The sequence below is a fragment of the Ovis aries genome, chromosome 3 (assembly GCF_016772045.2).
Source record: "Ovis aries strain OAR_USU_Benz2616 breed Rambouillet chromosome 3, ARS-UI_Ramb_v3.0, whole genome shotgun sequence".
NCBI lineage: Eukaryota > Metazoa > Chordata > Mammalia > Artiodactyla > Bovidae > Ovis > Ovis aries.
Genome location: NC_056056.1, coordinates 207,577,947 through 207,847,508, shown reverse-complemented (window position 1 = coordinate 207,847,508; position 269,562 = coordinate 207,577,947). Strand labels below are relative to the sequence as shown.

The 269,562-nt window shown below is 42.4% G+C and overlaps 2 protein-coding genes, 4 long non-coding RNA genes, 1 other non-coding gene and 2 pseudogenes across 8 annotated transcripts; 3 read left to right on the top strand and 6 right to left on the bottom strand.

Annotated features, from left to right (window-relative positions):
• Positions 1-433: 433 nt before the first annotated feature.
• Positions 434-55,665, bottom strand: LOC132657158 (antigen WC1.1-like). 2 transcript variants are annotated; one of them, XM_060413453.1, is made up of 21 exons: positions 55,540-55,665; positions 46,234-46,563; positions 35,809-36,117; positions 35,399-35,719; positions 28,508-28,600; positions 28,097-28,411; positions 26,734-27,048; positions 16,350-16,661; positions 12,412-12,720; positions 12,004-12,321; positions 7,379-7,471; positions 6,887-7,201; positions 5,351-5,665; positions 4,967-5,008; positions 4,565-4,879; positions 4,280-4,312; positions 3,590-3,727; positions 3,068-3,160; positions 2,749-2,796; positions 2,137-2,271; positions 434-724 (listed from the first exon to the last, which is right to left on the bottom strand). In XM_060413453.1, exons 1-21 carry the CDS (start codon positions 55,610-55,612, stop codon positions 594-596), a joined length of 4,353 nt encoding a protein of 1,450 aa, XP_060269436.1. In that variant the 5' UTR covers positions 55,613-55,665; the 3' UTR covers positions 434-593. The 2 variants fall into 2 exon arrangements, with proteins under 2 accessions (XP_060269436.1, XP_060269437.1); XM_060413454.1 differs by lacking the exons at positions 434-724; positions 2,137-2,271; positions 2,749-2,796 and having other exon boundaries at positions 3,148-3,259.
• Positions 55,666-68,904: 13,239 nt separating this feature from the next.
• On the bottom strand, positions 68,905-92,997 carry LOC132659488 (antigen WC1.1-like; annotated as a pseudogene).
• A 29,482-nt stretch (positions 92,998-122,479) lies between these two features.
• Positions 122,480-128,088, bottom strand: LOC121819214 (uncharacterized). The gene is made up of 2 exons (XR_006059452.2): positions 127,612-128,088; positions 122,480-122,760 (listed from the first exon to the last, which is right to left on the bottom strand). It is a non-coding gene; the product is annotated as an uncharacterized LOC121819214 (long non-coding RNA).
• Positions 128,089-133,731: 5,643 nt separating this feature from the next.
• On the top strand, positions 133,732-138,313 carry LOC132659489 (uncharacterized). Its single transcript, XR_009600008.1, has 2 exons — positions 133,732-133,957; positions 137,458-138,313. It is a non-coding gene; the product is annotated as an uncharacterized LOC132659489 (long non-coding RNA).
• Positions 138,314-139,600: 1,287 nt separating this feature from the next.
• EM4C (EM4c protein) lies at positions 139,601-193,050 on the bottom strand. Its single transcript, XM_060413455.1, has 20 exons — positions 192,925-193,050; positions 188,775-189,095; positions 179,718-180,026; positions 179,310-179,627; positions 174,906-174,998; positions 174,515-174,829; positions 173,091-173,405; positions 167,258-167,572; positions 162,642-162,950; positions 162,240-162,548; positions 154,766-154,858; positions 154,375-154,689; positions 152,943-153,257; positions 145,671-145,712; positions 145,268-145,582; positions 144,987-145,019; positions 144,304-144,441; positions 143,831-143,920; positions 142,825-142,962; positions 139,601-139,888 (listed from the first exon to the last, which is right to left on the bottom strand). The coding sequence occupies exons 1-20, from the start codon at positions 192,995-192,997 to the stop codon at positions 139,743-139,745; spliced, it is 4,302 nt and encodes a 1,433-aa protein (XP_060269438.1). The 5' UTR covers positions 192,998-193,050; the 3' UTR covers positions 139,601-139,742.
• A 685-nt stretch (positions 193,051-193,735) lies between these two features.
• On the bottom strand, positions 193,736-193,807 carry TRNAW-CCA (transfer RNA tryptophan (anticodon CCA)). Its single transcript has one exon. It is a non-coding gene; the product is annotated as a tRNA-Trp (tRNA).
• A 5,709-nt stretch (positions 193,808-199,516) lies between these two features.
• LOC121819213 (uncharacterized) lies at positions 199,517-212,191 on the top strand. Its single transcript, XR_006059451.1, has 2 exons — positions 199,517-199,727; positions 209,286-212,191. It is a non-coding gene; the product is annotated as an uncharacterized LOC121819213 (long non-coding RNA).
• Positions 205,658-257,453, bottom strand: LOC132659487 (antigen WC1.1-like; annotated as a pseudogene).
• A 6,209-nt stretch (positions 257,454-263,662) lies between these two features.
• LOC132659491 (uncharacterized) lies at positions 263,663-268,410 on the top strand. Its single transcript, XR_009600010.1, has 2 exons — positions 263,663-263,871; positions 267,611-268,410. It is a non-coding gene; the product is annotated as an uncharacterized LOC132659491 (long non-coding RNA).
• The last annotated feature ends 1,152 nt before the right edge of the window (positions 268,411-269,562 follow it).

Below are 269,562 nucleotides of genomic sequence, written 5' to 3'. Positions count from 1 at the left end.
GGGTTGGCCCCAGATGGCTGAGCTGTATGTGGAAGGAATGAATCCAGTGAGTCCAGAGGCTTGCATCTTCCCAGAAGCAGAGTGCTAACTTCCTTAACTTGATACCTGACCTTTGATGTTCAGTCTGCCTGCTGCCTTTGTTGCAGACTTGTATATAGGCTGACTTCCCCTCCTGCCTCCTTGGAGCAGTTTTCTCAGAGCTGCTGAGATGCTGTCTCCAGGGCCTGGAGTCCTAAACATCCCCACCAAATAAAATAACTCTATCAGATTCTGACTGTATTTTTTGGTCGACAAATTCATCTTGCTAGGAATGAGGATGTGAATGTAGACCAAGTTTAGATGCTTTTTCTAAGTAAGAGTGACCTGGAGCATCTGTGATCCCAGGCAAAGTCATGGCCTCATTAGCTTCAAAAGCATTTGATGTGGAACTTGCTAAATTAGCAACACAGCAAAAAGTTACTTTATTCAGAATATTCCATTTTGAACAATTTCCATATAACACAATTACAGTAGGTCAGCATTACTGTATTAAAATACAGGCAATTAAAATATCTGAGAATTCATCTCCTATTTAATACAACATCATAGGAAAGTCACTGTGGATGTTCCTGGGGCACATCAATGTCATCATACCCAGGGTCCCCTTTGTCCCCCTGGAGCAGCCATGGGCTCTCTTCACCTTCCCCAGGATCAGCTTCCTCTCCAAAGATGAACAGAGAAGAGCCTGAAATAGTAAAGTATGATTAGAACTGAGACAAAGGGGACCAGACCATGTTGTGGAAGTGAGTCAATTAAGTGGTGATAACAAAGCACCCCTGGGACCCAGGTGTGGGCAGGGAGGTTCAGGCTGTTTCACATCAGTTACAGTGAGGATGGATCCCGGCTGTCCTCTCAGATCCGGTTCATGTGGTCTCTGGGGCCTCAGTGCATGTGGAAACCCTGCATCACAGGAGACCTGTGCTCTCACAGGAGCTCTGGGAAGACCTGCCTCCAGGCTACACAATCAACAGGGAGATGCCCAAGAATGGTAACAACATACCAACGAATTTAATGTTCTCCTCTCACAACTGACAGACGTGAAATCACCATGAGAGGGACAGTGGAGACAGGCAAATATGAGTTCCTCACTCACAAACCAGCTCTGCTCTTAGTTAACTCCTGTTCCCAAATGTCCACAAAGAGTATCAAGGTACAACCACAGGACACCCCTTCCCAGGGACCACACAGGCCCTCAGATGGAGAAATGTTCTTTTCTAGAGAATGAGTGTCTTCTCTCTGCTACTGAAAAGTCTGGAGCAAATTAGACTTTAGCTGACCACAAACCCTGGTCTACGAACTACCAACATGGCTTAATGTTAAGGCCACTGCATATCACAGATTTTGTACATTAGTGTGGACATATAAACAGAGCTCATCTTAAATTATCAGAATACTTCACAAATTCAATACTGCCGTACATTTTTAAAAATCTCTGACTGCCTTTCATGTATAAGACAGCACAGAAGAGTTATCAAAACACTTGTTCTATTGGATTTCATAAATATGCTCAAATAATCAAGTTTTCTTTTCCTTTTGGCCACCGAACAATGCTTGTGGGATCTTAGTTGCTTGACTAGGGATTGAACTCGAGTCCTAGCACTGAAAGTGCAGAGTCCTAACCACTGGATTGTCAGGAAATGCCTTAATCTGTAAATCTTAATGCAAGCATATCACACATACAGTGAAAATTTATGTTGCAGTATGGAGACATGAATGCCAAAAGGAGAATGATTCCTCACTGCCAAGGAGTGTGATAGCATTAAAGATAGCATACGGTTGAGACTGTCATGTCCAACTCTTTGTGACCCTATGGACTACAGCTTGCCAGACTCGTCTGTAAATGGGATTCTCCATACAAGAATACTGGAGTGGGTTGCCATTCCCTTCTCAGGAGATCTTCCCAACCAGGAGGGATCAAACCTGGGTTTCCTGCATTGCAGGCATATTCTTTACCATCTGAGACACCAGGGAAGCCCATCAAATTCATGGGATTACTGATGTTTTGAAATTCTAGAGAGGCTAGGCATGGACGAGCCCAAATTCACCATTTCCAGGACAGAGACTGAAGACTGCAGGAGAAGAGCTGACCCCACTCACCTGTCTGAGACCTCATCCCATCTTCCTTCTCTGGGGGCACTTCCTCTTCTCTCACCTGAGAGGCAGGAGGAGCCCCAGGCACTGGTACCTCTTCAGCATCATCATAACCCTCACCAGGGGCATCAGTCCTCTGATCTGAGGGCAGAGTAGGGGTCAGATGAAATCACGGTAAGTGGGTTCGTCTGGGAAATACCTAAGATCCCTTCTGACCCAGAGTTTCTGAGCTGCTAAATAGAGGCACCTTGTTTCAAAAGATTTTTTTTTTCTCTAAGACCATGTTTCAGTTTGAAGTGTCCATAAGCCAAAACATGATTTTACACATCTTTCTCAAAGGAACTCTCATACCATTAAGCATTACTAAAGCATTTTGACAAATTGTGCTTTCCAGATGTTATTTTTAGAAACAGTGTGTTTCTGTTATGATTCTGGACACAGAGAGCCCAGCTCCAAATGTGAGACATGACAGAACAGCCAGAGAAAGGGAAGGATGGACTCCATCTCGACAATGGATGCTACTGCTCCATCCAAGGAAACCTGTTTCCCTTGCCTCTCATCTCTATGACGGAAACTCTCCTCCCTAACACCCAGCTGAGGCAGGTCCACCTCTATTACCTGGAGCGGATCTGGAGTCCTTGTCGTCCTCACCATCTGACAGGTAGCCTAATGTGGAGACAAACATCACACAATGCACAGAATGACCCTCCCCACACCGAAGGGACCAGTGTTAAGGTTGAGAAAGAACAGGCCTGGCTCATGCAGTGTAGACTGAGGCTGGGGGCTCACAGGGCTCTGAGAGGCCATCCTACCACTTTGGAGGAGCTGCCTCTTGTGAGTCTGGGTCATGCATGGGGGCTGCGGACGCTGAGAAGATGAACACGGCCAATGAGAGGTGACAACCAGACGTCCCAGGAGGGCAGGCAGAGACACCCACCTGCAATGTCCAGAAGACCCTCCTTCTGTGTCACAAGGTAATCGAGCTCTTCATACTCAGCTTCAGCAAGAGCACCTTCATAGCTTGAAAAGGCTGAGAGATGTCCCAACAGGTCAGAGATGCTGCCCCAGACACCCTGGTCCAGCAGGCTGAGAGATCCCTCGGTAGGTCAGAGATGCCATCCCAGATACCCTGATCCAGCAGACAGTGCTCACACAGGGCTTGTCGGGACCTCAGGATAGCTTCCCACCCAGTGCACCTGTTGGCACCTTCTCCCCTCATCTGGCCCTGAATACAGCTCAGACCCAATTCTGTCTCATCTCACAGGGGAGGCTATGACTTATGAGAGTTCATATACCAGTCCTAAAAGCCTCTGTCTACTCAGCACTTAGAGCTCAGCACAGAGCACATGAAGTTCTGCAGACTCAGAACAGACACCTGGCCCAGCTTCCCCTCCTCACACCTGCCCCATCTCCAGCCTCCACACACTCCCCCTGGACCCCAGTTCCCCCTGCAGCCCACCTCTGCGCTCTGCTCTCCATCTGAGCAGCTGAGTCACCAGGATGATGAGGACAAGGAAGAGAAGGGCTCCCAGGATGAGGCAGAGGACCCCAGGCAGGGAGAAGATGCCAGGGAGAGGATTCGAAGCTGGTCTGGTCCCTAAGAACAGGAAAGAGGGTTGGAGGAGGTCCTGGGCAGAGAAACCCTCTGTGCCAGAATTTCCAGGAGCTCTGAACAATGGTGTCCCAGTCTCAGATACAAGTACACCAACAGTGATTCTCCAGGTCTCCTCCTCAGACAAGCCAACCTCACTTCAGCGTGTTGCCCCAAGGCAGAGCCAGGGATTGTCACTGAGCTGCCCTGCCAAAAAAGCCTCTGAGGACCTGGCTCATCCCCTCTCCTTAGGCTTCAGGAGACAGAGCATCAAACAGTCCCTGGGACCTGAATGTCACTGATGAGGAGCAACACTCAGGGGCAGGTGGGAGAACCTTAAATTCTGCATCATGGGAACCAGACCCATTTGGACCCCGGGCATGAGAACATTCTGACCCCAGGAACCAGGGTAGGGGAGTTCCCCAACGTAACGCCCTGGTTTCTCCCCAACAGCCAGAGGCTCCTCAGACTGTTTCCTCTCCTAAGCTGTCAGAGAGCCCACAGAACAGGTCCCCAGAATCTGAGTATTCTCCCCTGACCATAGATGGATCACAGTACCTGCTATAGCTGGGGGCAATGTTGTCCTTGCACCTAAAGAGAAAAAAAGGAGTTTGGATAAAGGGAATTGGCCAGAATGCAGGGCAGCCCTTTTTTCACTCTTGAGCCTGGAATCACTGCTCAGTCTCCATGACATCAGTGTTTGGTCTTCCTGGCTCCCCCATCCTAGATCAGAGCCTCAGCACACGGGATGTCTGAACACAAACTCCCCACCACGCCCGACCCAGCCCACTGCCCCTGCGCTGCCCCAGCCCACCCAGGGTGGACCCCGAGCCCCTCGCTCACCAGAGCACCTCACACCAGCGTCCTCCTCGTGCTTGCAGTCGCTCTGCCCCCAGGGCTCCGCAGCACAGTCCCACAGGGAGGACTCCCGGCCCCCGCACCGCACCTCGTCCAGCCATATGCTCCCATTTCCAGGGCCGAATGCCGCAGTCCGCACGGCTTCCAGGGCCTGGCCACAGCCCAGCTGCTGACACACTACCTCGGCCTCTGCCAGGCTCCAGGAGTCATCGCACACGGTGCCCCAGGAGCCGCTGTGCCAGACCTCCACCCGCCCTGAGCACTCGCTGTCTCCTCCCCTGAGCCGGAGCTTCTCTCTGTCTGAAAAGGCAGCAGCCCCTCCTGTGACTGCCCTGGTGGGAGGAAGGAGCCCCTGGGAGCCATGGGGAAGGGGTGGGGCTGATGTACCTGTGCACGGGGCAGCACCTGGACAGCTCTTGGGTCTTCTTCCTGCAGAAGCAACGATGGGAAGCTCTGGATCAGGGATGGCTGGGGGAGGTCTTGTCCCCAAACATGAGTATCTAAGGTTTTTGGTCACAGTCAAATGACAAGACCACAGAAGCTTCATCATCTACTTGGCTGAGAGGGTCACTGTATCTTATCAGCAGCTGAAATTACTTTATCTAATTAGTTGTTTACCATAACAACAGCAAACAGACACAGAAACAAATACAAATCACACGTACATTTTGTAGATTCAACGAAAACCCATCAATTAGACTTGAAAATATTAAATCATACTAACGACATCCTACACGGTTGGGAGCGACACAGAAGCAGACAGTAAGTCACCTGCACACGAGATATAGGCTTCCTCCTTGGGAGAGCATGAGTTGTAATTCCAAGGGTCAGAAGGACACTGCCACAGAGAGTGGTCAGTTCTCTGGCACTGGATTCCATCTACCCAGTGGGGTCTAGAACCTTCCCTGAGACCAACAGATGTGTTGAGACTTCCGCTGTCCCCACAGCCAAGCTGACTGCAGATGATGGACACGGTGACATCATCCATGGGGTTGTGGCAGACACTGCCCCAGGTCCCGTTGTAGAAAACTTCCAGCCACCCAGCACACTCCTGGTCCTCCCTCACCATCCTGAGGGCCAGGAACTCTGAGATTGAAAGGGAGGAGACAGGACACAGTGAGCATTCCACTCAGTGCTCTGGGTTTTCCTCTCTCCCAGAAATAGTGACCATACACCCCTGACCCAGCGGAGGAGATGCCCACTGGGTGACAAGACTGACTTTTGCCTCCCTTTCACCTGACTGTGTGCATTATTGTCTGTACATCTATTTCTACCACAACAATGTAGATATGAACAAGGAGGAAGACCAAACGGGGCAGCTGCAGTGATGGGAGCTGAATCCTGATTCTGACAAAACTTCTAAAAGAACATGTGAAAGGAATGTGATGTGGACAGCGAGGTGGTTGACAGAATAATGGACCCCCAGAGATGTCCACAGCCTAATCCCCGAACCTGTGGCAGTTACCTTACATTTCAAAGGAGATTTTACAGATGTGATTAATAAGGACCTTGGGATGGAGAGATAAAGCTCAAATATTGTGGATTAATCATGTGAGCCCAGCCTAACACATCTTTAAACCCGCAATGCTGAGAAATGCACCGTCTTTCCCAGCTTCAGTCAAAGGGAAATGCGAGCGAGGGAGAATGGTTGCAAGAGGCACTGTTGTTGAAAAAGAATAAAGAGGGCTCTGAGCCAAGAAATGAGGCCACACAGGAAACCAGAAAAAGCTGGGAAAGAGTCCTGCCCAGAGACTCCAGGAAGAACGCAGCCCTGTGGACACTGGGATGTTGGCCCATGGAGACTCTCTTCAGACTCCTAGAAAACAGAACTGTAAGGGGAAAATATGAGTTTTCACTATGCCAGGCTCCTCTGTCTATAGGATTCTCAGGCGAGAATCCTGGAATGGGTTGTCATGCCCTCCTCCAGGGGATCTTCCTAACCCAGGGACTGAACCCACATCTTTTACGTCTCCTGCAATGGCAGGCAGGTTCTTTACCACGAGCACAACCTGGGAAGCCTAGGATTTCCAGGTGTTACTTCCACACATAACTGCAGAGTGAGCCCTGCTTTCAAGTGTTAACTGTAAGAAACAGCTCTGTCAGGGAACACTGCTGAGAAGAAAGGACCAGAATCTCAGCTGATGCAGGAGGAAATGAAAGCACCTGGTCTTCACATCTGCTGGAAAGACAGGCTACAAGGGAGGAAGCCTCCTTCTCTGGTCCTTTCAGCATCTCTCCCTCAGGGCTCAGACCCCCGTCCTCCAGGGCCCCCCCTCCCCCAGCCTGTGGACAGTGTGGAGTGCTGACCTGAGCAGATGACCCCCGCGTCCTCCTTGTGTCTGCAGTCGTGCCTCCCCCAGCCCCGGGAAGGGCACCTCCACACGTGGGACTCCTTTCCTGTGCAGTTCAGGTCGTCCAGCCAGATGGGCCCTGATCCTGCCCCGAAGTGAGCAGACCCCGTGGCATTGAGGGCTTCTCCACAGCCCAGCTGCCTGCACACCACGCGGGCATCGTCCAGGTCCCAGCCGTCATCACAGATGGTGCCCCAGGAGCCCTGGGCAAGGATCTCCACTCTCCCGGTGCAGAGACCTCCTCCGTCCACCAGGCGGAGCTGCCTGCTGTCTGAGGAGAGAGAAATGGGACGATGGGGTGGTGACCTTAGGGGTTGACGGTGTTCTTGACTGGAGAATCCCAGGGACTGGGGAGTCTGGTGGGCTGCCGTCTATGGGGTCGCACAGAGTCGGACACGACTGAAGTGACTTAGCAGCAGTAGCATCTTCTGTTCTGTGGGACTCTCACCTAAGCAATAGGGGGCGCTCTCCTCTGAGGCCGCAGAGTCTGCTGGTTCAGACACGGAGTCGTTGCACTGGGGCAGCACCTGGGTCTGGTTTCCTGCAGAAACAGCAATGATCAGGGGTCTGGTTGGGTTGAAGAACACAAAACTGAATTAAATAAATAATAATCTAGTGATGGAGTTTGAGATGAAAGCTGTAACAGCAGTGAAGTTATTATAGAGTTCAGTTTCTCCATGGAGAGGTCTGCTTCTGACAGTGCCACAATTTTTGTTTAAGCCAAGCTTTACACTGAGAACGAGTTAAATAGTGTGTTCTATACCTAAATCTATATCTAAACAGAAGAAGCAAAACAAAATCTTTTCTGAAAGATTGCTATAAGTTTTTATCTTCTGTGTCTGTCACTAAAAGAAGAAAAAAGCTCATATAAAAGAGATCAAATGAAAAACCAAAAGGAAAAAGAAGACATTCCCCAAAATTTCCCCAAATATTCAACTATTAGAGTTACCTGACAGAGAATTTAAATATTCCTGATTAAAGCACTCTTAAGATTAATTGACAAGATGTGTTTCTTGGCAGAGAAATTTTAACAAAAAAGAAATAAAAGTTCAAGAGCTAAAAAACTTAATATTTGAATTTAAGAACTAAAGACTGAATGTATAAGCACGTTAGAGCAGCATAAGGCAGTTCTTAAAACTGAAGATCAAGGACAAATATTCTATTAGGTTGGTGCAAACATCACTGCGGTTTCAGACCATGAATTTTAAATCATTATTATTAGGCTCAGACATATCTTTATTAATTAAATTAGGAACCATTACAATCAATACATTTTTGCCAGTGAGAAATTACTTTGTTTTTTCCTATAGTGTAAAGCTGTGCTTTGGGATTTGATGAAATCTTGGGAAGTCTTTCCTGCCTCCTGTTGGTTGTGGAAGCATTTTCTCTGCAAAAAGTTGTCGAGATGCTTGAAGAAGTGGTGTTCAGTTGACAAGAGGTCAAGTGAACATGGCAGATGAGGCAAAACTTCGTGGCCCAACTCGTTACACTTTTGAAGCATTGCTGTGTGATGTGTGGCCAGGCGTTGCCATGGAGAAGAATTGGCGCCTTTCTGTTGACCAGCGCCGACTGCAGGTGCTGCAGTTTCTAGTGCGTCTCAGTGATTTGCTGAGCGTACTTCCCAGATGTAATGGTTTCACTGGGATTCAGAAAGCTGTAGTGGATCAGACTGGCAGCAAGTTTGGCCTTGGGAAGTGCTTTGCAGCTTCTTCTCAGGCCCACCACTGAGCTAGTCATCACCAATTGTTGTATAAAATCCTCTTTTCATCACATTCAATAGAGAAATGGTTCATTGTTGTTGTGTAAAATAAGAGAAAATGATGCTTCAAAATGACAAGTTTTTTGATTTGTGGTCAGCTCATGAGGCACCCACCTATCAAAATTTTTCACCTTTCAACATTTGCTTCAAAGGCCAAACGACCGTAGAAAGGTCAACATTCAGTTCTTAGGCAAATTCTCATGTAATTGTAAGAGGATCAGCTGTGATGATTGCTCTAATTGGTTGTTGTCAACTTCCAATGGCAGGCCATTGCATTCCTCATCTTCAAAGTTCTCATCTCCTCTGCAAAACTTCTTTTTTAAAAACGTTTATTTATTATTTATTTGCTGTTGGCTTTGCAGGGTCTTTGCTGCTGCTTAGGCTTTCCTCTAGTTGTGGCAAGTGGAGACTAGTCTTTGTTACAGTGCGCAGGCTTTTCATTGTGGTGGTTCTCGTGTTATGCAGAACAAGCTCTAGGGCTTCTGGGCTTCCGTAGTTGTGGTTCCCAGGCTCTAGAGCACAGGCTCAATATTTGTGGTGCACAGGCTTAGCTGCTCTGCAGCACGTGGCATCTTCCTGGACTAGGGATTGAACCTGTGTCTCCCACATTGGCAGGCGGATTCTTTACCTGAGTCACTATGGAAGCCCTGCAAAACTTCTTGAACAGCCACTGCACTATATGTTCAGTAGCAGTTCCTGGGCCAAATGCATTGTTGATGTTGCAAGTTGCCTCTGCTGCTTTACGACCCATTTTGAACTCGAATAAGAAAATGACTTGAAATTGCTTTGTGTCTAACATCATGTCTGTAGTCTAAAATACATATAAAATAAGCAGCAAGTAATAAACCATTAGCAAAATAAAAAGCAAGAAATACACATTAAATGATGTGTAACATAACCACATTTATTTAAGAATATATTCCAATATCAAATGACAACAACAACAACAAAATTCAACAATGTGAAAATCACAATTACTTTTGCACCAACCTAACTGCAGGTCACATGGTAAGTGTCCTGGTTAGAGTGCTGTGTAACAAATTTCCCCCCAAAATTTAGCCACTGGAGGAGAAAATATATACTTCATTTTGCTTGAGACTTCCTGAGTCATCAATTTGGGAAAGACTCAACAGTTCTGTCTTGAGGTCTTTCAGTGCTTGCACTTAGATATCATCTGGGGCTGCAATCAGCTGAGAACTTGACTGAACCTGTGGTTACATAAGGAAATTCCCCCATAGTATTTCAGTGGTAAAGGGACATCATGACAGCAACCTAATCCAGAAAGATTTTATACGTTCAGAGAGAAATGAGACAAAATGAACCAAAAACTAGCATTGAGGGATTCCAGTTAAAGGTCATCTGGAAATGTTTATATTATTCTTCTAGCATTTCAGTGAGTCTAAAATTACATCAAAATTTTTTTAAAAAATGTTAAAAGGTGAAAACAAGTCAAAGACAATTCATTCCTAGGACATCTTCCATAAAAGAAACACTAATAACATTTAAAAATAAATAAAATGCTTAGGAAAAATGTAGAAGAAGGTGGACAAAACTTCTGAGAGAAATTCAAGACCTAGCTGGATGGAGGGATGTATTATGTCACTGGCTTCCCAGATGGCTCAGTAGTAAAGAATCTGCCTGCCAGTGCAGAAGTGGGTTCAATATCTGGGTCAGGAAGAATCCCTGGAGGAGGGCATAGCAACCCACTCCAGTATTCTTGCCTGGGAAATCCCATGGACAAAGGAGCCTGGCAGACTGCAGTCCATGGGTCTCAAACCAGCTGGACACAACTTTGTGACTAAACAACAATAAAAATTATGTCAATGAATTGAGAGAACCAAAACTGTCAGTCAGTCATTCTCAAATTTCTGTGTAGATTAAATCTAATCTTAATCAAAATACCCTTATGCTAATTTTTTAGGGAGTGTGAAAAATATCAAGCAGATTCCAAAATTTAGACAAAATACAAAACACCAAGAATGTTGATGTATGGCAAAACCAATACAGTATTGTAAAATAAAATAAAGTAAAATATAAAAAAATTTTTAAAAAACTGATTATTACACACAAAAATAAAAAGACTATCCTCAATGATTTAAAAAAAAAAAAAACACCAAGAATGACCAACACAGTCGGTAAGAAAAGGAACAAAGTTAAAGGAGTTAATATAGAGTAACCCCTGTAAATTAAAATTATCTAGACTTATTACAAAGTTATAGTAATTAAGAAAATGTTGTATTGGTGCAAAGATAGATAAATGATACAGCCGAACAGAATACGGAGTATTAAAAAGGACTCAGACATATGTGCTCTTCTGCTTAAGATAAAGGTAGCACTGCAGTGGGGGAAAAGTCTTTTCAGAAGAAGATTCTGAGTGAATTGGATGTCCATGTGAAACATGACTTATCTTACACAGATATCAATCCCAGAAGGAACATACAATTACATGCAAGAGAAAAAGAAACTTTTGTAAGATACTCTAAGAGAATATTTTCATGATCTTGGAGTAGGGAAAGTTCTTTTCAAAGGGATATAAGAAGTATTAAATATACAGGGAAAAGTTGGTAAGTTATATTAATATTTCCTTCAAGTTAAAAACTTGCTTCATCAAAGGATACTGTACCATTAGGAAAATGAAAAGAAAAGACCAAATGTTAAACACACAAAATGAGTAACATATATTTGTGCCCAAAGTCACTGTCATGCTACATTCTAGCATCATATTTATAATAGTCAAGAGCAGGAAACAACTCAAATCTCTAACATCAGTTGAATGGATCAATGGCCATGTTATCAATGAAAGCACTATTCTACAGTAATAAAAACGAATAAAGTACTGCTATAAACAACATCATGAGTGAATCCTAAACATAATGTTGAGTCGAAGAAGTCACACACAAAAGAATACACATTGTGTGATTTTATATAAAGTTCAAAAACTGATAAAACACTCTGTGATAGTAGAAGTTAGATAAGCAGTTCTCCCTGGAGAGGAGGGAGGCCACAGTTATCAGAGGCAACAGTGACTCTTGGTGCTGGGAATGTTCTCTTTGCTGCTCTGGGTACATGACAGAAGTCTACACATATTCCTTATAGGCTGTTTTCTATGATCATATGTCAATAACAATGTTGCTTTAAAATACATTATTCCTCTTCATCCTTCTTGCCCTAATCTGAAAAATGAGTGAACAATGAGAAGCACCATATTTTATCATGAAATATCTTCCAAAGCCAGTTTTCCCTCACTTTCTGCTCTTCAGGACATTTCACTCCAGGAGCATCCTGAGTACCAGTAGCCCTTCCCTCTCTCTTACCTGAACAGATCACAGAGGCCGTGTTGTCATGGGAACAGTCAGGACCACCCAAGGCAGTCACAGGGCAACTCCACAGGAAGGACTCTGCCCCCGAGCAGTGAAATCGGACTGTTGAAATCTGGTCACCTCTCTCCACCAAGTGTGGTCCTCTAGGGGTAGAGATGGCGACTCCACAGCCAAGCTGACGACAGACGACATTGGCATTGGCCAGACTCCAGTGGGAGGCACAGAGCGCTCTCCATTGTCCGGAAATGTTTATCTCCACTTGGCCCTCACACTGAGAGGAGCCATTCGTCATGAGTCGGACTTCTGAGTACACTGGTAGAAGAAGACAGAAATTCAGAAAAATCTCATGATTTCTCACCTGAACAAAGTGTGCAGGGAGGTTAGTCCTGACCTGCATCTCACCTGAACAAATAACCTGAGCAGCTCCACTGTGGTGACAAGTGCCCCCTGGACAGGGCACCCTGGGGCACCACCAGAGCTTACGTTCCTCCCCCTCACACCTGAACTCTTCAGCCCAGACCCGGCCATCAGACTCTCTGAAGAGCTCATGTCCCAGAACAGACACAGCCTTGCCGCACCCCAGCTCTGCACAGATGACCTGGGCAGTGCGGAGTGTGAAGTTCCCGTCAGACACTGGGGTCCATTCTTCTCCAGGACGTACTTCTACCCGTCCTGAGCAGGGTCCATTGTCTCCAACCAGACGCACAAATCCTAAGAAAACAACAACAAGAAATCCAGTGAGTGCCCATAGTCCTGGTTTGGCAGATGGAAACAATGTCACAGGCAATAATGTGAAAACTTTTCTTTTTCAGGAGTGGCGCCTGGAGAGAGAATTGGACACTTATTCTCAGAATTTCATGAGCAAGTATTTTCATGAGCAAGTTTCTGAAAAGAAACCCTGAAGGATTTTCAGGGTCAGTTTGAAATGGCTGATTTCCAAAAACATGCATTTTGAGGTTAATTAGTAATGTGAATTCCTCATCTAGAAGCCTGAAAACTACAGAGCCCAAGGATACTGCTCTGTAGTGGGCACCAGACTCAGATTCAGAGCTGAACTAACCCAGAATGAAGTAGATCCATGGGCCGCAAAGGTTAGAGGACTAAGAGCCACACAAGGTTAGAAGGCCATCCTGAGGTTTCTGAGGCCAGAATACTGGCCAGTTTTCTCTCAGGAACCGATACTCAAGTCACTGAAGATAAGGAAAATCATGCGGGCTGGATCTGTGAGTGCGCGCTGAGAGTAGACAGACTTCTGGCTAACAGGAGGAAAGCTAGACATTATAAGAAGCTTTCACACATGTTTCTCATAATTTTTCATGGTGAAAAATTCCGAGAATTTCTTAGGTGACCTGATTTTGGAAAGTTATCCAGAGATCAGTTTGGATAGAAAGAAAGCTCAGAGTCATAGAAGAAGGGGCTGGTCATAGCCATCTTTCTTGAAAGCTTAGAATTTATCAAAGAACCTGGGAGAGAGTGAGTTCTCAGTGGGAGCAGGCAAAACAGCTGAGGTTTTTGATTACTTCATACGAGACATGTGAACTTTAGGAAACGCTAAAAAGTGAAGATAAGTTAAAGTGTTTTAATCCTGTCTATATGCTAACTGTTTCTTCCTTTCCTATTTGGATTCTTGAGAAATAGCTGCTATGCTGTAAAGAACGAGAGGAAGAGGAAGAGAGCAGAGGGCAAATAGTGAAGTGAAGGGAAGGTCACTCAGTCATGTCTGGCTCTCTGCGACCCCATGGACTACACAGTCCATGGAATTCTCCAGGTCAGAATACTGGAGTGGATAGCCTTTCGCTTCTCCAGGAGATCTTCCCAACCCAGGGATCGAACCCAGGTATCCCGCATTGCAGGCAGATTCTTTACTAACTGAGCTACAAGGGAAGCCCGAGAATAGTGGAGTGGATAGCCTATCCCTTCTCCGGTGGATCTTCCCAATCCCGGGGTCTAACTGGGGTCTCCTGCACTGGAGGTGGATTCTTTGCCAACTGAGCTATGAGGGAAGCCCAGAGAGCAAATAAGCCATACATAATTCAGAAGTTTTCAAATTGCAAAAGCCTCAATATGGATGAAAGATAGAATACTTGGGGGAAATATTTGTCCAACAAGTTTTTGACACCTTTTATCCCCTGTGCTCCTCCCATCAACCTCTTCACCCTGCCACCTTTCCCATTTCTCCCGCTGCAGACAAGAGAAAACAATCTCAAGAACCGCAAATGGGTGGAAAGGAAATTCTGAAAGGGAAGACCTTCTGTAGGAGTGGAGTGAGGTAGGGTGTGTGGTAGGTTAAATGGGGAGTGGATGGGGTATGAAAATGAGAGAGAAACCAAAGGAAAAACTCATGATCATGGTTTGAACTTCAGGGACCACACTTTGGGTAAAGGAAGGTAATCCAAATAAAAAAGAAACCCACAACATAAAACACTTTCTTTAACACACTTGTCTGGTTTCGAAGTATGCTCATGATTATTTATGTACATGGTGAAATTCTTTCTGGTAAAGGATTCTGATTATACAAATATGTGAACTTTGAAGGTTCAGAAAGAATATTGTAAAAAAAAAAAAATCTACTACAGAAAACAGAAAAAAACAAACAAACAAAGAAACAAAAAAAAACAAACAGAAAAGACCTAAGAGAAATTAAAGACTTGAAGGATCAGCTTGACCACTTTTACAAGAGTGAATGGTGAGAGAGAAGATGGTCTGCTTGCCTTTTATTATTTATCATTTTCATCTCCCCGAAGAGACACAGGTTAGAACTCCTAGTCTGGTCTGGTAGGGAGTTCGTTCATAGGCAACACATTCTAATTAAAGCATTTTCAGTCAACACTTTTTAGTTGCTATATTAACCCCATAAGATTACAGATTAGGGAGAACACGAAAGAAATATTTGTTATATGCTGTTTTATAGTATCCTGATACATGTTAAATGCTCAAATATACACTGAATAATCAATAGTCTTATATACATAAGGATAGACTCTTCTGAGACAAATCATGACTTCTTTTTTGTTTTCTATTTGATTTTAAAATTTATGTGGAAGATTATATGTGTGGAAACTGCAAGAAAGTTTGTGGAATAGAAGGCTGATGTCAGTGGATAAGGATATTAAATATAATAAAAATATATACTTCTCTGGTCTCGCGCTGTACAGACATCCTGCATCCTTAGGCATACACAGCATCCCCCACACCACTCCTGGACCATCAGTGCTGCTCAGAACACCCCACATGTGCCTTTTTCAGTTCCTATTACAATCCCTCTCCCTCCCAGCTGCTATAACTCTCTTCTACCTTCTTCAAAAAGTACATCTGTCCCCTTACTCCTATTCATATCAAGTAAACCCCAAAATTCAATTCTCTTAAATCATTGAAGTCATGAAGTATAAACTATATAATTTCTTACCATAAAACACAGAAATTGTATTGCTTCCACTTTTGACTTGTCAGTGTATGGCTAAGTGTTCTTCCAAAGTTTTGGCCTGTACAGATGTCTTAAAATAAAAAAAAAAAAAATGGGCAGAGAATCTCTTATAGTAACAACGGAAGGAGAACCATGACTCAGAGCACTTCATCCAAAGTTCTCTGGTGTTATCTGCAGAGGCCTATGAACATTTACATCTAAAATTTCCAAGTAAGTAAGTAAGTAAAGTCACTCAGTTGTGTCCGACTCTTTGTGACCCCGTGGACTGCAGCCCACCAGGCTCCTCAGGCCATGGGATTCTCCAGGCAAGAATACTGGAGTGGGTTGTCATTTCCTTCTCCAGGGGATCTTCCAGACCCAGGGATCAAACCCGGGTCTCCCGCATTGGAGGCAGACACTTTAACTTCTGAGCCACCAGGGAAATTTCCAAAGAGGCTTGCAATTTGGCACAAATCCATCAATTCCTGTCTGATCTGTTTCGTGACATCCTCTGTGCCTCCACTCCTACTAACCTAGTGCAAAATAATGCCTCACACTGTACATACAGAAACAACTCCATCCACGATGATGTGTCCTCATTCCAGCCCTCCCTTCCCATAGGCTAATTGTGCAAAGGGATTTGTGTGGTGATTTGAAAATGTCTCATGTGATTGATCTCCATCTTCATTACGAAGATCAGTTTTCATTGGAATAGTTTAATCTACTATGTCAGGTAAGATCACTGGAGAAGAAACAGCAGAGACTTACAGCAGGAAAATAAATGAAGCACATCACCCGCAGAAGCTTTGTGCATTCAGGGAGGATGGGCCTGTCTCAGTCCTCTCTAGCCAATCTATATCCTATTGCCCCATTGATAAGACACCAGCTTCCATGGAACTTTTCATTCTACCATCACAGGGCAATACACTGACCATACCTGAGCAGATGACTCCGGCATCGTTATGACTGCAGTTGTGCGCTCCCCAGCCCCGGGAAGGGCACTTCCACACGTGGGATTCCTTTCCTCTGCAGTCCAGTGTGTCCAGCCAGATGGGCCCTGATCCTGACCCAAAGTGAGCAGACCCCGTGGCATTGAGGGCGTCTCCACAGCCCAGCTGCCTGCACACCACGCGGGCATCATCCAAGTCCCAGCCGTTATCACAGATGGTGCCCCAGGAGCCCTGGTCAAGGATCTCCACTCTCCCGGCGCAGGGACCTCCTCCATCCACCAGGCGGAGCTGTCTGCTGTCTGAGGAGAGAGAAATGGGACAATGGGGCATTGACAGTGGGGATAAGGGTCTTCTGTCCTGTAGGACCTTCACCTGAGCAGTAGGGGGCGCTCTCCTCCGAGGCGTCAGAGTCCCCTGGTTCTGACAGGGAGTCATTGCACTGGGGCAGCACCCGAGTCTGGTTTCTTACAGCAGTGACAGGAGAATAATAACAACGAAAATGGGCACAAACAGGAAATATTACACTACTGAGTAGGGTGAGACAGGAGTGTTAACCTTTGATTTGTAGAGTTCTGCACAACATCTGAGAAAGATTTACAGGAAATGTTAGTCTGTCTACCCGGAGCAGTTGAATGAGTTCAGAGTCACAGGAATGGGCTGGCTGCTGGATGGATTCCTTATAAGCCGCACACATGTTGGTGCCCTTGACCTGAGAGTTAAAGGGATTGGACGAAAGGAAATGGAGTCAGGAACTGGCCTCATCAGAAGCCTCAGGTAGCAGCCATGAATCCTCTATCTTTAGAATTGTTCTCCTTGGTACAGTCATGCAGAATTGAAAAACAAATGGACCTTGAGATGTCTTGGTTTGCCCCGGAATATTTCACTGATGGTTCTAATCTTCAGACTCCAGATCTGGATACTTTCTTGTAAGAAAATGGGATCTCTTTGAGTGGATTGGGCAACCTTGCATAAGAAGTTTGTCAGGTGATATTGATTGACATCGACCAGATTCCACTGGGAATCTTGGAATGCTGCTTCTTCTCTCAAGTAAATATTATCTTTTCTTGCACTTTGTGTCAGGAATCGCTATTATTCAAAGTTGGGGGCTATTTGTTCTCCAGGGGGAAAATATTATGCATTTCTAACTTTACCATAGAGCAGAAATAGGTTAAATTCTTGCTCTGAAAGCACTTGAACAAAGGATATTGACAGGCTCACTGTGTTGTTCTTCTTTAATACATAAAAAGCCATGTAAAGAAAGGTTAAATGATGTCTACTCGGTGTTGCACTTTAGGTGAATGCTGAAATGGCGAATAAAATCTAGAATTTTGTACTTCCATGAAGAGGGGTTCCAATGGAGGGGTTCACAGCAGGCCAATGCTCTGCCGGATATAACTTTAAATGCGATAAAATGTTAGATAAAAAATGAAGGTATTAGACATTTGTGGACACAATATGAACTAAACATGCTAAAATTCTAAAGAGTGGAGATCATTTCATTGTTAGCCAAGGATCTGAAGCTTCTCTTTCTCTATGGGAATTTCCCAGTTTGTTGCCTGGGTTAATGGATCAAAGCGGGACAGAGAAGCCTGTATGATTTGGGAGTTACCTGGTGCTACAGTGACAAAATTGGAGACTTGAGAGCCTCTCTCATATAGCAGATTTTCTCCTCAAATAACTGCCCAGTAAACACGCTGTCAATGGCAGGAGGCCAAAGAACTGTGTCAAACACCTTGGAAACAGAGTGGATATTCCCTCATCCTCCTGACTGCTGAGCTACCAAAACATTCAGGTTTTCAATTATAAACTCTGAAAGCCCACAACACAGGGGCAGAGAAATCAGAGGTAGACTGAATGCTACAAATACTGCCACCCAGACTTGTGACAGCTCAACTCTAGCTAGTATTTAGACATCTGAGTGATCTGAACCCCTTTCTCCCAGTTGCTTAAAAAAAACAGAATATGAATCCTTTCAGGTGTTAGAAAATGTATCTGGGATATCTTATTTTCTTATGCATCATTTCTCTCATTCAGTTAAAAATTGCATGGGATGTAAAGAGATGGATGACATGACAAATTTAAAACTTGAAAAAAGGAAGGTAACAGAAGGCAGAAACACATATGCTAGAAATGCTGGAGTTAGCAGATAAGGATTTTAACTATGAACAATGTGTTTAGGGGAAAAGGGGAAAGGAAAGAATCAACAGGTAAAAAATGAAAAATGTTAACAAATAATTGTAACTATAAAAAATCAAAGTATTGTAAAGTAAAATAAAGTAAAAATAAAATTTAAAAAATCAAAGGAACAGTTGCCAACTGAAAATAAAATATTTAGAATTAAGAACTGAATGAATAGGTTTAAAAGAATTTTAGACAGAACTGAACACAGAATATATGGATGTGAGAGTTGGACTGTGAAGAAGGCTGAGGGCCGAAGAATTGATGCTTTTGAACTGTGATGTTGGAGAAGACTCTTGAGAGTCCCTTGGACTGCAAGGAGATCCAACCAGTCCATTCTGAAGGAGATCAGCCCTGGGTGTTCTTTGGTAGGAATGATGCTAAAGCTGAAACTCCAGTACTTTGGCCATCTCATGAGAAGAGTTGACTCATTGGAAAAGAGTCTGATGCTGGGAGGGACTGGGGGCAGGAGGAGAAGGGGACGACAGAGGATGAGATGGCTGTATGGCATCACTGACTCAATGGATGTGAGTCTGAGTGAACTCCGGGAGTTGGTGATGGACAGGGAGGCCTGGTGTGCTGCGATTCATGGGGTCACAAAGAGTCGGACACAACTGAGCAACTGAACTGAACTGAACTGAACACAGAATTAGTGTCTTAAAGGAGTCCTAGAGTTGAGAGAAGAGGAGGAGGAAAAAGAGAAGGAGGAGAAGGAAAAAGAGGGTGAATAGGAGGAGAAGAGAAACAGAGACAGTGCAGCAGAAGTAATATTTGATCATGTTGATGTATGGAAATCCCAATGCAATATTTAAAGTAAAAATAAATAAATAAAGAGAAAAAAACAAGATATAATAATTAAGAATTTTTTAAATGGATGGAAGTCTATGAAAACCTCCACATCTAGTAAAGCTGCAGAAAATCAAAGGAAAATCTGGAATAAATTTGTTTAATACCAAAGAAAGAAAAACGGAGAGAAAAAGAAACATGCAGCACATGGGACAATTAAAAGGAAATGTTAGATACGAACCCAACAATATCAGTAACTGGATTTGCAATCTAATTACAATGGATTAGATACTTCAAATTAAAGCCCCTCTACTAACTGATAGACCAACAAAATTCATGTAAATGCTAACTGCAAGATACTCACATTGTATATGAGAGCAAAGAAAGGTCAAAAGTAAAATGAAGGGGAAAAATGTGTACATTATGTGAATGCTAGGCTTCCCAGGTGGTGCTAGTGGTAAAGAACCTCCCTGCCAGTGTAGGAGACATAAGAGACATGGGTTCAATCCCTAGGTCAGGAAGATCTCCTGGAGGAGAGCATGGCAACCCACTCCAGTATTCTTGCCTGGAGAATCCCATGGACAGAGGAGCCTGGCTGGCTACAGTCCTTAGCAAAGAGTTGGACATGACTGAAACAACTTAGCAAGCCGCACACATGTGAATACTAACTATAAGAAAGCTGCAGTAGCTATAGCAAGGTCACAGAAAGGAGACTTTAAGGGAGGATGTGCTAATTTACTTAAAGAGGATAATATCATGATTATATAGTGGTATGCCCTTAATAAAGATATTACAGATATCAGAATCCAGGGAAGATATCGAAACATAGCTTTGAAATACAGAATAATACTTGACAGAATGACAAGAAGAAAGACAAAATAACAATCAACCTGGGGAACTTTAACAAATCGTTTTCAATACCATGCAGACCAGGCATACAAAAAAGAAGGAAGACTATAGTAGCCGTAAAACACCACAATCCACACATTTAGCTAAATAACATATAAAGAGCAATGCACCCGATAATGAAAGAACTCACATTACTGTAAATGCACTAGGAACATTTATCAAAAATGACCATATGGTAGGACAAAAACCTTCAGATAATTGAATTTATACAGAGCATTTACTCTGACCACAGTGTAATTAAATTAAGAATTAATAAGAAAATACAGTTAGCCATCCTTATTTGGAGAAATTAAGCAACACCCTTCTGAAACAGTACCTGGGTCTGGTAATAAATTTAAACATTAGAAAATATTGTGAAATAGTGATAACAAAGACATGATATAACTAAATTCTTCTAATGCAACTAAAGTAGTGCTTAAGGGAAATTTATACCTTAGACTTAGAAAAGAAGAAAGGCTAAAAATGAAAAAAAAAAAAAAACATGTAAGCTTCTATTTCAGAAACTAGGAGAAGAGAAAATAAAGCCTAAAGGATACAGAAGTTGGGATTAACAAAGAAAAGAACAAAAATTAATTTTAAAAAGAAGGTAAGGCTGGTGGTAGTGATGGTGGTTTAGTTCCTAAGTCAATTCCTACTCTTGCGACTCCATGGACTGTGGCCCGCCAGGCTCCTCTGTCCATGGGATTTTAGGCAAGAATATTGGAGAGAGTTGCCGTTTCCTTCTCCATGGGATCTTCTTAACCCAGAGACTGAACCTGTGTCTCCTGCTTTGCAGGTGGTCTCCTGCATTGCAAGTGGATTCTTTACTGCTGAGCCACCAGGGAAGCCCAAGGCAAGCATGAGAGAGAAAACAGAGGAAAACCTTTCGCACCCGGCTCCTTGAGAACCACTAACCACTGAGCAAAACTAAACAAGAACAAAGAGAAAATGAAGTTAACAATACCAAGAACGAAGAAATGTCACTACTATAAATCATGCACATTTTTTGGTCATAGTTTTATTGAGATTAAATTTACATATCTAATGTGGATAAATACTCAGAAGATTTTCAATTTCTCCACAACCTTGCCAACACTTCTTTTTTTTTTTTTTAAATCATAGCCATTTTGAGAGGTGGGAGATGATATCTCTTATGGCTTTGATTTACATTTCCCTGATGACTAATAATGTTGAGCATATTTTCCTATACCTGTTGGCTATTTCTATATCTTCTTTGGAGAAATGTCCATTCAAGCCTCTGACTAATTTTTCAATTGGATTATTATGGTTTTTTTCTTGTTGTTGTTTTGCTCTTGAGTTGTAGGATTTCCTTATATATTTTGCAAATTGTCTATTTTTGCCTGTTCTTTTGGTGTCATATCCATGAAATCATGAAATAATGTGTATGTATTTGGTGAGGAACTAAATTATCAGGTATTTAAAATGTAATTTGTATCTGTTGATGATATTAAAACATCACACACAGTAAAATAAATTCAGATTCAGTAAGATTATAGATATTCTTTACACAAATTATAAAATTATTTGAAGAAAATAAAATGATTAAAAGCTATTTTGAGATGAAGAATGGCATCTGAAACACTGCATTAAAGGCAGAATTCATAAAAGTAAAATATAGTATATTTGATCATATAACCATACCACATACACAACCCTAAAGACATATGCAAAAAATGGGGTAAATACTTTCAGTAGTATTTAATAAAAGGAGTAAGTGGTGTTAATTTGTAGAGAGTTTCTATAAATAAATGAAAATTTTAAACATTCTGGAGAAAAAATATAAATGATGATGGAAGATATCTTAAAGATATCTGGAATACCTTTAAGTATTTACTTGTTTATCATGTCCATATTCCACAACAAATACACACACATATATACCCCTGAATGAAAGTTCCAGGGAAGGACCTTGCATATCTTATTTACCCCATGTTTCTGCTATTAGGATCATGATTGCACATTCACCATTCAACAAGAATGCATGGAGAAGCTTTTCTAAATACCATGATGGGGCTTGATAAATATTTATTGAATGAATAAGTAGATGAATAAAATTCAGTGAAATAGAATTTCTTTAAATTCATGGTAATCAGCAAAATAGTAAAGCAAATATAAATTAATGGTAATGTTTTCTGATAATAAATGGTGCATATTAAAAAAATAATTAGTGCATAAGCACAGAATTAATTTATATTCAAATTTCCACTCATGCAATTTTTAAAAAGTTTTTCTTAAATTTATTTTTGGCTGTACTGGGTCTTGGTGCTGCACGTGGGCTTTCTCTAGTTGTGGTGCACAGGCTTCGTTTTTCCATGGCATATGGAATCTTCCTGGTGTGTGTGCATGTGTGTGCTGTTTCTTTAGTCGTGTCCAACCCTGTGTGACTCAATGGACTGTAGCCTGCCAGGCTCACCTGTTCATGGGGTTCTCCAGGCATGAATACGGAGTGAGTCCCCATGCCCTCCTCCAGAGGATCTTCCAGACCCAGGGATCAAACCTGCATCTCTTATATCTTTTGCACTGACAGGCAGGTTCTTTACTACTTCCTGGACAGGAGATCAGACTCATGTCCTCTGCATTGACAGGTGCATTTTTAACCACTGGACCACCCAGGAAGCCCCACTTATGCAATTTTTAATGGACAATTATTAAATGAATTCTAAGCTGCAGTTATGTGTTATTCAGTATGGCATTGGTCAAGAAAAGGTTGCTGTGGAGAGAAAACTCTCAAAAAAGGGAATATATAGAAAAAAGTCAGAAAAAAAATAGCTACCTAGTAAGGCAGAAATGTCTGCAGTAGACTCAAATAAATTTTCTAAGAAAGATTTGTATTTAGAGGAAGCAAAAATAACCAAAAAAAGACACAAAAGAATTGTAAGTGAAAGAAATACACATAAGTTCAAAAAACACAAGACAATGGAAGTGTAAATGGTTCTTGTCATAAAATATGAGAACTTGTATATTCTCTCCACATCATCCTACCAAACTTTCTACCCACTTCATGCAGAGAACCTCTGAAAAAATGACGGCACAGCCTCTGTGGGGTGATTGCTCACTTTCAGGGTCAGAGACTTCATCACAACCCATTTTATGGTGCTTTATTGTCAAAAAAAATATCATATATAAAAGTCCAATAGTTTAATACTACTTTGGCCTTTGAATGAAAAGACAAGGAGATGAAGAAACAGAGGCAAGGAAAGGGACAAATCTCTGCTTTTGAAATATCTATCTCATTTAGTTTAATCTATCTCATTCTCTCATTTGTAGATTTCAGGCAATGCCCAATATATCATTCAAGGTATTCCTGAATGGGGTGTGTGTGGAAGGTGGGGAATAAGAGAGAGAGAAATGTTGAAGGAAGTAAGGTGCTATGGTTTGACTATTTGTCACCCCACCAACTTTTTTTTGTTTGTTTGAAATTCCAATTCCTAGTGTAATGGTATGAAGCGGTGGAGCCTTCTCAAACTCTTCCAAAAAGGATGAAAGGAACACTTCCAAAGCCATTTTATGAGGCCAAGATTATCCTGATACCAAAACCAGACAAGGACACCACAAGAAAAGAAAATACTGGCTAATATCCCAAATAAAATAGATGCAAAAATCCTCAACAAAATATTAGAAAACCAAATTCAACAATACATGAAGAGAATACTGGACAACCCACTCCAGTATCGTTGCCTGAGAAATCTAAGACAGCGGAGCCTAGCAAGCTATAGTCCATTGGATCGCAAAGTATCAGACATAACTTAGCAACTAATCAAAAACAATAATAACAACACCAAGATCAACAGAGATTTGTTCCAAGGATGCAAGGATGGCTCAATATTCACAAATTAATCAATGTGATACACCAAATAAGATAAAGGCAAAAAATCATATCCTTTCAACAGATGAAGAACAAATATTTGACAAAATTCAGCAGCCATTTATGATACTAAAGATCTTTACAAATTAGGTATAAAAGGATTATACCTCAACACAATAAATATCATATGACAAACCCTCAGCAAGCATCCTACTCAACTGTAAAAAGCTGAAAGCTTTTCTTCTGAGATCAAACACAAGGCAAAAATGCCTACTCTCATCACTTTTATTCAACATAGTTTTGGTAGTTCTAGTCAGAATCATCAAGCAAGCAAAAGAAAATAAGAACATCCAAATATAAAAGGAAGAGTCAAAACTGAGACACTATTGAAAACTTTAAGACATTGTGAAAGATATTAAAGGCACAAATAAATTGAAAGATATTCTGTGCTCATGGATTGGAAGACCTGATATTGTTAAAATGCTCATACTACACAAAGCAACCTAAGCAACCCACAGATCCACTACCATCCTTATCCAAATTTCAATGAAAATTTTCACAGATATGGAACAAACAATTCTAAAATTTGTGTGGAACCACAAAAGACCCTGCATAGCCAAAGAAATCTTGAGAAAGAATGACAGAAGTGTCATGCTTCCTGATTTCAAACTGTATTACAAAGCTGTATTAATCAAACAGTATGGTATTGGTATAAAAATGGACACAGAAATCACTGGAACAGAATAGAGATCCCAGAAGTAACCCCAAATATATATGGTCAATCAATTTATGACAAAAAAGTAGAGATTATACCATCGGAAAAGGCCCGTCTCTTCAAAAATGGTGTTGGGAAAGCTGGACAGTTACACACAAAAGAATGAAACTGGAAAACTCTTACCCCATTCACAAAAATTAACTCAAAATGGATTAAAGACTTGATCATAAGTCCTGAAGCCATAAAAATCCTAGAAGAGGGGCTTCCCTTGTGGCTGTGGTAAAGAACCCACCCACCAATGCAGAAGACCCAAGTGTGCTCCTTGATCCAGGAAGATCCCACATGCCACAGGGCAACTCAGCCCATTGGCCACAACTGTCGAGCCTGTGCTTTACAGCCCACGTGCCACAGCTACTGAAGCACAGTGCCCTCCAGCCTGTTCTCCTCAATAAAAGAAGCCACTTCAATAAGAAGCCTGTGCAATGCAATGACGAGTAGCCCCTGCTCACTGCAACTAGAGAAAAGCCCATGCAGCAACAAAGACCCAGCACAGCCAAAAATAAATAAATTTTAAAAATTATTTTTTAAAAAATCCTAGAAGAAAAATTAGGATGAAAAGGTCCTGACATCAGTCATCATGAGGATATTTTGGGTTTGATGCCAAAAGCAAAAGCAACAAGAGCAAAAATAAGCTTTGAAACTACAGAAAACTAAAAAAAACTTCTGCACAACAAAGGGAAAAGGTCAACAAAATGCAAAGGTAATTTATGGAGTTGGAGAAAATATTTGCAAATTACATTTCTGACAAGGGTTAACATTCAAAATACTTAAAGAATTCATACATCTCAATAGCAAAAGCAAACCGACAAACAATCTGATTAAAAAATGGGCAGAGGACATGAATAGACTTTTTTTTTCAAAGAAGACATAAAGCAGGCCAACAGGTAAATGAAAAGGCGCACAATGTTATGTCATCAGAAAAATGCAAATCAAACTATAACGGGGTAATATCTCACATCTGTTAGAATGATTTTTATCCAAAAGACAAGAAATAACAGGAGCTGGTGAAAATGCAGAGAGAAGGCAAACCTTGTGCACAGTTGGGTGGGGGCGGGGAGGGGGGAATGTAAGTTGATGCAGCCCCTATGGGGAACAGTATTGAGGTTCTCCAAAAATTAAAAATAAAACTGTCATATGGTTCATCAATTTCACTTCTGGGTATTTATCTGAAAGAAACAAAATACCAACTTGAAAAGACTATGTGCCACCAAATGTTCATTGCAGCATTATTTACAATAGCCAAACAACATAAGTTTCCACTGATGGATAAATGGGTAAGGAAAATGTGATATCTACAGCCAACAAAAAGAAGAAAATCCTGCCATGTGTAGCAACATGGATGAACCTTGAGGGCATTATGCTAAGTGAAATAAATACCATGTGATCTAAGTTATATGTGGAATCTTAAATACAAAAAAAGGGGAGGGGTTCAGAGATGCAGAGAACAGTTTGTTGGTTGCCAGAGGTGGATTGATGTGGGCAAAACAAGTGGAGGTAGTCAAAAGGTACAAACTTGCAGCTCTAAAGTGAATGCCATGAAGATGTGATGTACAGCATGGTGACTACAATGAATTCTGTATTGTATACTTGAGAGTTGGGAAGAAAAATTCTCCTCATAATCAAAAAATTGTAATGATATATGGTGATAGATATTACTAGACTTATTGTGGTGATCATTTACCAGTATACAGAAATATATAAGCATTACATTTTACACCTGAAACTAATATAATGTTATGTGATATATCCCAATTAAACTCTAAATAACAACGTTGAAACATGGATTAAATTAGCTCCATCCTAACGTCATTTTGTGTATCCAACTTAAACTCATCACTTAGACATTTTAAAATATAAAATCTCACTACTGACATCCTACAGGGTTGGGACAGACACACAGAAACAGACAGTAAGTCACCTTCACACGAGATATAGGCTTCCTCCTTGGGAGAGCAGGAAGTGTAATTCCAAGGGTCAGAAGGACACTGCCAGAGAGAGGTGTCTGTTTTCCGACAGCGGATTCCATCCACCCACTGGGGTCTAGAACCTTCTCTAAGAGCAACAGAAGGGTTGAGACTTCCACTGTCCCCACAGCCAAGCTGTCTGCAGATCAGGGACACGGTGATATATTCCATGGGGTTGCGGCAGACACTGCCCCAGGTCCCGTTGTAGAAAACTTCCAGCCACCCAGCACACTGCTGGTCCTCACTCACCATCCTGAGGGCCAGGAACTCTGAGATTGAAAGGGAGGAAACAGGACACAGTGAGCATTCCACTCAGTGCTCCGGGTTTTCCTCTTTCCCAGAAATCGTGAACACTCACCCTGACCCAGCTAAGGAGATACCCACTAGGTGACAAGACTGAAATCTGTCTCCCTTTTACGTCACTTTGTCCATTAAAGTCTGTCTTTCTATTTCTACCACAATGATGTAGTGAATACGAACAGAGAGAAAGGCCAACATAGGCACCTGCAGGGAAGGGCCCTGAGCCTTGTTTCCTGAAAAAACGTGTAAAAGAGCATGTGAAAGGGATGTGGGTATTGGAGAAACAGGCAGAATGGTGAACCCACAAATGTCTATGTTCCAGTCTTTCAATCCGGTGAATGTTGCCTTATATTTCAAAAGGCATTTTACAGACATTATTAAGACAAGAAACTTAGGAGCTTGGGATGGTGAGACTAACCTGCAAGATTATGAATTAATCATATAAACCCAATCTGATTATCCCTAAAATGGAATACTCTTCCTGAATGTGGTTAGAGGAATATGAGACCCTGAAGAATGGTCAGGGGAGGGAATGCTGTCCGAAGAAGAAGATGGGCTCCAAGCCAAGGAATGAGGCCACATAGGGACCAGAAAAGGCTGGGAAAAGAGTCCTCCCCAGGGCCTCCAAGAAGAACGCAGCCCTGTGGACACTGGATTGTTGGTCTACAGAGAACCTTGTCAGACTCCTAGGGTACAGAACTGAACAGAGTAAATCTGTGCTTTCATTACAACGTCAACAGGCTCTCCAGACTGTATACCACAGGAAACTGAAGAGAGAGCCCTGCTTTCATGTGAGAAACAGCTCTGCGAGGAAACACTGCTGAGAAGAAAGGACCAGAATCTCAGCTGCTGCAGGAGGAAGTGAAAGCACATCGTCTTCACGTCTGCTGGAAACACAGGCTCCATGGGAGGAAGACTTCTTCTCTGGTCCTTTCAGCATCTCTTCCTCAGGGCTCAGACCCGTGTCCCCCAGGGCCCCACCCCTCCCCCAGCCTGTGGACAGTGTGCAGCGCTGACCTGAGCAGATGACCCCCGCGTCCTGCTTGTGTCTGCAGTCGTGCCGCCCCCAGCCCCGGGAAGGGCACTTCCACACGTGGGACTCTTTTCCTGTGCAGTTCAGGTCATCCAGCCAGATGGGCCCTGATCCTGCCCCGAAGTGAGCAGACCTCGTGGCATTGAGGGCTTCTCCACAGCCCAGCTGCCTGCACACCACGCGGGCATCGTCCAGGTCCCAGCTGTCATCACAGATGGTGCCCCAGGAGTCCTGGTCAAGAATCTCCACTCTCCCGGCACAGTGACCGCCCCCGTCCACCAGGCGGAGCCGTCTGCCGTCTGAGGAGAGAGAAATCGGACAATGCGGCGGTGACCCGGGCGGTTGGGCGGGGTGGGGGTTGCGGTTAAGCGCTTTCTGTCTAGTAGGACCCTCACCTGAGCAGTAGGGGGCGCTCTCCCCTGAGGCTGCAGAGCCTGTTGGTTCAGGGAGGGAGTCGCTGCACTGGGGCAGCACCTGGGTCTGGTTTCCTGCAGAAAGAGCAATGATCAGAGGGACATGAGTTGAAGCAAACTCCGGGAGATAGCGAAGGATAGGGAAGCCTGGCGTGCTGCATTCCAGGGAATCGAATAGAATTGGACACAACTTCCAGTAGTCATGTATGGATGTGAGAGTTGGACTGTGTGGAAGGCTGGGCGCCAAAGAATTGATGCAGCCCACCAGGCTTCTCTGTCCCTGGGATTCTCCAGTCAAGAATACTGGAACGGGTTGCCTGCTGCTGCTACGTCACTTCCGTCGTGTCCAACTCTGTGCGACCCCATAGACGGCAGCCCACCAGGCTTCTCTGTCCCTGGGATTCTCCAGTCAAGAATACTGGAACGGGTTACCATTGCCTTCTCCAATGCATGCATGCATGCCAAGCCGCCCCAGTCATGCCCGACTCTGTAGTGATAGAAGGGAGTTAAGGTAAAGTTGCTTGACTCTCAGCACAAGGTCTGAAAACTCTTGCAGCCTCGTGTGAAATCACTGAGGACCTTTGCTTTAGGGCAAGTCTGCCCTGTTGAGACTCTCGTCCTGCGGAGACTGTCATATGCAGGTCTCTGGTGGCTCAGTTCAACCCAGCTGACCTCCCAGCTGCCAGGCTTTCCTCATGAACCATCCTGGGTCCCCAGCCCAGTGTCCTCAGATGATGTCAGCCCCAGCTGATACTGGGCTGCAACCTGATAAGACTCCAAGACAATGCAAATCGGAGCACTTCCCAAATTCCTTCCCAAACTCCAGGAAACCATGAGCAAAAGTAAAAAGGGGTTTTAAGATGCTAAGTTTTGTGGGAAATTTGGTTATGCAGCAATAGTAACCAAACACATAATTACCATACTGCTAACTATTTACTGAAGACAAACGAAGTGTTTGTTTTCAGAAGAAAAGTATATGCATTTTTATATGCATATATTTGTATATGCAAATTTATGTATGCATATATACCAAGGAATGAGGCCACATACAAATGAGGCCACTATACAAACAGTATAAATTTGTGTATGCATATGCATAGCATCTTCATCCATAATGGCCCAAATTTGGGAAGACACCTAAAACATGTGACATTGCTTTTGGAACAAAGTAACAGGCAGAAGCTAGAAGGGGTGGAGGAGGCTATTAGCAGAAGCCTGATGGGCTTGGGCAATGCTGTCAATGAGGATTGAAAGGAAGTGAGGAAATACAGTTGGGGCTGAAGGAAAAATATATGGTGATATTTATGCAAAATAAAATGGTTGCCATAAGTGACTAGATTTTGAAGTACTTTGTTACCAGGCAACAATAACCAGAAACACCTTTCTTCAGTCTCAGTAACTATAGAGCAAAACAAGCAAAGCCAGTCACTAAATATTTAGAACCTTTGAGTGGGGTGATTTAATGAACATACCTCTCAAAACTAGAGAATACATCTTATTTCAAGCACTTACAGGTCATTTTCCAAGGCAGATCATATATTATACAAAAAGTGAGATCCAAAAAATTTTCAAAGGGTAAAATAATTAAAAATATGTTTTTTTATTTAAGTAGAATTAAGCTAAAAACAAAAGACAAATAGTAAAATCTTCAGTTGTTTGTTTAGTACCTAAGTCATGTCTGACACTTGCAGCCTCCAGGCCTGTAGCTCATCAGTCTCCTCTATCCATGGGATTTCCCAGGCAAGAATACTGGAGTGGGTTGCCATTTCCTTCTCCAAAAACCTTCCATAGTGAGATATAATTTTCATGCATAAAAATACACATATTTTGAGTATGTTTTCATAAGTTTTGACAGTTGCATGTGCCAGCATAACCATTACCACAGTTAAAATTCAGAATATATAGCATTATTCACAAAGTTCCTATATGCCTCTTGCAAACAATAAAAGCCCCACAAACCCAGACCCAGGCAAATACTGATCTGTCCTTTATCATAAATAGATTAGTTGTGTTTTCTGAGAATTTATTAAAATCATACAGTATGTAATCCCTTTTAAATGGTTTCTTTCACTTAGCATGCTTTGAGATTTTCTGTGTAGTTGGATTTATGAGTAGCTTTTTCTTTCTATTGTTAAAGTCTTACATTGTATGAGTATGCCAAAGAAAGTTTTCCTTTCTCTCATTAAAGAAAATTAGAGTGGCTTATACTGTTTTACTCTTTCAAATAAAGATGTCTGATTTTTCAGCCTAAATTTTTTGTGGACATCTTTTCATCCCTCTTGGGTAACAGAAATTTTGGGTGACATAGAGTTGCTAATCAGCAATGTATAAAGGTTCTAATGGATCAATAACCTTCTCCAAACTTGGAATTGTCAGTCTCCTTAATTGTAGCCGGTCTAATTTGTGAATTTATATCTCATACTTTAATTTGAATTTTTTTACTAATTAATGATATTTGGTATCGTTTCATTTACTTATTGGCCATTTGTATATCATCTTTGGGAAAGTGTCTTTCTTAATATTTTGCCCATGCTTAAACTGGATAGTTCTTTTCTTATTTTTCTATTATAATTTTTTCACTTATCCTTGTCACAAATCCTTTGTTAGATATATGTATTGCAGTTAATTTCTCCCTATCAGTTGAATGCCTTTTCATTTTCTTAATATTTTTTTTCAAAAAGCAAAAAGTTTTAATTTTAATGAAAATCACATCTCATTTTTTAATGGTTAATGTCTTATCTGACTTAGGAAATGTTTGCTTACTCCACAATCATAATTTTTCTTACATTTTCTTCTACCAGTATTATAATTAAATTTTATATGGGAATAACCATTTATTTGAGCTACCCTGATGGACTGGGGTTTTTCTTCAGGGTGAGGATGGGGGGAATGGCGCTTATGATGTGAAATAAGGATCGCAGTTCATTTCTCTCCCCACCCCCATGCAGATATTCAATTAGCAGATCATTTTTTGAAGAGAATGTATTTTCCCCTTTGAAATATCTCTATGCTTTTGTAGAATTTCAGCACATACATGGGTTTGGGTCTGTTACTGAACTTTATTGTGCTCTGTTGATCTATTTAGCTATTCTTATTCCATAGCCATGTTGCTGTGGATATGTAGTAGGAAACTTGAAGTTAGCATACTTCTTTTTGGCCCTTCTTTTTCAAAATTGTTTTGTCCATTCCACTTCTTTCACATTTAAAGAAATGTTTAGAATTTGCTTGTAAAGTTCTACAAAAATATTGCTTGGCTTTTTATTAGGATGAGATTTAGTTTGTATATTAAGTGAAGAGAATTGACAGCCGATTAAGTTTTCTAATCCATGAACATGGTGTATGTCTTTATTTTTTTAGATGTTCTGTGACTTTCAATGCAAGCCCTTTAGATATTTTCAGTTTCTTCCTACATATTTAATAGTTTTCATACTATAATAAATGGGATTTCCCCCTAGACTTTGCTAGTATAAAGAAGTACCACTTATGTCTGATTTATGCTTCATTGGTCGCTAGTGAAGACAGTCTGTCTACATGGATGAACTATATCTAAGTCATCAATCTGCAACCCTAAGTAATGTGAAAATGCTGGTCCTGCATCTGACCAGCAGTTTTAAATTTTAAACAGCACACTAAATAATCATTTATTTATTCCACTTTATTCAATATTTTTTTCTGCTACTTTTATTGATTTTTTACAGTTTAACTATAATGTTTCTGAGAAAAGGTCTTTTACATAAGGGTTATAAGGTGACCTATTAGTTTTATCAGCTTGAATTTTCAAGCCTCTCCCCGAGTTAGAAATTGTTCATTTAAATACACTTTTTCTGGAATGTGGCTGGTAGCTTGATAGGGATTGCATTGAATTTGTAAATTGCTTTGGGTAGTATACTCATTTTCACTATATTGATTCTTCCAATCCATGAACATGGTATATTTCTCCATCTATTAGTGTCCTCTTTGATTTCTTTCATCAGTGTTTTATAGTTTTCTATATATAGGTCTTTAGTTTCTTTAGGTAGATATATTCCTAAGTATTTTATTCTTTTTGTTGCAATGGTGAATGGAATTGTTTCCTTAATTTCTTTTTCTACTTTCTCATTATTCGTGTATAGGAATGCAAGGGATTTCTGTGTGTTGACTTTATATCCTGCAACTTTACTATATTCATTGATTAGCTCTAGTAATTTTCTGGTGGAGTCTTAGCCAGGACATGGAAACAACCTAGATGTCCATCAGCAGATGAATGGATAAGAAAGCTGTGGCACATATACACAATGGAGTATTACTCAGCCGTTAAAAAGAATTCATTTGAATCAGTTCTGATGAGATGGATGAAACTGGAGCCGATTATACAGAGTGAAGTAAGCCAGAAAGAAAAACACCAATACAGTATACTAACACATATATATGGAATTTAGGAAGATGGCAATGACGACCCTGTATGCAAGACAGGGAAAGAGACACAGATGTGTATAACGGACTTTTAGACTCAGAGGGAGAGGGAGAGGGTGGGATGATTTGGGAGAATGACATTCTAACATGTATACTATCATGTGAATTGAATCGCCAGTCTATGTCTGACGCAGGATGCAGCATGCTTGGGGCTGATGCATGGAGATGACCCAGAGAGATGTTATGGGGAGGGAGGTGGGAGGGGGGTTCATGTTTGGGAATGCATGTAAGAATTAAAGATTTTAAAATTTAAAAAATAAAAAACTATTAAAAAAAATTAAAAAATTTTTAAAATAAATAAATAAATAAATACACTTTTTCCCACCCTCTCCCTCTCCTCTCCTAGATATTTTTATGTTAGTGTAGACACATAAATCACATAGGATATATTCTTCCTTTTTTACTCATTTTTAACCACTGATTCTATCTTTAATTTGATCTACTTGTTGTAGATGCCCATTTCAATATTAAACTTTTCAGCACCAGAATTTCTGTTTGGTTCGTTTTAGGACTTCGCTTTGTTAAACTTCTCGTTTTTTCATCTATTGTTTCCCTGATTTCATTGAATTGCCTTTCTGTCTTTTCTTACAGCTCATTCAGTTTTCTCAAAACAACTGTGTTGGATTCTTTATAAGCTAGATTGCAAAGATCCATGTCATTGACATGTGTCTTTGTCAGTTTTGAAAAGTTACTGTTACTCTTTGGTGAGGACAACTTTCTTTAATTCAAGTCCCTTGAAATTTTGCATTGCTGCTTTTGCTTTAGATGTAGCAGACACCACATTAAATCTTTACTGATTACCTTCAGGTGGTATATACTGTTCTCTGACCTTGTATAGACTCACTCTACATTTCTTGCTTCCTCTTATGGAAAATACCTTAAGCTTTTATGTCTTCTTTGGTCCTTAAAACTCAGCAGGCTATTGGAAACCTCTCTTTTGTTTTGCAGAATGTTGTGCTACAGCTGAAGCCTGTGGTTACCTCCCTGCCACAGACCCTCCTCTGTTTTTGGAGATCACTCCATTTACTAGAGTTTGCATTCATCTCCATACTTGGAAACACACAAAAACAACTGTCAGAAAGGTGGCAGTAAAGGTGATTTACTAAAGACTTACTACCCCCAGGGACTTGGAGTACCTATGGGCCCAGGGAGAGAGATCTTTGGGTGACATTCTCCTAGAGGCTTGTGGATGGGCTTCCTGCTGAAGCCCTGAGTGTAGTCGCAGGAACTGCATCCCTTTTACACTTTTTGACCTTCTTAATGATCTTTCATATTTCCTCTCTCCCCTCAGTCACGGAGGTTCAGCCCCAGAACTCTGGGTGCTGCTGGAGGGAAACTGGTTTCCCCAGCAATATCAAGTGGGCACTAGCTCACTGCTTTCCTTTTCGCCCATGAGAGAGGCCCCACCAGCTAGTTCAAATTTATGCTGTGTCACCTTGGGGTAAGGAGCAGCACTGGCAAAATCCTTTAATCCTCTCCAATAATTCAAACTTACTTTTTTGGCTCCAACAGAGTAATGAAATCTCCCTTCAGGAATCCTGGACTTCTAACAATTTCTATAGGTATTTGACCAAATGAGCACTCACCACTTTCTTCCATGTTTTCCCTGACCACAGCCCAGGGGGCTGGGACCGCTTCACTACTCCTGCTGGCTCCAGTCTCTACCAATGTCTACCCGCCTATTACTGGATGCCCAGGTGAGTGACCATCTTCCTGGTTCTTTGATATTAGTTATGGGATCCAACAACTTTCACAGAGGGACTTTTAATCATGGATGTACGGTTAATTAGTTGTTAAAAAAAGAAGCAAATAGGAAGGAAGCAAACCACCATGATGCTGACATCACTCCCTCTTTGCCAAGACTTTTACACAATCAGCTGAAGTAGAGAAATTCTTTGAATAGTTCCATTTGAAATGACATATGGATGAATAGAAAATCTGAATAGTTCTGATTTATTAAAAATATCGAATTTGTAGTTAAACCTTTCTACTATAACTTCAAAACAAAACAATTTCAAGTTCAGGTGTATTTCAAAATAGTTAATAATGTTATGTGAAATTGAAATTCCCTGAATTTGAATGAATGTCTTAAGAAATACACACTGAGGTTATCAGGTAAAGGAATCTGACGGGTATAGAAATTCTCACATGGCTCAATGGAGGAAAATTCCTGACTGAGGTATACCCTTTTTGCATATACATTGTTCACTATGATTATACTTAAATAGCTATGTTTACTTAAAATATGTATTCTCCTTTATGCTTCTTGCCCCGATCTGAAACATGAATGAATAATGACAAAACCCATATTTCATCATGAAATATCTAACTTTTGAAGTCAGTTTTCCATCACTCTCTGCTCTTGGAGACATATCACTCCAAGAGCGTCCTGTGTACCAACAGCCCTTCCCTTTCTCTCACCTGAGCAGGTCACAGAGGCCATGTTGCCATGGGAACAGTCAGAACCACCCAGGGCAGTCACAGGGCAACTCCACAGGAAAGACTCAGTCCCCAAACAGTGAAATCGGACTGCTGAGATCTGGTCATCTCTGCCCACCAAGTGTGGTCCTCTGGGGGTGGAGATGGCAACTCCACAGCCAAGCTGTCGACAGACAACATTGGCATTGGCCAGAGTCCAGTGGGAGGCACACAGCGCTCTCCATCGTCCAGAAATGTTCATCTCCACCTGCCCCTCACACTGAGAGGAGCCGTTTGTCATGAGCCGCAATTCCGAGTACGCTGCTAGAAGAAGACAGGATTTCAGCAAAATCTCATGATTTTCTTACCCCCAACAGAGAGTACAGGGAGGTTAGTCGTGATCTACATCTCACCTGAACAGGCAACCTGAACAGCTCCACTGTGGTGGCACATGCCCCCTGGACAGGGCACTCTGGGGCAGACCCAGAGCTCAGGCTCCTCCCCTTCACACCTGAACTCTTCAGCCCAGACCTGGCCATCAGACTCTCTGAAGGGCATGTGTTTCAGGACAGACACAGCCTTGCCGCATCCCAGCTCTGCACAGATGACCTGGGCAGTGGGGAGTGTGAAATTCCCATCAGACACTGGGATCCATTCTTTTCCAGAATGTACTTCTACATGCCCTGAGCAGGGTCTATCCCCTCCAAACAGACGCACAGATCCTAAGATAAAAATAATGACAAACACAGTGAGCGTTCATTTTCCTTGCTTGCAAATTGAAAACAATATGTCACAGGCAATGGTGTGAAAACTTTCTAGGAGTTGAGCACAAACTGAGAATTTAACAGTTAGTGTCAGAGTTGCATTTTCATGACCAAATTTCTAAAGAGAAACCCAGAAGTAGGGTCAATTTGGAATGACTGGATCCCAGCAAGGTATACTTTGAGGTTGGTTAGAAATGTGAATTCCTTATCTAAGGTCCAGGAAACTACAGGGACCAAGACAGATCATCTGTAATGGCTGAATACCAGGAACATAGATTTTATTTTAGTTGGAGAAGTTTCTCATTTAGGAGCCTGGGATCTACAGAGCCCAAGAAAACAATGCGTAATGTGCGGCACTCAAACTTGAGTATAGAGACATGAAGAGCAGAACCAAACCTGAGCAAAATGGCTATGAGAGTGCAGAGATCTATCCCTTAGACAAAGTTAGAAAGCTTTTCTGAGACTTTCTGCTACTAGTCTAATCAGATTTTTCCCCCACGAGCCACTCCTCAAGTGGCTTCGCATACAGAAAATTGTATAGGCTGGAGCCATTAATGCATGCCAACCTGTAGACAGATAATGGCTCAAGAGAAGAAATACTTACATAATAACTAATCTACTTTTAAAGTAACAAATTATATTTTTCTGATAATTTTTGATGACAAAATATTCCAAGAATTTCTTAGATGACCTAAATGAAGAAAAAGATGAGTCTGTTCTGTTAAGTAAGCTCAGAGACAAAAAGGACAACTTGATTTATGAAGCTCAAAAGTTCATAGATAGGTAGAACCAAGACTTGCTATAATTAAATTATCAAAATTCAAACACAAAGATAATTTTGAAAGCATTAAAAGACAAATGGCTTGTTACATATAAGGGAGTTTCTGTCATAAAGCAGATTTCTCAGCAGAAACCTTGCTGACCAGAGAGAGCAGGGTAACGTATACAAAGCATTTAGTGAAAAAAATCTGCCAATAATCAACTCTTTATCTAGCAAACTGTCCTTTAAAAATGAATAGAGATTTCTTTTTAATTTGCAAAAAGCAAAAACTGAGGGGTTTCATCACCACTCGTCTTGCCTCTTATTAGTAAAGATAAATATGAAGAGAAGTACAGAATACTGATATATTGTAATCTCAGCACGTGATTTTAACCATGTTTTGTAAATCAAAAGTCAAACACAGCAAGAATAACTATAATCACAGAAATTTGCTGGTGGAAAAAGAATGAAAAGTGAAAGTGAAGTCGCTCAGTCATGTCCGACTCTGCGAACGTGTGGACTGTAGCCTACCAGGCTCCTCTGTCCATGAGATTCTCCAGGCAAGAATACTGGAGTGGGTTGCCATTTCCTTCTCCAGGGGATCTTTCCGACCTAGGGATCGAACCCGGGTCTCCTGCATTGGAGTCAGATGCTTTAACCTCTGAGCCACCAGGGAAGCCCGGAAAAAGAATATGTAAAGAAATAAAATCTGACATCAATGATATAAAGTATTGCAGAGATAGTAAAATACAGAGTTTCCATTAGCTATCAAATTTAATTTGTTACCTTAATTGTACTTAACTTCAGTTATCGACTATTATAGCTATCAATTGCTTGATGCAAGTTCCCAGGTAACCACAATTAAAAGTATAGAGGATAACAAGATAAGGAGAAAAGAGTCAGAGCATAACACTATGAAAAGTCACTTCACAAAGAAAGCAACAGAAGAGAAGAACAAGAGAACTACAAAACAGACAGAAAACAATGAACAAAGTAGTAACAAGTCCTGACCTTTCAATAATGATTTTAAACGTAAATATATTAAACCTTCCAAATAAAAAATGGTGAGTGGCCTGAGTAGATTAAAAAACAAGACCCAACTACATACTTTAGATTTCATGACACACATAGGATGAAAGTGAAGAGGTAGAGACAGAGATTCCATGCAAATAGTAACCAAAAGAAAGCAAAGTCAGGCCAAAGAGAAGTTAAGCCAAAACCATCACAGGAGACATAATGATTAAATAGTTCAACAAGAATCGATAACCCATGTTATTACATATATATTCAATATATGCCCCCAACATCAAAAAATGTAAATAAACAAAGCCAACATTGACAGATCTTAGGGAGAAATAAAAGCAGCACAAAAATATCCCACTGTTTATAATGGATGGATCGTTCAGACAGAAAATCAATAAGAAAGCAACTATAGGCTAAATGGCATTACCAGACGCATAGTGCCCATTGACCCAATACACTGACCCAGAGAGCACATTTTTACCCAATGTATAGAAAAATAGACATTCTTCTCAGTGTCACATGAAATATTCTCCAGGACATACTAGATCACAAACAAGTCTCAGAAAATTTAAGAATATCAAAATAATTCCAAGTGTCTTTGCTGACCACAATGGTAGCTAGAAATCAAGAATGAAAAGAAAACAGGAAAAATTCATAAATGCATGAAAACTAAATGACACACTCATATTTTGAGGCTTTTCTCTATTTATATACAGAATGCTATTGAGATTTTGATAGGGATTGCATCAAGTCTATAGATTACTTTGAGCAATATAGACATTTTAGCAATATTAATTCTTTCAGTCTATTAACACAGAATGATTTTCCAATTATTTGTGTCTTTTTAATTTTCCTTCATGCAGGTTTAATGTATTAAACATTTTATAATTGTAAAAGAAACTGACATAAAAAAAAAAAGTAGAAGATGAAAGTAGAGAGCAAGCAAGCCATTATTTGGAGAGCTCCCAGTTGGAGAAAACTAAGATCATGGCATTCAGTCCCATCACTTCATGGCAAATAGATGGGAAAACAAGGAAAACAATGACAGACTTTATTTTGGGGGGCTCCAAAATCACTGTAGATGATGACTACAGCCATGGAACTAAAAGATGTTTGCTCCTTGGAAGAAAAGCTATGACCAATCTAAACAGCATATTAAAAAGCAGAGACATTACTTTGCTGACAAAGGCAGTGGCAACCCATTCCAGTACTCTTGCCTGGAAAATCCCATGGATGGAGGAGCCTGGTAGGCTGCAGTCTATGAGGTCGCTAAGAGTTGGACACGACTGAACGACTTCCCTTTCACTTTTCACTTTCATGCATTAGAGAAGGAAATGGCAACCCACTCCAATGTTCTTGCCTGGAGAATCCCAGGGACGGAGGGGCCTGGTGAGCTGCTGTCTCTGGGATCGCACAGAGTCAGACACGACTGAAGTGACTTAGCATTAGCAGCATGGTTTATCAAATAGTCATGTATGGATGTGAGAGTTGGACGAGGAAGAAAGCTGAGCACCAAAGAATTGATGCTTTTGAACTGTGGTGTTGGAGAAGACTCTTGAGAGTCCCTTGGACTGCAAGGAGATCCAACCAGTCCATCCTAAAGGAGATCAGTCCTGGGTGTTCATTGGAAGGACTGATGCTGAAGCTGAAACTCCCATACTTTGGCCACATGATGTGAAGAACTGACTCATTGGAAAAGACCCTGATGCTGGGAAAGATTGAAGGTGGGAGGAGAAGGGGATGACAGAGAACAAAATGGTTGGATGGCATCACCAACTCAATGGCCATGAGTAAACCCTAGGAGTTGGTGATGGACAGGAAAGCCTGGCATGCTGCAGTCCATGGGGTTGCAGAGTCGGACATGACTGAGCGGCTGAACTGAAGTTGTGTAAGCCTCAATACTGATAAGACACATAAATATTTGGGGAAAATATTAGTTGAAACAGTTTTTAGCATATTTCATCACCCTCTGCTCCTCCTATCTATCACCTAACCCTGGATTTTGTCATTTCTCCTGCTTCACACAAGTAAACATGATCTTAAATATACAAATGTTTATTGATTTAAAGATGGGTTTGCCAAAAAGGGAAGCAACTGCTATAGAAGTGAAGGGTAGGTATATAGGTGGGGTTTGTGGCAAGTAAGGTGAGATCATAAAAAGTTTTGAAGCTTAGGAGGGAAACCAAAATGACAATGTATCATTAGTCATCCAAGGAACATATTTTGAAAAGAATAAAAGGGAATCAATTATTTAATTTTTTAAATTCCCTTGTTTCTGAGTATATTCTGATTATTTATTGCTAGAGTTCTTTCTGGTAAAAGACTACCTAGTAATGCCTGAATCCAGTCAAAAAACTAGACTTCCAAAGAAGAAAAATATAACGCATAAAAAATTTTAAATGAGCAATCATTAAAAGCAAATTCAGAAATTACAGAGATGATTTAATTGGCTGATAAGGTCTTTAAACCTCTAATATAAATATACCTACTGAGGCATAAAAACAAAGTAGAGAAAAAATAAGCAAATGGAGCTTCTAAAGTAAAATACAATATCTGGAATGAAAAATTGTCTGGATTAACTTAACAAGAGACAAGACATTGCAGAATAAAAGAATCGGAAATTCAACACATAGCAATTGACCATCCACACTGAATTAGAGAAAAATATGAGTAGAAATTAGTATCATGAAGGATAATATCAAACCATGTAAAATATGTTATTTGGAGATTCAGAATAAGGGATAAGTAGAAAAAAAATTTTTTAATGATAGATGAAATTTTTCCAAAGGTAATGAAGCTATAAACCCACTGATCCAAGAGGCTAAACAAACCTCAAACAAGATAAACTAAATAAAACCACCTAAGGCACTTGATAATATATTGCTGAAATCCATTCATAAACAAAAATAACTCTTAACAGCAGCCAGGAAATTTTGACACACTATATATAGGGGAACAATGTTAAGTATTACTGGCTTCTTGTTTGAAGTAATGTAAGCCAGATAATTATGCAAAACCATCTTTAGAGTACTCGGTGCGGGGGGGGGGGGGCAAATACTAACACAGAATTCAGATCCTTTTGAAAATAACATTCAAACCTGAAAAAAAATTAAAATGTTTTCAGATGAATAACAGATGATACAATATGAGGCTATCAGACATACACTACACAAAAATGTTATCTAAAGGTCTAAAAGTTAAAGGAAAGTGATAATAAATGAAAGCTTGGATCTACCCAAAGCTATAAGAACTGTGTTAAATGATAATTCTGCAAGTAAATATTTTAAAAACTTCTTCTCATTTTTAAAATACTACAATATTTAAGACAAAAATAACAATTTGTATTAGAATCATAGTATATTTATAAGTAGAATATATGACAAGAGTAACATAAATAACAAGAACAGTGAAATAGAATTATACTATAATAAGGTCTTACATTATATATTAAGTGACATGCTATCTAAAGAAAACTGTGATTAAAGAGAAATATTTTCAACATTATGATAAGCTCTGCAAAAAGAGATATAGCCAATAAACCAACAGAGTACATAAAATAGAGTATTAAAATGCTCAATTAAAGATTGAAATAGGGAAAAAAAGCATAAAACAAACAGCAAGCTAGTAAACTTAAAGACAAGTATATAAATAATTACATTAATTTAAATTATTTAAACAATCCAACTAAAAGCAAGATGATCAGACTAGATAAAGTAAGACAAAATCATACACTGTATAAACACAGAAACATAGGGTCACAAAGATATACCATGCAAACACTGATCAGAGAAAGCTGCATTATCTATATTAATATTATATAACGTAAGCCTATAGGATAAAGAATATATTCAGAGAGAAAAGAACATTTCATGATAATAAAATACAAAAGAAATTATGTAGTTTCAAAATCAGTATGAAGCAACTGAAATGGTGTTTAGAGGAAAATTTACAGCCTTTATGCTTCCTTGAGGCTTACATTAGAAAAGAAAAGAAAACTGAGAGCAAATGATCTAAGATTCCACCTCAAGAATCTATAAAAATACAGCAAATCAAAACCAAAAGAGAAGAACAAAAACTAATAGAAATCAATGAAATAGGAAACATAAACAATAAAGAAAATCAGCAAAGTCAACTGGTAATTCTTTTTGAAAGGCTAATGAAACTGATAATCCTCTAGCAAAAAATTCTATCAAGAAAAACTAAGAGAACACAAATTTAACAACACCAAGAATGAAAGGGGATCTTACCGATATTTAAAATATACATTGTTGTTCAGTCACTAAGTCGTACCCAACTCTGTAACCCTGTGGACTGCAGCACCCAAGGCTTCCCTGTCTTTCTCTATCTTCTGGAGTTTGCTCAAATTAATATCCATTGAGTCAGTGATGCCATCCAACCATCTCGTCCTCTGTTGCCCCCCTTCTCCTCCTGGTCTCATCTCAATCTTCCCCAGCGTCAGGGTCTATTCCAATGAGTTGGCTCCTCACATCAGGTGGTCAAACTATTGGAACTTCAGGTTCAGCATCAGTCCTTTCAATGAATCTTCAAGGTTGGTTTCCTTTAGGACTGACTGGTTTGATCTCCTTGCTGTCCAAGGGATTCTCAAAAGTCTTATCCAGCACCACAGTTCAAAAACATCAGTTCTTTGGTGCTCAATCTTCCTTATGGTCCAACTCTCACATCCATACCAGACTACTGGAAAAAACATAGCTTTGACCTTTGTCAGCAAAGTGATGTTTCTGCTTTTTAATATGCTGTCTAGGTTTATCATAGCTTTTCTTCCAAGGAGCAAGCATCTTTTAATTTCATCATTAAAGTCACCATCTGCAGTGCTTTTGGAGCCCAAGAAAATAAAATCTGCCACTGTTTCCATTTCTCCCCCATATATTTGCTTCCCAAGTGATGCTAGTCTATCAATTCAGATAGAGATAAAAGATGTGGATTTGATTCCCTTCCATCCTGGGAAGATTCCCTGGAGGAGGAAATGGAAACCCACTTCAGTATTCTTGCCTGGAAAGTCCCATGAACAGAGGAGCCTGGCAGGCTACAGTCTATAGGGTTGCACAAAGTTGGACACAACTGAAGCAACTTAGCATTGCACATTTGGCATGAAATGATGGGACTGGGTGCCATGATCTTAGTTTTTTAACAATATAGGGCATCTTCAGAGTGGTGTGACCACAGACTGATCTTAGTTTTTGAATGTTGAGTTTTAAGTCAGCTTTCTCACTCTCCTTTCCTCTTCATCAAGAGGTTCTTTAGTTCCTCTTTACTTTCTGTCACTAGAGTGATAACATATGCATATCTGAGGTTGTTGATATTTCTCCTGAAAATCTTGATTCCAGCTTGTGCTTCATCCAGCCCAGCATCTCACATGATGTGCTCTGCATATAAATTAAATAAGCAGGGTGACAACATACAGCCTTGTCATACTCCTTTTCCTGTGTTGAACCAGTCCATTGCTCCATCTTTGGTTCTAAATGTTGCTTCTTGACAGGTAAGGTAGTCTGGTATTCTCACCTTTTTAAGAATTTTCTACAGTTTGTTGTGATGCACACAGTCAAAAGATTTAGCATAGTCAATGAAGCAGAAGTAGATTTTTTTTCTGAAATTCTCTTGCTGTTTCTGTGATCCAATAGATGTCAGCAATATGATCTCTGGTTCCTCTTCCTTTTCTAAATCCAGTGTGTACATTTGGAATTTCTCAGTTTACATATAGTTGAAGCCTACCTTGAAGGATTTTGAGCATTACTTTGCTAGCATGTGAAATGAGTGCAGTTGTGTGGAACTTTAAACTTTCTTTGGCATTGTCCATCTTTGGGATTGAAATGAAAACAAACTGACCTTTTCCAGTCCTGTGAAACTCCATTGCTGAGTTTTCCAAATTTGCTGGCATATTGAGTGCAGCACTCTAACGGTGTCATCTTTTAGGATTTGAACTAGCTCAGCTGGAATTTCATCACTTTCACTAGCTTTTGTCGTCTTAATTCTTCCTAAGGGCCACTTGAATTCAGACTCCAGGATATCTGGCTCTAGGTGAGTGACCACATCATCGTCGTTATCTGGGTCAATAAGACCTTTCTTGTCTAGTTCTTCTGTGTATTCCTGCCACCTCTTTTTTTTAATCTCTTTTACTTCTGTTAGGTCCTTGCCATGTTTTCCCTTGAAAATATAACTACCAATATTTGAAAGCACAAAAAATGGAAAATCTGAAAAAAATCTGAAGTTCCTTAAAAAGTTCCCATTAAGAAAATTCCAGTCCTCCAATGTCAGCTCTTCCACAGAGCTCAGAAACAATTTTTACTCTGGATTTATCCTAAACACAGTACTTCACCTTCAACATCTGATAAAGAGGGTGAAATTCTCTTTCGCACCACTTTCCTAAAATTGAGAAGAAACTCTAAGACTTCACTTTCAGTTAGAGAACTGGAACAGACATGCTGTTCTCTTCTTACTTCTCCTGTGTCACCACTTTGACCTGCCTTCACTAAAACATGTTTCTGAAAATATAGAAGGGATAGACCAGAGGGAAGAAACTGACAAAGAGATTAGCACAAGAAAACTGGAACAGTTCATAAACATGTGAAAATCTAAATTAGAGCCGCATTAGGGAGGAAAAACCATAATCAAGGTTAAAATGCCAAAGTACCCTGTTAATTTTAAAGTATATCCTAACTGAAATTAATATTGAGACATTAAACTTACAGCGCCACACACTGCATTTTTACTCAGATGCTGATTTATCAAAATAAGGTGGAAACCCATGTAGTGTTCCCACAAGTTGATCTGCAGTTGAAACCATGATTAGGGCATGGTGACAATAGAAATGTTACTTGAAATGCCAGAAAACAGATTTCTTAAAACAAAAAATTCCTATCTGAAACTCAAATGCCCCTTGAAACTAATTATTTTTAGTAATAATAATAACAGAAGAAAACATTTGCAGTGGTGAATAGGTTTTTGCATAGATCATGGTAATGATTTCACAGATATATACTGACCTCCCAAAGTTCCAAGTTGTATACATTAAATCTATACAGCTTTTTGTATGTCAGTCATACCTCAATAAAGTAGATTAAAATGAAACTAACTCTTTTCTTAGGGGTCTCAACTAGTATCATCAAAGATCTGCTGAGGGTGAGATTGGAAAAGTCACTTTTCTGGTGATGTTCCCCAAAAGAGCTGATTAGCCATGAGCTGCTAGAAATGTACTGCAAATATTCTCATGTCTCCCCCTGTCTCACCCACCAGATGGCTGACCATTTTTAAAGACTCAACTACCTACATTAGGAATTCACTGTGATATCTGACTTTTTCTCTAGTCCACCTGGTCTGATGGGATTAATGTGTAAAGCATCTAGATCTTCCACCATTGTAATAACAACTGGAAACTGCGACCACGTACTCAAACCCTAGTCTCACTGCTATCTTTACTGTCTCCACCTTGGCACAATCCAATGCGCTTAGCACTGAGCACTCCTCATGAGTCACTTCAGGTCCTATTAGCCTCACTGACTGTTACACTTGATATGCTTCAGCTACTGTGTTGTTAATTTCCAAGTTTCATATTTTGCTTCTCCTTCAACAACCCCACAAACAGAATGTGAGCTCCCCACCTAGGTGGCCAGGATATGAGACTAGCTCCTGCCACAAATCCTCCTGCTTGCCCTGACTGTGACCTAGGACCTTCAAGTGCACCAGTGACATACCCTCACACCTTTTCCTTGTGTTGCACCCTGACCCCCGGTGTTGTCACCTCTCCATGTGGCTTCACTCTCTCTTTTGGCTTCTCATGCTTTGTTGAGTCAGCCTCCTTGCAGCCTCCCTGATATGATCCCTTCATACCCCTGGTGACTCTGTTTCTCTAAGACCAGAGAGTGTAAAAATCTATGCTTGCCCTCTCTTATGACCTCTCTTGTGGCCAAACCTGACTGGCCATCTCAATAGAATAAAAAATAATCATGATGAAACTAATCTGTCACATCATTGTATAAAAGTCCAACCCAGCAGTTGTACCTGTTTGTAACATGTGACCTTACCTCCCTGCCTCTTATGACACATCACAGAGATCTGAAGGGTCCATCAGTCCACAAATCTGGAGTTTTTACTGTCCAGGGCCAACCAAACCCTTACTCACCTTTGAGAACCTAATGCTCTAAGAATCAAGTGTGACCACAGTCTTCCCCCAAGGGTGCTCTAAAACATGTGATCTGGTTTCCTCATGGTCATTATGTGAATGAGACAGAGGTGTTTCCTGCTGGGAATCCCCTCCCAGACCAGACAGGTCTTACCTGAGCAGACTGCTCCAATATCCTGGTCATGAGAGAAGGTGTCATTATAGTTTTTTAAATGAATATGAAGACACTTATAGAGAGTCAAAGTTGATTCATCCTCTCTACTCTCGCAGGAACCATATAAAAACCAAATGGGGCCAAGTCTTGGTCCAAAATAAGACCCTCTGGGAGCATCAATGGCAACTCCACATTCCAGTTGTCTGCACACCTCTTCTACACCTGCTAGGAGCCAGTACTCAGCATACACTGTGCCCCATTCCCCTTTGTACTTCGCTTCCACTCTCCCCTCACAGCGGTGGGCTCCATCCTTCAGCCTCAGCTCCAGAGCTGCAAGAGAGACACAGACACAGGACAGAGGAGAGATTTTAAGAGAGAGTGCAGTGGTGTGCTGGTAAGTATTAAAAACAACAACAACAACAACAACAAAACTTCTCTCTGAGGGGGAAAAAATCCCTGAATTTGCTGACTCTTATGGTATAAATATTCCCACATGGCCAACTCGAAGTTCCCAATGTGCCATCACTGAACCTGGAGCAGGAAGAGAGGCACCAGGTATTTCTCAGGAGCCTGTAGAACGAGCTCCAGGAACACCACCGAGGACAGGCCTTCAGAGACTCTGGATGCTGCTCTCCCTGCTCAAGGCTACTAGGGCCCAGCTTCCCCGTCTCATTTACGGCTCATGGCCCGGGATCCAGGGAGGAATCCTCCCTCTCCTTCCCTGTCCATAGGGAGCATCTCATCCAGCTCAGGAACAGAGGGCTCAGGCAACAGGCTCTATAGTGTCCTGATAGTTCCTGTCACCTGGTGTTCACATCCTTGTATAATCCCCACACTCGAATGTATCTAGTAACATGCATGTAACAAATGGAATTTGGCAAAAGTGATGAGATGTCACTTAAGAGATTAGGCTTCAAGATGACTCTGGTTTCCCTTTGAAGACCTATCTTACTCTCTGTTTTATTTCTGCTTTATTGACTATGCCATAGCCTTTGACTGTGTGGATCACAATAAACTGTGGAAAATTCTGAAAGAGATGGAAATACCAGACCATCTGACCTGTCTCTTGAGAAACCTGTATGCATGTCAGGAAGCAACAGTTAGAACTGGACATGAAACAACAGACTGGTTCCAAATAGGAAAAGGAGTCCGTCAAGGTTGTATACTGTCACCCTGCTTATTTAACTTCTATGCAGAGTATATCATGAGAAACGCTGGCTGGAAGAAGCACAAGCTGGAATCAAGATTGCCAGGAGAAATATCCATAACCTCAGATATGCAGACGACACCACCCTTATGGCAGAAAGTGAAGAGGACCTAAAAAGCCCCTCAGTGAAGGTGAAGAAGGAGAGTGAAAATGTTGGCTTAAAGCTCAACATTCAGAAAACTAAGATCATGGCATCTGGTCCCATCACTTTATGGGAAAGATTGGGAAACATTGGAAACAGTGTCAGACTTTATTTTGGGGGGCTCCAAAATCACTACAGATGGTGATTGCAGCAATGAAATTAAAAGATGCCTACTCCTTGGAAGGAAAGTTGTGACCAACCTAGATAGCATATTGAAAAACAGAGACATTACTTTGCCAACAAAGGTCCATCTAGTCAAGGCTATGGTTTTTCCAGTGGTCATGTATGGATGTGAGAATTGGATGGTGAAGAAAGCTGAGCGCCGAAGAATTGATGCTTTTGAACTGTGGTGTTGGAGAAGACTCTTGAGAGTCCCTTGGACTGCAAGATGATCCAACCAGTCCATCCTAAAGGAGACCAGTTCTGGGTGTTCTTTGGAAGGACTGACATTGAAGCTGAAACTCCAATACTTTGATCACCTCATGCGAAGAGTTGACTCATTGGAAAGAGCCTAATGCTGGGAGGGATTGGGTGCAGGAGAAGGGGACAACAGTACTAGATGCCTGGATGGCATCACTGACTCAATGGACATGGGTCTGGGTAAACTCCAGGAGTTTGTGATGGACAGGGAGGTCTGGCGTGCTGCAATTCATGCAGTCGCAAAGAGTTGGACACGACTGAGTGACTGAACTGAACTGAACTGAACTTACTCTGTCTCTCTCTCTCTCTCTTGCTCTAATAAAGCCAGCTGTCACGTTGTGAGCTGTGTATGGTGAGACCCTCAGGACAAGGAACCAAGGGAGGCCTCTTGGCAATAGCCAGCAAGAGACTGAGGCTCTCAGTTAACAGTCTCCTAAAGTCTGAATGCTGCCAATAACCAGGTGGGTGTGAGCGGTACCCATCCCTGGTTGAACCTTCAAATGACTGAACCACTGAGACAACACGAGTCAAAGGACCCTGGTAATCCTTGCTGATTCCTAGTCCATGGAAATTATGAGGCGCTAGATGTTTGCTGCTTTAAGCTGTTGTTTTGTTTTGTTTATTTATTTTTGTCTGTGCTGGGTTTTTGTTGCCACTCACAGACTTCCTCTAGTTACAGAGAGTGGAGGCTGCTCTTCATTGTGGTGCATGAGCCGCTCATGCCGGTGGCTTCTCTTGTTGCTGAGCATGGGCTCTAATCATGAGGGCTAAGATGCCAAGTTTTTCAGTAATTTGTAGCACAGCAACATATAACTAATGTAGGAAGGGATTATGCTAAGTGAGAGAAGTAAGACAGAGAAAAGCAAATACTGTTTGATCTCATTTATATGTGAAATCTAAAAAGAAAAAAAATTCATAGATAAGGAGATTGGTGGTTGTCTGGGTAGAGGTGGGAGTGGGAGGAAAGGATGATGGTGGTACAAACGTCTACTTAAAACATAGATAAGCCCTGGGGATGGAACGTACATGTGACTGTAGTTGACAATCGTTGTTGTTTAGTCACCAAGTCATGTCTGACTCTTTGCAACCCCATGAACTTCAGCACACCAGGCTTCCCTGTCCTTCACCATTTTCTGCAGTTTGCTCAAACTCATGTCCATTGAGTTGGTGATGCCACCCAGCTCTCTCACCCTCTGTCACTCCTTTCTTCTCCTGCCCTCAGTCTTCCCCAACATCAGGGTCTTTTCCAGTGAACTGGCTCTTCATATTAGGTGGCCAAAGTATTGGAGCTTCAGCATCAGTCTTCCAATGAATATTCAGGGTTGATATCCTTTAGGATTGACAGACTTGATCTCCTCGCTGTCCAAGGGACTCTCAAGAGTATTCTCCAGCACCACAGTTTGAAAGCACCATTTCTTCAGCGCTCAACCTTCTTTATGGTCCAGCTCTCACAACCATACATGACTACTGGAAAAGCCATAGATTTGATTATAGGGAGCTTTGTTGGTAAAGTGATCTCTCTGTTTTTTAATATGCTGTCTAGATTTGCCATAGCTTTTCTTCCAAGGAGAAAACATCTTTTGATTTCATAGCTTCAGTCACCATCTATGGTGATTTTGGAGCCCAAGAAAATAAAATCTGTCACTGTTTCCACTTTTTCCCCATCTTTTTGCCAAGAAATGATGGAATCAGTTGTCATGATCTTAGTTGACAATACTGGATTGTATATTTGATCATTACTAATAAAGTCAATCTTAAAAGTTCTCATAACATACACACAGTAACTATGTGACGTGATGTGATCAATGTGTTAACTAACTTAATTATGTTAATAGTTTCAAAGTACATATGTATTTCTTTTTTAATACCTTAATCTTTGGAGCATAGCTGATTTATAATGTTGTGTTAGTTTCAGGTGTACAGTAAAGTGACTCAGTTATACTTTTTAATACATATACTCATTCTTTTTTAGATTCTTTTCTCTTCTAGCTTATCACAGAATACTGATTAGACTTCCCTGTGCTGTACAGTAGGTCCATGTTGATTATCTATCATATACATAGTAAGGTGCATGTGTGTTAATTTCAAATTCCTGATTTCTCCCTCTCCCTAACTCCCGACATTTCCCCTTGTGTAACCATAAGTTGTTTTGGATATCTGTAAGTCTGCTTCTGTTTTGTAAATAAGTTCATTTGTATCCTTTTAAAGTTAATTTTTATTGGAGTATAGTTGCTTTACAATGTTGTATTTCCTCTGTACAACAAAGTGAATCAGTTATTTGTTGTTGTTCAGTTGCTAAGTCATGTCTAACTCTTTGTGAATTCATGGACGGACACACTCCAGGCTCACCTGTCCTCCACTATCTCCTGAAGCTTGCTCAAATTCAAGATGATTTGTAATCATCATGCTATCTAACCATCTCCTCCTCTGCTGCACCCTTCTCCTCTTGCCTTCAATGTTTCCCAGATAATTTCCAATGAGTTTGCTCTTGGTTGAGTCCCTTTTCTCCACACCATCCCCAGCATTTATCATTTATAGAATTTTTGATGGCCATTTCTGACTGGTGTGAGATGATGCCTCATTGCACTTTTGATTTGCATTTCTCTGATAATTAATGGTGCTCAGCATCTTTTCATGTGTTTTTTGGACACCTGTGTGTCTTCACTGGAGAATATATACATATGTATTTCATGTCATCATACTGTATACCTTTCACTTATATCTTATTATATGGTGATTACCTTCCAATAAAGCTAGAAACAATAGATAGAAAAAAATAGAGAGACAAAAACTTTTGCAAATTCAAGGGGAAAATGACAGGAATAGTAGTAATGGGAGCTGGAAATATATTTCTCAGCTTTTAATACTTGAAATGGTCATCTGAACTAAATTCAATGGGGAAACAGTGGACATAGTGACAGATTTTATTTTCTTGGGCTCCAAAATCCCTGTGGACAATGACTGCAACCATGAAATTAAAAGACACTTGCTCCTTGGAAGAAAAGCCATTACAAACCTAGTCAGTGTATTAAAAAGCAGAGACATCACGTTGCCAACAAAAGTCTGTATAGTCAAAGCTATGTTTTTTCCAGTGGTCATGTATGGATGTGAGAGTTGAACCATAAAGAAAGCTGCGTGCATGCGTGCTAAGTCGTTTCAGTAGTGTCCAACTCTTTGTGACCCTATGGACCACAGCCTGCCAGGTTTCTCTATCCATGGGATTCCCCAGGCAAGAATACTGGAGTGGATTGTCATTTCCTTCTCCAGGGGATCTTCCCAACCCAGGGATGGAAACTGCATCTCTTATGTCTCCTGCATTGGCAGGCGGGTCCTTTACCACTAGCACCATCTGGGAAGCAGCACCGAAGAACTGATGCTTTTGAAATGTGGTGTTGGAGAAGATTCTTGAGAGTGCCTTGGACTGTCAGAAAGTTGAAACAGTCAATCCTAAAGGAAATCAACCCTGAATATTCATTGGAAGGACTGATACTGAAGTTGAAGCTCCAATACTTTGGCCACTTGATACAAAGAGCTAACTCATTGGGAAAAAAAAAAAAATCCTGCTGGTGTCCCCACTGATGGCACTTATCAGAGTTTATTATAATTTCTAGCTTTATTGTCCAGCTTCACTAGACTATCAGTTAATATGGGCCAGGGAGCTTTATTCACCATCATCAGGGCCTCAGCATCTGGTGAATTGCACAGGGTATGGGTAGAATGCCCCACAAACCCATCTTTAAGTTAATAAACATTTGTGGAATGAAAGTCTAAATAAATTCTGAAAAGAAGGTATGGAAATGATATAATTTAGCACATTTATGGCCTTCAAATCAGTAAGAAAAGAAAAAGAAATAATTCAAGAATGACGTTGGAAAAAATAAAATAAAATCAGGTAGAATGTCATATCATATATAAAATAACTGACACAATTATTATTTACACATGTAAATAAATTCATAAAATTATTACAGATAAAAATAATTTATTTAAATATGAAGTGGGGAAGAACATGCTTGACAAGGCTCTGAAAGTGGAAACAAAAACAGGAAATTTTAACAGGCAATTAATATTATTAGAAACTTCCATGAGGGACTTCCCTGGTGGTCCAACAATTAGGACCCTGCACTTTCAATGAAGGTAACCCAGGCTTGATTCCTGGTCTGGTTTGGTACAGTCAAAAAAATCAAACAATAAACTGAAGGAAGCATATTCAGTCTAAAAAATACTGTAATTCAATAGGACAGGGACTTGCACCCAAACTGCTTGGTTTCAAGTCTTACCTCTGTTTCTTACAACTGACTCATCTTGGGCAAGTGACTTTGCTTTGCCTCAGTGATCTGTTTGGTGGATAAAATATATATTCTGCCTTGTTGGACTGTTGTGTGCTCAAATGAGTTCATATAAGTAAATGCACTGTAGGTTGTTGCAGTAGATGATAGTCGTAGTATAAAGAGCTTGAATACAAATCATGACAAAAATGATAGCCGTCACAAGGTAAAAAGGACAAATGTAATGAGCAAAGTAATTCACAAACGAAGGATTAAATTAGCTAATATATGCGAGTATTTGCCTACCAAACTGGCTAAGATTTTAGAACATCATAAGAAGACAAAGTTGGTGAAGCTATGTGGAAACTAACATTCTCATTCACCATTTGTAGAACTAAAGTTCAATGCAGCTATTTCTGGCAAGCATTAATCTCTATGTACCAAAAACTTTAAAGTTATAGGTACAAAGCCTTAAAGCCTTAGAGGTACTCAGCCTATAAAGCAGCAACTCCACTTTTTTTTCCAACATTTAAATATTTGTTTATCTGTCTGTTTATTTGACTGCCCAGGTCTTAGTTGCCATATGCAGGATCTTTAGCTGCAGGATGCAAACTCTCAGTTGCCACATATGGAATCTAGTTCCCAGACCAGGGATTGAATCTGGGATCCTGCACTGGCAGCATGGAGTCTTAGTTACTGGACCACCAGGGAATTCCCGGAAACCTCACCTTTAGAATAGGATTAAGAGAAGCAATCATGGATGGTCCTACATTTAAACACAGGGAAGTTCAGAGTAACATTTTTCATAATAGCAAAAAATTGTTGAAAACAACTAAATGCTCAATACAGACGGTCAGGTGAGCATATTGCACTTCTGCATATAGTGAAATAACTGGAGGCAGTTAAAACATTCAGTTCTATCCCTGTGATAGCCTGTATTTTTAAATTCTACAATAGAATGCTTTAGTGTGCAAAAGAATAGTTAATGATATAGAAAAATGTCCAAAATATATTCTGGATTGTAAAAACGGGATAAAAAACAGCATATGCCAAATTATCTAATCCAGAGGATCTACATTTTTGTCTAATGGTATCAACTGCATTTGAGAGATAGTTTTATGCCAATGCCCGTCATGAATTTCAAGGTGGAGATTCCTGTAACGTGTGAGAAATCATCAGGTGCTCAGAAAAGCCAAGACTGTTATTTTACAAGCAGCAAGTCTACTGCAGCCTGAAGTAGAAGAATAAGATGTTATAGGATAACTCTGAATGGTGTTGTTTCAAAGAAAATGAAAACAGTGCTTGCTTTGGTGAAATATTCTTGCTTCTTAAAAACAGCTGATGCTATTTCCTACCATTTTCCTTGTAACAGGAAGGGGCCATGCATCAAAACATCCGTCATCTCCCCCTTGTGAGACCAAAACCCACCTCTGACCTCCAGAGCCCTCAGGAGGAGACGCTTCACCGGCATCTGCTCAGCACTCAAGGAGCAGCGATGAGGAGGGAAGGGACTTCCCAAGGAGAGCTGTGGACTGGAGGCTGAGGTCTAGGGGATGGCAGGGAGCTCTGAGATGAGATGGGCTGCAGTGAGTCTCAGCCAGACCAGTACCCACATCTGAGAGGGCCGCCTCCACCAGACTGGAGACCAGATTCTCCACAGCCGCAGCCCTGACGCCTGCCGTCCTCTCACTCAGGGGAAACCAGCTCCAGGGAGGGACAGGAGAGGGCACGAGGCAGAAAGTGCTCCCTACAGAGTCACAGCAGATCCTGGGAGGGGAAAGGACCATCCCAGGTCCCCAGCACATCAGGAAATGTCACAGGGACCGGGGCAGAGGCTAGGGAACTTAGACACCTGGGGCTGCACAACAACTGATCTCTACAGACAAGAGGTCCCCGCTCCTGGCTGTGGGCTTCTGCTCCGTAATGGGGACAAGTGAGATAAGCAGGCAGAGCCTCTCACAGAGCCCAGTGCTGGGCAGACGCAGCAACATGCAGAGGGGAGCCTGGGGGATGGGGGAGAGGAGCCAGAGAGGCAGGCAGGTGCGCCATCATCTCTGATCTGGTCACATGCAGCGGCCGTGACACCCAGCCCTGTGGGACCCTGTGTGCTTCACAGACCCGCGGACTCAGTCCCTGCTCAGCAGCCCCGTTCCTCTCACACAAACAGGATCCACACACACTCACACGCACTCACACGCACATACACACAAACTCCTCATACACTCCCACTCCACACACACACACACAAACTCCTCACTCACTCCTCACACACACACACTCTCACACACACTCCACACACACACACCCTCACACACTCCCCACACACCCTCAAACACACACAAACTCCTCACACATGCCTCACAATCACACACACACACCCCACACACAACCTCACACACTCCTCACACCCAAACACACTCCAAACACAACCTCACACACTCCTCACACCCAAACACACTCCTCACTCACCCGCTCACACACACACACACACACACTTCTCACCCTCACACACACACTCTCACACACTCCTCACACACTAACTCCTCACATATCCTCACACTACACACAGACACACACAAGGTCCTCACACACTCCACATACACACACATACCCCCTCACACACTCCTCACACACCCTTGCAAACACACATACCCTTGCACACAAACACAAACTCCTCACACACTCCACACACACACCCTCACACACACACACACCCTCTCTCACACACACCCTCTCTCTCACACACACACACACTCACACACTCATCACAAACCCCTGCAAACACACATATCCTTGCACACAAACACAAACTCCTCACACACAGACACAGACACAGACACAGACACACACACACACAAGCACAGAGCCTACAGGAGCACAGACACAGGAAACACGGGGACCCAGGGGCAGTGCTCACACACCAGGCGCATGGAGTGTGTGGGAACAGCCCAGAGTCCTCGCTGGGGTCAGTCGCTGGACCTTCCACACACTGGGAGCCACTGGGACTCCTAGAAGCTCCCTGAGAACAAGGGAGACAGAGGAGGGGACCCAGGCTGACCCAGCTCAGTCCAGACAAAACCTCACTGCTCTGTAAAATCTGCCACTACAACCAGTATAGCCCGCAGAGGAGACGGACCAGCATTCACAGTCAGCGTGGCTCTTTTTTGGTCGAAAATACTGAGGCTCAGCTCCAGAACTCCAGACACCTTTCCTTTCACCAAGCGGTCCACTCCCCTGCCGTGGACCCAGGACAGAGGGCCAGCTCTTACCTTGACCACCCACCATGGTGCTGAGGAGGAGGACACAGAGTCCCCGCAGGGAGAGGTGTCTGCCCAGAGCCATCCTGACCCTACGTCCTCAAGGTCACAGTCCCAGCTGCAGGATCAGCCTGTGAGGAGGCATCAGGGTGCCGACCAGGGTCTATATAGACCACCCCTTACACCCTCCCTCCTGCGAGCCAATAGCGACACCTCTCACCATTTCAGGCGCTATCGGAGGCTGCATCTGCCCCTTTCTGAAGCTCAAACACCAATGAGCTTCTGAATCTTCAACATCTCCTTATATGAGCAACACGGTCCTTTGACCTCCTGCTTCCGTGGTCCTGAGAGCCGGGCCCCCTGACCAGGGCTGGAGTAGAAAAGTCTCATCAAAAACTATGAGTACCATTCCTTCCTCTGATTACCTTGGCCAGTCCCCAAGGACTGTAAGATCTGGCAGGGTCAGGTTGTGGAATTCACTGGACCACGGAGAATAACTTCAGTGATATCCAGCATTGATCTTCCCCAGCACTGAGCTCAGGGTCAAGAAGAGTACTACAGGAAGGCTTCAAATATGAGAACATTTCTTGGGCCAGCAGAAAATGAGGACAAGGATTTCAGGAATTCACAGGTGACCGTGGAGAGGGTGGGGAGGGAACCGTTAAGCTGAGTGGATGAGATTGCAGGTCTCCTCTCAGAATGACCTGGAGACTGGGTCCCGGAGAAGGTGCCTCTGAGCTCAGATGTGTCCTACTTTTTGTAACCCCTGGACTGTAACCCGCCAGGCTCCTCTGACCACAGGATTTCCTAGGCAAGAGTACTGGAGTGGGTTGCCACTTCCTTCCTGAGGGAATCTTGTCGACCCAGGCATCGAACCCACGTCTCCTGCATCCCCTGCATTGGCAGGCAGGTTCTTTATTGCTGAGCCACCTGGGAAGCCCTATAAGGGATCTGCAGACATGCTAAGTCCCTTCCCCTTTATTGCATTAATTTTATGTGAAATATCTCTCTCAGCTAGTCAACAAATGATGCTTCAAGAAAGAGATTGCTGTTACAGGAGACAAAGAGAAAGTAGGAGTTATCATTCAACTCTAGTCTGCCAAAATAGGATTTGGGGATCTAAGAGAAGAAAACATATAACTTAGAAAGATTTGGATTTTCTAAACTTCACATTGTCCCTCTTTGCATATTGAGAGTTTGGTTTCATAGGATTCAGAACACCCTTGTATTATAAGCCATAACTAAAGAAGATGTAAAATATAATTTAAAGCAACTGCCCCCAGACAGAAGGATAAATAGGAAGTATTCTGCTGCACAGTGGCTGCAGGCAAGGGGCAAAGAAGAGGCGAGTGAAGCAGAAAACAGAAGAGGGTTCATTCATTCTAGTCTAAGAGGAAAGGTGGCAGCAAGAATGGAAGCCCAGGTGGGTTGGGGGCACAGAGCCAAGCAGAAGGGGCTGATGTCCAGTGCGGCCACTGCTGCCTTGTTCTGTTTCCGCTGATCAGAGAAGCTCCCAGATGCTCTCCAGATAGTAGCCCAGGGATGAGTATAGAGACTGAGTAGGGCCATAAGTGATGCAAGACAGAGCTCCCCCATCGAAATTCAAGGTCACTAACATACTGCCCTCATTCCTCATAATCCCTCAGGCTCAAGATGCCCCTCTGTGGTCCACACAAACCCACCCTGAGGCCCCTTCACCCTGACTCTCATCATTTCAGCACAAGTGTGGGGAGGACCCACCTGTGACACACACGCCCCAGAGTCCCTACCAGAGCTCAGAGATGGCTTCAGATCCTTCCCCTCCCACAGCTGAAGGTCCCAGTGAGGCCAACACTGAGGGCAGCTGCAGACCAGTCCACAGCCCTGTCACATCCCCACAGGAGAAACACCTCATCCTGGTCAGCAGACATAGCTTCTCTGTCCTTGAGACTCAGGTAAATAAAAAGGGAGAAAAGTCAACCGAATATATGCTTTTCTCCCTCTAAATATGCTAATATTGACCCATTAGTTTGCAACTGTCACTTATTTGCCCTGTGTTCCTCTGACTTCCAAGCCTCCATCTGTACATGAACCCCATCTCCTCTGGATGCTTAAAACAGTAGTGATGATAACTGATTATAAATATCAAAACCAGAATATAAACTCAGGGACTGGAGTAGGAACAGGACCTGCTCAGTCACTAGAGTCGATGCTGTACTCCCCCTGGGTCCCAGAGTCATCACTCCTTACCCAGTTACGGACTCTGCAGCATCACCAGAAACCACCAGACAAACACCTAGAACATGGGACGTGCTTCCTGGAATCCAGTCATTCCTCCCACAGGATGACACAGGGATGTGTTTAGTGAACCTAGTACACATGGTCTCACCTCGGGATTGAGATCTCACAAGTGAAATACTGTTCTGGACTTCATACCCTGTTATAAAGATGGAGTGGGCTGGAAGGAGGGGTTCACCCAGGGCTGGCAGGCTGTGCCCAGGCAGCACCCTCTACCCCAGAGCTGCGGATGCAGGGTCAGCATGGACCAACTCGCCCTCTGATGAGGTTCATCTTCTCTGACACATAAGAAAATCTCAGTGTCTAACCTCATCCAAGATTTGAAGGAGGAAAGCTTTAGGGAGGACACTAACCCAGCTGCGTCTATGTGAACTCCAGGGGTCAGGAGAACAGGCTCAGGAACCAGTCTGCCCCGGCCTGACTCAGAGCTCAGCCACATACCCTGTGTGTGACCTTGAACAGGGTCCTTACACTCTCTGTATAGTGGCTTTGTCTGTAAAAGAAGAGTTATACTTGTGTATAGATGACAGAGTTTTGGTTAGAATTAAATAAGTTGCATTAGTAAGAGATATAACCACCAGTCAACAGTAGTACATCGTCTTGGCAGAGAAGCAATATTAGGGCCCCTCTCTCCATCCCATCCCAGGAATCCCAGAACTCTAGAACAGGAATTCAATTCTGTTACCTGGAGCCTTGACTGGAGCTGTCAGAACTCTCCCAGGAACCACACGCTGTGACGGTGACTGGGGCCAGAGTTGTGAGTCTTCCTCACATCGCCCCTTCTCCCTGTGCCCCAGAGAGAGGTTCTACTGCTCATGAACCTCGACCTTACCAACTGTGAACCTCATGAATTAAGTTGTTTACTTGCTATGTTTACTTTATAAATGGACTTGGTAAAGGTTCTGTGTCTAATTCACCTCCTTATCTCCAATGCCTGCTAATTAAAAATCCTAAATGATGTCTATTGTATACCTGAATGAATGAATGTCAGCCAGGTATTTTACACAAATCATTTCAATCAAAATAAATCTTTTGAGATATAATCTAACTCGGTGTGAGGACTTAACAGCACAATGCAAGTTGTGTCACTTGTTGTAATGCTATTTCAATATGACTAAATGGCATAAGCTATGTATGGTTCACTTCTACACTTTTCTGCAATGAATGCAGTCAATTGCAATACCAGAAACAAGGCTAGCCCCATTCCAAGAGCAGTGCTGAGAGAGCAAGTTCTAAATACGTATAAACACTGCATCTTTGAATATCTGAAGATAAAGAAGACAAACCTCAGCATACTGACAGGTGAACACCATGAAGCCTCCTGTTCTGGTCTTAATCAGATAGGGCCATGTGGTCCGGATGTTTATATATGTATCATTTGGCATATTTTCAGTTCAAACCACACAGAACTGTAACAGGAAGAAATTTTTTATAAAAAATTTTAGTGTAACAAGTTCTGTATTGAATTAGAAGTGCAGAAGTAAAAAGCAGGAGGAATCCTGTTCTTTAACTTAGACTAACTGTTTATTCAGTCTTATGGATTGTAAAGCTATACATTATGTAGCATTATTATTCCCAAATCCCCATGAAAATATGGAGGTTTCAGAGGTTCAGTAATCTCTTTGCTAGGAAAGTTAATAATTAAATATCCTTGGTAGAGGGACATTTTCGGGACCAATCAGAGTGACTAATATACAAAATATTTTTTAATTAAAAAGAACTATATGACTTCAAAAGGAAACAATTAATTGAGTTGTTACACCAAAGTACTGGAGACCCACCTCACCATCTGTGTTCCTTGCATGGCTGGGACCAAGATTTGTAAAGGCTTCTTTACTAAAGACCACTTCATCACAAGTTCATGGAATGAGCTTGGTGATGAGCTGGTCATGAGTTGACTGAGGTCCAACCCATCATCTCGGTCAATCCTTTACAGTATATTACTGGCAACATCAAAACAAAGAGTATGGCACTGAATTGGCCTCCTTCACTCCTCCATAGTGCAACATCAGATACCCAGAGACCAGAGCAGATCAATGCTACTAAATCAAAGACAAGCAGATTCTAAGTGGAGAGCGTGCAGACAAAGGGCCTTTCCTTGCTGCTGTTGGAAAGGAAGAAGCCCCCTCATCCCAGACACCATCTGTGGGAGGGGAGACAAGAAGATGCCTCCTGAAATAGAGGAAAACCAGTCTCAGCAGGAAGCTTGAACTGGAGTTGACAAGATAATTATTAACATAATCCGAGCTAACTAGGACAAATTTTAAATGGGAGAGTCTGTGTTAACTTCATGGAAATTTCAGTCCATGTAAACACCCCTCGCTACTGCACAAGATGAAATCAGTTATAAAAATAGTGAATATCACATTTATGTATATTTGAATCTAGAGGACACATTTTCAAGCCCACTACAGAAAGAAAATATGTATAACCTCCTTTGTTTTTAAATGCACAGAGTTGTCATCTCTGTGAACGCTTTCTAATTCTTCCAGTTCAGAATTACTGCTGTGTCTATTTAATCTGTAAAAACTTTCTTTTTGTCTCTAAAGTGGTGTGTGTTTTGAGAGCAAGTATTATGTCTTGTTCTTCAATGCCTCCATAAGGTCAAGTAAAGACACATAGAAAGAGCTTAACAAACATCAGATAAGCAATGAACACGTGAACAAATGCTGACACTCGCCCTGCAGTGAGTGACACTGAGGGGGGAAGTGAGGCGGGAGCGGGGGAGACACAAATCTGATTCATCCCACTCGAACAAGCTGAAGTGGAGGAAGGAGTCAGAGACACACCAGACCAAGGAGCCAGATAGAGAATGCCTTCAAATCCCACTCCGGAGGGTCAGAGCACGTTCAATCTCTGCACAAAGCTGTACCTAAGAAGCTTCTCCAAGGTGAGAAAAAGCTGACAGCACTGCTCTCAGGAGCTCTACTGAAGGACGTGATAGACAGTGATGCTCGTCAAACAGCTGCATTTCCACCCCCCGGTGACGCACTGTGGCCAGGGAAGCGTGGGCGGTGTCGCCTGTGGCACCTCTGAGTGGAGGCTGGAAAAGCCCAAGTGTGACTCTCCAGTCTCTCTCTTTCTCCTGCCCCAGAGGCTGCATGTTCCAGATGGTGCATGTGCAAGAGCCTCCCAGACCACAGACGTCCGTAGGTTGTGATGAGTGTGTGTGTATGTGTGTGTCTGTATATGAGTATGTAAGTGTGTGTTCATTTGTGTATGTGTGTGTATATGTATGTGTATGTGTGTGTGTGTTGCCACTGAGATTTGCGGGTCACTTTTTCCAGCAGCAGAGCAGAGTCTCTTCTGATGGATACAAAGGAGAAAGAAGACTTGAAGACAGAACTGTCACGTGAAGCAGGTCCTTTCCAGGATCTCCTCTTTCTTCTGTGTCTTCATCCCAAGCTGCTCCCTCTGATCCCACCTTGCTTCCTCTGTTGGCCTTGGTTGTTTCTCAGTCACCATTTCTGATTGACCAACAACTAGATCTAAGTCCTGTTTAAGAGCACCCGCCCCTGCTGCATCTCCTGTTCCCTTTACATCACTCTGGTGACAGTCAGGCTCAGTTTCCCAGATTTCTCTCTTAACATCTTGACCTTCATCCTTAAACAGCTCTTCTTTCCTCTGAGTTAGCCAATCCATCATCTTTGATCCTGTTTTTACCTTCCACCAATCCTGTACAGGCAGCATGTATTTCTAAGCCCCCTAAGTTTTTTCTTGATTTCCTGAACAAATCTGATTCCTGGATTTAGTGCTCCAGGCAGATAATTAACTACTTCACCTTTGGTTAAGAAATAATTTTGCTGAATTTTTTCCCCTCAACTCAAGAAAATGCCACATTCAAACCTATATTCTTATGAGCACAGTCCTAGGGCTCCCCTCCCAGGACTTAGAAGGTGAAGGTGAAGCTTTGCTAGCTTCACGATTAATCCACCTCTGTTCAGAGTTGATGTAATTGCCAACTCCAGAGCTATTGAGTTCTTGTGGGCGGTCATTCTTAAGCCACTTAAACCCAAGATTAGTGCCACTGGAGTGGCACTCAGAGTTCAAAGGCTGAGTGGTTGGTCAGACTTGAACTCTGTGACCTGATGCTCTACTGCACATGGAGCTTTGGTGCAGCTGAGTCCAGTCTGAGGACCAGCCTCAGAACACTGGAAATACAGCCAAATGTGTTCCTCCTTTAACATCTGAAAGTCTGTGAACAGATTCTCTCTTCCTTATCATCGAATCCTTCCCCATCTGGGCATGCTATCCGAGGCTCCTACAGGCTACAGGCATCTGCTGAGGCCCTGCCAGGGCCCAGGATTGGAGTGAGGTCTGTACCTGAGTATAAGCTCTGTATTTCTACTCTCTATAAGTTAATAGATGCTCATCTAAGGTGTATTGAATGATTGAATGGCACTATGCTAGATATTCAAGAGAAATTATCTTAACTATGAAGAACTATTTTTGAGGACATCATTTAGCTAATTGACCTTTTTGGTTTAAAGGTAAGTGTTTCCAGCAATTGACAGGCCAAAATTTGATTTTCAAACAGAAGGTGCATATCACCACCAGATACATCACAACAAACACTGCAAATCTCCATCTCTAAGGATACACAAGACAAACCACAACACACTCACATGTGGCTTCTTTTTAAGTCTTAATCAGACCCAACAGAGGAGAGAGGGTATTTGGATGGTTTATCACTTGGCAGTTTTTCAATTAAAACCACACAGGAACATCACAAGAAGAAAATTTGCAATTAAAAAAGTACAGCCACACCATCTATATGACATACGGAAGGAGATGAGGTGCAGAGAGAATTCTTTGGCTTAAAATAACAAACAGACTAATTGGTCTTTCACTTTGTGAAGGGAGGGTCCTCTGGGGCTGATACTGAAGGATGCTGTAGAGACCAGGATAACTCGACTTTTCTGTACAACAGTTAGAACTGTGAATTGATCGTTTTGGATAATAATGCGCTTTAATTTTTCTCTCTCTACTTTTTGTGAATCTACTGTAGGTTTTTGTCACCACGTGGCTCACATAAAACGTCTTAAAGACACAACAGTCTACATTACACTGATAACAAATTAATTTCAATCACATACAAAAGCTCTACATTTTGATCCTCTCCTATACTTTCTCCTTTTGATGTCAGAATTTATCTCTCTTTATATTGTATATCACTAACCAAATATTTTTCTCTATGGTTATTTTAATGCTCACCTTAAACTAGAGCTAACTGGTTAGCACACTACCGTATTCAGTGCTGGAACATTCGGAATTGCATTACATGTTTAAGCTTGCAAGTCTGTTGTACAGTTTCACTTCTTTAATGTAATAATTAGTGTCCTTCATTTGGGCTTCCCTGGTGGCTCGGAGGTTAAAGCATCTGCCTGCAATGCGGGAGACCTCAGAACTCCCCTCAGCAATCTTGTAAGACAAAACTCTGTTGGTGAACTCCCTCAACTGTTGTTTTTTGGGGAAAGTTTTTCACTCATCTTCATTTCTGAAAGACAACCTTCCTGAGAAAAGTATTCTTGGTTTGCAGGTTTTTTTCTTTCATCAGTTTGAATATATCATCCCTTTCTCTCTTGGCTTGTCAGCTTTCTTGTGAGAAGTCTTCTGATATTCTTAAGCTTCTTCAGAGAATTTCTTTTTTGTGAGCATTTGTTTTTATCTTGATGCTTCTAAAATTCTCTCTTTGTGTTGATTACAATGTGTCTTGGAGACAATCATTTTGAATGAACTCTGAGGAGTGACCTATTAGCTACATGAACTTGAATGTCTAAGTCTCATCAGATGTGGAGCTTACCTGGTATTGTTTCTTTAAGTACAATCTCTGTCCCTTTCTCCCTCTCTTTTCCTTCGGGGACACCAATAATGTGCAGGTTGTTGCTGTGAATGTTCTCCCATATTCACACAGGTTCTTTCACACCTTTTTTCATTCTTTTTCCTTCTTTGTCCTCTGGCTGGGTAATTTCAATTATCTTGTCTTCTGCCTCAAAGATTCTTCTGCTATTGCTGATGCTTTCTGTAGCATTTTTCCATTTTGTTGCATTTCATTCATTGTAATCTTAAAATAATTTCTGTTTGATTCCTTCTCTTTTTCTGCCTCATTGCACAGCTTCAGGGATCTCAGTTCTCTGACCAGGATTGAATCCAGGCACAGCAGTGAAAGCATCGAATCCTAACCACTGAATCAACAGCAAACTCCCTGTTTGCTTCCTTTTTTTTTTTTTTTTTATGATTTCAGTCTCTTTAAAAAAAAAAAACTGAATTCATTCTGTGGAGTGACTCAGAGCCCGTGCACAACAAATGCTGAGCCTGTACTCTAGGACCCGCAAACCACAAATAGGAACCTAATTCTGCAACTACTGAAGCCTGAGTTCCTAGAGGCTGTGCTCCAAAGAAGAGAAGCCCCGGCATAGAGAAGCCTGCTGTCCACAAAGAGAAGTAGTGAGAGGGTAACAGGCAGGAAGGCCAGGGGTCTCCAAAAGGAGGAAATAGCCTGCAAGTGTCAGACATTTTTATCTCTCTTAAGCTGCAGGAGGAAACAAATAAGCGATATTTTTTCCTTATCTATACAAATTTAAAAGGAAGTTTCTCTTACAATTCTGTGTTGCCATAGTGACACCTGGTTTCATCTGAAGTTAACCAATGCCTTTTTCTTATGGAAATGTTTATCTTAAGCTATGCTAATGTATTATGCATTTACCCCAAACTCTGTCTGCAAGTCGGTTCTGCCTTTTGGCTCAGGACCTACTTGATAAACCAGTATGTTATACTTAAATATTGTTTCTCTAATCTATGTAATGGAGAAGGCAATGGCACCCCACTCCAGTCCTCTTGCCTGGAAAATCCCATGGACGGGGAAGCCTGGTAGGCTGCAGTCCATGGGATTCGCAAATAGTCAGCCACGACTCAGCGACTTCACTTTCACTTTTCACTTTCCTGCATTGGAGAAGGAAATGGCAACGCACTCCAGTGTTCTTGTCAGGAGAATCCCCGGGACGGGGGAGCCTGGTGGGCTGCCATCTATGGGGTCACACAGAGTCGGACACGACTGAAGTGACTTAGCAGCAATCTATGTAAATGAAACTATGTGTATGGTGATCTGCCCTTCTTCAAGATTCAAGTTAATCCTTTTATGGCCCAAGATGAACCATTTGGTGCCAAGATTATCCCAACATACATCTTATGGGTGAGGGGCCTGGTGCCATTCTGAGTTTTGAGACATTCTTTCTCTCATTAAGAGGCTGCTTGTGACTATATAACATCCAGCTGAAGACTAGCAGGAGGGTACTCTTTCTGTCCCCTTCTGATGCCTATGTCAGAAGCTTTCTCTATCTCCTTTATACTTTATAAAACTTTGTTACACAGAAGCTCTGAGTGATCAAGCCTGTCTCTGGCCCCGGATTGAATTCTTCTCCTCTGGGGGCCAAGAATCCTGGCGTCGTAATTCAACAACAACCTTTCAGTAGTGCCTGCTTGCTGCAACTAGAGAAAGCCCTTGTGCAGCAACAAAGACCCACTAAAGCCAAAAATTAAAAACAATAACAATCATGATAATAAATAATTTTTAATCTTATTTTGTTCACATATTCTTTTCCTGAATTGGATTATCTGTGTTTTTTGGAGTTCACTGAGCTTCTTGGTGGGTATTCTTTATTTCTTTCATCATATATCATTTATTTCATTACTTCCCAATGGTGAATAGCTATGTGAGCTGCCCTGGGAGAAGTCCTGGGCATCTTCCCATCCACACAGCCTAGAACTATGAAGAGTGCAAGCGTGACTGTAGATCTGAGCTCTGGACACCATGCAGAGCAATCAGCCAGGGACTGGGTGGGTTCACCTCACAACCAGGGCATCACCCTCAGGTCTCATATTAGTTTAGTAGCTTCTCCACATGTCCACAATGGGATTGGGGGCAGCGGGGTGTTGTGAAATGTAATACCTACTTGGCCACTCCTACATGACAGCTCTCCCTACCCTGAAGAATCACAGCAGGATCACATTTACATTTTCAGTAATAACCAGATTAAAGCAATCTTGAAATAGTGTCTTTTCAGAGAAGCCCATTAGCCTGAAATTTTTAATTTAAGTTCTAGATTTAATTCATCAAGAGATGGGAATATCAGAAAACCTGACTTGCTTTCTGAGAAATCTATATGCAGGTCAAGAAGCAACAGTTAGAACTGGACATGGAACAACAGACTGGTTCCAAATCCGGAAAGGAGTATGTCAAGGCTGTATGTTGTCACCCTGCTCATTTAACTTATATGCAGAGTACATTATGAGAAATGCTGGACTGGATGAAGCACAAGCTGGAATCAAGATTGCTGGGAGAAATATCAATAACCACAGATATGCAGATGATACCACCCTTATGGCAGAAAGCAATGAAGAACTAAATAGCCTCTTGATGAAAGTGAAGGAGGAGAGTGAAAAATTTGGTTTAAAACTCAACATTCAGAAAACTAAGATCATGGCATCTAGTCCCATCGCTTCATGGGAAATAGATGGGGAAACAGTGGGGGCTCTGAAATCACTGCAGATGGTGACTGCAGCCATGAAGTTAAAAAATGTTTGCTCCTTGGCAGAAAAGCTATGACCAACCTAAATAGCATATTAAAAAGCAGAAATATTGCTTTGCCAACAAAGGTCCATCTTGTCAAAGCTATGGTTTTTCCAGTAGACATGTATGGATGTGAGAGTTGGACCATAAAGAAAGCTGAGTGCTGATGTATTAATACTTTTGAACTATGGTGTTGGAGAAGACTCTTGGGAGTCCCTGGACAGCAAGGAGATTCAACCAGTCCATCCTAAAGGAAATCAGTCCTGAATGTTCATTGGAAGGACTGATGCTAAAGCTGAAACTCCAATACTTTGGCCACCTGATGGGAATAACTGACTCATTTGAAAAGACCCTGATGCTGGGAAAGATTGAAGGTGGGAGGAAAAGGGACAACAGAGGATGAGGTGGTTGGATGGCATCACTGACTCAATGGACATGAGTTTGAGCAAGCTCTCAGAGTTGGCGATAGACAGGGAAACCTGGCATGCTGCAGTCCATGGGGTCCCAAGGAGTTGGACACGACTGAGAGACTGAACTGGACTGAACTGAACTGAACTTCCTCATGGCGGATTCATGTTGATGTATGGCAAAACCAATACAATATTGTAAAGTAAAAAATAAATAATAAAATAAAAGATTTTTAAAAAAGAAAAAAAAGAATTCAGTCATATCAGATCGCTCCATCTACATCTTTGAAACGTAAATAGACAAATGTACCTGATCTTCCCATCTATATCCCTTCTTCTGGATCTCCTCTGCCTAGGTCTCCACTTTCTTGCCCTCTTGTCCCACATGAATACAGGGTGTAGGTGAGCACGAATTTGCCATCCATCAACTAGAGAGAGAGATGAGCTGATATAATTCACTCAGAAGGATAGATAATTGGACAGACAAGAAATGGCAATGTCCTGACAAGAATGGATTCATAAGGATTTGATAACTGACTCCAAAATCACTGCAGATGGTGACTGCAGCCATGAAATTAAAAGACGCTTACTCCTTGGAAGAAAAGTTATGACCAATCTAGATAGCATATTGAAAAGCAGAGACATTACTTTGCCAACTAAGGTCCGTCTAGTCAAGGCTATGGTTTTCCAGTAGTCATGTATGGACGTGAGAATTGGACTGTGAAGAAAGCTGAGCGCTGAAGAATTGATGCTTTTGAACAGAGGTATTGGAGAAGACTCTTGAGAGTCCATTGGACTGCAAGGAGATCCAACCAGTCCATTCTAAAGGAGATCAGCCCTGGGATTTCTCTGGAAGGAATGATGCTAAAGCTGAAACTCCAGTACTTTGGCCACCTCATGCGAAGAGTTGACTCATTGGAAAAGACTCTCATGATAGGAGGGATTGGGGGCAGGAGGAGAAGGGGACGACAGAGGATGAGATGGCTGGATGGCATCACTGACTCGATGGACGTGAGTTTGAGTGAACTCCGGGAGTTGGTGATGGACAGGGAGGCCTGGCGTGCTGCGATTCATGGGGTCGCAAAGAGTTGGACACGACTGAACGACTGAACTGAACTGAGACATGGGAGAGAGCAAGGAGGAATCTGTATCTGCTTGAGAAATAAACAGATAAAGTAACCTAGGGAATGAGAGATGAAAAAGGGAGAGGTAGGTAGGTAGAGTTAGAGTTTTAATTGGCCTGTGAACACTTGGGCAGGATAAGGAAAACTGTATCCCTTTTCTCCCAACAGCAAACTCCAACTTTGAAACTCACATCCAAGTCTAGTGACCAAGAACAGGTTAAAACAGGTGATGTGACCTCTCAAGGAGAACATACAGGAATGCTCAGGATTGGGTTTTTTCCATGAGTTTGTGAAATGAAAATATCTCCTGCCATATCAATAAACAAGAAATGTCACAGCCATCAGTGATTTCTGGCCTCCAAATGTGAATGAGGGCTCCCTAATCTTTGATTCTGGGGATGCTGCCACCCTCCATGGTGATTGCTGAGGAGTTGGGAGAAAGCAGGAAGCAGCTGTCTGCCGCTGCTTAAGGTAAACAGGGAAACAGGGTTGCCCCAGATAGCTGAGCTGCGTATGGAAGGATTGAATCCAGTGAGTCCAGAGGCTTGCATCTTCCCACACATAGAACACTACATTCCTTAACTTGGTACCTGATCTTTGATGTTCAGACTGCCTGCTCCCTTTGTTGCAGACTTGTATATAGGCTGACTTCCCCTGCTGCCTCCTTGGAGCAGTTTTCTCAGAGATACTGAGATGCCATCTCCAGGGCTTAGAGTCCTAAGCATTCCCACCAAATAAAATAACTCTATCAGGTTCTGACTATATTTTCTGGTCGGCAAATTCATCTTGCTAGGAAGGAGAGTGTGAACATGGACCAAGTTTAGATGCTTTTACTAAGTAGGAGTGACCTGGAGCATTTGTGATCTCAGGCAAAGTCATGGCCTCATTAGCCTTTGAAGGAGGTGAGAATACAGGGCAGTGCACTCATCGTGTATTTTCTTTGAGGAAAATGGTGTTTGAGGACCAATCGTCTAAAAGCATTTGACATGGAACTTGGTAATTATTAACAAAGCAAAAGTTACTTTAATCAGAATATTTCATTTTGAGCAATTTCCATATAACACCATCACAGGTCAGCCTCTATTGAAATACAGGCAATTAGAATATCTGAGGCATCATCTTGTATTTAATACAACATCACAGGAAAGTCACTGTGGATGTTCCAGGGACACTGAGTTCAACATCATCACACCCAGGGTCCCCTTTCTCCCCCTGGAGTAGGCAGGGGCTCTCTTCTCCTTCCCCAGGATCAGCTTCCTCTCTAGAGATGTTTAGAGAAGAGCCTGAAAAGGCAAAGAGAAGCATAATTAGAACTGAGACAAAGGAACTGGACGGGGTGTTGGAAGCGGGTTAAACAAGTGATGATGACAAAGCATCCCTGGGAGCCAGGTGTGGGCAGGAGGCTCAGGCTGTTTCACACCAGTTACAGGAGGATGGATCCAGGCTGTCCTCTCAGGTCAGGTCCATGTGGTCACTGGGGCCTCAGTTCATATGGAAATTCTGCATCACAGGAGACCTGTGCTCATACAGGAGCTCTGGGAAGACCTGCTTCCAGGCTACACAATAGCAAGGAGATGCCCAGGAACAGTAAGAGCATAACAATTTAAATATTCTCCTCTCACAGCTGACAGATGTGAAATCACAATGAGAGGCAGAGTGGACAAAGGGAAAATCTGAGTTCCTCACTCATAAACCAACTCTGCTCTTAGTTATCTTGACACATGTTCCCAAATGTCCACAAAGAGTATCACGGGTGCATCCACAGATGGCCCCTCCCAGGGACCACACAGGCCCTCAGATGGATAAATACTCTCTTCCAGAGAAAGAGTGTTTTCTCTTGACAACTGAAATATCTGGAGGAAATTAGACCTTAGCTGACCATAAGCTCTGAGTCAATGACCCACCAACATGGCTTAATGTTAAGGCCACCATATACCACAGACTTTGTACATGTCATTGCAACCTTAAACACACAGAGCTCATCTTAAATTATCAGATGACTCACAAATTTCAATACTGCAATACATTTTCTAAATCTCTGTCTTTCACATGCAGGCAGCACAGAGATGTTATCAAAACACTTGTCTGCTTTTGGATTTGGTAAATATGCTCAGTTAATCTATAAGCTATCTATTTCTTTTGACTACTATACAATGCTTGTGGGATCTTAGTTCCTTGACCAGGGATTGAACCCAGAGGCCCTAGCAGTGAAAATGCAGAGTCCTTACCACTGGATTACCAGAAAAGTCCCTAATCTATAAACTTTAATGCAAGCATATTACAAATAAAATGAAAATTTATGTTGCATTATGGGGACATAAATGCCAAACGTAGACTGATTCCTCACCCCCCAAGGAGTCTGACAGCATTAAAGATGGCAAATGGTTGAGAAGGGAAGTGTTAGTCACTCAGTTGTGTCTGTTTGCAACGCTATGAGCTGTAGCCCACCAGGCTCCTCTGTCCATTGGATTCTCCAGGCAAGAATACTGGAGTGGGCAGACATTCCCTTCTTCGGGGGCTCTTCCTGATCCAGTGATCAAATCCAGGTCTCCTGCATTGCAGTTGGATTCTTTACCTTCTGAGCCACTAGGGTGGCCCACCCAATGCATGAGGTTACCCATATTTTGAAACTGCAGAGAGGCTGGGCATTGAAGAGCTCAAATTTACCTTTTCCAGGACAAAGACCAAAGATTACAGGGGATCAGCTACCTGATCCCACCCACTCACCTGTCTGAGACCTCATCCCATCTTCCTTCTCTGGGAGCACTTCCTCCTTGCTCCCCTGAGAGTCATGAGGAGCCCCAGGCACTGGTACCTCTCACCATCATCATAATCCTCACCAGGGGCATCAGTCCTCTGATCTGGGGCTTCTGAGGGCAGAGCAGGGGTCAGATGAAACCACAGTAAGGGGGTTGGTCTGGGAAATACCTAAGATCCTTCTGACCCAGAGTTTCTGAGCTGCTAAATAGAGGCACCAGTCACTCCTTGTTTCAAAAGATTTTTTTCTCAAAGACCATGTTTCATTTTGATGTGTCCATAAACCAAAACATGATTTTACATATCTTAATATTTCCTGTTTGAAAATATATATCCCAAAGTAACTCTCCTACCATTGAGCATTACTAAAGTATTTTGACATATTGTGCTTTACAGAAATTATTTTTAAAACTAGTGTGTGCCTGTTGTGATTCTGGACACAGAGAGCCTGGCTCCAATGTGAGACATCACAGAACAGTCAGAGAAAGGGAAGGACGGGCCCCATCTGGACACAAGGGAGCCTTCTGGTCCATCAAAGGAAGACTGTTCCCACTGCATCTTGTCTCCATGAGGGAAACTCTCCTCCCAAAGCCCAGCTGAGGCGGGTCCACCTCTATCACCTGGAGCGGATCTGGAGTCATGGCTGCCCTCCCCATCTGACAGGAGGCCTAAAGTGGAGAAAAACATCACATGACACACGGAATGCCCCTCCCCACACCCATGGGACCTGCATTAAGGCTGGGAAGGGACAGGCCTGGCTCCTGCAGTGTAGATGGGGGCTGGGGCTCACGGGGCTCTGCGAGGCCATCCTGCCACTTTGGAGAGCTGCCTCTGTAAGCCTGGGCACATGTGGGGTCTGTGGATGCTGAGAAGATGTTCACAGCCAATGGGAGGTGACAACCAGAGGTCCCAGGAGGGCAGGCAGAGACACCCACCTGGGCTGCCCAGAAGACCCTCCTTCTGAGTCACAAGGTAATCGAGCTCCTCATACACGGCTTCAGCAAGAGCATCTTCATAGCTGGATAAGGCTGAGAGATCCCCCAGCAGGTCAGAGATGCCGCCCAAGACATCCCGATCCAGCAGGCCCACCTTCATCTCCCCCATGCTCACACAGAGGCTGCCTGGGCCTCAGCAGCATCTCTTACCCAGTGCACCATGTCGGCACCTTCTCCCCTCGCCTGACCTGAATTCACAGCTCAGCCCTGACTCTTTCTGGTCTCACAGGAGAGGCCATGACTTATGAGAGTTCACACCCTAGTCCTAAGAACCTCCGTCTGCTCAGCCCTTACAGCTCAGCATGGAGCACATGGAGCTCTACAGACTCAGAACAGAGACCTGGCCCAGGTTCCCCTCCTTACACCTGCCCCATCTCCTGCCTCCACACACTCTCCCTGGTCCCCAGTTCCCCCTGCCGCCCACCTCTGTGCTCTGCTCTCCATCTGAGCAGCTGAGTCACCAGGATGATGAGGACCAGGAAGAGAAGGGACACCAGGATGAGGCAGAGGACCCCAGGCAAGGATAAGATGCCAAGGAGAGGATTTGAGGCTGGTCTAGTCCCTAAGGAGAGCAAGGCAACAGGGTGGGGAGAAGGTCCTGGGCACAGAGAAACTGCCTGTACCAGCATTTCCGGGGGCTCTGGATGATGGTATAGCTTCAGACACAAATATACTAATAGTGACTGGGTTCCTCCAGGTCTCGTCCTGAAACGAGTCAACTCCACTCCTGCCAGTGGGGCCCCGAGGCAGAGCCGGGGATCATCAGGGAGCTGCCCTGCCGAGACAGCCTCTAAGGACCCAGCTCATCCCTTCTTCTTGGGCATCAAACATTCCTGAGACCTGCACCTCACCGATGAGGAGCAACACTCAAGGGCAGGTGGGAGAACCTTAGAATCTGCATCACTGGAACCAGACTCTCTTGGATCCTGGGCCTGAGAAACATGTGGCCCCGGGAACCAAGGCAGGGGCATTCCCCAACAATGCCCTGGCTCCTTCCCAACAGCCAGGACTCCTCAGGCTCTTTCCTCTCCTGAGCTGTCAGAGAGCCCACAGAACAGGTTATCAGAATCTGAGTATTCTCCCCTGACCGTGGATGGATCACAGTACCTGCTGTATTTAAGGGCAATGTTGTCCTTACACCTAAAGAGAAAAACAGGAGATTAGGTAAAGGGAATTGGACAGATCACAGGGTAACCCATTTTTCCCTTCTGAGCCCTAAAATCACCCCCTCAGTCTCCATGACATCAGTGTCCAGTCCTCCCAGCTTCACTGTGCTAGATCAGAGCCCCAGACACTCTCTGAACACAAACTCCCCACCACCCCTGGTCCAGCCCCCTGCCCCCGCCCTGCCCTAGCTCACCCAGGATGGACCCCGAGCCCCTCGCTCACCAGAGCACCTCACACCAGCATCCTCCTCATGCTTGCAGTCACTCTGCCCCCAGGGCTCCGCAGCACAGTCCCACAGGGAGGACTCCCGGCCCCCGCACCGCACCTCGTCCAGCCAGATGCTCCCATTTCCAGGGCCGAATGCCCCGCCAGCACAGCTTCCAGGGCGCGGCCACAGCCCAGCTGCTGACACACCACCTCGGCCTCTGCCAGGCTCCAGGAGTCATCGCACACGGTGCCCCAGGAGCCGCTGTGCCAGACCTCCACCCGCCCTGAGCACTCGCTGTCTCCTCCCCTGAGCCGGAGCTTCTCTCTGAAAAGGCATCGGCCCCTCCTGTGACTGCCCTGGTGGGAGGAAGGAGGCCCTGGGACCCACAGGGGTGGGGGCGGGCTGCCATACCTGTGCAGGGGGCAGCAGTTGGACAGCTCTTGGGTCTTTTTCCTGCACAAAATAGGGAAACAGTGGATCAAGGACAGCTAGGGGTGGTCCTGTCCCCGCATAAGATTATCTAGGGTCTGACTCAGTGCAAATGACATGTGAAAACACAGGCGCATTATCTCCTGGGCTGAGACGTTCAGTGCATGTGATCATCAGCTGAAATAACTGTAACTGTGCATCATTTATTGGTCTCCACACCCCACAACAAATACAAACACACACAGACACAGGCACATAGACATTTTGTAGACTCAACTTAAAATCATCACTTAGATTGGAAAGCATAAAATCACTCTAGCAACATCCTTCGGGGTTGAGACAGACATAGAAACAGACAGTAAGTCACCTGCACACGAGATATAGGCTTCCTCCTTTGGAGAGCAGGAACTGTATTTCCAAGGGTCAGAAGGACACTGCCAGAGAGAGGTGTCAGTTTTCCAACACTGGATTCCATCTACCCACCGGGGTCTAGAACCTTCTCTAAGAGCAACAAAAGTGTCAAGGGTTCCATTGTCCCCACAGCCAAGCTGTCTGCAGATCATGGACACGGTGATGCCGTCTATGGGGTACGGCAGACACTGCCCCAGGTCCCGTTGTAGAAAACTTCCAGCCACCCAGCACACTGCTGGTCCTCACTCACCATCCTGAGGGCCAGGAACTCTAAGGTTGAAAGAGAGGAGACAGGACACACTGAGCACTCCGCTCAGTGCTCTGGGTCTTCCTCTCTCCCAGAAACTGTGACCATACATCCCTGAGCCAGCTGCAGAGATACCCACTAGTTGACAAGACTACCATTGCCTCGCTTTCCCCTGACTTTGTCCGTTTGTGTCTTTCTATTATCCACGATGATGTAGTGGATACAAACTGAAAGAAAGACCAACTGGGGCACCTGCAGGATGGAGAACTGACTCCTGCTTCCTGAAAAAACTCTAAAATGGTTTGTGGATGGAATGTGATGTGGGTATTTGGGGAGGGAAGCAAAATAACAGAGCCACAAATGTCCACATACCAATCCTTAGTACCTGTGAATATGTTACCTGACCTGGCAAAAGGGGCTTTACATATGTAACTAACTTGAGGACCTTGGGATGAGGCTGGGAAAGGGGGCCTCCAGGAAGAACGCAGCCTTGCGGACACTGGGATGTTGGCCTGCGGAGACCCTCAGCAGGCTCCTAGCATGCAGAACTGAGCAGAGTAAATCTGTGCTTTCCTTACATCATCCACAGGATCTCCAGACTGTACTACCACAGGGAACTGGAGAGAGAGCCCTGCTTTCACGTGGAAACCGTCAGAAACGGCTCTGCCAGGAAACACTATTGAGAAAAAAGGACCAGAATTTCAGCTGCTGCAGGAGGAAGTGAAAGCACCTCCTCTTCACGTCTGCTGAAAAGACAGGCTCCATGCGAGGAAGCGCCCTTCTCTAGTCCTTTCTGCCTCTCTCCTTCAGGGATCAGACCCCAGTCCTCCAGAGCCCCACCCCTCCCCCAAACTGTGGACAGTGTGCAGCGCAGACCTGAGCAGATGACCCCCGTGTCTTCCTTGTGTCTGCAGTCATGCCGCCCCCAGGCCCGGGAAGTGGACCGCCACACGTGAGACTCCTTTCCTGTGCAGTTCAGGTCGTCCAGCCAGATGGGCCCTGATCCTGCCCCAAAGTGAGCAGACCCCGTGGCATTGAGGGCTTCTCCACAGCCCAGCTGCCTGCACACCACGCGGGCATCTTCCAGGTCCCAGCCGTCATCACAGATGGTGCCCCAGGAGCCCTGGTCAAGGATCTCCACTCTTCCGGCGCAGGGACCGCCCCCGTCCACCAGGCGGAGTTATCTGTTGTCTGAGAAGACAGAAATGGGACGGTGACGGTGGTGAGGGGGGCAAGGGGGCAGGGGCTAAGAAGGTCTTCTTTCCTGTGGGACCCTCACCTGAGCAGTAGGGGGGGGGGGGAGGCTCTCCTCTGAGGCCTCAGAGCCTGCTGGTTGGGACACAGAGTCATTGCACTGGGGCAGCACCTGGGTCTGGTTTCCTGCAGAAAAACCAATGATCAGAGGGCTGGGAGGGTTGAAGTACTGAAAACTAAATTAAGGTTAAAACATGACCTAGCAGTGGAGCCTGAAATGAAAGCTGTGACATATCAGTAAAGTTATCATAACTTTAGTGTCCACTTTCTCTATGGAGACTGCCTCTGACAGTGCCATAATTTTGGTTTAAGCCAAGTGTTGCACTGAGTTCAATAAGGTGTGTTACTCCTAAATCTATCCCTAAGTAGAAGAAGCAAAACAAAATCCTTTCTGAAGAATTTCTACAATTTTTCATCTTCAATGTCTATCATTTAAACAAATAATTATGCAAAAGAGATTTCATGGAAGCTCAAGAGGCAAAAGGAAACATTGGAAAGAATATCCCAGGGTATCCAGCTATTAGAGTTACCAGATGGAGAATTTGTTTTATTTTGTTATTATTTTTATTACTGGAAGATAATTGCTTTACAATGTTGTGTTAGTTTCTGCTGTACAACAACGTGAATCGGCCATTAGTACACATATATACCCTCCCTCTCCAGCCTCCCTCCCGCCCCATCCCCCATCCCACCCTTTCCGTCATCACAGAGCATCTAGCTGAGCTCCCTGTGCTACACAGCCGCTTCCTGCTACCATCTGGTTCCCACGCGACAGTGTATATCAGTCAGCGCTACTCTCTCGATTCATCCTGCCCTCTCCTAACCACCGCGGTGTGTTCCCATCTGTTCTCTAGGTCTTCATCTCTGTTTCTGCCCTGAAAATAGGTTCACCTGTACCCTTTTTCTAGATTCCATTGACAGAGAATTTAAACAGCCGTGATTAAAATACTCATCAAATTAACTCACAAGATATGTATCTTGGCAAGGAAATGATTACAAAAACAAATAAAAATTCTAGAGCTAAAAAACTTAATAGCAGGAATTAAGAACTAGAGAATGAGTGTATCTCAGTGTTAGATCAGCATAAGGTAGAAAGAGTTCAGTGGAAGATCAGAGGACAAATATTCCTCTGTTTAGAAATGCTGGTCACATGGTAAGTGTCCTAGTTATAGTGCTGCAAAACAAATTCCCCCCAAAACTTAGCAACTAAAGTAAAACATATATACTTCAGTTTGCTCATGATTTCCTGGGTGTAATCTGAGAAAGACTCCACTTGGCAGTCCTGTCTTGGGGTTTTTCATGTGGTTGCACTTAGATGTCATTTGGGGCTGAAGTTTGCTGAGACTTGACTGAACTGTGGTTAACACCTGTGGAAATTCCCTGAAGTATTTTAGGGATAAAGGGACATCATGTCTGCAACCTAATTCAGAAAGAGTTTACATATTTAGGGACAAATGGAACAGGAGGGGGACAGACCGAAAAAGAGGGGAGACAAACAGAGAGATAAAGATTAAAGCAAAACAGGGAAGCAGGAAAGATGGCGGAGGAATAGGACGGGAAGATCACGTTATCCCTCACAAATTCCTCAAAAGAACATTTCAACGCCAAGCAAACTCCACAAAACAACTTCTGTAGGCTGGCAGAGGACATCAGGCAACCAGAAAAGCAGACCATTGTCTTCAAAAACAGGTAGGAAAAATATAAAAGACGAAAAAGGAGACAAAGGAGGTGGGGAGGGAGCTCCGTCCTGGGAAGGGAAGCCCGTCCCGGGAAGGGAATTTTAAGAAGAGAGGTTTCCAAACACCAGGAAACACTCTCCCTGCCGAGTCTGTGGCGAGCCTTGGAAACACAGAGGGCAACATAACAGGAAGGAAAAATAGATAAATAATTAAAACCAAGAGATTACAAGCCCACCAGTAACTCCCCCAGCGGAAAAGCAGCACAGCCGCCTGCATCCGCCATTGGGAAGTGGGGGCAGGGCAGGGACGCGCGGGAGGCGCGGGCTGCAGAGCTTTGTAAGAATCGGGCAGGAACGCCCCACGCGCAACCAGAACGATCTAACTTGGGCTAGCAAACCAGACTGTGGGATAGCTACCACGCGAAAAGCTCGAACATAAGACACCGCCAGGACCGAGCACAGAACAAAGGACGGAGCGGAAAAAGCCGGCTGCAGACCATTCCCCGCCGGGGACAGGCAGCCAGAGCCGTAAGGTCTGGAAAGGGGCAATTGCAGACCCGGAGAGACTTTACTTACCTAACTGCAAGCAGGCTCCTTTGCTAAGACTTCTGGGGGTGCTGGACAGTCACAGTCTGCCTCACGGGTGCGCCAGCGGTCCACCCAGAGAGCTGAGCGGCAGCGGCGGAAAAGGTGACAAGCCGCGGCGATCGCGCTCGCCAAACTCCTGAGCTACTCGGACCTGGGAAGGGCACAAAGCGCAGTCCCAGCCGCATTTGTGCCTCTGAGGGCTGCCTGAGGGCCGAACCTGAGCGGCTTGGACCGGGAAGTGCACGCAGCCTAGGGCCGGCCCCCAGACGGCTCCCAGCTGAGCATCGTAGAGCCGGAGTGGTTTGTGCGCCGCGAGAAAGGACAGGTCAAGCGGGGCAGAGATACTGTGTACACACGACAGTGCTATTTGTTTGCAGCATCCCCCTCCCCACAGCGCGACTGAACTAGTGAGCCTAAAAACCAGCAAACAGAAGAAGTTAAACAGAGGAACCACCTTGGAAATGAGCCCACACGGCCCATAACATCAGAGAAGAATCAGATATATTTTTAATTTTTAATATTTTTAAAATCATTCTTTTTTTTTTTTTTGCCTTTTGCTTTTTTTTTCTTTTTTTTTCCGAGCTTTTTTCAATTGTTAAGTCTTCTATTTTCCTCTAATTTTTATTTCTATAACCTAGTATTACTATTTTTAAAAAAAAAAAGACTTTTTTTTTTTTTTAAGGCAAACACCATATATACTCTTTGGATGGTTGTTGGTGTTTTGTTTTGTTTTTTTTTGTTTGTTTGTTTTTAATAATTCTTTTTTCCTTTCTTCCTTTTTCCTTCTGCTTTTCTTTAATATTGTATCTTTGAAAATCCAACCTCTACTCCAGATTTTTAATCTTTGTTGTCAATTTTGTACATTTAAAAACCCAAACTTCACTACCCAAGTTTACCTGAGAGCGAGATTACTGGCTTGTCCACTCTCTCCTCCTCTGGCCTCTCCTTTTCTCCACCAGGTGGCCTCTGTCTCTTTTCTCCCCATCTCTTCTCTATCCAACTCTGTGAATCTCTGTGTGTTCCAGACGGTAGAGAACACCTAAGGAACTGGTTACTGGCAGGATTTGTCTCTCTCCTTCTCATTCCTCTCTCTTATCCTCCTGGTCACCTCTGTCTACTTCCTCCCTCTCCTCTTCCCTGTATAACTCTGTAAATACCTCTGAGCGGTCCAGACTATAGAGCGCACATAAGGAAGTGACTACTGGCTAGCTTGCTCTCTCCTCTCTTGATCTCACCGCATCTCATTCCAGTTACCTCTAACTACCCCTCCATCTTCTCTTCTCCTTGTAACTCAGTGAACCTCTCTGAGTGTCCCTCAAGGTGGAGAAACTTTTCATCTTTAACCTAGATGTTTTATCATCGGTGCTGTATAGATGGAGAAGTCTAGAGGCTACTGTGAAAATAAAACTGAAAACCAGAAGCAGGAAGCTTAAACCCAAAGCCTGAAAACATTAGAGAACTCTTGAATTCAGGGAACATTAAGCAATAGGAGCTCATCAAATGCCTTCATACCTACACTGAAACCAAGCTCCACCCAAGGGCCAACAAGTTCCAAAACAAGACATACCACGCAAATTCTCCAGCAACACAGGAACACTCCCCTGAGCCTCAATATACAGGCAGCTCAAAATTATCCCAAAACCTTTGATGTCTCATAACCCATTACGGGTCACTCCACTGCACTCCAGAGAGAAGAAACCCAGCTCCACCCACCAAAACTCCAACACAAGCCTCCCTAACCAGGAAACCTTGACAAGCCACTGATAGAACCCCACCCAAAGTGAGGAAGCTCCATAATAAAGAGAACTCCACAAATTATCAGAATATAAAAAGGCCACCCCAAACACAGCAATATAACCAAGATGAAGAGACAGAGGAATACTCAGCAGGTAAAGGAACAGGAGAGTTGCCCACCAAACCAAACAAAAGAGGAAGAAGTAGGGAATCTACCGGAGAAGGAATTCCGAATATTGATAGTGAAAATGATCCAAAATCTTGAAATCAAAATGGAAACACAGATAAATAGCCTAGAGACAAGGATTGAGAAGATGCAAGATAGGTTTAACAAGGACCTAGAAGAAATAAAAAAGAGTCAAAATATAATGAATAACACAATAAATGAGATCAGAAACACTCTGGAGGCAACAAATAGTAGAATAACGGAGGCAGAAGATAGGATTAGTGAAATAGAAGATAGAATGGTAGAAATAAATGAATCAGAGAGGAAACAAGAAAAACGAATTAAAAGAAATGAGGACAATCTCAGAGACCTCCAGGACAATATGAAACGCTCCAACATTCGAATTATAGGAGTCCCAGAAGAAGAAGACAGAAAGAAAGATCATGAGAAAATCCTTGAGGAGATAATAGTTGAAAACTTCCCTAAAATGGGGAAGGAAATAATCACCCAAGTCCAAGAAACACAGAGAGTCCCAAATAGGATAAACCCAAGGCGAAACACCCCAAGACACATATTAATCAAATTAACAAAGATCAAACACAAAGAACAAATATTAAAAGCAGCAAGGAAAAACAACAAATAACACACAAGGGGATTCCCATAAGGATAACAGCTGATCTGTCAATAGAAACTCTTCAGGCCAGGAGGGAATGGCAAGACATACTTAAAGTGATGAAAGACAATAACCTACAGCCCAGATTACTGTACCCAGCAAGGATCTCATTCAAATACGAAGGAGAAATCAAAAGCTTTACAGACAAGCAAAAGCTGAGAGAATTCAGCACCACCAAACCAGCTCTCCAACAAATTCTAAAGGATATCCTCTAGACAGGAAACACGAAAGGGTGTATAAACCCGAACCCAAAACAATAAAGTAAATGGCAACGGGATCATACTTATCAATAATTACCTTAAACGTAAATGGGTTGAACGCCCCAACCAAAAGACAAAGACTGGCCGAATGGATACAAAAACAAGACCCCTCTATATGCTGCTTACAAGAGACCCACCTCAAAACAAGGGACACATACAGACTGAAAGTGAAGGGCTGGAAAAAGATATACCACGCGAATAGAGACCAAAAGAAAGCAGGAGTGGCAATACTCATATCCGATAAAATAGACTTTAAAACAAAGCCTGTGAAAAGAGACAAAGAAGGACACCACATAATGATCAAAGGAACAATCCAAGAAGAAGATATAACAATTATAAATATATATGCACCCAATATAGGAGCACCACAATATGTAAGACAAATGCTAACAAGTATGAAAGGGGAAATCAACAATAACACAATAATAGTGGGAGACTTTAATACCCCACTCACACCTATGGACAGATCAACTAAACAGAAAATTAACAAAGAAACGCAAACTTTAAATGATACATTAGATCAGTTAGACCTAATTGATATCTATAGGACATTTCACCCCAAAACAACGAATTTCACCTTTTTTCAAGTGCTCATGGAACCTTCTCCAGGATAGATCACATCCTGGGCCATAAATCTAAACTTGATAAATTCAAAAAATCGAAATCATTCCAAGCATCTTTTCTGACCATAATGCATTAAGATTAGATCTCAATTACAGGAGAAAAACTATTAAAAATTCTAACACATGGAGGTTGAACAACACACTTCTGAATAACCAACAAATCACAGAAGAAATCAAAAAGAAATCAAAATATGCATAGAAACTAATGAAAATGAAAACACAACAACCCAAAACCTGTGGGACACTATAAAAGCAGTGCTAAGAGGAAAGTTCATAGCAATACAGGCATACCTCAAGAAACAAGAAAAAGTCAAATAAATAACCTAACTCTACAACTAAAGCAACTAGAAAAGGAAGAGTTGGAGAACCCCAGAGTTAGTAGAAGGAAAGAAATCTTAAAAATTAGGGCAGAAATAAATGCAAAAGAAACAAAAGAGACCATAGCAAAAATCAACAAAGCCAAAAGCTGGTTCTTTGAAAGGATAAATAAAATTGACAAACCATTAGCCAGACTCATCAAGAAGCAAAGAGAGAAAAATCAAATCAATAAAATTAGAAATGAAAATGGAGAGATCACAACAGACAACACAGAAATACAAAGGATCATAAGAGACTACTATCAGCAGTTGTATGCCAATAAAATGGACAACGTGGAAGAAATGGACAAATTCTTAGAAAAGTACAATTTTCCAAAACTGAACCAGGAAGAAATAGAAAATCTTAACAGACCCATCACAAGCACGGAAATTGATAATGTAATCAGAAATCTTCCAGCAAACAAAAGCCCAGGTCCAGATGGCTTCACAGCTGAATTCTACCAAAAATTTCGAGAAGAGCTAACACCTATCCTACTCAAACTCTTCCAGAAAATTGCAGAGGAAGGTAAACTTCCAAACTCATTCTATGAGGCCACCATCACCCTAATACCAAAACCTGACAAAGATGTCACAAAAAAGAAAACTACAGGCCAATATCTCTGATGAACATAGATGCAAAAATCCTCAACAAAATTCTAGCAATCAGAATCCAACAACACATTAAAAAGATCATACACCATGACCAAGTGGGCTTTATCCCAGGGATGCAAGGATTCTTCAATATCCGCAAATCAATCAATGCAATTCACCACATTAACAAATTGAAAAATAAAACCATATGATTATCTCAATAGATGCAGAGAAGGCCTTTGACAAAATTCAACATCCATTTATGATAAAAACTCTCCAGAAAGCAGGAATAGAAGGAACATACCTCAACATAATAAAAGCTATCTATGACAAACCCACAGCGAACATTATCCTCAATGGTGAAAAATTGAAAGCATTTCCCTAAAGTCAGGAACAAGACAAGGGTGCCCACTTTCACCGCTACTATTCAACATAGTTCTGGAAGTTTTGGCCACAGCAATCAGAGCAGAAAAAGAAATAAAAGGAATCCAAATTGGAAAAGAAGAAGTAAAACTCTCACTGTTTGCAGATGACATGATCCTCTACATGGAAAACCCTAAAGACTCCACCAGAAAATTACTAGAGCTCATCAATGAATATAGTAAAGTTGCAGGATATAAAATCAACACACAGAAATCCCTTGCATTCCTATACACGAATAATGAGAAAGTAGAAAAGAAATTAAGGAAACAATTCCATTCACCATTGCAACGAAAAGAATAAAATACTTAGGAATATATCTACCTAAAGAAACTAAAGACCTATATATAGAAAACTATAAAACACTGATGAAAGAAATCAAAGAGGACACTAATAGATGGAGAAATATACCATGTTCATGGATTGGAAGAATCAATATAGTGAAAATGAGTATACTACCCAAAGCAATTTACAAATTCAATGCAATCCCTATCAAGCTACCAGCCACATTTTTCACAGAACTAGAACAAATAATTTCAAGATTTGTATGGAAATACAAAAACCTCGAATAGCCAAAAGCAATCTTGAGAAAGAAGAATGGAACTGGAGGAATCAACTTGCCTGACTTCAGACTCTACTACAAAGCCACAGTCATCAAGACAGTATGGTACTGGCACAAAGACAGACATATAGATCAATGGAACAAAATAGAAAGCCCAGAGATAAATCCACACACATATGGACACCTTATCTTTGACAAAGGAGGCAAGAATATACAATGGAGTAAAGACAATCTCTTTAACAAGTGGTGCTGGGAAAACTGGTCAACCACTTGTAAAAGAATGAAACTAGATCACTTTCTAACACCGCACACAAAAATAAACTCAAAATGGATTAAAGATCTAAATGTAAGATCAGAAACTATAAAACTCCTAGAGGAGAACATAGGCAAAACACTCTCAGACATAAATCATAGCAGGATCCTCTATGATCCACCTCCCAGAATGCTGGAAATAAAAGCAAAAATAAACAAATGGGATTTAATTAAAATTAAAAGCTTCTGCACAACAAAGGAAAATATAAGCAAGGTGAAAAGACAGCCATCTGAATGGGAGAAAATAATAGCAAATGAAGCAACTGACAAACAACTAATCTCAAAAATATACAAGCAACTTCTGCAGCTCAATTCCAGAAAAATAAACGACCCAATCAAAAATGGGCCAAAGAACTAAATAGACATTTCTCCAAAGAAGACATACGGATGGCTAACAAACACATGAAAAGATGCTCAACATCACTCATTATTAGAGAAATGCAAATCAAAACCACAATGAGGTACCACTTCACACCAGTCAGAATGGCTGCGATCCAAAATCTGCAAGCAATAAATGCTGGAGAGGGTGTGGAGAAAAGGGAACCCTCCTACACTGTTGGTGGGAATGCAAACTAGTACAGCCACTATGGAGAACAGTGTGGAGATTCCTTAAAAATTGCAAATAGAACTACCTTATGACCCAGCAATCCCACTTCTGGGCATACACACCGAGGAAACCAGAATTGAAAGAGACACATGTACCCCAATGTTCATCGCAGCACTGTTTATAATAGCCAGGACATGGAAACAACCTAGATGTCCATCAGCAGATGAATGGATAAGAAAGCTGTGGTACATATACACAATGGAGTATTACTCAGCCGTTAAAAAGAATTCATTTGAATCAGTTCTGATGAGATGGATGAAACTGGAGCCAATTATACAGAGTGAAGTAAGCCAGAAAGAAAAACACCAATACAGTATACTAACACATATATATGGAATTTAGGAAGATGGCAATGACGACCCTGTATGCAAGACAGGGAAAGAGACACAGATGTGTATAACGGACTTTTGGACACAGAGGGAGAGGGAGAGAGTGGGATGATTTGGGAGAATGACATTCTAACATGTATACTATCATGTGAATTGAATCGCCAGTCTATGTCTGACGCAGGATGCAGCATGCTTGGGGCTGGTGCATGGGGATGACCCAGAAAGATGTTATGGGGAGGGAGGTGGGAGGGGGGTTCATGTTTGGGAATGCATGTAAGAATTAAAGATTTTAAAATTTAAAAAATAAAAAACTAAAAAAAAATAAAAATAAAAAAAAAAAAAATAAAGCAAAACAGGACTTCCAGTTCAAGATGGCAGAGTAGAAAGAATGAATATGCAATAGAAAAAGTGAAACATACTGGATAAAAGTAAAAGATCATGTTTCACTTTTTCTATTATCTCTTCTTTTATTTTTTTGATGTTCTTACTCAAGTCTTTATCAAGTGTAGTAGAAAAGCTTTTTTACAAATATATATTTATGTATAATATATATATTTTAGAAAACGTAAATTTTTGCCTAACTAAAAAGTTTATGACATTTTGATTCCACTTGTTTGACTTAGTATTAATAGAATGCTAGATTTCTAATTTAAAAATAGATATGCAACAAGTAACAGTGGTTTACTGTATAGTATAGGGAACTATAGTCAATATCTTGTAATAACCTATGATGGAAAATAATTTCAAAAATAACAATGTGTATTTGTATAACTGAATCACTTTGCTTTGCACCTGAAACATGGTAAATCAACTACACTTCAATAAAATATATATATATATATATATTTTAAATATATGTATTTTTTTAAAAGATTAAAGCAAAATACTAACATTGGGAAATCCAGGTAAAGGTCATCTGGGAATTTTTATATTATTCTTACAACTTTTCTGTAAGTCTCAAAAAAATATTAAAAGGTGAAACAAGTCCAAAAGAATCATTCTTAGGACACTTTTACACACAAAAAAATACGACTAGCATCAAAAATAAATGCCTAAGAGAAAACCTAGTAGAAGATGGGCAAAACCTCTGAGAGAAATTCAAGACCTAACTGAATGGAGGGATATACGATGTCAGTGAATTGGGAGACTCAAAATTGTTAATCATCCTCAAATTTATACATAGATTCAATCTAGTTACAATCAAAATACATTTAGGCTTTTTTTTTTTTTTCGGGGCGGTGGGGGTGGTGAAAAGTGACAAGCTGATTCTAAAATTTATACAAAATCCAAAAGGCCTAGAAAGACCAACACAGTTGGAAAGAAAAGAAACAGTGTTAGAGGAGTTAATAAAAAGTAACTCTGAAATGGCAACCCACTCCAGTACTCTTGCCTGGAAAATGCCATGGACAGAGGAGCCTTGTAGGCTACAGTCCACTGGGTCTCAAGGAGTCGGACACGACTAAGCGACTTCACTTCACTTCACTTCATAAATTAAAACCATCCAGACAATATAAAGATACAATAATTAAGACATACAGTATTGGAGCCAGGATAGACAAATAGTACAATGGACAGAGCAGACAGTCATAAAGGACAGACATATATGCCCTTCTGCTGATGACAAAGGTGACAGCAGTGGGGAAAAGAGCCTGTTCAGTAAAAGATTCTGAGTCAGCTGGATGTCTGTATGAAACCTGACCCTTATCTTACACAGATATCTATCCCAGAAGGAATGTACAGTTATATGCAAGAGAAAATAATTAAATTGCTATAATATTTCACCATGAAATGTCTACTTTTTGAGACACAGATGCAAGAACAGACAGTTGGACTCACTGGCAGGAGTTGTTGTTGTTGTTGTTCAGTTGCTCAGTCGTGTCTGACTCTTTGCAACACCATGGACTGCAGCACACCAGGCTTCCCTGTGCTTCACATCTCCCAGAGCTTGCTCAAACTCATGTCCACTGAGTCAGGGATGCTATCCAACCATCTCAACCTCTGTCATCCCCTTGTCCTCCTGCTTTCAATCTTTCCCAGCATAAAGGTCTTTTCTAATGAGCCAGCTCTTTGAATCAGGTGGCCAGAGTATTGGAGCTTTAGCTTTAGCATCCGCCCTTCTAACGAATAATCAGGAGTGATTTCCATGAGGATTGATGGGTTTGATCTCCTTGCAGTCCAGGGGACTCTCAAGAGATTTCTCCAACACCAGAGCTCAAAAGCATCAATTCTTCAGCATTCAGCCTTGCTTATGGTCCAACTCTCACATTCATACATGACTACTGGAAAAACCATGGCTTTGACTATATGGACCTTCATTGACAAAGTAATGTCTCTGCTTTTTAATATGCTGTCTAGGTTGGTCATAGCTTTTCTCGCAAGGAGCAAGTGTCTTTTAATTTCGTGGCTACAGTCATCATCTGCAGTAATTTTGGAGCCCAAGAAAATAGTCTACTGCTGGTTCCATTGTTTTTCCCATCTATTTGCCATAAAGTGATGGGACCAAATGTTGACGTATGGCAAAACCATAATCTTCATTTTTTAAATGTTGAGTTTTAAGCCAGCTTTTTCACTCTCCTCTGTCACCTTCATCAAGACGCTCTTTAGTTCTTCTTCACATTCTGCCATAAATGTAGTGTCATCTGCACATCTGAGATTATTGATATTTCTCCTGGAAATCTTGATTCCAGCTTGTGCTTCACCCAGCCTGTCATTTCTCATGACGTACTCTGCATATAAGTTAAATAAGCAGGGTGACAATATATGGCCTTGGTGTACTCCTTTCCCAGTTTGGAACCAGTCCATTGTTCCATATCCTGAGGTCACTGCTGAGTTTTCCATATTTGCTGGCATACTGAATGCAGCATTTTCACCGCATCATGTTTTAGGATTTGAAATAGCTCAGTTAGAATTCCATCTAGCTTTGTTGGTAGCGATGCTTCCTAAAGCCCATTTGACTTTGTACTCCAAGATGTCTGGCTCAAGGTGAGTGATTATCTGAGTTATTAAGATTATCTGGGTCATTGAGATTTTTTGTGTAGTTCTTCTGTGTATTCTTGCCGCCTCTTCTTAATATCCTCTGCCCTGTTAGGTCCATACTCTTTCTGTCCTATATTGTGCCCATCTTTGCATGAAATGTTCCCTTGGTAGCTCTAATTTTCTTGAAGAGATCTCTAGTCTTTCCCATGCCATTGTTTTCCTCTATTTCTTTGCATTCTTCACTTAGCATTGCTTTCTTATCTCTCCTTGATATACCTTGGACCTCTGCATTCAGATGGGTATATCTTTCCTTTTTCGTTTGCTTTTCACTTCTATTCTTTTCTCAGCTATTTGTAAGGCCTCCTCAGATAGCCATTTTGCCTTTTTGCATTTCTTTTACTTGGGGATGGTTTTGATCACCACCTCCTGTACAACATCATGAACTTCTGTCCATAGTCCTTCAGGCACTCTATCAGATCTAATCTCTTGAATCTATTTGTTGACGGGGGGATGATTTGAGAGAATACCAATGAAACATATACATTATCTTATGCAAAACAGATAGGCATTGAGAGTTTGATGTATAATGCAGGGCTCCCAAAGCTGGTGGTCTGTGACAATCTGGAGGGATGGGGTGGGGAGGAAGATGGGAGGAGGGTACAGGATGGAGGGGACAAATGGATGCCTATGGCCGATCCATACTGACGTATGGCAAAAACCGTCACAATACTATAAAGTAATTATCCTCCAATTATAATAAACAAATTTTAAAAAGAGAAACTACCTTTTAAAGCCAGTTTTCCCTCAACCTCTGCTCTTGGGGGCGTTTCACTCCAAGAGCATCCTAAGTACCAGTAGCCTTTCCCTCTCTTACCTGAGCAGATCACAGAGGCTGTGTTGCCATGGGAACAGTCAGGACCACCCAGAGCAGTCACCCGGCAACTCCACAGGAAGGACTCAGCCCCCGGGCAGTGAAATCAGGCTGTTGAGATCTGATCACCTCTTTCAACCAAATGTGGTCCTCCGGGGGTGGAGATGGCGACTCCACAGCTGAGCTGACGACAGACAACATTGGCACTGGCCAGACTCCAGTGGGAGGCAGAGAGTGCTCTCCATCATCCAGAAATGTTCACCTCCACCTGCCCCTCACACTGAGAGGAGCCGTTTGTCATGAGCCGGACTTCTGAGTATGCTGGATACGAGATAACAGAATTTCAGAAACATCTCATGATTTCTCACCTGAACAGAGTATGCAGGGAGGTTAGTCCTGACATACATCTCACCTGAACAGATGAGCTGAGCAGCTCCACTGTGGTGACAAGTTCCCCCTGGACAGGGCAGTCTGGGACAGGACCAGAGCTTAGGCTCCTCCCCCTCACACCTGAACTCTTCAGCCCAGACCCGGCCATCTGACTCTCTGAAGGGCACGTGTCCCAGGACAGACACAGCTTTGCCGCACTCCAGCTCTGCACAGATGACTTGGGCAATGGGGAGTGTGACAGTCCCATCAGACACTGGGATCCAGGCTTCTCCAGAATACACTTCTACTCGCCCTGAGCAGGGCCCATCCTTTCCAAACAGATGCACAAATCCTGAGAGAAACAAATAAATAAACCCACTGCATGTTCATGATCCTGGCTTGGCAACTGGAAACATGTCACAGGCAATGGTGTAAAAGCTTTTATTTTCCAGGACTGAGGCATGAAGAGAAAATTTGACAGTGTCAGAAGTGCATTTTCATGAGTGAATTTCGGAAGAGAAATCCAGAAGGATTTGCAGAGTCAGTTTGGAATGGCTGAATTCCAAAAACTTATATTTTGATGTTGGTTAGGATGTGAATTCCTCATTTAAGGGCCTGGAAACTATAGGGCCCAAGGAAACTGCACTGCAATGGGGCGTCAGACTTGGGTGCAGAACTGAACTAACCCAGAGTGAAATAGGTCCTTGGGATTCAAGAGGTTAGAGAACCAAGATCCAGACAAGGTTAGAAGTCCATCCTGAAATTTCTGGGGCTAAAAGTCGAGCCAGATTTTTTCTCAGGAGTCAATATTCAAGTCACTGATACAAGAGAAATCAATTGAGAGATCTGAGTGCAGGTCAGTCTATAAACAGACTTATGGCTTATGGAAGGAAAGCTAGATATTATAACAAGTCTACATTTTATGATTCCCATATATTTCTCATAATCTCTGATGGTGAAAAATTCCAAGAATTTCTTAGCCAACTTGAATTGTGAAAAGAAATTGTCCACAGATGAGTTTGAATATGAAGAAAGGTCAGAGTCATAGGAGAAAGGGTTGGTCCTAGCCATCTATCAAGAAAGCCTAGGATTTGCCAATGAACCTGGAAGAGAATGAGTTCTCAGTGGGACTATCCAAAATTGTGTTGATTACTTCATATTACTGGTTTTCCTCCAACACATGAGAATCTTAGCAGATGCTATGGAGTGAAGGCAATTTAATGTTTTTAAATTCTATCTATATGCTAAATGGAGCTTCCCAGGTGGCACTAGTGGTAAAGAACCCGCCTGCCAATGAACAAGTTCAATCCCTGGGAGGAGGGCATAGCAACCCACTCCAGTATTCTGTCCTGGAGAATCCCACGGATGAGGGAGCCTGATGGGCTACAATTCACAGAGTCGCAAAGAGTCAGACATGACTGAAGAGACCTAGCATGCGCTCATATGCTAACTGCAAACTACTTTCCTATTTCTTGAGAAACGGTCATCATGCTGTTTGAAAAAAAAGAGAGGAGGAGAAGAAGAGAAGACAGAGCAAACAGTCATATATAATTTACAGATTTCTACCTTACAAAAGCCTCAATATGGATGAAAGAAAGATTTGGGGAAAATATCTGTCCAGCAAGTTTTTAACACATTTTACCCCTGTGCTCCTTCCATCTGTGACTTAACCCTGTTTCCCTTTCCCATTTCTCCCACTGCAAACAAGAGAAAACAATCCTAAGAGCTACAAACAGATGCAAAAGAGACTCTGAAAGGGAAGAACTTCTGTAGGAGTGGAGTGTGGCTGGGATGAGGGGTAGGTTAACCTGGGAGTGGATGGGGTCTGAAACTGAAAGAGGGAGACTAAGGAAAGACTCACGACATGATTTGACCTTCAGGGACCATATTTTGGATAGAGGAAAGGTAACCTAATGAAAAAAATAAAACTTCTCACTATAAAGAACAATTTTTAAACACATTTGCCTGATTTCTGACTGTGCTTATAATTATTTATGTACACAGTGGAATCCTTTCTGGTAAATGACTCTGATTTCATAAGTATGAGGACATTGAAGGTTCAGAAAGAATATTTCAACAGAATAAAAATGTACTATAGAGAACAGGAGAGAACAGAAAATACACAATAGAAATTAATGAATCGAAGGACCAGCTTGACCACTTATCCAAGAGGGAATGGCAAGAGCCAGGATGATCTGTGAGCCTTTTGTTACTTACCCACTTTCAACTCCCCAGTCCAGGTTAGGACATCTGGTGTGGTCTGGCTGGGAGTTTGGTCATAGGATACACATTCTAATTAAAACATTTTTACTTAACAGATTGTTAGTTTCTATATCAATCCCATGCAGTTACAAATTTAAAAAGAACAAGAAAGAAATATTTCTTGTATGCTGTTTCATATACCAAGATACATGCTAAACATTTAAATATATGCTGAATAATCTAAAGTCATATACCCATCAGGATAGATACTTCTGAGACATATTATTATTTGTTTTTTATTTTCTACTTCATTTTAAATTTTATATGAAAGCATATGTGTGTGAAAATTGTAAGAAAATTTGTGCAATAGGAGGCTGGTGTGAGTGGATAAAGGTATTAAATATAATAAAAAATACATCCTTGTCTGATCTCCTGCTGTACAGACCTCCTGTATCCTTGGACACATGTAGCATCCTCCACACCACACCTGGACCCGTAGTGATGCTCAGAGAACCCCATATGGCCTTTGACATCTCCCATTGCCCTTCTTTTTCCTCTTAGCTGCTATAAGTCTCCTCCTCCTTCTTCAAAAATTACAGGTGTCCTCTTACTCCTATTCCTATCAAACAAGCCCCCAAACACAATTCTTTTATATCTCAAAGACATCAGGTATAAAATATAATTTCTTACCATAAAACATATAAATTCATATTTTATTGCCTATATTTTTGACTTGTCAGTGTGTGGCTAAGTGTTCCTCCAAAATTTTTGTTTATATAGAGGTTTTAAAGGAAAAAAAAAAAAAAGAACAGACAATCCTTTCTAATAACAATGAAAGGAGAACCCAGACTCAGAACATTTCATCCACAACTCTATTGTCCTACCAGTCAAAGAGCTATGGATATTCAAATCTAAATTTTCAAAGGGGACTTGCAATTTGGCACAAATCCATAAGTTCCTCTCTGATTTGTTTGATGATGTCTCCTGTGCCTCCACTCCTACTAACCTAGCACAAAAAAGTGTATCACACCATATATTCAGAAAGGACTCCAGCCTGGAAGGTACATCCTCATTCCAGCCTTTTCCTCCCATGGGCTCACTGTGCAAAGCAGGTGCATGTGGTGATTTGCAAATGTTTCACTCTTCCAAAAGTAAATAATATAAAAAATGAGCATCAATTTTTATTGGGATATAGATTAAGCTATATCAGGCAAGATCACTGGAGAAGAAATAGCAGAGACTTGTAAGAGGAAAGTAGCAATAAATGAAGCCATTCAGGAAATCAGTTCTGAATATTCATTGGAAGGACTGATGCTGAAGCTGAAACTCCAATACTTGGGCCACCTGATGTGAAGAACTGGCTCCTTTGAAAAGACCCTGATTTTAGGAAAGATTAAACGCAGGAGAAGAAGGGGAAGATAGAGGGTGAGATGGTTGGATGGCATAACCGACTCAATAGACATGAGTTCGAGTAAGCTTCTGCAGTTGGTGATGGAGAGGGAAGCCTGGCATGCTGCAGTCCATGGGGTAGCAAAGAGTCGGACACCACTGAGCGACTGAACTGAACTGATCACTCAGAGATACTTTATGCCTTCAAGGAGGATATCTCAGACATCTCTAGCTTACACATCTATTGCCCTGGTGATCAGACACCAGCTTCCTTGGAGCTTCCTGTCCTTTCAGTCCGTGGGCAATTCACTGATCATACCTGAGCAGATAACTCCTGCATCCTCATCATGACCGCAGTTGTGTCGCCACCAGCCCCGGGAAGGGCACTGCCACACGTCGGACTCCATTCTTCCACAATACACGTGGTCCAGCCAGATGGGTCCTGATCCCGCCTCAAAGGGAGCAGACTCCACGGCACTGAGGGCTTCTCCACAGCCCAGCTGCCTGCACACCACACGGGCATCGTCCAGGTCCCAGCTGTTTTCACAGATGGTGCCCCAGGAGCCCTGGTCAAGGATCTCCACTCTCCCGGCGCAGGGACCGCCCCCGTCCACCAGGCGGAGCTGTCTGCTGTCTGAGGAGAGAGAAATGGGACAATGGGTTGCTGACCAGCAGATGAGAAAGATCTTCTGTCCTGTGGAACCCTCACCCGAGCAGTTGAGGGCACTCTCCTCAGAAGCTGATGCTGCAGAGTCATTGCCCTGTGGAACATTTGGATCTGGTTTCTTATAGAAGTGATGAGCATAACAAGGATGAAAATGGACAAAAACAGGAAATATTACTTTACTAAATAGTCTGAGACAGATGGTGTTACAAGGTCCTATCAGAGTTAACATTCTGATTTGTAGAGCTCTGCACAGAATCTGAGAAAGATTTACAGGAAATGTTGGTTTCTCTACCCTGAGTGGTTAAATGAGTTCAGAGTCTCAGGATTAGGCTGGTAGCTGGATGTATTCTTTATAAGCTACACACCCTTGGTCATTGACTTTAGAGTCAGGCAGTGGCCTCATCAGAAGCCTCGCGGAGCAGCCATGAACCCTCTATCATTAAAATCGTTCTCCTTAGTATAGTCATGAGAACTGAAAAACAAATGGTCTGTGAGACGCCATGGTTTACCCCAGAATACTCCACTTATGATTCTAAGCTTCAAACTCCAGATCTGGATACTTAGTTTCAAAAAATACAATCTCTTTGAGTAGATTAAACAACCCTGCATGAGAGATGATGTCAGAAGACATTGAATGACATTGGCCAGACTCTACTGGGAATCACAGAATGTAACTTCTTCTCCCAAATGAACATAATCTCTCCTTGGACTTTGTGTCAGGAATTGCTATTATCTAAAATTTGGAGTTGTTTGTTCTCTAAGGGAAAATATGTATTTCTAACTCACAGAGGAAAAATATGTTACTTTCCTGCTTTGAAAGCCTTTGAACAAGCAATATTGACAGACACACTGCATTATTCTCTCCTTTGATACATAACCAGTCATGGAAAGAAAGGTTAAATGATGTCTATCACTGTTGTAGTTTAAGTAAGTGACAAAGTAGAGAATAAAACCTCAAATTCTGTACTTCCATGAAGAATGGAAGAGAAAGCAGGCCAATTGTGTTGTTAAACACAACTTCAAATGCCGGAAATTTTCTTTAAGTAAAAGTATCATTGGAAAAGACTCTGATGCTGGGAGGGATTGGGGACAGGAGGAGAAGAGGACGAGAGAGGATGAGATGTCTGGATGGCATCACTGACTCGATGGATGTGAGTCTGAGTGAACTCTGGAAGTTGGTGATGGACAGGGAGGCCTGGCGTGCTGCAATTCATGGGGTTACAAAGAGTCGGATACGACTGAGCGACTGAACTGAACTGAAGGGTATCAGACATTTGTGGACACAACATGGACTAAATATGCTAAAATTCTAAAGAGTGGAGATCATGTAGTATGTTTCAATGTTAGCCAGCTTCTTTTTCTCTGGAGGAATTTCCCAACTTGGTGCCTGGGTTAATGGCTTAGAATCCGGGCTCAGAGCAACAGAGGACTCCTATTTGGACAGAGAAGCCAGCATAATTTTGGGTTACCTGGTGGTGAGACAGAGCTGGAGACCTGAAAGCCTCTCTCACACAGCAGACTCTTCCCTCGAATGTGTGCTCATTACACAGCCATGAAGCTGGCAGGGAGCCAGAGATCCATGCCGACAGTCTGGGAGAGCAGAGCGGCGACTCCTGCCCTCTCTTGGGCGCTGAGCTACCAGAGTATCCCAGTTCTCAACTGAAATCTCTGAAGGCCCAACATGGACAGAGAGGTAAGAGGAGGATTGAGTGCTACCAAAACCTCGACCTAGACTTGTTACAGCTCAGTTCTCAGTTTATTTATATATTTGAGTGATCTTCGACCCTTCTACTTGCTTAACAAAACAGAATATGAATCCTCTCAAGGGTTATAAAATGTATCTGGAGGATCATTTTTTCAATGCCGAAGGCATGGGATGACATGACATGTTAACAAAGTGGAAAAAAGAAAATAAGAGAAGGCAGAGACTCACGTGATAGAGGTGCTGGAGTTAGCAGATACAGATTTTAACCATGATCAATATATTGAGGAAAAAAGAGGAAATGAGAGAATAAATGGGTGAAAAGATGAAAAACATTAACAAAGAATTGTAACTACAAAAAGTCAAGGAGCAGTTACCAACCGAAAATAAAATGTCTAGAGAGTTGAATTAATAAGTTCAGAAGAATTTTAGAGAGAACTCTACACAGAACTACTGACTTAGAGGAGTCCTAGAGATGAGAGATGAGAAGAAGGAGGAGTTACAGGAGGAGAAGAGAAGCTCAGAGAGACAGAGCAGCAGAAGTAACACTTGAAGATACAATAACTGAGAATTTTTTAAAAATGGATGGATGGGCATGAAAACTCCCACACCTAGTAAAGCTGCTGAAAATCAAAGGAAAAAGGAAAATTTGGAATAATAACAGATCTGTTTAATACAAAAGAAAGGGGGAAAAGAGAGGGAAAAATAACATAAAGCACATGGGTCAATTAAAAGGAAATGATAGATACGAGCCCCAAAATACCAGTAATTGCAGTTACAGTAAATTGATTAGATACTTCAAATTAAAGCCCATCTTGATGAAACCACAAAATCCATGTAAATGCCACCATGAAGATATTCAGCTTATATATGAGGGTGAAGAAAGGTTGAAAGTAAAATGATGGAAAAAATGTACATACTTTGTGAATCCTAACTGTAAGAAAACTGGAATAGCTATATAAAGGTCACAGAAAGTAGACTTCAAAGCAAGATGTGCTAATTGAGTTAAAGAGGGTATTTTCATGATTATAACAGGGTACACCCTTAATGAAGATATTATAGATATTAAAATCCAAGAAAATGTCAAAACATTGCTTTGAAATATAGAATAATACTTGACAGAACAAAGAACAGAAGTAGACAAAATCGTAATCAAAATGGGGGACTTTAACATCCATTTCTCAACAGCATGCAGACCAAGTATGCAAAAAAGAATGAAGAATATAGCAGATGTAAACAACACAGTTAGCCAAATAACATATATAGAGCAATAAGCCAACAATGAAAGAATTTGTTATTTACATTATTGTTAATTCGCTGGAAACTTCCATTTTTAAATGATCATCAGTTCGGCTCAGTTCCGTCGCTCAGTCGTGTCTGACTCTACAGCTCCATGGACTGCGGCATGCCAGGCCTCCCTGTCCACCACCAACTCCCAGAGTTTACTCAAACTCATGTCCATCGAGTCAGTGATGCCATCCAACCATTTCATCCTCTGTTGTTCCCTTCTCCTCCCACCTTCAACCTTTCCCAGCATCAGAGTCTTTTCAAATGAGTTAGTTCTTCACATCAGGTGGCCAAAGTATTGGAATTTCAGCTTCAACATCAGTCCTTCCAATGAATATTCAGGACTGATTTCCTTTAGGATGGACTGGTTGGATCTCCTTGCTGTCCAAGGGACTCTCAAGAGTCTTCTCCAACACCACAGTTCAAAAGCATCAATTCTTTGGTGCTCAGCTTTCTTTATAATCCAACTCTCACATCCATACATAACTACTGGAAAAACCATAGCCTTGACTAGATGGACCTTTGTAGGCAAAGTAATGTCTCTGCTTTTTAATATGCTGTCTAGGTTGTTCATAGCTTTTCTTCCAAGGAGTAAGCATCTTTTAATTTCATGGCTACAGTCACTATCTGCAGTGATTTTGGAGCTCCCCAAACTAAAGTCTGGCACTGTTTCCACTGTTTCCCCATCTATTTGCCATGAAGTGATGGGACCGGATGCCATGATCTTAGTTTTCTGAATGTTGAGCTTTTTCACTCTCCTCCTTCACTTTCATCAAGAGGCTCTTTAGTTCTTCACTTTCTGCCATAAGGGTAGTGTCATCTGCATATCTGAGGTTATTGATATTTCTCCCAGCAATCTTGATTCCAGCTTGTGCTTCATTCAACCCAGAATTTCCCATGATGTGCTCTGCACATAAGTTAAATAAGCAGGGTGACAATATACAGCCTTGACATACTCCTTTCCCTATTTGGAACCCATCTATTGTTCCATGTCCAGTTCTAACTACTGCTTCCTGAGCTGCATACAGATTTCTCAAGAGGTAGGTCAGGTGGTCTGGTGTTCCCATCTCTTGAAGAATTTTCCACAGTTTGTTGTGATCCACATAGTCAAAGGTCTGGCATAGTCAATAAAGCAGAAGTAGATGTTTTGATGATCACATGATAGAACAAAAACCTTCAGAGAATTGAATTTATACAGAATATTTACTTTGACCAGAGTGAAATTAAGTTAAGTATTAATAAGAAAATATACTTAGCCATCCCTACTGAGAAAATTATGAAATATTCTTCCAAAGAATTCCTGGGTCTGGAAATAACTTTCAAACTTGAAAATATTGTGAAATAATGGTAACAAAGGTATTCTGTAACTAAATTCTTCCAATGCAACTAAAGTAGTGTCTAAGGGAAATTTATACCCTAGATTTAGAAAAGAGGAAAGATGAAAGATGAAAAAATGTAAGCTTTCATTTAAGAAGCTAGGAGAATTAAAGCCTAAAGGATGTACAAGATTGGAATTAATAAAGAAAAAAATAGAGTTATTCTAAGAAAGAAAGTAAGCATAAGACAAAGACAATAGAGGAAAGCTATTCAAACATGGCTAACTGAAAATTGATCAACACCGAGCAATACTAATCGAGAGCAGAGAGAAAAACTCAACAATGCCAAAATGAAAAGGCAAATCACTGTAAATTATACAGATTTTTGGTCATAGTTTTGAGATGCAATATACACATTTAATGTGGATAAATATCCAGAAGAGTTCCAGTTTCTCCAAAACCTTGCCAACACTTGCCTTTTTTAAAATGATAGCCATTTTGACAGGTGTCAGATGACATCTCATTGCGGTTTTCATTTACATTTCTCTGATGATTAGAGATGTCAGTATATTTTCATATACCTCTTAGCTATCCATATGTCTTCTTTGGAGAAATGGTTAGTCCCTGACCAATTTTTTATATCAGTTTATTAGAGCTTTTGTTGCTGTTGCTTTTGTTTTCCTCTTGAGCTGTAGGATTCTTGTTTATTTTGGAAATTAATCCCTTATATGACTTGCTGTAAGGTGCCTTTTCACTCTACTGTTGTTTCTTTTACTGTCATGCTGGTGTTCAGTCATTCAGTCGTGTCCAACTCATTGTGACCTCATGGAGTATAGCCTGCCAGGCTCCTCTGTCCATGACATTTCCCAGGCAAGAATACTGGAGTGAGTTGCCATTTCCTTCTCCAGGGGATCTTCCTGACCCAGGGGTTGAATCCGTGCCTTGTGTGTCTCCTCCACTGGCAGGTGAACTCTTTACCACTGAGCCATCTGGGATATTCTCACTTTTCTATTTTTACCTATTTTTTTGGTGTTATATCCATGAGATCATGAAATAATATATTTTATTAGAAATTATAAGTAAAAATACCACATATCAGAAATATAATTCCTAATTGATGACAATATTACACCATCAGGCACAGTAAAATAAATTTATATGCAGTAAGGTTTTAAATATTATTTAGTGGAATTATAAAATCATTTGTAGAAAATAAACTTGATTAAAAGTTATTTTGAGATGAATAATGGCATTTGAAACATTGCATTAAAGGCATAGTCAAAAAACTAAAACGCTATAAATTTCATCACATAACCTCCCATACACATATACAAACCTACATACACAAAATCATACACAAAAGATGGGGAAATATTTCCAAATAATGTAAGAAAAATGGTAAATGATGTTAGTTTATAGAGTTCCTAAAAATAAATAAGAAAATTTGTAAAATATTATAAAGAAAAAATTAAAGATAGTACAGACACAGCCATCTATAAGGGCACACACGCACACTAACGCACCCCTGAATGAAGGAAAGACCTTGCATACTTTAATTACCCTGTGTTTCTTCTATCAGGACAGTGCTTGCACATTGTATGCACTCATTCAACAAGTATGGATGGAGAACATTTTCTAAATACCGTGATAAGAGCTTGTTAAATATTTATTAAATAAATGAGCAGATGAATACAGTGCAGTGAAATATATTTTCTTTAAATCAATGCTAATCAACAAAATAGTGAAGCAAAATTAAATTAATGATAATTGTTTATGAAAATAAGGTATATTAAAGATAATTAGTCCATAAACACAGAATAAATTTATATTTACAATTTCACTTACATAATTTTTAATATAAATTTATTTATTTTAATTGGAGGCTAATTACTTTACAATATTGTATTGGTTTTGCCATACATCAACATGAATTCGCCATGGGTTTTAATGGAAAATTGTTAAAGAGACTCTAAACTACTCTCATCTATTATTCAATATAACATATGCACAAGAGAATATTTCTGTAGTAAGAAGAAACTCTTTAAGGGAATATACAGATTTACCAAGTAGACTTCAGAAAAAGACAAATAGCTACTGAGTAAAGCAAAACCGTCCTTGCTATTCTTTGGAACTCTGAATTCAAATGGGTATACCTTTCCTTTTCTCCTTTGCTTTTTGCTTCTCTTCTTTTTGCTTCTCTTCTTTTTGCAACTATTTGTAAGGCCTCCTCGACAGCCTTTTGCTTTTTTGCATTTGTTTTTCTTGGGGATGGTCTTGCTCCGTCTCCTGTACAATGTCATGAACCTCCGGCCATAGTTCATCAGGCACTCTGTCTATCAGATCGAGTCCCTTAAATCTATTTCTCACTTCCGCTGTATAATTGTAAGGAATTTGATTTAGGTCATACCTGAATGGTCTAGTGGTTTTCCCTACTTTCTTCAATTTAAGTCTGAATTTGGCAATAAGGAGTTCATAATCTGAGCCACAGTCAGCTACTGGTCTTGTTTTTGCTGACTGTATAGAGCTTCTCCATCGTTGGTTGCAAATAATATATAATCAATCTGATTTCGGTGTTGACCATCTGGTGATGTCCATGTGTAGCATCCTCTCTTGTGTTGCTGGAAGAGGGTGTTTGATATGACCAGTGCATTCTCTTGGCAAAACTCTGTTAGCCTTTGCCCTGCCTTCATTTCTTACTCCAAGGCCAAATTTGCCTGTTACTCCAGGTGTTTCTTGACTTCCTACTTTTGCACTCCAATCCCCTATAATGAAAGGGACATCTTTTGGGGGTGTTAGTTCTAGAAGGTCTTGTAGGTCTTCATAGAAGCTTTCATAGAAGCTTCATAGCTTCAGCTTCAGCTTCTTTAGCATTACTGGTTCGGGCGTGCTGCTACTTCTGCTAAGTTGCTTCAGCCGTGTCCAACTCTGTGTGACCCCATAGACGGCAGCCCACCAGGCTCCCCTGTCCCTGGGATTCTCAAGGGAAGTATACTGGAGTGGGTTGCCATTTCCTTCTCCAATGCATGAAAGTGAAAAGTAAAAGTGAAGTCGCTCAGTCATCTCCAACTCCCAGCTTCCCCATGGTCTGCAGCCTACCAGGCTCCTCCATCCATGGGATGTTCCAGACAAGAGTACTGGAGTGGGGTGTCATTGCATAGACTTGGAATACTGTGATATTGAATGGTTTGCCTTGGAAATGAACAGAGATCATTCTGTCATTTTTGAGATTGCATCCAAGTACTGCATTTTGGACTCTTTTGTTTGCTATGATGGCTACTTCATTTCTTCTAAGGGATTCTTGCCCACAGTACTAGATATAATGGCCATTTGAGTTAAATTCACCCATTCCAGTCCATTTTAGTTCGCTGATTCCTAAAATGTCTACGTTCACTTTTGCCATCTCTTGTTTGACCACTTGCAATTTGCCTTGATTCGTGGACCTAACATTCCAGGTTCCTATGCAATATTGTTCTTCACACCACTGGACTTTGCTTCTATCCCCAGTCACATCCACAGCTGAGTGTTGTCTTTGCTTTGACTCCATCTCTTCATTCTTTCTGGAGTTATTGCTCCACTGATCTCCAGTAGCAATTTGGGCACCTACCAAATTGGGGAGTTCATCTTTCAGTGTCCTATCTTTTTGCCTTTTCATACTGTTCATGGGGATCTCATGGCAGGAATACTGAAGTGGTTTACCATTCCCTTCTCCAGTGAACCCCATTTTGTCAGTATTCTCCACCATGACCTGTCCATCTTGGGTGGCCATATTGGCATGGCTCATAGTTTCACTGAGTTAGGCAAGGCGTGGTCCATATGATCAGATTGGTCAGTTTTCTGTAACTGTGGTTTTCAGTTTGTCTGCCCTCTGATGGAGGAGGATAAGAGCCTTATGGAAGCTCCCTGAAGGGAGAGAATAGCAAGGAAAGATAAGAAAGCCTTCCTCAGTGATCAGTGCAAAGAAATAGAGGAAACCAATAGAATGGAAAAGACTAGAAGTCTCTTCAAGAAAAATAGAGATAAAGGGAATATTTCATGCAAAGATGGGCTCAGTAAAGGACAGAAATTGTATGGACCTAACAGAAGTAGAAGGTATTAAGAAGAGATGGCAAGAATACACAGAAGAACTATACAAAAAAGATCTTCATGACCCAGATAATCACGATGGTGTGATCACTCACCTAGAGTCAGACATCTTGGAATGCGAAGTCAAGTGGGCCTTAGGAAGCATACTACGAACAAAGCTAGAGGAAGTGATGGAATTCCAGTTGAGCTATTTCAAATCCTAAAAGATGATGCTGTGAAAGTGCTACACTCAATATGCCAGCAAATTTGGAAAACTCAGCAGTGGTGACAGAACTGGAAAGAGTCAGTTTTCATTCCAATCCCAAAGAAAGGCAATGTCTAAAAATGGTTAAACTACCACACAGTTGCACTCATCCCACACACTAGCAAAGTAATGCTGAAAGTTCTCCAAGCTAAGCTTCGACAATACATGAACTGTGAACTTCCAGATGTTCAAGCTGGTTTTAGAAAAGGCAGAGGAACCAGAGATCAAATTGCCAACATCTGCTGGATCATTGAAAAAGCAAGCGACTTCCAGAAACACATCTGTTTCTGTTTTATTGACTATGCCAAAGCCTTTGACTGTGTGGATCACAACAAACTGTGGAAAATTCTTCAAGAGATGGGAATACCAGACCACCTGACCTGCCTCTTGAGAAACATATATTCAGGTCAGGAAGCAACAGTTAGAACTGGACATGGAACAACAGACTAGTTCCTAATAGGGAAAGAAATACATCAAGGCTATATATTGTCACCCTGATTATTTCACTTATCTGCAGAGTACATCATGAGAAATTCTGGGCTGGATGAAGCACAGACTGGTACCAAGATTGCCAGGAGAAACAGCAATAACCTCAGATATGCAGATGACCCCACACTTATGGCAGAAAGTGGAGAACAAAAGAGCTTCTTGATGAAAGTGAAAGAGGAGAGTGAAAAAGTTGGCTTAAAGCTCAACATTCAGAAAACAAAGATCATGGCATCTGGTCCCATCACTTTATGGCAAATAAATGGGGAAACAATGGAAACAGTGACAGACTTTATTTTTTTGGGGCTCCAAAATCACTGCAGATGGTGACTGCAGCCATGAAATTAAAAGATGCTTACTCCTTGGAAGGAAAGTTATGACCAACCTAGATAGCATATTAAAAAGCAGAGACATTGCTTTGCCGACTAAGGTCCCTCTAGTCAAGGCTATGATTTTTCCAGTAGTCATGTATGGATGTGAGAGTTGGACTATAAAGATAGCTGAGCACCAAAGAATTGATGCTTTGAACTGTAGTGTTGGAAAAGGTTCTTGAGAGTCCCTTGGACTGCAAGCAGTTCAAACCAGTCCATCCTAAAGGAAATCAGTCCTGAATATTCATTGGAAGGACTGATGCTGAAGCTGAAACTCCAATACTTTGGTCACCTGATGTGAAGACCCTGATGTTGGGAAAGATTGAAAGGGGAAGGATAAGGGGACGACAGAGGATGAGATGACTGAATGGCACCACTGACTCAATGGACATGAGTTTGAGCAAACCCTGGGAGCTGGTGATGGACAGGGAGGCCTGGTGTGCTGCAGTCCATGGGGTCACAAGGAGTCAGACACGACTGAGTGACTAAACTGAACTGAGAGTAAAACTGCAATAGACTCAAATAGATATACTGAGAAGGCGAAGTAATCAGAGGAAACAGAAATTACAAACAAAACACCAAGAAAAAGGCACAAAAGCCTGAAAGAAATATACATAAGTGTAAAATGTACCTGTTAAAAAATATCAGAATTAATGTATTCTTTCCACATCATCCTATCAAACCTCCTACCCAATCTATACAGAGATCCTCTGAGAAATTGATGGCAAGATCTCTGTGAGGTGGTTACTCACTTTCAGGGTCAGAGACTTAACCACCTCCCACTTCCTGGTGCTTTACTGTAAAAAAACTATCATCAATAAAAGATTTAATAGTTTAATGATTCTTTAGCCTTCAAGTGGAAAAGACAAAGAGATGAGGCAAGAGAGGCAAGGAGTGGTGAATATATGTTTTTGAAATATCTGTCACCACATTCTCTCTGCTGTGTGAAATATCTATCACCACGTTCTCTCAGGCAACACCCAGCATATCATTCACGATATATCTGGATGGGGTGTGTGTGTTTGTGTATGTAGGAAAGAGAGAGAGAGAAATGTTGCAGGGAGTAAGCACTTTGGTTTGAACATCTGTCACCCCCAACATTTATTTACTGCATTCAGCACTTGCTGTTGAAATCCCAGCTCCCAGTGCAATGGTATTAAGTGGTAGAACCTTCTCGGCCTCTTCCAAAAGCAGAAGAAAGGAACACTGCCAGACTCATTTTATGAGGCCAACATTGTTCTGATATCAAAACCAGACAGGAAATATCTCTGATAAACAGAGGGACAAAAATCCTCAACAAAATATTAAAAAACATAATTCAATAATGCATCCAAAGGATCATGCATGATGATCAAGTGAGATTTGTTCCAAAGGATGCAAGGATGGTTCAATATTCACAGATTAATCAATGTGATACACCAAGTAAACAAAATGAAAATCAAAATCAAAAAAACATTTGAAAACATTAACATCCATTTCTGATTAAAAACCTCTATAAAGTAGATACAGAGGGATTATACCTCAACATAATAAAGACCATATGACAAGCTCACAGCTAGCCTCATACTCAACAGTAAAAAGCTGAATATTTTTTCTCTGAGATCAGATGCAAGACAAAGATGCTTAATCACCACTTTTATTCAACATAGTTTTGGTATTCCTAGCCAAAACAATCAGGCAAGGAAAAAAATAATAATAAGGACACACAAATCTGAAAGGAAAAGACAAAACTGATGCTATTTGGAGATATCATAATATTATATATAGAAAACCCTAAAGCCCCCACCAAAATCTGTTAGAACTAATACCCTCAGTGAAGTTGCAAGATACAAACTTCATATACAAAAATCAGTTGCATTTCTATACACTAATAACAAATTGCCATAAGGAAAAATTAAGAAAACAATTCTATTTACAGTTGAACAAAGAAACGATGAATTATTAGGAACAAATTTAACCAAAGAGGTGATAGTCCTGTACCCTGAAACTCTAAGACACTAATGAAAGATAGTGCATTTTGTAATCAAAATTCCAAAGGAAATTTTCACAGACATGGAACAAACAATCCTAAAATTTGTATGGAACCACAAAGGACCTTGAATAGCCAAAGCAATCTTGAGAAAGGAAAGCAATATTGGAGGTGCCATGTTTCCTGATTTAAAACTATATTTCAAAGCTGTATTAAGCAAAACAGTATAGTGTTGGTATAAAAATGGGTGCAGAGATCAACAGAATAGAATAGAGAGCCCAGAAATAAACCCAAATACCTGCAGTTAATTAATTTTTGACAGAGGAACTAGGAACATGCAATGCGGAAAGGACAGTCTCCTCAATAAATGGTGTTGGGAAAAGTGGACAGCTACATGCAAAAATAAAACTGGACCACTCTCTTATACCATTCACAGAAATTAATTCAAAATGGATCAAAGACTTAATCATAAGTCCTGCAGCCATAAAAATCCTGGAAGAAAAAGTCATAGACAGCAGTTTTGGTGGGGCTTTTTGGATTTGACACCAAAAGCAAAGGCAACAAGAGCAAAACTAACTAAGTGGGATGACATAAAACTAAAAAACTTCTGTGCAACAAAGGACACCACCAGCAAAATGAAGAACTTATGGGGCAGTCCAGGGTCGGGACTCAGTGCTTTCACTGCCGTGGCCCAGATTAAATCTCTGTTTGGGGAACTAAGATCCAGTAGGGCATGCAGGTTGGTAAATATATAAATAAAGGGCAAAGATATTGTGGTGGAAATTTTTTTTAATGGAAAGACAATCTATCATATCAGAGAAAATATTTGCAAACTATATTTCTGAAACGGGTTAATATGTGGAATACATAAAGGACTCATACAACTCAATAGCAAAAGAATACAGTCTCATTTAAAAATGGGCAGAGGACCTGAATAGACATTTTTCAAAGAAAGCATACAGTTGTTCATGAAAAGGTACATGAAAAGATATATAACATTACTAACCATCAGGAAAATGCAAATCAAAACCACAAGGAGATATCACCTCATAGAGTTGTTTTTATCAAAAAGACAAGAAATAATGAGAATTTTTGAGAATGTGGCGAGAAGAGAAAGCTTGTGTACAGTTGGGGGAAAGATAAGTTGGTGCAACCACCATGGAAAACAGTATTAAGGTTCCTCAATAGAAACTCAAACCTAAAACTAAAACTGCCATGTGAGTTAGTAATTTCACTTTGGGTAATTTATCCGACGAAAATAAAAACACTAACTTAAAAAGATATGTGCAACCCGATGTTCATTGCAGAATTATTTTAAATAGTCAAACATTGTTAAGCCTTTTTTGATTGATGAATGGATAAATAAAATTTGCTATGTACATATATCCAGCCATAAAAAGAAGAAAATCTTGCCATTTGCAACATGGTTGGAACTTGAGGGCATTATGCTAAATGAACTAAATCAAATGGAGAAAGAAAAATACCATTTAATCTTATTTACATGTGGATTATTAAAAAAAAAAAAAAAACAGAAAAATGAGTTCAGAGATGCAAAGAGCAGTTTGGTGTTTTCCAGAGGGTCAGTGTGGTCAAAATGGGATGGATGAAGCTAGCCAAAAGATACAAACTTCCAGGTCTAAAATTACTGTCATGAGGATGTAATGTACAGCGTGGTGACTACAGTTAACCCTGTATGTTATACCTGAGAGTAGGTAGGAAAATACATCTTAAAGTTTTCATCATAAGAAAAAAAATTGTAACTACATGTTGTGATGGATATTACTATACCTGCGGTGATTATTTACCAATATGTACAAATACATAAATACTATGTTGTACACTTAAGGCTAGCACAATGTTACAAGAATTACATCTCAAAAATTTTAACAATCAAGGTTAGAATACATGAATTAGATTAGTTCCATCCTTACCTCATTTAGTTTTCTCTGGTGGCTCAAACAGTAAAGAATATGACTGCAATGTAGAAGACCGATTTTGATACCTGGGGTCAGGATGATCCCCTGGAGAAGGGAATGGCAACCGATTCCAGTATTCTTGCCTGGAGAATGCCATGGACAGAGGAACTTGGCAGGCTATACAGTCCACGGAGTTGCAAATGGTCAGACACGACTGAGTGACTAACATTTTTACTTAATGTCATTTTGTGGACCCAAATTAAACTTAGATTACTAAAATATCACTTAGATTTTAAAATACCAAATCTCACTGCATCCTACAGGGTTGGGACAGACACACAGAAACAGACAGTAAGTCACCTTCACACGAGATATAGGCTTCCTCCTTGGGAGAGCATGAAGTGTAATTCCAAGGGTCAGAAGGACACTGCCAGAGAGAGGTGTCAGTTTTCTGACAGCGGATTCCATCCACCCACCAAGGTCTAGAACCTTCCCTGAGACCAACAGAAGAGTTGAGGGTTCCACTGTACCCACAGCCAAGCTGTCTGCAGATCACGGACACAGTGATGTCTTCCATGGGGTTGCGGTAGACACTGCCCCAGGTCCCGTTGTAGAAAACTTCCAGCCACCCAGCACACTGCTGGTCCTCGCTCACCATCCTGAGGGCCAGGAACTCTAAGGTTGAAAGGGGAGGAGACAGGACACAGTAAAAACTTTTCTGGGTATTCTAGGTTTTCCTTTCTTCTAGAAATGGTGAACAGTCATCTCTGAATGTTCAAGAGATGCCCACTAGATGACAAGACTGACATCACCTCCCTTTTAACTGACCTTGTCCACTTGTGTCTTTCTATTTCTACCACAATGTTGTAGTGGATTTGAATTGAGAGGAAGACCAAACTTCGTGGGTGCTAGTAAGGGAGGGAAGCTGAATCCTGCTTCCTGACAAAATCTTCAAAGAGTATGTCAAAGGGATGTGATGTGGATACTGGGGAGATTGGCAGAATAATTAACCCCAGAATGTCCACATCCCAGTCTCTGCAACCTGTGAATCTGTTACCATATCTGACAAGAGGGATTTGCAAATGTGACTAAGGTAAGGACCGTGGGACGGTGAGTTTAAGCTAGAATACTGTATTAACAATGTGAGCCTCATCCTTAGACCCACTGTCTTTACAAGTAGAATACTTTTCTTAGCTCTGGTTAGAGAGAGAGATGTGACTCTGGATAATGGTTGAAGACAGGCAGCATTGCTGATCTGAAAATGGATGAAGGGGATATGAACCAAAGAATCTAGGCAGTTTCTAGAAGCTTGAAAAGACAAGAAACAGATTCGCCCCTAAAGCCGCAAAAGTGATGCGGCCCTGCTAGAGCCGTGATCCCAGCCCAATGAGATCCGTGCTGGGCATCTAAGCCACAGAAGTAAGGCGGTAAACACACATTGTTTCAAACCACTAGTTGGTATGTTGTTACCTAAGCAAATGAAAACTAGTACTGTGGGTTTAAATTTTTGTATGTAACTGGAGAGACAGCCCTGCTTTCAAGAAAACCTGTGAGAAAAGGCTCTGCCAGGAAACACTGCTGAAAAGAAAGGACCAGAACCTCAGCTGCTGCAGGAGGAAGTCAAAGCACTTCATCTTCGTATCTTCTGGAAAGACAGGCTCCACGGGAGGAAGCCTCCTTGTCTGGTCCTTTCAGCATCTCTCCCTCAGGGCTCAGACCCCCGTCCTCCAGGGCCCCACCCCTCCCCCAGCCTGTGGACAGTGTGGAGTGCTGACCTGAGCAGATGACCCCGCGTCCTCCTTGTGTCTGCAGTCGTGCCGCCCCCAGCCCCGGGAAGGGCACCTCCACACGTGGGACTCCTTTCCTGTGCAGTTCAGGTCGTCCAGCCAGATGGGCCCTGATCCCGCCCCAAAGTGAGCAGACCCCCTGGCATTGAGGGCTTCTCCACAGCCCAGCTGCCTGCACACCACGCGAGCATCGTCCAGGTCCCAGTCGTTATCACAGATGGTGCCCCAGGAGCCCTGGTCAAGGATCTCCACTCTCCCGGCGCAGAGACCTTCTCCGTCCACCAGGCGGAGCTGCCTGCTGTCTGAGGGGAGAGAAATGCGACAATGGAGCAGTGACCCCAGGGATTGAGAAGAGTATTCTGTCCTGTGTCACCCTCACCTGAGCAGTAGGGGACGCTCTCCTCTGAGACCGTAGAGCCTGCTGGTTCAGAAATGAAGTCGTTGCACTGCAGCAGCACCTGGATGTGATTTCCTGCAGAAACAGCAATGATCAGAGGTCTGGAAGGATTGAATAACAAGAAACTGTTAAGGGAAATAATGACCTAGTGATGGAGCCTAAGATGAAAGTTGTGACCCAGCAGTAAAGTCATCATGCTCTTAGTGTTCACCTTCTCCAAGGAGAGTTCTGCTTCTGACAGTACCACGATTTTTGTTTTGACCCAAGTGTTGCTGTAAGAATGAGTTAAGTAAGATGTCTTATCACTAAATCTATCCCTGAGCTGTGCTTAGTCAGTCAGTCTTGTCTGACTCTTTGCAACCTTATGGACTGTAGCCCTCCAGGCTCCTCTGTCCATGCTGATTCTCCAGGCAAGAATACTGGAGTGGGTTGCCACACCCTCCTCTAGGGGATCTTCCCAACCCAGGAATGTAACCCACATCTCCAGCTTTGATGCTTTACCATCCAAGCCACCAGGGAAGCCCAAATCTACACCTAAGTAGAAGCAAAACAAAATTCTTTCTGAAGGAGTTCTACAGTTTCTTCAATATCTATCTTTAAAACAAACACATAAAAAATAGATCTCATGAAAAACAGAAAGGAAAAAGGAGACACTAGAAGGAATTACCCAGGGTTTTCAGCTGCTAGAGTTACCCGACAGAGAATTCAAATAGCCATGATTAAAGTGCTTGTGGAACTAAGCACTGACAATATGTGTATCTTTGCAGAGAAACGATAACAAAAACCAAATACTTCTAGAGCACAAAAACTTGTTACCAGAAACTAAGAACTAAAGAATAAGTGTAGCTGCACATTAGCTCAGCATAAGGTACAAACATCAAAATGCAAGATGAGAGGATATTCTTCAAATCAGAAATTCAGGTTCTGGCTATATTGTTGTATAGCAGATTTTCCCCAGAACTTAGTTCAGTCACTCAGTCATGTCTGACTCTTTGCGACCCCCTGGACTGCAGCACACCAGTCTTTGCTATCCATCACCAACTCCCGGAGCTTGCTCAAACTCATATCCACCGAATCGCTGATGCCATCCAACCATCTCATCCTCTGTTGTCCCCTTCTCCTCCTGCCTTCAATCTTTCCCAGCATCAGGGTCTTTTCAGATGAGTCAGTTCTTCACATCAGGTGGTCAAAGTATTAGAACTTCAGCTTCAGCAGCAGTCCTTCCAATGAATATTCAGGACTGATTTCCTTTAGGACTGACTGGTTTGATTTCCTTGCAGTCCAAGGGACTCTCAAGGGTCTTCTTCAACACCGCAGTTCAAATGCATCAGTTCTTCAGCACTCACCCTTCTTTATGGTCCACCTCTCACATTCATACATGACTACTGGAAAACTATAGCTTTGACTAGATGGGTCTTTGTTGGCAAACCAATGTCTCTGCTTTTTAATACGCTGTCTAGATTGGTCATAGCTTTTCTTCTAAGGAGTGAGCATCTTTTAATTTCATGGCTACAATCACCATCTGCAGTGATTTTGGAGCCCCCAAAATAAAATCTGTCACTGTTTCCACTGTTTCCTCATCTATTTGCCATGAAGTGATGGGACCGAATGTCATGATCTTTGTTTTTGAATGTTGAGTTTTAAGCCAACTATTTCACTCTCCTTTTTCACTTTCATCAAGAGGCTCTTCAGTTCCTGTTCACTTTCTGCCTTAAGGGTAGTGTCATTAGCATATCTGAGGTTTGTGATATTTATCTTTGCAATCTTGATTCCAACTTGTGATTCATCCAGCCTGTCATTTCGCATGATGTACTCTGCATATAAGTTGAATAAGCAGGGTGACAATCTACAGCCTTGACATACTCCTTTCCCAATTAGGAAACAGTCTGTTGTTCCATGCCCTGTTCTAACTGTAGCTTCTTGATGTGCATACAGATTCCCTGGGAGGTAGGTAAGATGGTCTGGTACTCCCATCTCTTGAAGAGTTTTCCACAGTTTGTTGTGATCCACATAGTCAGAGGTTTGGTGTAGTTAATCATGCAGAAGTAGATGTTTTTCTGGAACTCTCTTGCTTTTTATGTGATCTAATGGATGTTAGCAATTTGATCATTATGAAAAGGCAAAATTTAGTAGCGGAAGGAAAAATATATATACTTCATTTTGCTTATGACTTTGGGTCATTAATCAGAAGAAGACTCCGTTTGGCAGTCTTTCGGTCTGGTCTTTCAATGCTGCAATTAGATGTCACCTGGAGCTGAAGTCATTTAAAGACTTGACTGAACTCTGGTTCTGTAAGGAAATTCCCAGAAGTGTCCTAAAGGTAAAGGAACATCATGTCCTCAACTTAATTCAGAAAGAGTTTGCATATTCAGGAAGAAACAGGGCAGAAGGGGAACAGAGAAGGAAGGACAGAGAGAGAGAAAGAGATTAAAGAAAATGTTGATACTAACATTGAGAAATCCAGGTAAAGGTCATCAGGGAACTTTTATATTATCTTCCAAACATTTTTATAAGTCTCAATTACATCGAAATTTAAAAAAATTAAAAGATAAAAACCAGTCAAAGAAAATTCATGGCCAGGACACTTTCACAAAAATACTCATAACATCAAAAATCAAATACCTAGGAAAATCTAGTAGAAGACGGGCAAAATCTCTGAGAGAAATTCAAGATCTAACTGAATGGAAGGATGTATTATGTCAATGATTTGGGGAGCTCAACATTGTCAGTGTCAATCATCCTCAAATTTCTATGTCTCCTCTCAAATTTCTAAATCTAATCTCAATGTAAATACCCTTAAGCTTTTCTTTTGGTGAAAAATGACAAACTGATTTCTAAATTCATACAAAATACAAGCAACCAAGAGCGACCAGCACAGCTGGTAAGAAAAGCAACGATGTTAGAGGAGTTAATATAAAGTAACTCTTGTAAATTAAAATTATTCAGACTTACTACAAAGTTTGAAACTCAGGGAGATAGTGAAGGACACGGAAGCCTGGTGTGCTGTAGTCCATGGGGTCACAAAGGGTCAGACATGACTTAGCAATTGAACAACAACTATGAACTTATAATTAAGAAAATGCAGTATTAGTGCAAGGACAGACAAATGATAACATCGAACAGAATAGAGAGTCTCAAATACGACAGACATACTTGCCCTTCTGCTTATGATGATGGCAGCACTGCAGTGGGGAAGAGTCTTTCAGAAAAAGATCCTGAGTCAATTGGATATCCATATGAAACCTGACCCTTATCTGACACAGATATCAATCCCAGAAGGAATGCACAATAATATGCAAGAGTAAAATGATAAAAGTTCCATAAGATACTCTTAGAGAACGTTTTTAAGATCTTCGAGTAGGCAAAATTCTTTCTTAAAGTATATAAGAAGCATTAAATATACAGAAAGAAGTTGGTAAGTTATGTTTCCATAAGATTAAGAAATGAGTTCATCAAAGGACACCATTTTATTAAGAAAATGAAAATAAAAGACCAAGGTTTAAACGTGGAAAAGAAGTAACACATATTTGCATCCAAAGACATTGTCATGGTAAGTTGCCACATCATATTTGTAATAGTCAAGAACTGGAAACAGCTCAGATATCTACTGTCAGTCTAATGGATCAGTACATGGTCCTGTACTGATACTCTAAAATCATTAAAAAAAAAGTAAGGTGCTACAAGAAACATCATGAGAGAATCCCAAACATAATTTTGAGGCTAAGAAATTAGATACAAAAGATGCAACATACGGCATCCTTTTATAGAAAGTTCAAACATTGATAAAACACTGTTAGCAGAAGTTAGCTAAGTGATTTTCCCTTTAGAGGAGGGAGGACACAGATACTGGGGACAGCAGTGACTGTGGTGCTGGGGACCTTCTCTTTGCTGCTCTGGGCTGGGGTTCATACTGAGGTCTATACTTATTGCTTATACATTGCTTTCTATGATTACATGTAGGCAACAGTGTAGCTTAAAATATATTATTCCCCTTCATACTTCTTGCCCTGGCCTGAAAAATGAAGGAACAATGAGAAGATCCATATTTCACCATGAAATATCTGACTATGAAGTCCATTTTCCCTCCGTATCTGCTCTTGGGGACATTTCACTCCAGGAGCGTCCTGAGCACCAGTAGCCCCTCCCTCTCTCTTACCTGAGCAGATCACAGAGGCTGTGTTGCCATGGGAACAGTCAGGACCACCCAGGGCAGTCACAGGACAACTCCACAGGAAGGACTCTGCCCCGGAGCAGTGAAATCGGGCTGTTAGGATCTGATCACCTTCTTCCATATAGTGTGGTCCTCTGGGGGTGGAGATGGCGACTCCACAGCCGAGCTGACGACAGACAACATTGGCATTGGCCAGACTCCAGTGGGAGGCACAGAGCACTCTCCATCATCCAGAAATGTTCGTCTCCACCTGCCCCTCACACTGAGAGGAGCCATTTGTCATGAGTCAGACTTCTGAGTATGCTGGTAGAAGAAGACAGAGTTTCAGCAAAATCACATGACTTTCTCACCTGAGCAGGGTGTTCACAGAGGTGAAAGGCCTGACCTGCATCTCACCTGAACAGATAACCTGAGCAGCTCCACTGTGACAAGTGCCCCCTGGACAGGGCACTCTGGGGCAGACCCAGAACTCAGGCTCCTCCCCTCACACCTGAACTCTTCAGCCCAGACCCGGGCACTGAACTCTCTGAAGAGCTCATGTTCCTGGACAGACACAGCCTTGCCACAACCCAGCTCTGCACAGATGACCTGGGCAGTGGGGAGTGTGAAGTTCCCATCAGATACTGGGTTCCAAGCTTCTCCAGAATACACTTCTACTCGCCCTGAGCAGGGTCCAGTCCCCTCCAGCCAGATGCACAAATCCTAAGAAGAAACAACAAAACCCATGAGTGTTGATGGTACTGACTTGAAACCTCACATTACAGGCCGTGGCGTGAAAGTTTTTCTTTTAGGAGTGGAACATGTAAAGAGTCTTTGACAGTTAGTGTCCTAATTGAATTTTCATCAGCACGTTTCTGAAGAGAAATCTGGGAGGATTACAAGGTCAGTTTGGAATGGCTGAATCCCAAGAACATACACTTTGAGCCTGGTTGGAAATGTGAATTCCTAGGTCTACGAGCCTAGAAACTACAGAGCCCAATTCAGATCACTGGAATGGCTGAATACTGGGAACACATGTTTTAGCATTGGTTGGAGAAGTGAATTTCTCATTTAGCAGCCTAGGACCTACAGATCCAAAGATAATATATGATATGCAGGCACTTGAACATAGAGATACGTAGAACAGAAGCCACCCAGAGGGATGTGGGCTATGAGATGAGAGACCTAGCATCCAGACAAGCTTAGAAAGCTTTCATGGGACTTGTGGGACTAATATTCTGACCAGTTTTATCTCTCAGGAACTAGTCCTGAAGTGACTTAGGTTAGGGAAAGTCCTGAGGCTGGATCCATGAGGGCATGCCAACCTGTAGGCAGGTGATGGCTCCAGAGAAGAAATATAGACACTATCATTAATTCACATTTATGTCATCACATCTTGTCTTTCTGATACTTTTTGATGCCAAAAAATTCCATGAGTTTCTTCAGTGACCTCAGTGGGAAAGAAAATGTGTTAAGAAAACTCAGAGAGTCATAGAGAATCCCAGCCATCTCTCTTGAAATCCTAGGATTTGTCGAAGAACCTGGGAGAGAGTGTGTTCTCAGTTGGAGTTTAACAGACAGCTCAGTTTCCAGATCGTCTCCTTTAAAGGTTTTTCTTCTGAAACAGGACTCATAGAAAATGCTAAGGGCTGATAATAATTGATTTTAATGCTATCATTGTACTAATTCTAACCACAGAAAAATATGCATTCTTCTCAAGTGCACATGGAATATTCTCCAAGCTAGGTTACAAATAAGTCTTAACAAATTCAAAAATATTAAAATAATTCCAAGTATCTTACGTGACCATAATGGAATGGAACTAAAATTCAATAATGATAAGAAAACAGGAAATTCATGAATATATAAAAGTTAAACCACATGCTCATATTTAAGATTGTTTTCTCTATTTCTATAAAGAATGTCTTTAGGATTTAGATAGGACTTGCATTAAATCGTAGATTACTTTACAAGTATAGGCATATTAACAATATTAATTCTTCCAGGCCAGAAGCACAGAATAACTTTCTATTGATCATATTGTCTTTAATTTATTTCATGAATGTTTCATAATTCTAAAAGAAGATGACATGTTGAATGTTTTACAATTCTAAAAGAAGGAGGAAGAAGGAGGAGGAGGAAGAGGAAGTGAGCAAGGAGCCATAATTTGGAGAGTTCCAAGTTGAAAAAGCCTCAATATGGATACAATATGCAAATATTTGTGGGAAACACTCATTGAATAGGTTGTTAGCATACTACATCACCCTCTTCTCCCATCTACTACCTAAGCTGTTATTTCTCATTTCTCCTACTTCAGACAAGCAAACACCATTTTAAAAGATACAGATGGATGGAAAAGAAAATCAGAAAAGGTAGCTACTGCTGAAGAAGTAGGATGTAGCTGGGGCATATGGCAGGCAAGGTGAGATCAAGGAAGTTTTGAAACTAAAAGAGGAAAACCAGAATAAAAGTGCATCATGTGGTCATCAAAGGAACACATTTCGAACTGAATGAAGATAATCCAATGGAAAAAACTTTGTTTAATTCATCAAGTACAATTCTCTGATTTCTGGGTGTGTTTTGATTATTTACTTCTAAAATTCTTCCTGGTAAAGGACTGCTTAGTGATGCCCAACATCCAACCAAAATATTATTAGAATTTCCAAAAGAGAAATGTAACCCATAACACATTTTTTTAAAACAAGCATTTAAAGCAGCTTCACAAATTACAGAAATGATTGAATTGACTGAAGAGCTCCTTGAACCCCTAATATCAATATGCTTAATGAAGCATAAAAATAAACAGGGAGAAAAACTAAGAAAAATAAACAAATGAGACTTCTGAAACTGAAACATATAGTATTGGAATTAACATTTGGATTAATTACACCAGAGACTAGACATTGCAGAATAAAAGAATTGGGAAGTAAAACACAGCAGTAGAAACTCTCTAAACTGAACCAAAGAGAGTAAAAAGGCAGAAAAATATGAATGGAAACTCAAAAGCATGTGGGATAATATAAAAATATATAAAGTATGTGTATTTGGAGATTCGGAATAAGGGATATGTAGAAAAATATTAAGAAAAGATAAATGAAAAATTTCTCAAATTTACTGAAAACTGTAAACCCACTGATCCGAAAAGCTATATAAAACCCCAGACAAGATAGTGAAACCATTCTCAGAAAACTTGACAATGTAATTACTGAAATTCAATAAACAAAACAAAAATATGTTAAGAGCAGCCAGAGAAATTTGACACATTATATACAGGGAACAAAAGGATAAGTATTACTTACTGACTTTTTGTTGGAGGCAATGAAAGTCAGATGACAATGTAAGAACATATTTAAAGTATTGGGGTTGGGCATTTGTTAACCTAGAATTCAGTCACCCAAGAAAATACTTTTCAAAACTGAATGAAAATTAAAATGGTTTCAGGTAAATGAGAGATGATAGAATTGGAGGCCACCAGACACACACTACACAAAACTGCCTCAGGAAGTTCTTCAAGCTAAAGGGAGATGACAGCAGATGAAAACAAGGATCCTCTCAAAGCTATAGAGACTGTGCTAAATGTTGATTCTCTATTAGAAGATTTAAGGCAAAAATATTAGCAGCAAACTATAAGATTCATAATAAATTGATAAATAGAATGTATGACAATGAGAGCACCAATGACAAGAACAGGGAAGTGGAAGAAAAGTATAGTGACTGACATTGCATGTAGTGACATCATAATATTTCAAGGTAAAATGTAATTAAAGGTTAATAATTCAACATTGGGCTTCCCAGGTGGTTCAGTGCTGAAGACTCCACCTGACAATGCAGAAGACAAAGGTTCGACCCCTGGTCTAGGAAAATCCCACATACCATGGAGCAGCTATGCCCCTGTGCACTGCAACTAGTGAGCCTGTGCTCTAGAGCCCAGGAGCCACGACTACTGAAGCTTGCACCCCATAGAGCCTGTGCTCCACAGCAAGAGAGGCCACCGCAATGAGAACCTCATGCACTGCAACTAGAGAGGAGCCTCTGATCTCCGCAACTAGAGAAAAGCCCATGCACCAGTGAAGACCCAGCACAGACACAAATAAATAAAAATTATTTTTAAAATGAAAAAATAATTCAGCATTACAATCTCCTAAAAATCTGATATGATTAATAAACCAATAGAGTATTTAAAATAAAATAATAAAATTAACTCAAAGATTAAAATAGGAACAAAAAAAGATATAAAAAATAGCAGGCAAGTACACTCAATTCCAATTATATCAACAACTACATTAAATGTAAATACTTTAAGTACTCCAAATATAAAACAAGATGATCAGACCAGATAAAATAAGACAAAATGATATACTGTCTATAAATATATATATGCTTAAATATAAACACAAACATATTAAGAGGTAAAAAATTATATACCATGAAAACACAAATCAGAGTAGGTTGTAGATAGTATCTATATTAATATCATACAAAATCAGAGTGTAAGACAAAGAATACATTCAGACAAATAGAAATATTGTATGCTAATAAAATACAAAAGAAATTATATACTATCAAAACTGGTGGGTTGAAAAGAAAGTGATGCTTGGAAGAAAATTTAGAAACTTGAGGTTTCCATGATGCCTACATTAGAATAAAAATAGAAACAGAAGGAAATGATCCAAGACTCCACCTCAAGAATCTACAAAAGCAACAGTCATAACTGAAAAGTGAAAGTGAAAGTTGCTCAGTCATGTCTGACTCTTTGTGACCCCATGGTCTATACAGTCCTTGGATTCTCCAGGTAAGAATACTGGAGTGGGTAGCTTTTTCCTTCTCCAGGAGATCTTCCCAACCCAGGGATCAAACACAGATCTCCTGCATTGCAGGTGGATTCTTTGCCAGCTGAACCCCAAAGGAAGCCCAAGAATACTGGAGTGGGTAAACTATCCCTTCTTCCCACCCAGGGGATCTTTCCAACCCAGGAATCAAACCAGGGTCTCCTGCATTGCAGGCAGACTCTTCACCAACTGAGCTATCAGGGAAAACCATAACTGAAAAAGAGGAATGAAAACTGAGTATAGAAATCAATTAAGTAGAAAACAAACACACAATCAAGAAAATCAATGGAGTCCATTAGTGATTCTCTTTAAAAGAACATTAACACTGATAATCTTTTAGCAAAACCAATTAAGAAAAAAAGAGGAACACACATTAACAAAACCGGTAACAAAAGGAGGGATATCATTATAGATTTTCCCAGCATCTAAAGATACAAGATATGAACCAGTGCTACTTAGATCATATCTAAAGATTTGAGATATGAAAGAGTGTTATTCTAATTTGAAAAACTTTTTGTAAAATGAACCAAGTCCTTGAAGACAAATTACTTGTGAAATACAACTCACCAAAATCTGATACAAAAAAGAGAGAAATATGAGTAATGTTATATTTGTCAAATAAACAGAATCCACGAAGAAAACTTCAACCTCCAAATGCTAGCACTTCCACAGAGCTCAGAAATGACTCCCACAACAAGATAAAAGAAGAGAGGGAGGGAAGGAAGGTGGGCAGGAAGGAAGTGTAACACAGAGGCTACACTGTGAATGTATGAGTTGACCTGGATCTTGATCTCCTTGAACTCCCCTCCTGCTATCCTTGTATTTCCAACCCCTCACCATTTTGCACTTCACAACTGTAGTCCCTGGTGGTTAGGACAGTAATCAAGACTCTGTCTGCAATGTGTGAGTCCCAGGTTTGATCCTTGGGTGAGGAAGATCCCTGCAGAAAGAAGTGGCAACCCAGTATTCTTGGCTGGAAAATTCAATGGACAGAGGACCCTGCTGGGTTACAGTCGATGGGACTGCAAAAGTAGGACAGGACTGAAGCAACTCAGCACACTTGCACCACAGTCCTTCTCAATTTGTATAGCCCCTCATTGAAATCTCCTCCTTATTTCAAACAAGCTTCTCTACATTCTTCTTGGGTCATTGTTTCTACTCTAGATTTCTCCTAAACATGGTACCTCACTTCCAACAATCCACTACTGAGGCTGAAATTTCTCTCCCATACCTGACTCCTAAGTGTTCAATTTTGATCAAGATAATGAAAAGACATGCTATTCTAATATTATCTTGCTACATCACCACCACTTTGACTTGTCTTCGCATCATTAAAACATGTCTGAAAATACAGAAAAGACAGAACAGAGGGAGGAAACTAGTGACAGAAAGAGAAATAGAAGGAACCTGGAACCATTGATAAAAATGTGAGAGCCTAAGTTAGAGCAATGGTAGTCAGGGAGTACAAACCACAGTCAGGGTTTAAATATCAGAGCACTCTCCACTTCTCTACTTTTAAGTGTATCTTAACTGGAATTAATATCAAGACATCAGTATTCTTAGGATGGTAACATTGGGAGTTCTAATTTCACACAAAGTTCCAACATCACACACTCCATTTTCATTCAGATGCTGATTTATCAAAATAAGGTAGAGACACCTGCAGTGTTTCCACAAATTTATCTGCAGTTGGAACCATGATTAGGACATTGTGACAATGAGGAAGTTTACTTGATACGTCAGAAAGCAGGTTTGTTTAAAACAAAGCTTCTAACTAAAATTCAAATGCACCTTGAAAATAATTATTTTTAATAAGGATGATAAAGAGAATGGAAGTAAACTTTTTGAAGAGACGAATAGATTTATGACATAAGTGCTGTAACAGTTTCACAAATGCATACTTATCCAGCAGTCTTGTATGTCAGTCAGACCTCAGTAAAGTACTTTTAAAAAGGAAAAGAATTGTTTCCTTAAGGGCCTCAACTAGAATCATCAAAATGCTGAAGATGAGATTAGAAAAGATCACTTTTCCAAAGATCTTCCTAGACATAACACCCAATAGCTGATTGGCTGTGGTGTTAAGGGCCTACTGCAGATGACCTCAGGGCTCCACTGTCCCACCATCTCAACAGATGGGATGAAGCTCACCTAAGCCCAGCCTCTTATCTTAGGGAATTCACTGTGATAACTGACAATATCTTCCTCCAGCCCAGCTGCTCTGATGGGATTAATATCCTGGATATCCAATCTGCAATTGTGATAACAACTAGAAGCCCCTGCCAAATACTGTGATTACCCACTCACACCACTTCACTGCTGTCTTTACTGCATCCACCTTGGCACAGGTCAAACACACTTCAGTTCTGTTCAGTCTCTCTGTCATGTCCGACTCTTTGTGAGCCCATGAATTGCAGCACGCCAGCCCTCCCTGTCCATCACCAACTCCCGGAGTTCACTCAGACTCACGTCCATCGAGTCAGTAATGCCATCCAGCCATCTCATCCTCTGTCATCCCCTTCTCCTCCTGCCCCCAATCCCTCCCAGCATCAGAGTCTTTTCCAATAAGCCAATTCTTCGCATCAAGTGGCCAAAGTACTGGAGTTTCAGCTTTAGCATCATTCCTTCCAAAGAAATCCCAGGGCTGATCTCCTTCAGAATGGACTGGTTGGATCTCCTTACAGTCCAAAGGACTTTCAAGAGTCTTCTCCAACATCAGGTTCAAAAGCATCAATTCTTCACTCAGCTTTCTTCACAGTCCAACTCTCACATCCATACATGACTACTGGAAAAAACATAGACTTGGCTACATGGACCTTTGTTGGCAAAGTAATGTCTCTGCTTTTGAATCTGCTGTCTAGGTTGATCATAACATTCCTTCCAAGGAGTAAGTGTCTGTTAATTTCATGGCTGCAGTCACCATCTGCAGTGATTTTGGAGCCCAAAAGAATAAAGTCTGACACTGTTTCCACTGTTTTCCCATCTATTTCCCATGAAGTGATGGGACCGGATGCCATGATCTTCGTTTTCTGAATGTTGAGCTTTAAGCCAACTTTTTCACTCTCCTCTTTCACTTTCATCAAGAGGCTTTTAGTTCTTCTTCACTTTCTGCCATAATGGTGGTGTCATCTGCATATCTGAGATTATTGATATTTCTACCAGCAATCTTGATTCCAGCTTGTGCTTCTTCCAGCCCAGTGTTTCTCTTGATGTACTCTGCCTATAAGTTAAATAAGCAGGATGACAATATACAGCCTTGATGTACTCCTTTTCCTATTTGGAAATAGTCTGTTGTTCCATGTCCAGTTCTAACTTTTGCTTCCTGATCTGCATACAGGTTTCTCAAGAGGCAGGTCAGGTGATCTGGTATTCCCATCTCTTGCAAAATTTTCCACAGTTTATTGTGATCCACACAGTCAAAGGCTTTGGCATAGTCAATAAGGCAGAAATAGATATATTTCTGGAACTCTCTTGCTTTTTCAATGATCCAGTGGGTGTTAGCAATTTGATCTCTGGTTCCTCTGCCTTTTCTAGAACCAGCTGGAACTCTGAAAGTTCATGGTTCATGTATTGCTGAAGCCTGACTTGGAGAATTTTGAGAATTACTTTACTAGTATGCGAGATGAGTGCAACTGTGCGGTAGTTTGAGCATTCTTTGGCATTGCCTTTCTTTGAGATTGGAATGAAAACTGACCTTTTCCAGTCCTGTGGCCACTGCTGAGTTTTCCAAATTTGCTGGTATATTGAGTGCAGCACTTTCACAGCATCATCTTTCAGGATTTGAAATAGCTCAACTGGATTTCCATCACCTCCACCACCTTTGTTTGTAGTGATGTTTTCTAAGGCCAACTTCACTTCACATTCCAGAATGTGTGGCTCTAGGTTAGTGATCATACCACCATGATTATCTTGGTCATGAAGATCTTTTTGTACAGTTCTTCTATGTATTCTTGCCACCTCTTCTTAATATCTTCTGCTTCTGTTAGGTCCATACCATTTCTGTCCTTTATCGAGCCCATCTTTGCATGAAATGTTCCCTTGGTATCTCTAATTTTCTTGAAGAGATCTCTAGTCCTTCCCATTCTGTTGCTTTCCTCTATTTCTTTGCATTGATCTCTGAGGAAGGCTTTCTTATCTCTCCCTGCTATTCTTTGGAATTGTGATTCAGATGCTTATATCTTTCTTTTTCTCCTTTGCTTTTTGCTTCTCTTCTTTTCACAGCTATTTTAAGGCCTCCCCAGACAGCCATTTTGCATTCCTTTTCCATGGGGAGGGTCTTGATCCCTGTCTCCTGTACAATGTCACAAACCTCCGTCCATAGTTCATTAGGCACTCTATCTATCAGATCTAGACCCTTAAATCTATTTCTCACTTCCACTGTATAATCATAAGGGATTTGATTTAGGGCATACCTGACACACTTAGACAGCACTGGGCACGTCTTAGGAGTCACTTCAGGTCCTCTTAGTCTCACTACCTCATATGCGTGTTGTGCTTTAGCTGCTGTGTTGTAAACTTCAAGACTGCATTTTCTGCTCCCTCAACATCCCTGCAAATGTGATGTGAGCTCCCCACTCTCCTGATCAGGTGCACCAATGTGATGAGACTGTTCCCTGCCACGAGCCCCACTTCTGGCTTCCTCTGACTGTGACCTAGAGACATTTAAATGCACCAGTGAAATCCCTTCACACCTTTTCCTTGTGTAACTGCATCCTGACCCTCAATATGGTCACTTATCCATGGGTCTTCACATGCCATTTGGGGTCACCATTGCCTGGCTGAGCCTGTTCTATTGGCACATCCTCCACATACCAACATGATGCAGTGTGTGACTCTGACTTTTAGACCCTAGGAGTATGATAAACCTTGTTGCCCACAACTCTTCTATGACCCCTGCCCCCACTGTGTAGCCACACCCTAGTGACCATTACATCAAAGAAAACAGAACAATTACCATGATGAGACTACGTCACAGAGGTCGAACCCAGAAGCTGAATCTGTATGAAACTTTTGACCTCACCTCTCTGCCTCCTGTGACACATCACAAAGACCCTTCACCCAAGCATGTTCTAAAGGCTGTATCCGTAATCTCGAGTCATTCTGGTGATAAGACAGAGACTTTTCCTGCTAGAGATCCCCACACAGGCCAGACAGGACTTACCTGAGCAGACTACTTCAGCATCCCTATCATGGGTATAGCTATCATTACGATGGTCTTTAATATTAGAATGCTTACAGTCACTGACAGTTGACTCCACCCCTTTACATGAAGTATGCAAAAGCCAAATGGGGCCAAGTCCTGGTCCAAAATAAGCCCGTCCAGGAAAACCAATGGCAGCTCCACACCCCAGCTATCTGCACACTACAGATGCATCCTCCAAGCTCCAGTTGTGATCATCCTCTGAGCCCCATTCTCCTGGTGCTTCACTTCCACTCTCCCCTCACAGCAGTAGGCTCCATCCTTCAGCCTCAGCTCCAGAGCTGCAAGAGAGACACAGACACAGGACACAGGAAAGATTTTAGGAGACTTGCAGTGATATAAGTATTTAAAATATTAGCTCTCTGAGGAGCAAAAAAAGTGCATGGTATATAGTATTTGTAGACTTCTGTTGTATAAATATTCCCCTGTGGCCAACTCTGGGCTCCCAATGTGCCATCACTGAACATGGAGCAGGAAGGGAGGCACCAGGTGTTTCTCACGAGCCTGTAAAACTAGCTCCAGGGACACCACCAAGGACAGGCCTTCAGATACTCTGGATGTTGCCCTCCCTGTAGATGTGCCCAAGGCTACTAGGGCCCAGCTTCACCATCTCAGTTACAGCTCATGGCCTGGCATCCAGGGAAGAATCCTCTGTCTACTTCCCCTGTCCATAGGGAGCATCTCATCCAGCTTAGAAACAGAGGGCTGTGGAAACAGGCTCTATAATGTCCTGGCTATTCCTGCCATCTGGTGTCCATGTCCTTGTGTAATCCACACTCGAATGTACCTAGTAACATGCATCTAACAAATGGAATTTGACAAAAGTTATGAGATGTCACTTTAGCCATTAAGTTAGATGACTCTGGTTTCTGCATTAAAAAGGAGTTCATTTGTAGGAACATCATAGATGGAGACATTACTAGTGTTCAGCAACACTTTATGAACATGTGGAAATAGTAATACTTCCTTGCCTGTTTGAAGTTAAGCATAACCCTGTGATCTGGATCATTCAATGAAGTCAAGAACAAATGATGTCAGTTCCCCACAGAAACATTTAAGAGCAAATATATTTTTCTACCACAGCAAATACTGAAGCCTTGTGTTGCAGTGGTAGCATAATGAAATTGTGGAGCATTCAACAACCTGAATGCTTGAAGGATTATGATAGCAGAAGTCCTGCCAAAGTGAACAGAACTTGTCATACAAGGATAAATTTTGCTTGTTTTTTTTTTTTGTTTGTTTTTACTACAACATACCCAGCTTACTTTTACTAAAATGGACAATAACAGCAGAAAATTGACAAGAAAAACACTGAGATAAAGATTAGCCATATAAAATTGAGAAACACCTATACTAATGTCTAAATCCCCAAGAACAAAAAGAGATGCCAGGGTAGAGTAGATTGAAACTTTAGATTTACCAAAAGGAAAAAAAAACAAAACTGCCAATCTAAAATTATATACTCAAAACCATTCTCTCAAGGAATAAAGATCTCAAACATGCCATTACCTAAATGCTGATGTAGGAGACAGCAGCCTCCATCCTCTTGAAAAAAGACCAAAAGGTAGACAATGATCAGTAATAAAAACAGCTCCAGAAAGATCTGGAGTACTCTTAGAAGTCTGACCATGCCAAGACACTGTCATTTGGTGGCATCATTCCATCCTTCAAACCAGCATCACTCAGAGTTTCTCTCACCAGGAGGGTAAGAGCAGGCTGAGTAACCAGTGTCCCTAGCCTTTGGAGGCACCATATGAAAGTCCCACTTCAGGTTCTCTTCACGCAGACCTGCAAAGCTGAGCCAGTCTTATAGAGCTGGCTAGGCATAAGAAAGAAGAGCAAAGGACCAATAGCAACCTCATGGCAGGAGAAATCACACTTCACAGTGACCTGCTCTGCAGACAGAGACAGCAGATTTTGCCCCTGAAAGAATTAATAACCAGCACAGATGATTGTTTCCAGTAGTCATGTATGGATGTGAGAGTTGGACCGTAAATAAGGCTAAGCACCGAAGAATGGATGCTTTTGAACTGTGGTGCTAGAGAAGACTCTTGGGAGTTCTTTGGACAGCAAGGAGATCAAACCAGTCAATCCTAAAGGGAATCAACCCTGAATATTGATTGAAAGGACAGATGCTGAGGCTGAAGCTACAATACTTTGGCCACCTGGTGCAAAGAGCTGACTCGTGGAAAAGACCCTGATGCTGGGAAAGACTAAAGGACAAGGAGAAGAGCAGCAGAGGATGAGATGTTAGAGAGCATCAGCAACTCAATGGACATGAGTCTGAGTAATGAACCATTATTGGTCTCCGTCTTTGCTGCCTTCCTAGGCCTTCCCACAACCTGACCACCTGCAACCATCAACTCCCCCAACAGAGGCACCTGCAAGAGGCCCCAAAGCCAAATGTGTGCACACCATTGGCTCTGGCCACCGCCACTGCTGGCCATGATCCTTAGGCTCTGGAACCGGAGGCACTGCTGAGTGACAGCAGACCCCTGCAACACTTTCCAAACACCACACAGTTGTCAATGCTGTGAATGTCAGCAGCCTGAGCCAAATGGATCTCATGCCCTCCCAGACCCAGTGCCACCTTATGCCTCTGCGCTTGGCACCCTGCAGGACGTTCCAGTGTTCCCCTACCCAGAGGTGAAAGGCTTTCCCTACTGAAATCATAATATAGATTCTGGTACAGGTGACTGCTTTTTTAAATGTGCAGACATCTACAAGAGAATAAGACATCAAGAAGAATCAGGGAAGCAAAATCCCACCAAAGGAATACAGTAAACCTCCTGTAACCGATTCAAAGTAATGGAGATCCAGGAATTCAAAATAGTACTTCAAAAGATGATCAGAGAGTTATAAGATAACTCAAATATTTAATGATACCAATAAAACCATGCAAATAAAATAAGAACAATAAAGATACATAAAATATTTTTTAAAAAGAACTAACCAGATATTTTGAAACTGAATAATAAATGAATGGGTTTCCCAGGTGGCGCTAGTGTAAAGAAGCCACCTGCCAATGCAGGAGATGTAAGAGACTCGGGTTCAATCCCTGGGTCCAGAAGATCCCCTGGAGGAGGACATGGCAACCCACTCCAGTGTTCTTGCCTGCAGAATCCCATGGACAGAAGAGCCTGGTGGGCTACAGTCCATAGGGTCACAAAGAACCACACATGACTGAGGTGACTTAGCAAACACACAATATAATGAGTAAACTGAAAATTCAATACAGAGATTCAACAAACACACTTGACCGAGGGAAAGAAAAGAAAAAGATTCAATGAGTAGAAGAAAGGTCAGTTGAAAGTATCCAAAGAGAAGCAAAAAGAGAATGAAAGGAATATAGAAAGCCAGTGGGAACTGTGGACGCCATAAAGAGGAACAATGTATGCAATGGAGCCAGGGCAGGAGAAGTGAGGGAGAGAAGAATTAAGGGCTGAGGACTTCCTGGTGGTGCAGTGGGTAAGAGTCCACCTGCCAGTGCAGGGGACATCAGTTCAATCCCTGGTCCAGGAAGATTCCACATGCCGCAGAGCAACTAAGCCAGTGTGCCACAGCTGCTGAAACCTCTGCACCCAGAGCCTGTGGTCCACAGCAAGAGAAGCCCCTGCAGTGAGAAGCCTGTGCACTGCAGCGAGGAGCAGCCCTGCTCACCGCAGCGAGAGAAGGCCCGCGGGCAGCAAGGAGACCTAGCTCAGCCAGAAGCAAATAACTAAAACAGAAAGGGGAAAACACAGGCTGAGAATTTCCCAAACCTGGGGAAAGATCTGGACATCTAGGCTCAAGAAGCTAATAAGTCACCCCAAAATTTCAATCCAAAACAACCTTTTCTATGACTCACGGAGTTAACTGTTCAAATGCAAAGACAAAGAATTCTAAAGGTGTAAAGAGAAGAAAAAGTTCTGTCATGCAAGAGGACTCCCATAAGGAGATCAGCGGATTTGTCCAAAGAAACCCTGCAGAACATGAGGAAGGATTGGTGACACACTCCACCCTCACTCAGGGGAAAGCAGCTCCCGGGAGGGACAGGAGACTCCCTACAGAGTCACAGCAGGTCCTGGGAGGGAAAGGATAATTCCAGGCCCCCAGCACATCCGGAAATGAGTCACAGGGACCGGGGCAGGGACTCAGGAACTTATACACCTGAGGCTGTGCTTCAACTGATCCCTACAGACAAGAGGTCCCTCTCCTGGCTGAGGCTCGTCTGATCCACGGTGAACACCTGGTGGGAACAGGTGAGGCCAGCAAGCAGAGCCTCTCACAGAGCCCAGTGCTGCGCAGACACGGCAACAAGCAGAGGAGAGCCCAGGGAGTGGGGGAGAGGAGCCAGAGAGAGGCAGGCAGGTGCGCCATTCTCTCTGATCTGGTTACATGCAGCGGCATGACACCCAGCCCTGTGGGACCCTGTGTGCTTCACAGACCAGCAGACTCAGTCCCTGCTCAGCAGCCCCATTCCTGTCACACAGACAGGCTGTCGCCCCTTATACACACGTGCACACACACACACATTCTAACACACACACACAACATCACACACCCTCACACACTCCTCACACACTCCACAAACACACACACTCTTCACACCCTCACACACACATTCTCTTCACACACACACACTCTCACATACACCCTCACACACTCCTCACACACTCATACACATACTCCTCATACCCTCACAAACACACACCTCACACACTCCTTACCTTCACACACACACACACACAGAGCCTACAGGAGCGCAGACACAGGAAACACGGGGACTCAGGGGCAGTGCTCACACACCAGGCACATGGAGTGTGTGGAAACAACAGAGTCCCAGCTGGGGTCAGTCGCTGGACCTTCCACACACTGGGAGCCACTGGGACCCTAGAAGCTCCCCTGAGAACAAGGGGAGACAGCAGAGGGGACTCAGAGTGACCCAGCTCGGTCCAGACCAAGCCTCACTGCTCTGTAAAATCTGCCGCTACAACCAGTGTAGCCCGCAGAGGAGACGGACCAGCATTCACAGTCAGCGTGGGTCCTTTTGGTCAAAAATACTGAGGCTCGGCTCCAGAACTCCAGACACCTTTCCTTTAACCACAGTGTCTACTCCCTGCTGTGAACCCAGGATAGAGGGCAGCTCTTACCTTGACCACCCATTATGGTGCCGAGGAGGAGGACACAGAATCCCTGGAGGGAGAGGTGTCTGCCCAGAGCCATCCTGACCCCACATCCTCAAGGTCACAGTCCCAGCTGCAGGATGAGCCTATGAGGGGGCATCAGGGTGCTGACCGGGGTCTATGTAGACCACCCTTTACACCCTCCCTCCTGAGAGCCAATAGCAACACCTTTCACCATTTCAGGCACTATTGGAGGCTGCATCTGCCCCTTCTGAACACCAATGAGCTTCTGAATCTTCCACGTCTCCTTATATGAGCAACACAGTCCTTTGACCTCCTGCTTCCGTGGTCCTGAGAGCCCAGTCCCATGACCGGGACTGGGATAGAAAAGGTGCATCAGAAACCTTGCGTGCCTTTCTCTCTCCTAATCACCCTGGTCGACATCTGCAGACTGTGAGATCTCACAGGGTCTGGGTGTGGGATCTGTTGGCCTGTGGAGAATATCTTTGTACAATCAAGTAATGATTTTCCCCAGCACTGAGCTCAGGTTGGAAGCAGAGACCTCAAGAAGTCTTGAAATGCAACAATATTTATCAGGTCAGCAGAAAATGAGGGCCTGGAGTACAGGAATTCACAGGTGACTGTGGAGGCATGAAGTGAGACCCATCAAGTTGGGAGGATGAGATTGCAGGGTTTTCCCCCTTCTCAGAGTGATCTGGAGACTGGGTCCTGGAGCACGTGCCTGCATGCTCAGTCGTGTCTGACTCTTTGCAGCCCCTGCAGTGTAGCTCGCCAGCCTCCTCTGTCCAGCGGATTTCTTAGGCAAGAGTACTGGAGTGGGTGGCTATTTCCTTCTAAAGGGATCTTTCTGACTCAAGGACCAAAACCGTGTCAGCTGTGTCTCCTGCATTAGCAGGCGGGTTCCCTAGGGACATTCAGACATGTTAAATGCCTTTCCCTTTATTGCATTTCATTTTATGTGAAGTATCTCTTTCAGCTAGTCACCAAAAAATTTTTATGGAGAGAAAGATTGCTATTAAAGGAAACAAAGAGAGGAGGAATCATCATTCAACTCTAGTCCTCCAAAATTGTAGCAGGGATCTCTAGAAGAAAGCGTGGAGCTTCCCTGATGGCTCAGCAGTAAAGAATCCGCCTGCAAAGCAAGAGATGTGGATTTGATCCCTGGGTCAGGAAGATCCCCTGGATAAGGAAACGGCAACCCACTCCAGTGCTCTTGCCTAGAGGATTCTGTGGACAGAAGGGCCTGGTGATCCTTTCGTGTCCAATGCAGTCCATTGCATTGAAAAGAGTCAGACACAGCTAAGGAACTAAACAACAACAAGAAAATTAAAGTTTAGAAAGACTAAAGTTTTCTAAACTTCACATTTATCCCCCTCATAAGCTGAGAGTATGGTTTGATAAGATTCAGAATACATTTGTATTATAAACCATAACTAAAGACAGTGCCAAAGGTAATTTAAGGGAACAGCTCCAGACAGAAGGGGAAATAGAAAGTCTTCTTCTACATGACAGCTGCATGTGATGGGGAAAGAAGGGGCGAGTGAAGCAGAGAATAGAAGGGGTTCATGCTTCCTGGAACCATCAGTGACCCCACCTCCTCAGTTCTGCATTTAAGAAGAAAGGTGGCGGCAAGAATGGAATCCCAGGTGGGTTGAGGGGACAGATACAAGCAGAAGGGACTGATGTCCAGTACAGCCATTGATGCCTTGTTCTGTTTCCACTGATCAGAGAAGCTCTCAGATGCTTCCCAGAAAGTAATGCTGATGAATATACAACTGAGAAGGACCATAAGGGATGCGAGAGAGCTCCCCCATCAAAATTCAAGGTCACTAATGTGTTGCCCCCATTTCTCATGCCCCCTCAGGCTCAAGATTCCCATGATGCCGCCCTGTGGTCCAAACAAGCCCAGCCTGAGACCCCCTCATCCTGACTCTGTCTTTTCAGCACAGACATGGAAGGAAGCATCTGTGACACACAGGCCCCAGAGTCCCCACTGGAGCTCAGAGACAGCTTCATGAGCCACACACACATGTCCACCTTAATGTCTCAGCCTGGACAACACCCAGGGCAGCTGCTGGCCATTTAACAGCCCTGCCACATCCCCCACCAGAAGGACCCTCATCCTGGTCCGCAGACACAGCTTCTCTGTCCTGTAATACCCATCCTTCCTTCTTGAGACTCAGGAGAAAAGACAGTTGAATACAAGGTTTCCTCCCTCTAAATATGCTGATATTTACCCATTATTTATACAAGATTCACTTCCTTGTCATCTGGTCCTCTCACTCTCAAACTCCGTGACTGTACCTGAGCCCCATCTCCTTCTATATCTGGACCTTTAACTCGTTAATGATAAAAACTGATTATAAATATCAAAACCAAAATTTAAAGTCAGGGGCTGGAGAAGGACCAAGATCTGCTCAGTCACTTGGAATCGATGCTCTACTCCCTCTGGGCCCAAAGTCATCACTCCTTACCCAGTTATGGACTCCACACCATCACCAGAAACCACCAGACAGATACCTAGAACATGGGACATGCTTTCTGGGGTCCAGTCATCCCTCCCAAGGGATGACACATGGATGCATTTAGTGAACCAGGTACACACGGTCTCACTCACCTTGGGACTGAATCTCACAGGTAAGACACTGTTGAGGTTCCAGACTCTGTTATAGGGAAGGATGGGCTGGAAAGGAGGGGCTAACTCAGGGCTGGCAGGCTGTCCCCAGGCAGCATCCTCTACCCCAGAGATGGGGCAGCAGGGTCAACATGGACCAACTCACCCTTGGAAGAATTTACTTCTTCTCTGACACATAAGAAAATCTCAATGTCCAATCTCATCAAAGATTTGAGAAGGAAAGTTTTAGAGAAGACACTAACCCAGCTGTGTCCACAGTGAACTTGAGCGAGTGGAAGGCAGGGGTCAGGAGAACAGACTCGGGAGCCAGACTGCCTGGTCTTGACTCACAGTTGAGCGGCATGCCATGTGTGGGCCTTGAACAGGGTCCTTACACTCTCTGATTAGTAAAAGGAGGGCTGTGATCATGCCTAGATGACTGAGTTTTGGTGAGGATTAAGTGAGTTGGCGTTAGCATGTGATATTACAACACTAGTTAGCAGTAATACATGTGCTGGTGCTGACTTGCTCAGTCATGGCTGACTCTTTGAGACCCCATGGACTGTAGCCCACCAGGTTCCTCTGTCCATGGAATTTTCCAGACAATAACAGTAGTACATAGTAGTGGTATTATGTACTACTGTTAACTTGCCTTCCTGATGACTCACATGGTAAAGAATCTGCCTGCAGTGCAGGAGATCTGAGTTCGATCCCTGGGTCAGGAAGATCCTCTGGAGAAGGAAATGGCAACCCACTTCAGTATTCTTGCCTGGGAAATCCCATGGACAGAGGAGCCTGGAAGGGCTACAGTCCATGGAGTGGCAAAGAGTTAGTCATTAGTGAGTGGCTAACACACACACATACACACACAGTAGTAGTAAAGAAGCAGAGTTAGGGCATCTCCCACTATCTCGTCACAGGAATCCCAGGACTCTAGAACAGGAATTCAATTCTGTTACCTGGAGCCTTGACTGTGGCTCTTGGAACTCTCCCAGGTGCTATAGGCTGTGATGGTGATTGGTGCCAATCAGAGTTATGAGTCTTCTACACATCACCCCTTCTCTCTGTGCCCCATGCAACTGCTCAAGAACCTCAATCTTACCATTGGTGAGCTTTCGTGAATTAAGTTGTTTACTTAATCATTTTACTTTATAAACTCGAATGTACTTGGCAAAACATTTTGCATCTAATTCAACATAAATCCGCTATGGGTGTACATAAGTTGTAAAGTAGAAAAATAAAAATAAAATAAATTTTAAAAATTTAAAAAAAAAAACATTTTGCATCTAATTCACCTTCATATCCCCAATGCCTGGCTAATTAAAAATCCTAAATGATGTCTTTTGTGTACCTGAATGAATGAATGTCAGCCAGGTATTTTATACAAATCATTTCAATTAAAAAGAAATCTTTTGAGAAATAATTTAACTTGCTGTGAGGATGTAACAGCACAGTGCAAGCTGCATCATTGGTTTGAATGATATTTCAATACTGTTAAATGGTATGAGCTATATGTGGTTCACTCCAACACCTTTCTGCAATGAATGCAGAAAATTGTAATAACTAGAAACAACCAAGCCCCAGTACAAGAGCAGTGCTGAGAGAGCCAGCTCTAAACATGGATGAACGCTGCAAATTTCTCTCTCTATCTGAAGATAAAGAAGACAAACCACAGCACACTGACAGGTGAGGACCTTGAAGCCTCCTGTTCTGTCTTAATCAGATATGGCCAAGTGGTCAGGATGTTTATGTATTTATCATTTGGCACATTTTCAATTCAAACCACACACAACTGTAACAGGAAGCAATTTTGTTATAAAAAATGTGAACAGCTTCCTTTTGAATTAGAAGTGCAGAAGTAAAAAGCAGAAAAAATCTTCTTCTTTTACTGAGGCTATTTGTCCTTATGGATTGTAAAGCAATACAACATGTAGCATTATTATTCCCAAATCACCATGAGAATATGGTGGTTTCAGAGGTTCAGTAATCTCTTTGCTAGGAAAGTTAATAATTAAACCTGCTTGCTTGAGGAAAATTTCCTCAGGACCAATCAGAGTGACTAAAATACTAAATATTTTTAATTAAAAAGAGGCATACAACTCTAACGGAAAATTATTAGCGGAGTTGTTATACCAAAGCATTGGAGACCTGCCTCACCATCTGTGTTCCTTGCATGGATGGGACTAAGGTTCGGAAAGACTCCTTTACCAAAGACCACTTCATCACCAGGGCATGAAGGAAAGCAAGGTTATGAGCTGGTGATGTCCAGCCCATCACCTCTGTTCAGCCCTTTACAGTCTATAACCAGAAACATCAAAGAGTGTGGCACTGAACTGGCCTCATTCATTCCTCCATAGTGCAACATCAGATACCCAGAGACAAGAGCAGATCAAAGATAATAAATCAAAGACAAGCAGATTCTAAGTGGAGCTCATGCTGACCAAGGACCCTTCCCTGCTGCTGCTGGAAAGGAAGAAGCCCTCCCACCCCAGACACCATCTGTGGGAGGAGAGACAAGAAGGTGCCTCCGTAAATAGAGAAAAATCAGTCAGAGCAGGGAGCTTGAACTAGAAATGACAAAACAATTATTACAATGAACCCGAGCTAAGTTGAGGGACAAATTTTAAATAGAAGAGTCTGTGTTAACTTTATGGAACTTTCAGTCCACACAAACATCCCTTGCTGGTGGACAAGATGAAATCAGTGATAAAAAGAGTATATTACATTTATGTATGAATTCTAGAGGGCACATTTTTAAGCCCACTACAGAAAGAAAACTCATAAATCTTCTCATTTTTAAATGCACTCTAATTTCCCCAGCTCAAAATTACCACTGTGCCTATTTAATCTATAAAATCTTGTCCACTGTCTTTAAAGTGGGGGCTTCTTGAGAGCAAGTATTGTGTCTTACTCTTCAATATCTCGTTAAAGTCAAGTAAAGACATAGAAAGATCTTAACAGGATTATCGTTACCAGATACATGTTGATGTATGGCAAAACCAGTACAATATTGTAACGTAATTAACCTCCAATTAAAATAAATAAATTTATATTTAAAAAAAAACAAAGAAAGAGCTTAACAAATAGTGGATAAATAAAGAAATGAATGCATGAACAAATGCTGAAAACCACCCTGAGTTAATGATACTGAGCGGGAAAGGGATAGGGAGACACGAATCTGACTAATCCCACTCGGTACAGACTGAAGTGGAGTAAGGAGTCAGAGACACACCAGACCAAGGAACCAGATAGAAAATGCCTTCTTCAAATCTCACTCTGGGGAGGGTCCAATCACATTTAATTTCTGCACAAAGCTGTAGCTCAGAAACTTCACCAAGGCAAGAAAAAAACTGACAGCATTGCTACCAAGGATGTGGCATTGACAATAATACTCATTAAATAGCTGTTTTTCTAGCTCCCAGTGACTCATTCTGGCCAATGAAACGTGGGTGGTGCCACATGTGTCTCTTCCGAGTGGAGACATGAAAACCCCGTGTGACTCCCTAGTGTCTCTCTTTTCTGCCCCAGAAGTTGTGTGTTCCCAGTGGTGCACATGCCAGCTGATGCTGCCTTGCTGACCACGGTGCGTGTGTAGGTTGGTGATGTGTGTGTATGCATTTGTGTGTTGCTTCTGCGATTTGGGGGTCAGTTGTTCCAGTAGCAGAACGGAGTCTATTCTGACAGATCCAAAGGGGAAGGAAGACTTGAAAAAAAGACAGAGGCTGTCACATGAATCAGGTACTTTCCTGGATCTCCTCTTCCTCTGTGTCTTCATCCCAAGATACTCCCTCAGGTGGTCAGCTTGCATCTTCTCTTGGCCTGGTTGGTTCTCAGTCACCATTTCTGGTTGACCAACAACTAGATCTAAGTCCTGTTTAAAAGCGCCTGCCCCTGGTGCATCTCCTGTTCCCTTTTCATCACTCTGTGCTGACAGTCAGGCTCACTTTCCCGAATGTGTCTCTTAGCATCTCGACCTTCATCCTTACACAGCTCTCCTTTGCTCGAGTTAGTCAGCTCATCATATTTTTACTTTCCACCAATCCTGTACTAATGAAAAGGCAGCATGTACTTTCTAAACCTCTTCAGTTTCTTCTTGATTTCCTGAACAAATCTGATTCCTGGATGTAGTGCTCTAGGTAGTTAATTAATTTCTTCACCTTTGGGTAAGAAATAATTTTGCTGAATTTTCATCCCCTCAACTGAAGAAAATGGCACATTCAAAGCCTATCTCTTTGTGATCATGTTACCGAAAGGTATGTGTGTAGGGTCTGGCTGCTCACTGCTTAAAAGCCAGTAAACAGGTCAGGTTGGTGGAAAAGAAAGTTTGCTTTATTTCATATGCCGGCAACTGGCAGGGGCAGTGGCAGACATCTTTTCAAAGGCCAACGTTCACCCCCCATGACAAGCAGGTGGTGAGAGTTTATAGACAAAGTGGGAGGGGGTTACATGCAGAAATAGTACAGTCATCTTCACATTGGTCATGAGTGGTCTGACGTGTGTCATCTTGGTTACTTTCAATTCAGTTCAGTCGGTCAGTCATGTCTGACTCTTTGCTGCCCCATGGACTACAGCACACCAGCCTTCCCTGTCCATCACCAACTCTTGGAACTCGCCCAAACTCAGGCCCATTGAGTCCGTGACGCCATCCAAAACATCCACAGTTAATCTTTAGTGCTGGGGTGGACTTGTTCCTATGTCTTGTGGTCAGTTCTCAGGACTGTGGATGGATGCTCAAGTCCTGGGTGCAGTGTGGTCATCACGAAGTCACTGCTCCACCTGGTGTTCTGTATCTATAAGAAGCTCCCAGGACATGGCTCAGAATATCATCCATAACCCTTGAGAAAGAACTAAAGGTCCTTACTGTGCGTAATGACTACAATATTATTATTAGGTCTCCTTTGAATGTTTTCCTTTGTTTCCACGCTTCTCGCTTCTCCAATTAAACATATTCTTTGACTAAAGTTTTCCACAGGCAAAAGGCAGGCAGAAGACACAGTGAGGGGCAAGGATCATAGAGTCCTCTCTGTTTCAACCACAGCCCTAGGGCCCCCTTGGGATTTGGAAGGGGCTGGTGCAAGGAGAGGCTCTGAAGCACATACTGCATTAACTTCATGATTAACCCACCTCTGCTCAAAGCTGATGTAACTACCAACTGCAGAGCTATTGAGCTTTTGTGGGTGGTGATTCTTAAACCACTGAGACCTAAGGTTAGTGCCTCTGGGGTGGCACTCAGAGTTCAAAGCCTGAGTGATTGCTCAGACTCAAAGTCTATGAACTGAGGCTCTGTTGCATGTGGAGCTTTGGTGCAGCTGAATCCTGCCCACAGACCAGCCTAAGAACACTGGAAATACAGCAAAATGTGTTCCTCCTTTAACATCAAAGACTCTGTGAACAGATCTCTTTTCCTTGTCACCGAATGCTTCCCAATCTGGGCATGCTAACCAAGGTGCCTGCAGTCTGCAGGCATTGTCTGAGGCCTTGCCAGGGCCCAGGATTGGAGTGAGGCCTGTGCCTGTGTATAAGCTCTGTATTTCCCCTCTCTATAACTTAACAGATGCTCAGCTAATATTTATTGAATGGCTGAGTGGCACTGTACTAAATGTTGAAGAGAAATTGTCTTAAATATAAAGAAATGTTTCTGAGAACATCATTTAGCTAATTTTTTTGTTTTGAAGGCATATGTTTCTTGCAATTAGCAAGGCAAGATTTGATTTTCACAAACAAGCAGCTTACCACCAACAAATATGTCACAACGAACACTGCAAATCTCTATCTCTGAGGATACACAAGAGAAACCACAAAGTACCTACATGTGGCTTCTTAATAAGTCTTAATCAAACCCAACTGAGGAGACAGGATATTCATATGGTTTATCATTGGCAGTTTTTTCATTAAAATCACACAGCAATATCACAGGAAGAAAATTTGCGATTAAAAAAGTACAGCTGCACCATCGATATTACATAAGGAAGGAGATGAGGGGCCAAAAGATTTCTTTGGCTTAAAACAACAGACAGCTTAATTAGTCTTTCACTTTTTGAAGGAGAGTCCTCTTAGGCTGATCTTGAAAGATGATGTGGAGACCAGGACAACTCAACTGTTCTGCACAACAGTTAGAACTGTGAACTGATGATTTTGGATAATGTTGCACTTTAAGTCCCTTCTTGTTACTTTCTGTGAATCTACTGTAGGCTTTTACATTTTTGTTGCCACATGGCTCACATAAAACATCTTAGAGGGACAACAGTATATACTACACTGATAACAAGTTAATTCCAATGACATGCAAAAGCTCTACCGTTTTATCCCCTTCTACGCATTTTGTTTTTGATGTCAATTTACCTCTCTCTATATTGTATATCCACTAACAAAATATTTTTCTCTATAGCTATTTTAATACTTTCTTTAGACTAAAGCTAACCGGTTAGCACACTACCATATTTCAGCGTTAGAGTGTGCTGAACTGGGTTCAGTATTTACATTTACAAGTCTGTTGCATATTTCTACTTCTTTCATATACAAATCAGCATCCTTCATTTAGTTTGAAGAATTGCCCTCAGCAATCTTGTAAGACAAGCCTAATGTTGATGAATTCCGTCAAATGTTATTTTCCTCAATAGGATATTCATGATTTGACTTTATATCGGGAAAGTCTATATCGTCTTCATTTATGAAAAACAACCTTCCTGAGAAAATTATTCTTGGTTGGTAGGTTTGTTTGTTGTTTTTTTTTTTTCCATAAGATTGAATATATCATCCTTTCTCTCCTGGACTGTCAGGTTTCTACTCAGAAGTCCACTGATATTTTTAAGGAAATTCTCTTTTGTGAGCATTTACTCTTCTCTTGCTGCTTATAGAATTCTCTCTTTGTCTTGATTACAAGTAATGTATCTTGGGGATGATCATTTTGAATGAACTCTGAGGAGTGACCTATTAGCTACATGAACTTGGATGTCTAAATCTCATCAGATTTGGGACTTTTCTGGTATTATTTCTTGAAGTGCAATCTCTGTCCCTTTCTCCCTCTCTTCTCCTTCCCGGACTCCAATACTGTGCAGGTTGTTCTGTGGATGTTGCCCCACAGTTCACACAGGTTCTTCCACACTTGGTCATTCCTCTTTTCCTTTGGCCCCTGGCTGGGTAATCTCAGTGGTCCTGCCTTCTGAGTTACAGGGTCTTCTGCTGTTGTTGATGCTCTAGGCAGCATTTTTCATTTTGTTGCATGTCATTCATTGTAGCCTTAAGCAACTGATCCAACCAGTCCACCCAAAAGGAAGTCAGTCCAGAGTATACACTGGAAGGACTGATGCTGAAGCTGAAACTCCAATATTTTGACAACCAAATGTGAAGAACTGACTCAATAGGAAAGCCCCTAATGCTATGAAAGATTGAGGGCAGGAGGAGAAGGGGACGACCAGGGATGAAACAGCTGGATGATGGCATCACCGACTCAATGGACATGAGTTTGGGCAAGCTCTAGGAGTTGGTGATGGACAGAGAAGCCTGGCGTGCTGAGGTCCATGGGGTCGCAGAGTCAGACACGACTGAACCACTGACCTGAACTGAATCTTAAGCATCTAAATTTCTGTTTGGTTCATTTTTCTGTTTTGTTCCTTCTGTTTTTCTCTTTGCCTCACTGCAAAGCTTGAGGGATTTCACTTCCCCGACTGGCATTGAATCCAGACCACAGCAACAAGTGCATCGAATCCTAACCACAAAACCTTCAGCAAACTCCCTGTTTACTTCCTTTTTCATGATTTCTATCTCTGTTAAAAAAATATGAATTTATTCTGTGAAGTAACACCCTAGCTCAACAATTACTGAGCTTGAGCTCTAGAACCCACAAATCACAAATAGGAGGTGATGCTGCAACCCTTGAAGTCTGGGTGCCTAGCACCTGTTCACAATAAGAGAAGCCCTCACATAGAGAAACACGCTTGCTGCATTTAGAGAAAGCCCATCTGCAGCAACAAAGACTCAGTGCAACCAAAAATAAAAACAATAATAATGATGATGATAATTTTTTAAATCTTATTTTCATATGTTGTCTTCCTGAATATAATCGTTTATCTGTGTTTTCTTGGAGTTCACTGAGCTTCTTGCATGTGTGCCTTATTTCATCATATGTCATCTATTTCATCACTTCCAGTGAACAGCCATGTGAGCTGCCCTGGAAGAAGCCCTGGGCATCTTACCATCCCCAAGCACAGCCTAGAACTATGAAGAGTGCAAGCATGAGTGGAGGTTGGAGCCCTAGAAACCGTCCAGAGTCATCAACCAAGCAACTGGGTGGGTCCAGCTCACAACCAGGCCAGCACTCTCAGGTTTTATATTAGTTCAGCAGCTTCCCCACATGTCCACAATGGAATTGGCGGGGGGGTGGGGGTGCAGGGGGTTTGCGGGGGTAGTGCTGTGTAAACGTAATCTTTACTTTGCCACGTCTTCATGACAGCTCTCTCTACCCTGAGGAGTCACAGCAGGATCACAATTACATTTTCAGTAGTAACCAGATTAAAGCAATCTTGAAACAACCTTGAAACACTCTTGAAACATCTGAAAAAATAGATGTTTTCAAAGAAGCCCCTTGGTCTGAAATTCTTCCTCTAAGAGATCAGTCATGTCAGATGCCTCCATGCATATCTCTGAAACATAAATAGCCAAATGTTCCTGATTTTTCTATCTACATCCATTCCTCTGGATCCCCTCTGCCTAGGTCTCCACTTTCTTGCCCTCTTGTCCCACCTGAATACAGGGTGTGGGTGAGCACCAATTTGTTATCCATCAACTTGAAGATGTATATGAACTGATATAATTCTCTTAGAAGGAGTGATCCTTGGAGAGACAAGAAATAGCAGCATCCTGAAAAAATAGTAGGAAGAGATGGAGAAGAAAGAATGGATTTAGAAGGTTTGGATAATCAAAAAGACATGGGAGATGAGCAAAGAGGTGTCTGTATCCACTAAAGGAATAAATGAGAGATGAAAAAGGAAGAGGTAGCTACGTACAGTTAGATTTTTAATTGGCCTGTGAATATTGACGCAGGATAAGGAAAGCTGTATCCATTCTTTCCCACCAGCCAACCTTCCACTTTGAAGCTCACATCCAATCTGGTGTTCAAGAACAAGCTACAAACCCAGAGATGTTTAGAACTGTTTTTTAATTTTTCCCATGAGTTCATCTTGTTAGGAAGGGGTGTGTGAATGTAGACAAAGTTTACATACTTTTCTAAATAAGGGTGACCTGAAGCACTTGTGAGCATGCCCTCATTAGCCTCTAAGACAGGTGAGAAAGCAAGTCAGTTCACTCATCTTGCATTTCCTTTGAGGAAGATGGCATTTGAGGGCCAATCCTCTAAAAGCATTTGACATGGAACTTGCTAAATTAACAGCACAGCAAAAAGTTTATTTATTCAGAATATTTCATTTTGAGCAATTTTCATATGACACAATTACAGGTCACCACTACTCTATTGAAATACAGGCAATTAGAATATCTGAGGCTTCATCTCATATTTAATACAGCATCACAAGAAAGTCACTGGGGATGTTCCCAGGGCACTGAGTTCAACATCATCGTACCCAGCGTCCCCTTTCTTCCCCTGGAGCAGCCAGAGGCTCTCTTCTCCTTCCCCAGGATCAGCAGCCTCTCTGGAGAAGTTCAGACAAGAGCCTGAAATAGAAAAGAGAAGTTTGATTAGAACTGAGACACGAGGATGGGACAGAATCCCCTGGTGGAAGGTAGTCAAGCAAGTGCTTATGACAAAGCATCCCTGGGACCCAGGTGTGGGGAGGGAGGATCAGGCTATTTCACATGAGTCCCAGTGAGGGTAGATCCCAGCTGTCCTCCCAGATCCAGTTCATGTGGTCTCCTGGGCCTCAGTACATGTGGAAATCCTGCATCACAGGAGACCTGTGCTCAGGAGCTCTGGGAGACCTGCTTCCAGGCAACACAATACCAACGAGATGCCCAGAAATGGTAAGAATCATAAAAAGGAATCTAAATTGTTCTCCTTTCACAGGCGATAGATGCAAATTCACAATAAGAGGGAGACTGGAAACAGGAAAAATCTGAATTCCTCACTCACAACCCAAGTCTGCTCTTCGTTGACTTGACTCCTGTTCCCAAATGTCCACAAATAGTATCACAGGTGCAGCCACAGATATCTCCTCCCCAGAAACTACACAGGCCCTCAGATGGAGAAATACTCTTTTCTAGGCAGTGAGTGTCTTCTCGCAGCTACTGAAATATCAGTTTATTGTGATACACACAGTCAAAGGCTTTGGCATAGTTAATAAAGCAGAAATAGGTGTTTCTCTGGAACTCTCTGGTTTTTTGATGATCCAGCAGATGTTGGCAATTTGATCTCTGGTTCCTCTGCCTTTTCTAAAGCCAGCTTGAACATCAGGTTCACATATTGCTGAAGCCTGGCTTGGAGAATTTTGAGCATTACCTTGCTAGCTTGTGAGATGAGTGCAATTGTGCGGTAGTCTGAGCATTCTTTGGCATTGCCTTTCTTTGGGATTGGAATGAAAACTGACCTTTTCCAGTCCCATGTCCACTGCTAAGTTTTCCAAATGTGCTGGCATATTGAATGCAGCACATTCACAGCATCATCTTTTAGGATTTGAAAGAACTCAACTGGTATTCCATCACCTCCACTAGCTTTGTTCATAGTGATGTTTCCTAAGGCCCACTTGACTTCACATTCCAGGATATCTGGCTCTACGTTAGTGATCACACCTTCATGATTATCTGGGTCATGAAGATTTTTTTGTATAGTTCTTCTATGTATTCTTGCCACCTCCTCTTAATATCTTCTGCTTCTGTTAGGTCCATAGTATTTCTGTCCTTTATTTTACCCATCTTTGCCTGTAATATTCCCTTGGTATCTTTAGCTTTCTTGATGAGATCTCTAGTCTTTCCCATTCCATTGTTTCCCTCTGTTTCTTTGCATTGATCAGTGAGGAAGGCTTTCTTATCTCTCCTTCCTATTCTTTGGAACTCTATATTCAAATGGATATATCTTTCCTTTTCTCCTTTGGTTTCACTTCTCCTCTTTTCTCAGCTATTTGTAAGGCCTCCTCATGTCTGAGAAGGCCTCTGAGGAGGCCATTTTGCCATTTTGCATTTCTTTTTCTTGGCGATGGTATTGATCCCTGCCTCTTGTACAATGTCACGTACCTCTGTCCATAATTCATCAGGCACTCTCCCCATCAGACCTAATGCCCTGAATCTACTTGTCACTTCTACTGTATAATCATAAGGAATTTGATTTAGGTCATACCTGAATGGTTTAGTGGGTTTCTCTACTTTCTTCAATTTAAGTCTGAATTTGGCAATAAGGAGTTCATGATCTGAGCCACAGTCAGCTCCCGGTCTTGTTTTTGCTGACTGTATAGAGCATCTCCATCTTCGGATGTAAAGAATATAATCAATATGATTTCAGTACTGACCATCTGATCATGTCCACATGTAGAGTCCTCTCTTGTGTTCTTGGAAGAGGGTGTTTGTTATGACCAGTGCGTTCTCTTGGCAAAACACTATAAGCCTTTGCCTTGACTCATTTTGTACCCCATGACCAAATTTGGCTGTTACTCCAGGTATCTCTTGACTTCCTACTTTTGCATTCCAGTGCCTTATAATGAAAAGGACATCTTTTTTAGGTGATAGTTCTAAAAGGTCATGTAGGTCTTCATAGAACGGCAACTTCAGCTTCTTCAGCATTACTGGTTTGGTGTAGACCTGGATTACTGTGATATTGAATGGTTTGCCTTCATGTATGCGACAGTGCAAAGATATTATTAAAACACTTCTTCCACTTTGAATTTGGTTCAGTTCAGTCACTCAGTCATGCCTGACTCTCTGTGACTCCATGGACTGCAGCACACCAGGCTTCCCTGTCTATCACCAACTCCTAGAGCTTCCTCAAACTCATATCCATTGAGTCAGTGATGCCATCCAGCCATCTCATCCTCTGTCATCTCCTTCTCCTCCTGCCTTCAATCTTTCCCAGCATCAGGATCTTTTCTAAGGAGTCAGTTCTTCACACCAGTTGGCCAAGGTATTGGAGCTTCTATTTCAGCTCAGTCCTACCATGACTATCCAAGACTGATTTCCTTGCCATCCAAGGGTCTCTGAAGAGTCTGCTCCAACACTACAGTTCAAAAGCATCAACTCTTCAGCACTTCGCTTTCTTTTAAATATGCTCAATTAATCGATAAGTTTCTCTTTCAGCCATGACACAATGCTTGCAGGATCTTAGTTCCTTGACCAGGGTTGAACCTAGGCCCAAGCAGCAAAAGTGCAGAATCCTAACCTCTGGACCACCAGGAAATTCCCTAAGCTAAAAAATCTTCATGCAAGTATATCACATATAAAGTGATAAGTTTATGTCACATTATGGAGACGTAAATGCCAAAGGCAGAGTGATTCCTCACTCCTCAGAAGGAGTCTGAAAGCAGTAAATATGGCATATGGTCAAGATGATGCTACCAAATGTATGAGATTAGCTATATTTTGAATCTCTAGGGAGGCTGGGCATTGAGGAACGCAAATTCACTCTTTCCAGATAGAAAGATTGCAGGAGATCAACTGACCCCACTCACCGGTCTGAGAGGACCTCACCCCATTGCCTTTCTCTGGGGGCACTTCCTCCTCGCTCCCCTGAGAGGCAGGAGGAGTTCCAGGCACTGGTACTTCTTCAGCATCATCATAATTTTCAGCAGGGACATCAGTCCTCTGATCTGGGGGTTCCAAGAGCAGACAAGGGAGTGTATGAAACTGCAGTAAGTGGGTTGTTCTGGGGAATACCTAAGATACCTTCTGACCCAGAGTTTCTGAGTTTCTCAATAGAGGCACCAGTCACTCCTTGTTTCAAAAGACTTTTTTCTCTAAGACCATGTTTCATTTTGATGTGTCCATAGGCCGAAACATGATTTTACATAATTAATATTTTCTGATGGAAACTGCATATCTCAAAGCAACTCTTCCACCCTTGAGCATTGCTAAAGGACTTTGACAAATTGCGCTTTACAGATGTTATTTTTTAAAAAAAATTCTGTGCCTGTGGTGATTCTGGACACAGAGAGACCAGCCCCGACGTGAGACATCACCGAACAGCCAGAGAAGGAGAAGGACGAACCCCATCTGGACACAAGGGATGCTTCTGGTCCCTCAAAGGAAAACTATTCCCCTTAAACCTCCTCTGAGGGAAACTCTCCTCCCCAAAGCCCAGCCGAGGCAGGTCCACCTCTATTTCCTGGAGCGGATCTGGAGTCAATGTTGTCCTCACCATCTCTGGTGTAATACGGCAGTTTAGTCAGTGAGAAATCTGACGGGAAGCCTCATGTGGAGACAAACATCACACAACACACAGAATGACCCTCCCCACACCCACGGGACCTGTGTTAAGGCTGAGAAGGGGCAGGCCTGGCTCCTGCAGTGTAGACAGAGGCTGGGAGATCACGGGGCTCTGAGAGCCATTCTTCCTCTCTGGAGGAGCCGTCTCTGTGAGCCTGGGGCACACATGGGGTCTGCAGGTGCTGAGAAGATGTGCACAGCCAGGGGGTGGTGACAACCAGAGATCCCAGGACGGCAGACAGAGACACTCACCTGGGCTGCCCAGACCTTCCTTCTGTGTCAGAACGTAATCGAGCTCCTCATACACAGCTTCAGCAAGAGCATCTTCATAGCTAGATAAGGCTGAGAGATCACCCAGCAGGTCAGAGAAGCTTCCCCAGACACCCCAATCCAGCCAGCCCACTGTCATCTCCCTGATGCTCACACGGGGGCTGCCAGGACCTCAGCATCGTCTCCTACCCCGTGCACCATGTCAGCACATTCTCCCCTCGTCTGACCCTGATTACAGCTCAGCGCCAACTCTGTTCTCACAGGACAGGCCATGACTCATGAGAGTTCACACTCCAGTCCTAAGAACTTCTGTCTACTCAGTGCTTAGAGCTCAGCACGGAGCACATGGAGTCTGCAACTCAGAACAGTACCTGGCCCAGGTTCCCCTCCTCGCACCTGCCCCATCTCCTGTCTACACACACTCTCCCTGGTCCCCAGGTCCCCCTGCAGCCCACCTCTGCGCTCTGATCTCCATCTGAGCAGCTGAGTCGCCAGGATGACGAGGACCAGGAAGAGAAGGGCTCCCAGGATGAGGCAGAGGACCCCAGGCAGGGAGAAGATGCCAGGGAGAGAATTTGAGGTTGTTCTGGTCCCTGAGGAGACAGGAAAAAGGGCTGGAGATAGTCTTGGGTGCAGAGAAATCTCCTGTGTCAGCATTTTCAGGAGCTCTGGACAATGGCGTCTCAGCCTCAGACAGTGTCAGGGCTCCCTCAGGTCTCGTCCTGAGACAAGTCAACTCCACTCTGGCCAGTGGGGCCCCGAGGCAGAGATGGGGATTGTCAGGGAGCTGCCCTGCCGAGACGGCCTCTGAGGACCCAGCTCATCCCCTCTCCTTGGGCTTCAGGAGACAGAGCATCAAACATCCAGGGACCTGCACCTCACTGATGACGAGCAACATTCAAGGGCAGATGGGAGTTCCTTAGATTCTCCAACATGGGAAGCAGACGTCGTTGGCCCCGGGCATGAGAACATTTGACCCTGGACATCAAGGCAGGTGATTGCCCCAGTGTAATGCCCTGGCTGCTCCCCAGCAGCCACGGCTCCTCAGACTCCTTCCTCTTCTGAGCTGTCAGAGAGCCCGTAGGACAGGTCCCCAGTATTTGAGTATTCTCCCCTGCCCATGGATGTACCACAGTACCTGCTGTTGTCGTGGGCAATGTTGTCCTTACACCTAAAGAGAAAAGCAGTAGTGTGGGGAAGAAGAATTGGCAAGAACGCAGGCAAATCTTTCCCTTTCTGAACCTGAAATCACCCCTCAGTCTCCACAACATCAGTGTCCAGTCCTCCCAGCTCCCCCATCCTAGATCAGAGCCCCAGCACCCGGGATGTCTGAACACAATCTCCTCATCATGCCCAGCCCAGCCCACTGCCCCCACACTGCCTCAGCTCACCTACATGGACCCCGAGCCCCTCACTCACCAGAGCACCTCACACCAGCATCCTCCTCATGTTTGCAGTCGCTCTGCCCCCAGGGCTCCACAGCACAGTCCCACAGGGAGGACTCCCAGCCCGCGCACCGCACCTCATCCAGCCAGATGCTCCCATTTCCAGGGCCGAATGTCGAGGCCCGCATGGCTTCCAGGGCCTGGCCACAGCCCAGCTGCTGACACACCACCTCGGCCTCTGCCAGGCTCCAGGAGTCATCGCACACGGTGCCCCAGGAGCCGCTGTGCCAGACCTCCACCCGCCCTGAGCACTCGATGTCTCCTCCCCTGAGCCGGAGCTTCTCCCTGTCTGAAAAGGCAGCAGCCCCTCCTGTGACTGCCCTGGTGGGAGGAAGGAGCCCCTGGGAGACACAGGGGATGGGGCGGGGCTGATGTACCTGTGCAGGGGGCAGCAGTTGGACAGCTCTTGGGTCTTCTTCCTGCAAATGAAAGGTTGTTGTTGAATTACCACGCCGGGATTCTTGGCCCCCAGAGGAGAAGAATTCAGTCTGGGGCCAAAGATGAGGCTTGATCGCTCAGAGCTTCTGTGTAACAAAGTTTTATTAAAGTATAAAGGAGATAGAGAAAGCTTCTGACATAGGCATCAGAAGGGGACAGAAAGAGTGCCCCCCTGCTAGTCTTCAGCTGGATGTCATATAGTCACCAGCAGTCTGTTAATGAAAGAAAAGAATGTCTCAAAACTTAGAATGGCACCAGGCCCCTCACCCATAGGATGTATTTTGGGATAATCTTGGCCCCAAATGGTTCATCTTGGGCCATAAAATGATTAACTTGAATCTTGAAGAAGGGCAGATCACCACACAAATAGTTTCATTTACATAGATTAGAGGAACAATATCGGAGTATAACGTACTGGTTTATCAAGTAGGTTCTGAGCCCAAAAGGCGGAACCGACTTGAAGACAGAGTTTGGGGTGTATGCATAGTACAGTAGCATAGCCTAAGATAAACATTTCCATAAGAAAAAGGCATTGGGTAACTTCAGGTGAAACCAGGTGGCATTATGACAACACAGAATTTTAAGAGAAACCTCCTTTTAAATTTGTATAGAGAAGGAAAAAATATCGCTACTTTGTTTCCTCCTGCCACTTAAGAGAGATAAAAATGTCTGACACTTGCAGGCTATTTCCTCCATTTGCAGACCCCTGGCCTTCCTGCCTGTTACCCTCTCACAAACAACAGGGAAACAGTGGATCAGGAACACCTGAGGGTGTTCCTGTCCCCACATAAGATTATCTAAGGTCCATGGTACCCCACTGTGGTACTCTTGCCTGGAAAATCCCATGGACGGAGGAGCCTGGTAGGTAGTCCATGGGGTCGCTAAGAGTCGGGCACACTGAGCGACTTCACTTTCGCTTTTCACTTTCATGCATTGGAGAACGAAATGGCAACCCACTCCAGTGTTCTTACCTGGAGAATCCCAGAGACAGAGGAGCCTAGTGTGCTGCTGTCTATGGGGTCGCACAGAGTCGGACACAACTGAAGCAACTTAGCAGCAGGAGCATGGCTCAGTGCAAGTGACATGTGAAAATACAGGCTCATTATCTCCTGGGCTGAAACATTCACTGCATCTGATCACCAGCTGAAATTACCTTAAATATTTACTTGTTTATCAGTCTTCACACCCCACAGCAGATATAAACATGGACATCTACGAATGTACACACACTCCTCTGAGAGAAAGGTCCATTAGAAGAAGGACCTTGTGTATCTTATATGCGCCTTGTTTCTGCTATTAGGACAGTGCCTGCACATTGTATGCACTCATTCAACAATATCTATGGAAAACCATTTCTAAATACTTAGATAGGGGCTTGATAAATATTTATTATGAATAAATAAATAAAATTCAGTGAAATAAAATTTCTTTTTTTAAATTCATACTAATCAGTGAAATAGTAAACCAAATATAAATTAATGGTAACAGTCTATGATAATAGTTCATATTAAAATTAATCAGGCCAGAAGCACAGTCAATTTATATTCAAAATCTCATGTACATAATTTTAATAGAAAATTATTGGATAGATTATAAACTACTCTCACCTATTATTCAGTGTGACAAGTGGGCAAGTGAAGACTACTGTTGTGAAAGGAAACCCTCTTTTCTAAATTTATTTTTAATTGGGAGATAATTGCCCCACAATGTAGTGTTGGTCATGTGTGTGTGTGTGTTAGTCGCTCAGTCATGTCCAGCTCTTTGTGACCCTATGGACTGCAGCCCACCAGGGTCCTCTGTCCATAGGATTTTCCAGAAAAACATACTGGAGTGGATTGCTATTCACTTCTCTACTGGATCTTCCCTACCCAGGGATCAAGCCCAGGTCTCCCGCACTGCAGGCAGTTTCTTTGCTGTCTGAGCCACCAGAAAAGCCCACAGTGTTGGTTAGGAATCTCTTTAAAAGGAAATATACAGGAAAGACTTAGTAGAATTCTGAGAAGATATATGGGCACATATATGTACACATTGAGTAAGCCAGAAATTTTTGCAATAGTGAAAAAAAGCCTAGTGAGAAAAATATGTGTTGAGAAGATGCAGAAATAATAAACAAAAGACTGAAAATATACATAAAAGAGTTGAAGCTGACAGAAATAAATATAAATTCAAAAAACCAGAAGGGTAAATAGTACCTGTCATAAAGTATCAATATTTATATATTCTTTCCAGATCATCCTATCAAAACTCCTACCCACTCTATGCAGAGAACCTCTGAGAAAATGATGGCAGGACCTCTGTGAGCAGGTTGCTCATTTTCATGGTCAAAGACTTTACCACCTCTCAATTCACAGAGTTTAATTGTAGGAAAAACATCATCAATAAAAGGTTTCATAGTTTAATGCTTCTTTAGCCTTCAAATGAAAAAGACAAAGAGATGAGCAAAGAGAGGCAAGGAAGGGAATGAGCCTCTGCTTTTGAAGTATCTGATCCCACATTCTCTTAGCTGTGGGTTTCAGGCAACATCCAGCATACCATTCAAGGTGTACCTGAATGGGGTGTGTGTGTGTGTGTGTGTGTGTGTGTGTGGAGGGGGAGGGAAGAAGAAAGACAAACAGAGAGAGAAATGTTGAAGGAATAAGGTGCTATGGTTTAACTATTTGTCACCCTCACCAACATTTATTTATTTCATTCAAAATTTATTGCTGAAATCTCAGTTCCCAATGTAACAGTATTTAGTGGGGGAGCCTTCTCAGATTCTTCCAAAAACAGAAGAAAAGAACACTTCCAAATTCATTTTCTGAAGCCAACATTAGTCTGATACCAAAGCCAGATAAGGACACCATGAGAAAAGAAAATTATGGGCTAATACTCTGATAAATACAGGTGCAAAAATTGTCCACAAAACATTACAAAAATGAATTTGACAATACACTAAAAGAATCATACATGATGATCAAGTGATATTTGTTCCAAGGATACAAGGATAGTTCAAATTAATCAATGTGATACACCAAATAAATCCAATGAAGGTAAAAATCATATCCTCAAAGGATGCAGAAAAAGTGTTTGACAAATTCAACATCCACTTACAGTAAAAACTCTTTTACAAAGTAGGTATAGAAGGATTGCATCTCAGCATAATTAAGGCCATAGGAAAAGTACACAGCTAACATCATACTTGACTGTAAAAAACCGAAAGCTTTTCCTCTGAAATTAGACACAAGACAAAAATGTCTACTCTCACTTTTATTCAACTTAGTTTTGGTGGTCCTATCCAGATCCATCAGGCAGTAAAAAAAAAAAAAAAAAATCAAGATATCCAAATCTGAAAGGAAGAGGCAAAATTGACACTATCTGCAGATTGAAAAATGAAAGTGTTAGTCACTCAGTCGTGTCTGACTCTTTACAACCCCAAGGACTGCAGCCTGCCAGGCTCCTCTGTCCATTGGGATTCTCCAGACAAGAATACTGGAGTGGGTTGCCATTCCTTCCTCCAGGGGATCTTCTTGACCCAGGGACTGAACCTGGGTCTCTTGCATTGCAGACAGATTCTCTACCATCAGAGTCATGAGGAAAGAAACCCCCTTACATGATATTATATGTAGAAAACACTAAAGATGTCAGCAAAAATATGAGAATGAATACACTCAGTAAAGTTGTAGAATGAAATATCTGTACACAAAAATCATATGCATTTCTTTACACTAACAACAAACTGCTATAAGAGAAACTGAGAAAACAATTCTATTTACACTGGCATGAAAATAAATAAAATATCTAGGAATAAATTTAACCAAGGAGGTGAAAGATCTGTACACTGAAAACTATAAACACATTGATGAAAGATACTGAAGATGACTCAAATAAATGGAAAGATATTCTGTGCTCATGGATTGGAAGATCTAATATTATTAACATGCCCATACTACCCAAAGCATTCTACAGATTCACTGCAATCCTTACCAAAATTCCAATGGAAATGTTCTCAGATATAGAAGAAACAACCCTAAAATTTGCATGGAATCACAAAAGATGCTCAATACTAAAGCAATCTTGAGAATGAATAACCAAGTTAGAGGTGTCATGCTTCCTGATTTCAAACTATATTACAAAGCTATATTAATCAAAACAGTATGTCATTGGTATAAAAATGAACACAGAGATCAATGGAACAGAATAGAGAGTCCATAAATAAACCCACCATTTCTATGGTGAATTAATTTTTGACGAAGAAGCCAAGAATATACAGTGGGAAAAGGACAGTTTTTTCAGTAAACGGCATTGGGAAAACTGAACAGCCACATGCAAAACATGAAACTGGACCACGATCTTACACCCTTCACAAAAATTAACTCAAAATAGATTAAAGACTTGATCACAAGTCCTGAAGCCATAAAATTTCTACAGGAAAACAGAAAATAAAATCCTTGACACCAGTCTTTGTGATGATTTTTTTGATTTGACACCAAAAGCAAAGGGAACAAAAGTAAAAACAAGTAGTTGTGATGACATAAGGCTAAAAAGCTTCTGCCCAATTAAGGAAACCATCAACAAAGTGAAAAAGCAACCTAAGGAATTGGAGAAAATATTTGTACATTATATTCTGGTAAGGATTATTATCCAAAATACAGAAAGAACTCATACAACTCAGTAGCAAAAAAACAAACAATCTGATTTTTTTTTTAATGGGAAGAGAACCTGAACAGACATTTTGTTTTAAAGAATACACACAACTTGCCAATAGGTACAGGAAAACGTGCTCAACACTATTAATCATCAGAAAATACAAATCAAAACCACAATGAGATATCACCTCATATCCTCTAGAAAGGCTTTTATCCAAAAGAAGAAATAACAGGAGTTGAGGAGAATGTGAAGAGACAGGAAAGCTTTTGCACAGTTAGAGGGAATGTAAGTTGATGCAGCCCCTATGGAAACAATATTGAGGTGCATCAAAAATTAAAAATAGAACTGCCATATGATTTAGGAATTTCACTTCGGAGTATTTATCTGAAGGAAACAAAAACACTACTTTGAAAACCCAGTGTTCACTGCATCAACATATGTTCAGTTGCTAGGTTGTGTCTGACTCCGCAACCCCATGGACTGCAGCATGCCAGGCTCCTCTGTCCTTCACTAACTCCCAAAGTTTGCTCAAATTCATGTCCACTGAACTAGTGATGCTATCTATCTTATCCTCTGTGGCCCTCCTTCTTCTTTTGCCTTCAATATTTCCCAGCATCAGGGTCTTTTCCAATCAATCAGCTCTTCTCAGCAGGTGGCCAAAGTATTGGAGCTTCAGCTTCAGCATCAGTCCTTGAAATGAATATTCAGGGTTGATTTCCTTTAGGATTGGTTGGTTTGATCTCCTTGCTGCCCAAAGGACTCTCAATGCAACTGTGGCATCCAAGAACCACAATTCAAAAGAATCAACTCTTTTTAGCTTCTTCTATAACCCGGCTCTCACGTCTAGAGATGACTACTGGAAAAAATATAGCTTTGACCGTATGGACCTTTGTCAGCAAAGTGATGTCTCTTTTTAATACCTTGTCTAGGTTTGTCACAGAGGAGCAAGCCTCTTTTAATCTCATGGCTGCAGTCACCGTCAGCAGTGATTTGGGAGTCCAAGAAAAGAAAATCTGTCACTGTTTCCACTTTCTCCCCTTTTATTTGCCAAGAAGTGCTGATGATCTTAGTTTTTAGAATGTTGAATGTTGAGCTGTAAGCCAGCTTTTTCACTCTCCTCTTTAACCCTCAATGACAGGCTCTTTAGTTCCACTTTGCTTTCTGCCATTAGAGTGGTAGCATCTGTGTATCTGAGGTTGTTGATATATCTCACAGCAATCTTGATTCCAGCTTGTAATTCATCCAGCCTGGCATTTCCTATGATGTTCTCTGCATATAAGTTAAATAAACAGGGTGACAATATACAGCCTTGACGAACTCTTTTCCCAATGTAGAACCAGTCGGTTGTTTCATGTCCAGTTCCAACTGCTGCTTTTTGATCTGCATACAGGTTTCTCAGCAGGCAGGTAAGGTGCTCTGGTATTCTCATCTCTTTAAGAATTTTTCACAGTTCATTGTGATCCACATGCTCAAAGGCTTTATGTAGTCAATGAAGCAGATGTTTTTCTGGAATTCTCTGGCTTACTCTATGATCCAACAAGCGTTGGCAATTTGATCTCTGGTTTCTCTGCCTTTTCTAAACCCAGCTTGTACGTTTCAGAAGTTCTCAGTTCACTTACTGCTGAAGCCTAGCTTGAAAGACTTTGAGCATAACCTTGCTAGCATGTGAAATGAGCACAATTGTGAGGCAGTCTGACCATTCATTGGCATTGCCCTTCTTTGAGATTGAAATTAAAACTGACCTTCTCCAGTCCTGTGGCCACTGATGAATCTTTCAAATGTGCTGATGTATTGACTGCAGCACTTTAACAGTATTACCTTTTAGTATTTTATAGCAATATATATGAGTCAAACAATGTAAGTCTTCCCTGATGAATGGATAAAGAAAATGTAATATAGACTTATATCCACCCATAAAAAAGAAGAAAATCTTGCCAGTTGCAACAACATGGATGGACCTTGAGGGCATTAGGTTAAGTGAAACAAATCAGACAGAGAAAGAAATATACCATGTAATCTCATTTATATGTGTAATATTAAAACAAAAAGCAAGTTCAGAGATGCTGAGTAGTTGGTGGCTGCCAGAGGTGGGGGATTTGGTGCATGCAAAGGTAATCAAAAGGTATACATTTGAACTATAAAATTAATAGGTAAAGAGATACAACATACAGAATGGTGACTATAGTGAATACTGTGTTGTCTATTTGAAAGATGGCAAGAAAATACATCTTAAAGATTCTCATCATGTAAGAAAAATATTTAACTATATATATGGATCCGTATATATGGATCTATATATATATGGATCCATATATAGAGACATAACTAACTTACTGTAGTGATCATTTATCAGTACACACAAACATATAAGCATTATGTTGTACACAGCAAAAAATATAATGTTGTATTAATTATATTAATTAAAATTTTAAGAAAGCAAGTTTGGAACATGTAGATTAAATTAGCTCCATCCAAACTTCATTTTATGAACTCAACTTAAACCCATCACTTAGACTTTAAAATATCAAATCTCACTAATAGCATCCCACAGAGTTGGGAAAGACACAGAAACAGACATAAGTCACCTGCACAGGAGATGTAGGCTTCCTCCTTTGGAGAGCATGAACTGAATTTCCACGGGCCAGAAGGACACTGCCAGAGGGAGGTATCAGTTTTCCGACACTGAATTAAATCTACCCACTGGGGTCTAGAACCTTCCCTGAGACCAACAGAGGTGTTGAGACTTCCGCTGTCCCCACAGCCAAGCTGTCTGCAGATGATGGACACGGTGACATCATCCATGGGGCTGCGGCAGACACTGCCCCAGGTCCCGTTGTAGAAAACTTCCAGCCACCCAGCACACTGCTGGTCCTCGCTCACCATCCTGAGGGCCAGGAACTCTAAGATCGAAAAGGAGGAGACAGGACACAGTGAGCACCCCACTCAGTGCTCTGGGTCTTCCTCTCTCCCCAAAATTGTGAACATTCATCTGTGACACAGCTGAGGAAGCAAATCCATTAGATGACCAGAGTGAAACTTGTCTCCTCTTCACCTGACTTTTTCCATTTCTGACTGTCTTTCTAAATATTTCTACTATCATGATGTAGTAGATATGAACTGAAAGGAAGACCAACCTGGACACCTGCAGGGAGAGGGAGCTGACTCCTGCTTCCTGACAAAACATCCAAGAGAGGGTATGAAAGGGATGTGATGTGAACAGTGTGGAGGCAGATAGAATAATGGATCCACAAATGTCTACATGGAAGCTGTGTCTGTGTTTCCTTATCTTGCAAAAGGGACTTTACATATGTGATTAAGGTATGGTCCTTGGGATGGTAAGAGTCACCTGAAATATGGTGGATTAACCTCCTGAGCACAGTCTAATCACATTCTTAGACTCACTAACCTTTAAAGTGGAATCCTTTTCCTCATTCTAGTTAGAGGGAGATCTGAATATGGATAATGGTCAGAGAGGTGGAGCATTGCTGGTCGATGAACAGAAGGGGGTAATGAGTGAAGGAAGGCAGGCAGCTTCTAGAAGCTTGAAAAGACAGGAAATAGATTCTTTCCCAGAGGATCAGAAGTGACGTGGCCCTACGGAAACTTTTATCACAGTCCAGTGAGATCCCTGCTGGACATCTAAGCTAGAGAAGTGTAAGGAAATAAATATGTTGTTTTAAACCACTAACAACGTAGCAATTTGTTATAGAACAAACAAAAACTAGCACAGTGGCTTTAAGACTTCTCTACTCTATGTACCAGAAGGGTGAGCCCTGATTTCAAGAAAAACTGTGAGAAAAGGCTCTGCCAGGAAACACTACTGAGAAGAAAGCACCAGAATCTCAGCTGCTGCAGGAGGCAGTGAAAGCACCCCGTCTTCCCCTCTGCTGGGAAGACAGGCTCCACGGGAGGAAGCCTCCTTCTCTGGTCCTTTCAGCATCTCTCCCTCAGGGCTCAGACCCCCGTCCTCCAGGGCCCCACCCCTCCCCCAGCCTGTGGACAGTGTGCAGCGCTGACCTGAGCAGATGACCCCCGCGTCCTCCTTGTGTCTGCAGTCGTGCCGCCCCCAGCCCCGGGAAGGGCACCTCCACACGTGGGACTCCTTTCCTGTGCAGTTCAGGTCGTCCAGCCAGATGGGCCCTGATCCTGCCCCAAAGTGAGCAGACCCCGTGGCATTGAGGGCTTCTCCACAGCCCAGCTGCCTGCACACCACGCGGGCATCGTCCAGGTCCCAGCCGTCATCACAGATGGTGCCCCAGGAGCCCTGGTCAAGGATCTCCACTCTCCCGGCGCAGGGACCGCCCCCGTCCACCAGGCGGAGCTGCCTGCTGTCTGAGGAGAGAGAAATGGGACAATGGGGAGGTGACCCTGGGAATGAGAAGGGTCTTCTGTCCCGTGGGACCCTCACCTGAGCAGTAGGGGGCGCTCTCCTCTGAGGCCGCAGATCCTGCTGGTTCAGACACAAAGTGGTCGCACTGGGGCAGCACCTGGGTCTGGTTTCCTGAAGAAACAGCGATGATTAGAAGGTTGGGAGGGTTAAAGAACAGGAAAGTCAGTTAAATTAAATAACTTTCAGGAGGGGAGGGAAGTTTGGGGGGAAATGGATCCATGTATATGTATAGCCGAGTCCTTGACTCTTCACCTGAAACTATAACAACATTGTTAATCAGCTATACCCCGATACAAAGTAGAAAGTTCAAAAGAAAAAAAAAAAAATAGTGACCTAGTGATGGAGCTGAGATGAAAGCTGGAACATACTGGTAGTTACCAGAATCTTAGTGTTCCCTTTCTCCAGGAAGAGCCCTGGTCCTGACAATGGTACGATTCTTGTTTTAAGCCAAGCTTTGCCCTAAGAATGAGTTAAACAAGTTATTCTGTCCTTAATCCACCCCTAAATAGAAGAAGCAAAACAAAAGCGTTTCTGAAGGAGTTGTGCAATTATTTATCTACAATGTTTGTGGTTTTAATAATATGGATATAAAAGAGATCTCATGGAACACCAGAGCAAAAAGAAACATTAAAAAATTTCCCAGGGAATTTGGCTCTTGAAGTTACCTGACAGAGAATTTATTTTATTCAATTGTATTAATGTTTATTTGAGTATAATTGCTTTACCATGTTGTGGTAGCTTCTGCTGTTCAGCAAATTTAGTAGGTTATACACATACATATGGGCTTCCCAGGTGACTCTGTGGTAAAGAATCTGCCTGCCAAACAGGAGACTGGGGTTCCATCCCTGGGTTGGGAAGAGCCTTTGGAGAAAGAAATGGCAATTCACTCCAGCATTCTTGCCTAGGAATTCCTATGGATAAAGGAGCATGGCAGTCCATGAGGTCACAAAAGAGTCAGACACAACTCAGCGACTAAACAACAACTATATCTATCTATTTATATATATATATATATATATATATATATATATACACACACACACACACACACACACACACACATACAAAAAAAAAAAAACACATATCCCCTCTTTCTTGGATTTACTTCCTATTTGTGGAAAATTCTGAAAGAGATTGGAATACCAGAACACCTGACCTGCCTCTTGAGAAATCTGTATGCAGGTCAGGAAGCAACAGTTAGAACTGGACATGGAACAACAGACTGGTTCCAAATAGGAAAGGGAGTACGTCCAGGCTGTATATTGTCACCCTGCTTATTTAATTTCTATGCAGAGTACATCATGAGAAACGCTGGACTGGAAGAAATGCAAGCTGGAATCAAGATTGCCGGGAGAAATATCAATAACCTCAGATATGCAGATGATACCACTCTTATGGCAGAAAGTGAAGAGGAACTAAAAAGCCTCTTGATGAAAGTAAAAGAAGGCAGTTAAAAGTTGGCTTAAAGCTCAACATTCAGAAAACAAAGATCATGGCATCCGTTCCCATCACTTCATGGGAAATAGATGGGAAAACAGTAGAAACAGTGTCAGACTTTATTTTGGGGGGCTCCAAAATCACTGCAGATGGTGATTGCAGCCATGAAATTAAAAGACGCTTACTCCTTGGAAGAAAAGTTATGACCAACCTAGATAATATATTCAAAAGCAGAGACATTACTTTGCCAACTAACTTCTGTCTAGTCAAGGCTATGGTTTTTCCTGTGGCCATGTATGGATGTGAGAGTTGGACTGTGAAGAAGGCTGAGCGCCAAAGAATTGATGCTTTTGAACTGTGGTGTTGGAGAAGACTCTTGAGAGTCCCTTGGACTGGAAGGAGATCTAACCAGTCCATTCTGAAGGAGATCAACCCTGGGATTTCTTTGGAAGGAATGATGCTAAAGCTGAAACTCCAGTACTTTGGCCACCTCATGCGAAGAGTTGACTCATTGGAGAAGACTTTGATGCTGGAAGGGATTGGGGGGCAGGAGAAGAAGGGGACAACAGAAGATGAGATGGCTGGATGGCATCACTGACTTTATGGACGCGAGTCTGAGAGAACTCCGGGAGTTGGTGATGGACAGGGAGGCCTGGCGTGCTGCAATTCATGGGGTCGCAGAGTCGGACACTACTGAGCGACTGAACTGAACTGAACTGAACTAAACTAGGTCACCACAGAACACTGAGTAGAGTTCCCTGTGCTATAAAAATGTTATTATTTATCTATTTCCGTGTGCATGCATGCTAAGACACTTCAGTCGTGTCTGACTCTGTGACACTATGGACTGTAGCCCATCAGGCTCCATGTCTATGGGATTCTCCAAGCAATATCTATTTTATACTTAGCATGAATAGTGTAGGGCTTCTAAGTCTGGTGGCTCAGACAGTAAAGAATCCACCTGCAATGTGGGAGACCTGGCTTTGATCCTTGGATTGGAATGTCCCCTGGAGGATGGCATGGCAACTCACAGTAGTTGTACCAATTTACATACTCATATGTAGGAGGATTCCCTTTCTGCACATCCTCTCCAGCATTTATTTGTGGATTTTTTTAATGCCAGACATTCTAACTGGTGTGAAGTGTTACCTGCCTGTAGTTTTGACTTGCATCTCTCTAATTATTAATGATTTCTTTGTTAGCCATCTGTATATCTGGAAAAAATGTCTGTTTAGGTCTTTTTCCCATTTCTTCATTGGATTGTTTGGTTTGTTGATTGAGTTGTTTGTGTATTTTGAAGATTAACCCTTGTTAATTACTTCATTTGCAAATATTGTCTCCCATTCTGAGAGTTGTCTTTTTGTTCTGTTTATGGTTTCCTTTGATATGTGAAAGCTTCTAAGTTTAATTAGATCCTATTTTTTTGTTTTTATTTTCTTTAGGAATTTGATCAAAAAGATCTTGTTGCAACTTATATCAAAGAATGTTCTGCCTATGTTTTCCTCTAAGAGTTTTATAGTCTGACAGAGAATTTGAATAGCCATGATTAAAGTGCACAAAGAATTAACACGATGTGTATCTTGGCAGAGAAATGATAACAAAAACAAATGAAAAGAGTGTTTATTATTTTTCTCTAATAATAGTGGGGTATGCATAGGATTAAATTTTGAAAAATACAGACAAACACAGAATAAAAGAAAACTGCCTGTAAAAAAAAGAAGAAAAAGAAAATTCTACAGCTGAAAAAGTTAACAGCTGAAATTAGGAACTAGAGAATGAGTGTATCAGCACATTAGATCAACATAAAGTAGAAACAGTAAAATGGAAAATCAGAGGATAAATATTCCTCTATTTAGAAATGCTGGTCCTATGGTAAGTGCCTGGTTAACAATGCTATATGACAAAAGTTCCCCTCAAACTTAGTAGTTGAAGGAATTTAATTTTTAATTTTGCTCATGATTTCCTGGGTCAGTAAGTTGGGAAAGACTCAACTTAGCAGTTCTATCTTTGGGGTTTCTCATGTGGTTGCATCTAGATGTCATCTGGGACTGACATCTCTAAAGGTTTAACTGAACTGTGGTTATGTAAAAAAAAATTCCCAGAAGAATTTTTGTTGTTGTTGGGAGGGAGGGATAAAGGAGCATCTTGTCTGCAACCTAATCCAGAAAGATTTTACATAGTCAGGGAAAAAGAGGGCAGGAGAGGGACAAATAAGGAGAGAAAGGGACAACTAGAGCAAGAGAGAGAGAGAAAAGAAAGAAAGAAGGATTAAAGCAAAATACTAATCCAACATTTGGGGAATCCAGGTAAAGTTCAGAGAGAATTCATTCCTAGAAAACCTTCACTAAAGGAAATACTAATAACATCAAACCCATAAAATGCCTAAGAGAAAACCTAGTTAAAGATGTGCAAAACATCTGAGAGAAAGTCAAGACCTAACTGAATGAAGGGATATATTTTGTCAATGAATTGGGAAACTCAATGTTGTCAAAGTCAGTCATTCTCAAATTTATATACAGATTAAATCTAACCTCAATCAAATTCCCTTGTGCTTTTGTATGTCTGAAATATGGCAAGCTGATTTAAAATTTACATTGCTGTTCAGTCACTTAGTCGTGTCTGACTCTTTGTGACCCCAAGGACTGCAGCACACCAGGCTTCCCTGTCTATCACCAACTCCTGGAGCTTGCTCAAACTCATGTCCTCTGAGTCAGTGATGCCATCCAACCATCTCATCCTCTGTCATCCCCTTCTCCTCCTGCCTTCAGTCTTTCCTAGTATCAGGGTCTTTTCTAGTGAGTCAGCTCTTCGCATCAGGTGGCCAAAGTATTGGAGCTTCTGCTCAATAATATATACAAAATAAAAAACCAAGACTGACCAAAGCAGTTGGCAAGAAAAACAACAACATAACTTCTTTAAATTGAAGTTACCCAGACTTACTATGTGTGCTTAGTCACTCAGTCGTGTCCAACTCTTTGTGACCCCATAGACTGTAGCATGCCAGGCTCCTCTGTCCACGGGGATTCTCCAGGCAAGAATACTGGAGTGGGTTGCCATGCCCTTCTCAGGGGATCTTTCCAACCCAGGGATCAAACCCAGGTCTCCTGCCTTGCAGGCAAATTCTTTACTCTCTGAGACACCAGGGAAGGTTCAACACTTACTGTAAAATTACAATAATTAAGAAAATGTGGTACAGGTGCAAGGAGAGACAAAGGATACAGTGGAACAGAATAGAGAGTCTAAAAAATGTATTCAGACATATGCGCCCTTTCGCTTATCACAAATGTGGCACTGCAGCGGGGAATAGTCTGTTCAGAAAAAGATTTTGGGTCAACTGGATACCCATATGAAAACAGGACACTTGACTCTTATCCTACACAGATGTCAATCCTAGAAGCAATGTACAATTATATGCAAAAAAAAAAAAGTAATTACAATTCTGTGAGATACTCTCAGAGAACGTTTTTATAATTTTGGAGGAGACAAAGTTCATTAGAGGAATATAAGGCATTCTAGGGACTGGATCAGTGGACTAGTTCAAAACTGAGACAGAAGTACGTCAAGCCTGTATATTGTCACTCTGCTTATTTAACTTATATGCAGAGTACATCATGCGAAGTGCTGGGCTGCATGAAGCACAAACTGAAGTCAAGATTGCTGGGAGAAATATCAATAAGCTCAGATATGCAGATGACACCACCCTTACGGCAGAAAGTGAGCAGATATTAAAGAGCCTCTTGATGAAACTGAAAGAGGAGAGTGAAACTGTTGGCTTAAAACTCAACATTCAAAGAACTAATAACATGGCATCTGGTCCCATCACTTCATGGCAAAACGATTGGAAAACGGACAGACTTTATTTTCTTGGGCTCCAAAATCACTATAGATTATGTCTACAGCCATGAAATTAAAAGATGCTTGCTGCTTGAAAGAAAAGCTATGACCAATCTAGTCAACATATCAAAAAGCAGAGACATTACTGACAAAGGCCCATCTAGTCAAAGCTATGATTTTTCCAGTAATCATGTATGGATGTGAGAGTTGGAAAGAAAGCGGAATGCTGAATAATTGATGCCTTTGAATTGCGGTGTTGGAGAAGACTCTTGACAGTCCCTTGGAATGCAAGGAGGTCCAACCAGTCAATCCTAAAGGAAATCAGTCCTGAATATTCATTGGAAGAACTGATGCTGAAGCTGAAGCTCCAATACTTTGGCTACATGATGGGAAGAACTGACTCATTGGAAAAGACCCTGAAGCTGAGAAAGATTGAAGGCAGGAGGAGAAGGAGACGACAGAGAATCAGATGACTGGATGGCTTCACTGACTCAATGGATATGAGCTTGACCAAAATCCGGGAGATGGTGAAGGACAGGAAAGGTTGGCATGCTGCAGTCCATGGGGTTGCAAAGAGTCAGACATGACTGAGTGATTGAATGGAACTGACTGACTGAAAGAGCACTACATGGACAGAAAAAAGTTGATGAGTCAAACCTAAGATGAGTAACTTGGCTCTTTGAAGTACAGCATACCATTAAGAAAATAAAAATATAAGACCAAAAACAAAACACACAAAAATCATAATAAATACTTTTGCCAAAAGTCATCATCATGATAATTTGCACCATTGTATTTGTAATAGTCAAAAACTGGAAATAAACTCAAATCTCTGCCATTAGTTGAATGGGTCAACGCATGGTCATGTGATCATCCAAAGGCATACTCTATAATAATAAAAATGAATGAAATGTTGCCATAAACAACATGATGAGTGAATCTCAACACAGTTTGGAGTCAAAGAAATAAACACAAAAGAAAACATACTGTATGGTTTTACATAAAGTTCAAAAACTGAGAAAATATTCTATGGCAGTACAAGTCTTAGGTAGGCAGTCTTCCCTGGAGAGGAGGAGGACACGGCTTTTGGGAGGCAATAGTGATTCTGTGGTGCTGTGAACGTTCTCTTTGTAGATCTGGGTTGGGGAACATGACTTAGGTGTACACTTATTGTTTGTACTTTGTTCTCTATTATTATCCTTAAATAATAATGTTTCATAAAAAATAGTATTCATCTAGGTCTTTCTTTCCCTGACATACCACTTCTTAGCATTTCTTAGCACTTCTTTCTCCTGAAAAAAATGAGTGAACAATGAGAATGCTATGGAGCAGGACCTTACAGAGCCTTCTCAGGACAGACCATCCTCATGTCCTCCACCTGCCTCTGTTTGTAGAAAATCCTGGCTAAAGAATAAATTTGATCACAGAAATGAAAAAAAAAATCAGAAACAAAGGAAAACAGTCAAATAAGACAAAATAATAATAGTTTAGCCCTAAACAAATTCAAGGACCTTTAGTTCCTTCTCATGGGCTATAGATAACATTCTGAGCCATATCTTTTGAGCTATTTTGCAGATACAGAAATCCCAAACAGTGGTAGCAATCAATTACATGATGACCTGACTAGTGGGGTGCCATTTCCTTCTCCAGGGGATCTTCCCAACCCAGGGATCAAACCCAAGACTCTTGCATTGCAGGCAGGTTCTTTACCATCTGCGCCAACAGGGAAGTTCGTAATCTTCGCCTTACACAATTCCAAGATCGGCCTCAAGGAAATGGGAACAGACCAACACTAGAACTGATGATTAACTGTAATTCAAACAATAAAGGTGACACTGATCATATCTATTCCAACATGACTGTCGGAGCTAGCTGTGCTATTCTGCAGGTAACCTGTCCCTGATTCCACCTGTGAACTCTTGATATTCCCATTTAAAAACATTCACCCCTGATCAGCAAGAAGGAGCTGGTTCTTTGGTACATTAGTCCTCTGTCTCCCCAGAACTGCTGGTTTCCACAACAAAGCTGTCTTTAGTTTTACCCCACACTTGTGTCTCAGTGTTGGATTCTTGAGTAATGAGCAGCTGAAACCCAAGTTCAGTAACAAGATTAAACATTTCACAGAATATCTTCCTTTTTAAGCCTGTTTTCCCTTACTCTCTGCTCTGGGGAAATTTCACTCCAGGAGCATCCTAGGTGTAGCAGTCCTTCCCTCTCTTACCTGAGCAGATCACAGAGGCCCTATTGCCATGGGAACAGTCAGGATCACCCAGGGCAGTCACAGGGCATTTCCACAGGAAGGACTCAGTCCCTGAGCAGTGAAATCGGGCTTTCCAGAGTTGATCACTTCCTTCTGCTCCGTTTGGGGTGGAGATGGCGACTCCACAGCCGAGCTGACGACAGACAACATTGGCATTGGCCAGACTCCAGTGGGAGGCACAGAGCGCTCTCCATTGTCCAGAAATGTTCATCTCCACCTGCCCCTCACACTGAGAGGAGCCGTTTGTCACGAGCCGGACATCTGTGTACACTGATAGAAACAGACAGGATTTCAGAAAAATCGTATTTCTTGTTTAGCTTGAAGTGAGTGTACACAGAGGCTAAATCCTGACGTGCATCTCACCTGAACAGACAACCTGAGCAGCTCCACTGTGGTGACAAGTGCCCCATGGACAGGGCACTCTGGGGCAGACCCGGAGCTCAGGCTCCTCCCCGTCACACCTGAACTCTTCAGCCCAGACCTGGCCATCGGACTCTCTGAAGGGTACTTGTCCCAGGACAGACACAGCCTTGCCACACCCCAGCTCTGCACAGATGACCTGGGCAGTGGGGAGTGTGAAGTTTCCATCAGATACTGGGATCCAGGCTTCTCCAGAATGCACTTCTACTCGCCCTGAGCAGGGTCCAGCCCCTCCAGCCAGACGGACAAATCCTAAGAGAAACAAACAACAACAAACCCAATGAGTGTTCATGAACCTGGCTTCACAATTGGAAACAACACCTCACAGGCAATGCTGGGAAAGTGGAATAAGAGGGGATACGAAGAGAGAATTTGACTGTCATTGTCAAATTGCATTTTCATGAGCAAGTTTCTGAAGAGATATCCAGAAGGATCTCAGGGTCAGTTTGGAAGGGCTGAATCCCAAGAATATATATTGGTTAGGAATGTTAATTCTTATCTGGGGGCCTGGAAACTTCAAGGCCCAAAGAAACTGCCAAGTGGTAAACATTCAAACTTGAGTGCATAGCTGAACTAACTGAGAGTGAAAAAAGATCATGGGATTCGAGAGGTTAGAGGCCTAAGAGCCAGAGAAGTTTAGAAGGTCATCCTGAAATTTCTGGGGCTAGAATTTTGGGCAGTTTTCTCTGAGCCAATATTCAAGTCACTGGGGATGGGAACATCATGCGGGCTGGATCTGAGTACAGGCATTAGGTCACAATTAGGTAACCTATTTGTGAAAGAAGTTGTTTACAGTTAAGGTTGGAAATGACAAAAGCTCAGAACGTCATAGGAGAGGGAGGGAATAATCCTAGCCATCTTTCTTAAAAACCTAGGATTTATGAACACACCTGGGAGAAAGTGAAGTCTCAGTGGGATTATGCGAGACAACTGAGTTAGTTGATTACTTCATCCTAGACATGAGATTCTCAGCAAATGTGAAGGAGTGATGATAATTTAATGTATTCAGAGGAAAACAACAGAATGGGAAAGACTCGAGATCTCTTCAAGAAAATTAGAGGTAACACAGGAACATTTCATGCAAAGATGGGCTTGATAAAGGACAGAAATGGTATGGACCTAACAGAAGCAGAAGATATTAAGAAGAGGTGGCAAGAATACACAGAAGAACTTGATGCTTTTGAGCTGTGGTGTTGGAGAAGACTCTTGAGAGTCGCTTGGACTGCAAGGAGATCTAATCAGTCCATTCTAAAGGAGATCAGCCCTGGGTGTTCTTTGGAAGGAATGATGCTAAAGCTGAAACTCCAGTATTTTGGCCACCTCATGCGAAGAGTTGACTCATTGGAAAAGACTCTGATGCTGGAAGGGATTGGGGGTAGGAGGAGAAGGGGATGACAGAGGATGAGATGGCTGGATGGCATCATGACTCGATGAATATGAGTTTGGGTGAATTCCCGGAGTTGGTGATGGACACGGAGGCCTGGCGTGCTGTGATTCATGGGCCGCAAAGATCAGACACGACTGAGTGACTGAACTGAACTGAACAGAACCCTATCTATATGCCAACTGCATATTCCTTTCCTATTTGGATTTCTGAGATAGAAGCCAGCAAGCTACAAAAAAGGAGAGTGAGAGGAAGATAGCAGAGAGCAAACAAGTCCTATATATTTTAGAGATTTCTAAATTGCAAAAGCCTCAATAGTGACAAAACATAGATTTGGAAACCAAATACTTGTTCCACAAGGTTTTAATGCCTTTTATTCCCTGTGCTTCTCCCATTTGCCACCTAACACTGCTACCCTTTCCCAGTTTCCCCAAATGCAGAAAAGAAGAAATGATCTTAAGAGCTACAAATAGATGGAAAGGGCACTCCAAAAGGGAAGAGCTTGTGTAGGGAGTGAGGTGGGGTGAGTGGTAGGTTGAACAGGGAGTGAATAGAGTAAGAGAGAGACCAAGGAAAAGACTCAAGATCATGATTTCATCCTTCAGGGACCATATTTGGACAGAGAAAATGTAATCCAATGGGGAAAAAATCCTGCAAATCATAAAGAATAATTTTAAAATAATTTGCCTGGTTTCTGAGTGTGCTCATGGTTATGTACATAATGGTGGAAGCTGTCCTGGTAAAGGACTCTGATTACATAAGTATGTGAACTTTGAAGTCTCAAAAAGAAGGATGTAACAGAATAAAAATCTACTATAGAGAGCTGGAGAGAACAGAAAAGACACCACAGAAATCAAAGAATTGAAGGATTAGCTTGACCACTGATACAAGAATGAATGATGAGGGAGAGGATGATCTGCTTGCCTTTTGTTATTTATCCATTTCCATCTCCCCAGAGAGGCCCAGGTTAGGAGCCCTAGCCTCCCCTGGCTGGGAGTTTGGTCACAGGCTACACATTCTAATTAAAGCATTTTTATTTAACTGGCTATTCTGGTTGCTCAGTCACTCAGTCGTGTCCGACTCTTTGTGACCCCATGGACTGCAGCGCTCCAGGCTTCCCTGTCTTCACTATCTCCCTGAGTTTACTCAAACTCATGCCCATTGAGTCAGTGATGCCATCCAAACTACTCATCCTTTGCCGTCCCCTTCTTCTCTGGTCTTCAGTCTTTCCCAGCCTCAGGGTCTTTTCCAATGAGTCATTTCTTCTTATCATGTGGCCAAAGTATTGGAGCCTCAACTCCAGCATACATCCTTCCAATGAGTTATTCAGGGTTGATTTCCTTTAGGATTGACTGATTTGATCTCCTTGCTGTCCAAGGAACTCTCCAGAGTCTTTCAGCACCACAGTTCAAAAGCATCAATTCTTCAGTGCTTAGCCTTCTTTATGATCAAACTCTCACGTCCATACATAACTACTGGGAAAAAAAAAAAAACCATAGCTTTGACTATATGGACATTTGTCACAAAGTAATGTCTCTGCTTTTTAATATGCTGTCTAGGTTTGTCAAAGCTTTTCTTCCAAGGAGCAAGTGTCTTTTAATTTCATGGATGCAGTCACAGTCTGCAGTGATTTTGGAGCCCAAGAAAATAAAGTCTGTTGCTGTTTCCATTTTTTCCTCATCTCTTTGCCATGAAGTGATGGGACTGGATGCCATGATATTAGTTTTTTGAATGTGGAGTTTCAACCCAGCTTTTTCACTCTTCTCTTCCACTTTCATCAAGAGTCTCTCCTCTGTTCCTATTCACTTCCTGCCATTAGGGTGGTGTCATCTGCATATATGAGGTTAATGATATTGTTATATTAATTCTATGAGATTAAAAATTTAGAAAGAACAAGAAAAAGGTATTTCTTGTATTCTGTTTTATATACCCTGATACATGTGAAATCTTCAAATATATGCTGAATACTCAATAAAGTCTTATACATATCAGGATAGAGACTTCTGAGATATAGTATATCTTATTTATTTTCTACTTGATTTTAAAATTTACATGGAAGAATCAGTGTGTGATAATTCCAAGAAAATTATTAACTAGAAGGCTGATGTGAGTAAAGATACTAAATATAGTAAAGACATATCCTTGTCTGGTCTCTTGCTGTGTACACATCCTGTGTCCTTAAGCACATGTAGCATCCTTCACACCACACTTGGCCCCTCAGTGCTACTCAGAGAACCTCACACTTGCCTTCATCAGCTCCCTTTGCCATTCTCCTTCCTCCCAGCTACTAAAAAACTTTTTCCACCTTCTTCAAAAATTATATTTGTCCACTAACTCCAAATAAGCCCCCAAATGCAATTCTCTTATATCATTGAAGTCATCAAATATAAACTATATAATCTCTTAACATAAAACACAGAAATTCAAGTTTTATTACCTCCACCTTTGTCTTGTCAGTGCATGGCTAAGTGTTCCTCCAAAGTTTGCATTTATACAGATATTTTAAAGGAAAAATTTGAGAAAGAGACTTTTCTAGTAACAATGGAAGAATATATGACTCAGAGCATTCCATCAACAATTCTCTACCATCAAAGAATTATGAACATTGATGTCTAAATTTGCAAAGAAAACTTGAATCTGGCGCAAATCCATAAGAATCTCTGATCTGTTAAATGATAACCCCTGTAGGGATACACCCTCTACACATGTAAATGATATCCTCCTATAGTAGGAGTAGCCTCCACTCATACTAGCCTAGTGCAAAATAATGTCTCACACTGTCTGTATAGAAACAACTCCACCCAGGAAAGTACATCCTCATTTTTTGTCCCTCCCACTCATAGCCTCCTGTGCAAAGGGAGTATGTATGTGGCTGTTAGCAAATGTTTCACTCTTACAAAAAGTGAATTATGAAAAAAAATTATGAGAATTTATTTTAACTGGGAAAATAAATAAAGCTATTTTAGTGTCAGGTAAGAGCACTGGAGAAGAACAGAATAGCAGAGACTTGTAAGAGGGAAGTGTAAGAAGCTCATAGCTCACAGCTACAGGGCACTCAGGGAGGATGGGTAGCTGTCTCAGTCCTCTCCATCCCACCCGTCCCCTGTTGTCCCTCTGAGCAAACACCAGCTCTCTTGGAGGTCTCCATCCTCCCAGCTCGGGGTCGTGAACTGACCTGAGCAGACGACTCCTGCATCCTGGCTATGATCGCAGTCGTGCTTCCCCCAGCCCCAGGAAGGGCACCTCCACACGTGGGACTCATTTCCTGTGCACTTCACGTTGCCCAGCCAAATGGGCCCTGATCCCGCGCCAAAGGAAGAAGAGAGAGTGTCTTCCAGGGCTTTTCCACAGCCCAGTTGTCTGCACACCACGCGGGCATCGTCCAGGTCCCAGTTGTAACCACAGATGGTGCCCCAGGAACCCTGGTCAAGGATCTCCACTCTCCCGGAGCAGGGACCGCTCCCGTCTGCGAGGCGGAGCTGTCTGCTACCTGAGGAGAGAGAAATGGGACACGGGGCAATGACCTAGAGAATGAGAAGGGTCTTCTGTCCTGTGGGACCCTCACCTGAGCAGTAGGAGGCGCTCTCCTCTGAGGCTGTAGACCCTGCTAGTTCTGATATAGAGTCTTTGCACCCGTGCAAAAGGCAATGGCAACCCACTCCAGTACTCTTGCCTGGACAATCCCATGGACAGAGGAGCCTGGTAGGCTGCAGTCCATGGGGTCGCTAAGAGTCAGACATGACTGAAGCGACTTGGCAGCAGCAGCAGCAGCAGCAGCATTGCACTGGGGCAGCAGCTGGGTCTGGTTTCTTATAGCAGTGGCAAGAGAATTAATAAGGTTGAAAAGTAGGAGGAAAGGTTAAAAAAAAGTAGGTAAAGAAAGGTTAAATAATGTCTATCAGTGCTGCACTTTAAGTAGATAATGAAGGAGAGAATTAAACTTAAAATTTTCCACTTCCAGGGAGAATGGAGATCACAGCAGGCCAATGTGTCTTGCTGGGTCTTCAAGGTACAACTTTAAAAGCTGGAAAATGTTTTTTAAGAAACAGTAAATGTATTCGACATTTATAACTCAACATGGACTAAATATGCTAAAATTCTAAAGAGTGGAGATTATTTCAATGTTAGTCCAGGATCTATAGCTTCTTTTTCTCTGTGGGAATTTGCCAGTTCATTACATAATTTAATGATTCATAATCTGGGCTCGGACAAGCAGAGAACTACTGTTGTGACAGGAAGCCAGCATAATTTGGGGGTTACCTGGTGCTGGAGAGACAAAATTAGACTCTTGAGAGCCTCTCTCACAGAGCAGGTTTTCTCCTCAAATATTTGCCCAGTATATAAGCTGTGAAGGGCAGGAAGCTAGGGAACTATATAAAAAAAACTTGGAAAGCAGAGTCTTTTTCATTATTTTGAGTACTTAGCTACCAAAGAATCTAGGTTCTGAACTGAAATCTCTGAAAGGCTATGTCATAGGGACAGAGAAATCAGAGGTCGACTGAGTGCTACCAAAACTGCAACCCATACTTGTTATAGCTCAGTTTTAGGTTATATTTAGGAGTTTGGGTGATACACACCCCTTCCCCCTACCTGCCTAGGAAAACAAAGGGTAAATCCTTTCAGGTGTTAGAAAATGTATCAGGAGTATCTTACTTTTTCATATATAATTTATAGCACTCAATAAAAAATGACATGACATTTGACAAGCTAGGATAACATGACAAATGGCCACAGTGAAAAAAGATAAGAGAATGCAGAGACACACATGATAGAAATCCTGGACTCAGCAGATAAGGGTTTTAACTACAATCAATGTATTTAGGGGAAAAGAGAGAAGAAGAGAATAAGCAGGTAAAAAGATGAAAAAAATAACAAATAATCATAAATAAATAAAAATGTCTAGGAACTATTGCCAACCTAAAATAAAATATCTAGGTTTAAACAGTGAATGAATAAGTTAAAAGAATTTTCTATAGAACTTAGAGTATAGTGATTTAGAGGAGTCCGGTGACTGCAGCCATGAAATTAAAAGATGCTTACACCTTGGAAGAAAAGTTATGACCAACCTAGATAGTATATTCAAAAGCAGAGACATTACTTTGCCAACTAAGGTCTGTCTAGTCAAGGCGATGGTTTTTCCTGTGGTCATGTATGGATGTGAGAGTTGGACTGTGAAGAAGGCTGAGCGCCAAAGAATTGATGCTTTTGAACTGTGGTGTTGGAGAAGACTCTTGAGAGTCCCTTGGACTGCAAGGAGATCCAACCAGTCCATTCTGAAGGAGATCAGCCCTGGGATTTCTTTGGAAGGAATGATGCTAAAGCTGAAACTCCAGTACTTTGCCCACCTCATGAGAAGAGTTGACTCATTGGAAAACACTCTGATGCTGGAAGGGATTGGGGGCGGGAGGAGAAGGGGACGACAGAGGATGAGATGGCTGGATGGCATCACTGACTCGATGGATGTGAATCTGAGTGAACCCCGGGAGTTGGTGATGGACAGGGAGGCCTGCCGTGCTGCAATTCATGGGGTCACAAAGAGTTGGACACGACTGAGCAACTAAACTGAACTGAACTGAACTGAAAGATGAAAGATGAGAAAGAGAAGAAAGAGGAGGAGGAGAGGGAGAAGAGATACAGAGACAGACAGACAGAACTGCAGAAGTAATATCTGAAGGTATAACAATAGAGAATATTTTTTTAAAATAAATGGAGGAGTATGAAAACCCCCACTCCTAGTAAAGCTGCTGAAAATCAAAATGACAAAGGAAAATCTGGAATAATAAGAGATTTATTTAATACAAAAGGAGGGGAAAAAGGAGACAAAAAGGATCATAAAGCATGTGGATCAATTAAAAGCAAATGGCAGATACCAACACATCAACATCAGTAATTGCATTTACAGTGAATGCATTAAGATAAAACAAAATTGACACAAATGTTACTTGCAAATTGCCCACCTTATATTATAAAAGCAAAGAAAGGTTGAAAGTAAAACGATGGAAAAAATGTACTAACTGTAACAAAACTGGACTAGCTATATCGATGTCCCAGAAAGTAGACTTTTAGCCAAGATACACTGAATTAAAGAGGGAATTTTCATGATTATAATGAGATGCACCCTTAATAAAGATATTTGAGACAACAAAGTTCAAGGTAACAGAACATAACTTTGAAGCATAGTTGACAGAGTATAAAAAAGAAATAGACAAAATCACAATCAAAATGGGGGATTATTACCAGATCTTTTTCAATAGCATGCAGACCAAAAATACTAAAAACAGATAAGAATTCAGTAGATGTACAACAACATAGTCAGCATGTTTAACTAAGTAACACAAAGAGCAACACACCCAACACCGCAAGAGTTCACATTACTGTACATGCACTCGGAACTTTTACCAAAATGATCACATAATAGGACAAAATCTTTCACTCTTTGAATTCATACAGAATATTTACTCTGACCACAGTGGAATAAAATTAAGAACTAATAAGAAAATATTTATAGCCATCTCTATTTGGAGAAATTCAGCAAGATCCTTCCAAAAACCACCTGAGTCTGGGAATAAATTTAAAACTTACAAAATATTGTGAAATAATGATAATAAACACAAAATAATAGTACGATAAATTCTTCTAGTGAAACTCAAGTAGTGCCTAAGGGAAATTTATACCCTAGATTTAGAAAAGAGGAAAGACTGAAAGTGAAAAAAGTAAGCTTCCAATTAAGAAACTAGATGAGAAAGTCAAGAATGTAGAATGTTGGGGTTAATTTAAAAAGGAACAAAAATTAATAGAAAAGAAGGTAAGCATTAGATAGAAAACATAGAAGAAAACCCTTTAAACGTGGCTCATTGAACACTGATGAACACTGAGCAACACTAATGCAGAGCAGAGAGAAAATGAAGCTAACAATACCAAGAATGAAAAGGGACATCAGTATAGATCATACAGATGTTTTGGTCATAGTTTTTGTGTTGTTTGTTTGCTTATTGGCTGTGCTGTTGCTCATGGGCTCATAGTTCCCAAGTCCCGGGATTGAACCTGGACCCATGACAGTGAAAGCTGAGATTTAACCCCTGGATTACATAGTTTTATTAGTACAATTTATACATTTAATGTGGATAAGTACACATAAAGTATCAACTTCTCCACAGCCTTGCCAACACTATATGTCTTTAAAGAAAAAAAAAAAAAACAGTCATTCTGACATGTGTGAGATGATATTGCTTTGTGGTTTTAATTTACATTTTCCTGATGACTGAAAATGTCAAGCATTTTTTTATATACCTATTGCCATTTGTATGTCTTCTTTAGGGAAATGTCTATCCAAGACCTTGGCCAATTTTTTAATTGAGTTATTAGGTTTTAAGTTTCTTGCATGTTTTTTTTTCTCTTAAGTTATAGGAGTTCCTTATTATGTTTGGAAATTAATACCTTATATAATTTGTGCTAGCTTGCTTTTTCACTCTGTTGATCTTTCATTTGGTTTCTGGAAGCTTTTTAGTTTGGTATATTCCCACTTGTCTATTTTTGCTTTGTTGCCTGTACTTTTGATGTCATATCCATGAACTCATGAAACCATGTGCTTTTATTTTGTGATGGAGCTAAGATATCACATATCTAAAAAGCAATTCTTACCTGGTGATGATGTTACACCATCACACATAGTGAAATAAATTCAGATAAATAAATAATTTGATTTTAGGTTTTGAATATTCTTTAGTGGAACTATAAAATTGTTTGCAGAAAATAAAATGATTCAATGTTATTTTGAGATAAAAAATGGCATTTGAAACATTGCACTAAAGGCAGACCTCAAAAAAGTAAAACATTACATTTGACCACATAACCCACCCATACACATACACAACCTTAAAAATATATGTAAAATATGGGGAAAATCTTACAAAAATATTTAAGAAAAACAGTAAGTGATGTTTGTTTATAAAGAGTTCCTATGAATAAATAAGAAATTTTAAACATTCTAAAGAAAAAATATTATCATGAAAGATATCTTAAGACAGTATATAAGAAAGAAGATAACATTTTTGTATATAGTGTTTGTGAAAGTCACTCAGTCATGTCCAACTCTTTGCAGCCCCATGGAGTATAGAGTCCATGGAATTCTCCAGGCGAGAATACTGGAGTGGGTAGCCATTCCCTTCTCCAGGGGGTCTTCCCAACCCAGGGATCAAACCCAGGTCTCCCACATTGCAGGCAGATTCTTTACCAGCTGAGTCACAAGGGAAGCCCAAGAATACTGTAGTGAGTAGCCTATCCTTCTCCAGCAGATTTTCCAGACACAGGAATCAAACCAGGGTCTCCTGCATGGCAGGCGGATTCTTTACCAGTTGACCTACCAGGGAAGCCCTTATGTGGATAAAAAAACCATGATGCTATGAAGAAAATCATACTCTCTTTTAAAATTAAGTATTTATTTGGTTGTGCTGGGTTTTAGTTTCAGCATGCAAATTCTTACCTGTGGGATCATAAGAGAAAAAAATTGTAACTGCATGTGGTGATGGATATTACTGTATGTGTGGTGATTTACCAATATGTACAAATACATAAAAACTATATTTTACACTTAGAAATAATATAATGTTATGAGAATTGTGTCTCAATTAAAAATGTTAACAAACAAGGTTGGAATATGTGGATTAAATTAGTTTCATTCTTACCTCATTTAAGCTTCTCTGGTGGCTCAGACAGTAAGGAATCTGACTTCAGTGTAGGAGACCCGATTTCATACCTGGGTCAGGATGACCCCCTGGAGAAGGGAATGGCAACCCATTCCAGCATTCTTGCCTGGAGAATCCCACGGACAGATGAGCCTGGCAGGCTACAGTCCATGTGGTCACAAAGAGCACAACTGAGCAACTAACATTTTCACTTTATGTCATTTTGTGGACCGAAATTAAACTCATCATTTAGAGTTTAAAATATCAAATCTCACTGCATCCTACAGGGTTGGGACAGACACACAGAAACAGACAGTAAGTCACCTTCACACGAGATATAGGCTTCCTCCTTGGGAGAGCATGAAGTGTAATTCCAAGGGTCAGAAGGACACTGCCAGAGAGAGGTGTCTGTTTTCCGACAGCGGATTCCATCCACCCACCGGGGTCTAGAACCTTCCCTGAGACTAACAGAAGAGTTGAGGGTTCCACTGTCCCCACAGCCAAGCTGTCTGCAGATCATGGACATGGTGATGTCTTCCATGGGGCTGCGGCAGACACTGCCCCAGGTCCCACTGTAGAAAACTTCCAGCCACCCAGCACACTGCTGGTCCTCGCTCACCATCCTGAGGGCCAGGAACTCTAAGGTTGAAAGGGGAGGAGACAGGACACAGTGAAAACTTTGCTGGAACTTCTAGGTTTTCCTTTTTTCTAGAAATGGTGAACATTCATCTCTGACCTTGTTCAAGAGATACCCACTAGATGACAAGACTGACATCACCTCCCTTTTAACTGACTTTGTCCATTTGTGTCTGTCTTTCTATTTCTACCACAATGGTGTAGTAGATATGAACTGAGAAGAAGACCAACCTACATGGGTGCTATTCAGGGAGGGGCAGCTGAATCCTGCTTCCTGATGAAATCTTTAAAGAGTATGTCAAAGGGATGTGATGTGGATATTAGGGAGATAAGGATAATAATTAATCCAAAAATGTCCACATCCCAATCTCTGCAACCTGTGAATATGTTACCGTACCTGACAAGAGGGATTTACAGATGTGATTAAGGTAAAGACCTCGGGATGGTGAGAGGATATATTAACAATATGAGCCCAGTCTAATCACATCCTTAGAGCCACTATCCTTAAACGTGGAATACTTTTCTTAGCTCCGGCTAGAAAGAGAGATGTGACTCTGGATAGTGGTTGGAGGCCTGCAGCATTGCTGGTCTGATAATGGATGAAGGGTGCTGTGAAGGAAGGAACGTAGGTGGTTTCAAGAAGTTTGAAAAGGCAAGAAACAGATTCTCCCCTAGAGCCGCAAAAGTGATGCGGCCCTGCTGAAGCCTTGATCCCAGCCCAGTGAGACCCCTGCTGGACATCTAAGCTAGAGAAGAGTAAGGAAATAAATATATGCTGTTGTAAACCACTAATTGGTAAATTGTTAGGGAAGCAAACAGAAACTAGTACCGTGGGTTTAAATTTTTTGTATGTAACTGGAGAGAGAGCCCTGCTTTCAAGAAAAATTGTGAGAAAAGGCTCTGCCAGGAAACACTGCTGAGAAGAAAGGACCAGAACCTCAGCTGCTTCAGAAGGAAGTGAAAGCACCTCGTCTTCACATTTGCTGGAAACACAGGCTCCATGGGAGGAAGCCTCCTTCTCTGGTCCTTTCAGCATCTCTCCCTCAGGGCTCAGACCCGGTCCTCCAGGGCCCCACCCCTCCCCCAGCCTGTGGACAGTGTTCAGTGCTGACCTGAGCAGATGACCCCCGCGTCCTGCTTGTGTCTGCAGTCGTGCTGCCCCCAGCCCCGGGAAGGGCACCTCCACACGTGGGACTCCTTTCCTGTGCAGTTCAGGTCGTCCAGCCAGATGGGCCCTGATCCTGCCCCAAAGTGAGCAGACCCCGTGGCATTGAGGGCTTCTCCACAGCCCAGCTGCCTGCACACCACGCGGGCATCGTCCAGGTCCCAGCCGTCATCACAGATGGTGCCCCAGGAGCCCTGGTCAAGGATCTCCACTCTCCCGGCGCAGGGACCGCCCCCGTCCACCAGGCGGAGCTGCCTGCTGTCTGAGGAGAGAGAAATGGGACAATGGGGCGGTGACCTGGGGAATGAAAAGGGTCTTCTGTCCCGTGGGACCCTCACCTGAGCAGTAAGGGGTGCTCTCCACTGAGGCCGCAGAGCCGGCTGGTTCTGCCATAGAGTCATTGCACGGGGGCAGCACCTGGGTCAGGTTTCCTGAAGAAACAACAATGATCAGAAGTCTGGAAGAGTTGAAGAACAGGAAACTGATTTAAGGAAAATAATGACCTACTGATGGAGCCTAATATGAGAGCTGTGACCCAGCAGTAAAGTTATCATACTCTTAGTGTTCACCTGGAGAGTTCTGCTTCTGACAGTACCACAATTTCTGTTCTAACCCAAGTGTTGCTGTAAGAGTGAGTTTAGTAAGTTGTATCCCTAAATGTATCCCTGTGCTGTGCTTAGTCGCTCAGTGTTTAGTCATGTCCGACTCTTTGTAACCCCTTGGACTAGAGCCCACCAGTATCCTCTGCCCATAGGATTTTTCAGGCAAGAATATTGGAGTGGGTTGCCAAGCCCTCCTCCAAGGGATTTCCCAACCCAGGGATCAAACCCTGGTCTTCCGCACTGCAGGCGGATTTTTTACCATCTGAGCCACCAGGGAAGCCCAAATCTATCCCTAAGTAAAAGAAAAACAAAATTTGTTCTGAAGGATCTCTACAATTTCTTCAATGTGTATCTTTAGAACAAACACTTATATAAAATAGATCTCATGAGAAACGGAAAGGAAAAGGGAGACATTAGAATTTCCCAGGGTGTTCAGCTGCTAGAGTTACCTGACGAGAATATATGTAGCCACGGTTAAAGTGCTTATGGAATTAATTGACAAAATGTGCATCTTTGCAGAGAAATGATAACAAAAATCAAATACTTCTAGAGCTGAAAAACTTGTTAGCTTCAATTAAGAACTAAAGAATAAGTGTAGCCGCACATTAGCTCAGCATAAAGTAGAAACATCAAAATGCAAAATCAGAGGATATTATTCAATTAATTCAGGTCACATAGCAAGAGTTCTCATTATATTGTTGTATGGCAGTTTTTCCAAAACACTTGGTTCACTTCAGTTCAGTCCCTCAGTCATGTCCAACCCTTTGTGACCCAATTAACTGCAGCTTGCCTGACTTCTCTGTTCTTCACCAACTTCTGGAGCTTGCTCAAACTCATGTCCATCAAGTCGGTGATGCCATCCAACCATCTCATCCTCTGTCATCCTCTTTTCCTCCTGCCCTTAATCTTTCCCAGCATCAGGGTCTTTTCCAATGAGTCAGCTCTTTTCATCAGGTGGCCAAACTATTGAAGATTCAGCTTCAGTACCAGTCCTTCCAGTGAATATTCAGGACTAATTTCCATTAGGATCCACTGGTTTGATCTCCTTGCAGTCCAGGGGACTCTCAAGAGTCTCCTCCAACACCACATTTCAAAAGCATCAGCTCTTCAATGCTCAACTTTCTTTATGGTCCAACTCTTTTATCCATACATAACTACTGGAAAAATCACAGCTTTGACTAGATGGACCTTTGTCAGCAAAGTAATGTGTCTGCTTTGTAATATGCTGTCTAGGTTGGTCATAGCTTTTCTTCCAAGGAGCAAGCATCATTTAATTTCATGGCTGTAGTCACCATCTGCAGTTATTTTGGAACTCAAGAAAATAGTCTGAGGAACCCATTGTTTCCTCATTTATTTGCCACGAAATGTTGGGACCGGATACCATGATCTTTGTTTTTTGAATGTTGAGTTTTAAGCCAGCATTTTCACTCTCCTCTTTCATTTTCATCAAGAGGCTCTTCAGTTCCTGTTCGCTTTCTGCCATAAGGGTGGTGTCATCAGCATATCTGAGATTATTGATATTTCTCCTAACAATCTTGATTCCAGCTTGTGCTTCATCCAGCCCAGAATTTCACGTGATGTACTCTGCATGTAAGTTAAATAAGCAGGGTGACTATATACAGTCTTGACGTACTCCTTTCCCAATTTGGAAACAGTCTGTTGTTCCATGTCCAATTCTAACTGTTGCTTCTTGACCTGCACACAGATTTATCAGGAGGCAGGTAGGTGGTCTAGTAGTTCCATTTCTTTAAGAATTTCCCACAGATTGTTGTGATCCACAAAGTCAAAGCCTTTGGCATTTCAGTGAAGCGGAAGTAGAGGTTTTTCTGGAACTCTCTTGCTTTTTCTGTGATCCAACAGATGTTGGCAATTTGATCAATATGAAAAGGTAAAACTTAGTAGCTGAAGGAAAAAATATGTACTTAATTTTGCTTATCACTTTGGGTCATTAATCAGGAAAAAACTCAGTTTGGCAGTCTTTCAGTGGGGTCTTTCAGAGCTGCAATTAGATGTCATCTAGAGCTGAAGTCATTTAAAGACTTGACTGAACTCTGGTTCTGTAAGGAAATTAATTCCCAGAACTGTTCTAAGGATAAAGGAACATCATGTTTTCAACTGAATTCAGAAAGAATTTACATATTCAGGAAGAAACAGGGCCGAAGGGGAACAGAGAAGGAAGGACACACACACACACAGATTAAAGCAAAATATTGATACTAACAATTAGAAACCCAGGTAAAGGTCATAAAGGAATTTTTACATTGTTTTCCCAACATTTTTATGTCTCAACATACATCAAAACTGAAAGAATTAAAAGATGAAAGCAAGTCAAAGAGAATTCATTGCCAGGACACTGTCACAAAAATACTCATAACATCAAAAATAAAATACCTAGGAGAAATCCTAGTGGAAGATGGGCAAATTCTCTGAAATTCAGGATCAAACCGAATGGAGGGATGTATTATGTTAATGATTTGAAAAACTCAACATTGTCAACGTCAATCATCCTCAAATTTCTATGTCTACTCTCAAATTTTAAAATCTAATCTCAGTGATACCCTTAAGCTTTTCTTTTGGTGAAAATGACAAGCTGACTTCTAAATTCATACAAAATACAAGCAACCAAAAATGAACAGCACAATTGGTAAGAAAAGCAACAATATTAGAGGAGTTAATAAAAAGTAACTCTGTAAACTAAAATTATTCATACTAACTACAAAGTTTGAAATTCAGGGAGATAGTGAAGGACACAGAAGCCTGGTGTGCTGTAGTTCATGGGGTCACAAAGACTCAGACGTGACTTAGAGATTGAACAACAACTATGAAGTTATGATAATTAAGAAAATGCAGTATTTGTTCAAGGATAGACAAATGACAACATGGAACAGAATAGAGAGTCTCAAATAAGACAGACATAATTGCCCTTCTGCTTATGACGAAGGCAGCACTGCAGTGGGGAAGAGTCTTTTCAGAAAAAGATTCTGAGTCAGTTGGATGTCCATATGAACCCTGACCCTTATCTGACACAGATATCAATCCCAGAAGGAATGCACAATAATATGCAAGAGAAAAATGATAAAATTTCCATAAGATACTCTTAGAGAATGTTTTTACAATCTTCGAGTAGACAGCAGCCCATCAGGCTCCACTGTCCCTGGGATTCTCCAGGCAACAACACTGGAGCGGGTTGCCATTTCCTACTCCAATGCATGAAAGTGAAAAGTGAAAGTGAAGTCACTCAGTAGTCTCCGACTCTTAACCACCCATGGACTGCAGCCTACCAGGCTCCTCCATCCATGGGATCTTCCAGGCAAAAATACTGGAGTGGGTTGCCATTTCCTTCTCCTTTAAAGAATAGAAGAAATATTAAATGTACAGAAAAAATGTGGTAAGTTACATTTACATAAGAAATGAGTTCATCAAAGGATACCATTTCATTAAGAAAATGAAAATAAAAGACCATGGAAAACAAGTAACATGGAAAATAAGTAACACATATTTGCATCCAAAGACATTGTCATGGTAAGTTGTAATATCATATTTGTAATAGTCAAGAACTGGAAATAACTCAGATTTATACTGTCAGTAGAATGGATCAGTACATGGTCATGTGATCATTCAAAGCATACTCTACTCTAATAAATAAAGTGCTACAATATACAACTTCATGTGTGAATCCCAAACATAATTTTGAGTCTATGAAATTAGATACAAAAGATGAAACATACGGCATCATTTTACATAAAGTTCAAACACTGATGAAACTCTCTATGTTAGTAGAAGCTAGGTAAGCGCTTTTTTCCCTGTGGAGGAGGGAAGACACAGATACTGGGGTCAACAGTGACTGTGGTGCTGGGGACATTCTCTTTGCTGCTCTGGGCTGGGGTTCATACTGAGGTCTACACTTACTGTTCCTACATTGTTTTCTATGATTACGTGTAAGCAACAATGTTGCTTTAAAAATATATTATTTCCCTTCACACTTCTTGCCCTGACCTGAAAAATGAATGAACAATGAGAAGATCCATATTTCACCACGAAATTTCTGACTTTGAAGCCCGTTTAACCTCACTCTTTACTCTTGGAGACATTTTACTCCAGGAGCATCCTGAGTACCAGTAGCCCTTCCCTCTCTCTTACCTGAGCAGATCACAGAGGCTGTGTTGCCATGGGAACAGTCAGGCCCACCCAGGGCAGTCACAGGACAACTCCACAGGAAGGACTCTGCCCCTGAGCAGTGAAATCGGGCTGTTAGGATCTGATCACCTCTTTCCACCAAGAGTGGTCCTCCGGGGGTGGAGATGGCAACTCCACAGCCGAGCTGATGACAGACAACATTGGCATTGGCCATACTCCAAGGGGAGGCACAGAGCGCTCTCCATTGTCCAGAAATGTTCATCTCCACCTGCCCCTCACACTGAGAGGAGCCATTTGTCATGAGCCGGACTTCTGAGTATGCTGGTAGAAGACAGAGTTTCAGCAAAATTACATGACTTTCTCACCTGAGCAGGGTGTTCACAGAGGTAAAAGGCCTGACCCGCATCTCACCTGAACAGACAACCTGAGCAGCTCCACTGTGGTGACAAGTGCCCCCTGGACAGGGCACTCTGGGGCAGACCCGGAGCTCAGGCTCCTCCCCCTCACACCTGAACTCTTCAGCCCAGACCTGACCATCGGACTCTCTGAAGAGCTCATGTCCCTGGACAGACACAGCCTTGCCACACCCCAGCTCTGCACAGATGACCTGGGCAGTGGGGAGTGTGAAGTTCCCATCAAACACTGGGATCCAGGCTTCTCCAGAATACACTTCTACTCGCCCTGAGCAGGGTCCATCCCCTCCAGCCAGACGCACAAATCCTAAGAGGAAACAACAACAAAACCAGTCAGTGTTCATGGTACTGACTTGGCAACTGGAAACCACACGTCACCGGCAATGGAGTAAAAGTTTTTCATTTTAGGAGTGGAGCATGTAGAGAGTCTTTGACAGTTAGTGTCTTAATTGAATTTTCATGAGCAGGTTTCTGATACTTTTTGATGCCAAAAAATTGAATGAATTTCTTCAGTGACCTCAGTGGTAAAGGAAATGAGTTAGGAAAACTCAGAGAGGCATAGAGAGAGAGAGTCCCAGCCATCTCTCTTGAAATTCTAGGATTTGCCAAAAATCTGGGGGAGAGCGTGATCTCAGTGGGAGTTTACCAGATAGCTGAGTTTCCACATTGTCTCCTATTAAAGGTTTTTCTTCTCAAACAGGACTCATAGAAAATGCTAAGGGCTGATAATAATTGATTTTAATACTATCATTGTACTAATTCTAACCACAGAAAAATATGCATTCTTCTCAAGCACACATGGCATAGTCTCCAGGCTAGGTTACAAATAAACCTTAACAAATTCAAAAATATTAAAATAATTCCAAGTATCTTACATGACCATAATGGAATGGAACTAAAATTCAATAATGATCAGAAAACAGGAATTCATGAATATATAAAAATTAAACCACACACTCACATTTTAAGATTGTTTTCCTATTTCTATAAAGAATGCTATTTAGATAGCAATTGCATTAAATCTATAGATCACTTTGAGAAGTACAGGCATTTTAACAATAGTAATTCTTGCAGGCCAGAAACACAATGACTTTCCATTCATCATATTGTCTTTAATTTCTTTCATGAATGTTTTACAATTCTAAAAGAAGATGGCATGTTGCCAAAAAGAAGGAAGAAGAAGAAGGAGGAGGCGGAGGAAATGAGCAAACAAGCCATAAATTTGGAGAGTTCCAAGTTGAAAAAGCCTCAATATGGATAAATATGCAAATATTTGTGGGAAACACTCATTGAGTAGGTTGTTAGCATACTACATCACCCTCTGCTCCTCCCATCTACCACCTAAACTGCTATCCTTTCTCATTTCTCCCACTTCAGACAAGCAAACGCCATTTTAAAAGATACAGATGGATGGAAAAGAAAATCAGAAAGGGTAGCTACTGCTGAAGAAGTAGGGTGTAGGTGGGGTATTTGGCATGCAAGGTGGGATCAAGGAAGTTTTGAAACTAAAGGAGGAAAACCAAAATAAGAGTTCATCATTTGGTCATTAAAGGAACACATTTGAACTGAATGAAGATAACCCAATGAAACAACTTTATTTAATTCATCAAGGACAATTGCCTGATTTCTGGGTGTGTTCTGATTATTTACTTCTGAAGTTCTTCCTGGTAAAGGACTGCTTACTGATGCCCAACATCCAACCAAAGAATTTTTAGAATTTCAAAAGAGAGAAATGTAACCCATAACACATTTTTTAAAAACAATCAGACAGAAAAAGAGACACCAGTGCATAGAACAGTATTTTGGACTCTGTGAGAGAGGGCAAGGGTGGGATGATTTGGGAGAATGGCATTGAAACATGTATAATATCATATAAGAAATGAATCACCAGTCCAGGTTCGATGCATGATACTGGAGCCTCAGGGCTGGTGCACTGGGACGACCCAGAGGGATGGTATGGGGAGGGAGAGGGGTTCAGGATGGGGAACATGAGTATACCCGTGGCAGATTCATGTTGATGTATGGCAAAACCAATATAATACTGTAAAGTAATTAACCTCCAATTAAAATAAATAAATTTATATTATAAAAACAATCATTTAAAGCAGCTTCAGAAATTACAGACATGATTGAATTGGCTGAAGAGCTCCTTAAAACCCTAATACCAATATGCTTAATGAAGCATAAAAATAAACAGGGAGAAAAATTAGGAAAAATACACAAATGAGAATTCTGAAACTGAAAAATATAGTATTGGAATGAACAATTATTTGGATAATTACACAAGAGACTGGGCATTGCAGAATAAAAGAACTGGAAAGTAGAACACAGCAGTAGAGACCATCTAAACTGAACCAAAGAGAGTAAAAGGGCAGAAAAATATGAATGGAAACACAGTGGCATGTAGGATAATATCAAAATATATAAAATATGTGTATTTGGAGATTCATATTAAGGGATGTGCAGAAAAATATTAAGAAAAGATAAATGACATTTTCCCAAAGTTATTGAAAACTGTAAACCCACTGATCCAAAAAGCTAAACAAACCCCAAACAAGATAATGAAACCATTCTCAGAAAACTTGACAATGTAATCAAGGAAATTCATTGGTAAGCAAACAAACAAAATATGTTAAGAGCAGCCAGGGAAGTTTGACACATTATCTGCAGGGAACAAAAGGATAAGTATTATTTACTGACTTTTTGTTGGAGGCAGTGAAAGTCAGATGACAATGTAAGACATATTTAAAGTATTGGGATTGGGCATTTGTTACCCTAAAATTGAATCACAAGAAAATACTTTTCAAAACTGAATGAAAACTAAAAGGATTTCAGGTAAATGAGAGATGATAGAATTGGAGGCCACCAGACACACACTACACAAAACTGCCTCAGGAAGTTCTTCAAGCTAAAGGGAGATGATGGCAGATGAAAACATGGATCCTCTCAAAGCTATAGAGACTGTGCTAAATGTTGATTCTCTATTAGAAGATTTAAGGCAAAAATAGTAGCAGCAAACTATAAGATTCATAATAAATTGATAAATAGAATGCATGACAATGATGGCACCAATGACAAGAACAGGGAAGTGGAAGAAAAGTATAGTGACTGACATTGCATGTAGTGGCATCATATTTGAAGGTAAATGTAACTGAAGGTTAATAATTCAACACTGGGCTTTCCCAGTGGGTCAGTGGTGAAGACTCCACCTGACAATTCATGAGATGTGGGTTCAATCCGTGGTCTAGGAAAATCCCACATACCACAGAGCCACTAAGCCCGTGCACCACAACTAGCGAGCCTGTGCTCCAGAGCCCAGGGGCCACGCCTACTGAAGCTTGTGCCCCGTAGAGCCTGTGCTCCACAGCAGGAGACGCCACCGCAATGAGAACATCATGCTGCAGCTAGAGAGGAGCCTCTGATCACTGCAACTAGGGAAAAGCCCATGCAGCAGTGAAGGCCCAGCCAGCAAAAAATAAAACTTATTATAAACTAAAAAAATTAAACATTATAATCACCTAAAATATGATACAATTAATAAACCAATACAGTATTCAAATTAAAATGGTAAAATATACTCGAAAATTAAAATAAGAACAAAGATATAACATAAAGCAGCTGATGCTGCTATTGCTGCTAAGTCACCTCAGTCGTGTCCGAATCTGTGCGACCCCATAGATGGCAGCCCACCAGGCTCCCCCGTCCCTGGAATTCTCAAGGAAAGAACACTGGAGTGGGCTGCCATTTCCTTCTCCAATACATAAAAGCAAAAAGTGAAAGTGAATTTGCTCAGTCGTGTCTGACTCTTAGCTACCCATGGACTGCAGCCTACCAATCTCCTCCATCCATTAGATTTTCCAGGCAAGAGTACTGGAGCAGGTTGCCATTGCCTTCTCCGACAAATAGCAGGCAAGTACACTTAAACCCAATTATGTCAATAATTACATTAAATGTAAATAATTTAAGTACTCCAAATAAAAAAACAAGATAATCAGACCAGATAAAATAAGACGAAACAATATACTATCTACAAACTTATATGTGTTTAAATATAAACACAGAAACATACTAAAGAGGTAAACATTACATATCATGCAAACACAAATCAGAGAAAACTGTATATAGTATCTAAATTAATATCATACAAAGTCAGACTATAAGACAAAGAATTCAATCAGAGAAAAAGAAACATTTTATGATAATAAAATGCAAAAGAAATTATACAGTATTGAAACTGGTGGGTTAAAAATAAAGTGATGCTTAGAGGAAAATTTAGAACCTTGATGCTTCCTTGATGATTACGTTAGAATAAAAATAGAAACAGAAGGAAATGATCCAAGACTCCACCTCAAGAATCTACAAAAGCAACCACAATCATAACTGAAAAAGAGGAATGAAAACTGAGCATAGAAATCAATTAAGAAGAAAGCAAATACACCAAGAAAATCAATACAGTCCATTAGTGATTCCCTTAAAAAGAACATTAACACGGATAATCTTCTAGCAAACCAATTAAGAAAAAAGAGGGAACACATTAGCAGCACCAGTAACAAAAGGAGGAATATCATTGTATCTCTTCCCAACATATAAAGATATAAGATATGACCCAGTGTTACTAATTTGAAAATTTTTTGTAAAATGGGCCAAGTCCTTAAAAACACATTACTTGTGAAACACAACTCACCAAAATCTGATACAAAAAAAGAGAAAAATATGAGTAAACTTATTTGTTAAATAAACAGAATCCATATTATAACAATTTTCCACTAAGAAAACTGCCAGCTACAAATGCTAGCACTTCCACAGAGCTCAGAAATGACTCCCACAGCCAGATAAAGGAAGAGAGGGAGGGTGAATGTAGGAGTTGACTGCATCTTTCCAACCCTCCGCTCCTGCAGCCCTTGCATCTTCATCCCCTCACCATTTTGCACTTCAGTACTGTAGTCCCTGGTGGCTCAGAAGATAATCAAGACTCTGCCTGCAATGCAGGAGACCCAGGTTTGATCCCAGGGTGAGGACAATCCCCTGGAGAAGGAAATGGCAACCCACTCCAGTATTCGTGCGTGGTCCATGGGGTCACAAAGAGTAGGACAGGGCTGAAGCAACTTGGAACGTTTACACCACAGTCCTTCACAATTTGTGTGTTCCCTCCCAGACCTTCCACTTGAACTCCATGAAATCTCCTTGTTATTTCAAACAAGCTTCTCTACGTTCTCCTCTGGTCATTGTTTCCACTCTAGATTTCTCCTAAACATGGTACTTCACTTCCAACAATCCACTACTGAGGCTGAAATTTCTCTTCCATACCTGACTCCTAAGGTTGAGCAGAAGAAACTCCAAGAGTTCTGATTAAGATAATGAAAACACATGCTATTCTAACCTTATTTCTGCTACATCACCACCACTTTGACTTATTTTCCCATCATTAAAATATGTCTGAAAATACAGAAAAGACAGACCAGGGCGAGGAAACTAGTGACAAAAAGAGAAATAGAAGGAACCTGTAACCGTTCATAAAAATGTGAGAGTCTAAGTTAGAGCAATGGTAGTGAGGGTGTACAAACCACGATCAGGGTTTAAATATTAGTTCAGCTCAGTTCAGTTCAGTTCAGTTCAGTCACTCAGTCGTGTCTGACTCTTTGCAACCCCATGATTCACAGCACGCCAGGCCTCCCTGTCCATCACCAACTCCCAGAGTTCACCCAAACTCACGTCCATCGAGTCAGTGATGCCATCCAGCCATCTCATCCTCTGTCGTCCCCTTCTCCTTCTACCCCCAATCCCTCCCAGCATCAGAATCTTTTCCAATGAGTCAACTCTTCACATGAGGTGGCCAAAGTACTGGAGTTTCAGCTTTAGCATCAGTCCTTCCAATGAACACCCAGGACTGACCTCCTTTACAATGTACTGGTTGGATCACATTGCAGTCCAAGGGACTCTCAAGAGTCTTCCCCAACACCACAGTTCAAAAGCATCAATTCTTCAGCACTCTGCTTTCCTCACAGTCCGACTCTCACATCCATACATGACCACTGGAAAACCATAGCCTTGACTAGACAGACCTTTGTTAAATACCAGAGCACTTCCAATTCTCTGCTTCTAAGTATATCTTAACTGGAATTAATAACAAGACATCAGTTTTCTTAGGGTAACATTGGGAGTTCTAATTTAAAGTTTCAACATCACACTCTCCATTTCCACTCAGATGATGATTTATCAAAATATGGTAGAGACACCTGTAGTATTTCCACAAATTTATCTTCAGTTGGAACCATGATTATGACATTGTGACAATGAAGAAGGGTACTTGAGATGCCAGATAACAGGTTTGTTTAAAACAAAAGCCTCTAACTAAAATTCAAATTCACCTTGAAAATAATTATTTTTAATAAGAATGATAAAGAGAATGGAAGAAAACATTTTGAAGAGATCTATAAATTTACAACATAAGTGCTGTAGTGGTTTCACAAATGCATACTTATCAAGCAGTTTGGTATGTCAGACACACCTCAATAAAGTACTTTTTAAAAAGGAAAAGAATTGTTTCCTTAAGGGCATCAACTAGAATCCTCAAAGATCTGCTGAAGGTGAGATTAGAAAAGATCACTTTTCCAATGATCTTCCTGTACATAAACACCCAAGAGCTGATTGGCTGTGGTGTTAAGGACCTACTGCAGATGTCTTCAGGGCTCCCCTGTCCCACCATCCCATTAGATGGGGTGATACTATCCTAAGACCAGCCTTCTACCTTAGGGAATTCACTGTGATAACTGACAATATCTTCCTCCAGTCCAGTTGTTCTGATGTGATTAATAACCTGGACATCCAATCTGCAACTGTGATAACAACTAGAAGCATCTCTGTCAGATACTGTGAGCACTCACTTGCACCCTAGTTTCACTGCTGTCTTTCCTGCATCCACCTTGGCATAGGTCAAACACACTTAGGTAGCACTGAGTAATTCTTAGGAGTCACATGAGGTCCTCTTAGTTTCAATTCAGTTCAGTTCAGTTCCTCAGTCCTGTCTAACTCTTTGCAACACCATGGACTGCAGCATGCCAGGCCTCCCTGACTATCACCAACTTCTGGGATTTTCTCTAACTCATGTCCATTCAGTCGGTGATGCCATCCAACCACCTCATCCTCTGTCATCCCTTTCTCCTCCCACCTTCAATCTTTCCCAGCATCAGGGGCTTTTCCAATGAGTCAGTTCTTCACATCAGGTGGCCAAAGTACTGGAGTTTCAGCTTCAGCATCAGTCCTTCCAATGAATGTTCAGGACTGATTTCCTTTAGGAGGGACTGGTTGGATCACCTTGCAGTCCAAGGGCCTCTCAAGAGTATTCTCCAACATCAGTTCAAAATCATCAATTCTTTGGTGCTCAGCTTCCTTTATAGTCCAACGCTTACATCCATACAGGACTACTGGCAAAACCACAGCTTTAACTAGACCGGTCTTTGTTGGCAAAGAAATGTCTCTGCTTTTTAATATGCTGTCTAGGTTGGTGATAACTTTTCTTCCAAGGACAAGTGTCTTTTAATTTCATGGCTGCAGTCACTATCTGCAGTAATTTTGGAGCCTAAAAAATAAATAAATAAACGGTCCGTTACTATTTCCACTGTTTCCCCATCTATTTGCCAGGAAGTGATGGGACCAGATGCTATGATCTTAGTTTCTGAATGTTGAGTTTTAAGCCAACTTTTCCACTCTCTTCTTATCATCAAGAGGCTCTTTAGTTCTTTGCCTTTGGCCATAAGTGTGATATAATCTGCATCTAAGGTTATTGACATTTCTCCTGACAATCTTGATTCCAACTTGTACTTCATCCTGTCCAACATTTCTTATGATGCACTCTGCATAGAAGTTAAATAAGCAGGGTGACAATATACAGCCTTGATGTACTCCTTCCCCAAATTGGAACCAGTCTTTTGTTCCATGTCCAGTTCTAACTGTTGCTTCTTGACCTACATACAGATTTCACAGGATGCAGGCCAGATGGTCTGGTATTCTCATATCTTGAAGAATTTTCCAGTTTGCTGTGATCCACACACTTAAAGGCATTGGCATAGTCAATAAAATAGAAGTAAATGTTTTTCTGGATCTCTTTTGCATTTTCAGTGATTGAACGGATGTTGGCAATTTGACGTCTGGTTCCTCTGTCTTTTCTAAATCCAGCTTGGATATCTGGAAGTTCACAGTTCATGGACCACAGCCTTGTCTAACTCAATGAAACTATGAGCCATGCCATGTAGGGCCACCCAAGAGAGACGGGTCTTAGTGGAGAGTTCTGACAAGACATGGTCCATGGAAAAGGAAAGGCAAACCACTTCAGTATTCTTGCCTTGAGAACCCCAGGAACTCCTAGCTTCACTGCCTCTTATACATGATGCACTTCAGCTGCTGTGTTGTAAACTTCAAGAGTGCATTTTCCTGCTCCCTCAACATCCCTGCAAATGTGGTGTGAGCTCCCCACTCGATTCATCAGGTACACCAGTGTGATGAGATTTTCCCTGCCACAAGTCCCCCTTCTGGCCTCCTTGACTGACCTAGGGACATTTAAATGTACCACTGAATTTCTCTCACTCATTTTCCTGTGTAACTGCACCATGACTTCAGGTATGGTCACTCTTCCATGGGTCTTCACATGCCCTTTTGAGGTCACCATTGCTTGGTTGAGGCTGTTCTATTGGCACATCACCCACATACCAACCTGATGGAGTGTGGTGACTCTGACTTTTAGGACCAATGAGGATAATAAATCTTGTTGCCTACAACTCTCCTATGACACACCCCTCAATCAATGTAGACACACCCTACTGACCATTATGTCAAAGAATACAGAATAATTATCATGCTGAGACTACGTCACAGAGGTCGAATCCAGAAGCTGAATCTGTATGAAACTTTTGACCTCACCTCTGCCTCCTACAACACATCACAAAGACCCTTTACCCAAGCATGTTCTAAAGGCTGTAGCCATAATCTCGAGTCATTCTGGTGATAAGACAGAGGCTTTTCCTGCTAGAGATCCCCACACAGGCCAGACAGGACTTACCTGAGCAGACTACTCCAGCATCCCAGTCGTGGATATAGCTATCATTACGATAGTCTTTAATATTAGAATGCCTACAGTCACTGACAGTTGACTCTGTCCCTTCACATGAAGTATACGAAAGCCAAATGGAGCCAACTCCTGGTCCAAAATAAGCCTGTTTAGGAATGCCAATGGCAACTCCACACCCCAGCTGTCTGCACGCTACAGATGCATCCTTCAAGCTCCAGCTGCCATCAGCCACTGTGCCCCATTCTCCCTGGTGCTTCACTTCCACTCTCCCCTCACAGCGGTGGGCTCCATCCTTCAGCCTCAGCTCCAGTACTGCAAAAGAGACACATGACAGGAAAGATTTTAGGAGACTTAGAGTGGTACAATATTTAAAACATTAGCTCTCTGAGGAGCAAAACAGTGCATGGGATATAGTATTTCCTGACCTCTGTAGTATAAGCATTCCCACCATGGCCAACTCTAAGCCCCCAGTGTGCCATCACTGAACACAGAGCAGGAAGGGAGGCAGCAGGTATTTCTTAGGAGTCTATAGAACCAGCTCCAGGGACACCACGAAGGACAGGCCTTCAGAGAATCTGGATGCTGCCCTCCCTGTAGATGTGCCCAAGGCTCCTAGGGCCCAGCTTCCCCATCTCAGTTACAGCTCATGGCCTGGGATCCAGGGAGGAATTCTCCCTCTCCTTCCCTGTCCATAGGGAGCATCTCATCCAGCCTAGGAACAGAGGGCTGGGTAACAGGCTCTAAAATGTCCTGGTTATTCCTGCCACCTGGTGTTCATGTCTGTGTGTAATTCCACACTCCAATGTACCTGTAACACGCATCTAACAAATGGAATTTGACAAAAGTGATCAGATGTCACTTTAGCGATTAAGTCATAAGATGACTCTGGTTTCTGCATATAAAAAGGAATTCATTAGTAGGAACATCATAGATGGAGACATTACCAGTGTTCAGTTCAGTTCAGTTCAGTTCAGTCGCTAGGTCATGTCTGATTCTTTAAGACCCATGGACTACAGTACGCCCGGCCTCCCTATCCATCACCAACTCCCGGAGTTTACTCAGACTCATATCCATTTGTCAGTGTTGCCATGCAAGCATCTCATCCTCTGTCATCCCCTTCTCTTCCCACCTTCAATCTTTGCCAGCATCAGAAGACTATTAAAAAAGAAAAAGAAGAACTAACCAAATATTTTGTGATTCTCTGATGGCTCAGTTGGTAAAGAATCCACCTGCAATGCAGGAGACCCCGGTTCAATTCCTGGGTCAGGAATATCTGCTGGAGAAGGGATAGGCTACCCACTCCAGTTCTCTTGGTCTTCTCTTGTGGCTCAGGTGGTAAAGAATCAGTCTGCAATGCTGAGGACCTGGGTTTGATCCTTGTGTTGGGAACACCCCCTGGAGAAGGGAAAGACTACCCACTCCAGTAGGGCCTGGAGAATTCCGTGGACTGTGTACCCATGGAGTCACAAAGAGTCAAGCATGACTGAGTGACTTTCACTTCTTCAATTCTTCAACCAGCTATTTTGAAGCTGAATAATAAATGAATGGGTTTCCCAGGTGGCGCTAGTGGTAAAGAACCTGTCTGCAAGTGCAGGAAATGTAAGAGACTTGGGTTCGATCCCTGGGTCCGGAAGATCCCCTGGAGGAGTGCATGGCAACCCACTTCAGTATTCTTGCCTGGAGAATGCTATGGACAGAGGAGCCTGGTGGGCTACAGTCCATAGGGTCACAAAGAGTCAGACATGACTGAGGCGACTTAACATGCACAATACAATGAGTGAACTGAAGAATTCAACACAGAGATTCAACAACAGACTTGACCAAGAGAAAGAAAAAGACAAAAGAATCAATGTGTTAGAAGGAAGATTAGTTGAAAGCATCCAAATCGAGGAGCCAAAAGAGAATGAAAGGAATATAGAAAGCCAGTGAACACCATAAAGAGAAATAAAAAATGTATGGACTGGAGTCACAGCAGAAGTGAAGGAGAAAAGCATTAAGGGCTAAGGACTTCCTTGGTGGTGTAGTGGTTAAGAATCCACCTGCCAATGCAGGGACATGGGTTCAATTTCTGGTCCACAAAGACTCCACATGCCACAGAGCAGCTAAGCCAGCGTGCCCCAGCTGCTGAAACGTGTGCACCCAGAGCCTGTGCTCTGCACCAAGAGAAGCCCCTGCAGTGAGAAGCCTGTGCACTGCAGCGAGGAGCAGCCCCTGCTCACCATAGCTAGAGAAAGCCCGCAGGCAGCAAGGAGACCTAGCTCAGCCAAAAGCAAATAATTAAAACAGAAAGACAGGCTGCGAATTTCCAAACCTGGGGAAAGATCTGGACATCTAAGTTCAAGAAGCTAATAAGTCACCCCAAAATTTCAAGCCAAAACAACCTTCTCCAAGACTCACAGAGTAAACTGTTCAAATGCAAAGAGAAAGAGAGAATTCTAAAAGTCTAAAGAGCAGAAAAGAATTCTGTCACCCAGAGGACTCCCATAAGGAGATCAGCGGATATACCAAAAGAAACCTTGCAGACGACGACAGAAGGATATGTAACATGCTCCACTCTCACTCAGGGGAAAGCAGCTCCCAGGGAGGGACAGGAGAGGGCATGAGAGAAAGGGCTCCCTACAGAGTCACAGCAGATCCTGGGAGGGCAAAGGACCGTGCCAGGCCCCCAGCACATCAGGAAATGTGTCACGGGGACCAAGGCAGGGGCTTGGGAACTTATACACGTGGGGCTGCACGTCAACTAATCTTTACAAACAGAGGGATAAGTCATTCATTGCAAGGACTGATGTCGAAGCTGAAACTCCAATACTTTGGCCACCTTATGTGAAGAGCTGACACGTTTGAAAAGACCCTGACGCTGGGAAAGAGAGAAGATGGGAGGAGAAGGGGACGACAGAGGATGAGATGGTTGGATGGCATCACCGACTCAATGGACATGAGTTTAGGATGAGATGGTTGGATGGCATCACTGACTCAATGGACATGAGTTTAGGTAGACTCCAGGAGTTGGTGATGGACAGGGAGGCCTGGTGTCCTGCGGTCCATGGGATCACAGAGTCAGACACCAGTGAGAGACTGAACTGAACTGAACTGAACTGAACAGACAAGAGGTCCCCTCCCCTGGATGTGGGCTTCTCTGCTCCCTAATAGACACCTGGTGGGAACAGGTGAGGCCAGCAGGCAGAGCCTCTCACAGAGCCCAGTGCTGGGCAGACATGGCAACAAGCAGAGGGGAGTCCAAGAGATGGGGGAGAGGAGCCAGGATGGGAGAGAGAGGCATGTCGGTGGATGATTATCTCTGATCCAGTTACATGCAGCGGCCGTGACACCCAGCCCTGTGGACACCCTGTGTGCTTCACAGACCAACGGACTCAGTCCCTGCTCAGCAGCTCTGTTCCTCTCACACAGACAGGCTCCACCTCCCCTCACTCACACACACAGGCTCACACACTCCCCCCCAACACACACAGGCTCACACACTCCCCCCCACACACACAGCCTTACACACCCTCACACACTCCTCACTCACCCTCACTCACCCACACTCACCCACACATACTCCTCACACACCTTAATACATCACTGGCACACCCCTCACACACTCCACAAACACATACACTCTTCACACCCACATACACCCCCACACATACACACCCTCACACACTCACACACACACACTCTTCATACCCTCACACACACACACCCTCACACACTCCTCACCTGCACACATACACACACACACACACACAATCACAGAGCCTACAGGAGCGAAGACACAGGAAACACGGGGACCGAGGGGCAGTGCTCACACACCAGGCATGTGGAGCATGTGGGAGCAGCTCAGAGTCCAAGCTGGGGTCAGTCACTGGACCTTCCACACACTGGGAGCCACTGGGACCCTAGAAGCTCCCTGAGAACAAGGGAGACAGCGGAGAGGACTCAGGCTGACCCAGCTCAGTCCAGACCAAACCTCACTGCTCTGTAAAATCTGCCGCTATGACCAATGGACGCCCCCCCCCCATAGGAGAGGGACCAGTATTCACATCAGCATGGTTCTTTTTTGGTCAGAAACACTGAGGCTCAGCTCGAGAACTCCAGACACCTGCCTGCTGTGGACCCAGGACAGAGGGGCAGCTCTTACCTTGACCACCCACCACGGTGCCGAGGAGGAGGACACAGAGTCCCCGCAGGGAGAGGCGTCTGCCCAGAGCCATCCTGAGCCCACGTCCTCAAGGTCACAGTCCCAGCTGCAGGATCAGCCTGTGAGGAGGCGTCAGGTTGCCGACTGGGGTCTATATAGACCACCCCTTACACCCTCCCTCCTGAGAGCCAATAGCGACGCCTTTCACCATTTCAGGCACTGTTGGAGGCTGCATCAGTCACTTTCTGAAGCTCAGACACCAATGAGCTTCTGAATCTTCAACATCTCCTTATATGAGCAACACGGTCCTTTGACGTCCTGCTTCGGTGGTCCTGAGAGCTGGGTCCCACCACTGGGACTGGGTAGAAACGGTTCATCAAAAATCATGAGTGCCTTTCTCTCCCCTGATCACTCTAGTCGATATCTGACAACTGTGAGATCTCACAGGGTCTGCGTGTGGGATCTGTTGACCCATGGAGAATAACTTTTGTAGAAACAAGTATTGATCTTCCCCGGCACTGAGCTCAGGGTGGAAGCAGAGAACTAAAATAAGTCTTTTTTTTTTTTCAGTTTTTAACTTTTTAATTTGATGTATAGCATACCTATAAAAAAGTGGCGAAAGCAAAAATTTTCAGTTCAGTGAATTATTATAAATTGAAAATCAATATGTGCATAAGTAAGTAAGTAAAGTCACTCAGTCGTGTCCGACTCTTTGTGACCCGGTGAACTACAGCCCACCAGGCTCCTCAGTCCATGGGATTCTCCAGGCAAGAATACTGGACTGGGTTGCCATTTCCTTCTCCAGGGGATCTTCCCGACCCAGGGATTGAACCTGGGTCTCCTGCATTGGAGGCAGATGCTTTAACCTCTGAGCTACCAGGGAAGCATATATATGCATGTATATGCATATATATGTTTTTGAGAAGCACACCTTGAAATATGAGTGTATTTATCAGGTCAGCAGAAAATGAGGACCAGGAGTACAGGAATTCACAGGTGACTGTGAAGGCATCAAGTGAGACCCATCAAGCTGGGGGGATGAGATTGCAGGGCTTTCCCTCTTCTCAGAGTGATCTGGAGACTGGATCCTGGAACAAGTGCCTGCATGCTCAGTGGTGTCTCTTTGCAACCCATGGACTGTAGCTCGCCAGCCTCCTCTGTCCAGTGGATTTCCCAGGCAAGAATACTGGAGGGGGTTGCCATTTCCTTCTAAAGGGATCTTTCTGACTCAACGATCAAATCTGCTTCTCCTGCATTGGCAGGCGGGTTCCCTATAAGGACATTCAGACGGGTTAAATCCCTTTCCCTTTATTGCATTTCACTTTATGTGAAGTATCTCTTTCAGCTAGTCACTAAATGATGCTGACAGAGAGAAATAGATTGCTATTAAAGGAAACAAAGGGAAAGTAGGAGTCGTCATTCAACTTTAGCCCACCAAAATAGGAGCAGGGATCTCTAGAAGAAAACATGGCGCTTCAGTGATGGCTCAACAGGAAAGAATCCGCCCACAAAGCAAGAGACGTGGATTCGATCCCTGGGTCGGGAAAATCCCCTGGAGAAGGAAATGGCAACCCACTCCAGTATTCTTGCCTGGAGAATTCCATGGACTGAATGGCCTGGCCAGCTACAGTCCACGGTGTCGAAATGAGTTGGGCACGACTAAGTGACTAAACAATGAAAACAGGAAAATTCTACTTTAGAAAGACTAATGTTTTCTAAACCTCACATGTACCCCCTTTATATGCTGAGGGTATGGTTTGATAAGATTCAGGATACATTTGTATTTTAAACCATAACTAAAGAGGATGCAAAATATAATTTAAGGGAACAGCTCCTGAGAGATGGGGAAATAGAAAGTCTGCTACATGATAGCTGCAGGCAGGGGGCAAAGAAGCGGTGACTGAACCAGAGAAGAGAAAGGGGTTCATGCTGCCTGAAACCACCAATGAACCCACCTCCTCTGTTCTGCATTTAATAGGAAAGGTGGAGGCAAGAATGGAAGCCCAGGTGGGCTGAGGGGACAGATCCAAGCAGAAGGGATGGTGTCCAGTATAGCCATTGCTGCCTTGTTCTGTTTCCACTCATCAGAGAAGCTCCCAGATGCTCCCCCAGAAGGTACCCCAGGGATGAAAAGAGAGACTGAGAAGGGCCATAAGGGATGCAAGACAGAGCTCCCCCATCGAAATTCAAGGTCACTAATGTGCTTTCCCCTTTCCTCATGCCCCCTCAGGCTCAAGATTTCCATGATGCAGCCCTGTGGTCCACACAAGCCCACCCTGAGGCCCCCTCACCCTGACTCCGTCTTTTCAGCACAGACGTGGAAGGAAGCATCAGTGACACACAGGCCCCAGAGTCCCCACCGGCGCTCAGAGACAGCTTCCAGAGCCACCCACGGCCCCCCTTAAGGTCTCAGTAGGGCCAACACTGAGGGCAGCTGCAGGTTAGTCCACAGCCCTGCCACATGCCCCACCACAGGGACCCCTCATCCCTGTCAGCAGACACAACTTCTCTGTCCCACCATGTCTGTCCTTCCTACTTGAGACTTTGGAGAAAAGACAGTTGAACACATGCTTTTCTTCCTCTAAATAGGCTAATATTTACCCATTATTTATGCAAGAATCACTTCCTTGTCATCTGGTCCTCTCACTCTCAAGCCTCATGACTGTACCTGACCCCATCTCCTTCTATATCAGGACCTTTAACAGACTGATGATAAAAACTGATTATAAATATCAAAATCAAAATTTAAACTCAGTTGCTGAAGTAAGACCAGGATCTTCTCAGTCACTTGGAACTGATGCTCTACTCCCTCTGGGCCCAGAGTCATCATGCCTTACCCAGTTTTGGACGCCACACCATCACCAGAAACCATCAGACAGACACCTAGAACACGGGACATGCTTCCTGGGGTCCAGTATCCCTCCCACAGGATGACACAGGGATGCATTTAGTGAACCAGGTAAACATGGTCCCAATTTGGGATGGAGATGTCACAGGGAAGATGCTGTTAGCAGCTCCAGACACTTTATAGAAAGAGGTAGGCTATAAGGAGTGGCAAACTCAGGGCTGGCAGCCTGTCCCCACAGCACCCTCTACCCCAGAGCTGGGGGTGCAGGGTCAACATGGACCAACTCACCGTTAGATGAAGCTACATCTTTCTGACACATAAAGAAATCTCAGTATCCAATCTCATCAAAGATTTGAAGGAGGAAAGTTTTAGGGAGGACCCTAACCCAGCTATGTCCACAATGAACATGAGAGAGTGCAGTACAGGGGTCAGGAAAACAGGCTCGGGAGCCAGACTGCCTGGTCTCGACTCACAGTTTAGCCACAGGCCAAGTGTGGGCCTTGAACAGGGTTCTTACACTCTCTGATTAGTAAAAGGAGGGTTATGATCCTACCAAGATGACTGATTTTGGTGAGGATTAAGTGAGTTGGCATTAGTATGTGATATGACAACACTAGTTGACAGTAGTACATGTGCTGATGCTGATGTGCTCATTCGTGGCCAACACCTTGAGAACCCATGCCAGGTTCCTCTGTCCATGGAACTTTCCAGGCAATAGCAGTAGCACATAGTAGTAGTATTATGTACTACTGTTAGCTTGTTTTTCTGATGGCTCAGATGATAAAGAATCTGCATGCAATGCAGGAGATCTGAGTTCGATCCCTGGGTCAGGAAGATTCTCTGGAGAAGGAAATGACAACCCACTTCAGTATTCTTTCCTGGGAAATCCCATGGACAGAGGAACCTGGAGGGGCCACAGTCCATGGAGTCACAATGAATTGGTCACAGCTGAGCGACTAACACACACACCCAACCACACACACACACACACACACACACACACACACACACACACGTAGTAGTAGTAGAGAGGCAGTGTTAGGGCATCACCGACCATCTCATCCCAGGAATCCCAGGACTCTAGAACAGGAATTCAGTTCTGTTACCTGGAGCCTTGACTGAGGCTGTCAGAGCTCTCCCAGGAACCACATGCTGTGATGGTCATTGGTGCCATTCAGAGTTGTGAGTCTTCCACACATCACTCCTTCTCTCTGTGTCCCATGTAACTGCTCAAGAACCTCGACCTTGCCATTGGTGAGCTTTTGTGAATTAAGCTGTTTACTTAATCATTTTACTTATAAACTCGAATGTACTTGGTAAAACATTTTGTGTCTAATTCACCTCCATATCCCCAGTGCTTGGCTAACTAAAAATTGTAATGATGTCTCTTGTATACCTGAATGAATGAATAGCAGCCTGGTATTTTACACAAATCATTTCAATCAAAAAGAAATCTTTTGAGAAATAATTTAACTTGTTGTGAGGATGTAACAGCACAATGCAAGCTGCATCATTCGTTTGAATGATATTTCAATACTGTTAAATGGTATGAGCTATACGTGGTTCACTTCAACACCTTTCTGCAATGAATGCAGTAAATTGCAATAACTAGAAACAACCTAGCCCCAGCACAAGAGCAGTGCTGAGAGAGCCAGCTCTAAACATGCATAAACGCTGCAAATTTCTCTCTCTATATCTGAAGATAAAGAAGACAAAGCACAGAACACTGACAGGTGAGGACCATGAAGCCTCCCGTTCTGGTCTTAATCAGATACGGCCGAGTGGTCAGGATGTTTATGTATTTATCATTTGGCACATTTCCAATTCAAACCACACACAACTGTACCAGGAAGAAATTTTGTTGTAAAGAGATTTAAACATCTTCCATGTTGAATTAGAAGTACAGAAGTAAAGAGCAGAAAGAATCTTGCTCTTTTACTTAGGCTAACTATTTGTCCTTATGGATTGTAAGGCAATACAACATATAGCAATATTATTCCCAAATCACCATGAGAAAATGGTGGTCAGAGGTGCAGTAATCTCTTTGCTAGGAAAGTTAATAATTAAACTTGCTTGCTTGAGGAACATTTCCTTAGGACCAATCAGACAGACTAAAATACAAAATATTTTTAAATTAATAAAGAGGTATACATTTTTCAATGCCATTCTCCCAAATCATTATGGGGAGGGATGGGAGAGGGGGTTCAGGATGGGGAACACGTGTATACCTGTGGCAGATTCATGTTGATGTATGGTAAAGCCAATACAATATTGTAAAGTAACTAATCTCCGATTAAAAGTAAATAAATTTATATTTTAAAAAAGAGGACAAACCAATACAATATTATAAAGTAAAAAATAATAATAATAATAAAATAAAATCTGATAATAAAAAGAGGTATACAACTCTAAAGGAAAATTATTAACTGAGTTGTTACACCAATGCATTGGAGACCCCCTTTACCATCTGCGTTCCTTACATGGATGGGACCGAGGGTAGTAAAGACTCCTTTACCAAAGACCACTTCATCAGAAGAGCATGAGGGAAAGAGCAAGGTCATGAGCTGGCTGAGGTCCAGCCCATCACCTCTGTTCAGCCCTTTACAGTCTATAACCAGAAACATCAAACAAAGAGAGTGGCACTGAACTGGCCTCATTCATTCCTCCATAGTGCAACATCAGATACCAGAGACAAGAGCAGATCAAAGCTACTAAATCAAAGACAAGCAGATTCTAAGTGGAGAGCATGCTGACCAAGGGTCATTCCCTGCTGCTGTTGGAAAGGAAGAAGCCCTCTCACCCCAGACACCATCTGTGGGAGGAGAGACAAGAAGATCCCTCCTGAAATATAGGAAAACCAGTCTCAGCAGGGAGCTTGAACTAGAAATGACAAGACAGTTATTACCATGAACCTGAGCTAAGTTGAGGGATAAATTTTAAATGGGAGAGTCTGTGTTAACTTTATGGAACTTTCAGTCCACACATACATCCCTTGCTAGTGCATAAGATGAAATCAGTGATAAAAAGAGAGAATATACATTTTTATATATTTCAATTCTAGAGGACACATTTTTAAGCCCATTACAGAAAGAAAATTCATAAATCTTCTCTTGTTTTTAAAAGCACAGAGTTGTCACATCTCTGGACTCTTTCTAATTCCTTCATCTCAGAATTACTGCTGTGTTTATTTAATCTGTAAAACCTTGCTCACTGTCTCTAAAGTGGGGGCTTCTTGACAGGAAGCATTGTGTCTTACTCTTCAATATCTCTTTAAACTCAAGTAAAGACACATAGAGAGAGCTTAACAAATAGTGGATAAATAAAGAAATGAATGCATAAACAAATGCTGAAAATCACCCTGCAGTTAGTGATGCTGAGTGGGGAGGGTGGGGGCCGGGGAGACACGAATCTGACTACTCCCACTCAGCACACACAGAAGTGGAGTAAGGAGCCAGAGACACACCAGACGAGGAACCAGATACAGAAGGTCTTCATATCCCATTCTGGGGACGGTCTAATGACATTTAATTTCAGCACAAAATTGTACCTCAGAAACTTCACCAAGGCAAGGAAAAAAAAAAAACTGACAGCATTGCTACCAAGGATGTGGCATCAATAGTAATATCATCAAATAGCTGTTTTTCTATCTCCCAGTGACTCATTCTGGCCAATGAAACGTGGGTGTTGCCACCTGTGTCACTTCTGAGCAGAGGCATGGAAACCCCGTGCGACTCTCTAGTTTCTCTCTTTCCTGCCCCAGAAGCTGCGTGTTCCACTTGGTACACGTGTGAGCCTGTGGAGCTTCACTGACCACAGCACGTTTGCAGGTTGGTCATGAATGTGTGTGGATGCACGTTTGTGCTCCTTCTGAGACTTGGGAGTCAGTTGTTCCAGCATCAGAACAGAGCCTATTCTGAAGACTTGAAAGGAAGACAGAATCTGTCCCATGAAGCAGGTACTTTCCGGGATCTCCTCTTCCTTCTGTGTCTTCACCCCAAGCTGCTCCCTCAGGTCTCACCTTGATTCCTCTTTGGGGCTTGGTTGATTCCTAGCCACCATGACTAATTGACCAACAACTAGATCTAAACTTCTGTTTAAGAGCGTCCACAGCTGGCGCAGCTCCAATTCCCATCACATCAGTCTGTGCTGACAGTTGTGCTTCCATTTCCCCATTTTTGTCTCTGAGCATCTTGACCTTCATCCTGAAACAGCTCTCCTTTGCTCTGAGTTAGTCAGTTCATCATCTTTGATCTTATTTTTACATTCCACCAATCCTGTACTAATGAAAAAGCAGCATGTACTTTGCAAACCTCTTCTGTTTCTTCTTGATTTCCAGAACAAATGTGATTCCTGGATTTAGTTCTCCATGTAGTTAATTAAATTCTTCACCTTTGGGTAAGAAATAATTTTGCTGAATGTTTTTATTTTCCCTCAACTGAAGAAAATGGCACGTTCAAAACCTATCTCCTTGTGACTATGTAACCAAAATGTATATGTGAGGGGTCCAGCTGCTAACAGCTCAAAAGCCAGTATACAGGCCAGGTTGGTGGAAAGGAAAGTTCATTTTATTTCAGATGCCAGCAACTGGCAGGGAGGGTGGTGGACATCTGTACAGGGCCGACTCTGCCCACCCCATGACAAGAAGAGGGTGAGAGCTTCTATAGACAGAGCTGGGGTGGGGGGAGGTTATGTGCAGAAACAGCACAGTCATCTCTAACAGGCACCTTCTAATTGGTCATCAGTGGTCTGATTAGCATCATCTCGGTTGTTCTCAGTTCAGTTCAGTTGCTCAGTCAAGTGCGACTCTTTGTGACCCATGGGCGGCAGCACACCACGCTTTCCTATCCATCACCAACTCCCAGAGTTTGCTCGTACTCATGTCCATTGAGTCGGTGATACCATCCAAAACACCCATGGGTTGTTTCAGGTACAGTTAATATTTTGTTCCCATGTCTTTGCGGTCAGTTCTCAGAACTGTGGGTGCTCAAGTCCTGGGTACAGTGTGGTCATCATGTAGTCACTGCTCCACCTGGTGTTCTGTATCTATAAGAAGCTCCAGGACATGGCTCAGAATATCATCCATAACCCTTGAGAAAGAACTAAAGGTCCTTACTGTGCTTAATGACCACATTATTATTATTTAGTCTCCTCTGAATGTTTTCCTTTGTTTCCACGTTTCTCGCTTCTCCAATTAAACATATTCTTTGACTAAAGTTTTCCACAGGCAAAAGGCAGGCAGAAGACACGGTGAGGGGCAAGGATCATAGAGCCCTCTCTGTTTCAACCACACCCCTAGGGCCCCCTCAGGACTTGGAAGGGGCTGGAGCAAGGAGAGGCTCTGAAGAACACGCTTCATTAACTTCAGGATTAACCCACCTCTGCTCAGAGCTGATGTAATTACCAACTGCAGAGCTATTGAGCTCTTGTGGGTGGTGATTCTTAAACCACTGAGACCTAAGGTTAGTGCCTCTGGGCTGGCACTCAGAGTTCAAAGCCTGAGTGATTGCTCAGACTCAAAGTCTATGAACTGAGGCTTTGTCGCATGTGGAGCTTTGGTGCAGCTGAGTCCTGGCCGCAGACCAGCCTAAGAACACTGGAAACACAGCAAAATGTGTTCCTCCTTTAACATCAAAGACTCTGTGAACAGATCTCTTTTCCTTGTCACCGAATGCTTCCCAATCTGGGCATGCTAACCAAGGTGCCTGCAGTCTGCAGGCATTGTCTGAGGCCTTTCCAGGGCCCAGGATTGGAGTGAGGCCTGTGCCTGTGTATAAGCTCTGTATTTACCCTCTCTATAACTTAACAGATGCTCACCTAATATTTATTGAATGGCTGAGTGGCACTGTACTAAATGTTGAAGAGAAATTTCTTAAATATAAAGAAATGTTTCTGAGAACATCATTTAGCTAATATTTTTGTTTTAAGGGCATAGTTCAGTTCAGTTCAGTTCATTTCAGTCGCTCAGTCGTGTCCGACTCTTTGCGACCCCATGAATCACAGCACGCCAGGCCTCCCTGTCAGTCACCATCTCCTGAAATTCGCTCCCACTCACGTCCATCGAGTCTGTGATGCCATTCAGCCATCTCATCCTCGGTCGTCCCCTTCTGCCCCCAAGCCCTCCCGGCATCAGAGTCTTTTCCAATGAGTCAGCTCTTTGCATGAGGTGGCCAAAGTACTGGAACTTCAGCTTGTTTCCTGCAATTAGCAAGGCAAGATTTGATTTTCACAAACAAGCAGCTTATCACCAACAAATATGTCACAACGAACACTGCAAATCTCTATCTCTAAGGATACACAAGACAAACCACAAAGTACCTACATGTGGCTTCTTAATAAGTCTTAGTCAAACCCAACTGAGGAGACAGGATATTCATATGGTTTATCATTGGCAGTTTTTTCATTAAAACCACACAGCAATATCACAGGAAGAAAATTTGCGATTAAAAAAGTACAGCTGCACCATCGATATGACATAAGGAAGGAGATGAGGGGCCAAAAGATTTCTTTGCCTTAAAATAACAGACAGCTTAATTAGTCTTTCACTTTCTGAAGGAGAGTCCTCTTAGGCTGATCTTGAAAGATGATGTGGAGACCAGGACAACTCAACTGTTCTGCACAACAGTTAGAACTGAGAACTGATAATTTATGGATAATGTTGCTCTTTGAGTCCCTTCTTGTTACTTTTTGTGAGTCTACTGTAGGCTTTTACATTTTTGTTGCCACATGGCTCACATAAAACATCTTAGAGGGACAACAGCATATACTACAGTGATAACAAGTTAATTCCAATGACATGCAAAAGCTCTACCTTTTTATCCCCTTCTATGCATTTTGTTTTTGATGTCAATTTGCCTCTTTATATATTATATATCCACTAACAAAATATTTTTCTCTATAGCTATTTTAATACTTTCTTTAGATTAAAGCTAACCGGTTATCACACTACCATATTTCAGCATTAGAGTGTGTGGAATTGGGTTCAGCACTTACATTTACAAGTCTGTTGCATATTTCTACTTCTTTCATATACAAATTAGCATCCTTCATTTAGTTTGAAGAATTCCCGTCGGCAATCTTGTAAGACAAGCCTAGTGTTGGTGAATTTCCTCAACTGTTATTTCCCTCAACAGGATATTCATGATTTGACTTTATATCGGGAAAGTCTTTATATCATCTTCATTTATGAAAAACAACCTTCCTGAGAAAATTATTCTTGGTTGGTAGGTTTGTTTGTTTGTTTGTTTTTCATAAGATTGAATATATCATCCTTTCTCTCCTGGACTGTCAGGTTTCTACTCAGAAGTCCACTGATATTTTTAAGGGAATTTCTTTTTAGTGAGCATTTACTTTTCTCTTGCTGCTTAGAGAATTCTCTCTTTGTCTTGATTACAAGTAATGTGTCTTGGGGATGACCATTTTGAATGACCTCTGAGGAGTGACCTATTAGCTACATGAACTTGGATGTCTAAATCTCATCAGCTTTGGGACTTTTCTGGTATTATTTCTTGAAGTGCAATCTCTGTCCCTTTCTCCCTCTCTTCTCCTTCTGGGACTCCAATACTGTGCAGGTTGTTTCTGTGAATGTTGCCCCACAGTTCACACAGGTTCTTCCACACTTGGTCGTTCCTCTTTTCCTTTGGCCCCTGGCTGGGTAATCTCAGTGGTCCTGCCTTCTGAGTTATAGGGTCTTCTGCTGTTGTTGATGCTCTAGGCAGCATTTTTCATTTTGCTGCATTTCATTCATTGTAGTCTTAAGCAACTGATCCAACCAGTCCATCCTAAACGAGGTCAGTCCTGAATATTCATTGGAAGGACTGATGCTGAAGCTGAAACTCCAATATTTTGACAACCTGATGCGAAGAACTGACCCATTAGGAAAGACCCTAATGCTGTGAAAGATTGAGGGCAGGAGGAGAAGGGGACGACCGGGGATGAAACGGTCACTGACTCAATGGACATGAGTTTGGGCAAGCTCTAGGGGCTGGTGATGGACAGGGAAGCCTGGCATGCTGCAGTCCATGGGGTCGCAAAGAGTTGGACACAACTGAACCACTGAACTGAACTGAATCTTAAGCAACTGAATTTCTGTTTGGTTCATTTTTCTGTTTTGTTCCTTCTATTATTCTCTTTGCCTCACTGCAAAGCTTGAGGGATCTCAGTTCCTCTACTGGCATTGAGTCCAGACCACAGAAGCAAGTGCATCGACTCCTAACCACAAAACCTTCAGCAAACTCCCTGTTTACTTCCTTTTTTATGATTTCTATCTTTGTTTAAAAAAATTCTGAATTTATTCTGTGAAGTAACACCCTAGCTCAACAATTACTGAGCCTGAGCTCTAGGACCCGCAAATCACAAGTAGGAGGCTGTGCTGCAACCCCTGAAGCCTGGGTGCCTAGACCCTGTTCACAATAAGAGAAGCCCTCGCATAGAGAAACCTGCTGTCCACAAAGATTAGTGCCTGCTTGCTGCATTTAGAGAAAACCCATGTGCAGCAACAAAGACTCAGTGCAACCAAAAATTAAAAACAATAATAATGATGATAATTTTTTAATCTTGTTTTCTTCATACGTTTTCTTCCTGAATTTAATCATTTATCTGTGTTTTCTTGGAGTTCACTGAGCTTCTTGCATGTGTGCCTTATTTCATCATATATCATCTATTTCATCACTTCCCAAGTGAATAGCCATGTGAGCTGCCCTGGAAGAAGCCCTGGGCATCTTCCCATCCCCAAGCACAGCCTAGAACTATGAAGAGTGCAAGCGTGAGTGGAGGGTGGAGCCCTAGAAACCACCCAGAGTCATCAACCAAGAAACTGGGTGGGTCCAGCTCACAACCAGGCCAGCACTCTCAGGTTTTATATTAGTTCAGCAGCTTCCCCACATGTCCAGAGTGGAATTGGCCAAGGGGTGGGGGGTGCAGGGCGTAGTGCCACTTCTTGCCACTTCATCATGACAGCTCTCTCTACCCTGAGGAGTCACAGCAGGATCACAATTACATTTTCAGTAGTAACCAGATTAAAGCAACCTTGAAACAATCTTGAAACATCTGAAAAAGAGATGTTTTCAAAGAAGCCCCTTGGTCTGAAATTCTTCCTCTAAGAGATCAGTCATGTCAGATGCCTCCATGCATATCTCTGAAACATAAATAGCCAATTGTTCCTGATTTTTCTATCTACATCCATTCTTCTGGATCCCTTCTCCCTAGGTCTCCACTTTCTTGCTCTCTTGTCCCACCTGAATACAGGGTGTGGGTGAGCACCAATTTGCATTCCATCAACTTGAAGATGTATATGAACTGCTATAATTCACTTAGAAGGAGAGATCCTTGGAGAGACAAGAAATAGCAGCATCCTGAAAAATTAGTGGGAAGAGAAGGAGAATAAAGAATGGATTTAGAAGGATTGGATAATCAAATAGACGTGGGAGACGAGCAAAGAGGTGTCTGTATCCACTTAAGGAACAAATGAGAGATGAAAGGGAAGAGGTAGTTATGTACAGTTAGATTTTTAATTGGCCTGTGAATATTGAGGCAGGATAAGGAAAGCTGTATCCATTCTCTCCCACCAGCCAACCTTCCACTTTGAAGCCCACACCCAGCCTGGTGTCCAAGAACAAGTTACAATCTGGTGATGTGACATCTCAGAGATGTTTAGAACTGTTTTTTTTTTCCCCATGAGTGCATCTTGTTAGGAAGGAGTGTGTGAATATGGACCAAGTTAGCATCCTTTATGAAATGAGTGACCTGGAGCACTTGTGAGCATGCCCTCATTAGCCTCTAAGACAGGTGAGAAAGCAGGTCAGCTCACTCATCTTGCATTTCCTTTGAAGAAGATGGCATTTGAGAGCCAATCCTCTAAAAGGATTTGGCATGGAACTTGCTAAATTAACAGCACAGCAAAAGTTTATTTATTCAGAATATTTCATTTTGAGCAATTTTCATATGACACAATTACAGGTCAGCACTACTCTACTGAAATACAGGCAATTAAAATATCTCAGGCTTCATCTCATATTTAATACAGCATCACGAGAAAGTCACTGGGGATGTTCCCAGGGCACTGAGTTCAACATCATCGTACCCAGAGTCCCCTTTCTTCCCTGGATCAGCCAGAGGCTCTCTTCTCCTTCCCCAGGATCAGCAGCCTCTCTGGAGAAGTTCAGACAAGAGCCTGAAATAGAAAAGAGAAGTTTGATTAGAACTGAGACACGAGGATGGGACAGAACCCTCTGGTGGAAGGAAGTCAAGCAAGTGCTTATGACAAAGCATCCCTTGGACCCAGGTGTGGGGAGGGAGGCTCAGGCTATTTCACATGAGTTCCAGTGAGGATGGATCCCAGCTGTACTCTCAGATCCAGTTCATGTGGTCTCCTGGGCCTCCGTGCATGTGGAAATCCCATCACAGGAGACCTGTGCTCAGGGCTCTGGGAGACCTGCTTCCAGGCAACACAGTAGCAAGGAGATGCCCAGCGATGGTAAGAATCACAAAAGGAATCTAAATGTTCTCCTTTCACAGGTGATAGATGCAAATTCACAATAAGAGGGAGACTGGAAGCAGGAAAAATCTGAATTCCTCACTCACAACCCAAGTCTGCTCTTAGCTGACTCGACTCCTGTTCCAAATGTCCACTAATAGTATCACAGGTGCAGCCACAGATATCTCTTCCCGGAAACTACACAGGCCCTCAGATGGAGAAATACTCTTTTCTAGACAATGAGTGTTTTCTCGCAGCTACTGAAATATCAGTTTGTTGTGATACACACAGTCAAAGGCTTTGGCATAGTTAATAAAGCAGAAATAGATGTTTCTCTGGAACTCTGTGGCTTTTTGACGATTCAGCGAATTTTGGCAATTTGATCTCTGGTTTCTTTGCCTGTTCTAAGTCCAGCTTGAACAGCTAGAATTTCATGGTTCATGTCCTGTTGAAGCCTGGCTTGGAGAATTTTGAGCATTACTTTGCTAGCGTGTGAGATGAGTGCAATCATGCAGTAGTTTGAACATTTTTGGCATTGCCTTTCTTTGCGATTGGAATGAAAACTGACATTTTCCAGTCCTGTGGCCACTGCTGACTTGTCCAATTTTGCTGGCATATTGAGTGCAGCACTTTCACAGCATCATCTTTTAGGATTTGAAAGAACTCAACTGGTATTCCATCACCTCCACTAGCTTTGTTCGTAGTGAGGCTTCCTAAGGCCCACTTGACTTCACATTCCAGGATACCTGGCTCTACATTAGTGATCACACCTTTGTGATTATCTGTGTCATGAAGACTTTTTTGTATAGTTCTTCTATGTATTCTTGCCACCTCTTCTTAATATCTTCTGCTTCTGTTAGGTCCATAATATTTCTGTCCTTTATTGTACCCATCTTTGCATGAAGTATTCCCTTGGTATCTGTAATTTTCTTGACAAGATCTCTAGTCTTTCCCATTCCATTGTTTCCCTCTGTTTCTTTGCATTGATCAGTGAGGAAGGCTTTCTTATCTCTCCTTGCTATTCTTTGGAACTCTGTATTCAAATGAATATATCTTTCCTTTCTCCTTTGGTTTCACATCTCCTGTTTTCTCAGATATTTGTAAGCCCTCCTCAGACAGCCATTTTGCCTTTTTGCATTTGTTTTTCTGGGGATGGTCTTGATCCCTGCCTCCTGTACAATGCTACGAACCTCCATCCATGATTCATTAGGCACTCTGCCAATCAGACCTAATGCCCTGAATCTGTTTGTCACTTCCACTGTATAATCACAAGGAATTTGATTTAGGTCATACCTGAATGCTCTAGTGGGATTCTCTACTTTCTTCAATTTAAATCTGAATTTTGCAAAACAGTCAGCTCCCCGTCTTGTTTTTGATGACAGTATAGAGTGTCTCCATCTTTGGATGCAAAGAATATAATCAATCTGATTTCAGTACTGACCATCTGATCATGTCCACATGTAGAGTCCTCTCTCGTGTTCTTGGAAGAGGATGTTTGTTATGACCAGTGCATTCTCTTGGCAAAACTTTGCCTTGCCTCATTTTATATTCCGTGGACAAATTTGGCTGTTACTCCAGGTATCTCTTGACTTCCTACTTTTGCATTCCAGTGCCTTATAATGAAAAGGACATCTTTTTTAGCTGATAGTTCTAAAAGGTCATGTAAGTCTTCATAGAAGAGCAACTTCAGCTTCTTCAGCATTACTGATTCGGCGTAGACCTGGATTACTGAGATATTGAATGGTTAGCCTTCATGTATGTGACAGTGCAAAGATATTATTAAAATGCTTGTTCCACTTTTGAATTTGGTTCATTTCAGTTCAGTCGCTCAGTCATGCCTGACTCTCTGTGACTCCATGGACTGCAGCACACCAGGCTTCCCTGTCTATCACCAACTCCCAGAGCTTCCTCAAACTCATATCCATCGAGTTGGTGATGCCATCCAACCATCTCATCCTCTGTCATCTCCTTTTCCTCCTGCCTTCAATCTTTCCCAGCATCAGGGTCTTTTCTAAGGAGTAAGTTCTTCACATCAGTTGGCCAAGGTCTTGGAGCTTCTACTTCAGCTCAGTCCTACCAATGACTATTCAAGATTGATTTCCTTTAAATTGACTGGGTTGATCTCCTTGCCATCCAAGGGTCTCTGAAGAGTCATCTCTAACACTACAGTTCAAAAGCATCAATTCTTCAGCACTTAGCTTTCTTTTAAATGTGCTCAATTAATCAATAAGTTTCTCTTTCGGCCATGACACAATGCTTGTGGGATGTTAGCTCCTTGACCAGGGTTGAACCTAGGCCCTAGCAGTGAAAGTGCAGAATCCTAACCTCTGGACCACCAGGAAATTCCCTAATCTAAAAATCTTCATGCAAGTATATCACATATAAAGTGACAAGTTTATGTCAAATTATGGAGACATAAATACCAAAAGCAGAGTGATTCCACACTCCTTGCAAGGATTCTGACAGCATTAAATATGGCATATGGTCAAGATGATGCTACCAAATGTATGAGACTACCTATATTTTGAATCTCTAGGGAGGCTGGGCATTGAGGAACGCAAATTCACTCTTTTCAGATAGAAAGATTGCAGGAGATCAACTGACCCCACTCACCTGTCTGAGAGGACCTCACCCCATCCTCCTTCTCTGGGGGCACTTCCTCCTCACTCCCCTGAGAGCAAGGAGGAGTTCCAGGCACTGGTACTTCTTCAACATCATCATAATTTTCAGCAGGGACATCAGTCCTCTGATCTGGGGGTTCCAAGAGCAGACAAGGGAGTATATGAAACCCCAGTAAGTGGGTTGTTCTGGGGAATACCTAAGATACCTTCTGACCCAGAGTTTCTGTGTTTCTCAATAGAGGCACCAGTCACTCCTTGTTTCAAAGACTTTTTCTCTAAGACCATGTTTCCTTGTTATGTGTCCATAAGCCAAAACATGATTTTACATATCTTAATATTTTCTGGTGGAAACTACATATCTCAAAGCAACTCTTTTACCCTTGAGCATTGCTAAAGGACTTTGACAAATTGTACTTTACAGATGTTATTTTGAAAAACATTCTGTGCCTGTGGTGATTCTGGACACAGAGAAACCAGCTCTGACGTGCACATCACAGAACAGCCAGTGAAGAAGGACGAACCCCATCTGGACACAAGGGATGCCTCTGGTCCATCAGAGGAAAACCACTCCCCTTACATCTCCTCTGAGGGAAACTCTCCTCCCCAAAGCCCAGCCGAGCAGGTCCACCTCTCATTCCTGGAGCGGACCTGTAGTCATTGTTGTCCTCACCATCTCTGGTGTAATACGGCAGTTTAGTCCATGAGAAATCTGACGGGAAGCCTCGTGTGGAGACAAACATCACACAACACACTGAATGACCCACCCACACCCACGGGACCTGTGTTAAAGCTGAGAAGGGACAGGCCAGGCTCCTGCAGTGCAGACAGAGGCTGGGAGATCACGGGGCTCCGAGAGCCATTCTGCCTCTCTGGAGGAGCCGTCTCTGTGAGCCTGGGGCACACATGGAGTGTGCAGATGCTGAGAAGATGTGCACAGCCAGGGGGTGGCGACGACCAGAGATCCCAGCAGGGCAGACAGAGACACTCACCTGGGCTGCCCAGACCTTCCTTCTGTGTCAGAAGGTAATCGAGCTCCTCATACACAGCTTCAGCAAGAGCATCTTCATAGCTAGAAAGGGCTGAGAGATCACCCAGCAGGTCAGAGAAGCTTCCCCAGATACCCCGATCCAGCCAGCCCACCTTCACCTCCCTGATGCTCACACGGCGGCTGCCAGGACCTCAGCGTCGTCTCCTACCCCGTGCACCATGTCAGCACCTTCTCCCCTCGTCTGACCCTGATTACAGCTCAGCGCTTGTCTGGTCTCACAGGAGAGGCCATGACTCATGAGAGTTCACGCCCATCCTAAGAACCTCTGTCTACTCAGCCCTTATAGCTCAGCATGGAGCACATGGAGTCTGCAACTCAGAACAGTACCTGGCCCAGGTTCCCCTCCTCACACCTGCCCCATCTCCTGCCTACACACACTCTCCCTGGCCCCCAGATCCCCATGAAGCCCACCTCTGCACTCTGCTCTCCATCTGAGCAGCTGAGTCACCAGGATGATGAGAACCAGGAAGAGAAGGGACCCCAGGATAACGCAGAGGACCCCAGGCAGGGAGAAGATGCCAGGGAGAGAATTTGAGGTTGTTCTGGTCCCTAGGAGAACAGGAAAAAGCACTTGAGATAGTCTTGGGCACAGAGAAATCTCCTGCGTCAGCATTTTCAGGAGCTCCGGACAATGGCGTCTCAGTCTCAGACAGCGTCAGGGCTCCCCCAGGTCTCGTCCTGAGACAAGTCAACTCCACTCTGGCCAGTGTGGCCCTGAGGCAGAGATGGGGATTGTCAGGGAGCTGCCCCGCAGAGACAGCCTCTGAGGACCCAGCTCATCCCCTCTCCTTGGGCTTCAGGAGACAGAGCATCAAACAGTCCTGGGACCTGCACCTCACTGATGACGAGCAACACACAGGGGCAGGTGGGAGTTCCTTAGATTCTACAACATGGGAACCAGACTTCCTTGGCCCCAGGCATGAGAACATTTGACCCTGGACATCAAGGCAGGGGATTGCCACAGTGTGATGCCCTGGCTGCTCCCCAACAGCCACAGCTCCTCAGACTCTTTCCTCTTCTTAGCTGTCAGACAGCCTACAGAACAGGTCCCTAGTATTTGAGTATTCTCCCCTGCCCATGGATGGATCACAGTACCTGCTATATTCGTGGGCAATGTTGTCCTTACACCTAAAGAAAAACAGTAGTGTGGGGAAGTGGAATTGGCCAGAACGCAGGGCAAACCTTTTCCCTCCTGAGCCTGAAATCACCCCTCAGTTTCCACAACATCAGTGTCCAGTCCTCCCAGTTCCCCGATCCTAGATCAGAGCCCCAGCACCCAGGATATCTGAACACAAACTCCCCCCAACGCCTGGCCCAACCCACTGCCTCCCCCCCGCTGCCTCAGCTCACCCAGGGTGGACCCCGAGCCCCTCGCTCACCAGAGCACCTCACACCAGCATCCTCCTCGTGCTTGCAGTCGCTCTGCCCCCAGGGCTCTGCAGCACAGTCCCACAGGGAGGACTCCCGGCCCCCGCACCGCACCTCGTCCAGCCAGATGCTCCCATTTCCAGGGCCGAATGTCCCGGCCCGCATGGCTTCCAGGGCCTGGCCACAGCCCAGCTGCTGACACACCACCTCGGCCTCTGCCAGGCTCCAGGAGTCATCGCACACGGTGCCCCAGGAGCCGCTGTGCCAGACCTCCACCCGCCCTGAGCACTCGCTGTCTCCTCCCCTGAGCCGGAGCTTCTCTCTGTCTGAAAAGGCATCGGCCCCTCCTGTGACTGCCCTGGTGGGAGGAAGGAGCCCCTGGGAGCCACAGGGGAAGGGCAGGACTGATGTACCTGTGCAGGGGGCAGCAGTTGGACAACTCTTGGGTCTTCTTCCTGCACCCAACAGGGAAACAGTGGATCAGGAACAGCTGAGGTGGTCCTGTCCCCACATAAAATTCTCTAAGGTCCATGGCTCAGTGCAAATGACATGTGAAAACACAGGCTCATTATCTCCTGGGCTGAAACATTCACTGCACCTGATCACCAGCTGAAATTACTTTAAATATTTACTTGTTTATCAGTCTTCACACCCCACAGCAAATATAAACACAGACATCTACAAATGTACACACACTCCTCTGAATGAAAGTTCCATTAGAAGAAGGACCTTGTATATCTTATATGAGCCATGTTTCTGCTATTAGGACAGTGCCTGCACATTGTATGCACTCATCCAACAAATATCTATGGAAAACCATTTCTAAATACTTACATAGGGGCTTGATAAATATTTATTAAATGAATGAATAGACAAAATTCAGTGAAATAAAATTTTTTTTTCAAATCATACTAATCAGTGAAATAGTAATCCAAATATAAATTAAAGGTAACAGTATATGATAATAGTTCACATTAAAAATAATCAGTCCAGAAGCACAGTCTATTTATATTCAAAATATCATGTACATAATTTTAATGGAAAATATTAGATAGATTATAAACTACTCTTACCTATTATTCAGTGTGACAAGTGGGCAAGTGAAGACTACTGTTGTGAAAGGAAACCCTCTTTTCTAAATTTATTTTTAATTGGGAGATAATTGCCCCACAATGTAGTGTTGGTTATGTGTGTGTGTGTGTTAGTCGCTCAGTCATGTCCAGCTCTTTGTGACCCTATGGACTGCAGCCCACCAGGCTCCTCTGTCCATAGGATTTTCCAGACAAAGATATTGGAGTGGATTGCTATTCACTTCTCCACTGGATCTTCCCTACCCAGGGATGAAACCCAGGTCTCCTGCACTGCAGGCAGTTCTTTGCTGTCTGAGCCACCAGAAAAGCCCGTAGTGTCGGTTAGGAATCTCTTAAAAAGGAAATATACAGGAAAGACTTAGTAGAATTCTGAGAAGATATATGGACACATATATGTACACACTGAGTAAGCCAGAAATTTTTGCAATAGTGAAAAAAAGCCTAGTGAGAAAAATCTGTATTGAGAAGATGCAGAAATAATAAACAAAAGACTGGAAATATATATGAAAGAATTGAAGCTGACAGAAATAAATATAAATTTTAAAAAACAGAAGGGTAAATAGTATCTGTCATAAAGTATCAACATTTATATATTCTTTGCAGATCATCCTATCAAAACTCCTACCCACTCTATGCAGAGAACCTCTGAGAAAACGATGGCAGGACCTCTGTGAGCAGGTTGCTCATTTCATGATCAAAGACTTTACCACCTCTCAATTCACAGGGTTTAATTGTTGGAAAAACATCATCAATAAAAGGTCTCATAGTTTCATGCCTCTTTGGCCTTCAAATGAAAAAGACAAAGAGATGAGCAAAGAGAGGCAAGGAAAGGAGTGAGCCTCTGCTTCTGAAGTATCTGATCCCACATTCTCTTAGCTGTGGGTTTCAGGCAACATCCAGAATACCATTCAAGGCGTACCTGAATGGGGTGTGTGTGTGTGTGTGTGTGTGTGGAGGGGAGGGAAAGATAAAGAAAAACAGAGAGAGAAATATTGAAGGAATAAGGTGCTATGGTTTGACTATTTGTCACCCTCGCCAACATTTATTTATTTCATTCAAAATTTATTGCTGAAATCTCAATTCCCAATGTAACAGTATTTAGTGGGGAGCCTTCTCAAACTCTTCCAAAAACAGAAGAAAAGAACACTTCTAAATTCACTTTCTGAAGCCAACATTAGTCTGATACCAAAGCCAGATAAGGATACCATGAGAAAAGAAAATTATGGGCTAATACTCTGATAAATACAGGTGCGAAAATCATCAACAAAACATTAGAAAACTGAAATTCACAATACGCTTAAAAAATCAAAAACCATAATCAAGTGATGTTTGTTCCAGGGATACAAGGATAGTTCAACATTCACAAATTGATCAATGTGATACACCAAATAAACAAAATGAAGGTAAAAATCATATCCTCAAAGGATGCAGAAAAAGTGTTTGACAAATTCAACATCCACTTACAGTAAAAACTCTTTTACAAAGTAGGTATAGAAGGATTGCATCTCAACATAATTAAGGCCATATGAAAAGTACACAGCTAACATCATACATGACTGTAAAAACTGAAAACTTTTCCTCTGAAATCAGACACAAGACAAAAACATCTATTCTCACCACTTCTATTCAGCTTTAGTTTTGGTAGTCCCATCCAGATCCATCAGGCAAGAAAAAGAAAATCAAGATATCCAAATCTGGAAGGAAGAGGCAAAATTGACACTATCTGCAGATTTTAAAGGGAAAGTGTAAGTCACTCAGTTGTGTCTGACTCTTTACGACCACAAGGACTGCAGCCTGCCAGGCTCCTCTGCCCACTGCGATTCTCCAGGGAAGAATACTGGAGTGGGTTGCCATTCCTTCCTCCAGGGGATCTTCCTGACCCAGGGACTGAACCCAGGCCTCTTGCATTGCAGACAGACTCTCTACCATCAGAGTCATGAGGAAAGAAACCCCCTTACTTGAGATTATATGTAGAAAACACTAAAGACTTCAGCAAAAATATGAGAACCAATACACTCAGTAAAGTTGTAGAATGAAAATTCTGTATACAAAAATCATATGCATTTCTTTACACTAACAACAAACTGCTATGAGAGAAACTGAGAAAACAATTCTATTTACATCTGCATGAAAATGAATAAAATACCTAGGAATAAATTTAACCAAGGAGGTGAAAGATCTATACACTGAAAACTATAAACACATTGATGAAAGAAACTGAAGATGACTCAAATAAATGGAAAGATATTCTGTGCTCATGGATTGGGAGCCCTAATAATATTAGTATGCCCATACTACCCAAAGCAACCTACAGATTCACTACAATCCTTACCAAAATTCCAATCGAAATGTTCGCAGATACAGAAGAAACAATCCTAAAATTTGCATGGAACTACAAAAGACGCTCAATACCAAAGCAATCCTGAGAAAGAATAACAAAGCTAGAGGTATCGTGCTTCTTGATTTCTCACTATATTACAAAGCTACATTAATCAAAACAGTATGTCATTGGTATAAAAATGAACACAGAGATCAATGGAACAGAATAGAGAGTCCATAAATAAACCCACTATTTCTATGGTCAATTAATTTTTGACAAAGAAGCCAAGAGTACACAGTGGGAAAAGGACAGTTTTTTCAGTAATGGCATTGGGAAAACAGGACAGCCACTTTCAAAAAATGAAACTGAACCACTATCTTACACCCTTCACAAAAATTAACTCAAAATAAATTAAAGACTTGATCACAAGTCCTGAAGCCATAAAATTCCTACAGGAAAACACAGAAAATAAAATCCTTGACAACCAGTCTTTATGATGGTTTTTTGGATTTGACACCAAAAGCAAAGGGAACTAGGGTAAAAACAAGCAGTTGTAATGACATAAGGCTAAAAAGCGTCTGCCCAATTAAGGAAACCATCAACAAAGTGAAAAAGCAACCTATGGAATTGGAGAAAATATTTGTATATTATATTTCTTGTAAGAATTATTATCCAAAATACACAAGGAACTCATACAACTCAGTAGCGAAAAAAAAAATCTGATTTTTTTTAAATGGGCAGAGAACCTGAATAGATATTTTTTTAATTTTTTATTTTTACTTTATTTTACTTTACAATACTGTATTAAATAGATATTTTTAAAGAATACATACAACTTGTCAATAGGTACATGAAAACGTGCTCAACACTATTAGTCATCAGAAAATACAAATCAAAACCACAATGAGATATCACCTCATATCCTCTAGAAAGGCTTTTATCCAAAAGAAGAAATAACAGGAGTTGAGGAGAATGTGAAGAGACTGGAAAGCTTTTGCACAGTTAGAGGGAATGTAAGTTGATGCAGCCCCTATGGAAACAGCATTGAGGTGCATCAAAAATTAAAAATAGAACTGCCATACGATTTAGCATTTTCACTTTGGAGGATTTATCTGAAGGAAACAAAAACACTAACTTGAAAACCCAATGATCACTGCAGCAACATATGTTCAGTTGCTGGGTTATGTCTGACTCTTTGCAACCCCATGGACTGCAGCACACCAGGCTCCTCTGTCCTTCACTAACTCCCAAAGTTTGCTGAAATTCATGTCCACTGAACTGGTGATGCTATCTGTCTCATCCTCTGTGGCCCCCTTCTTCTTCTGCCTTCAATATTTTCCAGCATCAGGGTCTTTTCCAATCAGTCAGCTCTTCTCAGCAGGTGGCCAAAGTATTGGAGCTTCAGCTTCAGCATCAGTCCTTGAAATGAATATTCAGGGTTGATTTCCTTTAGGATTGGTTGGTTTGATCTCCTTGCTGCCCAAAGGACTCTCAATGCAACTGTGGCATCCAAGCACCACAATTCAAAAGAATCAACTCTTTTTAGCTTCTTCTATAACCTCACGTCTAGAGATGACTACTGGAAAAAATACAGCTTTGACCATATGGACCTTTGTCAGCAAAGTGATATGACTTTTTAATACCCTGTCTAGGTTCGTCACAGAGGAGCAAGCCTCTTTTAATCTCATGGCTGCAGTCACCGTCAGCAGTGATTTGGGAGTCCAAGAAAAGAAAATCTGTCACTGTTTCCACTTTCTCCCCTTTTATTTGCCACGATGTGCTGATGATCTTGGTTTTAGAATGTTGAGCTGTAAGTCAGCTTTTACACTCTCCTCTTTCGTCCTCAATGAGAGGCTCTTTAGTTCTTCTTCAATTTCTGCCATTAGAGTGGTAGCATCTGTGTATCTGAGGTTGCTGATATTTCTCACAGCAATCTTGATTCCAGCTTGTAATTCATCCAGCCTGGCATTTCCTATGATGTTCTCTGCATATAAGTTAAATAAACAGGGTGACAATATACAGCCTTGACGAACTCTTTTCCCAATGTAGAAACAGTCGGTTGTTTCATGTCCAGTTCCAACTGCTGCTTTTTGATCTGCATACAGGTTTCTCAGGAGGCAGGTAAGGTGCTCTGGCATTCTCATCTCTTTAAGAATTTTCCACAGTTCATTGTGATCCACATGGTCAAAGGCTTTATGTAGTCAATGAAGCAGATGTTTTTCTGGAATTCTCTGGCTTACTCTATGATCCAACAAGTGTTGGCAATTTGATCTCTGGTTTCTCTGCCTTTTCTAAACCCAGCTTGTACGTTTCAGAAGTTCTCAGTTCACTTACTGCTGAAGCCTAGCTTGAAAGACTTTGAGCATAACCTTGCTAGCATGTGAAATGAGCACAATTGTGAGGCAGTTTGACCATTCATTGGCATTGCCTTCCTTGAGACTGAAATGAAAACAGAACTTCTCCATTCCTGTGGCCACTGATGATTCTTTCAAATGTGCTGATGTATTGACTGCAGCGCTTTAACAGTATTACCTTTTAGTATTTTATAGCAATATATATGAGTCAAACAATGTAAGTCTTCACTGATGAATGGATAAAGAAAATGTAATATAGACTTATATCCACCCATGAAAAAGAAGAAAATCTTGCCAGTTGCAACAACATGGATGGACCTCGAGGGCATTATGTTAAGTGAAACAAATCAGACAGAGAAAGAAAAATAGCATGTAATCTCATCTATATGTGTAATATTAAAACAAAAGCAAGTTCAGAGATGCTGCGTAGTTGGTGGCTGCCAGAGGTGGGGGATTTGGTGCAGGCAAAGGCAATCAAAAGGTATACATTTGAATTATAAAATTAATAGGTGAAGAGATACAACATACAGCATGTTGACTATAGTGAATACTGTGTTGTCTATTTGAAAGATGGCAATAAAATACATCTTAAACATTCTCATCATGTAAGAAAAATATTTAACTATATATATATATATATATGGATCCATATATATGGATCCATATAGAGAGATATAACTAGACTTACTGTAGTGATCATTTATCAATACACACAAACATATAAGCATTATGTTGTGCACAGCAAAAAATATAGTGTTGTATCAGTTATATCAATTAAAAATTTTAATAAAGAAAGTTTGGAACATGTAGATTAAATTAGCTCCATCCAAACTTCATTTTATGAACTCAACTTAAACCCATCACTTAGATTTTAAAATATCAAATCTCACTAATAGCATCCTACAGAGTTGGGAAAGACGCAGAAACAGACATAAGTCACCTGCACAGGAGATGTAGGCTTCCTCCTTTGGAGAGCATGAATTGTATTTCCACGGGCCAGAAGGACACTGCCAGAGAGAGGTATCAGTTTTCCGACACTGAATTAAATCTACCCACCGCGGTCTAGACCCTTCCCTGAGACCAACAGAGGTGTTGAGGGTTCCACTGTCCCCACAGCCAAGCTGTCTGCAGATGATGGACACGGTGACATCATCCATGAGGTTGCGGCAGACACTGCCCCAGGTCCCGTTGTAGAAAACTTCCAGCCACCCAGCACACTGCTGGTCCTCACTGACCATCCTGAGGGCCAGGAAATCTGAGATCGAAAAGGAGGAGACAGGACACAGTGAGCACCCCACTCAGTGCTCTGGGTTTTCCTCTCTCCCCAAAATTCTGAACATTTGTCTATGACCAGGCTGAGGAAGCAAATCCATTAGATGACCAGAGTGAAACTTGTCTCCTTTTCACCTGACTTTGTCCATTTGTGTCTGTCTTTCTAAATATTTCTACCACCATGATGTGGTGGATATGAACTCAGAGGAAGACCAACCTGGACACCTGCAGGGAGAGGGAACTGACACCTGCTTCCTGACAAAAATCTAAGAGAGTGTATGAAAGGGATGTGATGTGGAGAGTGTGGAGGCAGATAGAATAATGGACCCACAAATGTCTACATGGAAGCTGTGTCTGTGTTTCCTTATCTGGCAAAAGGGACTTTACATATGTGATTAAGTTATGGTCCTTGGGATGGTAAGAGTCACCTGAAATATGGTGGATTAATCAGCTGAGCACAGTCTAATCGCATTCTTAGACTCACTGTCCTTTAAAGTGGAATCCTTTTCCTCATTCGGGTTAGAGGGAGATGTGAATATGGATAATGGCCAGAGAGGTGGAGCGTTGCTGGTCTGAGGATGAACAGAAGGGGGTTATGAGTGAAGGAAGGCAGGCGGTTTCTAGAAGCTTGAAAAGACAGGAAACAGATTCTTTCCCAGAGGCTCAGAAGTGTTGTGGCCCTGCTGAAACCTTGATCCCAGTCCAGTGAGATCCCTGCTGGACATCTAAGCTAGAGAAGAGTAAGGAAATAAATATGTTGTTTTAAACCACTAACAATGTAGCAATTTGTTATAGAACAAACAAAAACTAGCACAGTGGCTTTAAGACTTCTCTACTCTATGTACCAGAAGGGTGAGCCCTGATTTCAAGAAAAACTGTAAGAAAAGGCTCTGCCAGGAAACACTACTGAGAAGAAAGGACCAGAATCTCAGCTGCTGCAGGAGGCAGTGAAAGCACCTCCTCTTCACGTCTGCTGGGAAGACAGGCTCCACGGGAGGAAGCCTCCTTCTCTGGTCCTTTCAGCATCTCTCTCTCAGGGCTCAGACCCCCGTCCTCCAGGGCCCCACCCCTGCCCCAGCCTGTGGACAGTGTGGAGTGCTGACCTGAGCAGATGACCCCCGCGTCCTCCTTGTGTCTGCAGTCGTGCCGCCCCCAGCCCCGGGAAGGGCACCTCCACACCTGGGACTCATTTCCAGCGCAGTTCAGGTCATCCAGCCAGATGGGCCCTGATCCCGCCCCAAAGTGAGCAGACCCCGTGGCATTGAGGGCTTCTCCACAGCCCAGCTGCCTGCACACCACGCGGGCATCGTCCAGGTCCCAGCCGTCATCACAGATGGTGCCCCAGGAGCCCTGGTCAAGGATCTCCACTCTCCCGGCGCAGGGACCGCCCCCGTCCACCAGGCGGAGCTGCCTGCTGTCTGAGGAGAGAGAAATGGGACAATGGGGCGTCGACCTGAGGAATGAGAAGGGTCTTCTGTCCTGTGGGACCCTCACCTGAGCAATAGGGGGCGCTCTCCTCTGAGCCCTCAGATCCTGCTGGTTCAGACACAAAGTGGTCGCACTGGGGCAGCACTTGGGTCTGGTTTCCTGAAGAAACATCGATGATTAGAGGGTTGGGAGGGTAAAGAACAGGAAAGTCAGTTAAATATTTTTTAGGAGGGGAGGGAAGTTTGGGGGGAAACGGATCCATGTATATGTATAGCCGAGTCCCTGCCTGTTCACCTGAAACTATAAAAACACTGTTAATCAGCTATCCCCAATACAAAGTAAAAAGTTCAAAGCAAACAAACAACAAAAAAAATGACCTAGTGATGGAGCTGAGATGAAAGCTGGAACACACTGGTAAAGTTACCATAATCTTAGTGTTCCCTTTCTCCAGGAAGAGCCCTGGTCCTGACAATGGCACGATTCCTGTTTTAAGCCAAGCTTTGCCCTAAGAATGAGTTAAAACAAGTTGTTCTATCCTTAATCCACCCCTAAATAGAAGACGCAAAACAAAAGCCTTTCTGAAGGAGTTGTACAATTATTTATCTACAATGTTTGTGGTTTTAAAAAATACTTATATAAAAGAGATCTCATGGAACACCAGAGCAAAAAGAAACATTAAAAAATTTCCCAGGGTATTTGGCTCTTAAAGTTACTGACAGAAAATTTATTTTCTTTTATTTTATTAATTTTTATTTGAGTATAATTGCTTTACAATGTTATGGTAGCTTCTGCTGTTCAGCAAATTTAGTAAGTTATACATATACATATGGGCTTCCCAGGTGACTCTGTGGTAAAGAATCTGCCTGCTAAACAGGAGACTGGGGTTCCATCCCTGGGATGGGAAGAGCCTTTGGAGAAAGAAACGGCAATCCACTCCAGCATTCTTGCCTAGGAATTCCTATGGATAAAGGAGCATGGCAGTCCATGAGGTCACAAAAGAGTCAGACACAACTCAGCGACTAAACAACAGCAACTATTTCTATCTATCTGTTTATTTATTTATATATACACACACACACAAACACATATCCCCTCTTTCTTGGATTTACTTCCTATTTAGTCACCAGAGAACACTGAGTAGAGTTCCCTGTGCTATAAGGAAGTTATTATTTATCTATTTCTGTGTGCATGCATGCTAAGACACTTCAGTCGTGTCTGACTCTGTGACACTACGGATTGTAGCCCATCAGGCTCCATGTCTATGGGATTCTCCAAGCAATATCTATTTTATACTTAGTATCAATAGTGTAGGGCTTCTGCGTCTGGTGGCTCAGACAGTAAAGAATCCGCCTGCAATGTGGGAGACCTGGCTTTGATCCTTGGATTGGAATGTTCCCTGGAGGATGGCATGGCAACCCACAGTAGTTGTACCAATTTACATACTCATTTATAGGAGGACTCCCTTTTCTGCACATTCTCTCCAGCATTTATCTGTGAATTTTTTTAATGATAGACATTCTAACTAGTGTGAAGTATTACCTGCCTGTAGTTTTGACTTGCATCTCTCTAATTATTAGTGATGTTGTATTTGTTAGCCATCTGTATGTCTGAAAAAATATAGCCCTATTTAGGTCTTTTTCCCATTTTTTCATTGGGTGTTTGGTTTGTTGATTGAGTTGTTTGTGTATTTTGAAGATTAATCCCTCTTAATTACTTCATTTGCAAATATTGTCTCCCATTCTGAGAGTTGTCTGTTTTGTTTATGATTTCCTTTGATATGTGAAAGCTTTTAAGTTTAATTAGATCCTATTTTTTTGTTTTGTTTTTATTTTCTTTGGGAATTTATTCAAAAAAGATCTTGTTGCAACTTATGTCAAAGAATGTTCTGACTATGTTTTCCTCTAAGACTTTTATAGTCTGACAGAGAATTTAAATAGTCATGATTAAAGTGCACAAAGAATTAATTGACATGATGTATATCTTGGCAGAGAAATGATAACAAAAACAAATGAAAATAGTGTTTATTATTTTTCTCTAATAATAGTGGGGTATGCATAGGATTAAATTTGGAAAATACAGACAAACTTACGGAATAAAAGAAAACTGCCTGTAAAAAAAAAGAAAGAAAAACAAATTCTACACCTGAAAAAGTTAACAGCTGAAATTAAGAACTAGAGAATGAGTGTATCAGCACATCAGATTAACATAAAGTACAAATAGCAAAATGGAAAATCAGAGGATAAATATTCCTCTATTTAGAAATGCTGGTCCTATGGTAAGTGCCTGGTTTACAATGCTATATAACAAAATTTCCCCAAACTTAGTAGTTGAAGGAATTTAGTATTAAATTTTGCTCATGATTTCCCGGGTCACTAAGTTGGGAAAGACTCAAATTGGCAGTTCTATCTTTGGGGTTTCTCATGTGGTTGCATCTAGATGTCATCAGGGACTGACATCTCTAAAGGTTTAACATGAACTGTGGTTATGTAAGGAAATTCCCAGAAGTATTTTTGTTGTTGTTGGGAGGGAGGGTTAAAGGAGCATCATGTCTGCAACCTAATCCAGAAAGATTTTACATACTCAGGGAAAAACAGGGCAGGAGAGGGACAAATAAGGAGAGAAAGGTAAAGCTAGAGCAAGAGAGAGAGAGAAAAGAAAGAAAGAAGGATTAAAGCAAAATACTAATCTAACATTTGGGTAAAGTTCAAAGAGAATTCATTCCTAGAAAACCTTCACTAAAGGAAATACTAATAACATCAAACCCATAAAATGCCTAAGAGAAAACCTAGTTAAAAGTGTGCAAAACATCTGAGAGAAAGTCAAGACCTAACTGAATGAAGGGATATATTTTGTCAGTGAATTGGGAAACTCAATGTTGTCAAGGTCAGTCATTCTCAAATTTATATGCAGATTAAGTCTGACCTCAATCAAATTCCCTTGTGCTTTTGTATGTCTGAAACATGACAAGCTGATTCAAACTTTACGTTGCTGTTCAGTCACTTAGTCGTGTCTGACTCTTTGTGACCCCAAGGACTGCAGCACACCAGGCTTCCCTGTCCATCACCAACTCCTGGAGCTTGCTCAAACTCATGTCCTTTGAGTCAGAGATGCCATCCAACCATCTCATCCACTGTCATCCCCTTCTCCTCCTGCCTTCAGTCTTTCCTAGCATCAGGGTCTTTTCTAGTGAGTCAGCTCTTCGCATGAGGTGGCCAATGTATTGGAGCTTCAGCTCAATAATATATACAAAATACAAACACCAAGACTGACCAAAGCCGTTGGCAAGAAAAGCAGCAACATAACTTCTTTAAATTAAAGGTACCCAGACTTACTATGTGTGCTTAGTCACTCAGTCATGTCCAAGTCTCTGTGACCCCATAGACTGTAGCCTGCCAGGCTCCTCTGTCCACGGGGATTCTCCAGGCAAGAATACTGGAGTGGGTTGCCATGCCCTTCTCCAGGGGATCTTCCCAACCCAGGGATCAAACCCAGGTCTCCCGCCTTGCAGGCAAATTCTTTACTCTCTGAGACACCAGGGAAGGTTCAAGACATACTATAAAATTACAATAATTAAGGAAATGTGGTACAGGTGCAAGGAGAGACAAAGGATACAGTGGAACAGAATAGAGAGTCTAAACAATGTATTCAGACATATGTGCCCTTTCGCTTATCACATAGGTGGCACTGCAGTGGGGAATACTCTTTTCAGAAAAAGATTCTGAGTCAACTGGATACCCATATGAAAACAGGACACTTGACCCTTATCCTACACAGATGTCAATCCTAGAAGCAATGCATAATTATATGCAAAAAAAAGTAATTACACTTCTGTGAGATACTCTCAGAGAACATTTTTGTAATTTTGGAGTAGACAAAGTTCATTTTAGAAGACTATAAGGAGTCCTAGGGACTGGATCAATGGACTAGTTCAAAATTGAGACAGAAGTACGTCAAGGCTGTATATTGTCACTCTGTTTATTTAACTTATATGCTGAGTACATCATGCGAAATGCTGGCCTGGATGAAGCACAAATTGAAGTCAAGATTGCTGGGAGAAATATCAATAACCTCAGATATTCAGATGACACCACCTTTATGGCAGAAAGTGAGGACAAATTAAAGAGCCTCTTGATGAAACTGAAAGAGGAGAGTGAAAATGTTGGCTTAAAACTCAACATTCAAAGAACTAATATCATGACACCTGGTTCCATCACTTTATGGCAAAACGATGGGGAAACAGGGACAGACTTTATTTTCTTGGGCTCCAAAATCACTACAGATTATGTCTACAGCCATGAAATTAAAAGATGCTTGATGCTTAGAAGAAAAGCTATGACCAGCCTAGTCAGCATATTAAAAAGCAGAGACATTACTGACAAAGGCCTATCTAGTCAAAGCTATGATTTTTCCAGTAATCATGTATGGATGTGAGAGTTGGACCATAAAGAAAGCTGAATGCTGAATAATTGATATTTTTGAATTGTGGTGCTGAAGAAGACTCTTGACAGTCCCTTGCATGGCAAGGAGGTTCAACCAGTCAATCCTAAAGGAAATCAGTCCTGAATATTCATTGGAAGAACTGATGCTGAAGCTGAAGCTCCAATACTTTGGCTACATGATGGGAAGAACTGACTCATTGGAAAAGACCCTGAAGCTGAGAAAGATTGAAGGCAGGAGGAGAAGGGGACGACAGAGAATCAGATGACTGGATGGTTTCACCGACTCAATGGATATGAGCTTGAGCAAGCTCCAGGAGATGGTGAAGGACAGGAAAGCTTGGCATGCTGCAGTCCATGGGGTTGCAAAGAGTCAGACATGGCTGAGCGATTGAATGGAACTGACTGACTGAAAGAGCACTACATGGACAGAAAAAAAGTTGATGAGTCAAACCTGAGATGAGTAACTTGGCTCATTGAAATACAGCATACCATTAAGAAAATAAAAATATAAGACCAAGAATTAAACACAAAAATCATAATAAATACTTTTGCCAAAAGTCATCATCATGGTAATTTGCACCATTGTATTTGTAATAGTCAAGAACTGGAAATAAACTCACATCTCTGCCATTAGTTGAATGGTTCAATGCATGGTCATGTGATCATTCAAAGGAATACTCTATAATAATAAAAATGAATGAAATGTTGCCATAAACTACATCATGAGTGACTCTCAAACACAGTTTAGAGTCAAAGAAATTAGACACAAAAGAAAACATACTGTATGCTTTTATATAACGTTCAAAAACTGAGAAAATATTCTATGGCAGTACAAGTCTTAGGTAAGCAGTATTCCCTGGAGAGGAGGAAGATACGGATATTGGGAAGCAATAGTGATTCTGCGGTGCTGTGAATGTTCTCTTTGTAGATCTGAGTTGAAGAGCATGACCTAGCTATACACTTATTGTTTGTACTTTGTTCTCTATTATTATCCTTAAATAGTAATGTTTCATAAAATATATTATTCATCTAGATGTTTCTTTCCCTGACATAGCACTTCTTAGCATTTCTTAGCACTTCTTTCCCCTGAAAAAATGAGTGAACAATGAGAATGCTATGGAGCAGAACCTTACAGAGCCTTCTCAGGACAGACCACCCTCATGTCCTCCACCTGCCTCTGTTTGTAGAAAAACCTAGCTAAAGAATAAATTTGATCACAGAAATGAAAAAATCAGAAACAAAGGAAAACTGTCAAATAAGACAAAATAATAATAGTTTCCTGCTGCTGCTGCTGCTAAGTCACTTATGTCGTGTCCGACTCTGTGCGACCCCATAGATGGTAGCCCACCAGGCTCCCCCGTCCCTGGGATTCTCCAGGCAAGAACACTGGAGTGGGTGCCCAAACAGATTCAAGGAGAAGGCAATGGCATCCCACTCCAGTACTCTTGCCTAGAAAATCCCATGGACGGAGGAGCCTGGTAGGCTGCAGTACACGGGGTCGCTGAGAGTTGGACACAACTCACTGAATTTACTTTCACTTTTCACTTTCATGCATTGGAGAAGGAAATGGCAACCCACTCCAGTGTTCTTGCCTGGAGAAACCCAGGGACGGCAGAGCCTGGTGGGCTACCATCTATGGGGTCGCACAGAGTCGGACATGACTGAAGCTACTTAGCAGCAGCAAACAAATTCAAGGACCTTTAGTTTCCTCTCATGGGCTATAGCTAACATTCTGAGCCATATCTTTGAGCTATTTGGCAGATACTGAAATCCCAAACAGGTGGTAACAATCAATTACATGATGACCAGACTATTGGGGTGCCATTTCCTTCTCCAGGGGATCTTCCCAACCCAGGAATCAAACCCGAGACTCTTGCATTGCAGGCAGGTTCTTTACCATCTGCGCCAACAGGGAAGTTCATAATCTTCATCTTACACAATTCCAAGATCGGCCTCAAGGAAATGGGAACAAATCAACACTAGAACTGATGATTAACTGTAATTCAAACAATAAAGGTGACACTGATCAGACCTATTTCAAGATGATTGTCGGAGCTAGCTGTGCTATTCAGCAGGTAAATTGTCCCCAACTTCCGCCTGTGAACTCTTGATATTCCCATTTAAAAACACTCACCCCTGATCAGCAAGGAGGAGCTGGTTCTTTGGTACATTAGTCCTCTGTCTCCCCAGAACTGCTGGTTTCCTCAATAAACCTGTATTTAGTTTTACCCCACACTTGTCTCTCAATGTTGGATTCTTGAGTAATGAGCAGCTGAAACCCGAGTTCAGTACCAAAATTAAACATTTCACTACAGAATATCTTCCTTTTAAAGCCTGTTTTCACTTACTCTCTGCTCTGGGGAAATTTCACTCCAGGAGCATCCTAAGTATAGTAGCCCTTCCCTCTCTTACCTGAGCAGATCACAGAGGCCGTGTTGCCACGGGAACAGTCAGGAACACCCAGGGCAGTCACAGGGCATTTCCACAGGAAGGACTCAGTCCCTGAGCAGTGAAATCGGGCTTTCCAGAGTTGATCACTTCCTTCTGCTCCGTTTGGGGTGGAGATGGAGACTCCACAGCCGAGCTGACGACAGACAACATTGGCATTGGCCAGACTCCAGTGGGAGGCACAGAGTGCTCTCCATCGTCCAAAAATGTTCATCTCCACCTGCCCCTCACACTGAGAGGAGCCGTTTGTCACGAGCCGGACATCTGTGTACACTGATAGAAACAGACAGGATTTCAGAAAAATTGTATTTCTTGTTTAGCTTGAAGTGAGTATACACAGAGGCTAAATCCTGACGTGCATCTCACCTGAACAGACAACCTGAACAGCTCCACTGTGGTGACAAGTGCCCCCTGGACAGGGCACTCTGGGACACCACCAGAGCTTAGGCTCCTCCCCCTCACACCTGAACTCTTCAGCCCAGACCCGGCCATCGGACTCTCTGAAGGGTACTTGTCCCAGGACAGACACAGCCTTGCCACACCCCAGCTCTGCACAGATGACCTGGGCAGTGGGGAGTGTGAAGTTTCCATCAGACACTGGGGTCCAGGCTTCTCCAGAATGCACTTCTAATCGCCCTGAGCAGGGTCCATCCCCTCCAGCCAGACGCACAAATCCTAAGAGAAACAAAGAACTAACCCAGTGAGTGTTCATGAACCTGGTTTGACAATTTGAAAGAACATCTCATTGGCAATGGTGTGAAAGCTTTTCTTTTCAACAGTGGAATGAGAGGGGATAAGAAGAGAGAATTTGACTGTCATTGTCAAATTGCATTTTCATGAGCGAGTTTCTGAAGAGATATCCAGAAGGATTGCATGTTCAGTTTGGAATGGCTGGATCCTGAGAATATATATTGGTTAGGAACGTTAATTCTTATCTGGGGGCCTGGAAACTTCAAGGCCCAAAGAAACTGCACAGTTGTAAACTATCAAACTTGAGTGCAGAGCTGAACTAACTGAGAGTGAAAAAAGATCATGGAATTCGAGAGGTTAGAGGCCTAAGAGCCAGAGAAGTTTAGAAGGTCATCCTGAAATCTCTGGGGCTAGAATTTTGGGCAGTTTTCTCTGAGCCAATATTCAAGTCACTGGGGATGAGAACATCATGCAGGCTGGATCTGAGTGCAGGCATTAGGTCACAATTAGGTAACCTAATTGTGAAAGAAGTTGTTCACAGATAAGTTTGAAAATGACAAAAGCTCAGAGAGTCATAGGAGAGGGAGGGAATGGTCCTAGCCATCTTTCTTAAAAACCTAGGGTTTATGAACACACCTGAGAGAAAGTGAAGTCTCAGTGGGATTATGCAAGACAACTGAGTTAGTTGATTACTTCATCCTAGACATAAGATTCTTAGCAAATGTTAAGGAGTGATGAGAATTTAATGTATTCAGAGGAAAACAACAGAATGGGAAAGACTCGAGATCTCTTTAAGAAAATTAGAGATACCAAGCGAACATTTCATGCAAAGATGGGCTCGATAAAGGACAGAAATTATACGGACCTAACAAAAGCAGGAGATATTAAGAAGAGGTGGCAAGAATACACAGGAGAACTGTACAAAAAAGATCTTCATGACTAAGATAATCAGGATGGTATGATAATTCACCTAGAGCCAGACATCCTGGAATGTGAAGTCAAGTCGGCCTTAGAAAGCATCACTATGAACAAAGCTAGTGGAGATGATGGAATTCAAGTTGAGCTATTTAAAATCCTGAAAGATGATGCTGTGAAAGTGCTGCACATTTGGAAAACTCAGCAGTGGCCACAGGACTGGAAAAGGTCAGTTTTCATTCCAATCCCAAAGAAAGGCAATGCCAAAGAATTCTCAAACTACCGCACAATTGCACTCATCTCACACGCTAGTAAAGTAATGCTCAAAATTCTCCAAGCCAGGCTTCAGTAATATGTGAACTGTGAACTTCCAGATGTTCAAGCTGATTTTAGAAAAGGCAGAGGAACCAGAGATCAAATTGCCAACATCTGCTGGGTCATTGAAAAAGCAAGAGAGTTCCAAAAAAACATCCATTTCTGCTTTATTGACTATGCCAAAGCCTTTGACTGTGTGGATCACAATAAACTGTGGAAAATTCTGAAAGGTATGGGAATACCAGACCACCTGAACTGCCTCTTGAGAAAACTGTATGCAGGTCAGGAAGCAACAGTTAGAACTGGAAAAGGAGTACGTCAAGGCTGTATATTGTCCCCCTGCTTATTTAACTTATATGCAGAGTACATCATGAGAAACGCTGGACTGGAAGAAGCACAAGCTGGAATCAAGATTGCCAGGAGAAATATCCATAACCTCAGATATGCAGAAATGACACCACCCTTATGGCAGAAAGTGAGGAGGAACTAAAAAGCCTCTTGATAAAAGTGAAAGAGGAGAGTGAGAAGGTTGGCTTGCTGCTGCTGCTGCTGCTAAGTCGCTTCCGTCGTGTCCGATTCTGTGCGACCCCATAGACAGCAGCCCACCAGGTTCCGCTATCCCTGGGATTCTCCAGGCAAGAACACTGGAGTGGGTTGCCATTTCCTTCTCCAATACATGAAAGTGAAAAGTGAAAAGGAAATCTGTCAGTTGAGTCTGACTTTTAGCGACCCCGCGAACTGCAGCCTACTAGGCTCCTCCATCCATGGGATTTTCCAGGCAAGAGTAGAGGAGTGGGGTGCCATTGCTTTCTCCAAAACTTGGCTTAAAGCTCCACATTCAGAAAATGAAGATCATAGCATCTGGTCCCATCACTTCATGGGGAATGGATAGGAAACAGTGGAAACAGTGTCAGACTTTATTTTTGGGGGCTGCAAAATCACTGCAGATGGTGACTGCAGCCATGAAATTAAGACACTTACTCCTTGGAAGAAAAGTTATGAGCAACCTAGATTGCATATTCAAAAGCAGAGACATTACTTTGCCAACAAAGGTCCGTTTAGTCAAGGCTATGGTTTTTCCAGTGGTCATGTATACATGAGAGAGTTGGACTGTGAAGAAAGCTGAGTGCCAAAGAATTGATGCTTTTGAACTGTGGTGTTGGAGAAGACTCTTGAGAATCCCTTGGACTGCAAGGAGATCCAGCCAGTCCATTCTAAAGGAGATCAGTCCTGGGTGTTCTTTGGAAGGAATGATGCTAAAGCTGAAAGTCCAGTACTTTGGCCACCTCATGCGAAGAGTTGACTCATTGGAAAAGACTCTTATGCTGGGAGGGATTGGGGGCAGGAGGAGAAGAGGACAACAGAGGATGAGATGGCTGGATGGCATCACCGACTCAATGGTCATTGGTTTGAGTGTTCTGGGAGTTGGTGATGGACAGGAAGGCCTGGCGTGCTGTGATTCATGGGGTCGCAAAGAGTCGGACACGACTGAGTGACCGAACTGAACTGAACTGAACTGAACCCTATCTACATGCCAACTGCATATTCCTTTCCTATTTGGATTTCTGAGATAAGAAGCCATTAAGCTACGAAAAAGGAGAGTGAGAGGAAGATAGCAGAGAGCAAGCAAGCCATATATATTTTAGAGATTTCCAAATTGCAAAAGCCTCAGTAGTGATGAAACATAGATTTGGAAACCAAATACTTGTTCCACAAGATTTTAACACCTTTTATCCCCTGTGCTTCTCCCATTTGCCACCTAGCACTGCTACCCTTTCCCAATTCCCCCAATGCAGAAAAGAAGAAATGATCTTAAGAGCTGCAAATAGATGGAAAGGACACTCCAAAAGGGAAGAGCTTCTGTGGGAAGTGAGGTGGGGTGAGTGATAGGTTAAATGGGGAGTGAATAGAGTAAGAGAGAGACCAAGGAAAAGACTCGTGATCATGATTTCATCCTTCAGGGACCCTATTTGGACAGAGAAAAGGTAATCCAGTGGGAAAAAAAACCTGCGAATCATAAAGAATATTTTTTAAAATAATTTGCCTGGTTTCTGAGTGTGCTCATGGTTATGTACGTAATGGTGGAATCTGTCCTGGTCAAGGACTCTGATTGCATAAGTATGTGAACTTTGAATCTCAAAAAGAATGATGTAACAGCATAAAAATCTACTATAGAGAGCAGGAGAGAACAGAAAAGACACCACAGAAATTAAAGAATTGAAGGATTAGCTTGACCACTGATATAAGAATGAATGATGAGGGAAGGATGATCTGCTTGCCTCTTATTATTTATCCATTTCCATCTCCCCAGAGAGGTCCAGGTCAGGACCCCTAGCCTCCCCTGGCTGGGAGTTTGGTCACAGGCTACACATTCTAATTAAAGCATTTTTATTTAACTGGCTGTTCTGGTTGCTCAGTCACTCAGTCGTGTCCGACTCTTTGTGACCCCATGGACTGCAGCGCTCCAGGCTTCCCTGTCTTCACTATCTCCCTGAGTTTACTCAAACTCATGTCCACTGAGTCAGTGATGCCATCCAACCATCTCATCCTCTGTCGTCCCCTTCTTCTCTGGTCTTCAATCTTTCCCAGCCTCAGGGTCTTTTCCAATGAGTCATTTCTTCTTATCATGTGGCCAAAGTATTGGAGCTTCAGCTTCCGCATACATCCTTCCAATGAGTTATTCAGGGTTGATTTCCTTTAGGATTGACTGATTTGATCACCTTGCTATCCAAGGGACTCTCCAGGGTCTTCTCCAGCACTACAGTTCAAAAGTATCAGTTCTTCAGTGCTCAGCCTTCTTTATGATCCAACTCTCACGTCCATACATAACTACTGGGAAAACTCAGTACACTCAGTACATGGCTATGTTTCCTCCAAAGTTTGCATTTATACAGATATCTTAAAGGAAAAATTGGAGAGGGAGACTTTTCTAGTAACAATGGAAGAATATAAGACTCAGAGCATTCCATCAACAATTCTCTACCATCAAAGAACTATGAACATTTATGTCTAAATTTGCAAAGGAAACTTGAAATCTGGCACAAATCCATAAGAATCTCTGATCTGTTAAACGATATCCTCTGTAGGGATACCCTCTAGACATGTAAATGATATCCTCCTATAGTAGGAGTAGCCTCCATTCATACTAATCTAGTGCAAAATAATGTCTCACACTGTCTGTATAGAAACAACTCCACCCAGGAAAGTACATCCTCATTTTTGTCCCTGCCTCTCATAGCCTTCCTGTGCAAAGGGAGTGTGTTAGCATGTGTTTCACTCTTACAAAACATGAATTATGAAAAAAAATGAGGATTTATTTTAACTGGGAGAATAAATAAAGCTATTTTAGTGTCAGGTAAGAGCACTGGAGAAGAACAGAATAGCAGAGACTTGTAAGAGGAAAGTAGATGAAGCTCATTGCTCACAGCTACAGGGCACTCAGGGAGGATGGGTAGTTGTCTCAGTCCTCTCCAGCTCACTCTATTGTCCCTCTGATCAAACCCCAGCTTTCTTGGAACTTTCCCTTCTCTCAGCTGGTGGGCGAGAACTGACCATACCTGAGCAGATGACTCCTGCATCCTCCCTATGATCGCAGTTGTGCTTCCCCCAGCGCTGGGAAGGGCACCTCCACACGTGGGACTCCTTTCCTGTGCACTTCACGTTGTCCAGCCAAATGGGCCCTGATCCCGCCCCAAAGGAAGAAGAGAGAGTGGCTTCAAGGGCTTCTCCACAGCCCAGCTGTCTGCACACCACGTGGGCATCTTCCATGTTCCACCTGTCGTCACAGATGGTGCCCCAGGAGCCCTGGTCAAGGATCTCCACTCTCCCGGCGCAGGGACCGCCCCCGTCCACCAGGCGGAGCTGTCTGCTACCTGAGCAGAGAAAAATGGAACACAGGGCTTTGACCTAGGGAATGAGAAGGGTCTTCTGTCCTGTGAGACCCTCATCTGAGCAGTAGGAGGCGCTCTCCTCTGAGGCTGCAGACCTGCTGATTCTGATATGGAGTCTTTGTACTCATGCAGAAAGCAATGGCAACCCACTCCAGTACTCTTGCCTGGACAATCCCATGGACAGAGGAGCCTGGTAGGCTGCAGTCCATGGGGTCAAGAGTCGGACACAACTGAAGTGACTTAGCAGCAGCAGCAGCGTTGCACTGGGGCAGCAGCTGGGTCTGGTTTCTTATAGCAGTGGCAAGAGAATTAATAAGGTTGAAAAGTAGGAGGAAAGGTTAAAAAAAAGTAGGTAAAGAAGGGTTAAATAATGTCTATCAGTGCTGCACATTAAGTAAATAATGAAGTAGAGAATTTAACCTAAAATTTTCCACTTCCAGGGAGAATGGAGTTCACAGCAGGACAATGTGTCTTGCTGGCTCTTTCTGGATACAACTTGAAAAGCTGCAAAATGTTTTCTAAGAAACAGTAAATGTATTTGACATTTGTTAACACAACATGGACTAAAGATGCTAAAATTCTAAAGAGTGGAGATTATTTCAGTGTTAGTCCAGGATCTATAGCTTCTTTTTCTCTGTGGGAATGTGCCAGTTCATTGCATAATTTAATGATTCAGAATCTGGGCTTGGGCAAGCAGAGGACTATTGTTGTGACACGAAGCCAGCATAATCTGGGGGTTACCTGGGTGCTGGAGTGACAGAATTAGAGTCTTGAGAGCCTCTCTCACACAGCAGATTTTCTCCTCAAATCTTTGCCCAGTATATAAGCTGTGAAGGGCAGGAAGCTAGAGAACTATATAAAAAGACTTGGAAAGCAGAGCCTTTTTCATTATTTTGGGTACTTAGCTGCCAAAGAATATAGGCTCTGAACTGAAATCTCTGTAAGCCTATGTCATAGGGACAGAGAAGTCAGAGGTGGACTGAGTGCTACCAAAACTGTAACCCATACTTTTTACAGCTCAGTTTTAGGTTATATTTAGATGTTTGGGTGATACACACTCCTTCCCCCTACCTGCCTAGAAAAACAAAGGGTAATATATCAGGAGTTATCTTATTTTTTCATATATAATTCATAGCATTCAATAAAAAATGACATGACATTTGACAAGCTAGTATAACATGACAAATGACCAAAGTGAAAAAAGATAAGAGAATGCAGAGACACACATGATAGAAATGCTGGACTCAGCAGATAAGGGTTTTAACTACTATCAGTGTATTTAGGGGAAAAGAGAGGAGAAGAGAATAAGCAGGTAAAAAGATGGAAAAAAAATAATCATAAACAAATACAAATGTCTAAGTAACTATTCCACTCCATGGGAAATAGATGGAGAAACAGTGGAAACAGTGTCAGACTTAATTTGGGGGGGCTCCAAAATCACTGCAGATGGTGATTGCAGCCATGAAATTAAAAGACGCTTACTCCTTGGAAGAAAAGTTGTGACCAACATAGATAGCATATTTAAAAGCAGAGACATTACTTTGCCTACTAAGGTCCATCTACTCAAGGCTATGGTTTTTTCTGTGGTCTGTGTGGATGTGAGAGTTGGACTATAAAGAAGGCTGAGCGCTGAAGAATTGATGCTTTTGAACTGTGGTGTTGGAGAAGACTCTTGAGAGTCCCTTGGACTGCAAGGAGATCCAACCAGTCCATTCTGAAGGAGATCAACCCTGGGATTTCTTTGGAAGGAATGATGCTAAAGCTGAAACTCCAGTACTTTGGCCACCTCATGCGAAGTGTTGACTCATTGGAAAAGACTCTTATGCTGGGAGGGATTGGGGGCAGGAGGAGAAGGGGACGACCGAGGATGAGATGGCTGGATGGCATCACGGACTCGATGGACGTGAGTTTGAGTGAACTCCGGGAGTTGGTGATGGACAGGGAGGCCTGGCGTGCTGCGATTCATGGGGTCGCAAAGAGTCGGACACGACTGAGCGACTGAACTGAAGTGAACTGAACTGAAGGAACTATTGCTAAACTAAAATAAAATATCTAGGTTTAAAAAGTGAATGAATAAGTTAAAAGAATTTTATAGAGAACTTAGAATATAGTGATTTAGAGGAGTCCTAAAGATGAGAGATGAGAAAGAGAAAAAAGAGGAGGAGGAGACAGAGAAGAGATACAGAGACAGAGAAAGAACTGCAGATGTAATATCTCAAGATAGAGCAATAGAGAACTTATTTAAAAAATAAATGAAGGAGTATGAAAACCCCCACTCCTAGTAAAGCTGCTGAGAATCAAAAGGAAAAAGGAAAATCTGGAATAATAACTGATTTATTTAATACAAAAGGAGGGGAAAAAAGGAGACAAAAAGGAACATAAAGCAGGGGGATCAATTAAAAGCAAATGGCAGATACCAACACATCAATATCAGTAATGGCATTTACAGTGAATGGATTAAGATAAAACAAAACTGACACAAATGTTACTTGCAAAATGCCCACCTTATATTATGAAAGCAAAGAATGGTTGAAAGTAAAATGATGGAAAAAAATGTACTAACTGTAACAAAACTGGAGTAGCTATATCGATGTCCCAGAAAGTAGACTTTAAGCCAAGATACACTAATTGAATTAAAGAGGGAATTTTCATGATTATAATGAGATGTACCCGTAATAACGATATTTTAGACAACAAAATTCAAGAAAGGTAACAGAACATAACTTTGAAACATACTTGACAGAGTGAAAAGAAGAAATAGACAAAATCACAATCAAAATGGGGGATTATTACCAGATCTTTTTCAAAAGCATGCAGACCAAACATACAAAAAACAGAGAAGAATTCAGTAGATGTGCAACAACATAATCAGCACGTTTAACTAAGTAACACATAGAGCAACGCACCCAACAACGCAAGAGTTCACATTACTGTACATGCACTCGGAACTTTTACCGAAATGACCACAAAATAGGACAAAATCTTTCACTCTTTGAATTCATACAGAATATTTACTCTGACCACAGTGAATAAAATTAAGAACTAATAAGAAAATATTTATGGCCACCTCTATTTGGGGAAATTCAGCAAGATCCTTCCAAAAACCACTTGAGTCTGGGAATAAATTCAAAACTTACAAAATATTGTGAAATAATGATAATAAACACAAAATAATGGTATGATAAATTCTTCTAATGAAACTCAAGTAGTGCCTAAGGGAAATTTATACCCTAGATTTAGAGAAGAGGAAAGACTGAAAGTGAAAAAAAGTAAGCTTCCAATTAAGAAACTAGATGAGAAAGTCAAGAATGTAGAATGTTGGGGTTAATTTGAAAAGGAACAAAAATTAATGGAAAAGAAGGTAAGCATGAGGCAGAAAATATAGAAGAAAAGCCTTTAAATGTGGCTCATGAAAACTGATGAACACTGAGCAACACTAATGCAGAGCAGAGAGAAAATGCAGCTAACAATACCAAGAATGAACAGGGACATCAGTATAAATCAGATATTTTGGTCATAGTTTTTGTGCTGTTGTTTGTTTTTTGGCTGTGCTGTTGCTCATGGGCTCATAGTTCCCAGGTCAGGGTTGAATCTGGACCCATGACAGTGAAAGCCCAGAGATTTAACCCTTGGATTACATAGTTTTATTAGTACAATTTATACATTTAATGTGGATAAGTACACATAAAGTATCGATTTCTCCACAGCCTTGCCAACACTGCTGCTGCTGCTGCTGTTAAGTCGCTTCAGTCATGTCCAACTCTGTGGGACCCCAAAGACAGCAACCCACCAGACTCCCCTATCCTTGGGATTCTCCAGGCAAGAACACTGGAGTGGGTTGCCATTTCCTTCTCCAATGCATGAAAGTGAAGAGTGAAAGTGAAGTGGCTCAGTCGTGTCCAACTCTTAGCGACCCCATGGACTGCAGCCTACCAGGCTCCTCTGTCCAAGGGATTTTCAGGCAAGAGTGCTGGAGTGGGGAACACTAAGTGTCTTAAAAAAAAAAAAAAGTCATTCTGATATGTGTGAGATGATATCTCTTTGTGGTTTTAATTTACATTTCCCTGATAATTGACAATGTCAAGCATTTTTTTATGTACCTTTTGCCATTTGTATCTCTTCTTTAGAGCAATTTCTATTCAAGCCCTTGGCCAGTTTTTTACCTGAGTTATTAAGTTTTAAGTTTGTTGGGTTTTTTTTTCTCTTAAGTTATAGGAGTTCCTTACTATTTTTGGAAATTAATACCTTATATAATTTGTGCTAGCTTGCTTTTTCACTCTGTTGATCTTTCATTTGGTTTGTGGAAGCTTTTTAGTTTGATATATTCCCACTTGTCTATTTTTGCTTTGCTGCCTGTACTTTTATGTCATATCCATGAACTCATGAAACCATGTGCTTTTATTTTGTGATGGAGGTAAGATATTGCATATCTATAATGTAATTCTTACCTGGTGATGATGTTACACCATCACACATAGTGAAATAAATTCAGATAAATAAATAAATTTGAAATTAGATTTTGAATATTCTTTAGTGGAACTATAAAATTGTTTGCAGAAAATAAAACTTGATTCAATGTTATTTTGAGATGAAGAATGGCGTTTGAAACATTGCACTAAAGGCAGAAGTCAAAAAAGTAAAACATTACAGACTTGACCACATAACCCACCCATACACATACACAACCTAAAAAAATATGCAAAATATGGGGAAATCTTACAAAAATATTTAAGAAAAACAATAAGTGAATGTTTGTTTATAAACAGTTCCTATGAATAAATCAGAAATTTTAAAACATTCTAAAGAAAAAATATTGTCATGCAAGATATCTTAAAACAGTAAGATAGGAAAGAAGATAATATTTTTGTATATACTGTTTGTGAAAGTCACTCAGTCATGTCCAACTCTTTGCAGGCCCATGGAGTATAGAGTCCATGGAATTCTCCAGGCGAGAATACTGGAGTAGGTAGCCATCCCCTTTTCCAGGGAGTCTTCCCAACCCAGGGATCAAACCCAGGTCTCCCACATTGCAGGCAGATTCTTTACCAGCTGAATCACAAGGGAAGCCCAAGAATACTGTAGTGAGTAGCCTATCCTTCTCCAGCAGATTTTCCAGACTCAGGAATCAAACCAGGGTCTCCTGCATGGCAGGCGGATTCTTTACCAGTTGACCTACCAGGGAAAACCTTATGTGGATAAAAAACTATGAAGTTATGAAGAAAATAATACTCTCTTTTAAAATTAAGTATTTATTTGGTTGTGCTGGGTTTTAGTTTCACCATGCAAATTCTTACTTGTGGGATCATAAGAGAAAAAAATTGTAACTGCATGTGGTGATGGATATTACTGTATGTGTGGTGATTTACCAATATGTACAAATACATAAACACTATGTTTTACACTTAGAACTAATACAATGTTATGACAATTGCGTCTCAATTAAAAATGTTAACAAACAAGGTTGGAATATGTGGATTAAATTAGTTTCATTTTTACCTCATTTAAGCTTCTCTGGTGGCTCAGACAGTAAAGAATCTGACTTCATTGTAGGAGACCCGATTTCATACCTGGGTCAGGATGACCCCCTGGAGAAGCGAATGGTAACCCATTCCAGCATTCTTGCCTGGAGAATCCCAAGGACAGAGGAGCCTGGCAGGCTACAGTCCATGTGGTCACAAAGAGCACAACTGAGCAACTAACATTTTCACTTTATGTCATTTTGTGAACCCAAATTAAACTCATCACTTAGACTTTAAAATATCAAATCTCACTGCATCCTACAGGGTTGGGACAGACACACAGAAACAGACAGTAAGTCACCTTCACACGAGATATAGGCTTCCTCCTTGGGAGAGCATGAAGTGTAATTCCAAGGGTCAGAAGGACACTGCCAGAGAGAGGTGTCTGTTTTCCGACAGCGGATTCCATCCACCCACCGGGGTCTAGAACCTTCCCTGAGACCAACAGAAGAGTTGAGGGTTCCACTGTCCCCACAGCCAAGCTGTCTGCAGATCATGGACACGGTGATGTCTTCCATGGGGCTGCGGCAGACACTGCCCCAGGTCCCGTTGTAGAAAACTTCCAGCCACCCAGCACACTGCTGGTCCTCGCTCACCATCCTGAGGGCCAGGAACTCTAAGGTTGAAAGGGGAGGAGACAGGACACAGCAAAAACTTTGCTGGATGTTTTTGGTTTTCCTTTCTTCTAGAAATTGTGAACATTCATCTCTGACCTTGTTCAAGAGATACCCACTAGATGACAAGACTGACATCACCTTCCTTTTAACTGACTTTGTCCATTTGTGTCTGTCTTTCTATTTCTACCACAATGGTGTAGTGGATATGAACTGAGAGGAAGACCAAACTGCATGGGCACTAGGCAGGGAGGGGCAGCTGAATCTTGCTTCCTGATGAAATCTTTAAAGAGTATGTCAAAGGGATGTGATGTGGATATTAGGGAGATAAGGATAATAATTAATCCAAAAATGTCCACATCCCAATCTCTGCAACCTGTGAATATGTTACCATACAAAAGAGGGATTTACAGATGTGATTAAGGTAAGGATCTCGGGATGGTGAGATGATGTATTAACAATATGAGCCAGGTCTAAACACATCCTTAGACCCACTGTCCTTAAAGGTGGAATACTTTTCTTAGCTCCGGCTAGAATGAGACGTGACTCTGGATAATGGTTGGAGGCCTGCAGCATTGCTGGTCTGATAATGGATGAAGGGTGCTGTGAAGGAAGGAATGTGGGTGGTTTCAAAAAGTTTGAAAAGGCAAGAAACAGATTCTCCCCTAGAGCCACAAAAGTGATGCGGCCCTGCTGAAGCCTTGATCCCAGCCCAGTGAGACGCCTGCTGGACATCTAAGCTAGAGAAGAGTAAGGAAATAAATATATGCTGTTTTAAACCACTAATTGGTAAATTGTTAGGGAAGCAAACAGAAACTAGTACCGTGGGTTTAAATTTTTTTGTATGTAACTGGAGAGAGAGCCCTGCTTTCAAGAAAAACTGTAAGAAACGGCTCTGCCAGGAAACACTGCTGAGAAGAAAGGGCCAGAACCTCAGCTGCTGTAGAAGGAAGTGAAAGCACCTCCTCTTCACATCTGCTGGAAAGACAGGCTCCATGGGAGGAAGCCTCCTCCTCTGGTCCTTTCAGCATCTCTCCCTCAGGGCTCAGACCCCTTCCTCCAGGGCCCCTCCCCTCCCCCAGCCTGTGGACAGTGTGCAGCGCGGACCTGAGCAGATGACCCCCGCGTCCTGCTTGTGTCTGCAGTCGTGCCGCCCCCAGCCCCGGGAAGGGCACCTCCACACATGGGACTCCTTTCCTGTGCAGTTCAGGTCATCCAGCCAGATGGGCCCTGATCCCGCCCCGAAGTGAGCAGACCCCGTGGCATTGAGGGCTTCTCCACAGCCCAGCTGCCTGCACACCACGCGGGCATCGTCCAGGTCCCAGCCGTCATCACAGATGGTGCCCCAGGAGCCCTGGTCAAGGATCTCCACTCTCCCGGCGCAGGGACCGCCCCCGTCCACCAGGCGGAGCTGTCTGCTGTCTGAGGAGAGAAATGGGACATGGGGGCGGTGACTCCAGGGGTTGAGAAGGGTCTTCCGTCCTGTGGGACCCTTACCTGAGCAGTAGGGGGCGCTCTCCACTGAGGCCGCAGAGCCTTCTAGTTCTGCCTTAGAGTCGTTGCACTGGGGCAGCACCTGGGTCTGGTTTCCTGAAGAAGCAACAATGATCAGAAGTCTGGAAGGGTTGAAGAACAGGAAACTGAATTAAGGAAAATAATGACCTACTGATGGAGACTAAGATGAAAGCTGTGACCCAGCAGTAAAGTTATCATACTCTTAGTGTTCACCTTCTCCCTGGAGAGTTCTGCTCTGACAGTACCACAGTTTCTGTTCTAACACAAGTGTTGCTGTAAGAATGAGTTAAGTAAGTTGTATCCCTAAATGTATCCCTGTGCTGTGCTTAGTCGCTCAGTGTTTAGTCATGTCCGACTCTTTGTAACCCCTTGGACTAGAGCCCACCAGTATCCTCTGCCCATAGGATTTTTCAGGCAAGAATATTGGAGTGGGTTGCCAAGCCCTCCTCCAGGGGATCTTCCCAACCCAGGGATCACACCCAGGTCTCCGCACTGCAGGCGGATTTTTTTTTACCATCTGAGCCACCAGGGAAACCTAAATCTATCCCTAAGTAAAAGCAAAACAAAATCATTTCTGAAGGATTTCTACAGTTTCTTCAATGTGTATCTTTAAAACAAACACTTATATAAAATAGATCTTATTTAAAAATGGAAAGGAAAAAAGGAGACATTAAAAAGAATTTCCCAGGGTGTTCAGCTGCTAGAGTTACCTAATGAGAATATATATAGCCACAGTTAAAGCGCTTATGGAATTAATTGACAAAATGTGTATCTTTGCAGAGAAATAATAACAAAAACCAAATACTTGTAGAGCTGAAAATCTTTTAGCTGCAATTAAATACTAAAGAAGAAGTGTAGCCACACTTTAACTCAGCATAAAGTTGAAACATCAAAATGCAAAAACAGAAGATATTTTTCAATTAATTCAAGTCACATAGCAAGAGTTCTGGTTATATTGTTGTCTGGCAGTTTTTCCAAAAAACTTGGTTCACTTCAGTTCAGTCCCTCAGTCATGTCCAACCCTTTGTGACCCAATTTACTGCAGCTTGCCAGGCTTCCCTGTTCTTCACCAACTTCTGGAGCTTGCTCAAACACATGTCCATTAAGTCAGTGATGCCATCCAACCATCTCAAAATATTGATACTAACATTTAGAAACCCAGGTAAAGGTCATAAAGGAATTTTTATAGTGTTTTCCCAACATTTTTATGTCTCAACATACATCAAAATTGAAAGAATTAAAAGATGAAAACAAGTCAAAGAGAATTCATTGCCAGGACACTTTCACAAAAATATTCATAACATCAAAAATAAAATACCTAGGGGAAATCCTAGTAGAAGATGGACAAATTCTCTGAAATTCAGGATCTAACCAAATGGAGGGATGTATTATGTCAATGATTTGGAAAACTCAACATTGTCAATGTCAGTCATCCTCAAATTTCTATGTCTATTCTCAAATTTTTAATTCTAATCTCAATGATACCCTTAAGCTTTTCTTTTGGTGAAAATGACAAGCTGACTTCTAAATTCACACAAAATAGAGAGAAAAATACAAGCAACCGAAAAAGAACAGCGCATTGGTAAGAAAAGCAATGATATTAGAGGAGTTAATATAAAGTAACTCTGTAAATTAAAATTGTTCAGACTAACTACAAAGTTTGAAATTCAGTGAAGGACAGGGAAGCCTAGTATGCTGTAGTCCATGGGGTCACAAAGAGTCAGACATGACTTATCAATTGAACAACAACAACTATGAAGTTATAATAATTAAGAAAATTAAGTATTTGTCCAGGGATAGACAAATGATAACATGGAACAGAATAGAGAGTCTCAAATAGACAGACATAATTGCCCTTCTGCTTATGACGAAGGCAGCACTGCAGTGGGGAAGAGTCTTTTCAGAAGAAGATTCTGAGTCAATCGGCTGTCCATATGAACCCTGACTCTTATCTTCAGTTCAGTTCAGTTCAGTCGCTCAGTCGTGTCTGACTCTTTGCGACCCCATGAATCGCAGCACGCCAGGCCTCCCTGTCCATCACCAACTCCCAGAGTTCACTCAGACTCGCGTCCATCGAGTCTGTGATGCCATCCAGCCATCTTATCCTCTGACGTCCCCTTCTCCTCCTGCCCCCAATCCCTTCCAGCATCAAAGTCTTTTCCAAGAGTCAACTCTTCGCATGAGGTGGCCAAAGTATTGGAGTTTCAGCTTTAGCATCATTCTTTCCAAAGAAATCCCAGGGTTGATCTCCTTCAGAATGGACTGGTTGGATCTCCTTGCAGTCTAAGGGACTCTCAAGAGTCTTCTCTAACATCACAATTCAAAAGCATCAATTCTTCGATGCTCAGCCTTCTTCACAGTCCAACTCTCACATCCATACATGACCACAGGAAAAACCATAGCCTTGACTAGACAGACCTTAGTCAACAATGTAATATCTCTGCTTTTCAATATGCTATCTAGGTTGGTCACAACTTTTCTTCCAAGGAGTAAGCGTCTTTTGCTTACATGGCTGCAGTCACCATCTGCAGTGATTTTGTACCCTTATCTTACACAGATATCAATCCCAGAAGGAATGCACAATAATATCCAAGGGAAATATAATAAAATTTCCATAAGATACTCTTAGAGAATGTTTTTATGATCTTCGAGTAAGCAAATTGGTAAGTTATATTTACATAAGATTAAGAAATGAGTTTATCAAAGGACACCATTTGATTAAGAAAATGAAAATAAAAGGCCAAAGGGTAAACATGGAAAATAAGTAATACATATTTGCATCCAAAGACATTGTCATGGTAACTTGTAATATCATATTTGTAATAGTCAAGAACTGGAAATAACTCAGATCTATACTGTCAGTAGAATGGATCAGTACATGACCATATGATCATTCAAAAGTTACTCTACAGTAATAAAAAAAATAAAGTGCTACCATATCCAACATCATGTGTGAATCCCAAACATAATGTTGAGTCTACGAAATTAGATACAAAAGATGAAACATACAGCATCATTTTACATAAAGTTCAAACATTGATGAAACTCTCTATGTCAGTAGAAGCTAGGTAAGCGCTTTTTTCCCTGTCGAGGAGGGAAGACACAGATACTAGGGACGACAGTGACTGTGGTGCTGGGGACACTCTCTTTGCTGCTCTGGGCTGGGGTTCATACTGAGGTCTATACTTACTGCTCCTACATTGTTTTCTATGATTACATGTGAGCAACAATGTTGCTTAAAAATATATTATTCCCCTTCACACTTCTTGCCCTGACCTGAAAAATGAAAGAACAATGAGAAGATCCATATTTCACTACAAAATAAATCTCTGACTCTGAAGCCTGTTTAACCTCACTCTCTACTCTTGGAAACATTTTACTCCAGGAGCATCCTGAGTACCAGTAGCCCTTCCCTCTCTCTTACCTGAGCAGATCACAGAGGCAGTGTTGCCATGGGAACAGTCAGGACCACCCAGGGCAGTCACAGGACAACTCCACAGGAAGGACTCTGCCCCTGAACAGTGAAATCGGGCTGTTAGGATCTGATCACCTCCTTCCACCAAGTGTGGTCTTCCAGGGGTAGAGATGGCAACTCCACAGCCAAGCTGATGACAGACAACATTGGCATCGGCCAGACTCCAAGGGGAGGCACAGAGTGCTCTCCATTGTCCAGAAATGTTCATCTCCACCTGCCCTTCACACTGAGAGGAGCCGTTTGTCATGAGCCGGACTTCTGAGTATGCTGGCAGAAGAAGACAGAGTTTCAGCAAAATCACATGACTTTCTCACCTGAACAGGGTGTTCACAGAGGTGAAAGGCCTGACTTGCATCTCACCTGAACAGACAACCTGAGCAGCTCCACTGTGGTGACAAGTGCCCCCTGGACAGGGCACTCTGGGGCAGAGAGAGAGCTCAGGCTCCTCCCCCTCACACCTGAACTCTTCAGCCCAGACCCGGCCATCTGACTCTCTGAAGAGCTCATGTCCCTGGACAGACACAGCCTTGCCACATCCCAGCTCTGCACAGATGACCTGGGCAGTGGGGAGTGTGAAGTTCCCATCAGACACTGGGATCCAGGCTTCTCCAGAATACACTTCTACTCGCCCTGAGCAGGGTCCATCCCCTCCAGCCAGACGCACAAATCCTAAGAGGAAATAACAACAAAACCAGTCAGTGTTCATGGTACTGACTTGGCAACTGGAAATGCACGTCACAGGCAGTGGAGTGAAAGTTTTTCGTTTTAGGAGTGGAGCATGTAGAGAGTCTTTGACAGTTAGTGTCATAATTGAATTTTCATGACAGGTTTCTGAAGAGAAATTCAAGAGGATTAAAAGGTCAGTTTGGAACGATTGAATCCCAAGAACATACACTTTGAGACTGGTTAGAAATGTGAATTCCTTGGTCTAGGAGCCTGGAAAGTACAGAGCCCAATTCAGATCATTGGAATGGCTGAATATTGGAATCATGTGTTTTAACATTGGTTGGAGAAGTGAATTTCTCACTTAGCAGCCTAGGACCTACATACAGATCCAAGGATAATGTGTAATATTCAGGCACTTAAACTTGAACATAGAGATATGCAGACCAGAAGCCGCCCAGAGGGACGTGGGCTATGAGATTAGAGACGTAGCATCCAGACAAGCTTAGAAAGCTTTCATGGGACTTGTGGGGCTAATATTCTGCCCAGTTTTCTCTCCCAGAAGCTAGTCCTCAAGTGACTTAGGTTAAGGAAAGTCCTGAGGCTGGATCCATGAGGGGATGCCAACCTGTAGATGGGTGACAGCTCCAGAGAAGAAATATGGACACTGTCACTAATTCACATTTATGTCATCACGTCTTGTCTTTCTGATACTTTTTGATGCCAAAAAATTCCATGAATTCCTTCAGTGACCTCAGTGGGAAGGGAAATGAGTGAAGAAAACTCAGAGAGGCATAGAGAGAGAGTCCCAGCCATCTCTCTTGAAAGCTAGGACTTGTCAAAGAATCTGGGGGAGAGTGTGCTCTCAGTGGGAGTTTACCAGATAGCATAGTTTCCACATTGTCTCCTATTAAAGGGTTTTCTTCTCAAACAGGACTCATAGAAAATGCTAAGGGCAGATAATAATTGATTTTAATACTATGATTGTTCTAATTCTAACCACACAAAAAAAATATGCGTTCTTCTGAAGCACGCATGGAATAGTCTCCAGACTAGGTTACAAATAAGCTGTAACAAATTCAAAAATATTAAAATAATTCCAAGTATCTTACATGACCATAATGGAATGGAACTAAAATTCAATAATGATCAGAAAACAGGAATTCATGAATATATAAAAATTAAACCACACACTCATATTTTAAGATTGTTTTCCTATTTCTGTAAAGAATGCTATTTAGATAGGAATTGCATTAAATCTATAGATCACTTTGAGAAGTACAGGCATTTTAACTATACTAATTCTTGCAGGCCAGAAACACAGAATGACTTTCCACTCATCATATTGTCTTTAATTTCTTTCAGGGATGTTTTACAATTCTAAAAGAAGATGGCATGTTGCCGAAAAGAAGGAAGAAGAAGAAGGAGAAGGAGGAGGAAATGAGCAAACAAGCCATAATTTGGAGAGTTCCAAGTTGAAAAAGCCTCAGTATGGATAAATATGCAAATATTTGTGGGAAACACTCATTGAGTAGGTTGTTAGCATACTACATCACCCTCTGCTCCTCCCATCTACCACCTAAACTGCTATCCTTTCTCATTTCTCCCACTTCAGACAAGCAAACGCCATTTTAAAAGATACAGATGGATGGAAACAGAAAATCAGAAAGGGTAGCTACTGCTGAAGAAGTAGGGTGTAGGTGGGGCATATGGCATGCAAGGTGGGATCAAGGAAGCTTTGAAACTAAAGGAGGAAAACCAAAATAAGAGTTCATCATTTGGTCATCAGAGGAACACATTTGAACTGAATGAAGATAACTCAATGAAACAACTTTATTTAATTCATCAAGGACAATTCCCTCATTTCTGGGTGTGTTCTGATTATTTACTTCTGAAGTTCTTCCTGGTAAAGGACTGCTTAATGATGCCCAACATTCAAACAAAAAATTATTAGAATTTCCAAAAGAGAGAAATGTAACCCATAACACATTCTTTAAAAACAATTCATTTAAAGCAGGTCCAGAAATTACAGAAATGATTGAATGGGCTGAAGAGCTCCTTAAACCCCTAATATCAATATGCTTAATGAAGCATAAAAATAAACAGGGAGAAAAACTAAGAAAAATAAACAAATGAGACTTCTGAAACTGAAAAATATAGTATTGGAATGAACAATTATTTGGATTAATTACACAAGAGACTAGACATTGCAGAATAAAAGAATTGGGAAGTAAAACACAGCAGTAGAAACTAACTAAATTAAACCAAAGAGAGTAAAACGGCAGAAAAATATGAATGGAAACTCAATGGCATGTGGGATAATATCAAAATATCTAAAATATGTGTATTTGGAGATTCAGAATAACGGATGTGTAGAAAAATATTAAGAAGTGATAAATGACATTTTCCCAAAGTTGTTGAAAACTGTAAACCCACGGATCCAAAAAGCTAAATAAACCCCAAACAAGATAGTGAAACCATTCTCAGAAAATTTTACAATGTGTTTACTGAAATTCATAGGTAAACAAACAAACAAAAATATGTTAAGAGCACCCAGGGAAGTTTGACACATTATATACAGGGAACAAAAGTATTATTTACTGACTTTTTGTTGGAGGCAATGAAAGTCAGATGACAATGTAAGAGCATATTTAAAGTATTGGGATTGGGCATTTGTTACCCTAAAATTGAATCACAAGAAAATACTTTTCAAAACTGAATGAAAATTAAAAGGATTTCAGGTAAATGAGAGATGATAGAATTGGAGGCCACCAGACACACACTACACAAAACTGCCTCAGAAAGTTCTTCAAGCTAAAGGGAGATGACGGCAGATGAAAACATGGATCCTCTCAAAGCTATAGAGACTGCGCTAAATGTTGATTCTCTATTAGAAGATTTAAGGCAAAAATATTAGCAGCAAACTATAAGATTCATAATAAATTGATAAATAGAATGTATGACAATGATGGCACCAAAGACAAGAACAGGGAAGTGGAAGAAAAGTATAGTGGCTGACATTGCATGTAGTGGCATCATATTTCAAGGTAAAATGTAATTGAAGGTTAATAATTCAACACTGGGCTTTCCCAGTGGGTCAGTGGTGAAGACTCCCCCTGACAATGCAGGAGACGTGGGTTCAATCCGTGGTCTAGGAAAATCCCACATACCACAGAGCCACTAAGCCCGTGCACCACAACTAGCAAGCCTGTGCTCCAGAGCCCAGGGGCCACGCCTACTGAAGCTTGTGCCCCATAGAGCCTGTGCTCCACAGCAAGAGAGGCCACCGCAATGAGAGCCTCATGCTGCAGCTAGAGAGGAGCCTCTGATCACTGCAACTAGGGAAAAGCCCGTGCAGCATGAAGACCCAGCCAGCAAAAGACAAAATTACTTTAAAAATTAAAAAAGTTTAAACATTATAATCACCTAAAAAACTGACACCATTAATAAACCAATACAGTATTTAAATTAAAATGGTAAAATATACTCAAAGATTAAAATAAGAACAAAGATATAACATATAGCAGCTGCTGCTGCTATTGCTGCTAAGTCACCTCAGTCGTGTCCAAATCTGTGCGACCCCATAGACAGCAGCCCACCAGGCTCCCCCATCCCTGGAATTCTCAAGGCAAGAACATTGGAGTGGGTTGCCATTTCCTTCTCCAATGCATAAAAGTGAAAAGTGAAAGTGAATTTGCTCAGTGGTGTCTCACTCTTAGCTACCCATGGACTGCACCCTACCAGGCTCCACCATCCATGGGATTTTCCAGGCAAGAGTATTGGAGCGGGTTGCCATTGCCTTCTCTGACAAATAGCAGGCAAGTACACTTAAACCCAATTATGTCAATAATTACATTCAGCTCAGTTCAGTCACTCAGTCGTGTCTGACTCTCTGTGACCCCATGAATCACAGCACACCAGGCCTCCCTGCCCATCACCAACTCCTGAAGTTCACTCAGACTCATGTCCATCATGTCAGTGATGCCATCCAGCCATCTCATCCTCTGTTGTCCCCTTCTTCTCCTGCCCCCAACCCCTCCCAGCATCAAAGTCTTTTCCAATGAGTCAACTCTTCTCATGAGGTGGCCAAAGTACTGGAGTTTCAGCTTTAGCATCATTCCTTCCAAGGAAATCCCAGGGTTGATCTCCTTCAGAATGGACTGGTTGGATCTCCTTGCAGTCCAAGGGACTCTCAAGAGTCTTCTCCAACACCACAGTTCAAAAGCATCAATTTTTCAGCGCTCAGCCTTCTTCACAGTCCAACTCTCACATCCATACATGACTACTGGAAAAACCATAGCCTTGACTAGATGGACCTTAGTCGGCAAAGTAATGTCTCTGCTTTTGAATATGCTATCTAGGTTGCTCATAACTTTTCTTCCAAGGAGTAAGTGTCTTTTAATTTCATGGCTGCAATCACCATCTGCAGTGACTTTGGAGCCCAAAAAAATAAAGGCTGACACTGTTTCCACTGTTTCTCCATCTATTTCCCATGGAGTGATGTGACCGGATGCCATGATCTTCATTTTCTGAATGTTGAGCTTTAAGACAACTTTTTCACTCTCCTCTTTCACTTTCATCAAGAGGCTTTTTAGTTCCTCTTCACTTTCTGCCATAAGGGTGGTGTTACCTGCATATCTGAGGTTATTGATATTTCTCCCGGCAATCTTGATTCCAGCTTGTGCTTCATCCAGCCTAGCATTTCTCATGATGCACTTTGTATATAAGTTAAATAAGCAGGGTGACAATATACAGCCTTGACGTACTCCTTTTCCTATTTGGAACCAGTCTGTTGTTCCATGTCCAGTTCTAACTGTTGCTTCCTGGCCTGCATACAGATTTCCCAAGAGGCAGGTCGGTGGTCTGGTATTCCCATCTCTTGAAGAATTTTCCACAGTTTATTGTGATCCACACAGTCAAAGGCTTTGGCATAGTCAATAAAGCAGAAATAAATGTTTTTCTGGAACTCTTTTAAATGTGAATAATTTAAGTATTCCAAATAAAAAACAAGATAATCAGACCAGATAAAATAAGACAAAACAATATACTGTCTACAAACTTATATCTGTTTAAATATAAACACAGAAACATACTAAAGAGGTAAACATTACATACCATGCAAACACAAATCTGACAAAACTGTATGTAATATCTAAATTAATATCATACAAAGTCACCATATAAGACAAAGAATTCAGAGAAAAAGAAACATTTTATGATAATAAAATACAAAAGAAATTATATAGTATTGAAACTGGTGGGTTAAAAATAAAGTGATGCTTAGAGGAAAATTTAGAATCTTGATGCTTCCTTGATGATTACATTAGAATAAAAATAGAAAAAGAAGGAAATAATCCAAGACTCCACCTCAAGAATCTATAAAAGCAACCACAATCATAACTGAAAAAGAGGAATGAAAACTGAGCATAGAAATCAATTAAGAAGAAAGCAAATACACCATCAAGAAAATCAATACAGTCCATTAGTGATTCTCTTAGGGAAGGGAAAGTCGCTCAGTCGTGTCCAACTCTTTGCGACCCCATTGACTGTAGCCTACCAGGCTTCTCAGTCCATGGGATTTTCCAGGCAAGAGTACTGGAGTGGGTTGCCATTTCCTTCTCCAGGGGATCTTCCTGACCCAGGAATTGAACCCAGGTCTCCCGCATTGGAGGCAGACGCTTTACCCACTGAGCCACCGGGGAAGCCCTAGTGATTCTCTTAAAAAGAACATTAACACGGATAATCTTCTAGGAAATCAATTAAGAAAAAAGAGGGAACACACTAGCAGCACGAGTAACAAAAGGAGGAATATCATTGTAGATCTTCCCAACATTTATAGATACGAGATATGAACCAGTGCTACTTAGATCTTGCCAACATGGACCAAGTCCTTGAAGACAAATTACTTGTGAAATACAACTCACCAAAATCTGATACAAAAAAAGAGAAAAATATGCGTAATATTATATTTATTAGATAAACAGAATCCACTAAGAAAACTGCAACCTCCAAATGCTAACACTTCCACAGAACTCAGAAATGACTCCCACAGCAAGATAAAGGAAGAGAGGGAGGGAAGGAATGGGGGCAGGAAGAAAGTATAACACAGAGGCTGTGGTGAATGTATGAGTTGACCTGATCTTTCCAACCCTCCCCTCCTGCAATCCTTGCATCTTCATCCCCTCACCATTTCGCAATTCAGTACTGTAGTCCTGGTGGCTCAGAAGATAATCAAGACTCTGCCTGCAGTGTGGGAGACCCAGGTTTGATCCCTGGGTGACGAAGATCCCCTAGAGAAACAAATGGCAACGCACTCCGATATTCATGCCTGGAGAATCCATGGGGTCCATGGGTTCACAAAGAGTAGGACAGGGCTGAAGCAACCTGGAACGCTTGCACCACAGTCCGTCACAATTTGTGTGTTCCCTCCCAGACCTTCCACTTGAACTCCATGAAATCTCCTCCTTATTTCAAACAAGCTTCTCTACATTCTCCTCTGGTCATTGTTTCCACTCTAGATTTCTCCTAAACACGGTACTTCACTTCCACAATCCACTACTAAGGCAGAAATTTCTCTTCCATACCTGACTCCTAAGGTTGAGCAGAAGAAACTCCAAGAGTTCTGATTAAGATAATGAAAACACATGCTATTCTAATCTTATTTCTGCTACATCACCACCACTTTGACTTATCTTCACATCATTAAAATATGTCTGAAAATACAGAAAAGACAGACCGGGGGAGGAAACTAGTGACAAAAAGAGAAACATGTGTATACCTGTGGCGGATTCATGTTGATGTATGGCAAAACCAATACAATATTGTAAAGTAATTAACCTCCAATTAAAATAAATAAATTTATATTTTTTAAAAAAGAGAGAAATAGAAGGAAACTGGAACAATTCATAAAAATGTGACAGTCTAAGTTAGAGCAATGGTATTTAGGAGTACAAACCACAATCAGGGTTTAAATATTAGTTCAGTTCAGTTCAGTTCAGTTCAGTCGCTCAGTCGTGTCCGACTCTGTGACCCCATGAATCACAGCACGCCAGGCCTCCCTGTCCATCACCAACTCCCGGAGTTCATTCAGACTCGCGTACATTGAGTCCGTGATGCCATCCAGCCATCTCATCCTCTGTTGTCCCCTTCTCCTCCTGTCCCCAATCCCTTCCAGCATCAGAGTCTTTTCCAATGAGTCAACTCTTCGCATGAGGTGGCCAAAGTACTGGAGTTTCAGCTTTAGCATCATTCCTTCCAAAGAAATCCCAGGGTTGATCTCCTTCAGAATGGACTGGTTGGATCTCCTTGCAGTCCAAGGGACTCTCAAGAGTCTTCTCCAACACCACAGTTCAAAAGCATCAGTTCTTCAGTGCTCAACCTTCTTCACAGTCCAACCCTCACATCCATACATGACCACAGGAAAAACCATAGCCTTGACTAGATGGACCTTAGTTGGCAAAGTAATATCTCTCCTTTTTAATATGCTGTCTAGGTTGCTCATAACTTTTCTTCCAAGGAGTAAGCATCTTTCGGCCATAAGTGTGATTTAATCTGCATCTGAGGTTATTGATATTTCTCCCTACAATCTTGATTCCAGCTTGTGCTTCATCCAGTCCAACATTTCTCAAGATGTACTCTGCATGTTGCTGCTACTGCTGCTAAGCCACTTCAACTCTGTGTGACCCCATAGACAGCAGCCCACCAGGCTCCCCCGTCCCTGGGATACTCCAGGCAAGAACACTGAGGTGGGTTGCCATTTCCTTCTCCAATGCATGAAAGTGAAAAGTGAAAGTGAACTTACTCAGTCATGTCCGACCCTCAGTGAACCCAAGGACTGCAGCCTTCCAGGCTCCTCCATCCATGGGATTTTCCAGGCAGGAGTACTGGAGTGGGGTGCCACTGATAGAAGTTAAATAAGCAGGGTGACAATATACAGACTTGACGTACTCCTTCCCTGATTTGGAACCAGTCTTTTGTTCCATGTCCAGTTCTAACTGTTGCTTCTTGACCTACATACAGATTTCTCAGGATGAAGGTCAGATGGTCTGGTATTCCCATCTCTTGAAGAAGTTTCCAGTTTGTTGTGATCCACACAGTTAAAGGCTTTGGCATAGTCAATAAAGTAGAAGTAGATGTTTTTCTGGAATCTCTTGCATTTTCAGTGATCGAACGGATGTTGGCAATTTGACTTCTGGTTCCTCTGTTCTTTTTAAATCCAGCTTGAACATTTGGAAGTTCACAGTTCATGGACCACAGCCTTGTCTAACTCAATGAAACTATGAGCCATGCCATGTAGGGCCACCCAAGACAGACGGGTCTTAGTGGAGAGTTCTGACAAGACATGGTCTACTGGAGAAGGAAAGGCAAACCACTTCAGTATTCTTGCCTTGAGAACCCCAGGAATTCCTAGCTTCACTGCCTCTTATACATGATGTGCTTCAGCTGCTGTGTTGTAAACTTCAAGACTGCATTTTCCTGCTCCCTCAACATCCCTGCAAATGTGATGTGAGCTCCCCACTCAATTCATCAGGTACACCAGTGTGATGAGATTTTCCCTGCCGTGAGTCCCGCTTCTGGCTTCCTCTGACTGTGACCTAGGGGCATTTAAATGCACCTGAATTTCTCTCACACCTTTTCCTGTGTAACTGCACCATGACTTCGGGTATGGTCACTTGTCCATGGGTCTTCACATGCCCTTTTGGGGTCACCATTGCTTGGTTGATCCTGTTCTATTGGCACATCACCCACATACCAACCTGATGGAGTGTGGTGACTCTGACTTTTAGGACCAATGAGGATAATAAGCCTTGTTACGTAGAACTCTCCTATGACACCCCTTGCCCCCGCCAACAATGTAGCCACATCCTACTGAGCATTATGTCAAAGAAAACAGAACAATTACCATGCTGAGACTGTGCCACAGAGGTCGAACCCAGAAGCTGAATCTGTATGAAACTTTTGACCTCACCTCTGCCTCCTGTGACACATCACAAAGACCCTTCACCCAAGCATGTTCTAAAGGCTGTATCCATAATCTCGAGTCATTCCTGTGATAAGACAGAGGCTTTTCCTGCTAGAGATCCCCACACAGGCCAGACAGGACTTACCTGAGCAGACTACTCCAGCATCCCAGTTGTGGGAATAGCTATCATTACGATAGTCTTTAATATTAGAATGCCTACAGTCACTGACAGTTGACTCTGTCCCTTCACACAAAGTATACACAAGCCAAATGGGGCCAAGTCCTGGCCCAAAATAAGCCTCTTGAGGAATACCAACGGCAGCTCCACACCCCAGCTGTCTACACACTACAGATGCATCCTTCAAGCTCCAGTCCAGATGATCCACTGTGCCCCATTCTCCCTGGTGCTTCACTTCCACTCTCCCCTCACAGCGGTGGGCTCCATCCTTCAGCCTCAGCTCCAGTACTGCAAAAGAGACACACGACAGGAAAGATTTTAGGAGACTTAGAGTGGTATAATATTTAAAACATTAGCTCTCAGGGGAGCAAAACAGTGCATGGGATATAGTATTTCCTGACCTCTGTGGTATAAACATTCCCAGCATGGCCAACTCGAAGCCCCCAGTGTGCCATCACTGAACACGAGCAGGAAGGGAGGCACCAGGTATTTCTCAGGAGCCTGTAGAACCAGCTCCAGGGACACCATCGAGGACAGGCCTTCAGAGACTTTGGATGCTGCCCTCCCTGTAGATGTGCCCAAGGCTACTAGGGCCCAGCTTCTCCATCTCAGTTGCAGCTCATGGACCGGGAACCAGGGAGGAATCCTCCCTCTCTTTCCCTGTCCATAGGGAGGATCTCATCCAGCTCAGGAACAGAGGGCTGGGTAACAGGCCCTAAAATGCCCTGGTTATTCCTGCCATCTGGTGTTCATGTCTTTGTGTAATTCCACACTCCAATGTACCTGGTAACACACATCTAACTAATGGATTTTGACGAAAGTGATCATATGTCACTTTAGTGATTAAGTCATAAGATGACTCTGGTTTCTGAATATAAAAAGGAGTTCATTAGTAGGAACATCATAGATGGAGACATTACCAGTGTACAGTTCAGTTCAGTCACTCAGGCGTGTCTGATTCTTTGAGACCCCTTGGACTACAGTACACCCGGCCTCCCTGTCCATCACCAACTCCTGGAGTTTACTCAGACTCATATCCATTCAGTCAGTGATGCCATGCAAGCATCTCATCGTCTGTAATCCCCTTCTCCTCCCACTTTCAATCTGTCCCAGCATCAGAAGACTCAATGTCTTGAAAAAAGGAACTAACCAGATATTTTGTGATTCTTTGATAGCTCAATTGGTTAAAGAATCCACCTGCAATGCAGGAGACCCCGGTTCAATTCCTGCATCAGGAATATCTGCTGGAGAAGGAACAGGCTCCCCACTCCAGTCTTCTCTTGGTCTTCTCTTGTGGCTTAGCTGGCAGAGAATCAGTCTGCAATGCTGGAGACCTGTGTTTGACCCTTGGGTGGGGAACACCCCCTGGAGAAGGGAAAGACTACCCACTCCAGTAAGGCCTGGAGAATTCCATGGACTGTGTACCCATGGGGTCACAAAGAGCCAAACATGACTGAGTGACTTTCAATTCTTCAACCAGATATTTTGAAGCTGAATAATAAATGAATGGGCTTCCCAGGTGGCGCTAGTGGTAAAGAACCTGTCTGCAAGTGCAGGATATGTAAGAGACTTGGGTTCGAACCCTAGGTCTGGAAGATCCCTGGAGGAGTACATGGCAACCCACTTCAGTATTCTTGCCTGGAGAATCCTGTGGATGAGGAGCCTGGTGGGCTACAGTCCATAGGGTCACAAAGAGTCAGACATGACTGAGGCGACTTAACATGCACAATACAATGAGCAAACTGAAGAATTCAACACAGAGACTCAACAACAGACTTGACCAAGGGAAAGAAAAAGACAAAAGAACCAATGTGTTAGAAGGAAGATTAGTTGAAAGCATCCAAATAGAGGAGCCAAAAGAGGAGGAAAGGAATATAGAAAGCCAGTGGACACCATAAAGAGAAACAATGTACGGACTGGAGTCAGAGCAGAAGAAGTGAAGGAGAAAAGAATTAAGGGCTGAGGACCTCCCTGGTGGTGTAGTGGTTAAGAACCCACCTGCCAGTGCAGGGGACATGGGTTCAATCCCTGGTCCAGGAGATGCCACAATCCGCAGAGCAGCTACGCCAGCGTGCCCCAGCTGCTGAAACGTGTGCACCCAGAGCCTGTGCTCTGCACCAAGAGAAGCCCCTGCAGTGAGAAGCCTGTGCACTGCAGCGAGGAGCAGCCCCTGCTCACCGCAGCTAGAGAAAGCCCGCGGGCAGCAAGGAGACCTAGCACAGCCAAAAGTAAATAATTAAAACAGGAAGACAGGCTGTGAATTTCCAAACCTGCGGAAAGATCTGAACATCTAAGTTCAAGAAGCTAATAAGTCACCCCAAAATTTCAATCCAAAACCACCTTCTCCAAGATGCACAGAGTAGACCATCCAAAAGCAAAGACAGAGAGAGATTCTAAAAGTCTAAAAAGAAGAATAAATTCTGTCACCGAAGAGGACTCCCATAAGGACATCAGCGGATTTGTCCAAAGAAACCCTGCAGACCATGAGGAAGGATTGGTAACACTCTCCACCCTCACTCAGGGGAAAGCAGCTCCCAGGGAGGGACAGGAGAGGGCACGGAGAAAGGGCTCCCTACAGAGTCACAGCAGCTCCTGGGAGGGCAAAGGACCGTCCCAGGCCCCCAGCACATCAGGAAAGGAGTCACAGGGACCGGGGCAGGGACTTGGGAATTTATACACGTGGGGCTGCATGTCAACTGCAGCATTTACAAACAGAGGGATAAGTCATTCATTGGAAGGACTGATGTGGAAAGCTAAACTCCAATACTTTGGCCACCTGCTGTGAAAAGCTGAAACGTCAGAAAAGACCCTGAAGCTGGGAAAGAGAGAAGATGGGAGGAGAAGGGGACGACAGAGGATGAGATGGTTGGATGGCATCATCGACTCAATGGACATGAGTCTGGGTAGACTCCGGGAGTTGGCAATGGACAGGGAGGCCTGGTGTGCTGTGGTCCATGGGATCACAGAGTCAGACACCAGTGAGCGACTGAACTGAACTGAACAGAACAGACAAGAAGTCCCCTCTCCTGGATGCGGGCTCTCTGCTCCCTATGGACACCTGGTGGGAACAGGTGAGGCAAGCAGGCAGAGCCTCTCACAGAGCCCAGTGCTGGGTAGACACGGCAACAAGCAGAGGGGAGCCCGAGAGATGAGGGAGAGGAGCCAGAAAGAGGCAGGCAGGTGCACGATTATCTCTGATCCAGTTACATGCAGCAGCCGTGACACCCAGCCCTGTGGACACCCTGTGTGCTTCACAGACCAACGGACTCAGTCCCTGCTCAGCAGCTCGGTTCCTCTCACACAGACAGGCTCCACCTCGCCTCACACACACACACAGGCTCACACACTCCCCTCCCCCCACACACAGACTCACACACCCTCACATACTCCTCACACACTCCTCACACATTCCTCACTCACCCTCACTCACCCACACATACTCCTCACACACCTTAATACATCACTTGCACACTCCTCACACTCTCCACAAACACATACTCTTCATACCCACATACAACTTCACACACACACACCCTCACACACTCCTCACCTGCACACATACACACACACAAGCACAGAGCCTACAGGAGCGAAGACACAGGAAACATGGGGACCCAGGGGCAGTGCTCACACACCAGGCATGTGGAGCATGTGGGAATAGCCCAGAGTCCCCGCTGGGGTCAGTCGCTGGACCTTCCACACACTGGGAGCCACTGGGACCCTAGAAGCTCCCTGAGGACAAGAGTGACTGTGGAGGGGACTCAGGCTGACCCAGCTCAGTCCAGACCAAACCTCACTGCTCTGTAAAATCTGCCGCTATGACCAGTGGACGCCCCCCATAGGAGAGGGACCAGTATTCACATCAGCATGGTTCTTTTTTGGTCAGAAACACTGAGGCTCAGCTCCAGAACTCCAGACTCCTGCCTGCTGTGGACCCAGGACAGAGGGGCAGCTCTTACCTTGACCACCCACCATGGTGCCGAGGAGGAGGACACAGAGTCCCCGCAGGGAGAGGCGTCTGCCCAGAGCCATCCTGACCCCACGTCCTCAAGGTCACAGTCCCAGCTGCAGGATCAGCCTGTGAGGAGGCGTCAGGTTGCCGACTGGGGTCTATATAGACCACCCCTTACACCCTCCCTCCTGAGAGCCAATAGCGACACCTCTCACCATTTCAGGCACTATCGGAGGCTGCATCTGCCCCTTTCTGAAGCTCAGACACCAATGAGCTTCTGAATCTTCCACATCTCCTTATATGAGCAACACGGTCCTCTGACTTCTCACGGTCCTGAGAGCCAGGTCCCATGACTGGGACTGGGATAGAAAAGTTGCGTCAAAAATCATGAGTGCCTTTCTTCTCCCCTGATCACCCTGGTCAATATCTGAAGACTATGAGATCTCACAGGGTCTGGGTATGGGATCTGTGGACCTGTGGAGAATAACATTTTTAGAATCAAGTATTGATCTTCCCCCGCACTGAGCTCAGAGTGGAAGCAGAGAACTACAAGAAGTCTTTTTTTTTTTTTTTTTTTTTTTAGCTTTTTAATTTGATGTATAGCATACATACAAAAAAGTGCCCAAAGCATAAATTTTCAGTTCAGTGAATTAGTATAAATTGAAAATCAATATGTGCATAGGTATGTATGTATATGCGTATATATGCTTTTGAGAAGCACATCTTGAAATATGAGTGTATTTATCAGGTCAGCAGAAAATGAGGACCAGGAGTACAGGAATTCACAGGTGACTGTGAAGGCATGAAGTGAGACCCGTCAAGTTGGGGGATGAGATTGCAGGGTTTTCCTCCTTCTCAGAATGATCTGGAGACTAGGTCCTGGAGCAAGTGCCTGCATGCTGAGTCGTGTCTGACTCTTTGCAACCCATGGACTGTAACTCGCCAGCCTCTTCTGTCCAATGGATTTCCTAGGCAAGAATACTGGAGGGGGTTGCCGTTTCCTTCTAAAGGGATCTTTCTGACTCAAGGATCAAATCTGCTTCTCCTGCATTGGCAGGTGGGTTCCCTATAGGGACATTCAGACGGGTTAAATCCCTTTCCCTTTATTGCGTTTCACTTATGTGAAGTATCTCTTTCAGCTAGTCACTAAATGATGCTGACGGAGAGAAAGAGATTGCTGTTAAAGGAAACAAAGAGAAAGTAGGAGTCGTCATTCAACTCTAGCCCACCAAATTAGGAGCAGGGATCTCTAGAAGAAAACAGGGGCCTTCACTGATGGCTCAGCAGGAAAGAATCTCCCCACAAAGCAAGAGACGTGGATTCAATCCCTGGGTCGGGATGATCCCCTGGAGAAGGAAATGGCAACCCACTCCAGTATTCTTGCCTGGAGAATTCTGCAGACAGAATGGCCTGGCCAGCTACAGTCCACCGTGTCGAAATGAGTTGGGCATGACTAAGTGACTAAACAATGAAAACAAGAAAATTCTACTTTAGAAAGACTAAAGTTTTCTAAACCTCACATGTACCCCCTTTATATGCTGAGAGTATGGTTTGATAAGAATCGGGATACATTTGTATTATAAAACCATAAATAAAGAAGACGCAAAATATAATTTAAGGGAACAGCTTCAGAGAGATGGGAAATAGAAAGTCTGCTACATGATAGCTGCAGGCAGGGGGGCAAAGAAGGGGAGAGTGAAGCAGAGAAGAGAAAGGGGTGCATGCTGCCTGAAACCACCGATGAACCCACCTCCTCTGTTCTGCATTTAACAGGAAAGGTGGAGGCAAGAATGGAAGCCCAGGTGGGCTGAGGGGACAGATCCAAGCAGAAGGGATGGTGTCCAGTGTAGCCATTGCTGCCTTGTTCTGTTTCCACTCATCAGAGAAGCTCCCAGATGCTCCCCAGAAGGTACCCCAGGGATGAATAGAGAGACTGAGAAGGGCCATAAGGGATGCAAGATAGAGCTCTCTGATCAAAATTCAAGGTCATTAATGTGCTGTCCCCTTTCTTCATGCCCCCTCAGGCTCAAGATTTCCATGATGCAGCCCTGTGGTCCACACAAGCCCACCTTGAGGCCCCCTCACCCTGACTCCATCTTTTCAGCACAGACGTGGAAGGAAGCATCTGTGACACACAGGCCCCAGAGTCCCCACCGGAGCTGAGAGACAGCTTCAAGAGCCACCCACGGCCCCCTTAAGGTCTCAGTAGGGCCAACACTGAGGGCAGCTGCAGGTTAGTCCACAGCCCTGCCACGTCCCCCCACCAGAGGGACCCCTCATCCCAGTCAGCAGACACAACTACTCTGTCCCGCCATGCCTGTCCTTCCTATTGAGACTTGGGAGAAAAGACAGTTGAACACATGCTTTTCTTCCTCTAAATAGGCTAATATTTACCCATCACTGATGCAAGAATCACTTCCTTGTCATCTGGTCCTCTCACTCTCAAGCCCCATGACTGTACCTGACCCCACCTCCTTCTATATCTGGACCTTTAACAGATTAATCATAAAAACTGATTATAAATATCAAAATCCAGTTGCTGAAGTAAGACCAGGATCTGCTGAGTCACTTGGAACTGATGCTCTACTCCCTCTTGGCCCAGAGTTATCATTCCTTACCCAGTTATGGACTCCACACCATCACCAGAAACTACCAGACAGACACCTAGAACACGGGACATGCTTCCTGGGGTCCAGTATCCCTCCCACAGGATGACACAGGGATGTGTTTAGTGAACCAGGTACACATGGTCTCAACTTGGGATGGAGATCTCACAGGTGAGATGCTGTCAGCAGCTCCAGACACTTTATAGAAAGAGGTAGGCTATAAGGAGTGGCAAATTCAGGGCTGGCAGCCTGTCCCCACAGCACCCTCTACCCCAGAGCTGGGGGTGCAGGGTCAACATGGACCAACTCACCGTTAGATGAAGCTACATCTTTCTGACACATAAAGAAATCTCAGTAGCCAATCTCATCAAAGATTTGAAGGAGGAAAGTTTTAGGGAGGACACTAACCCAGCTGTGTCCACAATGAACATGAGAGAGTGCAGTACAGGGGTCAGGAAAACAGGCTCGGGAGACAGACTGCCTGGTCTTGACTCACAGTTTAGCCACATGCCAAGTGTGGGCCTTGAACAGGGTTCTTACACTCTCTGATTAGTAAAGGACGGTTATGACGCCACCAAGATGACTGATTTTGGTGCGGATTAGGTGAGTTGGCATTAGCATGTGATCTGACAACACTAGTTGACAGTAGTACATGTGCTGATGCTGATGTGCTCAGTCGTGGCCAACACCTTGCGAACCCATGCCAGGTTCCTTTGTCCATGGAACTTTCCAGACAATAGCAGTAGCACATAGTAGTAGTATTATGTACTACTGTTAGCTTGTTTTTTTGATGGCTCAGATGATAAAGAATCTGCCTGCAATGCAGGAGATCTGAGTTCAATCCCTGGGTCAGGAAGATTCTCTGGAGAAGGAAATGACAACCCACTTCAGTATTCTTTCCTGGGAAATCCCATGGACAGAGGAGCCTGGAGGGGCCACAGTCCATGGAGTCGCAATGAATTGGTCACAGCTGAGCGACTAACACACACACACACACACACACACACACACACACACACGTAGCAGTAGAGAAGCAGTGTTAGGGCATCACCCACCATCTCATCCCAGGAATCTCAGGACTCTAGAACAGGAATTCAATTCTGTTACCTGGAGCCTTGACCGAGGCTGTCAGAACTCTCCCGGGAACCACATGCTGTGATGGTCGTTGGTGCCATTCAGAGTTGTGAGTCTTCCACACATCACCCCTTCTCTCTGTGCCCCATGTAACTGCTCAAGAACCTCGACCTTGCCATTGGTGAGCTTTTGTGAATTAAGTTGTTTACTTAATCATTTTACTTTATAAACTCGAATGTACTTGGTAAAACATTTTGTGTCTAATTCACTTCCACATCCCCAGTGCTTGGCTAACTAAAAATTGTAATGATGTCTCTTGTATACCTGAATGAATGAATGGCAGCCTGGTATTTTACTCAAATCATTTAAATCAAAAAGAAATCTTTTGAGAAATAATTTAACTTGTTGTGAGGATGTAACAGCACAGTGCAAGCTGCATCATTCGTTTGAATGATATTTCAATACTGTTAAATGGTATGAGCTATATACGGTTCACTTCAACGCCTTTCTGCAATGAATGCAGTAAATTGCAATAACTAGAAACAACCTAGCCCCAATACAAGAGCAGTGCTGAGAGAGCCAGCTCTAAACATGCATAAACGCTGCAAATTTCTCTATCTGAAGATAAAGAAGACAAACCACAGCACACTGACAGGTGAAGACCATGAAGCCTCCTGTTCTGTCTTAATCAGATACGGCCGAGTGGTCAGGATGCTTATGTATTTATCATCTGGCACATTTTCAATTCAAACCACACACAACTGTACCAGGAAGAAATTTTGTTGTAAAGAATTTTAAACATCTTCCATGTTGAATTAGAAGTACAGAAGTAAAGAGCAGAAAGAATCTTGTTCTTTTACTTAGGCTAACTATTTGTCCTTATGGATTCTAAAGCAATACAACATGTAGCATTATTATTCCCAAATCACCATGAGAAAATGGTGGTCAGAGGTTCAGTAATCTCTTTGCTAGAAAAGTTGATAATTAAACTTGCTTGCTTGAGGAAAATTTCCTTAGGACCAATCAGACAGACTAAAATACAAAATATTTTTAAATTAATAAAGAGGTATACATGTTTCAATGCCATTCTCCCAAATCATTATGGGGAGGGAGGGGAGAGGGGGTTCAGGATGGGGAACACATGTATACCTGTGGTGGATTCATGTTGATGTATGGCAAAACCAATACAATATTGTAAAGTAATTAACCTCCAATTAAAAGTAAATAAATTTATATTTTAAAAAAGAGGCCAAATCAATACAATATTGTAAAGTAAAAAATAATTAAAATAATATAATAAAATCTGAAAATAAAAAGAGTTATACAACTCTAAAGGAAAATTATTAACTGAGTTGTTACACCAAAGCATTGGAGACCTCCTTCACCATCTGCGTTCCTTGCATGGATGGGACCGAGGGTAGTAAAGACTCCTTTACCAAAGATCACTTCATCACAAGAGCGTGAAGGAAAGATAAAGTTCATGAGCTGGTGAGGTCCAGTCCATCATCTCTGTTCAGCCCTTTACAGTCTATAACCAGAAACATCGAACAAAGAGTGTGGCACTGAACTGGCCTCATTCATTCCTCCATAGTGCAACATCAGATACCAGAGACAAGAGCAGATCAAAGCTACTAAATCAAAGACAAGCAGATTCTAAGTGGAGAGCATGAGACAAAGGGTCCTTCCCTGCTGCTGTTGGAAAGGAAGAAGCCCTCTCACCCCAGACACCATCTGTGGGAGGAGAGACAAGAAGATGCCTTCTGAAATAGAGGAAAACCAGCCTCAGCAGCGAGCTTGAACTAGAAATGACAAGACAGTTATTACCATGAACCTGAGCTAAGTTGAGGGATAAATTTTAAACAGGAGAGTCTGTGTTAACTTTATGGAACTTTCAGTCCACACACACATCCCTTGCTAGTGCACAAGATGAAATCAGTGATAAAAATAGAGAATATACATTTACGTATATTTTGATTCTAGAGGACACATTTTTAAGCCCATTACAGAAAGAAAATTCATAAATCTTCTCTTCTTTTTAAAAGCACAGAATTGTCACATCTCTGGACTCTTTCTAATTCCTCCAGCTCAAAATTACTGCTGTGTTTATTTAATCTGTAAAACCTTGCTCGCTGTCTCTAAACTGGGGGCTTCTTGACAGGAAGTATTGTGTCTTCCTCTTCAATATCTCTTTAAAGTCAAGTAAAGACACATAGAGAGAGCTTAACAAATAGTGGATATATAAAGAAATGAATGCATAAACAAATGCTGAAAATCACCCTGCAGTTAGTGATGCTGAGTGGGGAGCGTGGGGGCAGGGGAGACACGAATCTGACTACTCCCACTCAGCACACACAGAAGTGGAGAAAGGAGCCAGAGACACACCAGACGAGGAACCAGATACAGAAGGTCTTCAAACCCCATTCTGGGGACGGTCTAATGACCTTTAATTTCTGCATAAAATTGTACCTCAGAAACTTCACCAAGGCAAGGAAAAAAAAAAACTGACAGCATTGCTACCAAGGATGTGGCATCAATAGTAATATCATCAAATAGCTGTTTTTCTATCTCCCAGTGACTCATTCTGGCCAATGAAACGTGGGTGTTGCCACCTGTGTCACTTCTGAGCAGAGGCATGGAAACCCCGTGTGACTCTCTAGTTTCTCTCTTTCCTGCCCCAGAAGCTGCGTGTTCCACGTGGTACACGTGTGAGCCTGTGGAGCCTCACTGCCCACAGCACGTTTGCAGGTTGGTCATGAATGTGTGTGTGCACGTGTGTGTTCCTTCTGAGACTTGGGAGTCCGTTGTTCCAGCCTCAGATCAGAGCCTATTCTGAAGACTTGAAAGGAAGACAGAATCTGTCCCATGAAGCAGGTACTTTCCGGGATCTCCTCTTCCTTCTGTGTCTTCACCCCCAAGCTGCTCCCTCAGGTCTCAACTTGATTCCTCTTTGGGGCTTGGTTGATTCCTAGCCACCATGACTGACTGACCAAAAACTAGATCTAAACTTCTGTTTAAGAGCATTCACAGCTGGCGCAGCTCCTCTTCCCTTTACACCAGTCTGTGCTGACAGTTGTGCTTCCATTTCCCCATTTTTGTCTCTGAGCATCTTGACCTTCATCCTGAAACAGCTCTCCTTTGCTCTGAGTTAGTCAGTTCATCATCTTTGATCTTATTATTACATTCCACCAATCCTGTACTAGTGATTTCCGGAACAAATCTGATTCTTGCATTTAGCTCTCCATGTAGTTAATTAAATTCTTCTCCTTTGGGTAAGAAATAATTGTGCTGAATGTTTTTCTTTTCCCTCAACTGAAGAAGATGGCACGTTCAAAACCTATCTCCTTGTAACCATGTAACCAAAAGGTATATGTGAGGGGTCCGGCTGCTAACCACTCAAAAGCCAGTATAAAGGCCAGGTTGGTGGAAAGGAAAGTTCGTTTTATTTCAGATGCCAGCAACTGGCGGGGAGGGTGGTGGACATTGTACAAGGGCCGACTCCGCCCACCCAATGACAAGAAGAGGGTGAGAGCATCTATAGACAGAGCTGGGGTGGGGGGAGGTTATGCAGAAAGAGCACAGTCATCTCTAACAGGCACCTTCTAATTGGTCATCAGTGGTCTGATTAGCATCATCTCGGTTGTTCTCAGTTCAGTTCAGTTGCTCAGTCAAGCGCGACTCTTTGTGACCCATGGGCGGCAGCACACCACGCTTTCCTATCCATCACCAACTCCCAGAGCTTGCTCATACTCATGTCCATTGAGTCGGTGATGCCATCCAAAACACCCATGGGTTGTTTCAGGTACAGTTAATCTTTTGTTCCCATGTCTTTGCGGTCAGTTCTCAGAACTGTGGGTGCTCAAGTCCTGGGTACAGTGTGGTCATCATGTAGTCACTACTCCACCTGGTGTTCTGTATCTATAAGAAGCTCCCAGGACATGGCTCAGAATATCATCCATAACCCTTGAGAAAGAACCAAAGGTCCTTACTGTGCTTAATGACCACATTATTATTATTTAGTCTCCTCTAAATGTTTTCCTTTGTTTCCATGTTTCTTGCTTCTCCAATTAAACGTATTCTTTGACTAAAGTTTTCCACAGGCAAAAGGCAGGCAGAAGACACGGTGAGGGGCAAGGATCATAGAGTCCTCCCTGTTTTAACCACAGCTCTAGGGCCCCCTTGGGACTTGGAAGGGGCTGGAGCAAGGAGAGGCTCTGAAGAACACACTTCATTAACTTCATGGTTAACCCACCTTTTCTCAGAGCTGATGTAATTACCAACTGCAGAGCTAATGAGTTCTTGTGGGTGGTGATTCTTAAACCACTGAGACCTAAGGTTAGTGCCTCTGGGCTGGCACTCAGAGTTCAAAGCCTGAGTGATTGCTCAGACTCAAAGTCTATGAACTGAGGCTCTGTCGCATGTGGAGCTTTGGTGCAGCTGAGTCCTGCCCGCAGACCAGCCTAAGAACACTAGAAACACAGCAAAATGTCTTCCTCCTTTAACATCAAAGACTCTGTGAACAGATCTCTTTTCCTTGTCATCGAATGCTTCCCAATCTGGGCATGCTAACCAAGGAGCCTGCAGTCCGCAGGCATTGTCTGAGGTCTTGCCATGGCCCAGGATTGGAGAGAGGCCTGTGCCTGTGTATAAGCTCTGTATCTCCCCTCTCTATAACTTAACAGATGCTCAGCTAATATTTATTGAATGCTGAGTGGCACTGTACTAAATGTTGACGAGAAATCGTCTTAAATATAAAGAAATGTTTCTGAGAACATCATTTAGCTAATATTTTTGTTTTAAAGGCATAGTTCAGTTCAGTTCAGTTCAGTCGCTCAGTCATGTCCGACTCTTTGCGACCCCATGAATCACGGCACGCCGGGCCTCCCTATTCATTACCATTCCCCGGAATTCACTCAGACTCACGTCCATCGAGTCCGTGATGCCATCCAGCCATCTCATCCTTGGTTGTCCCCTTCTGCCCCCAATCCCTCCCAGCATCAGAGTCTTTTCCAGTGAGTCAACTCTTTGCATGAGGTGGCCAAAGTACTGGAGCTTCAGCTTGTTTCTTGCAATTAGTAAGGCAAGATTTGATTTTCAAAAACAAGCAGCTTATCACCAACAAATATGTCACAACAAACTTGCAAATCTCTATCTCTAAGGATACACAAGACAAACCACAAAGTACCTACATGTGGCTTCTTAATAAGTCTTAGTCAAACACAGCTGAGGAGACAGGATATTCATATGGTTTATCATTGGCAGTTTTTCATTAAAACCACACAGCAATATCACAGGAAGAAAATTTGCGATTAAAAAAGTACAGCTGCACCATCGATATGACATAAGGAAGGAGATGACGTCCCAAAAGATTTCTTTGCCTTAAAATAACAGACAGCTTAATTAGTCTTTCACTTTCTGAAGGAGAGTCGTCTTGGGCTGATCTTGAAAGATGATGTGGAGACCAGGACAACTCAACTGTTCTGCACAACAGTTAGAACTGTGAACTGATAATTTTGGATAATGTTGCTCTTTGAGTCCCTTGTTGTTACTTTTTGTGAATCTACTGTAGGCTTTTACATTTTGTTGCCACATGGCTCACATAAAACATCTTAGAGGGACAACAGTATATACTACACTGATAACAAGTTAATTCCAATGACATGCAAAAGCTCTACCTTTTTAACCTCTTCTACGCATTTTGTTTTTGATGTCAATTTACCTCTCTCTATATTGTATATCCACTAACCAAATATTTTTCTCCATAGCTATTTTAATACTTTCTTTAGACTAAAGTTAACTGGTTAGCACACTACCATATTTCAGCGTTAGAGTGTGCTGAATTGGATTCAGTATTTACATTTACAGGTCTGTTGCATATTTCTACTTCTTTCATATACAAATTAGCATCCTTCATTTAGTTTGAAGAATTCCCCTTGGCAATCTTGTAAGACAACCCTAATGTTGGGGAATTTCCTCAACTGTTATTTCCCTCAACAGGATATTCATGACTTGACTTTATATCGGCAAAGTCTTTATATCATCTTCATTTATGAAAAACAACCTTCCTGAGAAAATTATTCTTGGTTGGTAGGTTTGTTTGTTTGTTTTTCATAAGATTGAATATATCATCCCTTTCTCTCCTGGACTGTCAGGTTTCGACTAAGAAGTCCACAGATATTTTTAAGGGAATTTCTCTTTCGTGAGCATTTACTTTTCTCTTGCTGCTTATAGAATTCTCTCTTTTTCTTGATTACAAGTAGTGTGTCTTGGGGATGATCATTTTGAATGACCTCTGAGGAGTGACCTATTAGCTACATGAACTTGGATGTCTAAATCTCATCAGATTTGGGACTTTTCTGGTATTATTTCTTGAAGTGCAATCTCTGACCCTTTCTCCCTCTCTTCTCCTTCCTGGACTCCAGTAATGTGCAGGTTGTTTCTGTGAATGTTGCCCCACAGTTCACACAGGTTCTTCCACACTTGGTCATTCCTCTTTTCCTTTGTCCCCTGGCTGGGTAATCTCAGTGGTCCTGCCTTCTGAGTTACAGGGTCTTCTGCTGCTGTTGATGCTCTAGGCAGCATTTTTCATTTTGTTGCATGTCATTCATTGTAGCCTTAAGCAGCTGATCCAACCAGTCCACCCAAAAGGAAGTCAGTCCTGAATATTCATTGGAAGGACTGATGCTGAAGCTGAAACTCCAATATTTTGACAACCTGATACGAAAAACTGACTCATTAGGAAAGACCCTGATGCTGGGAAAGATTGAGGGCAGGAGGAGAAGGGGATGGCAGGGGATGAAACGGTTGGATGATGGCATCACCGACTCAATGGACATGAGTTTGGGCAAGATCTAGGTGATGGTGATGGACAGGGAAGCCTGGCATGCTGCAGTCCATGGGATCGCAAAGAATTGGACACGACTGAACCACTGAACTGAACTGAATCTTAAGCATCTGAATTTCTGTTTGGTTCATTTTTCTGTTTTGTTCCTTCTATTTGCCTCACTGCAAAGCTTGAGGGATCTCAGTTCCCCTACTGGCATTGAATCCAGACCAGCAGCAAATGCATCGAATCCTAACCACGAAACCATCAGCAAACTCCCTGTTTACTTCCTTTTTTATGATTTCTATCTTTGTTAAAAAAAAATCTGAATTTATTCTGTGAAGTAACACCCTAGCTCAACAATTACTGGGCCTGAGCTCTAGGACCCGCAAATCACAAATAGGAGGTGATGCTGCAATCCCTGAAGCCTGGGTGCCTAGACCCTGTTCACAATAAGAGAAGCCCTCGCATAGAGAAACCTGCTGCCCACAAAGATTAGTGCCTGCTTGCTGCATTTAGAGAAAGCCCATGTGCAGCAACAAAGACTCAGTGCAACCAAAAATTAAAAACAATAATAATGATGATGATAATTTTTTCATCTTGTTTTCTTCATATAGTGTCTTCCTGAATGTAATTGTTTATCTGTGTTTTCTTGGAGTTCACTGAGCTTCTTGCATGTGTGCCTTATTTCATCATATGTCATCTATTTCATCACTTCCCAAGTGAACAGCCATGTGAGCTGCCCTGGAAGAAGCCCTGGGCATCTTTCCATCCCCAAGCACAGCCTAGAACTATGAAGACTGCAAGCGTGAGTGGAGGGTGGAGCCCTAGAAACCACCCAGAGTCATCAACCAAGAAACTGGGTGGGTCCAGCTCACAACCAGGCCAGCACTCTCAGGTTTTATATTAGTTCAGCAGCTTCCCCACATGTCCAGAGTGGAATTGGCCAGGGCGTGGCGGGTGCAGGGGGTAGTGTTGTGTAAACGTAATCTTTACTTTGCCAGGTCTTCATGACAGCTCTCTCTACCCTGAGGAGTCACAGCAGGATCACAATTACATTTTCAATAGTAACCAGATTCAAGCAATCTTGAAACAATCTTGAAACATCTGAAAAGAGATGTTTTCAAAGAAGCCCCGTGGTCTGAAATTCTTCCTCTAAGAGATCAGTCATGTCAGATGCCTCCATGCATATCTCTGAAACATAAATAGCCAAATGTTCCTGATCTTTCTACCTACATCCATTCTTCTGGATCCCCTCTGCCTAGGTCTCCACTTTCTTGCTCTCTTGTCCCACCTGAATACAGGGTGTGGGTGAGCACCAATTTGCCTTACATCGACTTGAAGATGTATATGAACTGCTATAATTCACTTAGAAGGAGAGATCCTTGGAGAGACAAGAAATAGCAGCATCCTGAAAAATTAGTGGGAAGAGATGGAGAAGAAAGAATGGATTTATAAGGATTGGATAATCAAATAGACATGGGAGACGAGCAAAGAAGTGTCTGTAGCCACTAAAGGAACAAATGAGAGATGAAAGGGAAGAGGTAGCTACGTACAGTTAGATTTTTAATTGGCCTGTGTATATTGAGGCAGGATAAGGAAAGCTGTATCCATTCTCTCCCACCAGCCAACCTTCCACTTTGAAGCTCGCATCCAGTTTGGTGTCCAAGAACAAGTTACAAACTGGTGATGTGACATCTCAGAGATGTTTAGAACTGTTTTATTTTTTTTTCCCCCCCATG

What these genes read in the sequence shown, in the direction of transcription:
- LOC132657158 (XM_060413453.1), bottom strand. Translation starts at nt 55,612, where the DNA reads ATGGCTCTGGGCAGACACCTCTCCCTGCGGGGACTCTGTGTCCTCCTC. An exon ending in CGCGGGGGTCATCTGCTCAG is followed by an intron (nt 27,049 to 28,096) that starts GTCAGCGCTGCA and finishes TTTCAATCTCAG; the next exon opens with AGTTCCTGGCCCTCAGGATG. An exon ending in AGCCTATATCTCGTGTGCAG is followed by an intron (nt 5,009 to 5,350) that starts GTGACTTACTGT and finishes TTGCTTCTGCAG; the next exon opens with GAAGAAGACCCAAGAGCTGT.
- EM4C (XM_060413455.1), bottom strand. Translation starts at nt 192,997, where the DNA reads ATGGCTCTGGGCAGACGCCTCTCCCTGCGGGGACTCTGTGTCCTCCTC. An exon ending in GGCCTCTGTGATCTGCTCAG is followed by an intron (nt 154,859 to 162,239) that starts GTAAGAGAGGGA and finishes CTGTTTCTTCAG; the next exon opens with GAAACCAGACCCAGGTGCTG. An exon ending in ATGGAGATCAGAGCGCAGAG is followed by an intron (nt 143,921 to 144,303) that starts GTGGGCTGCAGG and finishes GTGATCTCTCAG; the next exon opens with CCTTATCTAGCTATGAAGAT.